Source organism: Dicentrarchus labrax, unplaced genomic scaffold (genome assembly GCF_905237075.1).
Source record: "Dicentrarchus labrax unplaced genomic scaffold, dlabrax2021, whole genome shotgun sequence".
NCBI classification, from domain to species: Eukaryota; Metazoa; Chordata; class Actinopteri; family Moronidae; genus Dicentrarchus; species Dicentrarchus labrax.
In genome coordinates, this window is record NW_026136709.1 from 20,230,755 (window position 1) to 20,454,901 (window position 224,147).

General features: G+C 38.6%; 1 protein-coding gene across 4 annotated transcripts; it reads right to left on the reverse strand.

Moving 5' to 3' along the window:
• Positions 1 to 15,622: 15,622 nt before the first annotated feature.
• On the reverse strand, positions 15,623 to 167,492 carry LOC127369697 (cadherin-18). 4 transcript variants are annotated; one of them, XM_051411315.1, is made up of 12 exons: positions 167,295 to 167,492; positions 74,844 to 75,410; positions 61,567 to 61,861; positions 54,926 to 55,045; positions 44,435 to 44,602; positions 43,026 to 43,213; positions 42,128 to 42,381; positions 37,951 to 38,087; positions 34,907 to 35,028; positions 32,433 to 32,550; positions 22,634 to 22,885; positions 15,623 to 16,451 (listed from the first exon to the last, which is right to left on the reverse strand). In XM_051411315.1, exons 2-12 carry the CDS (start codon positions 75,072 to 75,074, stop codon positions 15,946 to 15,948), a joined length of 2,391 nt encoding a protein of 796 aa, XP_051267275.1. In that variant the 5' UTR covers positions 75,075 to 75,410; positions 167,295 to 167,492; the 3' UTR covers positions 15,623 to 15,945. The 4 variants fall into 4 exon arrangements, with proteins under 4 accessions (XP_051267275.1, XP_051267276.1, XP_051267274.1 ...); XM_051411316.1 differs by having other exon boundaries at positions 167,290 to 167,492; XM_051411314.1 differs by lacking the exon at positions 167,295 to 167,492 and adding an exon at positions 94,053 to 94,223.
• Positions 167,493 to 224,147: the final 56,655 nt, after the last annotated feature.

Sequence of the window (224,147 nt, forward strand, 5' to 3'; positions counted from 1 at the left end):
CTCAGGCTGGAGTCTTTTGAGTCCGTGGTGGAGAGGAGAACACTGAATAAACTATTATCCATCGTAGACAATGATCAGCACCCTCTCCATCACACAGTGGTCAGACAGCGGAGCACCTTCTCTCACAGGCTGCTCCAGCTCCGCTGTCGAAGGGATAGATACAGGAAATCCTTCCACATGCCATCACACTGTACAATAACAGCTAAAACTCTGGTCATAACAATACAGCATCCAAGCACCTTATATGTTTTTACATAATCTGTTCACTGCACCTTATATTTTTACTTTGTACTACAATTATACTGCTTATTTATAAATTTTTTATATTGCTTTTTGATATATCTAGGTCATTCTCTTTACTTCATTGTGTTGTTACTGTGTGTAATGCTGCTGCTACACTCCAATTTGCCAGTTTGGGATCAATAAAGTCTATCTACCTATCTATATCTATCTACATCGGCTTGATTCTGCTCTCTGTGATGAATACAAAACATTTTTTAAAAAAGGTGGATAAACTCTTCCACAAACAGGGTTTAGGTGGGTTTATAAGCCACCATGTGCCTGGTGGTGATCTTTTTTCTCCTCTGAATGATACTGATGATGGCTGTAAAGCCAAACAGGTTCACCCTAAGTGCTACAGAGACATAGCCCAATCATATTTTCAGACTTGTATTCAAACCCTTTCAATTTTGCCTGTCTTTGGGTTGTGAATAGAGCTGAATGCACTGCCTTAATGCATGTATTTGATGGGACTCAATGAGAGATTAGTTTTTCAGACATGTAGAATTGTGAAGGCTTCTGAGTGGGAGGCCTCCATTCTGCAGAGGTATCATGCAGCAGAGGAAATAGCTTAGCTTCCTAATGAAGTAATCAGACCAGGGAAGATGTTTATCACTCCAGCAATCACACAGTCGGAAATCCACTGAAAAACAGCCAGTTGAATTACATGAAACAGCCAAGCATATCAACAGCCTTTAGATTTACTTTTTCTGGCAGCTTTTTATCAGACCAATATGCTTGGTTTACTATGCAGATTGCTACCAACTCAGCTGTGTAGGGTCAAGATTCAACAACTTGTTATTTTCTGATGTTGCAAAGTAGACCTTGAATTCTACTTTGTAAGTGTACATTTCCTATGCAGGTGGAAAAAAAAAAAGTATGATAAGAAACAGTTTATAGCTGAAATTACTCACAGATATTATATTAGCATTTTGATTTGTTTTTGTCAAGATTTGCTTAACATCTGCATAAAACAGGTTTCTATTTAATTTGAATTGCACCAAGTCATTTACAAATCACAGCCCTTTCAGAAGTCTTCAATCTTCTATCATATTCTCAAGAATTACTGATTATTCAAATTGGTCTAAATTTAAAATTCTTCCACTCTGTGAGGAAGGCTGTAATGCTAAAAATCTCCCACTGACAAAAACAACAGCTAACAATAAATACCTTTGTATCAATGTTTCCCCAAAGCTGTCAGAGCTATTCCTTCTGAATTACGCACCATTGCAAAAAAACATTGAGGAAGACTTCGCCCATCCCACTAAATGGAAGAATATTAGCAATAAATATATGACCACACTACCCACAATAAACAATTCTTCTTGAATGACCTGGTCCAACCTACATTACACTGGTTTAACACTTTACAGGAGATTCTATCACCACTAAACTCTACTGAAAACATACAAAACCACTAATCAAATGTTCGAGTTTGCACAAGCCAAGAGACTAGCAAATCATCTTCAGTGTATATACTGAAGATCACAAGAGACACCCCTGGTTAGATATAGGACATCATGATTACCAAGATCGATTTATTACCAAACATCATGACCTCCCGTTTCTTAGCTTTTCATTTAAAAACAACTGCTTCGAAAGTCCATTCACCGCAGTGACTCTGACGTCTTGGTGGAAATCCAACTAAATGACTGAATACCCCCCACATCTTCAAATTTTTTTCCCCCCCAGTCTGGCACATCCCGGACATTCAGATAAAAAGTAAACCACTAGCATTCAATTCATGGAAAAGAGTGGGAGTTACATATTTGGAACATTTATTTCATCATCTTATCCAACAAAAAAATATGATATCGCTGGAAACAACTTCTTACAATATTAACAACTGAAACTGTTTAACAGGAAAAAATCAACAATGTCAAACATTCTACAACCACCCCCTCATAGCCTCCCAGGAAAAAAAATCCTTTTTAAAAATAAAAACAGACAATATCCCACAACCAGTCCAAGACCTGAGAAGGATCCATTACCACTGATATCAACTCCTGGATGTAAATCTGCAATAACATCTTCTTAATGTCCTATAACACCAAACTGAAACCTATTAAATACAAGTTCATATTCTCCTTACTCAATATAAACTAGACAAAATTTGACTCTCTTTCTCCTTATTGTCTCTATCCTTCTGACAAGATGTCCTGCTCTGTGTTGGAGGGTCCTCACCACTTTTTTTTCCTTTTTTTTTTTTATGTTGCAAGTGGTGGTTAAGAGGTAAAGCCGAGATATTGATTTGTGTGAGCGTGTTCCCTGTACACTTAGCGCTCCCTTCAGCCTTCGCATACACGCAGGTCAAAGAACAGAAGCTTGATATTGTTAGCTGAAGCAGAGATACTAAAAAAAAGTCAAGTCTCAAGTCTCTGGTTGCAGTGAGGGCACTATTTTCTGCTGCATGCCATCCAGTCTGCTTGCAGTATAATACTGCATAGGTCTAAGGAATTTAAAGCATGTACTACTGTTTTAGCATCACTCCTTCATCTATTAGCATACAGTATAAGTATGTAAACCAATACTAGTGCTGTATATCTCTAGCCTCTCAAACATAGTGTAATGGTAAACTAATAAGCCTGTACCATTACGTAGTCAACAATAACTCTGTAACATGCCCATTGCCAATGTAAATAAGTAACGTAATAGTCAGCAGATGGTGGCAGTGGAACAAGGACAATTACATTACATCACATTACTGACCATTTTTATAGTCATGACAAAGCCAGTCTAATCAACTTAACCTCCCATAGCTACAACGCCAGCAGCAAGCTAACGTTAGATAGCTGATGCTGTGCATGTTTGGTATCCATCCAGGTGACTGATAAAGTTTCGATGTGGTTGATTCAGCAACCTGTGTGCGTCTGCGTCTATGAGACACCCAGGGGGCGTGGCAAAGCGCCAAACTGAGATGAGAACGGGTTGTACAGACACATTGCACAGAAAGATGCAGGAGGTGGCACGGGAGAGGTTGATGTGGCCCCATAGTGGATTAATCTGGCACTGTTTGTGGTTTAACGCTCTAAAAGAGAGAATTGTTGAGAACTGTATATTGTCCCTGAAGGTTAAGAATGAACTTTTATGCTCATATTTTCATTTTGCTCCAAAATTCACTGTGTTTGTTGAAAGCAGCACAAACCCTCCAAACTGAGCATTCACATGAGGTTTTTTTTTTCCAAAGACTCAAAAGTTAAATGGTCACATTGAAGCATTCTTACTCTGTGAAATGAATGGGTTTTTTTTGGAGAGAAGACAATGTGAATGCTCTCATCATCAATTGGCTACATGTTTCCTTTGTCCCTTTTTTTTGTTGTTAATGTTTTGGTTGCAAACACTACCATCACTGAGGGAATACAATGTGGGAATGGTAATAAACTGTTGTGTAGCAGGGTTTCATTTATTTGTTTATTCCTTCTCAAGCATCATATTAAATAAACTTCCCTTGGAGATTTGTCTAGTCAGCTGGGACATGACTGTGCTACGAGGCAGCCGCCGTGCAGGCTCCACATATTAGCTTTTGAGTAACTGGGACAGGATTTAACACTGCCGTATGATTTCAGTATGTCATCCACACATGTGGGTCGCAAAACATTTCCCAAGAGCCCTGGAATTGGAGTGTGGAGAACCAATTGTGTTCCTCGCACAACACACATGATAATGAAAATGATCTCTCCCAGCTCTCCACAGGGAAATCTCCTAGCGCTAGACAACTAGTAATTCTTTGTCCATGTCTTTTTGTTTTTGTACATTTTTGAACTATTTTACTTTCTTTCATTTTAAGTTTGTCCAAAAAAATATGAAGAAATGAACGCTTTAAGTTGATGCGGAAGCATCGTTTGTCTGATGTTCCCATGACAGATGCCTCAGGCAAAAGGAAGAAAGCCTTGAAAGATTTCTCAAATCAGTTTTGTAAACAGTTTCTCAAAGCTCAACCACAAATACTGTTCTCATTTCTACCTGTTTGATGTTCTTTCTTAATCTCTGTATATGGTATGCTTTTCATCTCATAAGGTTCTTGCTCATTTTAGAAGCAATAAGAAGCTATTTAGCTCAAAGACAAAATGTGTGAGTGCGGTTAGGTACAATATGCAAACGCCACGGCAGGCACGGACAGCAGTGGCACAAGCACATCCCTCGAGGGTTTTTTCTTTTTATCTGCAGATCAAGAATAATACAGGATAATCACGAAACCCCGAAATGATTATACATAGTCATGAGATTGCAAACAGATGAACACGGGTCCTTTGCATTACCTATGGCATGTTGTTGTTGTTTCTCCCAGCAGGTTTTCACAGATCACTCTGCCTGTCCCTGCTACACTTCTCAACTCACCACGGTGCAAACATTGCTTAAGGGGATCCGTCACCCAAAGGAATTCTTCTATGCCTTATTTATTTCAAATGCTGCTATGGATGTTGTCCTTTTATTAAACAACATATTGTTGGCCAACCAGCAGTGTTGCATCAGGTTCATACCTAGAAAACCAGTAAGTAGGAGTGTGATGTGCCTCAATTCAATACTATACAGTCAAAGTATACTGGTTTTATGTTAGTCTACAATCTACTTCATAATTTGTTTTACTGACAAGAAATGACAATATGTGCCCTTACTTTGGAAAACAGGAAAGACACAGTAAAGTAAAGTTCACAAAGAGAAATCAGAACTGTTATATTTTAATGGACTTTTCACTGCCATCCAAAATGTATTTTAAAATTTCTTTAATTACTCCTCTGGTGTCTCTGTGCAGCATTTATTGTTGGACAATAAGCCATTTTCACAGTAGACATTTTTGACATGTAGCAAGAAAAGCTCAGGGGTAATTAATACCATTAATGATGGTTGCATACTACTTTAGGCATTCCAGCTCCAGTGCCTTCCCCACTGACATGGCTTACTCTGACACTTAAAATGACAAATCAAAATGTGAAATTAGCCTTTATTGTACATCAACAGTTCAGTCAAATTAAATTGCTTGGCAATGTGTTACAGAGGAAAGCATATAGAGGTGTAGGGGCATTCTGTCTTTAAAAAAGCTGCTAACCTTACAAGTAGTTCTTATGCTTTGTTCATGTCATATGGGAGTTACCTTAAAAGTGTTGACAATTATTGTGTTCACATCAACATCCAAGTCGTAATCACGTGTGAGAGACATTTCTTACGTATTACATATATCCAACTTGCTTAATACTGTAGATTCTTCATAGCAGGCCTTTTGACTTGTCCCATCAATCATCTCACCTCAGATTGATCTTGTGACCCTTTGGATGGGCCTGATTTTGTTTTTAAAAAATTGCTTGTGTACCTTTACTTAAGTTTGATTTTAAATGCAGGACCTTTACCAGTAATAGTATTTTCAAATTGTACATTGGTACTTTTACTTAATTAAATGATCTGTATTCTTCTTCCACAGCTGTGTAAATGTAGTATTATAGGGTAGAAACACCTAATGCACAAGCCACCAGAAACTGCTAAGACCTCCTTTAAAAAAAGAAAAAAAATCCTTTTACAATAACATGTAGCAATTTATGATTATTTTCAATAAATATTTAACCGATCTCAGCAACCTTGCTGATGTTTCCTGCCCCTTTCAGGTCACATTTCATTTATTTATTTATTTGTTTGTTATATGTGGCCTTCTCACAGCCAGATATTCCACTTTAATCTCTCCAAGGAATTTGCTACTGATCATAGAAAATGAATGGGAGCTGGTGGCTCCACCTCAAAGCATTTGGTCCGTTTCCACCCTTAATGACTGCAGGGCTCAGGTGCCTGCTGGTTTATACTGGAGCTATCTTATCAGTGACTGATTGCACCAGGTGAAGGCCATTAACAGTTAACTAGGTGATAGGCTAGAAAAGCAACACTATAGGAGCAATACTGATATCGTTGCTTTTTGCAGTGTGTTTTGCCTTCTTTTTTTTTTTTTTTTTTGCTTATTTCTGTACAGCTCTTCACTTGTTTCTAAGTATCTGGACATATTGTACATATTCTCTTATGTTTTTTTATTTGCATATTTTGGCTCCTTTTATTGTCTCTATTTTTGTCTTATTTATATTTTTCTATGCTTAATTGTGATGCATCACCTTGGCAATAAACCCGATTCTGATTCTCATTTTGATTTGGGCAAAAACAATCTTCATTTAAAATAAGGAATTAGGGCTATAATCAAATGCATTATTTTTACCAACGCATGCTGTTTCAACCAGGACACTTAATACTGCTAGAAGACGAAATGTTCCATTCACATACAACATTACAGTGCACTGTATTACTTGACCATTAGAATCATCATTTACAATTGTAATGACAAGTGAAACGCTGCAGTGCCCTCCTTTCACAAGCATCAGTTTGAGAAAATTCGACGGTTTTGTCTCTTATGAGGGCAAATCAAAGTGGTTTATATATTCTGTCCCTCATTGAGCTGAATGTCAGAAACACTCATCGGTGTCTCCCCAAAGACCTCATTATCCTCTTAATTTCCAATTATTTCAAAGACAAATGAGTACACCTGGCATCCAAGCAAACCTGTCAATGATGAACACGGGAGACTGTGCCATCCTCACTTCTCTCACTGGAGATAAATGGGCTGATGATCAAACCTTTTTTTTGTTGTTTATATTTTTTTCATATTCCAACTAGGCTAGAATTCAAGAAGGAATTCCGACTCACAGCAGCAATTTTCCATCTTTTCACATTCACAAGAAGGGTTCCATGCTATTTTCCATGTCCTGAAATGCCTTTGTGGTGCAGCTCATTTGTGGGTGACACTGAAAGAGGATCTCCACAATGATCCCAAACATGTGTGCAGGCATCCCTGTGGCTTAGGGGATTAGGGGTTTGGAGCTATTGCACTTTGTTCAGCTTTGATTTGGGACCTCTTCTATTAGTTAAAACCTTCCAAAAATACATTTAGGAGAATTTGGTATGAGTTAAACTGATATAGTTCTGTTGTTGACTTATGTACATACCTATAGGTCTTGGATAAAGGGTAGATAAGAGCTGGAGAAATTATGTGTTTGGTCATTCTATTTGGCCTGAACATCACCTACAATAAGTCAAAATAAGGTTAAAATATGCACATAAATATGCTACAGTTTAAATCTGAGTGACTGATTTCTTTTTTTTCTACCGAGACTAGTTATTCCATACTGCTTATGATACAAAACTTCAGCATCAGAGAGCATCAAAAATGTGAGTCAAATGAGTTAGCAGATCAATATGAAAGTGAGAGGATAACTGTTTGACACTAAACACCGAACATTTTGGCTCAAGTCTCAAAAGTGCAACTCAGCTTAAAGAATTTACATAATTTTATAAAATAATACAATTAATTAGTGAGAGTCTTCTTAGGCTCTGACAAATATGTTGGGGGCATTTCTATCAACAGAAGTGTGTCTCACTGGGTTGAAGTTCAAAATGCTTGTGTAAAGTTGACTTTTATTTGAACACATTTACTTTAAAACTGCAATGTTATGTTTTAAAAAAGATATAGATGGAATGTGAGTTCAGTCTTGCAATTGCATTGCGAGTTCCTGGAGTGACTGCAGCAACCTAAATACCATTCTCATGAGGTGTTTTTAGTAACTTACACTCAACATGTGAGATGCATGAGTCTAATTTTCCTGAGATGAAGCTCTGATTTGCTCGGTTGGGAAACTATTCATATTTAATTAAGTTTGATATGTTACTGCCTGTGGGGCAAAGGAGTATGGAGCCCAGCAGGTATTGAGGGTTACGTTTTTGATCATGCCTGCACACAAATTAGTAATTCATTCCTTCAAATGAATAATTCCTGGCCGAACGCCAGGCTTCAAAACGTCTTTCAGAAACCTGGCAGTGATGTCACAGATTACCTACTGCTTGAATTATTTTTTGCATGATTCACCACATACATTATTTATTTAGTATGTCACATTAAAATTTAACCTGATGTAGCTTTTAAGGAATTTTACAGAGTGGGCTAGAGATGGCAGTTGTGCGTACATATGGGTATCAAGCGGGAACCACCCATCACAGATTTTTAATTGAATGAAGGCTGTGAACACTGATCAGACCTCACCACACTCTTACTGTGCTGACAGTGCACCAACTGACATCAAGGCAAAAGTTATCAAGTTAAAAACATACCTCATTTGAAATCAGTGCAGTAAAGCGTGATTCTACCTACTGAGCACTGGGAATAATGTTCTAATACATTAGTGCTTCAATGTGTGCACTACACATTGCTTAGTTCACACTTAATCATTTAAACTGTTGTGACTTCAGACTGTCGAAACAGTGGGGAGTACCACAGCACCTAGATGAATTGTTAATGTTCGTAATGCATTCGCAGTAATCATTTGTTTAGTTCATGGGGATGTTGACAGTAGGGAAGGTATCACCACACTCTTATTAGTGAAGAGCTTTGAAAATTGCTTGCAGCTGCAATCACTCTTGTTTTAGCTGTTTTCACATCTAACATGCTCTTTCAGCACATGATGAACTCATGGCATACTTCAAGAACAGGTTTCACTATAGAGCAAGTGATCTGATTAGGTTTGGAGCATCTCAAGGCCTAAATTCACATATTATTAAGGCAAAAAATGTTATTGGTAGATTCGTAGACTTGTAGTTCAGATCTTCCTCGTTTTCCTTAAATTTTCATAGTGTTTCCCCCTTCCCTTGGTGTCTTGTGTCTTGTCTCACACACACACGTATGTGTCTGTGCTGCTAGGTGTGGCTTTCTGTTTCTCCTGAAAAATCTGAAGGCATCACCTAATCAAGACTCCAAGCCACTGTAGTATTTAAACCTGGCTTCATCCAGATCATTCGGTCTCCAATGTGGTACAGATGCTATGGCCATTCTCCTAGTTTGCCAGTTTTTTTTTTTTATATATATATATATATATCCTGTCTTTCTTCTTTTTCCATTTCATTCACCGTCCACTGTTTCCCTAGCTCTTGGTTTGTGTTACACAGTCTATTTGACATGACAAACTTACTATTTAATGGTTCAATATATGGAGTATATATCCATGTGTTATAACAAGACAAACACTGCAGGAAACAAAAATCTGAGTCTACAACAGCAATTGCATCCAAAAACAAGCAGGATTAACAAAGCACATCACACTCCAGGTAGTAAAAAGACATTCAAAAGCAAACTGCTTCCTCAACAGGAGGGTAGTTTCCAAACTCTTTTTCAACGACACAAAACACAAAACTTCATTGCTGAGAACCGATAGAAGGTTCTCTTTTGTAGATGAATTAAAGTTTGAACGTTCCTATTTCAAATGGATTGCCTATGTGAGGCAAAGTCCACATCAGGGACTAATTAGTGCATTAAACTCTAATATTGGTGAAAAGATTCAGGTATCTAAATGTTTTATCTATTCAGTTGTTTCACAGAATAGGTCCCCACGCCAAAGAGTGTGTCCCTTCATTCTGCAGTGGCCCATCATCCCCTGAGGCGTAAAGCTGGGTGAAATAAGAATTATTCTCCAGTAACTGTAAACTTTCACCAAAGCCATGCCAGAGAGTCAAAAGAACAATACAGAGGTCTGACTTGGAAAGTTTTCCTGTTGGACATATTTGGGAACATTTGAAAAGGGACCAAGTCAAACCAACATATAATATTGAGGTGGAGTGTAAAAACACTACAGTGATTTGGGTTCAATCTCCAGCTATGGTGCTTTGAGCTTAGTGCTCTCTCTCTTAGTGCATTTGGATTGAATATGAAATTGTAGAGGCAGTGCAAATGCGTGTCAATGCAAAGACGTGCAAGCAGAGCGCAAATTCGCTCTGGATGGCCAACTCGGTCTTACTCCCAAATTGTCAAATACGACACAAAATATGACACTGTAGGTATACCTCTAGCTTCATTTGTGGATTTGCCCAAAGTCAGGTATAGAATAACATGAGGTAAAAAATTGTGTTCAGCCTGTATGTGCCTTACTCTTGGACCCTACATTTGATGAGTCACTAACATAGCTGGTTATATTGAATAATGTATTTTGTGATTATAGTGTGAAATCAGCCAGGCCAAATGTCAAAAAATACAAAATTGGTAAGAAAGGATTTCCACTGTTCATTTAACTTTTAGAATTTTCTAAAATGAATCGCTACTGTACAATTCTGGAAGCAAGGCAATTATCTAAGTCTAGCTAACACGCTGACTGAATTACATTTTTAAGACAGAGAATTTGCAGTTCATTCCATGTGCATTAGGCAGCACATGAATCTGTCTCATATTCATGAAGAGGTTTCAATTTCATGATGTAGCTTTATATTAGTCACACACTGGTGAAGAAAGTCTTCAGCAGCCTGTCCCCACTCCTCCCCTGCATAACTTCTCATGGCTATGTAGGTCAGCTGTCTCACTGATGTTGCTGTTTTGAACCATGATCTTCAGATTCTTCATTGTTTATTCTCTCATGTCATTGGAAATCACTTATTACAGCAGGAGACAAATGCTAATCAACAAACTTACAGCCTTATTTCCCCTCTTCCCTGAAAGCAGTGAATGCATATAAAAGCGCCAACAATCAAAATTATGTAATTGTACTTTCTTAATAGCCTAATTTTCAAAGCCTGAATTCACAGGCGTACAGTTTTCCCATTATGGCCTCTCAGCTTTCATAAACATCAGTGGAAGGCGATGTGGCACTGATAAGTCATTTTGCATCTTAAAGTTGAAATTCCAACTTTTACAAAGTACTTTCTAACAGCAAACAAACCTGCAGCTTCCCAAACTTCTGGGTAAAACAACTTTAATGATCGCGAGCTTGAATTTGAAAGGATTTTTAGTCTCTTTGATCTTTTATTTCCAATTCACCTTCACATACTCCAGAGTCATGAACATTTATAATATGCAAAGCCCTCCTCCATTAAATCATACTCTATGTGAAAGCTTCAAACCTTCTTAGAAGCTTCTGACCTCAAAACGGTATGAAAAGTAGCACCGGCTGGCTTTGCTGGCCCTAAGGTCTTAGCTTACACAACCTACTGAAAAATAAAAAAAATGAGAAGAAATTACCCCAAACACAAATAGATCTTACCTCTCAGGCACTAAGATACACAAACATAAATCCACATCCATCCTTGACCTGATATGCAGAGTGCAATTAAAGCTGTTTTGGTATGCAAATAAAGTATGTAAACAACATCTACTGTATGATGCATGGTTTCTCTTTCAAAAGAAAGGAGGGTGTTACGAGTGAAGAAGGCAAGAAAACATCATGAGAACCATCCCCACTTGCAATTGGACTAGTATTTTCTTAGATAATTCATTATGCTTCTTTTGACAAAAGATAAAACCTTGGTAGCTATTTTCCCAACACATATCCTCATACAACTCGTGAGATATTACCCTTGCCTTATCTTGGAAACATATGGGCAGAGCCTTGATAGATTGTGGCTGTACAAGGAAGAAATCTTTATTCAGGGAGTGACGGTTTAATCCATGTAAACCTTTCTCCTGTCTAACACTTATCTTACCATTCATTTTCTGTACAAAAGCGCAATTTGGCACTCTCCTGGAAACTTTACACCACTTTTAATTAATTACAATCAGAGTTCATTTCTCAGCTAAAACTTATTCTGTAAGTGTCATGTATGCTTAATTACCTAACACGTAACTAATTGACTTGAGATTAGTTTTTCCAGTCATGGATGAAAAATCTCCCTCCTCTTAAAATGCTTTGTTCTCCACAATATTTATCTTTTATACAAATTGCATGCCTATGGATTTCATAAGAACATGCTGTGTACAATAGAACAGCACCACAGCTCAGGAAATTATGTTGATTTCATGTCATTACTCTTGCACGGAGATGCTATAGTGTAGTTTACAGACCACAGTATCCATTAGGGGTCACATTCAGTGCCTTCCAATGGAATGGGATCCTTGATTACACATAGCAACATTGGCTAATTGTATAACTAAACCATTAAGAGGTAGCAAATGATCTGCGGCCTGTTTATTGACGTGAACATCAGCAGCTGCACAAAAGTCAGATTGTGTTGGAGTTTTAAAATTATGAGCTACAATATTGAAATTTCTGTTGCATACTTGTGCATGGATTGGTAAAAAATAAAGCAAAACTACTTTGTGTTTAACTCTCCCCCGCTGAAATCTGTATATAGTAAAAAAGAAAATTATGCTGATAATACTGATTATTAGTACACTGATTACAATGTGTAAAATTTGTGGACTGCCCCTTTAACTGCTTATTTTGTGTGAGTTGTTAGGCACCTGAAAGGATCCCTCAGGAATCCCTTAACAAATGCATGACTGTGCTTCGGTTCAGGTCACAAAAATTTATTTTCTGGCTCACAGACAATTTTACCATTTGGAACACTCTCCTGCTCTATGGAGGCTGCTATCCCTCCTGAACAATGCTTCCCTTTTCCAAAACTACCTTAAAAATTACCATTTTTCACTTGTTTACAAACACAGCCCTCCAGGGTAGGTACTAGTATATTTGTTGCCTGAGGAAAGAAATTTTGACACTTTAGGAACCTGGGAGTCATCAAAAAGTTGCAGTTTTGTGGGATATGTTTCCCTTGGCAACCACGCTCAGAAAGAATGATTTTGTGAAGAATGGCATAAAATGAAGGATGAAAGGGAGGAGGAGGATTCTGAGAACTTGACTGACTGCTGCATTCATCTAAAATCAAACACAATTCATGCACATTAAAAAAAAAGGCAAATATACAACGCCTCAAATGTAGAAACATGAGCAATAGCTACTGGAGGGAAGTTTTAGGAACTTATATGCTTTTTCTTAACCACCTTATGTGACCTTTGCCGTGGGCCAGCCCTCGGGCTACTCACAAATGTTGGAAGAATTTCTATGCTTGTCTCCTTGTTTCAATTCAATTGTGAAAAAAGACAAAGAAAACACAGCTATTCTGTGAGCAGAGGGAAATAATGAGCAAGAAAACAAGGACGAAGAAAGAGACAGAGGATTGTTATGGAAAGAAGAGAGTCGTGATGTCAGGAGTTACGAGTGGAGGGTCTAAAATATTCATTATCCCTCGCCTTGTCTTTCTTAAAACCATTGTCAGTGTTTCTGAAGCAACCAACACTGAACGAGAGCATGACAGGACAGAACACTCAGGGCTGGGCGGTGATAACTAATCAGCATGTACAAAAACGACATGTACAAGTGATACAATTTCTGTAAGTTAGTGCTGATGTTTGTGTCCAAGCACTTTTTGTTTCCTGTCATTATTACACACATATTCACCATTTGTAGCAGCAACTGAAATTACCAGACGTGACCTTGTTTTAAAAAAATGGCACAAAATGAAAGTAAATGGTTTATTTCTGGAGGTGAGCCGGCTAATTTAACTCCCCACTGAGAAAATGACACCACTTTGAAGTTTTAGTTTTCTTGTCTCTTAGACATATTACGTAATAAATGTGAGAGGATTCTTTGTTCTCTAATGGATGTAATGGATGGTGAAGTTGCTTCCATTTAATGTCACATAAAGTACTTTGAATGTGACAATAATTGTTCTAGCTCATGTTCTACTTTGCCAATACGTAAGAATTAGGACTCTTCTGAAATAAATCACTCAGCAAATTTAAAACAGCTATAATCAATATTTTCATGATTATCACATAATTACTTATATGTCAAAAGGGTCGATCATAGTGATGAAACCACATAATATCCCCCATCTCTGCAGTTCCCCCTCAGCTCTACACAGCTTTATAGCTCATTTGTTTTGGTTTTATGTCCCACACATTTTTCTGTTTCACTCTCATTGTTCTTATTTCAAGCAGCTGTTTTTAGTGAAAATGCTCTTAAAATCCACTGCATGCTACCTTCTCAGCACCAATTGGCAGACAGACAAAGTGTGTGCGAAGACAGTGGAGCATTTAGCAGCTCAAGAGCCAGATATTTCCCTCAGGAGCTGGTGGAGACCAGACCAGAGCTAAAAGGAGAGTGAATGTTGGACTTAAATTTTCCAACTGAATTGTGCTGGCCAGGTGGCCGGAGACGAGACCCTGCATGAATGACAAGTAGGTAGCAGGGTGTCTTTATGTGCCTGGCATTGAGTGACTATTTCAGTCGGCATTCCCTTCCCCTTCCCCTATCTTTGTGTTCCCATAGCAAGTCCCGTTGCTACATGAAACAACAATAACCTCCAAGTAAGAAACCGACATGCTGAAAATGGCAAGTTACCCTGATCTGGTCACTATGAACCTAAACAAGCTAGGAGCTTACCTTATCCTTTGATATTTTAATGCCAGGGCTCACCTCCCCAAATGCAAATTGTAAAAAAGTATGTAAGTGTGTTTTTCCCCCAATGGCAGAATGACATTGGCTTTGGCCAGACCTTTCTGCAGCACTGGTATAGCACTACAACAAAGTGTGGAGATAGCTCTATCTATACAAGACTAAACAAACCATTGACAATAGTCAATATTCGGACACTCAAAAACCAAGTTTAGTATGCATACTGAGTATACTGTCTTGTAAGTGTACTTACTCAAAGAGTATACTTACTTCTTCAGTGTGTCAACACTTCATATTGAAAAGACTGATTGAATTAGTGTGTTGTATTGAGTTTGGCATACAGCATCAAAGTTCCACTGCACCATCTAAAGAGTCCATGTCCATATCTCCCTTAGCGGTCCCATTGCAAAAAGTGTCACGCACGAACAAATTAATGAACCGATGCAGAGAGACTGGCTCCTATAGAAGGGCTCACAGACACCTAATAAATTGGAACATTGACCATGAGGAGATCCTGGGGAAACTTCGGGATACCAAGGTTGCATTGTTTTTGGTTCTGGGACATTTTGCTTTGCCACAAATACAGAAGACTGATTTTCTAGAGCCAATCACATTCATTGTTTACTTTGGATTATATGAATAACATATACCTAAACTGATAAATATAACGCTGTGTATATTACGCTAGTTGTGATAATATTATCCACTTAAAGGTCTAGTGTGTAGAGGATCTATTAGCACAAACGGAATATGATAATCACCGGTATGTTTTCAATGGTCCTCTTTATTTTTTATTTTATTATTTCGCACCAAACTTGGGTGGCAGCTAGGGTGGCCAGGCATTTTTTAGGGGTGGCAGCTGTCTTTTTCGATTCACCCCTGCATGTGTGGCTGATTCCAATGGGCGTTACAAAGACAATGGCAACATGGAATTAATGACACAAAACATATTGTAAGCTCATTTGATTGGAGGTGTCATTATTGTGGCTGGCTCAGCATCCTCCTCTGCGTGGAGAATCATGAACACCTTTGGTAATGCCTCCCACAATGATAATGTTAACTGCAAGCTGTACTTTATATCCATTCTTGGAGGAAGAAGACACGTACAATTCTTTCACATATCCACTCATATGGATTTCAGGACTTTATTGAGCAATAAAAAATATACACCAAGGAAAATACTGTTTTCCTTTTTCCCCTTATTGTTGTTCTTCCATCTCAAAATCTGATTTAATACTTCCAGATGAACGACCCATGATCCAAAGCGACAAAATGAAAAAAGGGAGAAAAAAAATAAAAATAGAGCAGTCGTTTTAGTTGAAAGTTGAAAACCACTGGAACAGTTTGAAAGCATCTCTGTTTATATTGTTCACTGAAAATTTCAAAAACGGATTTCAAACACATTTGGTTTGAACAGGAGTGAAATCACAGACTAGGTTGTTACATCTGAATCTGCCTCTCCGTAGAGTTCTGCCAGTTTCTGGAACTGAGGCCCCCAGTCGTCCAGGTAGTTATAATCCTGCTCTGATTGCGTGCCGGGAGAGTCTAAAGGGCTGATGGATCCTGTTAGAGAGCCCTGGCCTTCGTAAGCGTACGTCTGGAGGGAGTCGTAGGGCGGCACACTGGTGTCCATATCGGCCTCCACCAGTCTCTGCCTGATGAAATCGTGAACATCCACCTCGTCCAGCTCCACTGATGGGCTCCGGCGACTGCGGCTCGGGCCGCAGTGTTGCCTCGCTTCTGGGCGAACGTCCCGCCGGAACTTGAGCTCTTCGGCGGCAGCTGGGTTACGTAGGGCAATAATGTCAAAGGCCTCAGTGTCCTCCTCGCCACCACCCTCGTCGTCGTAGGTCACCACATTCTCTCGGATATCCTCTTCGGAGATGATAAGGGGCTCTTTCTTGCTGCGCCTAAGTGTGATGAAGAGAACCACGATGGCTGCAAGACAGAAGAGAAAGAACGGTTTCAATGCTTATATTTAAAAAAAAATAAAGAAGGCCCCAAAAAAGAAGAATTAAAAACACGCGTAACAATCAATAAGAACTATAAATGGAAAATGACTTTGACAAACTTAGTAGTCAAACAGAAAGAAAATCGCTTTCTCAACAATTAAATTGACAAAGCGCTTAGCAGAACATCATATAATGGAACAGCTGAATGTGGTTACAATGCTCAGCCATGTTTTTTATGCTAATACTAATCCCTGTGTGGGCCTGTGTTGTTTGTTAATTCATAGCTCATGACAGACAAACATGTTGTGGTTCGTAAACAGCTAACCAAATGAACACGAGAACATTTTATGTGCATATTTATCTGATTTTCCATCAGGACACTAAAACTGGCCAAGCGTTGAAGAGTTGTAAATCAATAATACGCAATAGCCGACATTAGTAGTGGCTGTGATGATACTTTGAAAACAAGCTGCTGATATGATGACAATATACATATTATCATCATCTGTGGAGCAAATTCAACCTCCCATCCAGCCAAAATGCAATGCGTCATGTAAATAGCAAGTAAACATGTGTCTGCATGTTGATGTATGCCTCATGCCATCATGTTTTAGTTTTTGAAGAGGCCAGTAATATAAAGAATGAGCCACTTGCAACACATTGAAGAAATATAGCTCACATATGCTAAATGTCTATCCAGATAAGTAGCTTACAGAGTCCCATATCTTTGCCAACTGTTAAAGAAGTCATGAAGCCAAGTAATATTTGATGACATGCTACAACTTGGAACTTGTTCCTACAACTAATGAGAGTTAAACTACTTTGTGTTAATAATGACCTCTCTGCAAGATGTTAACACAAATATCTGTTAAATAAAATGGCGTCAGCTTGGGAACTACAATTTTACAGCAGTGCAATATCTAAAAGGAGTTCATTATGCTACATTATCCGAGATGAGTTCCTGCAGAGGCATATTTGCTTCACAATTAAATTACATTGAAAGTTAGCAGGAGGAAAAACATAAAGGTTAAGAGAACAAAAAGGGAAATTAAACTGAGGAAAACCCCCCTTTTTTAAGTTGATATAAATGTTTTTGGCATCTATTTTTTTGGCAAGCTTTATGTATCTAAACAGCAACAGTGAATGTGTTAGATTAGCCTCTCAGGATTAGAGCAAGGAAGGTGGTGGTGGATTCAGAGGAGGTAGCTTTCCTAACAGCCAGGATGCAATGATGCATTTGGTTCATATACTGTACTTATTCTAGCAATACATTTTTGGTATGCATATAGTGGTGGTTATGGCATGCTATAGACAGACTATAAAGCAATTTGAAAGAGAATATTTAAGCCTCAGAGTAGACTTTAACTAAACAACTCAAGCTTGTTGTCACTGCCCCTTCAGTCAAACAATGGAGCCTTTACACATTCAGTTCACTTGGCCAAGTGACAATAACCCATTCACACACACTGTGGTAGTACTGAATAAGTGGACCAAAAGACAGAAAATGCCTCATGACTGAGAACCTGAACCAACTATAGTACATGAAATACCCCTTTTTATGGGCGTAATCATGGACAGATTAACTCAGGGAGCCCACAGCAACAGTTTGTGGTCACATCAATTTGAATGAGGCCACTGCACTGACACAGTGGGTTGCCCAATCTGGGGAAAAGGCAGAATTGCTGGCAAAAAAGTTATGTTGGATAATAATGGATAATGGGACACTAAATCTCAGTCTAGTAACTGAACTACTTGTAAGGCCATGACACATCTTTCACAAGCCCTGATTGAGTTTGTTAATGTGAAACTAAAGGTGGAATGCAAAAGTAAACTTTTCCATTATAGAGTAGAAAAATGTGCTTGACTGTACCCTAAGACACCTTATGACTAAAGTAATTATACACAGATTCATCTATCTACATATATTTCATTGTTCAGCGTGGTTCATTGGCTGTGTTTTTAATGAAATGTCCCCCAACCTGCATGCGATTAATCTGTGGTAAAAAAAAAAATAACAACTTCGCTTCACTCCACCTGCTGCAGTGGCACCCCAAGTGGGGTTACAGAGGGTGAAAAATGCAATTTGTGTGGGACAGTGCTTATCGCTCAACTTGTTTAAAGCAACCAATTACACAATGCAAGGATGTGAGAGTGTGTGGGGTGCACTGGGTCAATCACAGTGAGCAGAATTAGAAAATAAAGAATTCTGTTTTCATTCCCATAAATATTTTCCGGCTACTACATTTTTGACTACTTCCTGCTCCCATTATCTACAGTTTTAAACCTCACTGTGGTTTAGAGGTAAACAGCCGGAGTATAATGAAAAATAAAAATGTTACCCAGACTCACTCAGTTAATGCACCTTCATTATTTACCATAATTTCATACACCAGGCTTCACTTTCCACAGCTCATGAACTACTTGTATTTGTAGTATATTCCTATCCACCGTACTGCACACACAATATTGTAATGCAGTCTATATCTTAATGCTCCCTCAATGGCCCATTCCGGTCATTTGATATAACTAGCCAAGGCCAGTTGAGGTTTAACTGTCCCTCAGTACACCACTTACGGCATCAGGAATATTACTCCAGCCTACAGATAACTATTTGCTAGAGTAGAAGCCATTGAAGAAGTCACATCTATGCAACATTCACCCAGGTTATGGAAGAGTACACTGTATTATGAGAGGATCGTATTGTATTGTATTATAAAATAATGGCTCTAATCCAAATGCAAGGCCATTACATGTAACTTCTCAAGGTAAGAATGTAAAACTAATAGAACAAAAGTAAAAACACTATTTCAATTGTGACTCTTAAGTCAGTTGTTTGTCTTGTTTTGTTGTGCTGTACTATGCTTATATTTCAACACGAGACAATACTTAAGTCAATGTCATTCATCACCTACAAGTGTTAAAAAATATCCATTAAAAAACAGCTTCATTAATGTGTTTTATATTTGAGAAATGTAGTCCTTGTAAATTTCATTTAACCTGTTGCCGTGGCACTGGAATGAAAAGGAACTGCTAAAGATTACTCTATAAAATAAGATCCTCAAATTAACAGAAATGTTCTTTTTTACCAAGGACAAGGGATTACAATTTTTTATTAGCATAAGTATTTGTTCTGTGTTGAGTTCATTCTACATTAAGCAGGTTATGGTTGTATTTTTATCCAATTCCTTTCTTAACCCAGTTAGTACTGTAATACTGTACCATTTTATTTCAAACCAAATTAATACAATCCAAACAATGATCTACTTCTGAATATTGTATGTTATTTAAGTCACGTGTGAAGGCCATTATCAACTGAGCTCAGAGATAGTTTGTCTCCCTTTCTGGTTTGCTGCAGGCTTAATTAGCTTGGCTTATTAGAGGGCACAGAGATAAAACATGGAAAACAATCAGACACAAACAAACCACACTGACAAGCAAAGACGAGCCAGAATTGAAAGGGTGAGCCATATAAGTGACATCCAGGAGACACTTATGCATTCCTCTGCCACTTTCTTCTGTAAACCAGCTTGGAATTCTTTCACTACAACCTAACCTTTTGCTCACTTTTTCTTATACGTCTAATGCGTTGATACAAAAGATGTTTAATAATGTTTTTTCAGCCTTGAGCAGTTGGCTCATTTTGGTCAGCAATGCCACTGAAACACAATCTATCCAAGGTTTTATTTCGTGCAAGGAAATTGATTTTGACAGTTTCTTGGCTGTAGTGCCAAGTGCTGTAGCTCATTTAAAATAATTTGTCTACTTGGTCCCAAAATGCCTCCAAAGATTCTTATAAAAATAACAGTCATAGGATTTAGTATTGCCAGACAACATTCAAATGCGGTGCCAAAGCAATATCTATTTTTTCTATACCTCAGTTTGGGGAATATAAACATATATTCAATATAAATTAAAATGTGTTCAATGCATTAGTTTTACTGTAAAAATCAGGATCAGGGTGATGATCAAAGAATAAATAATCAAGACTGAGTCCAAACATTCCATACCAATGGAAAGCATTGGAAATGAATATATCCTATTTGCATAAGAAAAAACACATGATAATGCCAGGTTGAAATGCATGCAGAACACAATGGGGGTAGAATGTAATTTCATCAGGAAGCCAGACCACCTCCACATGTGATCTGGCTTACATCATGTTTGGATATTACCTAGGTGTAAATTCATGATCACATTAAAGCAAAAAAATCAATTCAGGAAGCTAAAAGATGTCATTACTTTGCCTCTTCTGGCTAGCTTGAGCATGCAGGCAGAAACTACAAGTAACAGCAGTATTCTTCAGCAAAAACTGACTGATATATAATGCCTGTCCATGGTATAGCTTTCCTTGACCTGGGAAGCACCATGTTTAAAGTCTGATTTTCATGTTGTGATCAAAACACATAAGAGATATTTTATTAATACCAGGACTAAATAGGGCCAGTAAGTATTGAGGTCCGTTAAGTACAGAGAAACAAATAGCATAGGGTGAGAGGGATGCATGACATGCAACAAAATATATTTCAGTTACAGTTAGCATGCATCTAAGATTAATATTCCACTTGGCCACCTACATTTAGCGGTTCTTCACTGTACCTGGTAGGAACACCAGAGATGGTGAATTATGAAAAATAGTGCAGGCAAGTCAAAGAACTGGCTGGTAAATGGAGTGGAATCTGATCTATTTTGACTGCAACCACCGACACAATCTCAAATCTCTTTGGGTGACGTGTTACCAAACCTCTGACCGGGAGCTGATCTATGTGTAAGACACTTCACTTGTTACTGGAAAGTGTGAAATCTAAAATGCAACACAGGTCAAAAAAAAAAAAAAAAAAAAAGGTGTGATGAGTTCTTGTCTCTCCCTTTCTCTCTCTCCATCCTAACTATCTGCCTTGTGCTGATGATTAGCGATTCAGCGTGTGTCTCTCACTCAAGCGTTTGCTCCAAACAGTGGTGATGGCCTTTTGTTCGCTTCAGCCAGAGGGTTTGGCATAGAGAGGAGGAATACTGCTAGTATGAATATGCATAACCTTCACGCACTAATGTCCACAGACAATCACTGAAGAGAGGAAGGGAGAGCAGCAATGGTGAAACCGTGTTATTAGACAGTTTTGTCTAACCATGTCCTGCTGCAGTTTGATTTGCAGAGGAAGAAATTGGTCTGCAACATCTCTCATACCCTAAGTTTTGTTGACTTTAGTGAATTTAATGAGCTCAGTTTGACAATTTTTAAGACATTTTCCGCCTCTAACGTTATCGTCCGATTCATCTTTTTTAATCTGATGTGAAAAGCTGACATGTCCACATTCCAAATTCAAAGTGACAAGATCATATTTGCAAGTTTATATATAATCATTTCCTGTCCCTGCAAAGTCTGGTTGCTATAGTAACAAGGCACGCATACTTACTGACTGACTATTGATGCTGCAATGAGCTGGTAACATGGATGTAGCCCTGTTTATTTTCACTGTATTTCTGATTGAGTTTTGTATTCATGGTGCACGACTCAACCGTCACACATGAAATCAACAAGAGTCATATCTATGTCGGCTGTCACCATATTCCTCCGTGCTTGTCCTTTGCTCTCTAGGCACCGCATGCGATGTCAAACATGTGCCAGGCAGGGACCGATGGGGAAGAAGATTCAGTTGCATAGTAAGAGAGCAGAGCTGAATTGAATTTCAAATCATCAACAAATGTGATTTAGGTGTAATCTGATTTTCTGATTCGAGCTGCCTCTCTGAACATGAACATGCTTTATTCTCAGAATTCTTTCAGTTGTAGGCTACACACCTCCTCTCTGAATCACACTGACCCTGCAAACTCTATTCGCCTTTTCTTTGCTGTCTCCTCACCATCTTCTTTCTAGTCACCTCTTCGCCAAACTCCTCTCTCTCTGGCCTCCTTCTCTTCTGTCCTTCATATCCTTTTCTTTTTCTTCCACCCCTGCCCTCTCCAACTCTTTCGTCCCTCATTCTCAATTCTACCTGTGTCCTCACATGTCTATTCATCCCTCTCTCCTCCTCTGCCCTTGTCAAACCCTTTCAAACCCTTCCACCCTTCCCTGCTCCTCTATGGTTCATCTCCTCCATCCATGCCCTCAGGATATTTGGCCCCGGGCAGCTCCCCCCTGCTGCAGTCCCCACAGTGGCTGTCCCAACTTACCCAGCAGGATGACAATGCACAGCAGGATGGCAATCAGTGCCCCCGTGCTGAGACCCGCCGATGAGAGGAACGCCTCGCCTTGGCACATCCGGATCCTGCCGTGGCGCTGGCACGGGCACACCCGCAGGGTCAAGGTGCTGGTGCCGCTTAGCGACGGCTCCCCACCGTCCCACACCACAATGGGCAGCTCGTACAGCTCCTGGGTCAGGTGGTTGAAACGCCGCCGCCTGGCAATGATGTTGGCTGTGCTATCTAAAATGAAAAAAAGATTGTTAAGGAAAATTAGACCCCCCTGGCTAAAACAGACTAATTGATGGTTTCCTCTTTCTTCTCAATTGTATTGCTCTTTCAGCTAAGCCTGCAATTACCTATTTCTACAAACAGACATTTAGATTAAGAGTAAGAATGTCAGCTAAACAGAAAAAAAAAAACCTATCCACAACATTTCCTACTGTGAATTTGATTTTTTGCTTTTGAAGCTCAAGCTGGTGGATTTCTTACTGTGTCTTACTGCTGCTTCTCTGTGTTCCAAGGCTAATTAATTTCAAAGGTGTTCGTTTACTTTTTTAATGTGCTGCAAAAGAGCACTTCACCTTGGCCTCTGCAGAAACGCTGTTAATGAAACATGTCATGTAGATAAACAGAAATAAAAAGGTTGAAATCGTAGAGAAAAAAAGACAAATAAGAGAGCGCTTGAGAGGCAGGTTTAATGGAAAGATTCAGCAAAGAGGAGGAATCAATAAACACAGTGACGTAACACTGTGCACATAAACAAAGTGGATTGAAAAGGAGATTATTGTGTTAAGATGACAGTTCTCTCTTTCCGGTGGACCTGAATGAGACATAACCACAGCAATGACTGTCATAAAGCTCTAATTGGCTTGAACACATATTATTGATGAAAGATGTTCTAAATTCTTTAAAATGAATGTATATTACCCACCATGGGCATCCTGATTTCAACTGGATATAAAATGCACAGTGGGCTACATTCCAATGTCCTCTATATTGCTGTAGCCAACTGAAGAAGCCCTGTTTACTTCAGCAGTTAATTTGTACACCAGTGGCTTGTGGAACTATAGGGAGATTATATAAATTTTATTTACATGTACATGCTAGAAAACAGTTAGAAGCACATAGAGCTCCTGCATGGACAGCAACAGGGGCAACCTCGCCGACAGAGCTGCCATTAGCCATCTGGAGGCATTTATGGTCCAGTTGCCCACAAATTCCAATATGTTGCGTTGACTTTCACCACAGACTGTTTTGTCCATATTTTCTTGGCAACACCAGCACATAAGCAGTGCCATCAGACTTCTATCAAGGATAAACGAAAGAAAATACTAGACACAGGCAGCAGAACAGCTATTGATTTGGTGCATCTGTAACTTAGAATTTATTTTATATCTGTTGGTGTACAGATATAGATTTAAGGTAAGGTCAGAAGTGAGGAGTGAAAAAACACATGAACCAGTTTCAAGCTCAACCAATAGTAAATACATGTGTGAGACTGATGCATTTGCGTATGTATGACCGTGCCCTTACAGTATCATTTGTTGTAGCTAGATGGCTAACTGCGAGCCAAACCTATGTTCAGGATTTCACGTGCACCCTTCTATCAGCATATAAATAGCTACTGTTCACTTGTTTCAACAGTGCATGCAAAGCTTATTCCACATTTGTTGGGGACTTTAAATACTTCCTCCTAACAGGCATACATGCTAAGAAGCTTACACCGACACGAAGGACCATAACACGACCAATTGACATGCTGGTCTGTTCTGAGGGTTTACCATTAGGAATCTAACACACAGTGCTTACTGTTACTTGTGGGCTGTGTGAGAGAGGTTGTCTCAGCAGGAGATCACCTGTTTATCTGTAACATGAAGGGCGTCCAAATGGCTATAGTTTAATGGACTAAAAAGATCACTGACACAGCACAGACTGAACATCTGCGGGATTTATGACAATATACCCCTTTAAATTGTTGTATTATGAGATAGGGAATCACATAATGTCTGAAAACCAACAGCTACAGTACATGTTTAGCCATCCATGTTTATTGAAAGTATATGGCTGGGTGAATCACAAACCTGGATGACTAACTTGGGTCTCACATGACTGACTAACTGGAAACTTGCAGATGACACGTTGCTGATATATATATTCACACAATATTTTAAGTTCCGAAAATGCTGAATCGTGCACAGGGCAACCTTTTCCTTTCCACACAGCGAAAACACCTCCGCCGTGCTGTACTATCGTGCTGCTGCTCTGAGACCTCGCCTCCCACTCCAATCTCTGCTCCATCTATGAATAATTATAATGATCGACAGTTGGAATGACAACACGTACTTCAAGCTTTATTAAGTCAGACTCGCAGTATCCCCGTATCAGCAAGCAGATGGGTGGTGGTGGTGGTGGTGGGGGGTGGTGGGGGGGGGTTGAGAGAGTGGAGTGTGAGAGATGCAAATAACAAGGAAGAGAGATGGGGAGTTGGAAGATGAGAGGAGAAGAGAGGGAGGCGAGGGGGGTGAATGGAGGAGGTGTGTTTGTGTGTGTGTGTGTGTGTGTGTGTGTGAGCCAAAGAGAGAGCAGAGAGGATGAAGGCTGAGGCTGAGACAAACAAGCTGTGTGTACGTGGTGTTCACCGTCACAGCCTTTACACTTTGAAGCACAGAACCATGGCACCGCAGGTCCTTGTACAGACCACAGCGAGGAAGTGCACATCAATTATGTCATGCTAATTTCACATTAAACCGCCTCTCGTCGCAGGTGGGTGGAGGAGAGCTGGGCGCTTGTTGATTAACGCTGCAGTGAGATGGGCCATCTGCAGCCACGCGGCATCCACATAAGAGGAGAGACAGCATGAGTTAGAACAGTCACAGTTTAGCCGTGTTGTGACAGCTCGTGCTATGTGACGTTACCTGCAGTGCACAGCAGGTGACCACCCAGGAAATGAGGGAAAATATGCTTTTAAGAGCATTTCACACTTCATTGAAAATGATCATGAACATTTTTATCAGTTATTTGGCGGTTTACTAGCAATCAGTTTCCATTTGTGTGTCTGGTTTTCTATTAAATAAAAAAACAAAAAATGCACACAGGCAATAATATGCATGTGTGTGAGGTTCTACATAACCCTGTGTAATTCCCCCTGCGCTAGATTCGTTAAGGCAGAGCATGAGCCACTAACTGGCAAATGGCCTCATTTCTTCACTTTTCCAAAACCATTAGCATGATAGGTGTAAGTATTACTTACATAACTTTTACATCATTTATGTATTACTGTTTCTCCATCCCAGGATAAGAAGATATGGGAGATTTCACAGCAGAAAAAAAAAAAAAAAACTAAATCTCTGTGGTTACTCAACTCTTTCTCAGAGTTTAAATGGTTGACTCATAAAATGTTTCCAATCAAGAAAAGAAATGTGAAAATTAAACGCAGCATGAGGAAGGAAGATGCAATGCACATGTTAAAGTGCATGAAAAACCATAAAATCCCTAATTTATAGTATTTATTGTTACAGTAAGAGATGCCCTATTAGATTAAACTGTAAGTTATTTAAGCTATTTACCCTAAAGTGAATGCAAATATCTTTGTCACAGAGCTGGCTCACTGTTTAACATGTGAAGTGTGAAAAGCAAACCCTAAATATACCAAGAGTAGACATGCGACGCAACCACATCTCTACAGACTTCACACTTGCCTACACATGCACTTAGCTGGATTCCTTGTGAACTTTGGTGGGTGTGTGTAGGTGCCACTGATGGGATTCAGCACGAACCTTCTCTCCAGTTGCCACTTGGAGTACAACATATATAATGGTAGCACTATTTTCGGGCATAACATATAAAGGTGGGTACTTAATGTTGGGGATGGTGTTTATAGGTGCTGCAGATATGCAGTACACACCATTGTTCTTCTTGCTTACAGAAGTATCAATTATCTACAAGGCTAAGTACTGCCTCGGTTGTACCAGTGAACCCACCATCATCAGCAATACCAATGTTTTAACATACCAAGAACTAATTTAAGAAGATTCCCGGTCAGAAATTATACATATTCAAATAGTGTCTAAAAAAGCTTTTTTTTCTGTCCAACCATCCATTCATTATGATCAGCTTATCTGGTGTGAGGTCGCAGTGGCAAGCTGGGCACTTCGGCCGTCCCTCTGCCCAGCAATTCTTTTCAGCTCCTGCTGGGTGATCCCAAGGCATTCTCAGGCCAGATGACATATACAATCCCTCCAGCAAGTTCTGGGTCTAACCCAGGGGGTCTCCTCCCAGTTAGGCATGTCCAAAAAAACTCCAGAGGATCAGATGCCCATACCACCTTAGGTGTCTCCTTTTGACACAAAAGAGCAGAGCAGCCCAGCCACCCTTCAGAGGAAACTAATTTCAGCTGATAGTATTCATGGTCTCATTCTGTCTGTCACTTCTTAAATCTGATGGCCATATGTGAGGGTTGGAACATAGATCGACTGGTAAATTGAAAGCTTTGCCTACCAGCTCAGCTCCCTCTTCACCAAAGTCTGGTGCAACATCTGCATCACTGCTGACGCTGCACCAATCCGTCTGTCTATCTCACTCTTCATTTTACCATTAATCGTGATCTCAAGATTCTTAAACTCCTTTGCTTGGGGTAGCAACTCTGAGTATGAGTATGGTAGCATTTTCGCAATGACAAGCACTCTACATCCCGATACCCTGTAATAGACATATTAAGGTGATGTTTTACACATTGCTTTTTGTTTGATAAAGCTATTTTCACAAACTTAAGGCTACTTGAAATGGGTTGAACAATGCTAACGCACAATTTCTCTCCAGTGCCCTTTTGAAATAACTGTATGGTCCACATGTGCCAAGAGGAAGACTGAAGTCTGGATTAAACCAGTGATACTGTAGGTATTTGGTTAATAGCGACTTGCCGACCCCAAAAAAGTCGGATACCAAATCGAACCTTCTGGACCAAAGAGAAAAGGGCAAATAAAGATGCTGTTACACATCAAGTTATTCCCGTAGGGCAGCTTTGAATATCAAACACCAATATCATTTTGTGTAGAAATAATAGGCCTTTCATGCAGAATAACAAACAGCACACCAAGAGACAAACGTAGCGATCTCCTTTAAAAGAAGCCTCTGCATTCAATAAGGATTAGTCTGACTCAGTAAGGCTTAGTTTAACAAAACATGCCCAGCAGTGACAAGAGATAGCAGTTAGTGATCTTGTAAAAAACCAATATGTTTCAGCATACACACAGTCACAGCATGGCATGTTTGTTCCATGAGGTTGTGATTTGTGCATTTGAGTTAATTATGGGTTAGCCTGTATACTTCTGCAGTAACCATCAAAGGGGACTGCAGAGTACTATTATTATGTTCCTCTGGTATGCAGGAACAAATTGGTTCACAGCTCTGATGTGGCACCAATGGCTTTTGAGGCCTCACTGCACACATAAGGCTTATGGAAGACAATGTTGGCTTATTTAAAAAATCTTATTCATTTTTTCTCAAAGCATAAACATTGTGTAATTGGGGGGGAACTTAGCTTGAATAATACGAAAGCTAATCAAATACTCCAGTGTGAGATTGTTATCATTTTTAGCTGTTTGTTGTGCAAGTTTTGACAAAACCAGCACAAGACAAGCTGCTCTGCCCTCTTTGCACAAATCATGCTGTTTCAGCAGATAATGGGTGTTGGGGAATCTAGAAGTGTAACACCCGTTACAAGTGAAGTGTGAATGACATACAATCTAATTAAACGTCCCACGTATCAATGGCTTGACAGCGCTTCTTTCAACACAGCTGATTAACTGTAATATTATAAGGTCTTCTGTATGCACACTGGAAGAAGATGCCTTCACAAATCAATTGATCTATTTAAGTATGTGGGTTATTTAGAGATCATAGCCTCTATTTAATTGCCTTTTTAGAAGCAAATGTCATCACAATGTGACAGATAAGGAGATCAAAGAGGCATTCAATTTTCATTCATTGTAAAGTAGGCAACTCAAGTTGAATACATTTAAAGGGCTTTTAACGGAACAGGTTTGTCACAAAGTGCTTTCCTAGAGTAGCTGAGTAGAAGCATTCCCTTGTTTTTTCAGCTTTAATGGTGCCTAATATGCTGTAGGAGTTTGACCTGCATTTATGTAGCACATCCAGCACTTCAACTGCATAAACACATCTGCATGATAACTCTGTGTTTAAGGAGCACAACCTATATCTCTGCAAACTAAGATCGCAATTCCATAGCAAGAAAAAGGCCTTGATCTGAATTTAAGACTCAATCTGTGTTTTTTTTTTGATTAAAACTGACACTCTTGGCTGATCTTATTTTAGGAGGAGCTGTTACAGGTCTCCCTACAAAAAGCACCAGTTGTAACAAGATAATAGATTTTAACAAATCTGATATGGTCGCAAGTACAGAAAATAACTTCATGAAAAACCCATAATGCTTTAGTTAATGGGTTTTTCAGAAGTCATGATTGTTAAATTACCTGAAATCAGTGAAAATGAGGGATCAATTGCTGGAATAATTAGTTATTTAACTAAAAAAGTTGTCTTTACGTATATCAGTGTTTCTCAAACTAAACCCTTTTTTGTAATGTAGTTTATGAGGATCTGTTGTGAGCAAACAGTAAGTGAAGAGGAAAGGAGGTCATGAGAGAGTTAGTGGTGTGAGTGACTGAGAGGGATTTTCATCAGTTGCACAACAACAGAAGGAGGTATTAGGCTCTGGCACAGAGTAGCTACCAACTGTTGGTCTGCTACAACAGCAATGAAAGAAGTTGCTTCGAGTGTGAAGAGCTTACTTTAATTATCAGACACAGGAGTCAACAGTATGGTGCGTTGTGCCTCTCTCTCTATCCCCGGATATTGTGAACACGGCAAATAACTTCTAATACACAGTGGCAGTAGAACGCTCTATGACTCTGACACCTCTTTTGAGTGCAAGTGCAAATGCAGGCTCCATGTGACTGGAGATGACTGAAGCGGCATGAACTCAGATTGCAGCAGCTTAACATGAAGAGGGAGGCTGGTGCTTTGAAACAGCAGATAAGCTAGGAGGAACTGAGAGAAAAAATAATTGATATGAATCATTCTAGGTGGACAAGGAATTGTAATATAAATGAGTAGTAAACAAATTACACAGCAAAACAGATCATAAATAGGTTGTGCAAAGGCAATATAGCTAATATATACTAAACAGTTTTTTCACATGACAATGGCACTTTCCTTAATTGATAAACTGCTGCATATAACTGTGTCTGACAGTGGGTAGGTAAAAAGGTAGTTCGTAAAACAAGGACCATTTCCCTTGTCTAAAAGCTAGCTTGAGTGTCAAGGCATTTAACTGCTCCAGTGGAGCTATACTGTGGTCAACAGAACGAGTTGGAGGCTTTGCTGGGCGGCTGCCTCACTTTCGACTGGTCAACTAACTGTTCAGGTTGTTGCTCTAAATCAGAACATGCTCTTTAACAGCTTTCCTAGTTTAATAAAGGAAGCAGTATGAGAAAATACAAGGGTCCTTGTATGTTCAAGTGATCATTTAAATCCCACTTCTCTGCCTTCTGCATAACAGATCTTGAAATATTCACAATTTATGCCTTCTGTTAGTTACATGACCTTTTTTATCCCAGGCATGTAATTTATCCTTGAGGGAAAAATTCCTGCCTTCTAGACTCGTTCTGCAGAAAAACCCTCTTTTCTTTTAAGTTTTCTATGACAAATGATTCAAATTTGAATACATTTTGTATTACCATGTATTGACATGTAATAGGCCAATCCCACATTTGATTATATCGCATATATAGTTTGAGAAAAACAAGATCCTGTGGGATGGTATGCTGCAGGAGCTAAACTCAAATTGAAAGACACCATCACTCAAACAGCATGAATAAAATAACCCTGCTATCAATCCTTCAAGAAAGTAGGCTTTCCTTCCTGAATGGTTTGGGAATATTTTGCTACAGATGGCTTTGTTGGAATAAATCTAACTACTTTTGAGAGAATCACTTTGCAGGAGTGCGAAATATTTTGATATATTTGGTGTTTTAAGAGTAATATTTGGTGTTTTAAGAGTAATTGATAATTTAATTTGTACTATGCACTTAAAGCAGACCCATCGCAACCTATCCCCATGGCTTAAACAGTCTCTACTAGACTGTAAGGTCAGATATCAGGGTGCCCTGGTTTCCCAAGCAGACCTTTCCAAAGACACAGATCCATAGAGGGCTTTTAATTGCTCTTACTCTACCAGGAGCTATTACCCCCGACAAAAAAGCTGCCAGGATCACAAGGTCTGTAATTTATTTTGTCAAAATACTACAGATAAAACAGTAACTCTAAGAACCTTTGGGTACCCTTTTACCTCACTATTTCTTTACATACTAGTATTTCTGGACATTGAGGACATCATTTATATTTTATTGCTCAGATATGCATCACATTAACTAAACAAAAAGCAGAAAAAGGGGTAACAGTAGCAAAGGATGGCTGCATCCCTGTGGCCAGCTTGTTGTTGGTTAACAAGTGATTTTTCCATATTAGCTTTTATTCAAGTCCACACAGTGATTCCATAACACAGCATATGGCAAATCAGCAAGAGAGGCTTTGCAGGCAATAGTGTATTTGTCCCTCTGTTAGTCTTTGGTATTTCTGAGAAATACACAAAGTGACAAAGATTAGTGTTTTTCACAACATATACAACATAGTTACACCCATAGAGATGCCAAAATAACAGTCCTGAAATAGTTTGGGATAAAAAGGGTGTCAACGTGGTCCAGAAATGTATAGTGTGGTGGCATGGAAAACTAAACTAAATATTCTGTCCTTCTCCCCAACAAATACCATCACACTTCTATGTCTTGGGAGTGTTCAACTGTTGACTTCAGAGCTGCTACACTGGGTGAATATGTGTAAAACTGAAGCACACTACTGCTGAATAAACTAGTTATACCATTTATTACACTTAATATATATATATATATATATATATTGTCCTTTAGGAAATATGTGTCTTTAGAGCATTGTTGCAGTCAATTTTTGCTTTGTTTGATGCATCTGTCCCTCAGGAGTGGAGCTGGGGAGGAGGTGAGGAATGTCTCTAATGCCAGTTACATGAATGCAGCAAAACTTGCCTCTGCATCTCAATGTAGTTGAAGAAGGCAAGGGGAGGCTCGTGGTGGGAAACGACTGGACCAAGGGCTAAACAGACTTATCTCCTATTATCACATTGATTTTTTTGATCTCTCTGGCGCTCCCTTCCTCTCTGTTTTCCTGCCTCTCTCTGGCTCAGAGTTTCATCTGGAGTGCTGTGAACTCTTCCTCTCAGTGGGCAACTGTGGGATCTTCTGGCTGAGAGCTTTTAAAAGCCCTGTGATTGCAGACCAACCTAGGGCTAGGTATTCACCTGAGACTGAGATGGTTGCCATAGTAACACCAACTGTTGGCCCTTGGCCAGCACAAAATAATGCACGCAGGAGGGGAAAGAGAGAGCGCGCCAGAGCGGGTAATCCATTTGAAAACACATTGCGCAAACATGCCAAACCTCTACGACTCTCTTGTCTCATGATAGGTCGACTCAGAGCAGATCCCAGTGGCATTTGTATCTTCAGATGTCTACCATACCCAGTTGACAAAGCGCTAATTTCTATTGCACCTCCAAGGTACAGCGAAATCAGTTCAGCTTATTGGATCTTGGAATGTGAGCAATGAGGATGGAGCCCTGCCCTGAAGGCAGAGTGCAAAACTCATAAGAAATGCAAACAAACATATTGATCGCTTTAATTACCTTCATTGTCTTTCAGGGTGAAGTTAGGATTAACTGGTATCTGGTTCGGCAAAGCAAAGGAAAACCGCTGTCCATTGGCAAAGTCATCCTTATCCACTGCAGTGACAGTCCGGATCACCTGTTGTTCAGAGGACACAGGGTAAATTACTCTCCAAAGACAACACCTGCAACATTTAATTAGCCAATGCACCATTTAGATTCACTTTTCACTCTAATTGGATGCAGGATAATGAGTTATTTAGTTTGTGATGCATGTCTCATGATTTGTTGATCATAATTGGTCAGAGTCAGAGTTCCTCCGACCTATAGCCGACTGGTCTTGTAATATTTTCTCCTCTACCTGTCTGCGCTGTCTGAAAGGGAGTGACTGGTTGCGACGCTATGATTTCAGAGCATTTAGCTTGTGCCGGGGTGGTGGTGGTGGTGGGGGGGCTGGCATCTGACAATGACAGGGGTTCTCTAAGGGCAACCTCACTGCCACTTTTGTCATCCTGTTACCCTTAATTGGTAAGAGACACAGCCAGAGTGGAGAGAGAGACTGATTTTAGAGGAAAACGACTGGATAGCCCCTGTCAACATGAAGAGAATTTTTGGTTTAGAGCATAATGGCAGTCTGATGTGTCTCTACTCTTGCTGTAGCAATTTTTGTGCTTGAATTTCTTCAAATCTGTGAGTCTGTTTATGTCTTTAGGTCTGGCCAGTGGTGTAAAAAACATTGTACCACATCTTTCAGTACACCGTTTTCGGTCTAATACATGCATTAGGAACTGACAATTTCAAATCGTTGAGCCGTACAGAGCTGTTATTGTTGGGCTGACAAGATTCTCACTCTTACTGTAAGAACATCTAGGTGTTTTTGTAATACCACACTCTTTAGATCCAAAAATCAGACACAAAATCTCTTTTTATTTCTTTCATTTTATTTACTGGCAGACACATTTCAGCACTTGCGTTTGAACATCTATCACATATTTTGAACCTGGATTTCTGCCTTGCGGCATTGAGAATTAAGTCAACATGTGAACTTTTGCAATCATTATTCTAGGGATGTCCTGATCCCATCTCAAAGATCAGTATCGGCCTGATCAAGGCATTTCTTAACTGATTGGTATCTAGCTATAAAGAGCTATACTGAGCTATATTGAGCAAGATCCAATCTTTTTTTCAACATCAGCTGTCACGCAGGTGTTTTTACTCAGACTTTTGGTGCACAGCAACAAAACGAGTGCAGCAGGCGTCAACAAGTCAATAAGAGTGATTTATTAATGTAACCTGTGCAAAAGAAAATAAAAAATAGAATACAGTTTATTAAGTTGTCAAGCATATAAATTGGATTGATTTGAATAACTTTAATGTACTTAATGCACTGTGCACCTGTATTGTTTATGAAAATAGAGGTGTCAGATCGGGGCTAGATATTGGCAGATACTCAATATTATAATGACTTGGATCTGTATCAGAGGCAAAAAAACTTGATCGAAACATTCCTACATTATACCCCTACCAGTAATACAAGATTACAATTTTGTCACGCTAACCCAATAGCTTCTTTTAACACTGGAGCTCTGTTTATGGGGACCCGAGGCCATTTACCAAAGGCAAAGAGAAGCTCTATATAGCTCTCTAGTCATCCATTTTCTCATTTGGGAATTTTACTGTTGTACCCGTTGTTATGATTAAACCTGCAGTTTAATATACCTTGAGTACTGATTTAGAACAGAGATTTAATTAATTAAGAACTATGTCCTCTTGGCAACCTGGCGACCAATCAGATAATTTTCCATATCTATGATATAAATTGAAAGGCAAAAATATCCAAAGACATGAATGAACAACTCCATCCTTTCACATATGTTGTTCATCTGAATAGGGGTGTAACACGCTCTCATTCAACACATAATTTTTCCCACTTAATCCCCTGGGCCAAGAACCCTGAGGCTATAAATCAACCTTAATTCAAATTTAATGCAAACTTCAATTCAAACTTTTCTTCCACTAGCTCGAAACTATTAAAAATGTATTTAGTTGTGTCTTCTCGGTCTTTACCCCATCATCTTTTACCGAACCCCCCTTTCAGCCATTTCCATGCTACTGATTGCTCTATATCTCAAAAACCTTCTTAATTCGAATGAATCAAAGACTACTGAGAGCAAATTGGAATGAGCTTCGATTTAAAGCTGTCATGGTTTGCTGCTAAGATACTCATTTTGAATGAAGGATGATTAAGCAGCTCTCTCCAATGCCTTCAGAGTCTCTTACTACACAGCTCTCATTGAGCAACCCAAACTGCTGAAGGAAACAATAGCTCAGAGCAGAATGCACAAGGTTAATGCACAGCTCTCAACACTTTCCTTCTGAGGTGTGTCTGTGGTGTAGAAAGATTTGAATGTGTGAGGAAAGAGAGCGAGAGTAAAACCAATACGGAGACAGAGGTAGAAGTTGTAGATCTTTCTAGGTGAATCCTAGATGCTCACCTGTCCTGGCCTTGAGCTCTCACACACAATCACTTCTTCGTCTGTTGCTATTTCTGGCGGGTTGTCGTTCACGTCCAGCACCTGGACTGTAACAGGCACGTGACTGAGAAGACTGGGGTTATCTGTAGCAGAGAGAGAACAGGTGACAAAGAAGATGAAAGTCAAATGCAAGCCTTAATAACAAAGTAGAGTGTCAACACTGTAATTTCAAACTGGGACACACTGTGCTCCTATTGTTAGAACCGCTTATGGATTTTGTCTTAGGCTGGTTCAAGATAAAAAGGGGATGGGTGAGGGATGCAATGTTGCAGAAGACAACTTTGTGTATTAAAGCACATACGATCATTCAGCACTTTCTTTGTCCCAGCTGCTGTGCTGGGTTGTGATGCATTAGTTGCCCCTAGTGCTGCATGAGTAAATCACGAAGCATGTAAATCATACCTCTTATTTAAATATTAAATGGAAACAAAGTAGCCACCTATGCCACTTACATAAGTGAAAATAGTTTTAAATACATGATGTAACACTTAAATTATGATTTTCACTATTAAATTAAGATTTCTTATTTACTGCAGTATATGCAGCCTATATCCCTACAGCATTACGAGCACAGCCATGTCAGCTAAAGAGCATTCATGAGGGCTGAGTAAAGACAATATTGGCATTTTTTTTAATTTTGCACAAAATGTACAAATGTGAACAATCATAGATTTAGGTTCAACATTGGGAGGCTCAGCTATTTTTTTTTCCAATAGCCTTAAAACATTTGGGATGGTAGAGGTTTCCCATGATTTTTCTCTCGTTCCAGTGCCACAGAGCAAGGAATTGAACCCTTATCTTGTGGGGCACCTATATATCCAACAAATACAGAAAACTGGTTTTACTGGGTAGTTTCCAGATGCTTTACAGTATGTGTGTAGCATGATAATGCTGAAAAATAGCACGCTCGCTCAGCAAAAAAAAAAAATTCATGCAGGTGCAGAAATCTTACTATTAAATAAATGTATCAACATTTTTATTTACTTTTATCTTTCTATCTAGGTTTCTATGCTTGGGGTTGTTTCAGTACTTGCACCAACTGTATTATAAGACAGCTCTTTGTGCTTTTAGATGCTTAAAACCAAGGTGATCAAACACTGAAATTCAATGATACATTAATTTCCTCATTGACTCACTCAATACGGTCTATCTACAGTACTCCTGGTGGCCATTAGAAGATGGGGTAAGGTCTCTGCAGGATGGTTTACAACAAACTGCGCAAGGGTGCTTTGACACTGTGTGTCCTTGTTCTTTCAGAGTGGGAAAAAAATTATCATTCTGCCTTTTGACAGTGTCTTGGCATGTAACTATATCCTTGAATACTAAGGAGAGGTGAAGAGATAAAGAAACATTAGCATGCAGCACCTCTGTCGGTTGGCAAGAGATTTGCCTAATTGTGATTACAAATTACCCAAGTTACCTGATAGCAATTCTTGAAGTTAGCGGGGCCTGCATTGATTTAATTAATTTTCATTGTAGGAAAGGACATTGAAACAATTGGGACTAATTTGATTTTGTAGTTAATTATAAGAAAAAAATACATTTAACCTATTTGAATACATTCTAATCAATATGCAAATGATCTCCTTCATCCTTGTTTTCTCCAGACTTTAATTGTTAATTTCACTATTAACTCACCTGGTACTGGGCTGTGTTTAAATACTGTTAGTGATTGTGATATTACTGTTAATAATCCTATTAAAACATCTTGCTGCAGTGAGAACTAGAGAGATAGGAATGCAAACAGTGCAACAAACTGCATCATGTTAACTATTGACCATGGATGGAAATGTTTAAGCAATTTCCAAGCAGACTAGTTTTGCATTACAGGAGCGGTAGTGATACTGGTCTGGTTAGCTGAATAGCTGCTGGCGACAGCCCCTTATGGCAGTTCTGTTGCTTCTAGCTCATGTTTATTTTAATTCTTCCATATTTCTAATTGGTTGAACTATGGACTGATAGTTAGGCTAAGACAAGTCAGAGTCCTGCTCCAGCGGATGTGTGTCAATTAACATGTACAGTATCTTGTTGAAGTGTCTTGATCAAGACATTGATGTGAATATCTGAATAAAATCTACTGAAAGTCTAAACGGTGCTACAGATTTTTATTCTGTACGTAAAAGCAGAGTGTGCAGTGGAGACTCATATAGTTCCTTTTTATGGAACCCTTCTTTTGTTGGTATTGATTCTGACTCCAATTTTACACGCTATGAATCTGAACCCGGGCTGCTCTCTGACTATATGATCACCTCAGGGTGTCTAGTTATCTTGTGGGAAAGGAAAAAAAAAACCTGAGTAGAACTATAGTACCCACCTTTATTTTTTAATCTTTTCTTTCTACTCTTTAAATCATGCTGTTGTGGCAAAAAACTCACCAATGATTTGAATTCAATCCTGATAACGATTTATACTGTCTCCTATTAGCTTAGGGCTAAAAAAGATGAGTGTGGAAAGAAAGAGCAATCTCTTTTAAGTGCCTCTTTCAGGCAACTGCATAGCAGTATTTCATTTGTTTACTACGGGACCCGCAAGGCGTCAAACATAGGAGAAATATACCCTGGTTAGTTAAATATTAATATGTCAGAAGGTTAACAGACTGTTATGAGTGTGTACAGTGTATCTATATGTGTAGCTCCATATCTGATTATTTACCTACTGTATTACACAATTTTTAATGCAAATATGTATGCAAAATATGCAATTACTTCTAAGATAAAGTGAGTCTAAACCTTATGAAATTGTAGTTCTACAACTACATTAAATAGCTATTTCAGAACTGACACAGAGCTAGAAAATGCTCAAGTTTCCAAACATTCTTCAACTCCAAGATGAAAATGTTTTGCACAAAAGGAAGTAGGAACCATGCAATAATGGCAAGAAATTCAGCACTCAAATAAAACCTACATCTGCTCACTCACATAAGAGCAAACATAACGCAGTAAGTGCGATATATTCACTCGCCCACTTGTAAACATTCAGTTTAGGAAAGCAACCTGGGTACCTACCAACCTCCGACGCCATCACAGTGATGTTGTGCCAAGGCATGTCTTCTCTGTCTAGAGGCTGTGTCGTCCGTATAACTCCGCTGCTTTCATCGATTCTGAAGTACCTTACTCCTTCCTCTTTGCTGTCCAAGAAATACCTATTGGGAAAGGAAAGTTTGATCTTATGCACCCGGCATCCAGGCGATTTAAAAAAAAAAAAAATCAGTCGATGGAAAAAAATAAAAACATGAGGTGCAAGAGGTCATCAAGATGTCAGTGGATAATCTGCAGGCTATAGGGCACAGTTAGCTGGTGGTGCCCTAAAGGCCTGATTTTTTGAAAGGTCAAAAGACTTTCAAGTTTATGTCTATGTCTATATATTACTATTGTTTTGGCTGCATTTAATTTGTGTTTAAGACATGCTTCTAATTGAATTATAGCAAATGTAAGGCTGACAATTAGATCTAACTTTACAACAGAATTTAGTTTTAGCAGTCTACAAAAGTATAATAAAGCTGCCCTTGAACCTTGAATCTTAAATGTCCTTTAATCCAAATAGTACTTAGTTCAATGCCTCAGAATACTATGTAGACATTTGATGTGTTTTTGGGCCTGGTTTTAGTTTGCCACTTCCACGGAGGATTTAGGAAACACACATTTATTTACAAAAATGTGAAGTAAGATATACAGAAGTATAAAAAACATATACGAAACCAGAGAACAAAACCAACCCAAAACCATAAAGTGAAATGAAGGAAGTGCAGAAGCAGCATAGGCCAAAGGGGACGTTCTTATGCTTCTGTGATTTTCAAAGTCTGGTTCAACCTCCAAAGCACATCAATAGAACAATCCCTATTGCTTTTATATAGACTTCAGGTCCTGACAGAATGTTCTGAAAATACATATTTCTAAGTCAAGTGCAATTATCTTCAATATTTAATAATGACAAAAGGCGATGTTCTGCTGGCAATGTTTACACTGTTGTAATGGCTTTCTAGCAACGCTGTTATCAAACTAGAAGCAAAGAAGCCTGTGGAATACAAAGCAGAAATGGGCTCAGCTGCTCCCCTCATGAGTTCAAGCACGAAATGAGCATTGACTGTCTATTCCCTAATTTATCTCTTAATGACCTATTTACACCTTTAATCCAGCATTCATTCTCCTGAGTAATACGGCCTAAGTCGACAATTTTCAATTGACAAGAGATATGGGAATGGTATAGGGATATTAATGCCATTATTGCATTTATTTGAAATAATGAACTATTTTTAGCTTGGACTACTTTTAAGTACACCCAGCATCCTCAGTAGAAATGTTGTCATGATTTATTAAATGCTCAGGCTCATAAGGGCATGAAGAAGGCTTTTTAGTTGTAGTTTTTCGCTAAGAGTTTATAAGGTGCTAAGCATTCGCTTTGTCAGGGACAACAAAATGCAACAAAATGCACAAATAATTAACAGTTAATTATTTGTGCATTTTATTAACTAATTTTCATGTAGATAATAGCCAAAAGTACAATGTCACATCATTTAATGATGCTTTTCCAGAACACCTTGATTGTAAAAAGAAAAAAAAAAGTGTACTGAACATGAAGTCTATAGTACTGCAGCCCAGTGGACAGTGACGCTCATTACACAGCACACTTGTTATTCATACATGTGGGCAACATTTAAAAGATGGCATGCGGGTGGCTACAGATATACTGCCATGTTGTTACCCAATTCTTAATTGTTCATAATCTGCAAAGTGATCATTTTAGTATTTTCATTGCAAACTCGGCTTGTTAGGCTGAGATCAGCATTTTCAGACTTGACTCAGCTCTCATTAGTCAAAGGACGAAATTATAGTGCTCTAAAGATGCACATAAGTTTTAAAGAAAAGGGCGATGACACACTTTTTCCAAATCTCAACAACATGTCATGCAGCCCTTTGCATCAAACTAGCTGATCTCACGTTCTGTCCGGAGGTAAATATGAGGCAGAAACATATCAAAACACATTTGCACAAGTATTGATAAACAGACTTGGTTTTCCCTTATGTGCAGCCTTAATCTAAGACTTAATCTGTACCTCTTTGTCAGCCTCAGATGCTCAGCTGTTCTTTGAGCTAAGCACTAATATTTTGCTGAATTTTACAGTGTTAATGTTTGTATGTTAGCAAACATCTCCAAATATAGGAGAGGATGGCAACTGGTAATCCAGCCATTAGTATTAGAGGTGTTATGTTATGAGCTGAAGTGTCAATTTGTACTTGTTGGTGGTGCTAGATGAGAAGTGTCATTAGGATTTATGTTTATCCTCCGGGGGCCATTGATATTTGTGTTCAAATGTGAACTTTTGCTTTGCCTTTAGAGGAAGTGTAACCAAGTGTCTTGTTTATTTCATATTACAGCTACAAGCTGGGATATTTAGATGTCAATTTCAGACCAACATTTGATATGTCACTTGAATAACATGTTTATTTTTAATTGCATGCATGGGCAGACTTCTGATGATCAAAGAGAGCCAAGTACTGATCCCTGCTGCATTCTGCATTCTGATGCAAACACAGGTAGCACTGGAACAGTTGCTACGCTTTTTTTCTGGGTTCAAGCGAATGTCATCGAAATACTTCCCGCTGCCTTCTTCTTTATGTGGTGAACACTGGGAGTGATGTACTGTAGGTATGGACGTGGAGGAGGTATCCCACAAGGAGAGCATGGAAACTCTTTCATATGTAGATTGCTGTCTTGTTGACTACAAATCTTTCACAAAGTCTTAAGATTCTGACATGAATCAAAGTAGTTTTACGCTGCGTCTTCCTCCCATTTGAAACTGCACATCATTCATCAGGAGCCGCAGAGCTCACTCCTCCAAATGGGGAGGACAGTGGCATGGACATAAGTCTCTGCTTAATGCTGTTTTAGAAAGCCCCTGGGCTCTGCAGCCCATGGTAAGGCTTTAAACTATGACCCTATAACATACACTTCAGTACCAACTAAAGATTGCCTCTCATTGATATATCAGCAATACTTCATCTCATGAGGACTTCCATGCTTAAAAGTACTCCATCATTTATGCCACGGCTATAGAGGGAATTCAAATTAAAACAAGCAGTGCAGAGTTGCTTGAGTGTAATGCCATAAAACGAGGTACCTGTGCAGAGTGAAATCCTAGGATTGGTCCACTGCCTTAGGGTAATATCAATCTTTTTTCAACAGTACACAAGCATGTGTTTAGAGTGCATACAAATGTAGTAAGCAGTTGTATTGCCTCAGGATACTTCACAGTCTTGCAGACAAAATAACCATCTATCTGATGATTCCAAAAAATGAGCAAAGATTCACTATGAATACTGCTGATATTTTGAGGGGATGTGAAACATTAAGGGCATGTATAGTATCAGGAACAAACACGGCTATTAACAACATTGCAGTCTATGTATTACTCAAAAAAAGTTAAAAAACACCTGAAAAACCACTGTATATCCTGAAAAAGCCTCAAGCCTTACTTAAAATGTGTATGTTATCAGGTACATGTGCAAACTACGGTGTCAAGTCATAGCTTTAAATGCTTATCTATAAATGGTACAATTATATGGGGCAGAGAAACAACATGCAAATTGGAGTTTTAGTTAGACAAACATTTCTTGGAGGCAGAAATAATCTTATTAGTTGACTTAAACCTCAATGGGCACATCCAAAGCACCTTAGAGACAACTCACTGGTGAACCTGAATGCCAAAAGAGAAACTCTGATCAAAAGATGAATAAATAAGCAAGCAATTCTTGATAAGCTGTGACCTGTTTGGCGAAAAATAACTTTCTCGTTATCAAAATTCTTGTATGGCAAGCATATGCTTTACCAACTAAGCTAATCCGAACAGATATAGTAACCAGGCTTTTTAGAAATCCATCTGGCAAAGACTGGGATGTTTCTAAAAACAAAATAAGTTTTTGGCAACCAATTAGTTGACAAAATGTTACATTGGCTGCCGATCACATCTGAAAGAGAGCTCAGCCTCAAAATAAGCCTCATAATATTAGCAACCTCCTTACTTACCCTTTGCTTTTGCAGTGAGCTGGTCTGATATTTCCAAATAAGAAAAACTGTAGATCTTCAATTCTACCTCAAGATGCACCACTAATAAGACAGTATGCCTACAGAACTGCTGTGACTGAATATTTGTAATCATTCCTGTAGATTGTATATGTGTCTTACCTGACAGGACTGTTCCTGCTGTCAGGATCTCGAGCCGTTACAGCGCCCACCTCTGTGCCACTTGGTGAGTTCTCGTATACGTCCATGATATAATGATCTATAGAAAAGACAGGGGCTTCGTCCACATCCCCAACAGTGATTTTAAGGGTGGCAGTGTCTTTGAAGGAACCAAGATAGGAAAAGCGAGGATCCACATGTGTATTCATCCCCTCAATGTGGAGGGTGTAGGTCTTCTTTCTCTCGTAGTTCAGAGGCTATTGGGAAAAGGAATCATAGGGATATGTGAATAACACGCTCAAAGAACAAAGTAGCTACACTTTCCCTGGATGAATCAAGTGGCAAGAAGTGAATACTAACTCAGGGCTCTCTTAAATACAGTATTTGCTGCAAATCTGCATGGCAACACAAATTGAATCTCTTTGCAGTGTCTGTAACACAAACTGGAGAAACAATAAGCATAATTTCAAGTATGTACAGCTCAAGTTATTTTTTTGCTCTTTTCTTTTTTTATTAAGTAAAAGTTTTATTAAACTAGAAATTATTTTATTTAAATTCAACACTACTAAAAATGACATTACACAAGTCTTATACCTATATATTGCATTTCCTACCACATTAAGCCCAACAAAGCCTATTTGTTTTGAATGATCTTGAACTTTTAGAACAGTGTACATCAGCTGGTGTTCTGTTCTCATTTTATCCGAGTACTGCTACCATTGAAAGTGCATCACTTCCACCAACTGTCACCGCTCTCCCCAGATGGTAACATTGTGTCCTCATATGCTCATAAATTATTTGAAACAAACAACATTAGGACCTGCCTATCAAAACAGCACCAGTTGTGGTCAAAAGTCTCCACAGTACACCTTTATTTTTGTATTATGGACAGCATCCTTACCTTTTTAAGGCTGATGATTCCCTCTCTCATTTCCCTGTCCGTGGATATGGAGAACATGTTGGCCCCCTCTGAGTTTATGATGCTGTACTTTATGTCTGCATTGATGCCAAGGTCCTCATCATTGGCTTTGATCTTCCCTACTGGTTTCCCTACTTGAGCTGATTCAGGGACGTACAGCTGGTAATTTTCTGTGGATGAACATTAATGTGTACCGATTTAGAGACAGCAAAAAATGTTTAAAACAGAAGCTGATCCGCCCCACATCATTGTTTAAATGTTCTACTAAAAGGGCTTAGCTAAGCAATTTCATTCTGTCACCATTTGTTCCTGAGGGAATGTCATTAAAAACACTCTGCAGTGCTTCAATTGACATTAAATGCTAAACCGTGGTTGATGGCACTGCAGTGGAGCGGATCAAACTCTGAGGCAGATGATTATTCAGAAAATGTTGATGGTTTTGAAATAGTTTGTCACTGCAGCACAAAATGAAAAACTCAGCCAAGGGGGGCTGTGCTTGATGAGGCACTTTCAAAGACAAAGAATCACAACTTTATCATTATTTAAATTTATCATTAAAATGGAAAATTTCAGACTGTAAGACAGAGGGTCTTGATGAATGCTAGTCTAATTTTGCTAATTATAGAAAATTGAACTGCAATATTAGACTGACTGAGCCACACAATAATGAAGTATAATACATCATAGTGAGGAATGCTGAGTAGGTCTGTGAGGGGAAGTCTCAATAATTAAAATAAAATCCATGATTTGCTCTCTAAACCTTAGATTGATATAAGGTTAAATAATGCATGCATGAAAAAAATATAATTAAAAGGATTTTGTCTCTGCAAATACTGAAATGTTGATGTTTCCTCTTTTCATCCAAGCAGCAAAAACAGCAAATACTCTGTAAATGGGCAAATGTATTGAGACTTTTGCTCTACATTGTGAATTATTTTAAAAATAGCACCTTTCTTACAGTTATCTTTCCACCTCCACAAGGAAAATACAGTAAAGAACTCCTTTTATACATGCATTTCAGGTAATGAAACTGCCTCAGGCATCTGTAGTGGAGGTCTTCTGCTCTAGGCCAAAATGGCTAAACTAATAATATTTCCAGGCCCAACTTGGCCATTTAATATAATAGAAGCTAATGTATTCAGGTTAGTAATAGTAACACATTATTATTGGATATTTTGCTAAATTACCCTTCTGGGTAGTTAACTAGCAAAAAAGCCAAAAGGCAACACTTCTCAACAGTTTTCAAATACGGCCAAAGCCGATTTAGTGTCCCAGTTTCCTAAACGTAATATATCTCATTCCAACAACTATCTATCTTTATTACATATAGTGGACTTAACCTGAAAACAGTAGTTCAGCTAACAAAATACAGGATTAAGTTGTGTACGTACTTTGGGGAAACGTGGGCGGGTTGTCGTTGATGTCTGTCAGAGTGATGTTGATGGTGGTGGAGCCAGAGAGGCCTCCGACCTGGCCTGCCATGTCTTTGGCTTGGATAACAACAGTGTAGTGTTCTCTGGCTTCCCGGTCCATGTTAGCTAAGGCAGTCCTGATGATTCCTGCATGGTTGGAGGAAAAGAAACCATTTTAGCTACTGTTTGTGGGGAACAGTAGCTCATACAGTAAAACGGTGGTTCAAAACCTTTTTCCTTAAGGAACCTCTTTTCCACCATTTAGTAAACTGACGACCCCTGACTAAGTGACATATTTTATGGATATTTCATATTATATTCAAAACTGGACAATTAACCCGAATAGTGAACTCACTAACTGCAAGACCTTTGTGTAAAACGAGTGATTTGGATTAATTTTGAGCAGATTAATTTCTGTTTAACTTTTTATTCAGTTCTGTCAGTATTATGTATTTTTAATACATACATACTGAATAGGCTTCTTTTTTTTTTTTCTCACTGACACTTATTCTATTAGACAATTTACTGTACTTTTACTTTTACGTGTGTGAACTGAAGAAAAGATATAGGCCTACTGTGTATATTTTTTTTTATAGTTTTCTAGCACCCCTTAAAATCAAGAAGGCCTTGCAACACCTCATGAAGCTTTGGCCCCTACTGGGGGTCCTGACCATCAGGTTAGAAACCACTGCAGTAAAATACATATACCACTATAGAATACCTAGATAGGTCTTTTGAGAATAAACACAAGACACTTGCAAAAGCAACATGGACCCAAAAGAAAAAAAAATATTTATTTCCTTGATTAAGACATGGAAAGAGATCACTGTTAAGAAAGTGAAAATAACTGCTACTGTTGTCAAGATGTTACAGCCATTATCCAAATATTTTCTCCACCAAAACTTCTTTCTGTTATGGACTACTCATAAAGCAGCATATCATACTTTCCTCTAAAGACTAACACCATAAAACTGTGCTTCTTTCATCTTTGATTCTCCTGGTCTCTCATTGTCAAGGTTAACCTTTCCTCACTTTTCATTACATTTAAAATGACTATGCAACCTTGGATCGGGGCACAATGCAACTTTCTAAGGCACCCACTCAATCACATTTATTACTACAATAACACAGCAAACACAGCCATGAACTTTCACAATGCTAACTCAGTGATATATGACTGTACCTCTGCCCACTACAGAGAAACTGTACACAGGTAAATTGCAATGCAGTAACAAGCCAAAACCACAGTATTTGCTTCCTGTGTAGCCGTGTGGTAGGTGATTTACTGGATGTAATAGCTGGATGTCTTGCACATATATTTGTCTGTGTGTCTGTCTTTGTGTGAAGACTTAACATGTCTGTTGGCCCATATTAGTTTTTCGTGTGTTTATATATCTGTGCCAGAGGGTTAATTCGCCACCTTAGCTCCTGAAACCACATCACCACATGGCGCCTGATTTAATATGTCCTACCAGTTGCATCAATGTTCATTGTAAATCTCCCCTTTCCTCAGAGCCAAAACCCTCTGGCAACCATTGAACTTATGTTCTTGTGAACTTGTGAACCCTGCAATAATACACACCGTTTGACCGGGAGCAGTGAGACCTGGGAGGAAATGGGATGGTGTTGATCATGATGGTAAATGGACTTTGTTGCTGTTGCCTCATGTTGTGAGTGGAAATCACAACAGGAGGTGACGTTTGATAAGATGGCTTTAGAGAATGAATCAAGACATCACAGCACTGAAGCCAGGTGAAAATGTGTTATTTTAAGTGGTATATGTTTACAGCAAGAATGCTGCTAATCATGCACAAATCACATGATGGATACTAAATCACATTGTACTCCTTGTTTGGCTTTTTAACACATTTTTGTTAAGATGCCATGTACAGTAAATTTGTTTTGTCATACTCTCCTCTCCACCCCCACTGCTTATTATGAATGCAATAAACTGCAATTAGCCCTTTCCACAAACATGGCTGATGAGCGTATGTTTACTTTGTTTTGGCAGGCAAAAGATCATTCTCACTATAACTATACTGTGCAAGTGCTACAAGGCCCTTCCTGACTGAATTATTTTCAAACTCAAACTCACAAAAAAGGGTTCTAGTATGCCATATCACATTATGCAGGTGCTGTCACAGCCATATTTTCTGTTCTCAGAAAGGTAACTGTTTTCAGCAAAAAACTCTCTTTACACCACCTGCCCTACACTATATGACAGACAGGCAAATTCAGAGACTAGCCGGTCAACTTAGTAGAGCATTTAGCAGCTAAAGAGCTGGATATTTTTCTTAGGAGTAGGTGGAGTCTTAAAACAGAGCTAAAGTAAGTGCCATGTGGCCAGAAACATGACTGAAAATGAATGGTGCTCTGTATCTGCTGGATGTGTAAACTGCTTTCCAACAATTTTGCCATGTAAACTTAAATGGTGATAATATGTCCATAAAATGTTTAAAACTGAGTTTTTGCTGACCCCTAGTGGACAAAAAGTCAGTGATTGCAGGTTTAATGCAAGTGGTGGTGTTGCTATACACAGTTTCATCAGAAGGTTTTATATTTGCTTGGAGACATGAAATGCCTTGGACTCATCCTGTTTCATACAATTACAGTGCTGGTCTTTTATTTTTATTATTTATCATTTATTTTAAGCTTTTCAGCTTTTTTTGTCTGTGTAAAAACTGTATTGGAAAACATATTAAAAATTCCTAGTGTATTTGCATTTTATAAAAAGTGTTTGAAGTGCATCATTAACTGACTCAGTGACTGACCAAGTAAATTATCATTTAATGCAATTATTCTCTTAGTACTCAGTTTCTAATTCAAACCTTTACAGCTTGAATTTCATACAAATAATTTTGGAGTGAATCAATACAGTTTTAGGATTTCCTAATTTTACAAAAGAGGCAACTATAGCTGTGTTATACAATAGGTCATTTTCCTCTTTCTTTCTTCAAGACTCTATAGACAGAAACTAATCCACTCGCCTCAGGCAGAATAATCATTAAAAGTGGGTCAAGGAGCAAGGCAGCCAACAGTATTAAGATCCAGGGGATCTTAGGTTACACATCATCTGTCACACTGAGCTGTGGCTGAGGTCCCACAGTCTGCCTGTGGACCTGGACTCATCACTAGTGAATCAACAAAAAGGGAAATAATATAAAAAATAGCACAATAGACTGGAATCGAATAGTAATATCTATCATAGACACTAGAAATAAAAGAAGAGCTATATGAACACAAGGTGTTGTACAGTTGTACAGTTGACATGAGTTGAGTTAATGTCACATGATTTTGTAATCACGAAAGTGTAACCTTTAACAATATAAACTTGACAAGATGATGTAATTTCTATGAATGAACTGTGAATAGAGTCTCTACTGCTGCTTTCACAGTGGTGTGAATAAACTATAACCTTTTGTTTGCTCCTGTTCACATTCCTCTGGTGGCTGATACTTCTAGACTTATTCCATAAAAAGGACAGAATCAGTTGACTGGTTAAGAAAGAATTTTTCGATATAAAATGTCACAATATACTGTGTGTCCTCAAATTCCCCTGAAAGGCTCCAAAGAAAGGCTACTTGTTGGTTGTTTTGGATAAAGCAAGACTAGGTTTAGCCACTTTTTTATAAGCTACTTTAAAGCATATTGCGGCCTTTCAGTATTTTTTATGTAGGAACTCTGATTATGTCTAATACTTGTATGGTGTAATTTTGTGTTTATTAGTTATGCTTGCAAAAGAACAGCCAGTAAGTGGGGCAGCAAGCGAGACAGACAAAACATATGGCTTCATTCCAAGGGATATCAAAGCAAATACATTTACTTTGGCTGCCAGTTAAACTCCCCTCTAACACTATGTAAATATATTTTTTTAAACATCTGCATTTACATTTTGTTCCCTTTGTAAATTATATTTATTAATTTGATTGTTAAATAAAAGACTTGATTCTTGATTTCAATGTGATAATAGCTACTTATGTGGCTAGTTAAATGATTAGCCTAATTAAATGGGAGTTGACTGACCTGGTGAATTATACTGTACTTTGGTACATTCTGCTTTCCAGCTCTTAAGTAGACAGTGACAGAGTGCTCTGTTTGGACTGAGTTGACAGGACAGATTAACATTATGCAGCTCTCCCTGTTGGAAATCCCAGAACTAAATGCACATAAATAATACATGCTAGGTTTTAAACTGGGGCTATTGGGATTTTCTGTGATTTCAACGATTGCAGGAAAAATTTAATTATAGACGCAATTTCTTAATATAACAAATACAAAAGGTTTAAGTGTGCATTTAAGTACAACTTTGATCATCAGTTAGTAACTCTTTTCGTGCTGCTGACTGATTTATATTTTTAAACCGTAAAACATTTTATATAACTAATCAAAAGGTTTCTGATTTTACCATCCATAAACTGTTCATTGGAAACCTGGAAAGAGTCTTTTAGGTCCATAAGTCCATAAACTCTACTAAAATAACAAAACATCAAGAATAGAACACAAGCCTTTTATTTTATGTCACACTGTTCTTTCAAAATGCCAGGTCTCAGCATGGATCTGCTGCTTTTCTTAGATTCAAAAGCAATCAAAGTGCTTGCAGCCACTTTCCTGTAATGATGCTGGCCCTGCAAACGCTATTGGAAGTCCTTTGTTATTAACTGGAGACTTAGCATTACTTAACCTGGGGTCCTTGAGACACACAGACCTTGGCAATTGGCCACACTTTCCATTAAAACAACACCAAGACAGACGATCTGACCTTTCAAGTCTCTTATTACTCCTTTACTCATGAAGGCGCATCGCTCCTAAGCAATATTTCACAGCAGCTGATTGAGCACAATTGTAAAGTATGAAGTTTTCTTTTTTGACTTGGGAATTCCACAGTTTCCCACTTATCTTCTGTCAATCATTTGTCATCAAACAAACAAATAAGAAGCCCCTGACCATTCAGAAACTCAACAGGAAGAGAGATTTGTGCATGAACACATTCACAGCTGATGCAATGCAGCTACATTACAAATGTACAATCAAAAACTGCATTCATTCTTAAATGAAATTCTTTAACAATACAGAAAAGGCCACAGGGGTATTCTTTGGAAAGTGCAAGTACCTGAAAGGTACGTATGTCAGTACTTTGACATAAGGATAACACCCCTGAACTCCCTATCCTGACCATTTCTGAACCGCAACACTTCAGATAGTCTCCCTTAAGTCTCTATGGAGCTCGTCAGTTAATTTAGAAAATAATTGAGAAAGAGCTGACTTCCTTGAACCTGGGCCCATTTGACACAGTGAGGTGGTTAGCCTTTTCCTCAACCTCCCCAGTCTATTAGAGTTGATACCATCACACTATCCAGCTCTTTGTCTGGCTGGAAACTTCTAAAGGAGGACAATCTCCTGGGTGAACAAAAAGGATTATAGGAGATTACTAAAGCGCTCTTCAATCTCCAGCTTCAGGAATCTTAGTTTTTGGCCCTTCCAATACGATGTTATCCCTGTGTGTCTGCACTCTTACAGTATTTCTGGAGAAGAAAGTAGATAACAGCAACAAAAGCAGCCATAAAAATCATAGAAATCATAATAGTACACCTCTTCTTTTTACTTTACAAAGATTGTTCTATTTATATATTGGATCATTTATCTGACAGAGAATAATTGGTTGGACCGACTACATCCGACTGATTGACACAGTGACAGCTTTTTCCTTGATCTAACTAGTGGTAAGACTTAATCCATGAACCACGAAAACGACTTGATCTGTGTCAGCTCCTTCAATAAACTCGAACACTCCCAAATCCCAGATCAGCAGAGAAATTAGCCTATTTAGGATGCAAAAGGGACTTAGGGGTTCTGCAGTGTGGTGTGTCTTGTCGTGTGTGTGAGAGAGTACAGATGTGAAGTGGGGTTGGTGGGGGCATTCGACTATGAGACTCAAGAGGAACAACCTTGATGTCTTTGCGGGTAAATGACAGATGCACAGTAGTGATGGGGAAGACAGGAGTTACGACCAGACTATAAAAAGGATAAATGCAGCCACCATCTAAGATGTACTTTTGCTGAGATATAGAAAGCTCTTAATAAAACTGCTCGCTTGCAGTTTTGAGATTTGCAAACCATGTAATCAAGTAGAGCCATTGCAGTGAATGTTCTTAACACTGTTAGCATGTCACTTAGCAAATATAACCAGTCTGGTGATGTGGTAAGCTAATATTGTAAGAGAGCTCTGACAAAACGTGGCACAGCTTTCCCAGAGTAAATCTGTCACATGCACATCCAGGCTCCATTTTTAACTTTTATCCTGGGTGATTTACATTCAGAGAGCAGACAGAGGTTCAGTTCCTCTGTCTAATACTCTGTTGTCCTTGTGCATCTGCTCTTGCTGTTGACCAAAATCCCCAGACAAGTCACAACATAAGCAGCAGGTAAGGGGCCCAGGGTCCTTCTAAAGGGACACCTTGCAAGGATTTGTAGCTGCTGCTGGAAACCCTTTACTGTAGAACACTCACCATCCAGCTTTTTACAAGCAATTTTGCTAATTTACAGGTTTATATTACAAAAATGACTCCAGGAAGTCACTGCTCCCAGCCAAAAAGGCACATGTCCCTCAACCACGAATTGTGCAATGTATTTTGTTTGTTTTCTTTTACCATTGGACAGAGTAAGGCTATGCTTTTTCTACTTGTTTCCAGTCTTTATGCAAGGCCAAGTTAATCACCAGCTGCTTCTAGCTGGATATTTAGCATTATGAAATGAGAGTAGTATCAATCTTCTTATCTTACTTTCTCCAACAACAACAAAATGAGTAAGCATATTTCCCCAAATGTTGAATTTATTCCTCTAAATCCATGTCTAGGAAATCACTAATAAAAGTTTATTAAAAATCAAAAACTGAACTGGCTTCTAAAGTGCTGCCTCCACACGCAGTAACTCCAGGTAGTCAGGTACTGAATTAAGAGTCTGGTGCAGTGGCTGGTGTGCAAAGCTGCAAAGAGATTTCACTGATTAGTCTCTCCACTCTTTTTGAAGGTGTGATAATCAGTGGCCTTCGTTGCTGTAGTGAGCAGCTGGAATGGAAACCTGCAGAGTTTCTGTGCTTCGCAAACCAACAAGTGGATAATCTATACCCGCCCACTTCTAAATTACATTTCACTGTGCTTTCTATGATATAATGCTAGTAACATCTATTTTGCACAGATCTGCTCACAATTTGAGAGGTTTCAACAAATGTGTGTGACACTTTTGAGCATTATATTTAATAAAAAACACTGGTGATAGCTGGCTGCTGCAATGTTCTTAGTAAATAGTCATGAAAGCATGACAGTACCCAGCTACCACATTTAAACTATTGTTGGGGGATTTTATTGCCTTTAATCGATAGTGACAGCTGAAGAGTAACAAGGAAAGGGGGGGGGAGAGAGGATCACATGCAGCAAAAGGCCACAAGGACGCCGCCCTGGTGCATGGGATGCCAATGCTACCAGGTGAGCTATCCAGGCGCCTGCTACCTCATTTTAATGTGACAATTTTTGCCTTAGCCAGCACCTAAACATTCACTTTTTGTCTTTTTTTGCCAGCCACACTCACCAATAAATCCAATCAAAGTCAACTGAAGTGGTTATAATATCTCATATCACCACATAATCCATACCGATTGCTAGGATCTTATTAGCTACCTAAATGTCAATCACATGAGTACTTACAGACAACTACGTCATTTCATGTACAACTTTGGAGATATTATTCATGAGAAAGAATTGTAAGGCCATAATATTTTGGAATGTCAAATTATTATAACGCAGTGCAGAGCTGCCACATTTGTTTTCTTCTGCCCACATTTTCCCCCCCAGGCCTTCCGTCATTATCTGTTCCATCAGTTATATTTCTGTCTTTACAAAGTCTGTGTCATGCTCATTTATTTCTTCAGTGAAGTAAATCTAATCCTAAACTCCTATCTCTCCTTTTTTGTATGCTGCATGACACCATCATAGATGCATCAATTACAATTTTACATCCATGATTGAATCTTATTTCCAGTGGAGACGAGCAGCTGCCTTAATAATGTTCTGAGTTAATTAGTCAGTTGAGAAGTATGAACTCAGTGTAATTTTGTATTGAGCTATTAACATGTCTGTCTTAGTTATCTGACTTTGAAATGTAGAATGTGCAATGGGATTTGCATCTGGTTTGGTCAGTTTTTTGGAGTGTTACTGGTTGTGTCATTGGGTTTATAATTGGGTTTCAAATTTACAAAAGAAAGGTTGCATTACATACTGTAGTTGTGAAGAAGAAGAGATGTGGGCATTAACAAGTAAAGGGTAGCCATTTGTGACCATAACTTATTTTGCATACATCATTTTCAAACTAAACAGACCCCACTTTAGCTGTAGAGTGGCAATACAGCCATACATTTTTTCAGGCATAAAGTCATTACGTCTTGTAACAATACCCGCATGTGTTCTTTTTATTAGGTATTTTAATTCAAAAAGCTGCAAGGCATCACACATAATTAATGAGATATTTGGAGAAAGTTTCAGAAGCTGAAGCACAAGTCCATGATTGCTTTGCCAAGACAGCCTGTTATTCTTTGTCCTCTTCTAAGGTTGAAAAGTGCTATATACTGTAAATGTGTCAATTTTCCATTTCATACAATTTCCAAACAGTCAGACAGGGCTGTCATTTCATTTTCTGGTGGTTTTCAGGTGATCAAACCACTAAGCCAGGGAGAAGAAACAGGTATAACTGCTCACTTTGTTGCTTGCTGAGGATTTGGGTCAAGTCTGAGACGGTCCTTTGGGGATTCCTTCAGCACCATATGTGCAGGCCAAATGCTATCATTACCCTCTGTCCTTAAATGATCTGTCCTTCTACCTCATGGGTCTTGTAAAGTCTGTCACTGCTGTATCAGGCCACCAGACCAAGGTCAAATGGGAAGAGGTGGATTTGTCCGTGTGTGTGTGTGCTTGCATGTGTGTGTTCTTTTAATCCTGCTAATAATATATGAATTCCCCATGACGGTGTCGCTATTAAGCACAGTGGGAGCCAGGTACATGTTGATATGAAGAGGTGTAAGCAAGCTAATGCATTAAGAGACAGACGCAGGAGCAGCATCAGCATCAGCTCCCCACTGTGGTGCTCAAATGTGGCAGCATGCCAACACAACTGCTTTAAGACTTGGGCTTAGCATATTAAAGATCACATGCAAGTGCAACTCCCTCCATGTGAACACTTTCCACTGACCGCTGGAGTTCCTTGTCCTAATTTGAGGGAGGAGGGAGGTTTGCCAGTGGCGAAAACAACTGCCGACTTGTATAAATTAATATGTGTGGGTGGAATAGTGCTGTGCAGAGAGTGCAGCTGGCTAGGCCTTCGATCACATCCTTACTGCTCTGCACACCCTGCGCTGAATTACAATGCAGACAAGATGCCGAGTCAGCTCAAGCAAAACAAGCCATCTGATGTGTCTAAAAGCTCACCTCATATGGAAAAAGCAAAATAAAATCATTGTAGAATAATCACTTGTACAGTCAAAACCTGATTTAAAATAGATTTCAACTACAATAACGTATAGTTGATAGAACAAAGTGGAAAAAAGCCCAGTTCTGAATCAAAAATTGGCACTGCTTCAGCCTCACCACACCGCTGTGAAATTGCTCCATCAATCCCCACTGCCTTTTCCCTCGAGGTAAAGTCAAAATATTCAGCAATTCATTTGTGTTGCTCATTCAGCAAAGAATTCATGTTTTACATGGGCGGTATAGTCTCAAAGGGGCCAATAGTTGTTCCAGACAGCAATGAATCAATTCATACAAGTGGATTGTTGTTCATGTTAACCGACAGCAGCAGCAGAGGCAAGCATGGAAAACTTAAGACACACGCATGCGCGTACACACTCTCTTGTGAGACAAAGAGAGATCAGAAATAAACAGACATGCACACACTCACAGCAACACATTTTTCACATCATATAAAAGTTCTATGTCTTGCACTTTAGAGGGTTTATTAACATTTAATAGATTCCAGCAGAGGCCTCTCAGACAAAAGAAGGACTCTGAAAAGAAGTCTGTTGTGGCTTTTTACTTGCTTTCAAGAAGGTAAGAAACAATGGCTTTCTGAAGGCATCCCTACAAATGTCTCCTTTGACCCTTGAGGAGTTAGTTATGGCCAACAAAGAGTGGATTGCGTGCTCAACAATATAGCAGTCGTATGAGTAGTCCATAACTCTACTGTGGCTGCTTTAGCTTTTATGATTTCAGACGTGCTGCAATAACAGAACAGGATGTTCACAGCAAGAAGCGTATGGTGCACAGATTTCACAGCATGATACACACATCACTTTAGATCATTTTAGGAGATCAACAATAGAGATTATAAGAAAGTTATTACGCCCATTTATTGTTATAGTTACCATGCTTGCAAGAGCGTGGGTGTTTTGTTCTGAGTATTTTTCCGAAGCATGCAGTAATACCACACCTGTTTTGGGGTCGACAGAGAAATATGGCTGTCCTTGTAGGATACTGTAGACTATTCTGGCACTGTTTCCATAGGTGGGGTCGTCAGCATCAGTCGCTGTGACTTGCAACACAGAAGTGCCTGAAAATGAACACAGCAAAGTTATTTCCTAATAATAACTTTATAAATGTCAGTATACTCATGTGATTTAATTAGTGGTAGAATGTGACTAAGTACATTTTCTCAAGCACTGTACAAATTCCATTTCATGCAACTTTACTCTTCCACTCTATTAGATCTCAGAGGCAAATATTGTATTTTTTAATCCACTATGTTTGTCTGACAGCTGTAGTTACTAGTTACCTTTTACATATTACAATTTTTCATTTTCAAAATCATGTTTCTCCAAATTTGGTGATTCTGAAAGTGTTTGTTTATGGGTCAAAAAAGCTCTTTAACTTTATAAATAAATAATAATAAATAAATAAAAACAAACCCTCTCAATCATCACTTATGACCTGCCAGAAGTGTGGCAGTGTTTGTATCTGCAAAGACCATGCCCTCTGCCTGTATTTTCTTATTTTAGTGTGCAGGACGTTTCTTGGCGTCAACCTGCAGCGTTCAGGGTGAGCTCGGGACTCTATGAAAACGTAGCAACCGGGTTACATCCCTGTCTTTGTCTTTCTCTCTCCTCTGCTCCCTGTCAGTGTCTTGGGTTTATAAGGAGCTGTGGGTCTTTGTGTCAGTATCTGTTTGACCGAGGGAAGACAGGATAAAGCTTCAGAAGTGTGGCACCTTCCTGCAGGGTTGTGTGGAGGTATCACTGTGTGTATTTGTGCTTCGGAACAGCTGTGAAACTGCTTTTTTTCTCCCTAACATCGTTCCCTCTCCTTGTTCATTCTCTATGCAGCACGATCTAAGGTTCTCTCTCTGGCCCGCTCGAGTTGGGTAGGAGGTGTGTGTTTACAAGCGGCAACTGACAAATCCTGCATAATATGCCTTTAGAAAGAGCATAACCGTAATCATCTATAGCAGTGCAATGCAACATATACATTAATGCATCATTAATGTTAATTCAAAAACATGATAATAGTACAGAGACCATTTTTCTGCACAATTAGTACTTTTACTTTTGATACTAAAATTTGCTGACGATACCACTTTGTTGAATGCAGGACTTTTACTGGTAGTGGAGTATTTTCACAGTGGGGTATTAGTACCTTTACTAAAGTAAAGGCTCTGAATACTAATCCACCACTGGGTTTAATTGTGTAATGGCTATGTGTTGAAAATATCCTAGCAACCATGTCTGGTGCCTTTAGGGTTGAAGAGAATCACTGTGCACAAAATCTAAATATATGATAGCAAGATTAGAAAGAGAGAGGTACTTAAAATGCTGGACACATCCTCGATAAAGACAGTAGAGTTGTGGCTTGAAGAAGATCACCTCATTTAACAGCTAACTAAAAGATAACAAAATGCATATTTAGCATGTTATAGCAAATACTAATACGTTTCACATGATATGTGGCTCACAGCACAAAATTAATCTTTTAAAAGACAGAAATTATGTAAAAAATGAATGTTGTCTGGGCAGCTATTGTGGTAAGCTACCTAGCTAACAGGCTGACAAAATAAGTCAGAAACTGTCTATATAATGTAATAGAGAGTAATCGTATTCATTCACTTATTCACAGGCACTGTTGCATAAAGGCTGACTGCAGTATATGTGATTTATGTCACAAGAAAGTGAAACTGCTTTTACAGACATTTTTAGGCTGTTCTCAGCTTTTCACCTTAAATGGGAAATGGGAGTTCAAGCACTGGTCTTAGTTTTCAAGTGTTTTTCAATGCAGATAATGCCAAAAACAAAGACAAATGATTGGAGAACTTAGAGGGATGGCTCATTATTTACACTGTTCTTTAAAAATGCTGTGTAAAAGCCATTGTGGTTCAATTTAACACTTGAAGTGTTGCTCAAACAGCATTACAGGCTTCATTAACCCATTATAATTGCATGATGAGTGCACTGTAATTGCATTGCAATCTTATAAAATGCATTAGTATATGTAAGAATCGTAATATGATTGTGTTATGGGACATATGAGCTATATGGTGCATCCTAGGGAATGTAAATCTTCTGGACATTTGCTCTATTGTTTTCCTCTGGGAATTAAACTAAATTAAACAAGTGAAACTCACTCCACTGTGTCTCACCAGATATGATTTATTTTTTTCTTGGAAACCTGAAGGAGCAGAGTGAAATGCCACCCATAATGAACCATGTCCTCCACAGTATGCCTGGGCACTCTGAATCTCTGTCAACCTTGCAGCCAAAATTGCACTGGGAATTATTTGGACTTAATCAATTCTGGGATTGCTTTGGAAGCTGAGTCGGTTCCAAATCATTTGTCTGGGAAAAGTTATTAGTTAGTACATAATTTAATTGATGAACCTTGAATTGTTCTGTGTTAATGGCTTAAGTAAAGAAAATGCTCATCTGTGAGTATGATTAATATTTCTGTATATCATGGTTAAGAATCTGACTACAAAATGTTCTTTATCACTTTATATTTTTATCTTCCAGCTTTTCAAGCTGTGGAAACAGATTTATATTATTGCATATTCTGACTGATAATGCACTCATTATGCACTCTTAAAAGGCTGTACAATGTGCTTACCATAGTAAGTTTATCAAGTACTATATGTTTGGAACTATACTAATGTAATGGTCGTTAAATTAAAAGGTCAGGTTTTACTCAAGAAAGGGTGAACACTCCAGAGACATAATGCACATGTTTGCTGAACATTAACTTTAAAAATCAGTTTCACAGACGCTGAGTAATGAAGAGTTTTAAGGTCAGAGTGACCTTTTCCATGTTACAGGCTTCCTGGAGAGTAAAGACACTTTACAATACAACTGCTGTTAGGTGGTAGTGCCTTTGTGAGAGCAACACCTTGGCCTTATAAGACGGACCCTGAAACCACTGTTGTTGTACTGTTACCTTCTAGCAACAATTAATAAGAAGTTTTTAAAACTTACTCCGACTCATCCCAGTCAAGGACTTGTTCATTTTAATCCTTTAACATCCAGCCCTTTTTGCAGGCAGTACCGCTTAATTGAAACAAATTGAGTATTTTGATGGTTGAAGCCTTGCAATAAATTTGACATTAAATCCTCAAGGATATACGACATTGCTGGATTGCCAGACTGCTTTCAAGGCAGGGAGGCAGCATATATTTGAGGTTACAATGGGGGTGTCTTTGAAATTAAAATTACAGGGAAGACAAGAGTCTAATATATCAGTATACACACCCAGTGGGCCCTTTATAACAGAAGGTACATGACATTGTTGGAAATGTCTAAATTCAATTATATGTTTATTACTTAGGTCAAGTTAAAAGTGGGGTTGTATTGGCGTACATTATTTTGAAAGGTCTTTCTAAGTTTTTGTCCTTACCATTTACAAACATGACACCTTTCAATATAATGCCATAAGGTACAACAGTACAGTCCAGTACAACGTCATCACTTGACCTCAGTGCTAAAACATGTGATTTAATTAAAGAGGCACTCCAGCCTAAAAAGTGTTCTTTGAGCTGTAAACTGAATGATATGACTATACTGTGATGAAACACATCAATGCTGGTGTTAGAATTCACATTATTACCCAATTTACAAAAATCTGCATTTTGTAGGTTAAAAATGGCTCAACACTCCCTCTGCTGTTTCCAATCACCCTCTACGTTTTAAGACAAATGGTGAGATAGAGTGGACCGTTTGGGGCGACTCTAGGTCACAGCATTTATATAGAAAAACAGCGTTAACGCCCTCTAATTGAAGGAGAGGGGCCCACCTCCCAGAGCCTCTGCTTTGAATGTGAGTCTGTGAAACTGCTGCACACATTTTCAGACGTATACAGATAGAGACATACATTCACAGTTTATGTTTTTGCTAACCCTCTACTTCGTATTTTTCTATTCTGGCGCAGTGGTTTCAGAGACTCTGACGGCAACTGCTCATTAGCACTGACTTCTGTTTCTGCTACGCTGCTGTGGTCATTCTGCCAATCACGCCGGCCGGTGTCGAGGCCAAGTCTTTTTTTTAATTTTAAATTTGATGAGAGGTAAGGAGCCAATCATAATTGAAGTTTGGTTAGACTTTTTTTCACCTTTAGGTTTCAAGCCATCTATCTCTGCTGACCTCACTGGACTCTTAGCAGTGGCCACAAAACATAATGCACTTTTGTCAGATCAGTGAAGCTGGATTATAACCACCAGCCATGTCATTTGCTTCATCCCCACTTCGATTTGGTTGGAAATGAAAAAAACAAATAAAACCAAAAACATTTCCTTGATGTGTACAGTAATGAAAGGGCAATGTGTTAGCAATATGTTGGTCAAGAGTTAATGGGTTGAAATTATAAGGTCTGGAAACTGATTGGAAATTTGAAAGCAAAACAAAATGTGCAAATACGTTGCATAAAACATGGGGTGTATAGGGGAGTTAAACAAAACTGTTTTATGATGGAGCTACTGGGAACAACATCTGAGAGAGCTAATAGGGGAAAATGTGTACGCAACCCTGAATGTCTACTTTGCTTTGTTTATGAAGGGTTTGACACTACCCCATGTGCACAATTTTGCTCAATTTCCGCATATTAGTTCCACTCGTTCAATCATAACTATTCATCCAAACAAGACACTTTTGCTGAGTTTTACCCCTATTAAACAGTGATTTTCCCAGAATTGAAATGGTTGACAGGAAAGCAGAGCTACTATCTCCATTTAGAGATATCTCAACTGGGAAATATACAGTAGTAGGAAATTGATACTCCTTTCATCTAGCACTCTAAAAAATATGATTGTAACATTGAATGGGAGGTATGAAACAGTAATGCTGGACTACCTGGCACGTGCCCAGCTAATCAATTTAGACAGGAAAAAAGAACATCACAACCAATTAGTTGCCACACTCCCAGACAGCCCCTTCCTGCACTCTTGAGCACCAGTATTGACAAATGCTGGGGGATTAGTGCTCTGGAGTGTGAGGACAGTTGATTGTTACAGCCGATTTGACGCCGCAGACGCTGAACCAAAGAGGAATTACTTTAATGGACATAAGCAAAAGAAGGGGTGGGAAAAAAGGCTAATTATTTTCCCCTTCACAGTCCTTGATTTCCTCCCTTGGGTCATCAATGGTGATTGATTCTTTTTGTGCAACCGGTGATGAAGTTTGCAGCGAACACTGAAACTTTAAAATGAGTAGTCCCGTTAGAACTCAATGAACAATGCCAATACACAGATTAGTGCTGTATACTGTGTATTCATTACCCTAATATGCACTCATTTAGAGATATGGATTGCAGCTACGGATTTATCTAATAATCAAAATCATTTAATGTAGGATTTAACAGTATTTATTATTTAAACTAAACCTGAAACGAAAATATTCAGTGTATGCCAATAAATATCATTCCACATAAAAAGCATCACAATATACAGTGCAGGACTCTCAGAAGAGATTAAGACATGTATTTGACACATCCAACTTAAAAACAAATATACTGACTTGCAAAGTTCTATGTGTGTCAGGCGTGTCTACTCATGAATATTCATGAATGCAACCAGGGAGATATTGACTGTTTATAAAGAGGGCGCCTACAGGTCTATTGGGGTTTGCATATTTAATCGGTTTTGCACATTTCCATCTCTTTCGCTGCAAGAAACTGATGAAGCTGTTCATTTTCTCTTTGAGATGTTTTTTTTTAACAAGTATTTCTACTTCTTTTCAGCAACTGAAGGGATTATTTTAGACAGACAGATATAAATGTAATGTTTTCAGCCAACTGTCAGCGTCACAAATTCACCACCTTATAGTACATTTGAAGCAAAATCGCTCTGACAGCAGTTTGGCCAACATTTGGACAACCTACATATGTTTTGAAGGAGTGCTGTGAAATATTTGAGCACCATACTTTTGAGCTATTGTGCTGTGAGGCAGAATCCACTGGACTGAGAAAAGGGTGGCTTTTGTTCACCCGAGCTAAAAACAGAACGGTACAATAAAGAAATAAAAAATAGATGTTTGCCACATGATGCTGGGCATACGAGAAGCAGCTGTCTCTGAGGAGGTGGATAGAGGCTTTTCTTTCCTCTGTGATGTGGAATGGAGGACTCCACAGTCTCGATGGCCTGGATTGCTGTGGAGGCATTATTGAGTGCTTTATAAAGACCTGCCCACCCGGGAAACCATCACAGCTACCAGAAAACAAAGATGAAAAAGAGGACTCGGCTAGCTTACAGAAGATCAAACATTCTGGAGAACATTATCACATAGGGGACAAACCAGAGTGCTGCACAAGGTAGTAACATATTTGATCATGGTTCTTCATGCTATTACCTTCATTTAAACCATATTGGAGAAGTACTTGGACATGAGTCTATTTGAAACATACACCAGATGTAAAATCAAAGGTCTTGCCATGATATTCTTCTCTTTACCACAGAGGTAAAGGGGATTATAAACATAAAGAAGACCAAAAAATAACAATCAAGTTGACAGTTTTCTCATCTTTCAACCTCTTCAAATTAAAGCTTACTGCTGCTGACAGTAGAGAGCAATCATTTGAAGGTCCAGTTTATTTTGTAGAACTACTCACCCACTTCAGACATCTCAGGCACCGTAGCTACAAAGGGCCCATCTGGAAATTTAGGTGCATTGTCATTGATGTCTTGTACTTTGATGATGAATTCCGACTTTGGTTCCAGGGCCTCCTCTGTGTGGCGGTCCAAGGCTTGTGCATGCAGGACATAATGTGTTTTCCTTTCCCGATCCAGGCTCTTAGTGGCACGAATATCTCCTGTCACTTCGTCGATGATAAATATAGTCCCAGCTCCCTCCCCGTCCAGAATGTACCTGACGGATCCATCGCCTTTATCTGAGTTTGAGTGAAGCTGCAAGAAAAAAACAGACAGACAGTGTGTGAATACAGAGAACAGAATGTAGCCAAAATTACTTCTTTAGGTTGCCTTTGATTCATGGTTTCAAAATATGATTCATGGTTATAACATTTACAATGGTCACAGTGCACTGCTGTAGAATAGCTGAGAAATGAGGGAGGGACTTCAACCACGCTGAAATTACCTAATCATAAATATTGTTAAATAGTTCATCGCTTTCAAGAACAAAATGCCAAACGTCATCTATTACCAGCTTCTCAAATGTGAACATTTTACGGATTTGTTAGTTTTATTTTATTGTGAATGGAATTAGACTGACAAAAACAAGAAAATATGGATCTTGGGATTTTGAAGTAGTCTAGTTAGACTAGTTGGTATTTGCAAAATTACTAATTGACAAAATATTAAATGGATTAATCAACAAAACAAAGAAATAAAAGAATACATTTCCACATCTCCATATTTGCTTTATATAGCAGTAACTTTGCAGCGTTACTGCACTGCATGGTGGTCCTCAGCCCATGTTTCAGCTGTTCCAAACATCTAACTCGGACATTATATTATTCAATATTTTTCTCTCAGGCTTGACTGTACCCGAGCATCGCTGAAGAAATGCATCTTTAGAGATTAAAGTTTGGAGGGAAATCCTTACAAGACTGTTAAAGTTGGAAGAGCGCTGTCTCTTTCTCACCAGGAGAGAGAGGAATAAGAGAAAAACGAGTCACTTGTTCAGCCATAATTGACACCAAGAGGATTAAGACTTTCATGCCAATTGCTCAGCTGGGTTGCACTTTGAGACTTTATAAATATATTTTACAATACCACTAAATTTTCAACCCAGGGCGCCACAGTAACATTATCATTTAAACAATTTAATTTGTTTCATCCATGAATAAAACACGTTCGGAAAAAAAACAGACGTTTTTTTCTGTTTTTTCACAGGGAAGTGTCACAGCTCAACATAACAGAGCAATCAATTTGTACTGTGCATTGGCAACGCTTTACATACTGGTGGTATTTTTGTATTTCATATTTGTGGATGTACATCAATGAGCTGTGAACACAACCTTTGAATTCCAAAGCGTACCTCAGTTTCGTCTCAAACTAGATATATGCAAGCCTTTGGAGTCCATGAGATATACATACTTGCAAATAAATAATTCATGCTGTGTTTGTGAGAAGATAATATGTTACCCTTCCTCACATTATAATATATACACAGCCTGGGTAAGCCTGGATATCATAAAAACAAAGTACGAAAATGTAGAGGGGGAGACAAAATAATAAATTCAAAAACTGCATGAAAAGGGACTTGAAGTGATGAATCACAATTTGAATCCTTCCTACAAAGGTAGGTAATTTTAAGTCTTTTAAATGAGCATTATCAATAACATCAGACCACTACCGGAGCTCCAGAGGCCAAATCTGCTGTGCCTAAACTGCAGGTGCAGTCAAAACAATTACAACATTAGAAGATAATTAAAGCTGAGTAAATTAAAAACTAATGACAAACGCAGACAAATAAGAACAGCAGTCACAAGCTGAGATTCATCTACATGGATATGACTCCTTTGACTCTACTAGTGTAGTGCGTTCAGGGGTGCAAGCATCTGTGACACCCTGACTTTTAACATTCAAATGAAAATTGAAATATGTGATATTTATGTAATACAGTACAACCATAAAGTCTCTAAAAGCTTTAATGAAGGTTCTTTGGCTGAGCTCTTAGACAAGAGTAGGTGTTTTCAGATTGCAACTCCCTCGCCTGTGCTTCCAAGCGCAATGAACTAAGGTGGCTGTCCTATCTAGCACCAGTGTTTGGTTTGTCCTCCTGTCTACTGTAGAAAAATGTTGCTTCAACATGGCGGCCTCCATGAAAGGTGACTCTCTTAAAATATAAAAGCCTCATCCCAAAAGAAAGAAATAAATAAAAAACACAAAAATTCTTATTTTCAGATGATTATACTGAAAAAGTAAGTTATGACATTGATATTCCATTTCTGCCCATAGATCCTTCCAAATGTTGTTTTCCGGTAATAGTTACTGTATAGTGATATCAATTGATGTGAGTGTATATATATATCTATCTCATTTATATCATATTGCCCAGCCTTACATCTGCTTGGTACGTAGGGATTTTCATAATGTTCCCCTGTAAAGCTTGCAAAAATAACTGCCCAACCAACTACTATGATTTTGTCGTAAACACGTTTGACTGGTGCAGTCCTTGAACTGGGACACAGCTACAGTGTTTTGCAGTACAGAGTAGAGCTGAAAACAAGGCACAATCTACTTTCACAGTAACCCAAATTTAGAAACAATCAATCATCATGCTTTTCAGAGCATTAGAGCGCCACTAACCCCATTACTGACCAAACCACATAACACGCCCTTTTCTTGCCTTTTTGTTGCATAATTAATTAGTAGTTCTAGTCTTTTTGTTGCATAATTAATTACAGTTTCACTACTGCTAATCCCCCACTGGACCTCAATCAGACATCACTACTGGGAGATGTGACATGACTGGACAGCCTGTATACCTGTAGAGTGCATTAGGATAACTGTGCAGCAACTATTCACAGACAACTTATTTAACAAGTTGAACGGCAGAGGTCCTCGGGCCACATCTAATCAAAACCTGGACTAGCAAACTAATTACTAATTAGAAAGCTGCTGTTGATTGCAGGCTTGACTCTTGATGAGAGCCGACTGTCCTTTCGATGGTAAATATCAAGCCTGTAATTAGATAAGGAGTCAAAGATCCTGTTGAATCAGGTAGTTAATCAGTTGCTAGATTGTACTAATATGAAATACAACCTTCAAAGCAAGAAATCAGAACATGTTTACACATCAATGGCAGTGTGGACGGGACCAATTACTATGTTGACACGATTTGGCCCATTTATGCACTCTTTGAATTGTTAATGTAGTGAACGACATTAAGAAATGGAAGATAATCAATTCCTGCGTACAAATTGTATCATTTAAATGCAGAGAACCAGAGTTATTACTTAAAGACAGACCACTTGCATAACTAATACAAGGATATATCCACTTCTGTCCAGCAGCACTCTGCAACTCCAGCTCATAAATGAAATTACGCCTTCAGTCAGAGTGCTAATTTAGCCATTGACTTCCTTTCCAGGAGCCAATAAATCATGCTCGGCAAAGTGCAAACCAATGATGCATATGGCGACTACTGCCTTCCAAAATCTATGGGTGATAAAAGTGTCAACAGGTTGCGAGCCATTACACAAACATCACAGGCTGAAACTACAGCAGAGAGTGAAACAACATGCGTATACTCAACATTCAAATCATAAAAGAGTTATTGAGCGATAAGGATCGCTGAATTAAAGGTGTGAGGTGTTCTCAGTGTGTTAGGTGGTCTTAATTAGTTTCAAAATCACCCTCATCTTCCATGATATCCCATCATGTTCCATTGTGTATTCATGATAGATGTGTCTTACATTCTTTGTAAATGATACATATTTTGACCTTTTTAATCATCAGTAGGGTTCTAAACCTTTGCGACTCTAGTAAGGATAAGGAAATCCAAGATCCAGAGGATCCAGAGTATTCAGCAAATAAAGTGATAAACCTCAATAAAAACTGTTTATATGAAGCTCAAAATGGCAGCAAGAGTAAGTAAAAATATACATTTTCATTTAGAAGCCAGTACTTAATGTAAGACGTGAAACCTATGTCAGAAATTCTAAAAAAGCATTTCTACTAGGAAGTTTCATTTTAAATTACTCACTAAACACTCTAAAAAATTTATTTTAATTTTACTGTCCAGCTATCAGAATACATGTGTGAAGGTCTATTGAATTAACCTTCAATTATTACCATGCACTCACAGCAATTACGTTTGTGAGGAGACATTTTAGCTCTGGATTTCGTCTGTCAGACCCTAACCATCTGATTGATGGAGCTCGATGTAGACACATGCAGCTTTAAAATAATAAAAAAAAAAGATCTCCAACCAGTGTGACATATATTTTCATCCTTATTTTGATTTACCTCGTAAGACAGCAACTTACATAGCATTTTCATCATAATGTATGACTTGCTAGATTGGGGTTGACAAACGGACACATCCGGTATTTTAGCTTGCTATGCTCAGACAAAGAGTTAAAATGCATTAGTGTTACATTCTCAATGGACAATCAACAATGAGAAAAGCCTTTACTCTATATTTCTATTGCAACATTAAAGTAAATTTAAATAATCGATTGCAGTCGTAAAGGACCAGTGTGCAGGATTAGATAGCATCTAGCAGTGTAGTTGCAGATCGCAAAACACCCTCACTTCACCCTCCCCTTGCAAGCACAAAGGAGAAACTGCGGTGGCCGTGAAATGCACAAAAAATGTGAACGACTCTATCTAGAGTCAGTGTTGTCTGTTCTGGGATACTGTGGAAACATGGCGGTTTAACATGGTGGACTACATGAAGGTATTATTCCCATTTCTACCAATTAATCTTCCTCAGTGTTACGCACAGTAGCTTTAAGGGCCAGAAAAAGACAACATACAACAATCAGTACTGATAGAACTGCTAACAACTTTCTCGTGTTTACTAACCATCTGTGACTGCTTGATGATACCAAAGAACAAAAAAAGCCATTTGGAGTGTCCAATTTTCTCTGGACAGAGATCTCCCTCGCTGCTGTTCAGGGGACAGTTTATATTTCACATATTTACTTTCTTAGTCAAAGCTGATTGTACAAAACTGGGCTTGGGGCAAATTTCTGTCACATGTTTTCAAATACAGGGCTCCATTTCTCTACAGAGGCTGCTGCTACTGCATTTCAGCTTCAGGGTTGGGATATTTTATTTAAACATCATTCATTTTGATCACACAGAAAATTTCATGACTACCCGCCTTAATGTAATTAGTGTCAATTTTGTTTAACCGCAGAGCAGGCCTGATATGAGCTTAACATACATCAGCACTTATGTGGCAAGACAAAGAAAGAGGGGGAAACAAAAATGGAAGTAAAATGCAGTAAATAATGAATGGAAATGTATGGAAATCTCCTATACACACACTGATCAGTTAAGTCCAGGGAGACATAATGAGATAGGTGAAATTATAACCTCTGCAACCTTGCTGTTTTGTCATGTCCCCATAAAGACTTAGAGGAATCCTTTTCCTCCATGGGGCATCAAAACAAGGGATTGTGTTTATCTCTCTGTCTCTATGGGCGACTTTATTAAAGACTAGTGGAATAGATGACTGGCATGTGGCGGGCGTCTTGCAGCTGGCAATGCATTTCTGAGGAGTTTAAAGAGATCAACAGAGTCTGGGGCTCTGAAGTCGCTGGCAAAGACACTCCAATCTCAAGGAGAACCTCACTTCTAATTTCATCATATGCCCAGAGGAGCAACCTGAGTGAAAGTGTATCTTCACTTTCTTTTGTCAACAAGGTACGTGCTTCCACTGTTTGGTCTCTGTGTGCTCATTATCAATAGTATAACCTTAAACTGTTTGTGTTCACAAGGTAATTGGTGCTCACAGCCAAACAGTCTACCTTTAGCTCTTTCATTTGTCAGGTGTCGAAGTCAGTTACGAGGAAAGAAGAGATTTGAGGAAGAAAGCAATCCCCTTATCTGACAGATGTTTGCCATTACAACATTATTTCAGCTAAATTAAATAGCATTTCCTACTCGTGTAGAAATGCAGGATAATATAATAAAGTTAATGGGTCACAAATGTAATCAAACAAGAGCTGTAACTTATTATTCAGTCACTCATTTAGTCTGTCAGGGTTGATGACAAATAAAAAGTCACAAATTATGAGTTACTAGAGTAGAGAGTGAAAATTGCAGTGGTAAATAAAAGGTGAAGCTTTAAGCAGCAAATAGTATTATTTTATTTGCACCTGTATGAGAAACACAGTTAACAAAATGTTAAAGCAATTACACTGGTTCCTGATTTCTGATTCTTGTTGATACTATTTCAAAATCTGTATTGAAATATATGAGACACTCTTGATAAAATAATTATAAGTAGGTTATAGGGCTGGACCATAAGATCTACAGCATGTTTAATAACATTTTAAATCAAAGGGATGTTTAATTACATATTATCAAGTGCTACTACTAATGAATCAATATTAATTCATCGCCAGAAAATGGCCAATTTCTCACATTGCTTGTGTTATCCGGCCTATATATGACAAAGAAAAGCATCAAAACATTGCATTTGAAAAGCTGACAGCAGCAAATGTTTGAAGTGAAATGAATGACTATTTTCAAAGTTGCTAATTCACTTTCTGTCAATTGATTTATCAATTAATCGTCTAATTTAATTATTTCAGTTCCAATTTTGAAAAATAATTACATTACCCAGCAGCTATTTAGTTCAGAGCTACCTCCATTTGCACTCCACTCAATTTGCATTGTTTACTATTTGCACTGTTTACTGTAGCTACTGTGTTATAAGTTAATTTTATTTTATTTTATTTTATATTTTATTTTATTTTTAGGGTTAGGGTTTTTAATTTTAGTTTAATGTATGTTTAATGTATGTAATGTATGTTTTGTATTTTGTATGCTACTGGATACTTGAATTTCCCTAGGGATAAATAAAGTATCTATCTATCTATCTATCTATCTTGCAACCAGCCCTCCAAACAAACACCTATGTACAAGAGAATATCTTACAAACAAATATTAGCACAAACATTACAGCTGCAAATGATGGCCAAAAGCATATAAGCATATATAACTTATGAAATGTACGTTACCACCAATAAAAATCTTTACCAATAGCAGATAAAAGCAGATTCAGGCTCACCATTTGTGGACCAATAGACCAACATGGACAATTACAGAATTCAGTCTTGGTTTAGACATAACCACCATGCCAATTACTTTATTCCTGCCAATTTTTCTGCTGAACAAATATAGAGCTGACTGGCCACATGGTGCTGCGATAATCAGCCAAAATGCTGCAAAAGTGGCTGCAATTCAAACAGACATAGCTCATGTCTATCTTCAGGTAAAGTCAAGAAATTGACTTAATCTCCTTATGTTGGCAAACTTTAATGGAGCATGGAAAATATCAACTTTTTAGAAATGGGAGTACATGACTTGTAACACAATCTTCAGAATTACATAGCACCGGTGGGGGATACGCTCTATTGAGTACCATCCTGACAGATTATTAGTTGCTACACAGCTTGACCTTCATCTATTTTGCTCCTTTTTCCTTTTCATTGTACAGATCCTGATAATGTATGTGCCTGGTTGGATTGCATTATTGGTGAATGTCCTTTGTAATGGCTTGGTTGTATTGCGTTTACAGATCCACATAATGTATGTGCCTAGCTAGCCTTGTTTGCTTTCTGCTTGCATTAAAGGATGTAGCTTGCTGTTATGTCCGCTCATTACGAATTGTGTAGAACGAGTGCAAGAAGGCCAACAAAAGGATTTCTTTCTGAATAAGTACATCATAAAACTCAGCATGTGACAATTAAATGAGATCCAGGATCAAATGTTATACCAGGCACAGAGCATAAAATATGTCAAAATACAACCATGGTGGCTACATTTCAACTGATTGATCCAATGCTGATTTATTATAGATTTTCCAGGGAGTTGAACTTTCAGTGAGACATCAACTTTATGACACAGCTAAACAGGCCTGGGGGCTACACCAGGGCGCAGCACATTTGTAGAGATGCAGGATACAAATAGCTGTACATGCTTTACTGCAAGCTCAAACATCTTTGTTTGTCTGTGTATTCATTGTTGTGATTTCACAACTCTTGGAATCAGACTGGCATTAGACAAACAGTAGCAACATTAACTTCACGCTGGTTGCAAAAGATTCATTAAAACTGCATTGCTTTAATGTTGAAAGCAGGTCTTGTCGATGCGGAAGTGAGAGTCGAAGGTGGGAGTCAGGGTGTGAAGCATTTATTCCATCAACAATGCACATGGTGAGGGGAGCAGGGGGGAGTGAAGAGAAGCAGGCTATGTGCCCTTGCTGATGATCAGTGCCTTGGCTTCATATTTGCAATTAGTGAAGGGGGGGGGGGGGCGTGGGTTCGTTTTTGATTAAATCTCGGCTCTTTTACTTCACTCAAGAGGACTTAATCACTTTTAATGTGGGCGTGCTTGATTGTCTGATTATCACCACATTTTGGCCATGCACCCTCCCAATCAACTCCTCTAAGCGCCCCCTTCTCTTCGATTGATTTGTAACAGTCACAGTAAACCCTGATGATGGAGCGCCCGCCTAATGACCATACATCAAGAGACAGTGATGAGGGGCGTGTTGAAGACGTGCCGTTGATGCACATAACCAAGATCCGCCCTAATAGTTGTCCTCTATTTTGACATCTACAGGGAGAAAGAGAATGAATCGTTGTCTTCCCAGCAGGATGGTTGACTTCTTGATGTACAGTAATGAGATTATTAGAGTCCCGGAAGCAACGCTGACACTCATTTAATGGCTCTGCCTCTTAACTGCTGCTAAAATTTGATATTGGAATGAGACAGAAATGAAACCGTCAGCGGATCAGCTTTGGAAAACATGTTTCTGCCTTGTGCTCTGGCAGTGAGTGAAGGCGAATGGTTTTAGTCTCAAGTGTCTAAATGGTGCTAATATGTTTGAACGTTTCAGCCAGAGGACAGAGGAATGCACTTTGGAAATTACGCATGCCTGCACAGGCAGCAGTCATAGGGTCCAAGTGTTATTTTCTGCAGTTGGCTGAGTTTACTTTTTTTTTTTATCATCTTTTGTTTGGTGAAAGTGAGACCGTATCGAGGACTTGGCACACCAGATACAATTCTATCCCTGACCAGATAACAATGAGCCTTTCCAAAGAAAGACTGCCTAAAAGCCAGGTGGGAAAAAAAAATCTGTGAATGCCACTCTTTGCCACTTGTGCACACACAGTATTTACTAGGGATGTCCGATATTATTGGCCGATATTCACTAAAAAATGTAATGTCGGGAATTATCGGTATCAGGTTTTTATAACTGATGTTTGTTCTGTAGGCTTCAGCATTTCCGAGCCTGCATGAACGCAGCATGGGACGTTTACCGGCACGCGCTAGATGACGTAAAACAACAACAACTACACGCTAGACTGGTTGGTTGCTAACCGTGGCTAACAAGCAATTTAAACAATTTACAACAATTTAAAGCTGAATGATTTTAATATTAACACAAAATAAGTGCAATGCACCTTAAATATTTTACCCTGCTATGAGCTGTTCCTTAACCAAACTAACAATTGGCTTAGAATTTACATTAGCACTTCTTCAGGTGCATAATAAAATTAAACAGACAGTGTTTACATCTGGAAAGCCATGTTGCATTTATGTATGTATTTATGTATGCATCCAGTGGGGCATCACAATAAAATTAGGTTACACAAGGCTTTTTAGGCTGTTTTGGCTCATGGTTTTGGTTTGAATGCTCACAACTTACGGTTTGGTTCAGTTTGGGTTCATCGACCTCATTTCCAGATGTAGCAGGACACAGCAGCTCTGATAAAACCAACTGTAAGTTACTTGTACAGCACCAAACAGCAGACATACAAAGTTGGCAACTAGCTGGTCAATATTAGCAGCTAAAGAAAGCAGTTCCCCTCCCTCAGGAGCTGGTGGAGAATAAAATTAAAATTAGTGAGTGAATTAGAGTATATTCTGTCCAATATGCATTAGGTGGCCAAATACATGAACTCAAATGAATGCCTGTGTCACTGTTGTGTGTCTTCAATATGTAAATATCCAACTATTAGGTAATGCATTCAGCATATCAACTGCCAATGTAATATCTTGTTCAGCCCAATTGACCAAAACAAGTCAATGAATACTGCTTTAAGTTATCAAAGAGAGTTTGTAAAGAGAATTCACTACTGATGGTCAGACAAAACAAGCAATCTGAAGACATCATTTTGAGCTCTGGGAAACTGCTATGGGATTTTTCACTACTTTCAAAAAATTTTAAATCAATGAAAACAGTAAGTAAAAGAGAGAAAATATGTAGTTGTAGCCCTACTACACACACAAACAGTATTTCTTCCACTCAGTTGTTAAAGTATTATTTCTGCCATTTTCAGGATGTTTCTCTTTCCAACGATGCCGAGTAGGCTAATAATGTAACCCTGGCTGTGAAATTTTCCTTGTTATTTCATGTAACACTTCACTGCTTTAACACTGAAAACATTCTATTCTGCATGGACTGTTTCTTGCATTGCAAAGTGTGGGTGAAAAGCAATTTTATGTAAAAACCTGGCTTCACTTTCCCCCCCCCTTCCCACTGTTAAGCTATTACTGTACATACGACAAGACAGTTGCCCGATTCTGTCACAGCACAATCCATTTTTAGATGTATGAATAAAACATTTAGGCACCTTTCTTAGAGGTTGCTACTTTGCTCTGCAAATGAACACATGATGAGACAAGGGGTATTCCTCCTGGTCTGGGATGAAGCACCCATTCTGTCAAATCTCAATTATTTACTGTATATTTTAGCAGCGGCCAGACACCCAATGACGAAGTTCGATTCAAGGATTTCTGTCCAAGGCTCTGTTTCTTTTATCCAACAACTGCAACTGTTCAACTGCTCCTCCAACTAAGTTACAGCAGACAGTTCACTGCAGTTCATACTTTGGGGATTTGCATCGTATTCTGAAAATTACCATCCAGTTTGTAACCTACCCAGCTACATCAAAGCACCACGCTGAGCTGATTGACATGAAGACATACACACCTCCCATTGGGAGAGTGGGTTGTCTCCTGTCTCGTATCTGGACAAGCCCTGTCCCCTACCCAGCATTTGCGTCTCACTCATGCACAAAGCTGTCATTTCCCAAATGCATCAGCCCCCCAGAAAGGTGTCACTGGGGATTATGGCATACCTCAGGGGGATTAAAAATGTTCTTGATAGACTGGCCGCTTCACTTATTCCCAGAAGTCCCTCTAGTAACTGTGCTGTCCTTTATGTGAAAGTGTTGGTAAAATGTACACCTATCATTTCCAACCCCAAGTATTGCATTGTGGTGTGCATGTACTGTTTGACATTGTAGATTTCTTAGCACACATCTGCTTTTTTATGTTGACCATGCAATAATTATAATTTTGTTTCTGTGTGCACTATTCCACGCATCTTATCATGAAATGTCTGTTTCAGAACCTCCCATTTTTTGATGATGGTAATTATCGACAAAGAAAGTGTTGGCAATTCCCTGTAGTGGAACTGCTCATTTGCTGCTTGCTAATGTCCAGAGTTTTTAATCAAGGAAAGGGAGGAAGAAAAAAACAATACAGCGCAGTACGTGCCGAGTGCATTAATCCTCCTCCCCCTCCTCCTCCCCTGTCTTTGTCTAATTAAGGGTCATTCTGTCTCCTGGCCACATTAGGACACTGCACACCAGTCCCAACCCACATAATTAAATGTTTTTTTGTGCTAACCATCTGGAGACCTCATCTCTTTAAACATGCATGTCAAATTGATTCCTTAATAATGTTTATGTTTCTTCTCAGTGCTTTATTATCATCCAGGATTAGCTGTTTATGTTTATTTTGCTTTCATCAGCTGCACCCGCCACACACACACACACACAAACACACACACACACACACGCACACACACACACACACACACACACACACACAGAACAACAACACCCTTAAGGTAGGAGTAGAACTAGCACATCAGCCAAACCAGCCAGCAAACTAAGCAATCGTGAACTTCAAAGCAGTGGACGAATTTAAAGTAAGAGTAAGAGTAACTACGTCTCCGTGCAGTTAGCCCATCAACAAACTGACGCTTTGAATGTGCTGCAAATACCTCTGTTATTGTCTAATACTCAGGACACAGTGCTGAGGGATTGTTTTTGTTGGCACTGTGGGATTTTATGGTCCATTCATGCGTCAAATAATATTAGCAAAAACATGTTTCACCAATAAATAACCTTTCTTTCCTGCTTTGTCAGCTTCGCAAGGACATCAGTGATTAAAACCCCAGGTTCATTCAATAAACAGTCATTTGAGGTGGAAAGTGATATTTGCTGTTGTTCATTTTGTTTTCGCCTCAACCTTTTTCCAAGCATGTCATCCCTCCTTTCTTCCCTTTTTCCCTTCAAATGGCGCTGTTGTTGAAATACAGACATATGTGCAGTCAGAGGAGCGTTCTGCCTTTCTCATTCTCTTTCTCTCGGAGTGCGGTTGAGGGGATTAGTCTGTGCCTGAGTGCCTAGAATAATGATCACTGCAGCGGAGAAACACATTTCATGAGATAAGGGCAGGCAATCTGCAAGCAGAGGACTTAACCAGCTCCCTGTGGCTTATTGTGGAGCTAACAGAAAAGTCACCACCAACAACCAAGTTACACTGTACCCTATGCACAAGCAGTCACGCTGAAAAGACACTGAAATTACATTCATAAAATGTTCTAACTATGAGGCGCCCTGGCTTATTATGTCCCCATTGCACTACTGGCCAATTTCTCACTGTGGTGGTTCATTTCCCACCAAGAGATCAAATCTGGGTTCATTTCCCACAGAGAGACCAAATCTAATATTTCATTTCAAAGATAGCTTGATGTAGAGGGCTATTCTCACTTTCAAACTGAATCCACTCTTGCATAGCTGGCTTCCCAGAGTGACAGGCATGCTGGGAGGCACTCCTTAATTATGGAGAATAAAACATTTTTTGGACATTAACATGAGAGGAAAATCAGTCAGACATCGTAATGACAGGACAAAAAAAAAAAAAACCACACACACCTTCACAAATGAGACCTGAATTTCCACATCAGAAGATAATAGAAGCATGTACAATGCCGACGTGGCAATCTACCTCAATAGAACAGCTTGCTCCTGCTGTAACCCATTTCTCAATAAACAAGAGGAGAGAGAAAAATGCCAAGTAAGCTGTTCAAAAGCAAGTTCCCTGGGATCAAAAGATTTCTTTTTTTTAACAGTTGCAGACAGTTCAATAAAAATCCTACCTTTCCCACATACTGTGGGTCTGGTCCCATGTGTTCTTCTAAAACAAAGAACTGGTTCCAGATCCAGCCCCGCTTAGGCCTGTGGTGCACCTCCGTCTCCCCATTGGCCAGTTTGGTCTGGTTCTTGGAGGGCACTTTGGCAGGGACATGGTGGCTCGCCCCGTAGCACCTCTGGATGAAGCAGAGGCAGACCAGAAAGGGACAGAGACAGGAGGTGGTGGATATCCTCATGGTGGCGCGTGCTTTTGTAAAGTTATCCCCGTTTTCCAAGGTGATAAGGTCCTCCCACCACCGCCGCCGCAGCCGCCACCACTAGCCACCGCTGCAGACCCGTGCAGTAGTCCGAAAAAAGAGGAATCTAAATCCAAACTAAGGAAATAGCGGTCCCGGTAGATCCTCTAAGGTTCATGGCACAAAGCCAATGGTTTTACCGAAGAAAGAAAAAAAGAGCAAGATACATTTACATTATGGAATTTCCCAGGCTGTGAGATGCTGTGCAAATAGACGTGGACTTCTGGGTAGTTCTACCAGTAGCAGAGGTTAATCCCGGAAGCCATTCTGGATTTCCTGTGAGAGAGAGGAGAGGGAGGAGAAACACAGAGTTAGAGATTAATTTGATGGATATTAGGAGCTAAATGTCCACTAATTCCCTCCAATTAAATTGCAACCCATAAATCCTTAAAGATGAGGACATGCACTTAAAACTGGTTGACTGTGATAAAGCACAAGGACCCAACAAGAAATCTAGTTTCAGTATTCCATCAATTTTTGCCATTGTGCAAATGATATAAACAAGTTTAGACTTGAGCAGAAACAGTGCTATTAAAAGGTTGTCTATGTCTGTAAGGTCAAAGCGCTTCTTAGTGACTGATACTGCCCTGTGAGGTCAGAGCCATGTATCAGAGCAGAGCAGCGCCAGGCCCCGTGACTCACAGGATGAGTTGGCTTTATTAAAACAAATCTGAATACGGTTTGATTTGGATGTTTTAACACGACCGGGGCATACTGCGAGGCTTAGTGTGCGCCTCAGCATGGTGAATAATAAGTGTGGCAGGAAGAAATACATTTACTATGATAAGGACAGACATCAAACCACTCAGACGTATAAGGCAGGGTGATTTTTAGAAGCCAGTGAAATGGAAAACACAGAAGGAAACTGTTTTTCTAAATCAAAATTATACATTGAAGATGGCATTGAAGCAGTAAAAAATAACTGGAAGCATTTTTGAATTTCTATGTTAGTGAGCATTCAAGTGAAGTTGTGCTAGTCCCTAAGAATTTGCATTACACTTGCATGTGCAATTCTGTTATCGTAAAGAGGAGGTATTAAGGAGAACTATCTAGTAAGTTAGTTATGTTACTTAAGTGCTGCTTAAGAATAAAATCAGTCGCTACTAAAGAAAATAATGATTTCTAATTTCTGTTGTTATACAGCCAGAGTACGTCAAGTTCGAACCGGGACCAGGTCTTGCAAACGGGGGAAAAAAAATAGGTCTTGCTGACATGACCAGCTCTGCCATGCTCTGCTGATTATACTTAAAAACACCTGCTGTGTGACAAATATTCGCAGCTCAATGGTCCTTTTAACTATTTTTTCTTTGTGCTTTCAAATGTACCCATTATTATCACTGCAATTCATCCACTGCAAATATAGGGAGCCAGAAGAACCCAGAGACAGCCGCGCTGTCCATTGTTAATAAAAATGTGACCCTTTAATTTGGGCCAAATAAATTTGACTAGCAACAAACACTAGATTTATGCTCTGAGACTGAAGTTTAGCCTTCAAAATGAATTATTATTTTGATAAATCAACCACATATTCAAAACCTAAATGGTTAATTTCTCACTTAAAAAAGTGTTCTGACACAATAACAATTGTAAAACTAAAATTGTAACAGTTTTCAGTTATCTCAGATTATATATATTGCTAGTTTACTCATAAACAGGTTGTTTCAGTGGAGGCTGGTGTGCAACCCTTTGAATCTCACCCATATGCTTCTTAGGCATGCAGTAGTCATACCAAGTTGTCACAAAAATAAAGAAAACTGCCACCCCATTTACCTGCATTATTAGCATTGAAAACAAACAAAAGTCAAAAGAAGTCTGGGCCATTTCCCATACATAATAATAAGTGCCACAGTCTCAAAAACTGACTTCAAGTAGAAGAGTTGGTCCAACATTCAAAGTGCTACAGAATAGCAGCTTTGTGGGGATTATTGAGAGGACAAACACATGCATTTGATATTTAATAGGATCTAGGAGCTGACAGACTTCAAAGGCTGCTGCTCTCTATCTCCTACAATGCATGTGACAACATTAGAGAGAAATGCTAAAACGAGACATTAATGCAACTTACGACTGTCACATACTTTGAAGGATAATCACTGAGTATTTTTTTTTACAAATATAAATATTTTCACATATATATGGATTAAGATGCTTAGAAATCCCTGCCTAATCCCCATGTTTCAACTATCTCTACATACAAATTATGCAGCTCAACTATAGTTGTTGGTGATGTTGACTAGGTGCAATGGTTGTAATGGGTAATACCTGCTGCCAGCCTAGGCAGTGAAAGAGAAGGCAATGTCTGCTTTACATCGACTTAGATTAGAGCAGCAGAGGATAAATACTCAGCCACACACTAAACATGTGTAATCTGGGAAAAAATTCTCATCTGCATAGGTAGAGCTACGCCCAAAACCCTGCCTTCCCTGTTATCGCCCAGTTACTGAAAAAAATAGATCAAACCCTGCAAAGAATACGGATGGAGTAGTTATTTTAAAGCTGTTTCAGAGATTTTAAGGTGTTTCCTTTTGGGTCAGAATCTTTTTTTCTTATTCAATAATATCATGATTCAACAGCACTGTAGCAAATTCTCCTACACAGTCGAAGCATCGGTGAGACAATTGTGGTACCTGGGTGAGTCAGATTCTGTGTCAGAATGAGAATATATTTTCCAGTGGTTTCACTTTCGCCTCCTGGGGCTCTCTTCAATCAGGCCCCTAATTGTCTGATTATCATGCCGATTCTAAACAAAATACATTTCGGGAAGCCATGAAATCAACAGCATCTGGCTGCCGATGGAAATAATTTTCCCCATTTGTATGATGATGATATTGTTTTGAGCAGCCTTTTGCCCGTGGCATGTTCATATATGTGCAGCATTTAACAGGATATGCACAGTTGCAGCCACAAAGAATTTGGAATGATGGCTATGTTTACAATGCAATTCTATTTTGATCTGGTTTTGTTTATATACCTTAATTTCAATGTCTGATGTTTTTTTTTATTTGTTTTATTTTAAAGGATAAAGCTTGAAAGTTTTCTTATTGTCAAATTGACAATCCTACTAAATGATCCTACTGACAAGTATTTTTCTGTGTAACCAGAGCCTAATAAAGCTTCTTCCTATTACCACACAGGCCAGTAATTTACTTTCCCACATAAACCTATTGGCAGCCGGAAACACTAGAGCACCAAATGTGTATTAATCCACTGCTGAAAATAGTCCCCAACAAATCCACTATTTCCTGCTGTTTGAGCAATGTTTGCCACTACAGTACACACACACACACACACACACACACACACACAAACACACACATATATATATATGACCTGCTTCCACAGATTTACGTCCTAATCAGTGGGTTTGGGATGGATTAACACATTGCTTATTATTTATTTTTGTCTTTTTATGGGATTTGTTGACAATACAAAATATATACATTTAGATTATATAAATATTATAACACCAACCAGATCATTTTATCAGTTTCTTGTGGAGTTTACACATCATTTCACTATTTTTGCTTCATATTCCGCAAAAATTTGACATGGGCTGACATTATGATTAACTGATTAATTCATCAATCAGTCAGACAAAATCTGTTTCAAAAACAACATTTTGGAAATCAATTAATCAGTCATTTATCTTATCTGTTTTCCATCATGTCCCTCGGTTATTTGGACTGTTGGTAAGCAAACAAGATGTTATGTTAAACTGTGTGAACTTGTGATGCTTTTTTACATTTAATAGACTAAATGATCTATCAACTACTCAAAATAAACTAATCAATGATGAAAATGTTAATTAGTTGCAACTCTAACTCAAGACTTCCACTGCATAGCTGCTGGATCATTTCATTCCCAGATAGCCCACAGCTCAGTTGACAAAGATATCCATTGATACTTTTTGTAACCTTTTTCCCCCAATGTATTAAAATATTAAGTATCTTTGAGAAAGCTTATATTATATTGCATGTGAAATATAGATACATTGTGTTATCACATCTCTCTGTATGTATGCACACTCTACCAGCCTTTGTGATTTTCCCAGAGAATCAATCCCAGCATCATACCCTCTCCTCTCTCTACCTGTCACCCCCAATAGTACGCTGTACCTTTTCATACTTTTTCTTTTTGTTGGACTGTTAAAAAATAAGACTGGCTAGGACACCATTGGCAGACAGAAATAGTGCATCACTGTCTCCTGTTTTATTCATGGAAACAGTCAAACTCAATCGCAGGGAATCAGCTGGTCATGTAAACAAGGTAAATTGAGTAAGACCTTAGCCGGAGTACAGCCAACAATTCTTGTACGTAACCACAGCTACTGATGACACTGCAGGAGGTGAAACACTTAAAAAGGCAGAAAGATGAAGTACAATGACAAACAGCAAGAGAGGGAGAGGTGTAGAGAGAGCAACAGAGATGCCTCTCCATTCAGTCTGGCAGTGAGGGAGAACAGGCTTCTGTCATCTGCCGCTAATAGCTAATGTTTTGGACTCCTGCTGAGAGCTCGCCCGCTGCATTCGATTTCACAGCATCAGCTTTCTGCGGATGTCAAACACCCGATAGCAGAAGACTAGGGCAGGTCAAAACACATATCACTGAACCACTGTTCTATCCTCAGAACAAAGAGGGCCAGTCAGAGAGAGACGACCACAGTGAAAGAGACTGTTGACTTTTCGCCTCACCTAAAAGGAACAAATACAAACATTTTCCACCCATTTATGGAGCTAGGTTTTGCCTGTAGTCTCAGGCCATGTTTCACTGAGCTGAGGTAAATAAACAAGAGGGTTGAGGTAAGTACAGGAACCCAACAGCAAAGGAGAAAATAAATTAGTGACACAGCAATGTATTTATGTGGAATCAGACAGTAACACTACTGTGAAATGTTCCTGAGGCCTGAACATGAATATATTTTTGTCCTCTGTTGTTTCTGCTGAGTCAAAAAGAGCTCTCCATTAACCTGTTTTACTGGATGCTTAAATGGAAGTCAAGCTTAAAGACATATTCTGCACCAATAGATACGTGTCCTAACATCTTGTTTCATTTGATCAAAAACTAGCATTCTTGTCTTTACTTACTTACTTTATCGGAAAACCTTATAGATATATACCACAATATATATCATATCCCAATATAAAATTGCACATACGGTAAGAGGACTTCAACCATATAACCCATTCCTATGTGACAATACTTATGTATTGTGAGTTAGGTTAAGTTTATCTATACACAGTAGAGTCTCAGAAGCTGAGTTACATCACTGGACCAAATAGTAACTTTAGTACACAAAAAAATCAGAAGCATAAATGTGTGTGCCTATTAAGTTTTTGTATTTTTTGAAAGGTCCTGTGTGCATCAAATTTGTTTCTGTGTAAAAGCACTGCAGCATTGACTTTAGGTATGTTTTGATAAATGCATTCTGGTCCCTTGCCAGCAAAAGCACAGTCTCCCGTTTCTAAACGATGTCCTGTTGCCTCTCCTGCAGCATCCAGTGTCAGTGACAGTCCATAACTTACTGTCAATATCTACCTGAAGATGTTTCAGTACATCTGACTCTAAATCTGACAACACAGCACCTACTAACATTTAGATTATATGCAGTTTTACATTTGAAATCGTTTTTCAAAAATATTTTTTCTTCATTAATTTTTCATTTCATTTCATTTTTCATTGTTAAGACAAATGCTATATTAATAAAATGTATTATTATTATAATTAAATTGCCATATCAGGACCACATGAATTAAGATTCACATCTTGGTTTGGTTGTTTGTATTAGAATAGAACTGGATAGAATTTTAAAAAGCAGTTAAACCTCACATGTTGAATTATTAATGTAAACACAACGTTCATACATCTCACCCAATAGCAATATGTACTTTTGAACTAAATGTACAACAGTTTTACATCCACTTTTGTCAAATTTGCAAAAAAGGAATTTGATTGACCTGTACCTGTTCTAAAAATAAACGCCTTTTGCCTCGGTCTATTGGCTGATTTGACCCAGCTCATTGTTGGTGAAAGGAAGCAGATTAGTCTGATCAGCTTCACAAGCGGGGCAATCCTCTGAATGTGCGGCACACCCTGGAGGTTCTGCGAAATTGGAGGAGATAAATAGGTTGGAGAGAGGTGCCAGCGTTTCAGGGGTTTAGCCAAGCAGACTGTAGTATTTCCACAATGCCATCTTACTACAAAACCACACTGGGAATCATAGCTGAATTAATTGTTTTAGTGGTTAGTTCTTTCTACAAAGACTGTCTAAGGCTTGTGGGCCCTTTCCCACTGTGGCTGGTGTATGATTTGTTAGATACATGATTTATCATGATGATTTTTTGGCAAATTAGCATCACCCACTCCTGATGCGATGGAGGTTATGTCCACACAGGCACATAAAAATAGTATTCACAAATGTAAGCTGTTCTGGCAAATTTCTCTTCTGGAGAAATATGTCCTGAGATTCAGAGCAGAAACCCACATGGCATGGTCACACACTTGTTTCCCTAACCTTCAGGCTCCCCAAGCCCCAAATTAATTGCACTCTTCTTCATAAATCTCATTTCCTTCTTACAACTGCTTTTAATTAGAATTCACTTACATTCTACATCAAATCCAGTGCATTTCTAGAAGCGAATGACTGAAGTTTCATTCTCCAAGTTAACTTGAGGACATTCTAAAACCTGCAAGAATACGACTTTGATCACATTACATAACCCAAGGATGGTCGGCAGAAAACAACCTTAAGATCATCTAATAATCATGACCCGGGTAGATAGATAACACTTCCCTTGACTCGTCTTCTTGTCAAACAGAGATCTGAAGATCTGGGAATCAACCCTCTCTTTCTTCTTACCTAAAGTGATGAGAGTAGTTTCATTTTCAGGCTACAGACAGTACAACTGTCTGAGTAACATTGTAAATGAGGGTGTAAGCTTTGAAAAACAGAAAGAAAATACTTGGCTGTCAAAAACACTTGCAGAGTTCGACGACAGTTAAAGCCCCTTGCGTAAACAGTCCAAGAAATAAAGAACTAGACTGAAGCTACAATAAGGCATCTGAAGCTTGAAAATATGACATATTGTAACAATTCCTACATCTATTTTCTCTCTTTCATGTGCATGCAAATGTAGAAACGCAATAAACAAATGCACCAACCTTGCATTTCAATCTTCTTCTCAACACTTGTGGGTAATTAAAAGCAATAAGCAGCAGGTTTTTAAACACAGATTAGGCCTGAAGGTAATTAGACCCATTGCAGTAATGACTCCCACTGAGTCTTGTGGGCAGGATTGTGTGTCAGTCACCCCCTCCCACCATGTCTACCAAAGTCAACAGTGACTTGTCCTTCCAGTACACTACCCTCTAAACGCCATCTGTCCTCACCCTCAGCTTTGATTACCTCAAACTCAGAACGCACCACTTCTCGCACAACTCGACAACGCAAAGGTTGCTGAGATGAGAGCGGGAAGCCTCTGATGGTTTCATCTCCTCATGTTTACATGCCAAGTAAAACAACCTCAATTATATCTGTGAAGGAGGAGGTTTTTTTTCGCTGTCAAATTAGAAAACATGCCTGCACTCGTCAACCCCACTATATGTTGTTTGGCTGCTTAATGAGAGCTGGGTGGAAGATGGAAAATGTCCCATCTGTTGTGTGTTTAATGGCTGGATTCTTGAGCTCTAATCATACCAGAGCCAGGATGGAGCAGACAGCCCCCATATGCTGGCCACTGCAGGGAAAAAACACAGTTTTTCAACTTGCATCATCATCATCTCTCTCCACTCTCACTGCAGCTACTCCTGCACAACATCCAGACAAGGGTCCTTTAGCATTATGCGACATACAGCAAAAGACATACATACTGGCAAAATGGACGTGGGGCTCTAACTCTTGATCATTCATTATTTATTGATGAATCTGATAGTTGTCTGATTGGTTTTGCCAATTGATATTTCCGCTCTAGAGAAGGATTCAAATTGTCTGATGAACAGTAAAAAGCCCACAGATATTCAATTTGCAGAAGTATAAAACCATGTTAAAGGAGCAAATCTTCAGGCTGGAATAAGTGAAAATTAGACATGTTGGCTAATGAAATGGCTTAATCAATCATTTATCAAAATTGCTGTTGACTAACTTTGGTTTAGGTGCTAAATTTTGATTATTTTTTCAAATGGTTAATAGTTTACTCTACTTCTATTTTTTCTTTCTTCTGACAGTATAACTAAGGACATTTACACAGAATTACACTTTTATACATCACATGAAGCCAAACTCTTCCAATTCTCAGAAAATTAGGTTTTCTGAGTAAATTCCAGCTTTTCTGGAATCATTAATGGAGAACATCTGTAGAACACAGGACATAAGACAATAGTTTTATTATTTTGCTGAAAGTCAATAATCCATACTACTGAATTATCGCCCGGCTGTTCTTTAAGCTGCTTGTTTTTCCCAAGCAGCAGTCCAAAACTTAAAAAGGTACCCGGAGTTAGTAGCACATTTCCAATAATATATTACCAGAAAAGCAGCAAATCCTCAAATTTAAGAAGCTGGAAACAACAAGTCATTGGCATGTTGGCTTGTTACATGACTTGAATGAGAACTAATCAATGAATTGACAAATATATTTCGGCATTACTTGGATGAGCCTATAGGATTTAAGTCATCCTCTGCTGAATAGAACAAGAAAAAAAAGACACAAGATAGACCCAGGATGGAAATATATTCATATCACCTACAGCACTCAGTTCTCTTGTCTGAGAAGTCTAAATTCAGGTTGAGGCTACTGGAGTTTGGCAGGCTTCACCGGTTCACACATGCTAAAACACACAGAGCAGGTGGGTTTTACAACAAGGACAGGGCCTCTGTGCTCTCATCCACAAAGTAGGGCTGAGGCTATTCACATTAGCATTTCATACACAGATAAGCTTGCTTTCTCGCTGCCAGGTAGATTCCCTCATGAGGGGATGAAGTGCGAGAGATTTGGGGGTTTCGCAGATGCTCGACACACTGCTTTTCAAGTGCCCACGGAGACTCGTGGAGGGGGGGGTTGTTGGGAGCAGCAGCAGACAAATATGCCACCTCATCGTCCAAATAAAGAATAAGCTGGTGATGTAGACCGCAGAGACGGAGGTAGTGAGGAATAGTCATAGGGAAGTGTGAGGCGGGTGTGCAGTATGTTGTGTGGGCTGGGGGGACAATAGTGTTTTCACGCATTGTTTCTTTTTCTTTTTTACATCATTACAAATGTTAAAAGCTTAAACTACTGCGATATCACAAAAAATAAAGAAAATCATCGATTAATTCTGGGCAGAATGAGAATCACCACTTTCTCACATGAATCAAGATTATGATTCTCTCACAGTTTATTTCCTCTTTTTCTAAATCACCAGTGGGGTTTCCTTTTTTCTGACTCAGTTTGGTCTTGTCTTTGTTCTTCCTGGTAGGCTTTTTTCTTTTCCCATTTTACTTTGAGAGAATGAATTGGAAGATTTGAAAGATATGCTTAATTTTTCCTATATGTGCCTATGCATTGTTTTATTGTTGATCTTAAAGCACATAACACTAAATCACCTAAATGCTGCCCTTTAGTTAAGGGCTGCAACTATAATCTATTTTCATTATCCATTCATCGATTCTTTTCTTGAGTAATCATGGTGTTTAAAATGGCCATCAAAAGTTCCCAGAGCCCATGGTGATGTCTTATTTTGTCTGACCACCAGCTCAAAACCCTCAGACATTCAGTTTAATATCATAAAAGACTAAGAAAACTATTCGAGAAGCTGACACAACTGATGTTTTGTGCAAATAATCAATTATACAAATACATTTTCTTTTCATCGAATGATCAATTCATTATTACAGCTTTACTCTTGACCAAAAAGAAAACCCTGTAAGAAATCTGTGGTGTTGCATAGTAATGCAGGCCCCAGAGTACAGGGCAACAACTCTATCAAGGCATACAGCGTATAAATAGTAATTAACCCTCAGTTATGTATAGAGTTTGAGTTGTAACAGATTTAAATGCATTTTTTGAAAATGTGAAGGGGCCATTTTCAAGCTGCATCATGATGCAAAAGACCTCTCTGCTGGTGCAAACACTACAATATACTTGCCATGGAAGCGTAAGATTAATTAATTTCACTATGGTTAATCATGCAGCCATACTTAGACTGATATGAACTTAAATAAAACACTAGTTCTGCTATGAGCTGGATGTCAAGGTTGAAATTAGGTTCCTGGCACAGGGTGGTCGACTTGTTTAGGCGCATCAAGATTCATTTCAATACACGGAGAGCTGTTTGACACTTTGGCACATGCGTTGACACTTTGGCAACAGTGCACTAGCTCACTAGCTCAGTCCTTGGGGTGAGGAAGCAGGCAGATGTTGCTACAAAGTGAATGGTTCAATCACAGTTCTGGAGAGTGTTCTAAGAAAATCTGCTTTACACTACACAACTCAGCTGGAACATTAACAGCAATGGCAGCGACGGAGCCAGCCAGTGTTGACTGACTTTAATAAACCAATATTTTCTACTATTTTAGAAATATACTGTAAACGCAGCCACATGAAACTAAACCAAAGGCTTAGTTGTTTACCCCATTATTGTACCATGTACACACACTATCCACATGTACATATATACACACTGTCTAGATGTGATATTAAAATAGAATTTAGACTTCAAGAATATATTTAGTTATATATTACTTATTTATAAAACTCAGCATTGCATTCAACCTTCCGCCGAGGTATTCAAGCAGCATTAAAATTCCAGTTGTCGTCTTAACTCTAGTGGACAGCCCCCCGCGGCTCGCCTCTCATCCACCTCAGATCTGTGAATCAGTAGGGACGCTCTGTCCATCTCCCCCCTCCCTCCCTACCTCTCCTTCTCACCCTCATAAACTGTTGGCACGGTCCAATTAACATCTCTCTCACATTTCCACGTCCCGGCATTGCACGTGAAGGGTGAGCGGGTCTGACAGGCGCACGGCACACTAATGTTTTATCAGCACCACACATCAGGGTTTCTCTTTGCACTGTGACACCGACAACTAACTGACGTGACTCACCTTCTCTCTCTGTCGGGACACTACAAGACTTTTGAGTTAAGAGTCCATATTAGAGTACTAGCAATATTTTCAGGGAGTAACTGTAATGTCTCTCTACATTGGAGTAAAATATGGTAACTCCTGAATGGTTTCAGGGTTAAAAATAGTGTTTTTTTGTTTTTTTTTACGAAACCCACTCAATTCGGCAAAAGTGAAATGTGACATGTGATTTTTCTCATAAAAGAATATTTTGAACTTGAGTAATATGTATTAATCCTATATGTTCAAACACAACATGCATACTGTGAGTCATATTTTGGAGTAGAACTGATGTTCTAGTGAAAGTTGCTACAAAAGCTGCCTCGTCAACAGAAGTTTCACCTCAATATCGTCTATGAATACGTTTATCTTCTGCTGAACTCTCCTTGAGCAGGATGCCGAATGTCTACCCGTATTTGTGTACATTGTTGAATACAAAAGTGTTAGTGAAATGCCTAAAGCTCAGAGTGTAAATCCAGAGGGATGTAAGTATGATAAAGGATGTGCCCAGGTGAATAAAACACAGGCTTCCCTTTTGAAGAAGCTGAAACCTCCTGAATGTGACCAAAAGACGTACCCACCGCCCTGATGCTTTTGAGCAGAGAACTAAATAAAATACTCGGAGGCAGCCCTGAGGATTCCAGGCAGAAACGCACAGTGATTACATAATGACAGTTCATCCTTAAGAGCTATTTAAGAAAGGGAACGTCTCTGAGCAAACATTCACAAATGCGAGATGGAAACCCAACCCCCTAATAGTACATTAACTATTCATGCAGCATATTGGCAATCAAATGGCTCCGTTTTCATGGTTTGCGAAGACATTCTTCCCATGAAACAGTGAACAAATATGCACAAAGAGGATATTTTTATCTCCCACTGCAGATGCATTTTTTTTCTCTTTTACGTCACACAGTTTTCTTTCTGCTACATCATATTTTAAAGCCTCTGAGTCTTTTTTTTGGTCTACATTAAAATAAAACATTTTGCCAAAACAGATCATAGGTGTTAGGTTCTTTTCATTTTTGAAGTATTTGTAATTCACATCTATCACACTATACTAAATCTGACTCATGTGATGGGTTGCAGACTTTGTCGATGTGTACGACAATGTCTTCCAATGGCTGGAAAGTTGTGACTGCCCTTTTCTGGGAGTTAGTAGGATAAGAAATAGATTTTAAATTACATGTACTGAGAGCAAATGAGTCTTGAAAAAACATAGAAATGTAACATGTCATGAAAAAGCCCTCAAAAATACTCAATCTAAAAACAGTCTTTATTGTGTTCTCATCAGATCAAAATGACAACGCTCTAATGGTATAGCCGTTAAAAATGCTCAGTCACGATCTAACTTGAACTTCCTCTCATAGTGCTGAGTGTTCTTTAAGGAAACGCGTAGCTGCCCATTCGTCACTGACAGTGAGAGCAGGAGATGAATCATTCTAATGCTGCTTTCACCCATACTGAAGAAACCCAGAGTGCAATAATGTCAGCAAGATGCAGACTGCTCTGTGTCCCACTGTAAGAAATGAAAGTCTAAATCAAAAGAAGGATACGCTATATGACAACAGAGACCAGAAATGGTGAGTTTATAAAGGACCTGATATTTTCTCTTCCTGATGGCACTGATGAGCCAGGTGTGTTGGGTTTCAATCAAGAATACTATATTTTGATAACACATTTCCTCAAACCAAGAGAAGCCAAATGCCTCCAAGGTGTTCTAATTTTCTGAATGACTATCAGGCATTTTGGCCACACCTACCTAGATGATGAGTTCATAGAAAACACCTTCTGCCTCTTACCAGCTGTCTCCTGATTGGCCATTGCTGTTTGTCCGGCAGCCTATTTAAGTCTCTAGAATAGGGCTGGGCGATATGGCTTAAAAATAAAATCTCAGATTTTTTCACACCAAACTCGATTTACGATTTTAATCGATTTTTTTGTAGAGTGTTTGTGGGCTGCGGTCCTGTATATCTCGCAGAGAGCAACATTTCTCCCACTCGGCTGCATGCCTCTGCTTGAGGTGCTGGAATAAATTGGTCGTACTGCTACCTTTGGTTGCAACAGCGTTCAAACAAACTTTGCAGTGGGTCATGGTTTGTTCGCTGTTGGACGCCACAAAACCAAACCAGTTCCAAACAACCCACGACACTGTGCCTTTTTTGGGGACGAGCTCATCCTGGCTTGGTGCCATGTTGTGTTTATCTGTGGAGAGGCGGAGGAGGGGTCAGCGCACTCTGACCTACGGGAGCCCAAAGGAAGCGCCAGTGTTGTGGAAGTTCAAGAGAAACCCGATTTTAACTAAAAATAAATCGTGTTTAACTACAAATTCAAATTAATCGATAAAATCGATTAAGTAAGTTGTGCTGATAATGATCCTGCAAATGAAGATTTAGTTCTCAATGTTATACCGAAATGAATCCTTTTTACATTAAAAAGCCCTTTCTATATGATGGAACTCTATGGCATCAATGCAAATTCCCAACAGGGAACTATAATAGAGAAAGACGGAGGAAAAATGCTGAGTATTGAAACATTTGCTATTTAGATGAAATTTGACCCGTGAAAGAAATGTCCCCATTGAAAGACAATACTGTTTGTGGTGCTAGACAACCAGAATATCTGTCAATAATTTCAATTTGGATAAATATGATTGTGACAAGTGCACTTTATTGATATTTGGATAAGAGACAATAAGCAGTAGCAGACAGGATTTGCCACAGTGTGATTAATGTAGGTAGCTCACGCAAAACAATGTAACTGAAAATCTTTACTGGAATCAGTTTAACTGGACACCAGGTCATGTGGAACATACGGTATGGTCCACAGAGGAGAATATCATAAATGACAGCAGAAAATTGGACTTTAATGTCAATACCATTGGATCTGTTGTTCCTAAATGCCATGACACAGCAGGTTTTATCAATTTATACTATTCCCTAGGAGATGCTGTATGGGAAAACAAAAAGTCTTTCAGGATGCAATTGGTTAATGTCTATTTCAGTGCCTCGTTAACACTGGCAGTCATATAAAGTCTGAGAGGCTGTTTCACTGTAGATTGAACAAACAATAGAGAGTCACGATCTGAGAGATTTTTTATGTGATATAGTTTGATTTCTATTGCAAAGCTCATGCAAAGAAATCATTCGGAAACACTTTTGTCAATAAAACAGTTTTATTTTCTGTTAATAACATAAGTTATTAACAAGGTAGCACTCGCTTTTCCCCTCAATCAGCCCTGCTCATGCTGGCTATCAGATTCCTCTTCAACTTATTCCAAATAAACAGCTGCTTCTGCCAAGAATTCAGAATACATTTCCTGCATGTTTGAAGCTCAATGTGTGAACTTATATGTGTGTGTGTGTGTTTACATTCCCATCAGGGTAGAATGTCTGCTAAGAAATCTAATGACAAAATTCATCCATCATTTATCTTTGTAAACCACACAATAACAGCACACTGCAGCATTCGAAGCAGGGGATTATTTTACCTTGTCGGATTCCTGGATTTAGAAGAAGATGGCATCACTGACAAGACTGATCAACACTTTTCAAAGCTATGATTCTTACTTGCAGAAAAAACCCTATGTTGTCAGTCTTGGCAGTCTGAGACAGTGAATGACCAGTTTCTGTTTGCTATCTGTGAAGAGACTGTTAATGGTCGGAGTAATGTATGATTCATCTCCTGAATGACCCTTTGAATGTGCTGTTGGAACGATAATCCACTGTTCTTTTTCCTGTCAGTCTGCTGGTGATATGATTGAAAACACAATGGTGGCCATCACACTATAGCCACCTGAGGTGAACCACTTCTGCATGGACCATTACCTCATGATGCATCTTGCATGCATTTAAGATTGATTTGGCACGATTTAGAGAAAGCGTTACGAGTAGGTTCCTAATGAGGGCTGCTCCAGCGATTTAGTATTCCACTTCCACGAAGTTCAGGGACTTCTGAGAGAAATTCAAGCATCAGACGCAGAGATGTCCTGACATTTAATTCCTAGTATGGGTCAAGCTAAAAAGAAACTGGCTCCTACAATTTCCATAATGCAATTTGATAGCATCTTTTGTTAGAGCCTCCCCGACTGCTAAAAACCCACGTTGTTCAAACTCCACGACTATAGTTTGCAGCAGAGGTTTCTGTTAAGCCCTTTTCACAGTGGAAAGCACCCACTAAAAGCTAGCTTTTGTCTTCAGTGTGAAAGGGTACAATCTGCTTTCATTTCAGGGACAAATGACTGTATTAACAACGGGTATATATCTCCAACTCTAACTCCAATCTACAGTGATGGAAACATCGCACCCTGGGTGGACACACTGTGTCCCTTTTCCGTCTATGACGCACATTGAAGTTCTGGACGTTGGTACTTAAAACCAGGAACATTCATTTTTTCTTTTTTATTATTGCCGGCGTTGAACGTGACACATCGTGGCTGGCAAATGAAGTTTCAGCTTCAGTTTCTTGAATCACCATTTGAGGCTGGATAAAGAAGTGAGTCCACCTCTACAATAACCCAAATATGTTAACATCATGGTCAAAAAAACTGATTTCATCTTGGTCTTTGAGTGACAGGTGAATGCCATCACAGGTGGCTGTTTTTTTGTTTTTTTTCCAGAAACCAGGCTTCATTCGGCCTGCCTCGTCTCCACTTACGCTCCACCTCTTTGCCCACTTTTGGATTAGGCAGGAGGCTACGGAGTCAGGACTGCAAACATGGTGATTCCCATTGCTGACCACACTGAGTTTCACAACAGCTCTTTGGAAAGCTATGATATTTCATGTGTAAAATTATTGAAGTGCCCCTTGTTAACTGAACACATGTCAATTTTACGCCTTGAAGACAAAATCCGCAAACTATTTTCTGAATCCGCAAACTTCTTTCATAATCAAACAGTAGTGGCATGTTATTAAGCACAAAACCTTTCTGTGATTGCTTAAGTGTGATCTATTGAGCCTAGTTTGACAAGCAATTATCGAATGGTGTTGCCAACTTGCCAACTGGCCACCTTGCCACCATGCTAAGCAGTAGACACTGTTTAAGATGCCTTCTCTGCAGCAAACATACCATAATGAGTGACTGATAATTGCACAATTGTTCACACTTGAGTTGACGCAACACTTCAGGCTATGATTTGTGTAACTGGCGTCAAATCAGAGATTCCAGTGATTAACATACAGGTTGGTCTTTATGCTGTAATCATGATGTGGACATCACACACATTCAAGCTCTGCAGTCTGTTTGTGAGTAAAACAGACATTTTCCAGAGTTGCTGCCTTCAGTGAGATTAATAATGGTGTAATTAGATCAGTGCCCTTTTCAAACGAGGGAACATCCACAGGCTGGACAAACAGGCATACTATTATATCAACAAAGAGTGTCTAATAAGGGTAGTGAGACTACTTTTATCCTTTCAGAACATTTGCAGTTCGCATTGGATTGCTTTCAGTCAGGTGCTGACCCGTTTATAGTGGAATACTCCATATTTTTATGTAGAAGGAAAACCTACAAGTCTCTGATGCGAAGGCACTCAAAATCAATCCATGTGGAATCAAAACTTCCCACGGGTCAAATGATTATTTGTTGTGGGAGAACTGTAGAGCTGAGATTGTTCAATTTAAAAAAAACAAAACAAAATCTATCACAATTATATAATGTAACATGTCAGCCACTTAACAAGTAAACATCACCAACTATGTGAGGGTTTTCTGATTGGTCAGCTTCATATGTAAGGGTGTTTACCTATTCCTGCTCCTCTAAGGCTTGTTTTTTTTGTTTTTTGCTTTTTGGGCTTTTCTTCATATGTAGTCATGCAATTCCAGACTGTTCCACTTGTCAGACTAAACTGAGCAATTTTATAACCAGTACATCTCAAATTCAAGCACCAACTATTAGGCTTCCTTGGAACTTAGTCAGCTGCCTCGTTGTGCTATAACTTTAACATTATCCATGGAAGTGACGATAGACAGCATGCTTTTAAAGCTAACATATAGCCTACTGCGCTGTGGCCTTCAACTTCACATGACTCACCTATGTTAATGCTTTAGTTGTGATGCTTAATTCCGTGGAAAAAGTAAGTGATAATGGCTTGTACATGGTACTAAATTACCACTGAAAAACATGATTGGATGCATGGATGTTCAGTAGTGGGTATTATATGGCTGATGCCTTCAGGGTATGCCACACAAGCTAATGTGATACATATTACATAATGTATGTTAATATGCATGAAATTTGCAAAATCACAATATTCTTGATCTTCAGTCTTGTGCTGAACAATTTTGATGACTGAATAAGACATTTATCAAGAAAAATGCCAAACATTTGCTAGATTGAGTTCCTTAAATGTGAGGATTTGCTTATTTTCTACTGTTTATATTATTGTAAAGGTTGTTCTGAAACAATATGTTGGACATAAGCAAGCAATTGGCCAATTGTCTCAAAAATAATCCACAGATTAACGCATTAATAAAAATAATTATAGCCATAGTCCAGTTTACATAGCTAAATAAGACAAGGGCTGTAAAGCAGTGGAATAGAAGCTGCTATAAATGTCCCCAGGCACCAATTAAAGGGGGAAAAAATCATTAAAACTTTCTCAGCACTGTTTTTTAGATCATAAGTAACATTTGCATGTTGTCTGCATCACGGAGCCCATGGCAGCCAAACGGTTCCTATATTAGAGCCATTCTGTAAACTATTCAGGGAAAAGCACCATCCACAGCTTTTTTTTTTTTTCCACACTCTATAGCCCAACAACATGCAATCACATGACACTTTTCATCTAAACATTTGCAAACACACCAGAAAGGTGATCACCTTGCCAGACAAACGCAATACTGAGGTCTGGCAGCCATACAGTTCTCCCTTTGCTCACCAGAAGCCTATCAATGCAACATTAACAGGGACAGCTAAGCATCTGGCACTTGGCTCACGCATCTTTCTACACACAAGACTGTCACTGCGTTTCAGATGACTGAGGCGTCTTTAAGTTTTTTATTTTTTCCCCCCCCTCTCTCTGTCTCTCTCTCTCTCTCTCTCTCTCTCTCTCTCTCTCTCTCTCTCTCTCTCTCTCTTCCTCACTGTGGCTCTCCCGCTACGGAGAGATGCGATCTGGTGCGCAGGGGGAGAAAGCTCGACTTATAGAAAGGCTGCAGTCAATGAGTGGACTCCTGTTTCCTGCAGTGCGCGTAAATTTCAGTCTGGCCACACTGGTGCGGCACGCGCATCAGAGGGATCGGATAGCCTCCAACTCCCACTCCGTTACAGCAGCCTGTCTATCATTCATAACTACACCGATGCGCTGCGTGCAACAACACCCCAGGAGGAAAGACCGAGGCGCGCTAGAGCCAAGTGCACTCATTACAGCCATAAAAGGACTGAAAGTGCGCACTCCTCCACTTATTTCCCCCCTCGTCTCTTTCTGTGTTCTCAATTTTGTGCCAAATTTCAGTTGCAAATGCGCACATAAAAAACCAAACTCACCGCTTACGAGTGCGCGCACATGCCCCTCGCGCACAAGACTCCTATTAACCAGCTCTTTCAAACAACACGGTATAGGCGGAGGCACACGCCCGCGCCACACGCAGTCACGCGCACAGGTGCAAATGCAAAAACTTACACTCTAATACAGAAAACACACACAAACTTATTTCTCTCTCTTACCTGTCTGTGCGCACTCCCATGAACACACATGGCCGCCGACTAAAGGTGAAAAATATGCAAGAGTTTGAGTTTGTTCCTCATTTCTCTCTCTCTCTCTCTCTCTCTCTCTCTCTCTCTCTCTCTCTTCCTCTCTCTCCCCCTCCGTCTCTCTTTCAGTTACCTCCTCCTGCCGCTGTCATCCTCTCCAGAGCAGAGCTTGACTGCACGGCTTGCGGAGAGCCGATAGTCTCTCTTTCTCCCCTTGTGCGTGTGTGTGTGTGTGTGTGTGTGTGTGTGTGTGTGTGAGTGCAGGCGACGGGACGAGCGAGCCGAGCCGGTGCTTGTGCGCGCATCTCTCCTCCGAAGCATCCTCCAATCCTGCCCGGCTACTGCGGCGGCTCAGGCCGAGGGAGCCGCCCGATTGGTCGGTTTTCACATCAATCCACGGCTATCAGACTCGGACCGTCCTCCCGGTGCTTTCCCCTACCTCTCTCTCCATTATCTCCCTCTCCTCCTCCTCTTCTCCTCTCTTTCTCTGTTAACACGTGATTATATAAGATAGTGATCAGGAAGCGATACGTTATCCCGATCTCATTTTCTTACACACACACCAACATTCACACACACACACACACACACACACACACACACACACACACACACACACAAAATGCCTGACACAGCCTGCCTTCCCTGTCTGTCCCAGTGGGATGGAGCTTCAACGGTGAAGAAAAACTGTGCAGTGTGTGTGTGTGTGTGTGTGTGTGTGTGTGTGTGTGTGTGTGTGTGTGTTTTCAGCTAATTGTGAGGAGTTACCATTTAATAACATTATGAAGTTACTGAGTGTTCGATAATTTATCTAAATATAATTCTGTTTTCATTTCCTTGTGGAAATGGTATAAAATACCTTTTTTTTCTTACAAAATGCTATCAGTACTGAAGTGATAAACTTATTGTTTTTCATTTTAAAAGCATGAGAGACTCTGGCTCAAACTGTGGGCAGCAAATCAAACTGATGCTCGGAGCTGTGGGAGCTGCAGACTAAACGATGCACTGATTTTTCTCATTTTTAGCAGCAAAAGTGGGAATAAGTGTTTAATACCCTGCACTCCCATGCCAGAAAAGTATGTCTTTTCCTGTCCTACTTCCATTAACTGCTTTAGAAAGTCTCTCTTTGAGTTTCCTATTTAATATATATATATATATATGTTTTTTTAAATTAATAAATAGTTGATATAATAGTATAGTTCTTAACCCTCTATGGTACCATGTTGCCCTCAGGCGACATACCCATTTTTGGCCTGTCAAATTTCCACAATGCATCTTTTTGAATGATGCAATACTTTAAAAAAGAGGGAACACCATAGGGAACCAAGAGCAATGCTTTAATTTGTCACATGACTTTCAGGAGGCCATTTTGAATCCCTTTTTTGCTGACTTTTCCGAAGGAACCAGCTTCGCCATTTTGCGCCAGAAAAAAGCTCTTAAAACATCATTTCCTGGCCCTTTTCCATCTGGAAAAAAATTCAACGACGTACCATTATGGAAAATGACATGTGTTACCTTGAGGCAACAGTAAACCATTATGAAATCAGCATGGCAGCATGAGATATTGGTAGTGTGTGTTTAAGTATATATAATGTTCAAAAGCATACCATTCATCAAAATTTGGTTTTGATCTTTACAATTTAACAAAGATATATTTGATGTTGGTTGCAGTAAAGTGCAGGCTATTACTATACTCTGTAGGCCATAGTCTAATATTATAGTGAACTGCCTGTCTTATTTGCTTATAATTTCCACACATTTTCCTCCATTTTCAGAATAAATTCAGCCTCATTCTATGCCCCTTTAAGGAAGAAGAGGGTTGAAATAACTCTTCCAGTTGGAATCATGGATTCTATTTCAAAAGCTTTAAACATATTCGGACATAAATAGTCTAACAATCTAATGTTCTTTAAAAACATCAAGTGCCTTTTACATTCTCTGAATGATTTTTTTTTTTTGCCATGAAGAGTTGAATGTTACTTTCATCCCCCTGAATCTTAATAGCGCCATCAGCAAAGCACAGCTACCAATTACTCCAGTGGGTTCACAAGAGTTAGGAGGGTGAGGTCAACATCTAAGCAGTATAATTCAGGAAAAATATACTGAAGACTTATGAAGTTTAATATGCTTGTCTGGCCTTGCCTTAAAAGAAAAAAATGTGTAGCCTTCAGTTGTTAGGAAGACAATTTTGCATACTATTTTAGGCTTTCGAGAGAAAAGGAATAAGCTTGTCCAAGTGTTCCATCACAACTTTATCAGAAAGTGTTTTGAGGACAAAAAGCTCTTTATCACCAAGTTACACTCATGAAGACATAGGACATAGGGATGTTACTGGCACTAGGAGCACATACATTAGTCCGTTTCAGTTGGATGTTTGAGTTTTTAATTTGGGCATTTTCTAGTAATTGGTTAATATGTATGTATGTGTGTGTATGTGTATGTATATGTGTATATATAATTAAATGCTTTTTTCTTTTGTCTATTAACATTCACTACCATTCACTGCTATCTAAAGCTTTTATGAAACAATTTCTAAAACCAAGATAAGTAAACAAACTAATACATAATAATTAATCCTTGCTACCACTCATCCCACTAGATTTAAACCTTTAAACAGTACATAGCTTCTGTTTACAGAAAACGGGGTGCACCAGTAGTCGGCTATTGCTTTGAGGTACTTAAGTTATGCACTGAGGCGTTCAGTAGACAAAGAATGACGTTTCATTTTGCACCATGATTCGAAATGCTTTGCACTGCTTTCTGAAAGCTGTATCTGCAACCATGGATGCATCTGGAAAAACACTTTGCTTCTCAAGTGTCCACACATCTGGTGTCACTGACAGTCTGTCACAGGGTCTGATCCCCTGGGGCATTTCGATGATGTTCGGTGTCTGCCCATAATCTGACCGGGGACTGAATGCACAGACTCATAACTGTAGTGTGGACAAGCAATACCGAGCTTGTTTTTTTAACAGCACAGATGTTGTTTTTCTGCAGGCCAAAACATTCAGATGTGATACACAACAACATGTTTTATAAAGATAAAACCATCTTGGGCACAACTAAGAATAAAAAAAACTCCCTATATATATTCTTCACATCTTATCATTAAACTAGCTCTCAAATTAAAATTTTCTACCAAGTAAAACCAATTCCCTGCTTACTCTCTAATTTTTTCAGACAAATTATATCCAGTTTTACTGTTATCATATCATTATAATTCCACTTAACATGTTTCTGGTGCTTAGTGTGTTTGATCCAAACCATGGTTTTAATATAACTACAACCCGATTTCCAATGATGTTGGGACGTTGTGTAAAACGTAAAAAATAAAAACAGAATACAATGATTTGCAAATCCTTTTCAACCTATATTCAATTGAATACACTACAAAGACAAGATATTTAATGTTCAAATTGATGAAGTTTGTTGTTTTTTTGCAAATATTCACTCATTTTGAATTTGATGCCTGAAACATGTTCCAAAAAAGCTGGGACAGGGGCAACGAAAGAATGTGAAAGTTGAGGAATGCTCAAAAAACACCAGGTGAACAGGTTAATTGGAAACAGGTGAGTGTCATGATTGGGTATAAAAGGAGCATCCCCAAAAGGCTCAGTCATTCACAAGCAAGGATGGGGCGAGGTTCACCACTTTGTGAACAACTGCGTGAGCAAATAGCCCAACAGTTTAAGAACAACGTTTCTCAACGTACAACTGCAAGGAATTTAGGGATATCATCATCTACGGTCCATAATATCATCAAAAGATTCAGAGAATCTGGAGAAATCTCTGCACGTAAGCGGCAAGGCCGAAAACCAACATTGAATGCCCGTGACCTTCGATCCCTCATTGCATTAAAAACCGACATCAGTGTGTAAAGGATATTACCACATGGGCTCAGGAACACTTCAGAAAACCATTGTCAGTTAACACAGTTCGTCGCTACATCTACAAGCGCAAGTTAAAACTCTACCATGCAAAGCGAAAGCCATATATCAACAACACCCAGAAATGCCGCCGGCTTCTCTGGGCCCGAGCTCATCTGAGATGGACTGACGCAAAGTGGAAAAGTGTGCTGTGGTCTGACGAGTCCACATTTCAAATTGTTTTGGGAAATTATGGACGTTGTGTCCTCCGGGCCAAAGAGGAAAAGGACCATCCGGATTGTTATCAGCGCACAGTTCAAAAGCCAGCATCTGTGATGGTATGGGGGTGTGTTAGTGCCCATGGCATGGGTAACTTGCACATCTGTGAAGGCACCATTAATGCTGAAAGGTACATACAGGTTTTGGAGCAACATATGCTGCCATCCAAGCAACGTCTTTTTCAGGGACGTCCCTGCTTATTTCAGCAAGACAATGCCAAACCACATTCTGCATGTGTTACAACAGCGTGGCTTCGTAGTCAAAGAGTGCGGGTACTAGACTGGCCTGCCTGCAGTCCAGACCTGTCTCCCATTGAAAATGTGTGACGGAGACCCCGGACTGTTGAGCAACTGAAGTTGTACAACAAGCATGGGAAAGAATTCCACCTGCAAAGCTTCAACAATTAGTGTCCTCAGTTCCCAAACGCTTATTGAGTGTTGTTAAAAGGAAAGGTGATGTAACACAGCGGTAAACATGCCCCTGTCCCAGCTTTTTTGGAACGTGTTGCAGGCATCAAATTCAAAGTTTGTGAATATTTGCAAAAAAACAATAAAGTTTATCAGTTTGAACATTAAATATCTTGTCTTTGTAGTGTATTCAATTGAATATAGGTTGAAAAGGATTTGCAAATGATTGTATTCTGTTTTTATTTACATTTTACACAACGTCCCAACTTCATTGGAATTGGGGTTGTAAATCAATGTTGATGTATTATTCTTTGAGCTGAATGTTTCCCCAAATATAATATACAAACACAGCCACAATATTCAGTACCATTATGCTTTTTTTTTTTTTGCTTATATAAACATGTACCATACTTAAATAAATGCAGATGTCAGAGATTATTTTGCAATGGTTATAAAAAATATTTGTCAGCTGTCAAATTGAACAGGAATGACGGTTGTTTAACCTGACTGCAATTAGACAAAACATTTATAGTGTTTTGACAACATGATGGAATAATGACGGCATCATGAGCAATAAAGCACATCTTAAGTATCCTCATGTAGAAAACACCATATCAGGACAGGGGTTTGCTCAGAATCGCTTGCATAATATCTAGGTTGGATGAATTATCTTATGACACACTTATCCAGTCTTCCACAAAACATTAGTTTTTAAACCCATTAAAATTCTCAGTCCCTTTGTACTTTTAGCCCTTCTGTACATACCACTTCTCAGACTTTCTTGGTTTCAAAATACAATCACCTCCTGCAACCAGCACCTCTCAGCTCTGGTTTCAAAGCCCAGTTACACTGTTTTGAACTCTTTCTCAGCAGGGTACTCTTATTCTTTTACTTTCACTCTCCCCCCCTTTTGTTGTTGTCAATCAATTAGTCAGTTTGTCAGTCAGTCACTCTCTTTCTACCTCTCTCTCTCTTCCTCCTTCTCTTCCACACACACACACACACACACTGCTCAGGTACCCTTGGGCCAGCTGTTGAGTCTGCCTATGAATTCAGCCATGCTTTTGCTCTCTCTGGATCCAAAGGGAAACTTAATGAATAATGAACAGAGCCGCGAATGGGGCAGGCGGGGGAGTAGGATGAGGAGATGGGCAGCAACGAGAGAGAGAGGCCCTTCAGGACCAGGACACGATGGAGAAATGGAGGGAGGGCAACTTGTTAGTGTTCACCCATCAATTAGGCCGCAGAGGAGACATGAAGAGAATGGAGGGTGATGTGTCGCAAACGAGGGAAGAAGGAGGAGGAGGGGGGTGAAGGTCTATAAACTAAAGAGTGTGCTTGCTGAGGAGACAGATTAGGCATCAGAGACGAGGAGACGAGCAGTGAGATGAGAGTCGGAAGGAAAGTGGACACGGAGAGGCAAGGGTCTCGAAGACGTCAGAGGCTCCTCAGCACACTGCCTCCAGCTTCATCTATCATCCAGACCTAGTTCTCCCTGCCAACACAACTGTGTCTCTGGTCCACATCCAGAGTTGGCATCCAGCTTCAAAAACGCTCTAAAGTGGATGTGCTCAGTTTATTAAAAAAAAGTAATGAGCCCCCTTGAAACAGGTATTTTCATTATTTGCACTAGAAGAAAAATGAATCATACTTCCTGATACTCAGATTGTACAGTACTTCCAAATTTTAAGGCTGGTAAAGATTTTATAATTTAATCTAGTTTGCCCTTCTTGAAATTATTACTGCTGGTGTCGGCACAAAAGCAGTGGAAGCTGTTTCCTGCCATTCATTTGACTACTTTGTAGCTTTTATCTGCAAGTTGGATAATTCAGCAATACAGTGCTCAGTGTCAATAAAAGAAGTGTAATCTGTCACCTAGAAATTCTTCATATACAACCAATTTGCAACAGAAATGTGTGTTTCGAAGTATGTTTTGAAGGCAGCTGGCCTTTTTTAAACCTTAATTAAGTATTGGTGTTTCCTAACCTTAATCCCACCTTAACTAAACTGCTGGTGTTATCTACCAGTATTGTAGGACTTATTCAATTTTACAAAACATGGTCCTTTTAATGTAATACAGAGCTGTATAATCATCCAGTATCAACATTCTGCCTGACAGATTGTTGGAAGAAACTACTGTAACCTTGGACATTACACAAGCTCTATAGCTTTCACTTAATGTTGTCAGGGTTTTATCATTGTATTGTTGTTTGTTAATTATTGTAAGCGGAGAGTTTTCATACCAGTGCATGCTTTCAGACACATATTATTGACCCAGAACATAATTCAAAATCTTGTACTGCATGAGCAAGGTTGGTGTTATTCTAAAACTGACTGTTAAAGCAAGCTTTATTCTTTGTCTGGGGACATTCCAATCAGTATTCTACCAGCCACTGTGCAAGAGTTTTGATTGGTTCTCGTACTTGAAAAATTCCTGCCTGTGGTCACCAGCACTTAAGTAATGCATAGACTGTTTATTTAAAGTATAGAAATATTTAATTGTTCAGAGGTATTAGCTCACAGCTCCTGCCTTATTCCATTTAATACTGCATGTCGATCAAAGAAGGCTTACCAGACTCTGGACATCATCCAGAAGCAGTGCATTAGTCAGACCAAGAAGATGCGCGTGTCACAGCGGAAACATCCCGTATAGGTAGAAGACGAAACCTTAATAGCTGACATCCTTTTGTGATTTCATCACACTCAACCTCCTGTCAATTACCTGACACTATCACCTTATAAACCTCCACATTATTTTGCATCTTTCTTAGCTGTAACTGCACAGGCTTGTATACCCATATGAGAGTGGAGCAAAGTGCATGGATTTTACTGATAGTTTATTAATGAGGACCAGGAGAACTTCCTTGCACATAGTTTATGAACGTGAAACTCTGTAAACACAAATGCTTCTCCCTAACGACATGTTGCATAGTGCTTTAAGGGTTACTCAGGTATCGATCCAAAGGGCCATTTCTCTGCATGATGTCCATTTCTCTGACGGCTTTTTAATGACAGGTCAGTAAATCATTTTGCCAGGGGGGCTAATTACTGAAGAGCCTTTAACGATACACTGAGATTACAATGTGTCCTCGAACAAGGCTTGCAAGCTATTAACTTGCTATAACATTTTTGAGGTATACTGAATAGCCTTTTAGTTTTTTTTCTAAATGGTGCAAGCTGGTTCCGTGGACCCTCCATATATAAGAGACATTTGGTCAATTAATCACAGCTAAGCAGAACTGAGGGATTACGCACTTGAGTGAATCTCATTTCAAGCTGCTGGTTCGGGTGGGTGTGGGCATGGGAAGTGCTGTGGACACAGACAAATGGTGGTGGCAGCGGGCTCTGCTGGAGCTGGGAGACACATATCAGCAGGGTAGGACTGGGAATTTTCCTCCCGCAACACATCTAATTTATGTGTGGTTGACGAGCATCAAGGTTACAATGCGCCCAAACATTAAAAATCCATATACCACTCATCCCCCGGTGTAAAATACAGTGAGTACTGTTAGCCCTGAGCACTTACCCAGCCAAAACAAATTGCTGCTGAGGAATCAAACAAATAGTTGTTTTTGCCACAGACTCTGAAAACATATTGTTTTCTTTTTTTTTAAATGCATCAAACGTCTTGCTGAGGAATATGCAGCCTCTCAAAGGCCAGTATAGTCTCTTTCAAGCACAATGCAGTAGTATTTCTACAGTTTTTTACATTTAAAAAAAAATCCTGTGGGTAGGTAGAGGATTTTTTTTTTTTGAAGATATTGGTTTGGAAGATACAACCAAGGCTTCATATTTTAGTTTTTCTAACCGAATGCATGAATGAAAGCAGCAGATGAATGTATTTTTCTGTCTTTAATACACACAAGGGTTTCACATTCCCAATCCACACATTTTATAGTCTCATTAATTATGAATTCACAAGATCTGATTTACAATACAAACACAGGCACTGCTGGGTGACAAGGAGGGGAGAATGTCAAGAGTCAATCTGTTTTACACAGGGGGGAGTTTACAAGCAGCCTATTTACATCTAGCTCGTACACACAATGTCTGTTCAGAGAAACTGAAAGTAGCCGCGAATCATATCCGACACAATCAGCTGTATAATTGGAAATCTAACAACTGACATAAAAAATGAACAAAAACAACTGAACAAAAAGATCAATCCGATGAAGGAATGAACAGAGTCATTGACTTTCAAATCCTACTTTCTTTGCACTCATGTATCAAGTGGCACCATGTGGCTCAGCCCCGTTGCTCTGAGTGATAACTAAACACAGGAAATGGTGTGAGTAGAGATACACTGTCAAGAGTTATAACTCTTAATAGGCCGGGTGCACTCTGACTGAACGATGGAGCAGCTGCTAATGAAAAGAAGAGGTGCAATTATAGAAGTGGGTCAAGACATTTAAATCCTTATCAAAGTATGGAAAACTCTTTAAAATAAACTGTTGATTGGTTTCAACTAGGGCTGCAACTAATGATGACTTTTCGTTATTGATTAATCAGTACATTTAGAAGAAATAGTATTTAAAAATGCAACATTTTCTTTTAAAAAATGTCTTTTTAATCAACAATGTATCTATTATTTCAAAAGTATCCCCAAAACATTCGCTGACAATATATTTCATTTGTTTTCCCTACAGTATCTGCTCCTGGCAACTAATCCAACATTTAAACAGTTATTTTTAGGTAACTCAAATGTCTTGGATAAGGGAAAAGGAAGACGGTGAGCTCGGTTGCATCCTGAAAACGACACAAGACAGGATGTGTTTTTAATATTTAATAAACCACTATTTCTCCATAACCTTAACCAGCGCTATTCTGAATCATTCCAAGCTAGCATCAAAGTCCTGTGCTGTATAAGCCCACTATTCATTCACAACCAACTTTATTTTTAGGACACAAAGTTGAAAAATAGTCCAGTGTGTAGGATTTAGTGGCATCTAGTGGTATAGTTGCAGATCGCAACTCCCTCGCCCTCACCCTCCCCTTCCAAGTGGAGAAACCACAGTGGCCGCGAAACATGCGAAAAGTGTGAATGCCCCATTTGGAGCAAGTGTTTGGTTTGTCCCTTCTGAGCAACCGTAGAATTGTGGCAGTTCAACATGGTGGACTCCATGAAAGGCAACCTGGGATGTCTGTAGATATGAAAGGCTCACTCTAAGGTAACAAAAAACATTATATTATTCAACATATTCCTATATTCAGATGATTATACACTAATGAAAATGTGCATATTATATTCAATTTCTGCCAATAGATCCTGCTAAATGTTACACACTGGACCTCTAAACTCAGATGACCATCCTGTCAATTGATGCCTCCCAAATTGACACACAGTTAAATTATCTAGGAGGTGAATGGTGAAAGTGAGAAATGTAGCTAATAACTGACAATGGTCTGCAGTTCTACAGCACTATGCCCAGAGATATCGCATTCAAAATCATGATTTATACATACATTAATACATACTTATGTTTCATTTGTGACACATTGTGCATTTACTCAAGTCTTCACAGTCTTGGATGGTGAGATACACATGATACGGGGAGGAAAAAGGAGAGTATTGACGGTTTACAATGACCTTGAAAACCTAATGCACAAAAATAAGTCAGGCCCCAGCACACTCACTCCCATTCTATCTGAAGGCTTAACCGAAGGGGCCATAGGTCTCTCTGTAGGATTCGCTTCTTCTACCCTCAGAAATACTATGACAACCTTGATGATAATGTCTCTGAGCTGTGAAAGAACAGCAGATATTTCGAAAGGCTGTCCGCCTTTTCCCTGTTCACCTCCTTCAGTGGGAGCTTTTTCACATCCTATTAAGCTCCAGTCAGTAAAAAATTGACATGTGAGGAAATTTTCATCTACAATTAAGGGCTGTTTCTGCTGTTCTCTGCAGAGCAAGGTGGAAATCATGTACACATTGCAGGAATATGAATGGGGAATGAAACTCTATGTCTACAATTAGCCTTTTTCTGCTAGTGCACTATGGATTTCATTTCAGTAGAAAAACAAAAAAAAAAATATCTCCATAAGAATAAAATTAGGAGGTACTTAAAGGTAATTTAAGAAACAATGTTGGCAGAAATTGAATATAATACTCAAAGGGATATTTTCATTTGTGTATAATCAGCTGAAAATAAGAATCATTGTGTTTTTGTTACCTTAGATTGAACCATTTTTATCCTTTTCCACTGAAGCCACCATGTTGTATTGCCATGTAGCTCAGAAGGGACAAACCAAACACTGGCTCTACATAGGTCCTTTTGAGAGTTTTGCTGCCAGCATAGTATCTCCTACACACTTAGGCTGAGCAGTATTCAAATGATTGCAATCTGCAACCTCCTTACTAGATGCCACTGAATTTTACACGCTGGTCCTTTAAAGCTATTTCAAAGTGAAATATTGTACTTTTTCTCAGAAACATTAATTTGACAATACACTTTATCCACACCCTATCCACGTGCTTTTGTGTGCCTTTGATTTGGAGCTGATTTGCATAGTTCATAAACTTCCATAGTTCCAGTGAAGAAAAACATTGTAATATTACGAGATATGATATTTATATACACAACCGTGTACTTGACCTGACTTTGTAGCATCCGTTTGGGGAAGAGTTTTTGCTACAGTGTGGAAGAATTTTCCACTGACATGTTTGGGATGAACTGGAACACTGACTGCAAGCCAGACCCAACATCGGTGGCCAGCCTCTCTATGGCTGAATGGAAGCAAATCCCTGCAGCCAGGTTCCAAAATCTTGTGGAAAGACTTCCCAGAAACTTGGAGGCTGATGTAGTGGCATGTGAATGCATAATTCTGAAAAGACACATTCAACAATCACATTTGGGTGTAATGTTCAGGTGTCCTTACTTTTGTTTTAGAATTAATTACAGTATGAGATCCACCACTTGCTCTTAAAGGCGGGCTAATGGATTTGGGTGAAATCCAGTACCATGACAAATACAATGATATAGTGTGGACAGCAACACAGTAATTAATGTAACTGATGTTTCCTGTATTATTGGTTAGCAAACTGTTGCTAAAGTTGGTACTGCGCAGAGCCAGCACACCACCTCCCGACTGCGGTACTCACAATTCTCTTGCTACTATAGCTAACATCACAACAACAGCATCTTGGCAAAGGATGTACATACTTCCATCGCTGTATTACGTGAATAATCAGAATTTTTATTGTGTCTTGTAAAAACATGTAATTGCAATTGTGGTGTTGTTTTTCTGTTTCTTACTTAAACTAAAAGGTCACATTGTTATTTCTGTAACATGGTGTCCCAGACCCTTACCTATTGATTGGTTGAAAAATGTCCCCGTTACAGCCATAGTTTCTGTCTGACAAGACTGAAATGTAGCTGGGAATGAATTATTTAACATTTCACATGGCGAGGTATACACCATTAGATATGCACTGTTGTGTGAAGCATGTTTGTGTGACATTGCGGGTGAATGACTTTCTTTCTTACTGTCGTACTTGCATGAGTGTGAATAATGTTACATTTGCAGCCAGATGATAAAATTATAACACTATGTCACAAAGTATACATGTTTTGCAGGTTAATGTTGGAAACTCTCCACTGCTGTGTGCTCCTGCCTCTGGCAGCGCCTCAAGGATCTCTGTCCTCCCATGCATAGAGATCTCATTTATAGACCTGCAGTAACCAATCAGGACTGACTCAAAGAGTTTTGTTTCACACTGAGACAGTCAGCATGTGAAAAACTGGCACCTACTTGGAAAAATATAAATCTAATTTTTGGAAAGTTTTAGATGAGAGATGGTAATTTATATGCTTATTTAGAAAAATGGCCTAGTTCTCATACTTTATATGCTATACATTTCATCCTTGGTTTCCCATGGTTTTTGTGAATATCAATTAGTAAAGTCAATTAGTGTAAATTCAGTTAGAAGGTATTTAAGTGGCTGGATTAGCAAAAAAGCGACATCTGTTGTTTTATTTTATTTATTTATTTTTTGCTGTAAAAGGTTTTTCAATGTAAATGAAAATGTATTAATATGATTTAAATGGTATACCTCTCTCTAACTGTAATTATCCTCTACCTAACTGTGATGCTTTTACTGAACTTATACCTTGTTTCCTGCCTGTTTGTATGTATTTTGTATCTTTGTGTACATGTATTCATGTCTCTTATCTCAAAATGATATATTAATAGTATATGTATATACTTTTCTCATTGCAAAATAGGTTATTGTGGTTGACAGTAGTTGAAAAATAGTTGATTTTTCTGAAATAATCGGCTTACTCTATGAATGACAAAAAACTTAATCAACACTCAGTGTCACGGCTTCAACACAGGCTACCATTAGCAGAGTGTTTGTTATTGAGACAAATGCCCAATTAACGGGTAAATCCTTATGTTTTATATGAAAAACATGATTGAGGAAAAAAAGGTTTGATAAGCATGCAACCCTTTTTCCTACAAACTATCTTCATAAGAGATAACCTAAGACCAAAATCAACACACACTCTGTTGCCAACACAGCACCGATTTTTACTGGCAACGTATTGTTATGGGACTCATTACATCCAAAGTAATGAGTCTGTATGGTCATGTGAGGTACCCAACCACAGTATAACAGTGTGACAACCACACAATATGAGGCAATTTTACACAACATAAGCACCCCATTGTGCAAACAGTGCTGCCTCAAGATGTTCCCATATGTTAGAAATTACTCAACCTACGGTAAATACCTGTCTGTTCATGTTTCAGTTAACCTCTTCAAAAATCCCATATATTATTAAAAAGAAGCAAATTTATGGGATAACTCATACTTTATAAATAATAAGTTAATGAATATATTAACTTGTATATTCAGTATCCAGCCTAGAACTCTTAAAATTCAAAACATTAAATGATAAATAACAAATAATTTTCTCTTTCGAATAAACATAATAAATACCTTTTCTTATATAACTGGCTGTGCAGTAAAACAGACTGCTTTGTAAAGACATGGAGCCTGTTTAGCAGGATAAAGGGGCTTACACCTCCATCTCAAATATTGTGGGTAGTGTTGTTTTTTAGGTCAGTCGCCTTTCAAAAACACACAGAACTTACTTGAGCTACTGGAGGACTGTTGACCCAGTGCTGTAGTTATTTGAGGAATGATGGAATTGGACAAACTTGCAGTTTGTACAAAGAACTGAAACACTTTCCTAAGCCCTTTCCTAGCCCCAGCAAACAGCACAAAACCCCATTTGGCCTATTATTATTCACTACACTTAATTAATCCTTTTTATACAAGTAAGACTATGTGTAGGTATTTTCTCATTGCTGACAGCTCCAAATACAAATAAAATGACTCCCTAAATTTAAATACTATTAATAATAGTATGGTCGTTTGGTATTGGCATTTCATGGCTGCTTGTAACTCACTTTGCCCTTTGAATCATTGATGTGATCAATACTGGGTCCAAGTCTTGCTGCTGTGGATGAAATCCAAGTCGGAACTTTAATATCAGGGCAGGCACAGTGACCACAAGGCATTGAATCATCCATAATAATAGTTAGATGAGAGACTGCATGGCGGATAATGGTTAACATCTGATGCATTATGAAGGATGCTGCAAAAGAGGTTAGTGCTGGAAACATGGATTCATTTCATCTTTTGGGTCAACAACCTTGTGGGAGAACCAATAATAGTGGATATCTATGACTAAGTGACTCCCCATTGTTGAAACACACATGCAGAGAGAGGCGACTCCACATATACAGTACTGCACATGTAGAGAAAAGCTTTTTCATAGCTCGCTTATTGCTTATCCTGATGCTGCACTTCTATAACAAATCACAGCATTGGGTTAGCAAGGTAGAAATTCTGACCAAACAAGCAATCAGCACATGCTCATGAGCACTAGGGGATTGTGCACGAGGACTGAAATCATGTCATGAACTCAGACTGTTGTCAGATTTATAGACTGACGTATTTATAGAGTTCTGCCAAGGTTGTGTGTTGAACCAGAAAGATGGAGTTGTACACCCTCTGAACAGCAGCTGTGTTAGTGTGGTATTGGCACACAGCATGGACATCTTGTACTATAATGTCCTCAAACATATGTAATCCGTGTCAAATTTGAACACAACTCAGAAGACTGATTATTTACATTTAGTTTAAACCATTTATTGCAACAGTATGCCTTTTTAGTTTGCCGTTGTGGCTCAGCTTATGGGATGGGATTCAATTATGAGTGTTTGGAACATATTGATCGTATAACTAAAATGTCAAATTATCATTATTATCCATGAGTTGTTTAAATTTGTGTGGAACTTTTCAATTATTTTTGTTTCTGTCAAAATGGGTGATTTGGTGTGTCACACACAGTAATACAACTTGGAGTACATTTAATTCAAGACAACTTTGTGAGCATTAGAGACTGAATATGTATAAAATATGCTGTCACTTACCATAATAAATTATGTCATGTCTAAGTCTGTTAATGTTTGCTAATGTTGTCAGTCATGATTCAAAAACTGAGTAATGTGTCTACATGGAAACTAAACATCTGGAGAGTCACCTGCAGTATATGTGTGGATTCAGATTAGAGTCTTGTGTATTTGAGGGATGTCCTGATGACCTCTGAAGCGTCCCACATATTTGCAACATGCATTTCAAGTCCAGTCAACTGTATTTGGTGCTGTGTGTGTCCATTCAAAGTACACCATATTTTAGACTTAATGCCAGACCTTAAGCGTTTGGGCACAGGGCACTGCCCAAGATCCTAAAAATGTCATCCTACATCTTTTAGACTTTCAGTGGGGAGGAAGAAAGATCTTCAGGGACCTACGTGAAAAAAGGTCTAGAAATATTTATGGATGGACTTTGTTGAAAGTCATGGGTCGAAAGGTTTCACTCTCTTGCAGATGGTGTTCGCCACAGGCAGTCTGCAGTTCAGCTTTACTAGGCTATACTATTACTTTAACCCTTAACCCTACTTGATAGATATATAAGCTTGGTGAATCTGATGTTATATTGCAGCTAAAACCATATCATATTTTTACTGTTCATGAAATATAGTGTAACTCAACAAAATATTGCTAAAATGAACACATTTTAGGCAAGGGTGACATTTGTCCAACACCTACTACACTGTATTGCACTTATCTTCACAATTAAACATAATTTACAAGCTTCTAGGTGGGAGTAAATGCAGATAATAGATCTTTCTCCTATTTGTTACAAAATAGAGTACTTTGGAAAAAGATATCCCCTTGCTAAATAAGCACTCTGAAGCATTTAGTGGGTGTTATGTACCATAAAATGATGAAGGTAATATGTGGGGACAGTTGAGTTGTAATCCTTTCTTAAAATTGCAGGGATACATGGAGATTGTAACATTCAAGGCACCAATTAGAATAATGTCCTTTCACCATTGAAGTCCTAGTCAGCCCCTGTTTCAGCTTGTGTCCCACATACAGCAACAAACCTATAAGAACGCTAATAGGCCCGAGGATCATTTTCAATATCTTTTAAACCCTCTCAGATGGTTAAACACACTTAGTTCAAAAGGCATCACTGGCATGGGTACAAGTTACTTTTTGGTAGTGGCTTTAAGAGCTTCTCTCATTATGCTGAGTCAAGAGCATTTGATAAAACATGAAGTGACAAGCGTGTTTTCTACAGCAACACCACCTAAATGTCTGAAAGGGATTTTCTGCAGATGAGACGAGCAGAAAGGTGCCTGAAGCCTGAACCGAACTGTTCAGTGGAAATCGACACTGTCAGATGTCATTCACATGAAGAGGAGGCAATGTAGAGACACCTGCGTCACTCAGATTGTCTTAGACAATTGCCACAGACAGGAAATGGAGACAGAAAGTGATCATGCAGAATCTCACATAAGACAGGAACCACTGCATCCCTTTAGCACGCTGTTTTGTATGTTCACTTTGTGTTGTGTTTGCTTAACTAAAACTAAAAAAAATCGACTAAGTTTGTTGGGGAGTTCGCTGTTTGACACATTGGTTATGAATAAAGGAAAGAACCCTAATTAATATGTTTATAAGAGTTTTTACTTTCAAATTTGTTGAATAACAAACTCAACTAATTAGATTATTTCCGCCACCGGAGCAGCTTTGCCTCTATAAAATAATTTGAGCTTGTACACCAAGTGCACCAAATGAGGCAGGTCGGATTAATGTGAACATTGCATAAACAGTAAAACAACTACCTCATGTTTATAAAACAGAGATGGGTAATTTATTTTGGGAGTTTCTTAACCTTTTGCCCAATGCCTGCTGCGACAGAAATAGGCATAAAGTGAATGGATAGATGCAGTTTAGAAGTGGGATGTAGGTTTCAAGGAAAAGCCTGCACACAATCTAGACTCATTATTATTAGTTTTTAACTCAGAATTTTCAGTGTGTGGGATTGAAAAATAGTTTCACTAAAGTTTAATGTAATCTGACTGATGCTGACACTTTGGATAAAGCTTCTGGTTGACAGGAGGCAAAGACAAAAATAGGATGCAAATGACTTGCTCATTAGCCCAGATTCATTAGCAAGGTGGTTTATAAAATGATAAATGATAAAGAGGTAGAGTTTCTGCAAATTTGTGTTTTTATTTATTTATTTTTAAATACATCCAATACAATGCCCCCCAAAGTACTAAAACAATAATTCTAGTTCAGCTGTTGGAGTTAATGGGTTAGGCTTAGGGGTTGTGACCAGTGACAACTATAGAAAACCAGTGACAACTACAGAAAACAATATCGCATCATCTGACAATTGCACCATTCAACAGCCACCCACCACTGTAAAGCTGTATGTGTGAGAGGAGGTCTCTCCCTGGGGTTATTGTGCAACCAATGCACCTGCAGAATCAGGGTCAGCTGTGTTTTCTGACCTTTTATATGATTATCCCTATAGTGCTCGCCATCACAAACCCATAAGTTACAGCAAAAAGGTGGGTTGCAAAACGGCTTGTAGAGGAAGCAGCAAAGATAGGCAGGCTAAAGCAACATAAATAAGGCGCCCTGAATGACATTTTGGATGCTTGAGGGAATCAGCTGAGCCGTCAGCTGACTGTGTATAGTTTTCCAATAGGAAGCTTAGGAGGAATCAGCTGATGTGTGTTTACGATTAGCTGTGATCAGCTGATGTAGCTGGAAATGAGAGCTGAGCTTGACTTCGTGGCCTACCTGAACTGACGCTGTGCTTAATTTGTGTTAAGCACAATATTTGAACACTTACACTTACTCTAACACAGACAGTGGATTCGATTTGCGTGACAGCTCAGCAGATTAGAAACTGAATTGTGTCAGTATGCAATTACACCAAATGCGGAGCAATGCCATTTTTATGCAGTCTAGGAATCATGCTGTCACAGAATATATATTTAAGCTACTGCTTTAATCATACAAATCATATTCATATACTCAAACTAGATAGCAATGACTCTCTTTCCTCATTCAGTGAAGACAAATTTGCATTTTGAGAAATTCTGGATCCAAGAAGACATCATGCACAAAGATAATCTCATAAAAAGAAAGTGTACTCCACAATAAATGTTGCAATGTAACTACAACTACAAAAAGAATCCTTCTCTCCTTCAGTCATGGCTGCTTTGGCACAATACATCTTCTCCCTTGAGAGTAAGGCTCCATAATCTTGGAGCAACAAAAAGCTCTCCCACTGAGAAGTGAGACTGGTCACAAATGTTTCAAGCTTCTTGATCTGTATGCGGGGTCCTGCTCCAGTGTCTTGTCTCCCACACAGTGTGTTCCCCGGGAGGTATCACTCATTATGTTCTGTAACACCAAAGGACACTCTAAATTCATGGAACACATGTCACATACACAAGTGAAAACGCAGTTGTTTGGCCAGCGTGTTAGCTGAGACACAGTGGTGCCTAGGAAAATGGTAAAAGTCAATGTGAACACAAATTGCTTTACAATGTTAACAATAAACACTGTATACATATTTAAAGTAGAATTTATTCTTTGCCAAATCAGTGAGATTATTTCTGCATAAGGTGCAGCTTTTTCTCCATGAATGCATCTTTAACAACAAGTCTTGAAGTTTTAAGTTTCGAGTTTTCAACAAGCTTTTCTGATCAACCACCTCTATGTTTAAGGTCTGATTAAGTTTAGGCAACTCAAAATACATAGGAAAACAGAAAGGTCATGTTTAAAAGACACCAGTGCTGACTGTTGTTAGGAGATGGAACATGAACTATGGTCTTCAGAGACAAAGTCAGTGGCGGTTCTATCTTGAATGACACCCTGGGCGAGACCCCCTTCACACAATTCCACAATTCAGAAAACCAAAAATGTGCATGAAGTATAGGCCTGTATTTATTATATTATGAATGAAATGTGTGTTATTTGGAAGAAAGTCAAGGTGTAACTGACTTACAGTGGATCCCCGGTTCCCCCCCTTGTCCGTTACATTAGGGAGACCTAGAGGTGATCATCACAACCTCCTCCTTTCAATGTTTTAGTGGCACTTTACCTTGGAGAGGAGAATTAATGTTGATTGTTAAACATGTCCAACAGATACTGTATCTTAGCAAAGCTTCATTTTACACTGTACTGTTGGCCATTCTTCATAAAACAAACAAATGTGTCTGAAACATCTCATGCCAAATATGCAATACCTTCCTACTGACAAATGACTGTGTGCAACAATTACTCATCTTATCTCATAGTGTGTAATAGTGGAAGACAAAACAGCATCTGGGGCGCCTCATAACAACCTGAAAAAAAGACGTGTTTGGTAACGTTAGCCCAACTGTAAACACAGGGTAAGTGTGTCGGTGCGCAGCTTATGTTGGTGACATAAAATTATTTGGTATAATGCTCCTGATGGACTGAAATTATATGAAAATCATTCTTCTTTCGCTTCACTCTTTCTACAGAGAGGAAGGTGGGCAGAGCCCGTTTTTTTAAGTCGCAAGAATGGTTCGAGTTTCACTCTTAATCATTACACTGTGACTGCATATGTAAAAATCTTTGTTTTTGGTCCTATCTGGTGGAACAGTGAAGTCAAGCCTTTCCAACGCTTTTTCTGTAAGCATTCCAAGTCACTGAAAGTAAGACTGTGATTAGTCAGTGTTCAATGTGAATCTCTCTCTGCAAGATTGTGTAGACTCAGCTCAGCATTGCACTGCACAGATGGTCAGTTATAAATGTTAAAATGTAGTGTCACAACACTTTATTAAAATCTAAATTAGTTGGACATACATTGAAGGATTATTCTGATATTTAACAGCCAATATTTTCATTTCACGAGTTGTTGTTTACTGCAACAATATTTTTCTTATTTAACTTATTTTTAAAAAATACTTTAAAGTAAAAAAGAAATATGCCCATGCATAGATCAAACTGTTAAACAAGCTGAAGCAAAGATGTAAAAATTACATTTCTGTGGTGTTTTTGTTCTGATGAAACCCAACAAACAACTTCCCTCCTTCTCACGCTTGGGGAGAAAAATCATTATCTAATGAGAGCAATGTTTGGGGAAGCTGGAAATAGCTCAATGAATATTTTAAAGCCACTGGCTCCAGAAGCTATTTACTAAATGCTAGTTTGAGTGCGGTTCAAGAAAGAAAATATTAACAAACAGTGGATTGGGGGTGTTGGGGAGGGCAGTTAAGGCGTGTCACTTCTCAGGCTCGCATGTGGTTGATTTCTGCAGTGCTAATCTTTGCGAGACAGATCTGGGATTAGAGAATCAGCAGCGTATCACCAGGTAATCCAGCTTGTGTGTCTCGCTGGCAGAGGTCAAGCATGTCAGCGTCTGCTGCTAAATATGGCCTCCAGCCGGCGTGCTGCAGAAAGGCAGCAAGAATCCGGTGGGATAAGCTTCTGACCCACCAAAGCAAGCAGTGTTTGTAAGTCAAGTCACTGAAACTGGTCTTGTTGGTTGGTCCACCAGTAGATTTATGAAAAACCTGCAAGTGTCCATAGTGCATTCTCCACTTGACCCCTTCGACCCTTTGGGAATTTCATAAATCTAAGCGTAAGTGCTTCACTCACAAGGGTTGTAAACATTTAATAACATGTAATCAATAAGCGAGTTTATGAGGCCAAACCCTGCCCTTGCTGCTCTCTGTACACAAACGAGATCAGCTCTTTTAAACACTGAGTCCAAGAAAGCAATAAGGCCACTCTTCATACTGGCAGAAAGATTAAGAGTCCAAATCTTAGTGTCACGCTACCCCCACAATTCCAAGAAATTCAGACCTCCAGATGTCACACTTGAAAACTGGAGTCTCTCTACAGAGAGCATCCAGATCAAGATTGGAGACTTACAGTATCTTGGTTGTGAACTCCCATACCAGTTGCCTTTACACTCAGCCCAATCAATACTACCCACCCATAACAGCCCTGCAGCGTTGTGATGCAACACAGATACGGGGTAGCATCCTGACCTGAGGAGGCAGAGGCCTTTACCTCCTAGGTTAATATAGAAGCTGAAGTAAATCCTTTTCTTCAGTCTGCAGCCACAGCTCTGAGAAATGGTGCTTTCTGCTCATGACACCTCCGAGCACAACAACTGAGCCTTTTCATTGTAAAGGACAAACAATGAGGGGACCATTATGTGGTACCAACATGATTATTCTGAAATACAAATAATCAATACAATGTCGTCATTCAAGGTCCTTAAAGTTTTTATCCTCGAGATTTCAGTTTATTTTGCGACACCTGTGGTTATTGTAGTAACAGAAAATCTAGATGAATACTGCAGCCAACACTCTTTGCAGCTACTTTGTCAGAAATATAGCAATAAAGCAGCTGTTGTGTCTGGTCTGTTTACAGTGCAACCACAAACTCACTCACATTGAAAGTATGTGTAGGCAATGTAAATTGAGGGCAGGAATAGCGGACCCCACTACCAACAATGAAAATGATATATAGAAAGGTATCTACAGAAGTTAGATACATTGAATGGCTATTAAAGACAAAAATGAAGTTTATGAAATAAACGTAATACATATTGTTCGTCATTTTCAGGGAAATATCTTTTTGGAAGAAAAAACTCTTCTACCACTACAGGAAGGTTAAATACAAATTCTTTTGAAAGTACCAGCACATCATCATAGTATAATTACATCATGCAATAACCTCTGACTTAAATCAAATGAAAACTGTCTGGCCGACCTATGGGGCCAACTAACTCCAAATTCCACAGCTAGAAATTACATCCAAATTAGAGATTTGTGGAGTAATCACCAACCACTCCATCACTCTCACCCCAAACAATGCCGTGAGAGGTAGCCGCTGAGCACACTCATTTTGAATCCAATGTGTTAATACAGCCTTTGCAATGTGAGGGCAACATCTTAATCTCTTACCTCATTAAGCTGTATAATGTGCAATAAAATTCTCATTCCAGGCACAGAAGCGGAGAGTGTTGACTTCGGAGTCCAGTGTTGCTGCCAGTAGCAGTGATGGTAAAATCCCACATGGGCGGCAGCAGCAGCAGCAGCAGCAGCACGCTTGTTGTGTGAAAAGCAACACACAGTGTGTGCAAGACCATGCACTTTTACCAGGGCTTTATGTTAATACCCGGATAATCCCTCGTTATCAATTTAGGGATATAAACACATGAGGTTTGCCTTTTCATAAATTATTTTTAACACACATTTTTGTTATGGACCACCTTCCTCTTAATATTTTAACATTTCTAAGTATCTCAACAAGGGGAAATTTCTGTTGTGTTTTTTAGTGTGCATGTATTATGAATGTTAAACATGTAAGCTGCTGTTTACAAGACCACTGACAACTTAGCTGTGCAATCACCTCCACACACACATGCACACCTCCCCAAACCATGTGGTTATACGTGTTATACATAAAATATAAAATTAAAATTTGGAAATGTCAACAAAGTTTTTTTTTTTAAATCCAAACATACCCTTCTTACTGTGATATTGCTCTGCTAGCGACCCAGTGGCTGATGTCAAGTGCGGTTTTATTTGATAGACAGGGTTAGCTAATTGCCTCAAATCACTTTTGATTTGCTCCATTTATATGTCCGGCCTAAGTTCAAGACGAGTCATGAAGAATGTTTTTACATTTAGAAAGAGGAAAAAATTGATTCTATCATAAAACTGGCTTTTTCTTTAAAAAAGAAAAAATATATTTAGCTTATATAAAAAGTTAAATTAGAAATTAACACAGAATTTAGAAGGTGAACTTTTTTGTTTTGTCATGTTGTGTCTTTAAAGACGATATCAACTATTGCTCTCGAACCTATTTAACAGATATACACGATGTACAAAAATAAAATTTCCTTAGTGTATGATCAGTTTACTAATGTGTGTTTTAGTTTTCTGAGATAGAAAGATATTTGTGTGACAATAAAGATCCAAGCCGATATGTTATCAGTAAAGTCAGAGCAACTCTGTCCACTTGACTTGGAAAATAGGCTTTAAATATGTTGGTAACACATTCTAAACTGCTTGGGAGTGTTTCCTCACCAAATGCTATTCCACAGGTGTTTGTCATTCACAATCGAAAATGCAAACATTTTGATAATATGCTCCTAAAAGCATTTATTTATGTATTCACCACAATAGGAGACCCTGTCTTGAGTCTACTGCAAGCCTAGTTCTCAGTTTGCTCTACCAAAGACATGCATATTTTCTAAAACATTAAGAGGAGATCTCAAAGGTAGTTACTGTGAGGGACATGTTCATTTATCTTTTGGATGGTTGTCTTGTGCTAAATCTAGCACTGAGGGATCATCATCAACATACCAATTTGACTATTTATATGCATCGTGGAGGGTGCCACAATGTCAGAACTTATTTAAGACACTTTTTTTCTTCTGTAATGGAATGATTTTTCCTTCACATCAAACTACAGTCCTGCGTCGGTCACACAATAACAATCCATCCTGAGATATGGAATCACTTGTCAAATATAATGCAATAGGACACAAACGGGCCGTCTCATCGATCCAGTCCCAAGGGTGCTTTAAATTGTTCCACAACCACCATACATTATAGCAGTAACAGCAAGAGAGAGTGTGTCCAGGCTCCATTCACCATCCTTATCAGGGAAACATCCTCAATATATCCCAGTGATGGTAATTATAAAGCTAGATTTTGAATCTTAGAGAGACTGTTTAGGATACTCAAGACAGCCTTTAGTCCAGATGCCTTAGATTTTCCCCGCTTGCATCGCCAACGCTCTCCCCAGGGCTCTGCCTGCTCCAGAAATTTCTGTAGGAATGCATGCGTTTCTGCTCTGTCAGTCCCAGTGATCTTCAGGAGGAATGGCCCTGAAGAGATAAGGCAGCCGGACAATGAGCATGTCCACCTGGCAAGGCGAGATGCTCCATCACAGGGCCCAGGGTTACTAAGGTGTCAGTAGCTCTCCCGGTTTGCTACACTGAAGAAGTGCCATATCCTCAATGGTCCCTGGCAGATACAGAAGACCTCCTGGCACAGTAAATGCCGCTGACGACAATGTCTGATTTTATACTAAACTCAGTGCCCAAAATTAAAGCTGCACTAAGCAAGAATGTTATGTAACAAGGACACACAGTGGAAATATGTGAAACACCTGGAACCAGGCCCGGGAGAGCAGCAGTCCTTGCAATTTGAGTCTGGACCTGCAGTTCATGGCCAAACCTGTGCTACTACAAGAGCAACACCAGTCTGGAATTACAGATGTAGACGTGTCAATGTTCAGAACAAAGACCATAATAGTTTCTGTAATTTTCGACACTGCAGGAAATAAGTGTTACAACTGCAGTTTTGTGTGTATGTATTTGCAGTGGTGTTTGCGTTTTTTCATGAACCACCTTCGTTTCTCCTACATGCTTGGAATGCTGAACTCTATTAAAATGGTTGCAATCTACAACTTCACCTTCTGGATGCCACTAAATCTGTCACACTGGCCCTTTTCAAGTATCATAGAAGCCTTTGCCTTTTAAAGCATCAGGCTGAGGTGTATCCTTATTCCGTCATGCAATATCCACAAAGGTTTGTATATGTGTCATGTGTCATGTTTCATGTAAATGTGAGATATTCCATTTCGATATATATATATTTTTTTTTACATATTACCAAAAAAAAAAAAAAAAAAGGTGGAGATGTTTGCACATCTACAACTGTTGCAAACCTGCAGACCTCCTGTGAGTTACAACACACCAATTCCATGTGGTGATCGATCTATCTATCTATCTATCTATCTATCTATCTATCTATCTATCTATCTATCTATCTATCTATCTATCTATCTATCTATCTATCTATCTATCTATCTATCTATCTATCTATCTATCTATCTATCTATCTATCTATCTATCTATCTCCTCTAAAAGTGAGACTGTGCTGATTAGATCTATGAAACTTAATGAAAGTCCTCTGTCAGGTATGACCCACAGGCATATCAGAACTTAAGAGTGAAATACAAACTCTCCTGAAGTGAGCATATGTTTCTTCCTGTGAGAGATGGATCCACCAAATTAGATGTAGTTTTTTTCTTGAAGAGGGTTGGTGTTTTAACGTTTAAGCTAACATTTAAAACTTTCTAATTTTCTTTTACAATGTGATATATTTGTCACTCATTCTCTAGTGACTTATCAACTGGAAAAAAAAAAGTTTCTGCTTACATGAGTGTAGTTATCTTTCCAGACAGATGAGAAACAGGAGATTAGATATCGTTTCGTCTGGAGCCAGAATTACAGACCGTTTGATACAGAGCCATTGTTTTTCTTTTTGATTCCACTGGCTCATCATCAGGCAGAGTATACAGTAGCCAGGGGCTACATTTTAATACAGGCACTCCAGTAAATGTGTATAACTGGGCCGCTCAAATTATAATGACATTTTTTGTCATTTTCATTTTTCAAACAAAGACACATTGTGTTTCAAATCTCTGTTAATTAATTTTGTCCAATTGCATCCTCAATGAAATGAATGGGAAATGCAGTGGGCGTGCACACAATATACTTTTACTATGTAACAATGAATATTGAGCAAGAGCAATCAAGTGCATTTAAACAAAGCATCTTATTTTACTCCACTACCACCAGTTTTTTCAGAACACTGTAGGAAAAGTAATATAATCAAAAGAATTCTCTAAAAATGTCCTTGGAGCAACATATTTTTGATTGTAATTCACAACACGCACACAACAATGAATAAATAAAAAGAAAAATCTAGGGAACATATTAAGTCACTAATGGCATTTTGCTCTTTTTTAATTGACTAAAGTTGTCGCCAAGTAATTTCTGAGCCAGTGCCATCCTTTTCTTTGGTCGGGGGGAAGAGCTGGTGTTGAAAAAAGTGTTGCCCACTGCTTAAATCACACCAGATGGCTGAAGAAGCGACACAAGAAGTAGGTAATCTGGATTTATGACCTTGCACATATGCTGAGTGCAGGGGCATCTGCTGTGATGAAAATGGCAGCTATTTTAATGAAAGCAAGAACTTTGCGCTAAGATGTCATAGAGCGGAGGCTGTAAAATTACAGCATATTACCCCAAGGTTACTCCTGAATTTGGCCCTGGGTTTGGCCTTGCAATTATAGAGCAGCTCTGTATTCCATTCAAAGAGGATCAAGATCACCACACTGCTTCTCTCAAAACCTTCAAAACATTTGTGTTAAAATGATGTAAGTAATAATAACAACAATCAATACGATCATCATCATCATCATCTCTATTTATATAGCAGCTCTGAAATGCTCTTTGTGGCTGGTGTTGCATGCCTTACATCAGCAAGTCTTACTAAGGTATTGCTAAGGCTCTCTCACTGCTGCTGCTTCTCTACTCAGGCACGGATAAACAACTGTCAGGTACTGTTAGAGAAGAGGAAAAGGGATGATAGAGAGACAAACGAGATGGTACGATGTGTTCTGTTGATGCTGTGGAAACAAATGTCAACTGCTGTAAAAAAAAACCACCTGAAAAGACACTTAAAAAAAAAAAAAAAAAAAAAAATGCATTTCCTTGCAACACCCCGCCACTTTTTCAGCACATTTCTTGAAACAAGATATTGTCAAATAAGGAAAATCATCCAACCTAATTATTTTGCATGCTCATATGATTGTTTGAGTTTTGTAATTTCCTTGTTTTAGGGATTGTCTATACTCAGTGTCAGTTCATGACAGACAGCCAGTTTAATAGATCCAGCTGTTTCAGCAACATTTTCTTGAGTTACACAAAGGCTGCCTCTGCCACAGGAGAGAGTTGAACTGATTTATTTCTTTCCGTCACCTAAGCGTTGCTCATGCTCCTTTTTCTCTACAAAGTTGCAATTTGGTATGACAGCCATGACACGTAATCCTAGCATGGAGATGGTGAAGTAGTGTAAGTCTTGTCACATTGACTCTGAAATAGAAACTGAATCAGAAGCTCCTTGATGAGGGTCTTGCATGCAGTATAACAACCTGTTCAACAGAGAACTGACAGCCATGCTGGTTACGACACATGTACACTATTGAGTGATGCTCCTATGAGAGGACTTGAGGTCTATTTTATACCTGATGGCATTGTTATTTTAGCGTAGAAACAAGAGCCTCTGAAGTTAGACAGCTCTTTTCATATAGCCTGGTGGGGTAGGACTGTGAGCTCATGTTGTCCATTTGAATTGTGCTTAAAGCTTAAGCTTTATGACTAATTGGTTGTTAAACGACTCGAACACAAACAGACTCAGTTGTTTTCCTGCCCCCTCATCAGGGGAAGTGACAAAGACAAACATCATCATCCATTTGATCTGTGATTGTTTGAATCAGAATGGGGGCGCCTCAATCAGAACAAAGCTAAATCCTCATTAGTGATCTGAGCTGTCAGGCTCCACAAAGTCATTTCCCACATTAACTTGTAAAACAGTCTGTTAAGTCCGGGCTGGTAAATTGCCTTTTTTTTTTCTCTGTTTATATTCACACAATCCAACATGATGCCTGTGTTATATATTATCTGCAAAATAAATGACCATCTATGTGAAGTGCTGCACATGATCAAATGTAGGTACCAGGTAAACTAATCCCCTGTTAAATTGGTATGTTCCAAGTGTGAGCACAGCTGACACAGGAAATGATAAATGAATGAAAAGGATGTTGATAAGACAGCTGAAATAATTTTCTGAGCAAAGATAAGGGTCACACTATGTGCAATAACTTTGTCAACCTTTCCAATTTTCTTCAATGACCATTTCTCTTTTCATTGTCTTCAAATTCACACCTTTCCCACTGCTTTAGTAAAGGCTGACTCACACATTTGCATGCTTACTACAAAAACATTAATTTACATAAAATTAACTTTAACCCCTAAAGATTACTACTTTACTATATAAACTCTTAACATGCAGGTGTTTCATAGATTGGCCATGGAGAACTGGGACCACATACTTAGGAATCTTTAAGATTTACAACACATCAAGATTACATTTCTCCAGTGCAACACAGTGCGCTGATGCAGTGTAAATTAAGGGAGCCTAGTCCAACGCCTTCACCCTGAAACGTGATCCACAGATGGCAGGTAATGAATCTTGACCGACGAACACCCTTGGCTCTATCAATTGTACTCAGCCTTCTGCAGTCAGACGTAGTTTATGTGAAGCTACTATGGGAACAACAAACTCAGATAGGAAACAGTGCATTTTCCTGCCACAGAAAGGACCCCGTTGTCATCCCTTCAAACTGCAAAACTGAGTCATAAAGCTTCAGGATACAGCCATCAATCTTTTGTGGAGCTCGAGAATGTAATTTAGATGCTTCTAATTCACTATGTCCAAATGGTAGCCAAGTGTTTTAACATTTTGTAATTTTTCTGAAGGCTGGCTTGTTAAGATTGCTTTTAACCACTTAGAGCCTGTCAGATATGCCTCTTTCTCTGATGAGGGATGCGAGCGGGTGTGAAACCAGATTTTTAACCTCCTCTTGCATTTGTGCACTTTTTTTTTTTTTTAATTTGCTCCCCACTTCTGCATTTTGGACACATGCCTACTACCCATGTCCTGAGCTGTCACGGCAGATCCTTCACTCTTTTACCCTCTTTGAAGTGCAATTACTGTTGATGAAGATCCAATGCAAGCTGTGTAACTGACAATCAAACCGGAGCGAAGTCAATTTGATTTAATTGGTTAAGAATTAACTGTGGAACCAGGATCTCAAGGCGCCCCGTCTTTAATTGTGGCATTTCTTCCACTCAGTAAAAGCCACACACTTAAATTGATGGCGGGACAGTCCTTGTCACCAGCATCCAGGGAAACCACTGCTCATTCTCAGCATGGGTGTGCATGCTGAATACAGTGGTAATGACACCTCTCTCCTAATATTTGGACGACAAGAGCACCACTGTATGGCATATGCTTGAAATTTTCTGTAAAAGGGTAAACAAGCTGGCAAATGCCTGTGACCCAGTGCCCCCGCTGCTACAAGCTGTGCTGGTTACCAGACAGCTAAATTAGAGCTTGATTCAACTCGATCTAGCCTCCCTAAAGAGCCTGACTTTGTATTGACAATTTGCTAATCAAATTAGTGGATGGATTAGGGGCTGAACATCTGGTCTTTGTAATAACAGTCATTATTAAGCTCCACTGCGTAGAGATGAGCAGACTGTTCAAGCACCTGCATTGCTTGTGTTCATATCCCCGTACTACATATGTGCTCATTGCTTATGATGCACACCATGAGACACACCATCCTGTACTCGCATGTCCCTTTTTTTACCCTTGGATCGTATTTACTTTTACATATGCGGGTGCACAAAATGAAGAAAATGAATAGAATATTTCATTTCTTTCCTTATATTGCGGGAGACGGGATACTTCAATCTTGTGGCTGGTGAGAAGGCTGGCCCCTCGGAGAGCTTATCATCACTGATGTATGAACTTCAGTGTAACTTAATGAAAGTAATTTTTCCTCCTTGCTGTGCAGCACACAGCTGTAGCGCATTATGCTCAACCCAACACAATCACAATGTCTTACATGAGAGCCTGATTGTCCCTTCCAGGGGGAGAGATAGCAACTCTTGAATACGATACATGTTGCCTTCTTCCAAACAGCCATAAGCCGCTTGGTCCTTTGGGAACCGAGAATTTATTTTCATTATCACTATGAAAACATAAAAAAAAAAAAAAAAAAAAAAAACATGTTTTGTTGTTTTGCATTTAAGAATAGAAAATAACCAAACATATCTAAGGGCAAAAACAACATGATATATTTTAAGTCCTATAGTGATAGAGTGCTCTGCAGCAGTAACAGTGGCATTAACGTACAGTATTTGCTAATCATGTGTAATTGGTTATAGTTAGCAGGCACTGCTAAAGCCCTTAAATGTAAATATTACTTAATTTTGGATTGGTGGCATAAAAAACAAATCTTCCCAAGGTTGTAATGTTACATTGCTAATTACCTCCAAACGAAATAAAGATTTAGAGTAATTACATTTTTACCGCTCTGTTCTCTTATTTAGCATCAGCACTGCACACTGACAGTCATAAGGGGACTTACAGCTGGGATTACCAAAGTAAATCAGAAAGCTTCTTAGCCCCAGGACCTACGGCAGTGCTAGCACTCTGAAAATATGCCTGTGTGTGTGTGTGTGTGTGTGTGTGTGTGACTGTTTGTGCTGCATAGACGCGTACTATGAACTCAGTAGGATGGCACTAAATGAGAGCAGTTGTTCTGTGGGATTGTTCTAATAATTCATTTCCTACTGATAGATGCCATCTCATGCCACAACATAAAACCCCACCAGCTGCTGTGTTTACAGTTTGTTAAATCAAGAGGTCTCCTCTTGGTTTGCTCCACAAACACTTTGGCTCTTCTCTCCTTGCTCTTGCTAATGGTTATAGCGTTACTGCCGCTCTAATATTGTCTTGCTTCTCTATTTGCTTTTTGTAGAAGGGAAAATAAATAAATACTGCATGGATCTGTTCTCACTGTAAAGAGAGGATCTAAAGTGGCTTTATGAAATACTGAAAACTACATTTTAGGCTTTGTAGACTTCAAACTAAACATTTGAACCCCAGGCTGTTTCTGCTCTGTTTTTACTTAGTTTACAGGCTTATGGCGTACATGTCTTAACCACCCTTATTATGTAGTCAGAAATGCCATAGTTTGCAGTATACTGTATGAGTCACTATTTGTGATAGACAAAAAATAAAATAAAAAACGAATGTTTGCCCCTGTAGGAACAAACACCTGTATAGAATAGTGGACAATGTCAGTTATTTAGTAATATAATATGATATTTTGTCAATCATTTTTCTTGTTTCTTATTTCTGACAGCAGTTTTTGCACTACTGTTCCCATCAGGCTTTTGGAGATGCAATGAGGAAGTGTGGTAGAGTTAGGTGTGGTCATCACCTGATCACCGTTGTTTTTGCAAATAGGATATTATACATTTTGGGGAAGCTGTAAAATTATGCAGCAATATATTAAGTCATAATGAGTGCTCTTTTTCATATAATTTCTAAATGGATTCATGGGCACTTCTTATCAGCTAACATAAAAAAGTAAAGTAACTGCAACAAGTTAAGTCGCACAGATTCCAGCAGTACAACATACTGGTTTGATGGATTTGTGTAAATGGGTGCTGTCTGTGATGCAAAATGAGTCAGGAAACAAGTCTCATCCTAAACACCAAACACAAATTTGTAATTGCTTTTCAAAACAACCACTGTGAGCATTTTCTGATCAGCTATCATTGGAATGACACCATTTACATTCACATACAACCATTTAAAAAAATAATTAATGGAAAGAGTAAGTAGTAGTAATTCCATAAGTGTGCAATGTCTTTTGTGATTTGGTTTTACTGATTCATGACCAAGAAGAAAGAATGAAATGTTTGTAGTAAAATGCATAATTTACTGCAGCAGTTTTGTTTTCGAGCTGCTTCTCTATACCCATTAAATGGTCATGCACAATAAACAAACAAAGCCCAACAAGAAAACTACTAATGTTTGCACAGGTGCCTCTGTACTGAGAGGTAGGATTACTCAGCTTCCATAGCAGTCTGGAGCCCATGAGATCCTGAGTGAAAAATGAGAAAATGAGTGACCGATGTGGCCTGCAGGCGCGACCCTCACTGGGGTTGTGTGGCACAGCAGATGATCCTCATCATCATTCTCCTGTTAGGGTAATAGGAGTCGGTGAGTAGCTCTGCATCGATTTGCTCTTTTCTGAGCTGTGTGTTTGCCATAAACAGGTCTGGAAAGCAAACAGGCCCTCTGTCTCTCTGACTGTTGTCTAAAAACAACAATCTCCCACCCCTTAAATCATCTGAGTGACCACCATTTATTGTCATTTTGTCAGCACGTAATGATTTAATTCTGTGGGACCACCCTGGTGCCATGAGCATTCTGAATCACCATAATTGCTGTGTTTGTGCACACAAACCACACGACTGCTGAGGGAATCCAAACCAGAGCACATTTGCATGAGCTGCTGAGGTTTTCTCTGGTCCCAATGTGGTCTGATGAGACTAGCTCTCTGACAGCCCGGGGGCCTTAAAACTGAGCTGAGGTCTTATTGACATGGAGCACGCAGCTTTGCTGTGACCGCCACCGCGGCGGCCGAGCTGATCCACCAACCCTACCACAGAGACACAGATGCCAATGTTTAAGAACACAGCAGGGAGCAGTGGAGAGGAGGGAGATAAACTAGAGCCAGAGAGTGAAAGAGAGGACACAGTGGGAGAAAACTTTTTAATTCCCTCTCTCAAGAATTTGAATTCAGAAAGAGACACTTCAGATAGAAAACTTACAAGCCTCAGACTTTACTGCACATACAACATGAGTAGCTGAAAAGAAAAGAGAGGTCACATGGAATCCAATTTGTTTAGACTACAATGAAACCACATTTGGACATGCTATGGATTTTTCACTCCCCCACACAGAAAAACATATTTGATGTCGCCCATTGGACATTAAGGAGCATGGATGGTGGAGGCGAGAAAAAAACCAAAACACTGGAGCCTGCATACAGGACATTGTTTCAGTTATCCTCAATAGCATGACAGATGTCAGCCTGCTTCATTGCTGACTTGCGTCTGCAGAACAAATGCATTCTACATCGTCGCTGGGAAATGAAAGGCAGTCAGAATTAGAAATGGTGAAACTTGTTAACATGTTATTAGCCTGCTCGGCACGCGTAGAAATTGGACACAATATTAGGAAATGTCTTGTCTTATCTGTTGTGCCTGTGCACTTTATCTGTTTCACCGTGGGAGAGTGAGAAACGTCCTCTCGATTCCTTTGTATGCCTGGTGCATGTGAAGAAATTGACATTAAAGCTGACTTTGACTGTGATAATGTGACTATGTAGTAGTTAGACGTTGCATGTCCGTGTCGTATGCCAGCTGGTGATGTAATGTCTGCCAGTGAATGTACAGGCTAAATACAAAGAACATGGTTGAAATGCTGCTACATAAACATGATGAAACTCTTTAGTATTTCAGCCCATGCATGAGAGTTTACTACTCTCTGTCTCTTGTTTGCTTGACCATTAGCTTGGCTGGCTGTGTGTAGCACAAGCCAAGTGCATGACTCAAGGAGAGTGGGAAGATAAAGAGAAAAGGAGGTTTTTGAGTACAACATGCATCTTGGAAAATGATTTATATAGACTTAAATTTTAAATCTGATAAGCAGTTATCGCAGGGTGAGTTAGTAATTATGGTAGATTTTAAGACCCAAAGCCACCTTAAATAACTTATTCATACCGTATTGATGTTTGAGGTGCTGGGTACAACAGAATTGTCAGCCCTCAGCCGTGATAAATTTTGTTTTATTATTCAACCTACAAATAATTCACTTACTTGATTAATTGCTTTGATTAATTTGATTCCAGACAAACAATTATGGTCAGAGTTGCTTTGTCCCTTTCTATCAGGAAAGCTGCATTAGTATAGATTGTGTTTCATAGCAACAAGTGATAAATAAAATAATAACAATCAAAGGCAATTAACTATTTCATATCTCAGATTGCATTTACAGTCATTTTAATTGGGCTTTGCTGAATGTGTTTCCATCTCCATCTTGCACTACTAGATCATGGGATCCACTTTATTCTATAAGTGCAAATATGTCAAGAGAGATCCTGGATATCTCACAGTTTGACTTGACTGTGACTGAATGTGAAGTGTTATTCTTAACTGGAAAAACCCCCAAAACACTTAAACACATAACTCACTACTGAATGGTGTTAGCCAGTGGCGGTTCTACCCTGGGAGAGACCCCCGCAATAAAAAAACAAAACACAAACTGTTTTGTTTTATTATAACAACATAAGTGAAGCAGATCATTTTATTTCTCTATTGCACAAATCCTTCATCAGAACAATTGGTTTTAACTATTGCACTTGAAACAGGAACACACACTTTTTAAGGTGCACAGTCTCCACCTCCAACATTGCCAAAAGACAACGAACACATTATCTATTTTAGTTAGCCATTTCACACAATTCAGAAAAACAAAAATCTGCATGAACTATAGGCCTGTATTTATTATGTTATGAATGAAATGTGTGTTATTTGGAAGAAAGTTGAGGTGTGACTGACTTACAATAGATCCCCGGTTCCCCCCTTGTCCGTTCCATTAGGGAGACCTAGAGGTGAACTGTCATGAAAAAGTGCCACCCTGGGCGGCTGCCCGCTTCGCCCATGCCCAAAACCGCTACTGGTGTTAACGTAAATCAGGTCAGAGGGCATTCTGGGAAATGTAGGAAATCACTGACTTGCTATTAATTGCACAGCAGTGCAGCAACAACATCTAAGAGCACAAGGAATCAGAAGGACGGCGAGTACTCAAGCGGCTCTTGCTGCGAATACCATTTCATAATCAATTTCATCTGCTTTTATATTCAAATCAGCAATAACATTTGTCTGCATATTTAGTCAATTCGGATTGAGTGATTGAATGAATTTTGTGGTCATACAGAAGACTCTGTGATGTGCTAAAATGATGACAGCGTCTTTCTGCCTGTCGGGAGGAGCAACATTTCCCATTAGGTTGTGCTGGCTCTGTTTCACTTGATTTGATTCAATATGCAAAGGCCCTTTGAGAAATCAGACAGCCTGTAGGGTGTGTGCCATGGTAATGTGGCCCTGAATGAAAAGCATGATTATGAAGAGGGTAATACAGAGAACACAGTAAATGAATCTATCTATCTATCTATCTATCTATCTATCTATCTATCTATCTATCTATCTATCTATCTATCTATCTATCTATCTATCTATCTATCTATCTCCCTTCTGTCCTTTCATTCACCCCTTCACCCTTTCATACAATTTATAGAATCCATATTAATTGCACCGCTAACTGTGGCCTTGACCTATAACAGCCACTCCTGGAACAGCTGTGTCCACAGGGTGCCACTTTTTAGCCAGCAGTGCTAATGGGTTGTATGTGGGAAGTAATGGTTATGGCTCTGGTTGTTGCTAAGCGACTATAGAAAGCCTGTTTCAAGCATGTCGCTCATTTGGTAAAAGTTTGATGGTTTTTTTTCCGCTATAATTCCTGGTACTTGACACTGTTCATCACAAACGTGCTAAGCTCTCAGGAATAACTGACATTGCGTCATATGATCAAACAGACTCAACTTTCCTCTGTTTAGACATCCATCAATGTATAAAATAACCTAATCACATCTAAGCCACCTATCATTTAATTTCAAGCTATCCTTGTGTCCTTCATCGCTTCCTTTTTTATCTAAATAAGGTGGACAAAATGTTCTGCAAACTATAATGTAAAGAAATCAACCACACCATCAATTACCGCCTACAAAATTACCAAGTTGAATCAACTGCGGTCTAAATGTTGTTTTTTTTTAAACTGAAAACTTTCTGAAAATATTGGTACCCTTGTATCTTATTGTAATAAACCAGCTGCCCTGAACAGTGCTCAAATGCTGGGCTATGTTTGGTTTTCAGTGGAACAAAAAAGAAGCTGTGAAAATAACTGAATTCATACTTATCCTACAAAGACATTCTAAAATAGCAGTACCCTTTAGAAGTTGTAGGAAACAGGCCTAATTGATTTGTAGTTCAAGCAGACTATTGTGTTTTCCTTAGTATCACAGGTTTCAAATCTTAGTCACTCATGCAGCCAGTTTTAAAAGGGAAAGTTGCTCACTCTGCTGTTTTATACCACTGTGTGCATCATATTGAACATGGAAAACAGAAGGAAAAGAGAGTGGTCTGAAGAGATTAGAAATTAGTAATAGTCAAGTATGGTCAACGTAAGGTTTAGAAGACAATCTCCAAACAGCTTGACGTTTCTCTCTTGCCAATATTATCACAACATTTAAAGCCCATCGGATTGCAGCCAACATCCCTGGACGTGGTCAAAAGAGGAAAATTGGCCGTAGATTGAACAGAAGGATTGTTCGAATGTTCGATAAAGAGCCAAGGAAAAAGGAATACAAACTGATCTTCAAGTTCAAGGTACAATAGTTTCAAGTCACAACATCCGTCACTGTCTGGAGGAGGCTCAGCGATGTTTAGGGGGTTGCTTTCCTACCCCTCAGGCACTGGTTGCTGAGTATGTGCAGGGCACAATGAAATGAAAAGACTATCAAGGCATTTTGAAACAAAACATACAGCCCAACCCTGTCGGAAAGCTGTGTTTTAGTCACAGGGTCTTCCAGCAGCATAATGACCCCAAACATACATCAAAAAGCACCCACGAGTGGATGAGAAAAAACATTGGACCTTTCTGAAGTGGCCTCCAATGGGTTCTGATCTGAACGTCTGTGGAAAGAGCTGAAACTTGCAGTTGGGAGATGGTACCCATCAAAGCTGAGACAAGTGGAGCAGTTTGCTAAAGAAGAGTGGGGAAAACTACTGGTGGGTAAGCGTAGAAACTTCGGATGTATAGAAAAAACTCGACTGAAGTTGTTGCCTCCAAAGGCCAAAGGCTTTATCAAGTTAAGGGTGCAAGTATTTTTGGCCATGCCATTTTCATTTGTTTTATCATTTTAAATAATATAGTAAAGTTGTAATTAAAATCATAGTTTCAGTTAGTAAATAATTAAATACCGTTGTCAGTTTCAACTCAATATAGAGATAAATGTAGGGTTCTTTTTGTAAAAATGGAAAGCTATCATCATTTTGGCCACATATATAGGCTATATTTGACATCACATGTCATGGAAATAGCATGAAACACATGAAGAAGAGCGCAAAGTGATACTTGCACAATGACGTGATTTTCATGTATTTCACTATGAAAAAGGTGTCATAAAAACAGAATAAACAGCTACAGTACACTCTACTGTCTACTGGTTTCTTTTGGCAGGCCAGGATGTCGTACACAAAATATGCACATTTGCATTGTTATTGTGAAAATGACAAGGCAAAATATACTGTTGGAACTCACAAACTCAATCTGGTCACTTGTAAAACACAATGTGGACAGTCATCCATAAATATCAGATTCGACAAAGCAAATTGCATTTGCTTGCTGTCTGAGCATCTCTAGAAACTCACAACAATCCTCCTGTTCCATTCAAAATAAGAAGGAAATGAAGCCAGCACTGTAAAGTGAGGCTCCCAGCGGGCCCTTAAACTGTAAATGTTTTCACACTACACCAACTGAACCAGTGGTGTGCAGCCAAAGTGTGACATGCATTCTCACACAGTCGCACCGCATTACACTGCAATCAATGATACGTGGTGGTCAGGTGAGCAGGTCCTTAACCTTCACACCGGCGGAAGATGAATGGTGTTGTGAGGGAAGGCTATGACTCAGCAAGCCATCACAGGCGCAGGTGGGAAATCGTATAAAAAAACTCATCCTGCATGGCAGAAAAGATTAATATGGTTGTTTTGTCTGATTAAGTAGAAAGGTACATTTCACAATTGCTTGAAGCACAGACATACAACTAATCACACGTGTCCACATGCATCCTTGTTGAAATTCACAGTGGTTGACTTTCCTTTGTCTTTGCTGCTAAATAGATAAAGTGGAATAAATTAGTAATGCTGCCATCTGTTTATGTCAATTCCATCAGCCATATAGTTGATTTCTCAGGTGCTAAACAGTAAAATTTCTATGTACCTGTGGCATTACGTGTGAGGAAATCAGATGCAATATTTCATACAATGTGCATTTGGTTTATTGTGTCTTAGCTGTTGATTGCTAACATGTCCCTTGTCACCCCCTTCATTCCCCTGTGTTAACTTATTTAATACTAAAGTATTCCCATCTATATCAAAACATCAGGTCTTTTACACACCTGAGCATCTCTGACACCTCTGTGGGAAATAATTACAAGCTTCTGAAAAGTGTGCAACACCTGCAAACTGTAATATATGCTTTTTATTTATTTATTAACCCTCGATTTATCCAGTAAAAGTTTCAACATTCAAATAAGACCAGGACATAAGAGGAAAATTGTTTTGAATGAGATAGATATGGTGAAGCTATCGTATGATGCAGATGTTCTGGCAACCCTTTTTCTTATTTGTACACACACTTTTAAACCGAATTATTATTCCCATTTTATTACACTGATATGGATTTCACACTCAGTCTTTCTTCTGTAATTATATATAATTGCAATAGCTTTACTCTCAAAAATTACTGCTATGGTACTTTATTGTAATTTCATACATTTGTGTGAAGCAAACATTGGCCAAAATGTCTTTTTATTTCCATTAACATACTCAACTATGGAACTAAAGGCAATTCACACGACATGCAAAATTAAATTAAAGTAAACTGGGACTGCTGCAAGCTTATTTTCTCCCTCTCCACCAACTAAAATGGTATTCACCATCTGGTCCCTCAGGCAACTTTGAGACATCACTTCAGAAATACTCATATGTGTGTGAAATTTGGATTACTAAACTCTCTTTAATCACTCATTTAATTCCTAAAACCGTCATAGTATGCTTGCTAATGTCTTGTAAATCTACAAGAGCTGAAGAGCCACGGTTTTGGTCTTTGCTGACATGTTGTTTGGTATTTATGAGCCTCTTTTTACTTAATGCTCTACCATTAAATTTGCAACATGTTTCAGTAGAGGTACTTTGTGCTTTCTCCATGCAGTTTAGTACTTAAACACATCAGTAAATGTGAAAGAATTACAAATCAGCAGCTATTAAAGAATTAAAAACTGTTACAAACACATTCTGAAATATAAAGAGTCAGACAGATGTGTGGGCGGGGTTACTTTTGGCTCCAATAGCTCAAATTTACTCCTTGATCTAACATTTTTCTGATAGAAGATGTTGCTGTTACAAGCAAAAAAGGTTTAAATTTAAATTTGACTGGAAGCCCCATTTGGGTGTCTGTGGCTCAGGAGGTAGAGTAGGTCGTCCACTAAGAAGAAGGCTGGTGGTTCAATCCCCAGCTCCTCCCACTGCAAGGGTCCCTGTGCAAGATACCGTGAGTGTATGGGAATGGTTAGTTATTTACTTTCTGATGAGTTTGCACCTGCCATCTGTGTGTGTTGTGTGGTTGAAAAACTAAATAGGCACTATACAAGTGCAGTCCATTTGTGATGCCTTTAATTACATTTAATTCTTATAAAATGGATAGGAACTCACTGGAAAATAATACCAGGTAGGTTATGAGCATACAGCATACAGCACTACAACGCTGGTGCCTTCAAAGCCACGCCCTAACTTGAAAAATAATGATAACAATGTCCCCTCTTTACTGAGTAAGAGCATTGCTACTTGCAGTGGAAATGTGTGTGGATTTGTTTGCCTGTATAGCCACATCACATGCAACATAATACTCTAAAACACCCCAGCTTTGTGTGAATTAGCATACACTCGACACACATTACAGTACAAACGATGGTACACGTTCACAGATAAATGCACACACACTCACACATGCAAACATTATTACATATGACACATTAACTGTGTAGATTATAATATTTATGAGGAAACAACTGGAGGCATGCAAACTGCAAAAAGATACAGACTGTAATTTCACACACTCGCACCACATTCAAGATTTTTGGCGTTACTGCCATTTATTTCTTTGGGCAAATAAACCTTAGTTTGCCTTGGTTTGCAGAGAACCTTCACATGGATCCATAAAACTGTCAGAGGTTTGCTATCCAGTGGTCTGTAATGTGCACCCACAACAGTGAAATAAAAACTGTCTTCCCCTCAGCAGTGCAATATCATCATGCATCTTGGAAGTAACCAAAACAAGCAGCAGAACAAGGAGACAGATTCACAATTCTGCACACATGTAAAGCTTATGAAACATATGGATGCAAGAGCACCTTTCTAACACACTTCTTTGATGTTGTCACAAATAATCCACTGCATCGATTTGCATCTCATCATGTTTATGAAATAGATCTGCCAGAATATGTTGACATATACTGTATATGTTTTTATTACACACATTTTCTCATCTGAAAGATAGTCTCCTGTATGTGTCTGAGGATGAATAATATACTATAAAAAATTAGTCACAAAGCCCACTGGTCAAAGTACATTCATTTGCATCATCAATGCACATATATTGCTAAATATAGGAATGGGAAATCTAATAATATCCTTTGGTCTCCGAAGACCACACTTTCCTGGAAAACAAGCCTTGCCTGGAGCTTATTGATTTCATATGAATACATATTCGATTCTAATATAACAAATATTATACATCAGCTGAGTATTAACAGTGTTAATTACACTTGTCTTTATATAAGGGGATTATATATAAGATGGTGGTGGCTTGAATTTCCTCCCTCACTATTGGTCATACAATGTACTATTATTATTATTATTATTATTTATTTTTATTTTTATTTTTCTGGCAACAGATGAGCATCCAAATGAAAATTCTTTGAAACCTGGCAGCAACCTGTCTCATCAAATATATTGACATTGGCCTAGACAACCAAAACATTGCACAGGGATAATATCAGCCCTGACTGATGTGTCCCTCTCTCTCTTTTCCCTTCAATTTGGGTAAAAATCAAGGCTAGATTTTGGACCTGGGCATCAACGTGGTGACAGATGGCAAACTTGAGATATTTTCATGGTTGAGCTGGTGCCGCTGCTTTGAGACTGAGTATTTCAAAGGAGTGGCATTAATCTGCCCCCTGTCTCACAGTCGGCCAAGGAACCAGTTCAAGGTGGAACCAATATGAGACACAAGTCCGAGGAATTGATGAACCAGCAGAGTGCACATTAACATTATTCAAAGGGACGACTCAGATTAGCTCTGTGAGAGGACAACCACAGTGAAATACAAGGTTGGATGAGAAAGTTCTTTATATCCATTTCAGAGAACAAGTAAAATAATAAATAAAAAAGTGACATACCATTCTTTTCTACCTTAAGAAAATATCCCTGAGAAACAAGTTAACTAGTATCTTCACCTGTTTCGAATGTCATTAACCCATTATTTGTTGTACTGACTTGCCATGTTGCTGCCTCTTGGCCAGGTCGTCATTTTAAATGAGAATTGGTTCTCAGTTGACTATGAATGTTATCACTCCCCTTACAATGCTTCAGATGGGGCAAACTGCATCTACCAGTAGGCAAGAAGGTACATATCATCTATTATCATTGAAGGTACGATTTAGTGTCTTCTAGCTGTGAAGTTGCAGATTGCAACCATTTGAATACAGCTCAGCCTTCTTAGCATGTAGGAAACTAGAGCGGCTGCGAAAACTTGCAAAAAGGGTCCTATCAAGAGCCAGTATTTGGTTTGTCCATTCTGGGCTACTGTAGAAAGATGCTAGTTCAACATGGCAGCCTACGTGGAAGAGGACCCACTCCCTGTAGATAAAAACGACTCATTCAACAGTAAATAAAAAACAGCATTGCTCATTTTCAGGTGATTAAACATTAAGGAAAACATATCTGTGAAAATGATAATCAATTTATACCAATAGATCTCCCTAAATGTTTCAAACTGGACCTTTTTAATAAACTAATGCAATGTGTGGTTAGAGACTAGGCAACAAAACTACTTTGTTAGTTTTAGGAAATTATCCAATGTACCTGACGTATGTTAAGTATGTTATCTAAGCTAACCAAACTTGCAAAATACGCAAATAAGTCAACGTTGACTTTTGGTTTCACACGCAAAATGAACAACCGTCTCCTCTGTGACAGTCCTGTGTTTGTTTGACCCACTTGGGCTTATATTACAGTACGTTTGTTCATTGGTTCCATCATTTATGTCCATTGCTGATACTGCACCTTCAAACATCGAACTTACAAATAGATGACAACGGCCAACTGAGCCAATTAGGAGGTATGGTGGGGCCATACTACGTCAAATCTTTGCTCCCAATGACAACTGATAATGGCCATTTAATGGACTGATAAAATTCAAAGTGGGTGCCATCCTTTAAAAGTTTGCTTGAGTTTTGGACTATCAATCACTAAGAATGTGGTGTCTGTTTTTCCTAATGGTATGTGGCTCAAATGCACTCTGCAAAACATCAAAACAAGTTGCTCAAATTCTTGAGGAGAGAGAATCTGTATACGCAAAGGGTCTAATATTCCCTGAGGTGATCAAGTGATTTATAGTAATCATAGAGTTGATAAATATAATCCCATGAGGAGCTTCCATGCCTGTAATTTGTAAATCTACCATGTTTTTTGGGAGGACAGATGTCCCCTGATAATATTAATCCATGCAAATCAAATGCTTGCTCATTTCATCCATCAAGGCAGACGGGGAATTTGAAAAAAAACATTCTGAATCCAGTTTTGATGTGAGTTTTATTTTGTTAAATCAAAATGTGGCAATAATCCTGACATGCCTTCATAAAAAGATTGCCATGGAAACAAGGCTAATGTGGAATACATTAACCAAAAAAACCTACTTTCGATGTTTGATCGGTATTAATAGGGCAATAATAATGTCATAAACTCCAATGATTAACACACACCATATACAACAATCTCTTAAATGGCTGGATGTGGAACAGCAAGAGTGTGATGGCTCTAACAAGCTCTAATTGACTGGTTTGTGAAATTGCCAACCTCCACATGATGAAAGGCAGATAAAAGCCTTTGATGTTCTCTCTTTTTTTTTTTAAGTTATTTTTTTTTTACTTGAAGTTGGAGGTGGGGGGAGAAGTCACAGACATCACTCAGCAGCCAGGAATCTCCTCTAAAAGGCCCGATCCAGGCCTTCATCTGATCTTAATGAGCCGTGCTAATGAAATATGATAAAATAGCCTCCCACTGAATACCAGGAAGCTTAGCCATTACCCAGCCTAAATGTCAACAGTAAACAAAACACAAACAGACCTTTTTCTGTATGAGCCTGTTCACTGAGTGGATGATATGGGAATATTCAATCTTACCTTGACACTTACAGTACATTAAATTCAAACTTGAAAGTTTGTCATGACGCCTACAGTACATCCAAACTTTAAAGTTTTCTGTCTATTGGTATTTCATAACTCATGTGTCTGTATCATTGCTGTTCCCACTCAGAAAGATGTTCCTTGTTCAAAATAAGCAGGGCATGGTGTTCCCTGCCACTTTCACTTAGGCTCCTCTCTTCCTTCCCACAATGATTTCAGACACCTGAGTGAGACATTCACAATTCAAGTATCCTTTGGCGAAACCTTGGGGCCTGCACTGATGTAGCCTTTGCTGACAATGATGGATGCAGCCGTCAAGGAGACTGACATGGTAGGCTAAATTACATTACATTCAAACTATTTTTTTGGGTCTTTTTCAAGGCTAATGTTGCAATGAGATGAGGCACATGTCGTGGGAATAGTCACATCTTGGAGACGGAAGGCGACAGCAGCAGCAGCATACAGTTGCAGTCATTTGGCACTGGGAACTGATTTATTTAATAATTGACTCTTAATATTGTTGCTTCAGCTTATGATGGAGTTTTGGCCTGGAGCTGCTGATATTTTGAATTTAATATAACTCTGTCTTTGCTAGTTATCTGAAAATATTTCAAATATTCATAGTTTTCCTCAGACTTTGAGCTTTGTCATTCTTCAAAGGTCAGACTTGTATCCTGTGAAAAGTGTATCTCTAGTGAAACAATCTATAGTCTATAATTAAATTATTTTAGCCGTTCTTTTAAAAAGTGTATAAACAACAAGCTGTGTTTTTTACAGGGTGTTTTCATCGAACTCTCAGCAAGAAAACAAAATGTATTTAGTTTAGTTTTTCCCAAAATGTATAATCATTCCTTTAAAGCCCCATAGTGTCCTTTCAGTAAAGTCAATCAACAATAGTTCTGTGGATCCTGAAATGAACAGATGTGATAATGACATAATGATTTCACAGACAGCGGTTTTAATTTAAAAACTGAATAATTACACTCGCTAACATAAGGTTTGCCTCAATTGTTTGTTGGCATGATACATAAGGAACCAACAACAATGCAGCATCCGTCTGCTGAGGCACATTCTGATTCCTCCCTTTAGTCTGAAACTGAAACTCATCACATGTGGCTGTTGTCAGTATGATTCCCTTTCAGAGTGCTCATTCTCTACAGAGCCAAAGGGTGCTCATGTTCAGCAGAAGCTGCCCTAATATGTGTGGAAAGGTGTAAGTTGTGTCGATGCAATGTGAGAAGGGAAGAAGAGTAAGAGGGCACATGGAAGGGATAATTCAGTATGTTATTATGTTATTATCTTTTCCTTATCAGTGTTATTATGCAAGTGCAAGCAGCATTGTTTTGGTGGCCTTTAACACTGTCAGCATATCTGATTAGGCTGGTTACTGCAGCAGAAGAATGGAAATCGCACCCTCTCTCTCCAACAACATCACTCATATTTAGGTAATATTTCACTATCTATTATCAATGCCACATTTCAAATCTCACCAATCAGCCAGTCCCGTAATTCATGGATATTATTCATGCACGCTCGCTGGTGCGGACCGTTCCGTGATACAGTTTAGTATCACAAACCGGTGGGCAGAAATCACAGTCAGTATTGCTCACATGCAGGCAGGCCCACAGGCTGTTTAACAGGCTGCGAAGTTACGCATGGTCACTACATTTCATTAAACAAGACAAGGTCAGCAGCCTGGGCAGAGGGATCTGTTTTACTGGCATTTGAGGAATGCTGCGCCGCTAAACGGCAGTTGACCTTGTTGTTGTATCCTGACAGACAGTGGCTCCCATTCCCACCACACTGCTCCACTAAGGGAGGAGCTGACATGCTGCTTAGCTAGATAGGGGATGGGCTCCCACTGTGCATGCATAATGTCACGGTTTTGACACTTGATTACAATATTATTAATTCCACCACTCTGGCTCTGTTTTGGTTAGAGTGTGTGGCTGCCCAGGGAGCCCCCCCCCCAAAAAAAACGTCCACATGGCCATGTCAAGGGGTGTGCGCATGGGTGGCTAATACAAGCAATTATGGGAGGTCATGTGTTAGGTCATTCGTTAATCATGTCGCAGTGATGCTGTGGACAAGTGGAGTCTGTAGTGGGAGAATTTGGGAGGTGCAGATTACCATCAGCTGAGTTGATAAACCCCTCAAACAAAGGAACTAACATATGATAAAAACACTTTAAATGTTTTATCTCTGCCAAGGAGGTTGTGTTGTCGTGTCCTGTTTGCTTATCTCTTTGTCTAGTAGTGGGCAGGATATCTCAAAAACTACTTCACAGATTTCAGTGAGATTTAATGGAAAGTTAGGCCAAGAGCCAAAAAAACCCCAAAAATGTCTTTCTATTTATAAGGCATTTTACATTTCGGCTTACTGCTCCTGAATTTTCCTGCATAGCATTTGTTAGAAATAGTCCAATCTCTATCCACATAGATCCTCAGATACCCTAAAGATATTAGGTTTTTAGTTTTTATGTTTGTTAGTTTTTAACAAAAACTCCTCAAATTTGGTAGACAACATATTTAGCTGACCCCAATAAAGTTTTATTTTTTGATATTTGGTTCATTCAGCTGTAACTGGTTTCCTCATTCTTATAGGCATACACTAAAGTATGTGAAGTGTTTACTGTTACTGTTTAATTGCACACTGAAATTGTGCTAGCTCCCTCCTTCCTTGACAGGACATCCACTATAGGGGGCATGGCCTCAACACAGACAGGAGTGAGTGACAGACTGACCACTGCTCACTGTAGTAGGAACAGCGAGCTGGTACTCCGAGCTAAACTTGGAACTATAACTAGCCATGATCAGCTGCTGTCAGACCACAGGAGCTCTGTAAATATTTCTGTATGGTACCTGGGTTAGAAAAAAGTAACACTTTATGAAGTATTTTGGCAAATTCCTGTGAATGATGCATCTCCCACTCAAAGCGGGACTGGGGGAGGTGGGCCGCCTACTTCTGATAAAAAGGTGTTAACCCTTTTATTTTATATAAATGCCATGATGTAAAATAAAAAAATGGTTGACTCTATGTCAGCATTAGCCTTGCAGGTTTCAGGGTGATTTAAAAAAGTAGATGGAGTTGAGCCATTTTCTACCATAAAATGCCTATAAATTTGGTAAGACTGTCAATAATAACACCAGGGTAAATGTGATTCATCACATTACAGTCGTACGATTTAGTTTACAGCTCAAAAAACATGTTTAAGCGTGTAGTACCTCTTTATTATAATGTGCTGTTGCAATCAAGTTATAATGACACATGCATGTCAAGCAATAGAAAGCTTTGAGGGCTTTTTGCCTTGAAGTGGCACTGCTGCAACACATTTAAAGGGCCTTAGCTGTGGTCACAAGTTTTCCTAACTTTGAAAACTTTTATTTTTTAACGCTGTATAAATCCTTAAATTCTTAGGATTTTGGTATTCTACAAAACTCCAGCGTAATTAAGCTTGACAGTTCATTCTTGGGAGCAACAGTTGACAAAACAATCTTCACTCAATGTCCACTTACTCTGTCGTCGAGCTCAACATGGACTAAAACTGCTTAGAAGTAAGTTTAGACCTTTACAGACAAGTGGGCAGACTTCATCGGCTGATCAGTCAAGAGTCAACATATAGTAAATCAAGTAGAGATTATTAGTATTTTGATTCAGCTCTAGAACCAGATGCTGATTAAAATCTTTGAAAAATTATCCCTATCCTACAAATAACAAATTATTTTAGTGACATGCTCTCCGACTACTTTCCATTTGTCTGTGGTTTCATTTCTCCAAACTGCAGCTTTCTATCATCCTCTTATCTCTTGTTCTGTTCTCCCTCTGCCAGTAGCATTAGACTTGTGGTTCATAGCCTGAGTCCTCTCATTTGAAAACAGAGCAACTGCACATTCATTACTTCTGGCTCACGTGAGAGGATTAATAACCATATTACTCATATTGGACATGCATAAAATAGAGGCCTGACCTTCCTTTAACCTGTCTTCAGCAATAGGTGGAGGGTGTCCATTAATTGAATATGAAGGAGCTTCAATGTATGGCAGGTTCTTGGGTTTACTTTTGCCTTGCTGTAAATGTTACAAGATCCCCAGTTAGTATTAAAAATAGTCTCCCTTTTTGTGTGGGCACCAATTCATTCATGTTCCCTAAGTACAAGCTGCAATATGGGGCTTATGTTGATGAAAGGCAGCAGATCCTCTCAGCCTGGAGTGTCTGTCTACTATTAAACCTGCACATTCAGAGCTTCCATCCAAAATGATGAATCCCACTTAAATAAATATGTGAATCTCACACCGACAAAGTAATTGCTGGCATGAATATAGAACCTCACTTATCAAAAAATCTTGACTTGATGATCAGTTGAAATGTTTACAAAATAGGGACATTTCAGATTATACAATATTGATGATTTATATATGTGGAATATGTTGACAGGAAATATGATTATATACAACCTTTTAGAAGGGCCGTCTTCATACACATACTAGCTTGAACCAAAATAAAACGTTGATTTAGGGATGTTTTTTTCTGAACTCTGTTTTCTTTTCCCCACCCTGCCTCTAAAATGTTATGGTTACTTCCTTTCACTGCTTCCTCCTCATTCAGCAGAGGTTATATTTTATCCACAAGAGAGCGATTATTTAGCATCACCATCTCTGCTCTCCTCTTCCCCACAGCTCTCCCGACTCAGTGCCATTCTCTTTTGTCATTCTAATCTCTTCCTCTGGCGTTGCTACTTTGTTCTGACCTCCAGCCCACGTGTGTGTGTGTGTGTGTGTGTGTGTGTGTGTGTGTGTGTGAGCGCATGCATGTTTGGTTTGTGGAATTCGCTTTCATGGCCATTGGTTAAAGGCAAAGGATGAGGCAGGAATGTCAAGGAAAGCAGAATTTGTTTTCCCATTCATAGCTCTTCCTCTTCCTTATCTCTATAAAGGGTGTGGATTCACATCTGTGAATACATATCTGGCCAAAATGCCATTAAATGCTGGTAGTTTCATGAGAACACAAAGGGAGAACGTACCTTGTAGTAGTAGTAGTAGTAGTAGTAGTAGTAGTAGTAGTTTGTAGGTTGTAGAAAAGTCATTAACTGCAAGACTACCAAAGTTGAACAAGTCAATGCAAGTGAACTGGCACCCAAGCCATCCATTGCCAATCAGGCACCACATATTAGGTCTGTAAGATCTCAGGAAATGGTGGAAAATGTCCAATTTCACAGAGCCCAAGGTGACATCTTCAAATTCTTATTTCACAAAGATATTCAATTAACCATGACACAAAGCAGATAGGCTACATTCTTTCACTCAATTCTTACTTTTAACAAACTGGCTTTTTCTCAATAAATGAGAGAAACAAGAAAAATTGCATTTTTTTTATCTTTTTATTTTTCACGATAATCCATCGATATATAGTCTGTTTTAGCAAAACTGATTCCTTGCACATCTTTTAGCTGGAAAAACCTTGATAGAAAGGAACCACAGACTCGCACAAACTCCCTTTATTTCGGACATTTTGGTTTTACTGCTCAATAACGTATATAATAACAATCAGTCTAAGGAATGAAAGGTTAAGAAAGTGAATGTGTGTGACAAAGGATTCTTCATTTCCTTTTTTATCATTAGCTATTTCTAACATACTAAATCCAGTGCTACCAGTGATTGAACTTTTACACAGTTTATTTAAAGCTTCTAGGGAACATATTTCTGATCCAAAAAATAAGTTTTTAAACACCCGGTAAACACCTGGGTATAAAAAGGAGAACTGGGTATATTTAGCCTGCGAAGAAATAGCTACTAAGTCTTGAGTGACAATGAAAACAGTGCCACCACCCACAGAGACTCAGATTTCATCAAAATAGGAAGGACAATACAAAACAGCACCACCCACACTGCTTTTAATAAGTAATTCTCTGGGAAGTGCTGAAAAGAGCACCACAGCAAAGACATCATGGGACGAAAGTTGTGGCCACCACAAGGTCTTGCAGATTACCACTTTAATGTGGGATACAGTATGTGATGTAACAAGTTGTCACCCAAATCACTCAGACACCCAGGATCTCAGTGTGGCCACCAGCAATAGCAGATAATTGCCATCAATATTTCACGCAGACGGTGACAGTAGGGCATGACCTGATGCAGCTCAGGAAAAATCAAAATTTCTCGGCTCTGACAGATCATAACTCAGCTGCTACAATCCATCACAGTAAAAGGTGAGACCCAGAGGGAAAGTTCCTGACAGGGATTTGACTTATCGCTGTTTGTACAGCAGCTTGTTGAGTTTGAGCTATTAGAAAGAGGAAGCTTTTTATTCAGGTCAAATGTGTTTTGTATTTTGTTGACATCTTTGGTGCAAAATTGCTGAGGTGTTTCTGTATTGCCATTCCCTAAGATCAGTTTCTGCAAAATAAGATAAAGATAAGAAAGATACAACTTTTTTTTCTGCCATCTGTGCTATGATGGCTATAGCCTTGGCTTTCACTGCTCATGCTAACAATTCAGTTCTTCTGTTTATTCCAAACAAAAAGCTGTTGCCACACACTACACTACATTACTGTCTAAAACATTATTGTATACTGTAGCATTAAGTTTTCGCTTCACTAGAACTAAGTGGCCTATAAAACCATGGACATGTGTCAATATCCTGTACAGTATATTACTATATGTATACAAACCTCATATATAATAATCCAATGGAGTTCACTGTAGTTGAAAGTTGCATTACATCATTCATTTGGACAAAAAGATATGATCATCGTGTAACTGTTACATTATGATAATATTACATTCTCACAAAGTAGCAGTAACTGGTTATTCAAATAGGTGTAGTTGTAGTTAGTTAGCCACTGACAATCCCATGATGCCTTGGGATGAGTCTGTTGACCAGTCGTGTTCCTGCCAAATCGTGTGTGGCAGCTCTGATCTCAAACACACTGCGTAAAGGAATACATGAGATTTACCCCATTCCTTTGTCAACATGTATAGACCCCAGAGGGTTAATAGAGCACAGGTTATCATGAAAAAAAGTTTCATAATAATAAATATAATATATAATACATAAACAATATTTGAGTTTTTTTTACATTATCTCAGTGTAAAGCTCCATTGTGATTAACCAAGGTAAAATGTATTGTAATGCAGATTAAATGTGACCAGTTACACTGCTTTTGTTTAATACCCCACTGATTGGGATGTATTGATACCATTTGTCCTCTGTGGGGATTTTTTATGAATGGACAATAAGATGCATCAGTTTGCACTGCAACCATCCAACAATATCACTGCTGCAGCTATGTGAGATATTTTTCAGTCAAATGTCCTATAAATACACATTGAATCACTGAAATATTCCTTCAAAGAGCTTACTCACTGTTTATTATGCACACACACGAGGGATTATGTGTAAATTAATGCACATTACCCCTACAAGTTATAGCAAACTGACTTTACTCTGGTCATACTATGCTGTATATATTTTTTTAAGCTTATTTGTAGCCTATGGGAAATGCAGAAACTGGCAGACTGAGTAATTGTCACTCATCACATACTGAACTCCAACAGTCAAGAGGCGTCTGAGTGGAATGAATCAACAAAAAGAACAATCATTCAGGGGAATATGGTTTTGTCCCTGCTTATGCTTTTTGTTTCTCCCATGGTCCATGTGATTTCCAGTTCCACAATCATCCACTATGTGAATAATATATATTATTTATTGTTGTTCTCCCAGAAGGTTTGATTTTATAGAGCAGCTCTCTATGGATTCAGACATTAAAATGGATGAAGATGTAACTCAAATTATGAATTCAATCATAGATACTACTGTAATTTATAATAATTGATATTCTAAAGGAACAGTCTTAAGTTTTGGTTTTGAATACTAAAACATCAAGAATATACAGGAATAAAAGCCAAAGCTGACTAAGTTTGTTAAGAAAATTGTTTGGTCATGCAGTATTCTCATGCAATATTTACAACAATAGGGACACAACTTAAACTAATGCTGAGTGCAAAAAGAACATTGTGGGAAAAGCAGCCAAAAGTGAATGAATCAGTCTGTTAATATGATGCTCTTGTCCTTATGGCAACTGAGATTGCCTATTAGAAGCAGAGGTTTGCACACAGGTGAAAATCAATGGCATTGGAACTCACTGTGGGTGTTCACTAATGTGTGTGCTACCGCAGGGTGAAGCACAATTAGACTATAGTTCCAACAACAACAGGTCAAAAAAGCAAGATTGCACAATTCAGGGTCCGAGCAGGATACTTATTCAATGAAAGGTGGTCATGGAGATCAGCACGGGGGGTTAGCACACAATAGACCCTGCTGTCTCACCACTAGATGCACTCACATAGAATTAATAATCTCCCTTATAATTCTCAAACCAGCACAAACCCGTAGGAACAGGTTTGCTTAAGTGCACAGACTTTGGATTTTAGTTTGATGAAGGTACTTCACATTGATGAGGCATTTTAAAGAAGAGAAAATGATCAAATAAAAGTCTAATAATCCTAACAGATTACAGACAGGACAAATGTCATTTTAATGATACGATAATTTAATATTTGACTTTTTCAGTTAAAAGGATAGACTTTTTGAATTATCATAAAGCTGAGGGACTTCTAAGAGGCAGATTTAAAAAAGAATGGTCAAAATCAAAGAAGCAGAGGCTGAGAGATAGGTCAAGCTAAAAAAAACACTGGATCCTACACAAGCATCTTCCATGCCTTGCACATGGCCACATCCTCCACAAGTCCAGTTTGTAATGTCTCTGCAGAGAAAAATATGTTGTTTTCTAGCTTAAACTGAGACACCCGGATGATGTCACTCAAGTAATATTCTCAGACTCTAAAGAGCTCTGTTTTCACAGGCTGTGTTGTGACTTATCCTGTCACAATGAATATTGCTTGCTTGCTTACTGATGTGTATTTAAGTTTTCCTTGTAGTAAAACTGTTCTGCTGTGGGTTTTTTGCTGTCCCACTCACAGCATTTAAAAAAAAAATATATTATTCCCTCAAAGTGTAAAATATGACTAGTCCTTAATATTCTAATTATGTATTCATGTTATACAGAATGGTAGCAGAGGAGGAGGGACTGGTGCAAGAGTTTTAAAATGTGCTGTCCCATGTAAAATAAAAAGCTCTGTTTAATTTGAAATATCCACAATTGGGCAATAATCAGAACATTGAAAGGCAAGCTGAAACGCATAGAGAAAAACATTATTTTCTGAATTGCTGCTGAAAGGAACCTGAGACAGATTGAATGTTTACTACCCCTACAGTTTCAGTGGCTGCAAAGTCTGTATTTTCCACAAACACAAAAGACATTAACCTCCTCAGATTTGTGAAGTAGCACATCTTTTTCTTTATAAAATGCAATGTTGTTTTTTTCACAGTTTTGTTTTCATTTCCTGTGGAAGCCAGCAGTGAGATGGCGATCAGCAAACTGTTCTCCACTAGGTCTCCTCTGAGGCCCCTAAATATGAATCAAAATAAAATGCATCTGAACATAGTGAAATAATAAAGGACTGTTTCTGCCTCAGATGCAGGAAATTATTTACCATGTTGCTGTTTCCCATGTCTCTAATGTTTAAGTGATGCATGAATCATGGGAACAGAAAAACAAAACAACTTGCATTTTAATCATGATTATTGCATTCCAGGAAGGAATATAAATTATCATCTAAAACAGTATACTGTAACATCAAGAGACTTCAATTATACAAAAAGGCTTCCGATGTTATGGATAAACTATTTCAATATTAATCTGATTTGTTCCTAAACAATTCATTCAATTTGTTGGTAGCACACGGTCTGGTTAAAATATAAAATAATATAATCCTTTTGACAAAAATTGAGTGCCTACATTATAATTATACAGTAATGATGTTTTAAATCAATTTCAATCAAGTTTTTTATAAGTTCCCTCCCTCTTACCAAGGTAATAAATTATGACTAGTTGAAAAAAACATAAAATTATCAGATGTGTAACTGGTTTTTTTCACTGAAGAAAAATATAATCATAATTACAGTTCGGTACTGCACATTTTTAAACAAAAAACAGTAAGAATATACAGATAAGGAATTATTCATTAATGTTTAATGTGATTAAAAAGGTTTCTAACAACCAGAATCTAACACTTTTAATATTATTTGACTAATTTAAAGGCTATAGTGAGGTTAAAGAGGGAGTCTAGAAAGACATCCTCTATGTAAGATTCCGCCCAGCATCATGTTGCATCATGCAGTGAGCAGGAAGTGCTCATACACCAAAGAGTAGTATCAAAACTGAAAGAGCCAGGGGCAAAACCTCTGGTACTTTTCTATTACACTACAACATATTGATTTTCTCTATAAGGCTTTTTTTCAGGGCAACGGTTCAATGTAATGTTGTCTAAATAATAGGTAAAACCTGGGAGAAATATACAAAGAAGTGCATTTCATTAAAGGTTTGTGAGTACCGTCTCTTTATTTCGGTCGAAGGTTGAGTCATGATGAACCATAGGATGTTTAAAAACTCTCAGTGAGACTGTTAATGTAGAAGCATTGTTTTAATGCCAGCATAGATAATGCTAATTTATGACTATTATTATAGTCTATTATTATGTTAGCTGTAATGAGAGAGAATTGGTATGTGGAAGTGAGCTATTATGGTAATTTGAGTTTATTACATATTTATCAAGACACAGCTGGGAACTATCTGTAATGTTGAGCCAGTTTTCACTGCTTTTGAAATTCAGTTGTATGAGACAATATCAAAATTTCCTGTAAACAAGAGGGATATTTGTTTCCTCACTAATGACACAGTAACTGCAGGCCTGGGGTGTGTGGTGCTCCTAAATTTGAGATGGAGTGAAGGTGGATTCATCATCATTTACTCAACTCGCTTCATTAGTGATCTGAAACATTGCCATCGGGGCTTCATTTAGTTTTGACCACAGCTCTTCATGGTCAAAGCCTTAACTTCAAGCTTTTATCAGGAAACACTGAGCCTAATCCTACCCCCCAAAAAAATAAAAAAATAAAAAAATGTTAAAGCATAGAAAATCTTAAATGTATGCCACTGGCTTTTTAGGCAAAGTGCTGCTGATTCGGATTGTACACATGGTTGCACACATGCAGACAGGCATTTGCAAACACAAAGCTGTTACAGGCCACTGTACCATCAGGAATGACAGTTCAACACGCAGCTGAAGTAAATTAAAGCTTTCAGAAAGCTTTCATTTATGAACCACCCACTGTCTGTTGGGTCTTTCAGGGGAAGAAATCATCTGGCACACAGGAAACCAACAGTTTTATGCTTTCAGCAGCAGCAATCATTTTTTGGGTTGTACAGAAAAACTGGATTGTTACAAAACAGCCACATGTGAGCAAGGTTTCATGAACAAGTGATCTTTGGAAAGAGCAGTGAGTGCTGCAACGCCTACTGTCAGTGAGATAAACAGTGTAATGGGATTAATAAGGAACCTTAGAGACACTACAACCCTTGGGGTACAAAACACATGGTTTCTGCTTCACAAAGCAGAAACGTCTCATTCAGACATTCCAAGCGTCACCAGATCTAACCTGTGTTCAACAAACAAAGGCTGAACTTTAAATGTCACAAAAAGTCTGTCTTTTTAGACTACTGACCCAACTAGAGGTCAATAATGCTTCATGGGGGGTCGCAAGGCCTTTTTGATTTTAAGGGGTGTAGGACAATTTTGTTAAGAACATAAATACAGTAGGCCCACATATCTTTCATTTCTGCGGAGAAAACTAAATGAAATTGTTATCTTTCAAGTTTAGATTATTATTTAAGATAAAATCTTTGAAAAATTCTCACACAATAAGGGCAAAGCGAAGACCTGAATACAAGTTATATTCACAGAACCTTCACTCTGCTTAATAACCTCACCCCTGCATTTGAAAAGTATGCAGTTAAAACAACCAAAGAGCTGATAATTTGTCAAAATAGAAGCCTATTATGTATGTATACTTGTTTAACATTTAAAAAATATATAATATCATTGCATTTGCTGTTTGGGTTAATTGGGCAGTTTATCAATTATTCTGTTCTGTTATTGATATGTATTTAATATAATATGAAAAACACATTAAATATGTCACTTGGCCAGTGGTTGTCTTTTTTTAATTCAAAAGATACATTGTATGATGGAACTGGCTCTGTGAGCACTTTTAGATCATCTTTTGTTGACTCTACCTGCGTGTCTGGTGGCCGTACAAACTTCACTGGAGATTCAACTGACATCCGGCTGAGTAGATAATGACAGAATTTCAATTCAGGTGAACAGTTCCTTAAAACAACTGTGCAACCTCTGCCAGGGTTGGATGAATACGAATCCATCGATTCGTCAGAGGAAAATCAATCAGCAAGTCGTTCTGGTTTGAGGTGACACAAGGTGATACCTTTGGACAGCTGGAAAATATAACTTCAGTCTCCTTTCAGCTACTGACAACATGGTAGGCAAGGACAATGCACTCAGATATTAGTGTCAGACTGAACCAAACTGCTGACAGATAATCAGTTAAGCTGTTTGAAATTACAGGAAAATCATTTTTCTGCTATTGAACCAAAACAAAGTCTGCTTGGATTAGATGATCAAAGATATGGTTAATTTGTTCAGTCAGTCAGTGACCTATATGTATATCTTTTGAAGAAACATAGCATATGTCATTATATGCACAAATATTACTTAAGTAGTTGTCTGAGTGTGTTGCATACACCGATAAATCGCAAACCATTTGATCATCTCTATTTCTAGTCAAATGGTTGTTGACTTTTACCCCACCACAGGAATCATTTCCATCCACCTGCTGCCTGTAGTACATGTTAAGTCTTCACATATGGTTATGCTGTTGACTAAGATGTCTTCGTTTGAGCCTCTCCTCACAGTTTTTCATGTTACTGAGTACATCTTCTGGCATATAGTACTTGTTTGTGCTTCTTTCCCACCCAGCTGGGGCAGGACTTACCTTAAGCCAGCCAGGTCTCTACAGTTATGTGACCGCGGATATGAGCGCAGGATGGCGTGAGAGCAAATGAGGCTTTGCTGACAGTTTTTAAAATGCCAAATATCTGCCTGCCAGTTTCTATCCTAAGGGACATCTTGCATGGCAGGCTTTCAGCCATCTGTGAATAGGCGATCTGCTTAGATATTTATATATTTTTTAATTAGGGCCCCTCTCCATGTTCTCAGACAGCACTTTTTTTACCGTCCAAACTATACAAACTGCCTCTGCCTTCTATCATAGCTCCCATGCCACCACTACACTGTATGTATTATGCAAAGACAACGGCACAATATGTACACGCTGATTGAAATACATCAAAGCAGCATTTTCTTAAGGTGTTTCATGATTGTGTGAAATGTTCTAGCTCAAGGGGTTTCAGTCTGAAACAATCATCAGCATGTTTGCAATGCTCCCAGTCATGCAGATATAACGTGGATACTTAAGGTATACATTCAGTCCACAAAATCTCTTGTATAAAATATTCCACCTGTTTTTTTTTTTTTTTAATCCAGAGAAGGTTTGCTGAGCAGGCATGTTCCTTTTCAGCAATGACCCGTTTTACATTCATGCAGCCACAGACATTTACACTTAACAAAGAGCATATCAGTAGCATTGTTATGGAAGGATGGAATTGTATGTAATCACTTTCTCCCATTAATTTCCCTGGCTGACGTGGCATTTGTGCCATTCAAAGAACTTTTTTCCCCTTATTTTTTTAAATTACGTTTTTGGAATTTTATCCCCTTATTTGATAACCGGTAGTAGGGGGATGACAAGACAATAGGGGTGAAAGAGATGGGGACTGACATGCAACAAATGTTACCTGCCAGATACAAACCGGGAATGTTACGGTTCATGGTTGGCGCCTTAACCTCTTGGCCCAAGGGGCGCCCCTAGCAAAACATTTGTACTGTAAGTGGGAATGTTTTTTGAGAAATGTTTAGCCTGAATTATGTTTAGAATAGTAAGGTATATATGGTATTTGAAAAAAAAGCTTTGAAAAGAAGGCGATGTTAATTCTTTAAGTAGTATTCTGATTTACCATTCATATTTTGACATGACAGTCTGAAAATCAGAATATTATTAGTTATTTTAAGGCTATCAAATGGAAATGTATATGCCGCATATGGTTTCTTTAGCTGTGCATAGTTTGTTTGTATGACAAAATAATACACACTGCATTCATTCACTCATTCACTCGTTCATTCAGGTGAAATATACAGATACAATAATATATTTCAATATGCATCTAACATTGAAAATAATAATAAAATAATAATAATAATTGGAGTGAATTAAGAGTATGTGATGTTCTTGTAGTTGGAAATACATTTTGCAGTTGTACAGTGTGTATATGCAGTATATTTCAACTTAATATTAATAGTTTAATGTACTAGCAAGTACCAGTTCTGCAATGTTAATTTAAAACAAAGGATGCACAGTTAATGGTAAACATTTTCAGACTGCTGCCTTCACACTTACAACAATATAACAATATAAGTGGTCAGTTATGATGTTTGGTATATGAATACACAAGGTCCCACAGAGAATAATTCATTACAGACCACAAATGACTTTCAGGTTTGCCATTTGTCTCCACAACTAGGAATGTAGATCTCCACTTTAAAAAGGAGGGTCAAAAAGTCATTACTATGCTAATGCAATGCAAAGGCCAGAGGCAAGGAGGCAACAATTGATCTTGAAATTGACATGCTGTCACCGTGACCGGTCCCTACTCCATTGAGATAAACAAATGCGCTGCCTAAAAAAAGAATAATCAATTCTACATTCTCAGACGCCAAAGTTGGTAAAATGATTATTTTTTTCCATGAAGTTATCAGATTGAATTGAAGTACCTTGGAAAAAAATGCTGTGAGGTTTCATATTTGCAAGTGGGCAGAGGATACGAAAGACAGGACATTAAAACACAAGTTAAAACATACTACAGAAACTATTATTTATTTATTTTCTCTGGGGACACATATAACACATCACAGCATATACTGGTCGGAAGACAACCAGAATTAACTATCTGATGTTAATAAAATGCATCTTTATTTTGCCTGCTGTTAATCATAGATAGTTTTCTCTAATGTGTCTGGCTTCAAGCTGTTTCAAGGTCAAGATGATGGAGCTGCAATCTCCATAGATGAAATTGAGAATTAAATATAGATAAAGTCATTTTTGCATAATAATTAAGAACACCTTGCTGTTTAAATCAAACACTTTACTAACAAACCTGCATCAGACACAGATTATTTAGACATGTGAACACTGTATTGAGCACAGACATGAACATAGTATCTTTTCCTGTGGTTCTTTGACAGTGATGGTACAGAGAAGCTTACCATTGATGAGAGCTTTAGTGAATTGTCAAAAAATGGCTGTTTGTGACATCAGCCATCTGACAGTTAAATATTTTAGGAAGCATGGAATTTACCAATAGGATTTTATATTGCAGTCTTTTGTGCAATGATTCAGGGCAAGCATACAAACAGAAGTCCAATTCATGTGTCAAAAGAATGATGTACTAACCCACAAATGTTTCAATAGCCATATTATACATATATTTGGAGATTTTGATCGGCAACTTTAGCACCAAACATTTAATGAAGCTTGTCCAATTAAGACGTAACCAAAGTGTGCAGTTTTGGAGGTCAACGGAGAAACGGATATTGATGGTTCACGCAGTGCTGACTTAATCCCTGCGTCAGACATGCTGAATTTTAACTCTTATTGCAACCAAGTTGCATCATGTTGAAGAATAATGTCAGGTCACCGCTGTCTATTTGATTAGATTTCAGTTCCGGTACTCCTACATTTGCATTTTTCATTTTAAGATTTTAGTCAATGCTCTTAACCAGAGAAACTGAGTCTAATAAGCTTGAATTTCCTCATCGCCAACAAGCAACTAACAAAAATATGGAGCGTAAGGGTCAGAACCACTCTGTGTAAAGAATAAATGTAAGAAAATATTCCTCCTTTCTAAGCATGTATGATGGAAATGTGTTTGATAATGAATGATGGCTATTGGAGTCTAGACCTAGGGAATTTCATCTAGCAATCACCAGCTTTGTACCACACATAAATATTGTATGATACAAATACGTGGTGCAAAGCAAATGCTCATTTGTTAGAGGACAGCATGAAATGAGTACAGTGGAAAATGCAAATAAGTTCTAGGAATGACTAAGTAAGATGAATACATTTCCCCACAATGAAAGGATTATGTGGTGGATACACAAGTAGGAATCTACTGATGGGTGAGGGGGCAGATAAGTTAGCCTTCAACTCCAACAACTATAAATGTGAATGAGTTTTCTTTTAACTGAAGTTTGTGCTTTTCCAAAATAACCCAAATTGTACTATATGTCTCTCCAAAACAGAAAGAAAGAAATCACCAAAACCAGTAGAGAAACTAATAACATAGCGATGAATTTCCATGTGTAGTGGTGGTCTTTTTATATGTAGTTTGAGACATACTATAAACAACGTCTGTCTATTGTACATGTGTCTGTGTTACTACTGAGTTCCCGTGTTGCAGTTGCTAAATACATATGATCTGATCTGAATCTGATTCTGCACTTCAAACGTAACCATTAATAACAAAACCAATGGAACTCACTTGCAAGTCTTCAGCAATGCACTGAGTCACTTCCTGAAATATTTAAATGTCTTTTGGCTATTTTTTTGATTAAAGACTTCGTCTTGATGGAACTTAATCAGAAATTACTGACTCGGGTCAAAACCTGCCACCTTTAGTCATTTGAGATGTCTGGGCTTTTGACTCATTTATTGCCCATGGCATGTCAAATTAAGGCACCTCACAGCAAGGGTTTTGGTAAAAATGGAGATTCATTAAAGTTAATTCTATGGCCTCGGGGGAAATCAACAGTGATAGAGTCAAAGGGCTTTACCGTAATCCAATCTGCCTAGATATGAGTAATACAATCGGTAGTGCTTTATGAGTAATAAAGTGGGAAATATTTAGGCTGCTCGAAGACTTGAGGGGGCAATCATTGAACTGGGAAATGATTCAAATTGACAAAGACCCTCTGTCTTGGAGTCGTCATGTGCAACCTGAGTCCCGGAAGTCAAACCCCAGTGTGCCTCAGGTACGAAATGCTTGATGGGGAAATGGGAACCATGATTTTATTGCAAACAAACAAACATCATGTTTTTGCATGAAATAGCATAAAAGCATACATTTGTTGGACATACTTGAAGAATATAACAGTCATATAACATTAAGCATTAACAGACACGTCTCCTCAAAGGCAACAGATCAATGTACCTGCGACAAGCCGTTAATCATAACTAACGTAACCTTGACTTTCACATTCACATGCCTGTCACAGACATTTGTCTGAGACACAGGCCACTAGTAATGACTGAATTTTATGTCCAAATAATTAAAGTGTGGGTCGTCACATTCATTTTACACCCCAGGTCCCAAAACCTCAGAAGGATTGTTTCAGAGCGGGGAAACTCATAATCAGCACTTTAAGGGCAGTGTCCCTGATTTATAATGTTTCGTCAAGATTTCAGTTGGAAAGAAGCCATAAGGCTTCATTTGAGCTTTTGGTTAGACTGTACCTTACTCAGTGCTTATTAAATATTTTTCCATTACCAGCGGCAATAATATTTTGAGTTTCAATGTATCAGAGTTATTATTGGAGAGGTTTATATATGGGTTTCATAGATAACTATTAATTTAAGAGAATGCAGCTTTGTCTTGTGTATTATTGTGACAGTCAAGAGGTTTATTGCTTTATTAAGGCAAAGCTACCACTACCACTTAAAGGGTTTTCAAGTGGATGCTGCTCTCTTTATTTTTTTTTACGGGAATTATATATATTTTTTTCTATTAAAGAATGGATTTAGCTTTAAAGAAAAGAGAGACTTTTGAACAATTTGTCTATAAGCCAAAGTGGATTAGTGTGTGTGCTTTTATGAATTATATTAGAAATGCTTAATTCAAAACATACAAATATAAACCTTCTTAAAAGCTGAGCTGCATACATTCATATATGGGCCACATAAAGCACAACATAATCATCAGTAGTAGAAGTGGATTATGTTTCATAGAACATCTTTCATTTATCTGAGACATGGATAAAGACACAGAGCATGTGGGTTTGAAAGTTTCAGGACCATGGACAGAGGCACACAGAGAGACTGGGTTTGAAAGTTTCAGCACAATGGGGATAGTCAACAGAAGCAAGACCATATTATGCTCGAGTATCACATACTGTTTTAAGATGGGTTTAATGATGTGGTGAGTTCATACTGAAAAAAGTAACAGCAATGCATAAGTAAAGCCAATTGAAGTAACCTAGACAGAATTAAAGAATCACTTAGTTGTATCAGTTAGAATTAGCAGCAGTACAATCAGTCACATGGCCATTGGACTCTTCTGTGTTGAGTTTTGATATGTCAGTGTGCTTAAGAAAACTAATGAACCACAAACAATGGATGTTGTTTAGTTCCTGACATGCATTTTTGAGATATGTGATTCCTTATCAAATGGCTCCACTACAGTATGTTATTATGCTGACAGCAGATCATAACATACATTAATAGGGTGTCCAAAACATTCTTTATGGTGCAGTAAAATACTTACATGTTCATAGATACTACATAACCAGCTGAACCTTGCTGCCTCAGATCACACTCTATGATGGGATTAGAGACATAACAATGAAGCCATTACAACTGACTCTAACTTCACAGTCCATGTAATATGGTTAAAACAGACACAATGTGGGGCAGATGGACCAGGGGTTCCTGTACATTAAAGCAACATGAACACCCTTTCAGCGTGCTCACCCTCACATATGCTCACCACTACACAACCTGTTCAAATGCACCTATCCATAGAAGTCAATGATGTGTGGGCTATGCTTAAACCATAGCATCAGAGAGTGGGTCATAAATAAGATGATGATTATGGTATAATCCCATGCGTGATTACACATCAGCACCAAATGCAAATGAGTTTAGTCACAAAGTATGGCCTGCAAAATGGATGGCTCATATAAATAAAGTTTTCAGCAGTTATATCAGTCAAATAATCTATGTTGTGTATATCTTACAGTTGCAATTGAAGACCATGATAGCCTGTATTATTGAAAATGTTTTATTTTATTTTTTTTGCCTTTTCATCCACAAAATAGCTATTTTGCCTTATAAATATTTACATATAGTACAAAGTCTTGTTATTTAAACTAAACAATTTGTCTACACAGTAATTTCTCCTGCAATATGTATTATTTGTCTAACATGATACAGCACTCTATGAAACAGTACGAAAGTAACTGGCTGGTAAGGAAATCAGTTCTGGCATCGCTTTAATTTGACCTACACTGTTTTCCTGTGTGGTTTTGATCTGCTGGATGAAAAACAAATACTTTCCCAGACCATCAGTTTAAACAGCAGTGTGGCTCAGAGGGATGCAGACTGCATTGCACAGCGTGGGCTTAAGAATTAAACACCCAAACACAATGATATTTATTAATCTTGGGAAGGTTTGCTGAGTATGCACTCTTGTTTTCCAACATTGTCCTGCTTCACAATCACATATACATTGCACTTCTAAGCTCTTTAGTAAAAACACAGTCTTGCACAATACAGTCTACAGTGCTTTAGGCCACTGAGCGGCTCCACCGCAGCACTTCGGGGACACATGCCTTGCACAAGAGCATATGAGTCACTTCTCCCACTGCAAGGATTTAAGACAGAAATCCCTTGTCTCTAATCTTTATTCTAAACATCCTGCTGTCTGAGCCATTCCGCTGAGTGGCACTATTGGAATATTTTTGCCTTGCTCAAAGGAGTGAGCAATTGAAAACAAACAGCAGGCCACAATGAATCCCTGGCACAGGAAAGGGTGAGACCACAACATAGCCGGTGGGGCTACACACCACATGCATGGTGGCAACAAACTCCATTGCCCCAGTGGCTCTGCAGCACATAAAGCCGAAGCTGAGCTGCTGCAGTCAGCCTTCTGGCAGCAACACAGAAGCTGCCAGTCAGTGGAGAAATGGCTGAGCCTGCACAGAAATGATGGTTCATTCATTCCAAAAGGAGGGAGACTGATGGCCCTGAGCGTGTGCTGATCTTACCAGTTACGGTCACCGTCACCAGTGCCACTGTGTATGTGCCAGTGGAAAATGTAGGTGAGACAGCTGCAATTTTACACCCCAGCCACCCCATAGGTCTTTTGAGTCAACCTCAGACTTTAAGTTTGCCAGGTGGAGTCTCTACTGTAGCACATACGTCAGACTACACTTATGTTACATCTACACTTCCCTCCAAACAGACAGTTGGACGTATCTGTTCTCTCAGAGTCAGACACACTAAATAAACTTTAGGTCACTTTCTGACTGGAAGCTTGGTTGCACTATCCTTGTGATATATGAAACCCCCTTGCTTGACAATGTCCCTATTAAGCAGAGGTAAAGATGAATCCCCTCCTCTGACTATGACCTGGGAGAGGTCACATTAATCCGTTGTTAGACAGCCATGTTATACTGGGAAATGTTAGACCCTATACCTCTCCTGTAGTCCTGGGGAGAGAGAGGATGGCAGCCTAAGATTGTGGATTATGGAATGACAGTTACAGAACAGGACAAAATGAAAACTGCTTTCTCAACAGTAGATTAGCACCTCAGACGCCTGAACCTGGTCTCAGGCTGCCAACAGTGGGAGGGTTTGAAGGCAAAGCTTGAGAAATGCCACTTCTTCCAATTGTCGGGCAGAATGTAGCCAGCAGTGGAAATTCCCCTCCAGAGCCACCATATGTCCCTCCTAAGCCACCCTAGTTCGAGGCGGGCTGAGATGAACAGACGTGCTGCTTTTCTGCCTGTTCTCCGGTACTGCAAACGCTGTGACATGTTTTGACTCCCCTGATCAATGGTAGTGCATTGTGATTTTCCCGGTAGGCCATCACATCAGCTTCTAGCTGATGCTAAGCTACCAGTAAACTGTTTGTAAGTGATCTGAGTGGCTGTCCTATTAGTGGGGGTTCACCTATCCGCAGTGACAGGTTTCCCTCACCTGCACTTCACAGCCTAGTAACTGTGTGTGTGCGCAGTTATTTAACACTTTTTATAGTTAATAGTGTTGCTTGGTAAAATATATTTAATTTTGTATACATGGGGAAATTTGTTGACTGCCCAATGTATTATTATTGAATCTGTGGGATTTCTGGTTGGTTAACATGAAGTTAAAAAGGAGTCACTGCAACTCAGAACTCTTAGCTAAATTAGGACTTACCACAGCCCGACCACAATTTCAATCAACTGCCAGGTCCTGTGCCAGGTCCTGAACCTCTGCTTTTAGAGATAGGATTGCTGTTTGTCTAGGTGGATTTGCAGCTGCATTTTATGTGCATAAACATCAACTGACAGATGTAATGGGGGCTACTGCCATATTTAAAAGGTGTTAAAGGTGCAATAAGTAAGATTTTAAGGACCTGTAGCACAAAAAAGACCATGATATATCTGCAGGGTTTTATAGGGTTGTTGATCATTACCAGTGAGTCAGCTGCTACCGAGCCAGGAACTGAGATTTCTCACTTTCAAAACTCTGTCTGTACTGTTGGAACAACCTCAGCTGCTCTCATATTTTCAGCTGCTCAGTGATGGATGACGGTATGAGTGCCACAAGAAATTTTGCTCCCCAGCCAAAAAAGCAAATGGAAGATTATTAGAGTACTTAGCATTTGATATATTTCCTCTTCACTTGATGTTTCTGTTATCCACTCTAATTAATGTGACTTTAATATTTATGTCAGTTGTAGTTCACCATAAACTGTGCTGTAAGCTGTTGATGTTGGAAACATGAAAAGCAGATATTGTTGCTGAAATTCATTCATATTTGAAAGAAGTTGACAAAAGTCATAGATGGCTTTGTGCCCTTAACACAAAGCATGCTCATTTCCATCTTCATTGAATCACAGGACTGTTTTCCTCTTTAACGGTTTTTAAGTCAGGACAAATTATCTTATGGCTTAATGAGTAAGTCATTCCAAGTAGCAACAACAAGCTAGTTGATATTTATCAAAAACAAAGGGCCAAATAAGTCATCAAGGGAAATGTCACAGAGAGCTGTAACCTTTTAGAGGGGCTAACCTTTGAGGCTCAGTCGCAAGATATAGAGTCATTTGCTGGAGGTAGAGTGGTGCTGAGTCGTAATGAGTGCCGCTGTGGTGTTTGTGACAGAAATTAACTTTGGGTTAATGATTAGAGAGTGTCGTCTGGGAGTTCCTAAGCACACGAGTGCCGCAAAAACAAGCACAGACACACAATCCTGCAGATGCACATGCTTTTACACTTGCATACCCACACAAAAACATACAGACACAATGGGGCGTTTGATAAATGCATACTATCAATCTTATGGTTTCGTCAATTAAATCCTTGAGGCTCTCTAGGATTATTTGGTCAGCAGCTTCTCTATGATATGAAGCAGCCACTCAATATTCTGATCAGGTATTGGAGGAGATCTTAGAAGCATTTTAACCTCAGAGTGCTTTCCTGCTCTGGTTGATTTGCTCAGTACAATCTGTAATACAATTAATCTGTTTTGTTCTCATATACACCCACAAGCACACAGCAGGATTGAAATTTACCATCAGTCCTGCACTGGCTACAAACTCCTGAGGCCAATATTGATTTTAAACTTCACCAAAGATGTCCACATAGCAATCCACACAAAGCTTTACCATCTAAACAGCTGATGGTGAACACTTTAACACTGATATGTTTTATCATCACAACACACTGTCTGTGTGGTCTGTATGCAGCTTTGCCTGCATGATGAAGCATCCCGCCCCAGGTTTAAGTCATAAAAGTGAAGGTGCTGGGCCAGAAAACCACATTTTCTGAGTAGGTAATCATGACCATTAATCATGCTGGCACACTTCTCTTTCCCATTGGCCAAGAAGAATAGGTCACGGCTAAAGACTGTACCTTCACACTGGCAGTGAATATGCATCCCCCTCCACCTACTCAAGGCCATTCGGGCTGATTTGTAGCGGCAATCCTGTGAAATTACCTGAGTTGTGGTTGTCGAAAATAAAAAATAATGATAAATTGGCCATGTAAGAGTCATTGCTTCCCAACATTTCTGACACTGTCAATAGCAGCTCATTTAATGCTCAAATTTGATATACTCTCAGGATATACATTAATCCAAGTTACTCAGTTGTTTCAATTTATCCCAATTTTATAAATTTATGAGAGAACAGAGATTTAATTTTCCAAAGTTTTAGTGTATTAAGTATATAAATCAAACAAATGTGGACACATATAACAAAGATTAAGCATGAAGTAACATCAAGTTTGTAGCTGCATTCATTCAAGATTGTGACATATTTCTTACACAACGTACACAATTGTGTTTTTCCGTGACATTTGGTGACATCAAAATGAGTAGGTTAGCTCAGTCTCAAAAAAGGTCTGAGAAACATTAACCTTGTTGTGAAAAAAAAATAAAATGTCTAACAGTTATACAACTTCACTTAAAGTTAAATAAAGCTTCAGAATCTTGAAACAAGGGAAATCAAAGCAAATCATTCTCATCCAATAAAAAACGTGTTCTTCTCAAGTGGAAAGCAGGCATTTTCATTTTTACAATGCAGTGATTTGTTTTATGTCAATATCTTGAAACAAGGCAGGCCACTCCACTCATGTAAAAACTGCAATCGATCCACGAGAGCTCTTCCCACAAGTTAAATTACCTTAGAAACGAGTGACACTAGCCACTAGTGTTCAGGAGAGTAATGTTGCAAGGCAAGAGAAGATGACTTGTTAAAATGAGCAGTTTTTGCGTTGCACCGTCAATGTGGCAGCCTTTCAATTTCCATGTTCACAAATGCAGTTATTCCATGGTGCCTTTTGGGAACTGGCTCAGTGCAGGGCAGATTATGATGAAATTAGGTCACACACATACTGTAACTGCTGCTGTTTGTTGTTTGCTGCACTCTGCCACTTTTTGGGGCCAGAACGAGGTCTGAAAATGCCCCTGTGGGTCCTTTTAATCTCTAAAAGAGTAGACTGATAGCTGACAAGCCCAAATTTTGTCAAAAGTCCCTGACCTCATACTAAACTTTTGCATTGCTACTGCTGGCAATACTGCTGACATACTGTGCTGATACCGGATAATGACTTTTCTCATGAGGTGAAAAGAAATCATGCAAGTAGTTATTAGATTCAGAGCTAATTTAGAATTGGAGGCAATTTAAACGGAGACTTTATCTCGCCAGTGCAGCATTTGAGATGTCAGTGGTGTATGTAAAATCACCTTATGCTGTCGAGGCCTATCATGACAGCTTTATGTCTGTTAGACAGGGTTAAGTCCAACATGCTCACCCTCTACAAAAATAAGTGTGGTACATGCTTGTGCTATTTAGCGAGTGGCTTTACCCAGAGCATTTCTTTCTGAGCAATGTGTGCGCACAGTGCATGTGTAGGCGCATTTAGGAATCTTAAATCTGAATGATGCTACTGAGATGCTAAACTTTTTGCATAAATACTGTATCCATCATAACAAATCACAGAATCTATAGCTGGGTTTTGGGAAAAAAAAATTGGTTTTAAAATGAATCCAATAGAATGAATGAAGAATGGTCTTATTTCCTGAAACATCTTTACATCCTTCACTATTATAAGGTGCAAATTAAATTATATCATGATGTTAAGATGGATAGGTAGTTTATCATAAATATCTAAGCTATGTGTTACAATGTATAGTGTTCTAGTCTACTCTAGTCAAATCCTTGATGAACTGCAGCATTTTTTGTGCTGTTATGTTTATGTTAAACTTGTCTGAGTTTGAGTGGAATCCCCACAGTGGACTTCAGCAGTCACTTTCATACTGTAAAAACAAAACACAACTTTGTATCGCATGTGTTTATTGATGAGCCCAATCTGTCAATGTTTGAAAGGTTTTTGTGAAATGTTAATGAAATAAACAGACTGAGATCAAAATATTTGCATCCTATTATGTCGACACTCTTGAGACAAGAACATTTGCCTCTTTCTCTCCCTCTCTGTGTGTGTGTGTATATATATATTACTTTCTCTTTTCCTTTGAATGTTTCCCCTACAGCTCAGTGGAGATATGAAGAATCTCTCTGATGGAAAAACAGTGCCATCACAGGGCTGTTTGGAAACAGCATGAACTCCTCTGGCCACATAAAGACATTACAGCCTATAGTAGCACCCATGCAGACAATCTCAGTATGTAGAGTCTATTTCACTCCATAGCAGACATTTTTTTCTATGAAATCTGTAAGAGAATCATCTTCTTAATGTTACCAATCTTCATAGGAAGAAATGAGTTTGACTGGGATAATTACCCTCAAGACCTGAGTGATTAGCATCTCAGCAATATCTTATCACCTTCAGACCATTCAAGGAGATTAGTATGGACTAGCTGAGGTAGGAGGAAGATAGCAGAAATTTGTATTTACCCAATAGACCCATTGATCAAAGTAAACACACTTTAAGAGATGCCCCATGTGGAATGAATCAATGGGGATCAATGGAATTGAAACAGGCCACAGCCTGTAAATATCAAAGGTCGATTTCCCTGACCAGAAGTGTATCAAGCAGAATAAGGAGCAAGGTGAATTTCATCAAAAACTCCTCTATAAAAGCACTAAATGTGTAGAGTTTGGTTTAAAAACTGACTAAAATAACATAGTGTTCAAAACCAAGCAGACAATTATAACTCTGAAAATAGAAAACGGACGAATGAATCACTGAGTCTCAGCCTGTGAAGCGTTTACAAAGTATACGCAGCATCTCTGGTTTACCTGGAACCGTTTTTGCTTTGTTCCACCCCCTCTCAGACATCTTTTATGTCTTTTCACTTCGAGCTGACTAATGATGAAAAAAAATGCCATTAAAGTAATCTTTTAAACGGCACTTCCCCAGACACAGTTGGATGATTTGATGCGATGATGCTCCTCAGGGAGACCTTTTTCTAAAGTATGCTCTTAATGTAAGCTAAACCTCAAAACGTGGAAAACAATACAGGGTTTCACACTTTTCTAACTTGTTTTTCTTTTTGCATTATTTAAGTTTTAATAGATTTCCTCACTTTCTGGGTTTCACATGGTCTATTCTAAATGTACATATATAAATATAATTTCTGTTCTTCAGAATAAAATCTCAAACAGACAATTTCTGAAAAACAGAAACACAAACTGAAGAAAATCTTAAAGAAAGGAGAGAAATGGAATTCGTATTTTTACAGACCTGAAAGTGATTATAGTAAATGAAATATCCACAAGTTGCCTCACTCCATCAGTAAAAGTCAATGATCAACTAAGTGCTTGCCCTAAATACTTCAATGAATCTACACCAGGCAGCTGAAAATAAAGACGCATTTTGAGAATCATTTTATTGATGGTTCAGCATGTTATTTTAAAACCGTATCTGAAAGAGACTCATTTTGTTAAAAAAATAAGGTGAGTCAAGCAGATGTCAGCCGGGGTTCAGAATAGAGGTTTGAGTTTCTTCTGAATGCAGTTTGACATGTCAGAAGAGAAACATTTTTGGCAGCCTTTCCATCTGAAGGAAATCTATTGTGCACAGAGGAAAGAGAGAGGAGTAGAAAAAGTCTTGTGTATGGAGAAGAGAAAAACATTAATTTGGCTTTCATGGACCAAATATAACTAATTGTTTTATTTTTAGACTATACTTTTAAATATATGACAAGACAAAAATCTTGCAGTGCTTTGAAATTTTAAAGTTTTCATTTTATTTGATTTTACTTCAGTTTTTTAAACTATGAATGCCTCATTTTGGTCTAATTTAAATTTAAATGTCGAACAGACATCAGTTCGTGATATGAATAAAGAGGGGGGGAATCTAACTAATTTGACCACACAGCTTTGCCACCATTATGCTTATTGTATTCCAGTATCAGGTAGCAGCTGTGTAATCACATGTATCTGCTGGAGGCATTTTAAATAGCTATATGGAAAGTGCAACAATGAAATCCTGTTAACTCTGAAACCCAGATGCAGACCATCCGTTGCTAATAGCCCTATTCAAACAAGAGCAGTAATACGTTTATTATTAATGAATTACGCCTCAGCCTCTGTGTTTCATGATTTCATTCATGTAATGAAATTTCCTGAACCTCTTGTGGCCTGGATATAATTGTGCTAGGTCAAGATTTAAGAATTTGTCAATGTCTGATTAAGCAAAGAAGAACATGTTTTGAGAAAAAAGTGCATGTTTGTTCTGGGATTTGTTTTCACAGAAACATATATATATATATCAAATATTTATGTCTATATTTAAACATCCCAGCCAGTGATGATTGAGGCGGTGATCAGTGTCATTGCTATTGTGAGTGCTAGGTGTGTGATGACTCAACATGTTCTCATCCCAAGACATCAAATAGTGACGCTGCTTTGTTGGGCCCCTCTGCGTTTCATGCACAATGTATCGTTTAGTATCTGTATGAGACGCCTTTTTAAATGAAGTTGATCAGTTAACTTAGGTTCAGGAGCCTCAACTGCACCTCTAATTAACTGGCAAGCTTTGTTTACCTGGTCAACCCCTTCCCGGCCTGTTTGCCTTTCCTTTTCTTTCATCCATTCACCCTATGCCTACCCATCTCTCCCTCTAATCATCCCTACCCACATCCCTTCATCCTCTCTTTTGGTTACTACAAAAGTACTTGGATAGTTTTAGGAAAAGGTTATAGTTTGGGTTAAAATAAGTTTATTATACGATGTAAGTCATGTGAAGTAAGTGACACAAGTCACAGCCATATGTCACAAAGGTAAAATGATGTCACATAAAACTTTAAATAAGCTGACTTCTTTGACCCATCCATCCACCCGACCTCCTCCCTACGGTGACGTTATACTATATCACCTGACTTTCCAAAGGCTTACTGACAGAGCGGTGTGTGTCATACAGATGTAGCTACCTTGTGTGTCTGTGTGAAACGGCAAGGGGTATGACAAAACACCGGTATTTGATGACCTGAGAATGAGAACAAGCTAGTCAGGCGGAGTTGTTGACAAATTTCCTGCCAGGTGTTGTGATATTACACCAAAAGTCGGTATATCAAAACCACCTGCGTGTACATGCGTGCACATCCACTTCTATGCACACAAACAAGAAGCCCTTTTTGCAGAAATGTCACACTACATTCACTTTTGTTACTGAGAGAGAGCAGTAATTACTCATGAGTGCAAGATCACGTGTCAGAAAACTGGAAACGCTTGTTTTAAGCATTTGAACACATGAACAATGTTTTTTTTCAATGTTTTTATTCAAGAAAAAACACTGATATGAACATTGAGATGACACTGAGCAATAAGGGTTTGCTGGTGATTAAAGAACTGGGTTGCTATCCTGAGCACAATCTTATGTAGCCAGTCCTCTGACTTATGGAGCTCTGGAGAAGAGAAGAGTTGGTAGACTGATGGTGATTAAATAGGCTGTTTTTTAAACCAAAAGTTATTTTTGGTTGGCTCATTGTGCTGTTATTTAATTCTATATTTTCCATATATGTGTTTGTTCTGTCATATTCACAGGCTAATTTTATATAACCACAGATCAATCTGAAGCTCACTAACATGAGAGCCCAGACTGCTGAAGCTAAAAATATGTATCAAACCAGGATGTGTAATCACATCCAGGTTTTATTAATGTACTGTGGCTAAAATAACAGGAAATCATATTTCATATTTCGTCAAATTGGCATTGGCCCCATTACAGGAAAAACAACAAAAATAGAAGCTAAAAAGACATCCACTCACACTAATTGACTGACAGGTGATCTTTTGGAAGTGCAGTGCATAAACACCTCTGCAAAGACAGAATAGCAGCTTAGCCATGACAACTTAGCACTAATATTCTTGCCAGAAGGAACAAAAGACTCTTTATTTTTGTTGGCTTTTTGTTGGCAGTACATGCAAACAAAACTACTTTTTATGTTATATTTTAAAGAGCTCAGTGATTTCAACTTAATGACACGACCATCTTTATTCCAAAGCACGCTTTTTCTAAAAGCTCATAAGCCATGGCAACATTTTTCCCACTGTGCTACTTGTGTCACATTCACATCATCTATCAACAAGCATGGGAACCTCTGCCTTTAACAAAGCAGTTCACCAGCAGTGAAAATGTGCGCAGTGAATGGGGGAAGACACAAATGTCACATAAAACAAGGGAATGAAAGTGTTTGATCATGTAAAACTAATAAGAGAAAGAGTCCAAATCAATTACAGTGTCAGAGTGGTTAAAGCCGCTTTCTCATGGGCTGTTTTACCCAGTAAACATCACTGTTTGAGTAACTTTTTTTCTTGTCTCACTCAATTGCAAAATCTCAACAGTATCCCACTCCGAAACCAGCCTCTTTGAAATCCAGCTGTGTTGACAATCTTGCTTCAGACTTCAGCTTCAGTGCACCTCAACACTCTCTCATGTAGCAGCACGTCAACAGCCTGTCTCACTGAGATGTTACACATTCCTTGTCTCTCTTCCTTTTTCCTCTCTGCTCTCCCCAGCAGCCTGTTCTACACCTGCTGCATTATGAAACAAAAAGTCAACACAGGGAACACCGTAAAGGTATGCCATGGTGTATCAAATCAATTCGCTTCCCTTAGGCAGGGGTCGCATATCATTCTATGGCCACGTATTGCTCTGTGTGTGCATGTGAATGAGATTGAGACAGACACACATGCACCAAAATTCCCTCCAAAATAAAGGCTCAGACATGTTCAGCTTGAAGACAAGGCAAATATGTAGTTTAGCATCCTCTTCAACCTTTTTTAAATTGTATATTTCTTCAACATATTTGGTTTTAAGTTATCTTAAAAAGACTGACTAAGTACCATATCCCATTTGACTTTACATTGTTACATATCAAAAGTGGGACCCAAGATGCTTTTTTCAAATGCAAAAACACACAGATATCTGATCAAAAACGTCTATACAATGCAGCCACAGCATCATATCTCAAAAACCAAACCATGCTGTAAAGCCTCAGTCTGCATCAAAAAACATAAAATAGTGGGGTTTCATCCTGTTAGCTTCTGTTTGGCAAAGCTACACAATCTAGTTTCCTTTGAGCTCCACCAAGAGTCTAGTGATTGAACTCACATGATTTCTCTTTATGAGTGGATGAAGGTAGAGCAGGCTGCAGGCTGGGTGAATGTGTGAGTGTGTGTGGTGGTGCATGTGTGTGATGGTGGGATTAGTGACTCGCATGGGAACACTAAACTTTATTGCATGCCAACGACCAACGCTCCAACAATTTCTAATGTACCCCCTGATGTGTTAAGATCACCACAGACTTTTTTTTTTAAATTATGGCTGCTTCACTAAGCTACCATAGCAACAGTTTTTACCAAGTCTTTGCTTTCTGAAAATCATCTAGTTGCAAAAAAAAAGGCTAAATTATGCAGCAAGTTAGGAAGCAAATCAGCCACGAGACTTTAAAAGATGCATGTAGCCGGCATACATTTCACACACCACAAATTCGGAATCTCATGAAGGCAAAGTAGCACTTTGTTTGCGCTCACCTTACCTGTGCAGCTTGACGTAGAGTTCCAGATGGCTGGATTATAGACGACTGATACCTCAGGTTGTGGATGCTGTGCTGGAGTACACACGGCAGTGAGTAGCAGCAGCAAAAGCAGTGGGAGGAAGGAGACAGGAGGGTAAAAAAAAAAGGGAGGAGGAGGACGAAGGCGCAAATGCTGAATTATGGATGTGGAGGGGGGAGAGAGAGGGATTCCTCTGCCGCCTTTACTCCCCAGATCGCAGAGCGTGAATCATCTTCTGCATGGATCAAATGGCACAGTCCACTGAAGGGCTGGGTCGGTGCAGTGAACACAGCAGAGGGTATCTGCTGAGGCTGGGTTGGGATGTTGGGGGGGGGATTATGCTATATGAGAAGCAACACAGCACAGGAGTGTTACAGATAGTATGAGGAACCATTATTTAGCTCAAATACTCAGCAGATAGTTCCTCTGTCTCTCTCTGTTCCTCTTTTACTACATACATGCACACATAGAGTGCACCTAATCAGTTTATACTCTGACTGCAGCTAACAGTCCTCTGTTTAACCAGGCAATCAATACCTCAGATTCTTTATGGGATCCCACTCTTCCTTCTTAAACTATTTATTCTCCACTCATCAAGACTACCTTAATCTGTTTGTTTCCAACACAGTTTCACACAAGACATTTCTTCACATTATTCTTGCCAAGTTCCTAGCTGACCAAGTTTGTTGTCTATAATCTAGTCGAGTTCTTGATTTGTTTAAATTGACATGTACTCATGGCCCAATTGATCACATTACAGTTATGGAATATCCCCTTGATTACCTGCGTCTTCCTGATTATTACCCAGCTGCTTCTAATGCCATCCCTTTTTTCTGGTTCAGTATTTTTTCTTGCTGTTCACAACTATTGCGTGTCTTCTCACATGGCCCAACATCAGCGTCAAATTTGTTGTGTCTTGTCTTGTTGTCTTCTGTGCTCAAAGAGCTAGTCTTGGGGCCTAGTTACACCAGCTTTTATGATTTGGATCATTATACCAAATTTCCGTACATTTGGAAAGTACTATCCCCCATGCAGGGTAAAATAATATCCCCAAACTTAATTGAAATCCTAGTTCATGCGGTGCAAACGCGCTGACCTCCTCCAAAGGTTCCTAGTCCGTAGGGAATGTTCTGTGGTGGAAAGGTGGCTTATGTTTACCAGCAAGTTGCTAAGTTTGTCTGTCAGCTGTTTGGTGCTGGGCAGGTAGAAAGAGTCAACCAAAATGGTAAATTTGCAGCCCATAGACCAAATCAATGAGGTAAACGACAAAAATGCTCTGGTTAGTGTTATTCCAGAGTTAGGCAATCATTGTCTGTGGGTTTATCCTTATAATTGACCCCTTTCACATTACACAGTCATTGGATGCATTGTTAATAGGAAAATATTGATTAATGCAACTTTAAGCTGGCAGGCAAGCTAATTTACCCACCAGCTTTTGATACTGCCTATATGTAGCTATGCCACTTTCTGCTGTGGTCCCTTCCCTTCTGATGTTTGCCAGTCCACATCTAATAAATACTGGTCTCTCAAAAACTAGGTCAATTTCCATTAAAACCTTCGCAAACATCAACTGGCTCTGTCTGGGTATAGTTCTTAAAAAATTAAGCCTCAAACTGGTTTGGATTTAGAGGTACTTCAAATTCCTCTTTGTTTAGCAGCAACTAACAAACGTCAAACCTCAGCAAAAATCTGAGATATAATTAATTTCTACCACTGCCCAACCCAGACAAAAGGTTATGTGGTTTGCAACATGAAGCCTCTCTCCTCTTCCATTTCAGTATTGGTTATATTGCATTGCATTATCATACAGCTTTACTGCCTCCATTGTGCCCAGTGTGAAAGCTATAATATACAGCAGAATAAAATAAACTGGCTCAAGCGAGCATTTCCTGCATTGATTGAGTGTTTCAACAAACTCAACACTGCATTATAGCAGTGCATTGTGAGGGTTACAGCTCTCTGTCTTCCATCTCACTGCAATATTCAGCTCTGAAAGCACAATATTTTATGGATGATGGACAAGTGATTGCTGGGAAGTGCATTACAAGGACACCACAGCGATGGCTGCTGAGACGCAACGATAATAAAACAAAAGATGAATAAATGTGATCTTGTGACTACACACTAACTGTGAGTTTAAGTTCAACAAAATTCTGTTAATGTACAACATTTTGTCTGAGAATGTATATTTGAAAGTAATAACAACTCCCTAATATGTAATGACGAATGATCATTTCTTTTTGTTTTGTTATTTTCCACATATCTGTAGTTCTTGCTAGTGATGGGGTGGTGCACAATCTGAGTCGAAAGTAACAAATCCAAGTCACATTTTCCAAGCTTTATATTTGTTTTCTGGTATTTACCATGAAAGGTAGGTGATTGAGCTGATCTCAGTCTGCAGATTAAGAAATAGTTAAGACACGTGCTTATGGAATACCAGTAAGTGGAAACCGTATCCACGCTCCATTCCAGCAGAATTCCTGAATTGATGCAAACTGTTTTATCTTTATCTCAATCTATACAATCAACTGTGCCTCTTCAAGTGTACATCATTATATTGACGGCACTGAGGAGCATTTGTCTCCCTCCGAGCATGCCCTCGGCTCTGTGATTGAGCTTTACACCTGTGTTACCAACCCTGTTAGGTTTATGCCTTGTTGAACCTATCCTCAGCTTCTCCTGTGCTACCCGCCACAGCTCCTTCCCCTATCAATGTCAGGCTGTCAGAGGAGGAGGGAGTCAGCGACGGTTCCTCTGCTGCACAGCCCAGCCATGCGTCTGTAATCATTCTGGCTGTTGCAGTGCTGATTGGTGCTCCTATGTCGGGCCCTGCTGTAGGTGAGTGATCAGCCGTTCTCTGGGATACACAAGTCTGCCGTTGATCAATTGCCCCATTAATCCAGCACCAGAATGGATAATGCACAGCTAGCAGGGATACACGCTCCAGCACTGTGACACAGGCACGTGTTCTCGTTTTGCAGCCCTTGTAAAACAACCCCTGAGGTTGTTTCTGGAAAAAAAAGTCTTGCACTGATGATGTCCTTTCTACCCATTTGCATAATGTGGTACCTATGCTAGAGCTGAATATTACCTTGCGATGAAAGGTGCAGATCTCTCATTCTGATGATCCAGTGGCATATAATGCAGTTTTGAGGTTGATTGAACAATCATTCAATACATCTGGGAAGTGATCAACTTGGAACCAAATTAATTTTCAAAAAGGTCTTGGAAATGTCGTCAAAGCGCAAAGCCTGCAATTACCAACCGCTACTTCAGCTGTTTTGTCTGTGTAAACAATGGAGACATAACAAGTGTATGATATGTACAACTTCAGCCTGGAAATGATTCTTCCTATTGTCTATGAAGAAGATGGCCTGGTTTTCAGCCGGACTGGAATTCAACTGTAACACCATATTCACACATGGAAGTGTGAATACAGTGTCTGCATTTCAGGCATGTTGTTCTGTGTTAGTGTTCACATAATGTGCTCCAATTGGACAATTCTTATACTGACTTTGAGTATTGTATGTTTACATTCACACTAATTTTGCATATTATTCTGAATAGGACAATATTCCTCATTTTATAAGGATCATGTATATAGCCCATTCCGTTTGGATATTCCAAATCAGACCTCATTCAGAATGGATGATTTTCTGATTAAGACATTATTCAGGTTTTAGGAGCATTTTTGGACATACACTGGAATATACATTTCATCTGGGGTTTTTACTACCATTTGTGACACATAGCCTGTAGAAAAAACAACCAGCTAACAGTTTTCAGGGCTGGTGTTAAGATTGCATGCACAAAAGAAAAACCCACATTTCTGGTCGGAAAGAGAAACGTTTTTTGAAAGACCTGAATATCAACAGGTTTTGGATACGCGAAAATGTGGCAGTGCCAACCTTTTCAAGATTTGTGGTTAAACGAATGAAACACGGTAGGCTGAGTGTGCACGGTAGAACAAGTCTGCCACTGTTGGAAAAAAAGAATCCTCCTTTGATGCAAAGAGGCAAAATATCTCAAGCAGCTCCAGCTGTTCCACTTTTACTATGGGAGAAAGAAAGGGAGAGGATAAGGGGAGAGGGAAAAAGAGGGAAATTACTCTATAGGACGTACAGTACATCATTAACAGTTACATTAATCGAGTTTCACAGCTGAATGTAAATGGGAATATTAGTGGAATATTCATTTTAATTAGCCATGTAAACAGGAATATAGTCAGTTACGGGAAAAATATATATTTATTGGACACTTAAACTTTGTTTTTGTCTAAGTAGTTAATTTTAATCAATTTCAAGTTTGTTTTCATATTTAAATGAAGCGCTATGCTCAGCTATTGATTCAACTTCCTTCATGGAGCAAAGTGAAGCTTAGAGTAGAAAACAACTTCTCCATGTGCTTCTATTTCCCATGGGAATCAAACTATTGGTTGCTCTTCCCATATGTCATAGTACTTGCATAAAATTCAGAGTACACTGTCAGGTCTTGAATGCAGTTGACTGTCTGGCAGCAGTATGCATGTTGATGTGCAATTGACAATGCCTGTCATCCTCTCTATTTCCAGTCTATATGTGTTAATAACATGAGGGGTGTGATCCTGTAAACAAGTCTATATATATATATATATATATATATATATATATAATAACAACAGGTCAGACCCACCAAGAGCTGAGGTGGAAGAATACTGGAAGGCCATATGGGAAAAAGGGGCATCACACAACCCAGATGCCCAATTCGTAGTGGACCTAAGAGCAGACCACAGCAACCTCCCAGAACAAGAACCAGTAACCATCTCAATGGCAGACATCCAAGAAAGAGTGTCAAAGATGAAGAGCTGGACAGCACCAGGCCCCGATATGATCCATGCCTACTGGCTGAAGCTAACAGCACTCCATGAACGCCTAGCAGCACAGATGAACCAGCTGCTAAGGGATGAGTCCCACCCAGAGTGACTAACCCAGGGCAGGACGGTCCTAATCCTGAAGGACCCTCAGAAGGGACCCATCCCATCCAACTACCGGCCAATAACCTGTCTCTCCACAACATGGAAGGCCCTGTCAGGCATCATCGCGGCTAAGATGAGTAAGCACGTAGCTCAATACATGAGCGGGGCTCAGAAGGGAATTGGCAGCAACACCAGAGGAGCCAAGCACCAGCTACTGGTCGATTGAGCAGTCGCCCGAGACTATAAGAGCAGACAGACCAACCTGTGCACCGCCTGGATCGACTACAAGAAAGCTTACAACTCAAAGCCAATTGCCCAAGTCAACATCAAATGCAGCATATACCAAGGAGATGCGCTATCACCACTGCTGTTCTGCATAGGCCTGAACCCCCTCAGTCAGATCGTCACAAAGAGTGGTTACGGGTACCAATTCCAAAGTGGAGCAACAATAAGCCACCTGCTCTACATGGATGACATCAAGCTGTACGCCAGGAATGAGCGAGAAATCGACTCACTGATCCACACCACCAGGATCTACAGCAACGACATAGGGATGTCATTCGGATTGGACAAGTGTGGCCGGATGGTCTCAAAGAGAGGCAAGATGATCAGAAATGAGGGGGTTGACCTACCAGAGGGCAACATAGGTGATATCCAAGACAGCTACAAGTACTTTGGTATCCCACAGGCTCATGGAAACCATTAGGAAGCCGCAAGGAAGTCAACCACAACCAAATACCTCCAGGGAGTAAGGCAGGTCCTGAAAAGTCAGCTGAATGGCAGGAACAAGATCCAAGCCATCAACATGTATGCACTACCAGTCTTTAGATACCCCGCTGGGATCATAAGCTGGCCAAAGGAAGAGATAGAAGCTACAGATATCAAGACAAGAAAGCTCCTCACCATGCACAGAGGGTTTTACCACAAATCCAGCACTCTGAGACTGTACGCTAAGCGGAAAGAGGGAGGGCGAGGACTAGTGAGCATCAAGGCCACTATCCAGGATGAAACATCAAAATCCAAGAGTACATCAGAAAAATGGCCACAAAGGATGAACTGCTAAGTGAATGTCTCAGGCAACAGAAACCTGATAAGAGTGCAGAGGAAGAGGAGCAGACAACCTGGAGGGACAAGCCCCTACATGGCACGTACCACTGCCAAATTGAAGAAGTGGCTGATATCAAGAAGACCTACCAATGGCTGGAAAAGGCTGGACTCAGAGACAGCACAGAGGCACCGATCATGGCTGCACAAGAACAGGCCCTATGTACAAGAGCCATAGAGGCCAAGATCTACAAGAGTAGATCTGACCCAAGGTGCAGACTATGCAAAGATGCCAGTCCAGCACATAGTAGCAGGGTGTAAGATGCTAGCCGGGTCAGCGTACATGGAGAGACACAACCAAGTGGCTGGAATAGTGTACAGGAACATCTATACCCAGTATGGAATATAGGTACCCAAATCCCAATGGGCCGCACCACAGAAGATGGCTGAGAACAACAGGGCCAAGATGCTGTGGGACTTCAGCTTCCAGACTGACAAACAGGTCCTGGCTAACCAACCGGACATAGTGTTGGTAGACGAGGAGCAGAAGAAGGCGGTGGTGATAGATGTGGCCATACCAGCAGACGCCAACATCAGAAAGAAGGAACACGAAAAGGTTGAAAAGTGCCAAGGGTTGAAAGAACAGCTGGAGCAGATGTGAAAGGTGTATATATATATATATATATATATATATATATATATATATATATATATACATACCTTTCACATTGCACATCAACATACATACTGCTGCCAGATGTGAAAGGTGTATATATATATATATATATATATATATACATACCTTTCACATCTGGCAGCAGTATGTATGTTGATGTGCAATTGACAATGCCTGTCATCCTCTCTATTTCCAGTCTATATGTGTTAATAGAATGTAACATGAGGGGTGTGATCCTGTAAACAAGTCTATATATATATATATATATATATATATATATATATATATATATGTATATATATACATAATGTCTTGTCTTTTTTTGCCAATTAAAAACCTCCTGCTATGTCACCAGTTACTGCAGTAGTAGTCAAACTATCATCTCACTTTCAACATTCATCCAAAATAATGAAATAATGTAAAATAATATTATACTGATGACTTGTTTTGAAATGATTTTTCACTTTAGTCTCATCACCTCGTAACAAAATAAAGCCCTGCCAATCATCAATGCAGGTTGCTTTGCGAAAGCCTGGCTTCCAACTTTGCACAACGTTTAGTAGTTTTTTTTATGGTAACAGTGATGCACTGTAACTGCAATCGGTGGGAACTTGCTAGAGTTTGTGAGCAGTGAAATATTAAACTGATTCAAATAAAATCTGATTCTTATTTAATGACGCTGAAATGTAACTGATGTGCTTTGCAGCTCTTTAAATTGTCCTCTCATAATGTGACAGCAGATAAGAAAACTTACACCGTCCCTCTCGTCCTCTCTTTGTCACTCACTATGATTTATTCATAGAAGAGTCATGCTTTTACTCCACATGTTTATTATGTACCCATGGCAATACAACTGCAACAAACACAGTCATTCATTTAAATGAACAGTATTGTTGAAAGGAAATAAAACTGTCTTGCTCAAAAGTTCACCTCAGCAGCTATATTAAGATAAAAGAAGATACTTGATTCAAATGACTCCCTCAGTTCATATGTTTGCCTTCTTTTGTTTCTCACTGAGTCTCTTATTTAGTGAGTCCAAATGATCTAAAATTAAGGACTGCAACAGCACTTATTTCCCTTTGAATATCATTTTGATTTCATATTGTTTCTATTTATGATCCAATTTCTTCTTCTTAGAGTCTTATTCTATATAAAATAACAATAAAATAACAATACCATATATGCTACTTACTAAGCTACATTGTATCTATATAGTTTTCTGATTTGGTAATTAGTATGCAAGAAATTAAGCCATTTTGGAAACATTAAGACTACATATTTTGTTTTACTTCCACAACTTTGTTTTAAAATTTCTCAGCTGTATGTGGCTTCTCAATGCCATTGTGCATTAGAAGAGTTAAAAGTGTCCATCAAACCAAGCAAATTTAGTCTGCAGAGTGATTGAGTGTTTAATATTGGTGATACACCCCATACTCAAAACCCAGCCAGAATCACTATGTAGTATGGAACTGGAAAATAGTAAGAGAGTTTCTACCTAAAAAGTGAACAGTCGGAGGTGCTGACATTGACTCAGTTGAGTGGAATCGACAGTTAGTGCTGAAGCACAAAGAAGAGTGGGAATAATGCTTGGTACAGAACTGTAAGTGTTGCCTGCATCCACAGACTTTTTGATGTGTTGCTTGTACAGCAACAGGTCAGGAGGCAGAGTACTTCACGTTCTTGAGAACATTGTCTTGTAACAAGTAAACAAAATTTTTACCATCGTCAGTAAACAATAATAGATTTGTTCTTACTCCCTTGGCTGTTAAAACCTAATTCTACATTGAAAGACATTAATAAATAAGATCCTTGTGAGTCCATGTGACTTTTGTTTACAAGCACTAGTTCTCTCGTAATTGGGATATGTGGACCTTAATGAATTAAATAAAAAGATGCAAATTTTGTAATAACACACACACACAAACAATCAAATCACAAATTTACACTTCAATGGGAAAACATGTTTACTTTTTATTTTTACACTTCACATGCCGATAAACTGATAACGCACCTGATAATTGCTTTTTGTTTCCAAATTATATTCCCTTGTGAGTTGCTACCGTTAGATCCCCGCAGAGCTGACGAGCGTATATCCAGGAGGAACTGACAAGTCACGTCTCAGTCATTAATTAGGAAGATAAAGCTGAGCAATGCACTCGCTCATTAGCTGCAGAGTGACTGGGTGTGTTGTGTATTCTGCTTGCTGCCACTCTGTCCCTGGACAATATCAAGGTCACTGTCTGCACTGGCTGTGCTCTGTTAGCAACATTTTGTGTACTGCTTGTATTCCATCAGGCATGCGACCACCTTGTTCTACAAAATCAACCAATCATTACAGAACCGTTCAAACATAATGACTAAAATGTGGCACACTTTTAGGCAGTTATTGAGGTTGCTATGCACAGTAAATTCACCCTCTCTTGTCAGTTTAGGTTTATTGCTCCTCTCGGTATTGACAGGACACCACATTTATACTGCACTGAACTAATACTACAAATGCAAACTAAATTGCTGTTTGTATGCTTTCATCTATACATCCACTCACTCAGTACTCTGGATGTCCCTGACACAAATAAATGAATCTATAGGAGGCAGAGGAACGATGAGTGAGGAAGGAGCAGTTCTCTCTCCCGCAAGCCCTCCATCATCCTGTCTCCCAATCATCCACAATGATTGAGGCCAATCAGTGGCATCGGGACCTACCTCTTTGCTCTCCCCTCTCCTCCATGTGTGACCCATTGTAAAAAGCATTAGCCTTCCACTCCGAATGCAATTTTCCCCACAGAATCATCCCACACTACAACCGCACCTAATTGAGATTTTCTAAATCCTCTCCTTCTTACCTATGGCTCAATCATGCCAAGATTGTATCATCCATAAACATTGTGGCTTTTACGTGTGTGTGTCTGTCTGTGTGTATGTGTGGATCTGAGCTTGTGAATGCCTGCAGGAATCTGCCACTTTGCCAAGAGAAAATATTTTCCACAGCTTTGAGATTATGGCTGGATGTGGAAATGAAAACCCGGGCATGCAGATCCTGAACTTTAAGCTTCGTAGTTAATTGATTTTTATGACATTTTCATATAAATAAATTTAAATTTGGGGTTTTTCCACTCTTATCAAAATATTCATATAATACAATGGAACCTAAACCCATTCTGGAATACCTTTTCAGTTTCCTGTTCTGAACACCATGTTTGCTTCAAAAGGTCAGAATCATTGCTGCCTCTTTTCTTTCATGACCCAGAAATTGATGTTCATATAATGTATTTTCCCAGCAGTTAACAAGATAAGCGAATTGTCTCTTGAAGTCTTCCTCTTCAGCGGATGCATGGGTGTAAATCTTTCTTCTTCATAGGGGCAGTGTGTGTGCGGCATGCTAACATGATTCAGGCTTAACACAAAGTACGGCTGAGTCTGATGGAAATATCAATAGTTTTGCAGGTATTTGGTCTAATTGCAATTTTGACCTGACTGATGGCCCTAGAATAAGAGTAACACGATCATTTAATAGAAATCCATCCAATAGTTGTTTACTCAGAACCAGAAATATCAATTTCACAGTGGAATTAAAATTGTCTTGCGATCTCTAATAGTAATCAATACAGTTGCAGTTTTTACATGTATAAAATGTGAAACTATACATAATATCTCAATATTATATATCAGTATTTCTTTTTACTTTACATTTTGCTTTGACAGGGAATAAAAATTGGGATTGCCTGGTCAGCTTTGCCCACACCAGTGTCCCAAATATTTTTCATTTTCCTTTACTCCCTTCTGTCTTCCACTCCCATTTTAGTGTTCTACTTTTGGATAGGAGTGATAGAGAGGGGAAATTATGCATTTTACCTGCAGCCACAGAAGTGAATTGGGTTGTTAACATTAGCAATGAAAAGCACTGTGGTAGAACAGAAAAAGACATGAGCAGAAGCCAAGGAAACAAGAAAACAGCACCCATCACTGGGAGGTGCAGAGCAGAAACAATACAGCATTCACTTGTTATCCATAAGGCAGTTTCCTAAAGAAATTTGATTTATAATTTACAAATGGACTGAAATTATTATTAGTCATTTTGTCTTCATGGTTACTAAAAACACATACAGGATTAATTGTATCTGTGCACCATAAACAACAATGTGGGTTAAAATATGCTATTGGTGCCTCCAGCTTGCACACCCAGAGGTCCTTTGGATTGGGTGACACATTTCTGCCCACGAGATATAGTGAGCAACATCGGAACCATTAGTCACCACATGGAAGGGTCAGAGCTCTGTCTCAGCTGTCTGCCTCATATCGGCCTGCAGAGACTCATCTGGCTCTAATGATAGCAAGGTGTGAGCTTGTGGACATTTCCTGCTTCACCTGTGACCCTTGTCTTACTTCAGGAATGGGCAACTGGTGGCTCATGAACTGCACCTGCTCCCTGCCCCTCTTCAAGAAAAAGTCCACGTTTTCATTGTCCATTTGCCAAGATGGCTGTAATATACGTGTGGGGTATTTCATGGGGTTATTGATCTATGCCCTGCCGCCCCCAACTAAAAGTGATTTCGGCTGAATAGATGAAAAGAAGAAGTAATTCTGTTCTCATGCCAATAAAGCTCATGGCAAAACAGCACGAGTAAAACTATTATCATGATTTCTATTAGCTTGTTGGTTTTATTTTATTAAATGTGACTACTGGACTGTTTATTCATCACAAACAGCCAACGGTGGTGTTCCCTTACTAAAATTATAGTAATTTGCGATAACTATCAAAAAACACACACTCCAGAGGCCGGATACACAAAACTTTGTGCATATACAGTTTTATTGGTAAAGCTACATAAAGACAGAAATATGCTATATACTCAATTATTTAGTCACATATGATTATATGCATATGAATACCTCTGTCTAATCCATCGGTCTTTACGATAAAGAGGGAGCGTAATATCACAATGTGGTATCAAAGATCAACCATTATTACGGGGCAATCATTATATTACACACATTCAAACATATGGAGCAATTTGAGGGTCTTCAAGTATACTTCAACAGTCGGACAGGTGGAGCCGGAGATTAAAAAAGAAATTCATCACATGTACCTGTAAACCATCATCGTCAGCGATATCTCAATTATGATCAAACATCAGAAATGCAATGAATGATTTAGCTCATGGCTCATATCAAAACCTGCCTTACAAAGTGCTTATTAAAGCGCCGTATTGCATGATTCTGCACCTCCCAGTTTACATCCAACACCAACATGCAGTGTCAGTGACCGCAGTAGTCTCCTCTTTATGTAGTAAGACAGAAGGAAAGGGTATGGTGTTAGAGCCGGTACAATGTCTGACTTTTTAAAACACAAGCTTTACCCTTAACCCTTATCCATACCGTAAAGCTGAAAATACCCCATTCACAGCAGTGCCTCTCTTCTGCGTGCCACCTGGTGCAGAGAAAACCAAAGTAAACCATACAACAAACATATATTGCCTAAATATACATATCCATGCTATAGTTGCCATGCACAGATTCAGTAGAAACACTGTCACTGGATGTTTTTTGGGGAAAATAAATGTAATTCTGGGTTTAGCAGACTCCAATATCAACATTCTTGTCTGGCAATAGGTTGTTTATTTCTTTTAAACTACTTTTTTGGACCCTCAGCACCCTTAACATGTTGAGTTCCAGATGCTTCCATCAGGGTGGAAGTTTAGTCTCCCCAAAGGTAGCACTAATAGACACAGGCTGTCCTTTGTTCCATCTGCTATTGGTTTTTCAAACAAACCAGTACCCCAGATGTCTGGTGACACTGTGGTGGTATGAATCTTGTGCTGTGTTGTGTATGATGTATTTGTGTTGGATTACTGTCTGTAAAGCAAACATCTCAGATACATTAAAGTTTTACTCTACACTACTAACCTTCTTTTTTCTGCTCATGTCTTTATACTACAGAACCACAAACACAGATGCACTTTTTTCTTAAATTTTATATGTTTCCAACTCCAGCAGACGTACTTTCTTTCACTGAATTCACAGCTCTCCGTCATGCTTAGGTGTCATCTTGCAGGTTATTGGTGGGCGCGGCTGTCAACTCAATGCAACTAAGGGCACCTGGTCCCAGTGCTCCCCAGGCCCAATAAAAGCTGTGACTTCAGTTCACACAGAGAGGCTTGTGCCATGTGCTGCTTTTGAGGCTTGTTTTATGTATTTTCTCGCCAACAGCCATAAACTTACAACGTTGATCTTGCTGATTTTCACATCCCATCTCACATATTACTTTTAAAAATAAATGTTTTTCTATGTTTGTATCTTTCCAATAACTGTATGAAGTCATACCACCTAACTTCTCAGACTACTTGATACTGGAACCTAAAGTAGTGTTTCCCAGCAACTGTAGTTAGATGTGACTGTAGCAGAATATAATTTCTACCGTATTGTGTGAATTGGAACGTGGGCTTGTGTCCTTCACCGTGTTCAAAGACAATCACATTTTTTGACTCCAGCACCTGTTGTCTACCTTCACTTAACAACAGTAGCTGCATGTAGCAGCTTCAAACAACAACCATTCATTGTGTTAAAACCATGCAACTACATTCCATTCTCTTTTCCTTTTTCTAGCTTCCTGATGCTTGCTATGGTTATTTCATGTGTGGAGTGATTTTCATGACTCTTGAAACCTCAAAAGCTATTAAAGGGCCATTGTGAATGAACTATGACTAACTCTGTCTCTTACAAGGAAAAAGTCCAACATTTGCATCAGGTTCTGAGTCATCCAAAAAGCCTATGAATCATCCTCCTTCTTTTTTTCACTTTAGCAAATATAGCATACATGTAGAGATAGTACCTGCTAATTATTATTATTATTATTATTATTATTATTATTATTATTATTATTATTTGTTTATTATTATTTGTTTATTGTAATGTGCGATAATTTTTAAAGGGTGACTGTTGGGTTATCTATGAATTGACTGTTAATCAAGAGGGGAAAAATAATTATTCAGACTGTAAAGGTTTGGTGACATCATCTTAACACAGCTGTGTTTACTCCGTTAGTTCAGTTCGTATGTCTTTTAAAAAAAAGTTTGGTTGCTATTCCTGTCAATTACTCAACCAAACATGTGCATGTGTGTGTTCAGAGAGTCTCTGTAACTGGGAGCACATGGCCAGCATTATCAGCGCTCAGATGCCAGTGTTTTCTCCCCACATCTCCCTTATTTGTTATAGTCAGAGAACCGGTCATAAAAACATTCATGCGGAACTGTACTAGTTGTCGGCAAACCAAACCAAATAATGTTTCAGTGTCTTTTTGTTTTTTTAAAGACATGGATTTACCAAATAAGGCATAACTGCCATAAACCACTTTTATTGAGTAGTTTAATGACGGTTTTGATTTTAAAACCTTGTCTACGCAGGAGTATATCAGTGTTCCCAGGGTGCTAAGTTCCCTAACCCCTTAACCCTAGAACTGGGGAACAAAGGAACATTTGTCATGTTCTCATTATGTGCCATACAAACTTGGGGACTTGGGGAGAATCCTGGGAACATAGAAATACCCCCATTTATAGTTTGTGTTAAGCCAATCAGATGGCTTTTGGATACCCCAAAAATCTGTATTTTAAATCAAACTTTGAGGTTTGTATAAATGCAATGTTTATAAACTCATATCTGAATATTATCCAATAACAGCCACAAAAAATGGCATGTAAATGATCACTCCATGAGCAGAGTTTTTAGCTAATTTTGTGTCCTACCAGGTAGCTGATTATAGATAATTGTATTCAGTTGCACCCCTGGTGTAAATCAGTCCCTGATTAGATGGCTGGAATGTGAACCAGCAGGCCTCCGTATCCATATGGACCCAGAATTAGAATCGCTCCCTCTTGAATCATTAGCTTACCTGATAAATGTGTTTGTCTCTGACAAGTAAGCTCATTGCCACTGTTTGTTTCTTTCGTTATAGAATTATCATCTGGAAAGTGCACTGATCTGTTCTGTGCTATCCTTCTGGGTGTAAGGGGCAGAAGTTGTCGGTGTGTGCTTTCAGCCAACTTACATTAAAATTTCAAATGCAATTAAGAGGGCATGGGCATGGCAGTTTTAAGTTTATATTGAGTGTTTTTCTTAATAAAAATACAGCTTTTGGGAACAGTAGGGAACATTTATTGTCATTTTCACCACTTTTCCCCTTCTTTCTTTTTGATATGAGAGTACTTTTTGATACAGTGCATTGATGATGTTGGCAGTATAACGCAAGGAACAAACTGAAAACACTGTTTTACTGAAGAGAAATTCATTTTGCAATGTCCTTACAGAAAGCTGCATGCATCACACGCAGCAGTGGACCAAATCCTAGCACTTGTTCACAAAGTAATTGAACTTTTCTCTTTTACATGTTTGGCTTGTCATGTCTGAAAGACTAATGGCTGTTTTATTTATACTGGGTTCCATTTGCTGCCCATTGCATGACATATATGTGAAAGCAAAACTGAAAAATGGGCATATTCAGACTTCTGAGCAAAAAAAAAACATTAGTTGCAGCTATATTGTTTATAAAAAATATAGCTGCAACTAATATAATAAAAAAAAAATGGGCAAGTCTGAATATGCCCATTTTTCAGAGTTTTGTTGATGCAGTATGTCGTAACTGCAACTTCCAGCTTTAAAGGCTCACAGTCGTGCATACGAATGAGATTTAAAGCAAGGTGTATCAAGCAGAATTAGATTAGGTGTTAAAACTGTGTAACTATTTGAGTATTTTACCAATTTTTTAAAATAATTTTAACATTTCACTGTAAATATGGAGCACTATAGCAGTTCAGTAGGAGTGGATAGATAATTTTGAACATTTAGTTTTTGTTAGGAAGGCTTAAAGTTTAGCATTTGTAAGGTAGGTATTAATGATCAGTGGTTTGTTGTTTTGGGCAATGCTCAGGTTTTATAAGGAACTGCTGAACTCCGGTTCATACTGTGTAGCTGGCATTTATGGGAAGGATAGAGGAGTCACACAACATGTTATTTCTTGGATTTTCCTAGACTAGGGACATAACAACCTGATGGATCAGTAATTGTTTTTCATTTACAGTCTTTGCCTCTGCCCCGTTTTCTGTTGTTGTCACCCGTTTCACAGCAAAGAAATGCACATGTACGGACATTTTTCAAAAAACTGTCGCAGCTTAGCAGGGGTGGTATGCTTTTAACACAAGAGTGCTTCCAGGCACCATGATATTGAGCAAGAAGAATTCAGCTGAGGTTTGATGAGGGTGACTGTAATTGAAAATGGCACGGAATACGCAGCCTGTTGTTCCACCGAGGCACTGTGAGGCTGCGAGGAGAGACTGCAGGAAACTGACCGACAGCTGCTGTGGCTGCTTCCCTGGCAAATATATCTCATTTAGAAGTCTGCTCACAAAACATGGTGTCCACTACTAGCAAGAAGTGACACCCACTAAAATAGAAAACTCTTCAAAATCAATACTTAGTGGACAACAATTGCACTTGATGGAGGAAACCTCTTTCTACAAAATGAGCGCAATTTTGCAAATGATCTCTTAAATGCACATGTACATAGCTATCATCAAAACAATTCCATCTGAGGGAACCAGCTGACTGAATTGCATTTTTATAATTACTTTCATAATGAATATTATGTTTTGCCCATTTACATGCTGCCGTGTTTGCTTTTATTTCATTATGTGAGAAGCCAAAATTGAAAGTCTTTTGCTCTCACAGCTCACACCAATTAGCTGGCAGGATTTGGTTTTCCAAACCTAAGGATTGTAATGAGTTCATTCTTATAGAGCATTTCGGAAACAATGTTGAATTTCAGTTTCAGTACTTCATTACCTGTCTGCCTTAAATCCTGTATTAAAGAAGGTGTGTGCAGAGATTATCCAGAGGTCATTTCAAATATGCATACTTGCGTACTTCCATACAAGTATTTTATTTAAAATGATCTTACTTTGTACTATGCAGAGTTAGCTCACATGGCTCAGTCACATTCCGACATGCTCTGCCATTGCTTATCCACTGTGGATATAAATCATCCAAAAGGTAATCTCCATCATTTTATATAAGTAGCATGTACTTTTAGACTGTGTGAATGCGGTGCAAGGTATTTAGAAAACATATATTCTGAAAACACTGCATCTTTTCAAAGTGTCTCAATTGAAACCCTAAAGAATGGAACAGACGTTTCCTTTTATTACAAAAGTGTCATGATTAGTTAAGATTGTGCATCAGTTTATGAGAGTAGGTGTACATCTTGGGAATATCCCAGTTGAGAACAATTTCCTCAACTTTTCAACAATGTCAATTTAATGTTTAAGAAATAATATGAATTATTACTTTGAATTATTTTTAGGATGCAATGGGACTACAAGATTAAATTTACAAAGTACTTTAATTTATTTTTCTTAGTTGTTTATTACACATGGTTCATCAAGGGAAATTAAAAGTTAATTTAGTGGTAGGTTTCTGACAGTCACAAGAAAAGGTGCTGAAGTTGTTCAAAGCCTTACATTTACATTTCAGACATTTAGTTCTCCCTCCACTCTGAAGTGACAAAACACCCAACATTTGGAAGGATGTCATGGCCTTGGAGAAATAATCACATGGATGAGACGCAATAAAAAGTAATGTGACAGTAAAATAAAACCACGGCAGCCATGGTTCAACTCCAAACCCAGGCATATAGAAACTATGTACCATAACTGAAGTGTTCAATTTAGCACTCCACAGTCAAACCAAGTTTTTAATTAAGGCTTTAAAATGCAAATTGCTCTGTCAAAGTCTTTGACATTCACAGAAACATATATTTTTGTTCATGTAGGTGTATGAAGTGTAAACCTAAATACTACTGCATTTCCATCCCGGTCTACAGTGCTTTCGGCTTTCTAGAATACATACTACATGCTGTGCTACGCCCCCACCCCACCCTGTCATTATTTAATACGATATTGATTGTAAACTCTATGCTTGACCCTCAAAACAAACAAAAACAATCCCAGCTTTTTGACTTTACTGCAGCTTTCTCATATTTTCATATTTTACAGGCTTAGAACAGGCAGGCTTCCCTCTCTCCCCGAGGGATATAAGAGGTGAAACTTGCATTCTCCGTATAATTCTTTGGTGTTTACATTGTGATTTCAGTTGCTTCTCATTTTATTTCACAGAGCGGGTTTATGACAGACTTGTTTGAGCCGAGCATTAAAGTGTCAAGAGACGAATAAGCTTTCATTTTCAAGCAGGCTGACATTTTTAGAGCTGCAGTGCAGAATCCATATCCACCTTTAAAGCAGCAATTTTTCTGCACAGCAGGCTACTTTTCAGAAAAGAAAATTAGATAAGACTTTTTGAGCCAGTTGCATTTGACTTATTAGTGAGACAAAGATGGAACTGAATTGGCGGTATAATTGGACGTATAATTCTTCAGTTACACACACAATGTGCTCATCTGACAAGAACAAATTGGTGTCATGTGTTAGATATATTCTTAATCCACTGAGATCAAAGCTCAATCATTTTTTTTTTTTTTTTTTTTTTTATGAGTTAAGTCATTTCGAAAAGTATTTTTAGCCATCTTGTGCTGATATACTCTTGTTTAGAATATAAGTACTTTTGGAAGAACTGGAAAGAAACAAATGACCTGAAGGTGGCACTAGAGGGAAGGTCTGGGATCTCCAGAATCATTAATCATCCTGTTGGGACATTTAATAGTGATACCAAAATTCCCAACTGTGTGACAAGAGGAGCAATGTTTATATTTTAAGAAGAAATAAGATACTGAAACAAGATTACAAATTTTTCAAGTCACTACACAGGAAGTAGCAAAAGAAATAACGAGCCCTAATGGCGACCAGTTGTCAGAATGTTGGACCTATGAAGAGTCAGAACATCACTACCTTCAGTTTCTTCTACTAGATATATTGTAAGTTGTTTATTATACACCATAACTATGACTTAGGGGCGTTTATTGAGTTCTATGAACATCATTTACAACTCAACCTCTCAGCTGCAAAGTCTAGAGCTGTTACATAGCGCCTTGGATTTACAATTTGGTACAATGCATGCATCTTCTTCAACTTGGCAACCTGGCCTTTAGGCAGAAGAATCCCTCAAGTGTGACAAATCTCTCAGAACTGGACCTGACCCTTCCTCTCCATTTTTCACTTCTCAGTATCGTTTCTTTTTAAAGGAGCTTACAGGTATTACAAGCCGCAGGTCATTCATGCATAACACACTGTATACTGTACAAACTGGCCCTTCTTGAGCTGAATAAACTAAAAAGTATTTTTAATATTCAGAGCAAACATAAATACAATTTTGTATCAATGCTGAAACTCTGCTGAAACTGTCTCATCAGAATGTGTCAATTTTCACATCTTTGAAGAGAGCCAAACATTTGAGTGAGTGATAGAATGTAATTTCACAACCAAGTTTATCCTTATGGACTATTATCCTTCGATGAACTGTTTCACTCTAATTTGCTGTGCTAAATGCAGCCTGCGGAGCTACATATCCAGCAGTCGAGTCAAATTAGGTCAAATCCATTCCCAAAGCACTTTAAACAGATTTGTCAAAAAGTATTTTAAAGGAAACAAAAGATAGGAATGCTTAAGAAAATGTAAAAACTAATAGATATCAAAAGAAGGGATAAAAGGAAGAAACCGAATAAATACATCACAAACTCCTCTGAGATTTTGTATGTGTGTGTTTGATGTAAATGAGAGCACTGAGAGTACAAATGAGCAACCGTGAACTCAGTTCAGTTCTGTATTGTGCGCATAATTTGGTCCCAAAAAATAAAATCAGCAGGTTGAGTTGACCTCCACTTGTACATGTTAATATCTCTCCGAACACAAGCTACCCACTATTACACATCCAAAGCATAATATATAAGCCACATAAATTAACTGTCACATCAGTTTCTCACAGTGCAAGCGCTGCGCTTAGCCATACAGTTTCAGCAGCTTGATGTTTCAATAAATTTAAAAGGGATTTTATCCTGCAGCACCATAGCTAATGCATCTCTTGCAGCACTAAAAAAATGGACATTTGGGTGATGAATCATCCCGCACTTTTTTGGTGCTGGTTTCAATTTTCTCTTTATTGTACAATCAAGAAAAGATAATTAATTTAGCGGTGTGCAAAGTTGGCTAGCTTATACTGTACATAAATCACTCTGCTGTTATTCTAAAGCTGTTTGATCAGCATATTTTGAGATGTACTTCATATTGTGATAAATCAAATTGACTATAATATCTTTAAAGCTGCACTAGGCAGCTTTTTAATGTAAAATAATACTAAAGTAATACACATATAGTGGTTCTGTACCGTATGTGCTTAATCTGCTATTTTGCTATTTGTTATTTTCTTATGAGCTACAGTGGGTCTAAAACCGTTGCATCCCCACTAAATGAGACCCTGTAAATTTCCCCTGTTTTCCCCAAATGAAATGTTTTTTATTGGTTCTAGTCACTCCATTTGTTCCAGCTTGAGTCTTTCTCATCTCTTTGCTATGAAAGTGATCACAGGAGTAAACATGAGTGCGCTGTGTGCAGTTTGCCGACATCAAATTACATGACTTCTGGGAATTGAGGTTAAATTTTCAAACAATTACCTCTGGGTGCATTTTAAAGCTGCCAACATTTGTAGTAGTAGCCCACTGCCATTACAGAGAAATGACATTTTGGGTAAAACATGTTTACGTGATAGGATTTGATGGCAGATTAGGCAGTGGTATCATTCAAAATTAGCCAGAACAAGTAAAACAGTGGTTATTATTTATTTAATGTGGATTGTTATTAGTGATATGGCTTATATGACAGAATGAGCACAGTTCAGAGTATGCTTCAGGTAAAAAAAGAAGTGAATAAATCATTTTTAACTACTTATTAGCTGGGTTTCACAAGCAAAAAGAGTGTTAGAGTTACAGTAGTTGTGTATGGGACTGAATTATTCACTTTCTGGCTTTCTTATCCTGGCGGTGGGGTCTTCTGAATGTAGCTTGTTCCCCATCCTGTTTCTTTATCATAGTAAGCATGTATCCTCATTTCCCCCCAAGCAGAATAAAATGAGACTTGTTTTCCGTGTAACTCACTAACCAAAGAATTAGCATATACATATCTCTGAATAGTGTAACGTTAGCACAAGTGTGAGAGGAAACTATGAAAAAACACCCCTTTTGAGGAATGTTATGTAAGGGTTATTTTTATGTCTCAGGGGCAAAGTGCCCCAGTAAGTGATGTACTGCAATGTACTCAACATTTTAATCATCACAATACATTATGCAAATCAAATTCACAATGTTTGCAATAAATTTAAGACCTACACCTTGGACTCTGGCAACGCCAACATTTTAATCTCTTTAAATGTTTAATGTGCAGGTATAAAAAACATACTTTAATAAAATACTTGAGTCTTGACTTTCTTTTCCAAATTTTACAATAAAATATAAAGAGGTAATCTTCTTGAAAGGTGATAACCAATCAGTGTTTCCTTAATGTGAGGTCGGTCCAGTCTCCTTGCTTAATTTCACATGATCGACTTAAATCAGATTGAACTTTGTGTGACATGAACCCTTACACATAATTGGTAGGTGGGGCCTGATTTTCCACCACCCTGACCTCTACACCCTTCATTTTTACTGTAGTATGATCTTAACTCTGTTACTGGATTTTGGCTTTGATATTGTTTCCTGCAGAATATTCCAGTATGAACATTGTACTCCAGCTATCTCTCTGTCCAATGTTGTAACTAAAGTATTCAAATCAAATCAATATTGAAAAACAGCTGATAGTCAGGTGATAACATGTGTTAACATTGGATGCTCTAAATGAAGTGTCTGTTGAAAGTTACCATGCTTGTTGTGGCAGAGTGATCCACATGCTTACAAGACTGATCCATGTTTTCAGTATTCTTTCTCAACCACATTTCCTTTGAGGACACCAACTCCTAACTTAAACAACTTAATTCTATATTTCTGCACAAGCAGTGAGCCAGATACCTGACATATGAATGCAAAGAGATTCAAGATATGTCTCACTCCCAAGCAGCCAAAAACCGGGAGGCTTTCTTAGCGCAGTCTGCAGAGACATGGGTAGCAGGGAGAAATAATTACACTTCTCTCTAATGGTTTTATGTTTGCGGACATCTTTATGCTGTTCCAAACAACTGTCTGCATCGCAGTATCACCACTTTTTGAATTCATTGTTTTTGTTGTGTTTTGACCTCTACGTGTATTTGCACCATCATAAATCTGGCTATGGGGAGAGGCATGCTCTGAATACACTGCTTGCCATGTAAATCAATCATTCCTGTAGGGGGTAGAAACCAACACATTATCACTGCTACAGCTGAATACTGAGCTGTAGTAGTTCTCTCTACTACCAAGCTCTCAACTGGGTTTTTGTTGTGTACAGGGCCAATGAACACTGTTCTGTTTTTTTTTTTTTTATGCAGTTTTAAAAAATGACCTTGGAAAGTGGTGTTATTTAACGAGTTCTGATATTCATAATCAAATTATTTTGAGTGAAAATAAACTATTGTGCTTGGCTATGGGTAACGCTGTATTTCCACTATTTGTACTTTTTGCAAGGACACCAGGCTTGCCCTAAGACTCTTTTTCCAAAGAAACAAATCCATGGAAAAGACGATCAAGTCAAGGCTCTCAGACGGAAGCTCAACTGCTCCACTCAACGTATTTACATTAACATGATGTCAAGTAAAAATAGCAGCAAGAACATTTGAGACACTAATTTCTTTAAAGATATACATTTGCAATGTTTTACTTAACAGTTGTTAACTAGCTAACAACCACCAATCTCAGTGAAAATCTACCTTTTATTTTACTTTCCAGATTTTTGTTTTCTAGAGCCTGCAATCATTTTGTGCAACTTACGTTCTGTACATTAAGAGCACTACAGTTTTTTACAGGTTAGATACAGGTGGGATTGTTTGGGGTTCATCACTAAGTTTAACACAGAGATCAAGTCAACACATTCTTCTGTTCTAAGAAGTTGAAGAAAACCTACTGTGTGTTCATACATTTCTCTCAGTGACTAAAATAAGAATAAACTTTAGCCTCATTCACCTTTTGTCTTTGTCTTTGTCTGTGACTGAACAGTATATTAACAGGTTATTCAAAGTAGATTTTTTTTAAAGCAATTACTGTATTCATTTGTGTATGCCTAAAAACTAAATGTATAAGACCATGTTTAACAATTTATAAGAGCCTGTGTTTGGTGAGGTGGTCAGTGTGTTCTTTGGCCTCAATAATTGTCAGGGTAGCAAATATTAAGCTACTCTGGCAGAGATAACTTCTTTGTTGTAGTTTTTAATAGAAATGTGACAGACTGCAAACCACTGTGCTGTTGCATAAGAAATGTAGTTGTCTGGTTTGTAAAAGGAAAATAGTTACACTCTTATTATTTTCTATTTAGGACTTACTAAACCACCATAACTAAATTATATATTGGATATTTACAACCACAATAACACATACAAAATGTCTCAGCACAGGAATAACTGTGGACAATGTGAGGCTGGGTGGAGCAACTGCATGAATACCCACCACTGCTACTGGAAACAGTGGGTTATATTTGGGGATAAAACTCAAGGGCATCCATGTTTTTCTCCTGGTTTTTCCAAGTTGGACCGCTGTAATGCACAGAGGCTGTAAGTACAACCTACCATCTGTGTATGCCTGACTTCCAACTGTCTGCAATGCAACATGAGCCTGTGGAGTTGAGATACCAGCCCTAAGCCAATGTATAAGAGAAATGAGGGTTGTGGTTGTTTTTGGTGAGAATATACTAAATATTGGCACTGTGAGCACTTTGCAGAGGTCCCTTGGCTTTACAAGGAACAGTGCATCACTTCCTTTTGAAAATAATAAGAGCTCCGTGGTTCCTGGTGGACACAGACTCTAACTGTGAGTGACAGAGATGACAGCAGGTCATCCTTTCAGCTGAAACATGTTTTTTTCCGATTGAATGACAGAATGACAATGAAATAGCCAGGTACTGTTGTCCCACGTCAATACAACACATGAACGATTTTCACCCCCACAAGACAAAACAACCGTTTAAAAAGATGTTGTGACACCTACTGTGGAAATAAAAAGATTGATGGCTTGAAGCTCTGTAGGGGGCAGACAAAATAAGAGGAAACATTGCACAATATTGTAATCCAAGACAATAGTCATGCAGTCAAATTTTAATTTGTGTGTGGCTCATGATATTACATTTTGTGTGTTGTGTTGAGTGTTTAAAATAACTTGTGATTTTGTCTGTAAATCTGGAAGCATAGAGTAAAACTACAAAATGAAGCAGCAAAATTACAGCTTTTTACTTAAGAATTGTTTTTGGTTTGTTTGATACTGTGATGCCACAGGGGGGAATTAACCTTTTTAAAAGGTCATTTTTCCAGAAAGAGATGAGACCCTGCAGGACCAAACTCACTGATCACCACTCATAGGGATTTAGTGTTCTGCTCAAGGACACTCCAGCAGGGACTTCTGTTGCTGTCATGGGCACTTGAATCTGGGCCATCTGGTTGAACGATGGTCGCACTCATTTCAAGTGGCGTTTTTTTTTTTTTCTTCTTAGTATCCTCATCAGTAAGCTTCTTTCTCTGTCAAAAACGTAGTTTGGGTTTTGGAAGGGCTCATTAAAGAAACATCTGCCGTAAGGGTTGATGCTGGGTGCAGAAAATAGAAGTTGCCTCTTTGAAAATTAAACCTTTTAATGTCTTTGTGGAGTGACAAAGAATGACATCAGAAGTGTATTCAGACAGAAAGTAACAAAATTAATATTATTATTATGATGCTCAAATTGTAAAAGTTGAAATTACCTTCAGAGCCTAAATGTCCCTAAAAGTTGTGATTAATAGGTTGCAAACTTATTACATATTGCTAAAGATCTTCAGGCCCAAACTTATAAATCAAATTAGAATTAAACTGGTGCAACTTGCCCTAAAGCGTAATAGATTTGGGTCTTTAACAGTAGTGTAGAAGAGGTTTGCAAAGTTATAGTTTAAAAACTCTTGAAAAACCTTGAGATTGCTCACATTTGAAGATGTTGAGCCCACAAGGCTGAATCTTAGCAAGGCAGCATCCACTGTGTAGTGACTAATCAATAATTTATGTCCACTTACTGCCTAAATATTCCAGAGTCTGCATCATCTCTGGCATTATTCTTTGGCCTAAAACAGTGTCAAGACAACATTTTTATTTTTCCCAATGCATTCATATTGAATGTAGATATACTTCAGCCATTATACTATTAATACCACAAACGGCACACTATTTATGTAATCAGTAAACTATCCTCATGAACTTTGAAAGGTTTCAGACAGCCTATTGACCAATACTATGGGGCTACCTTTTAATGTCTCCACTATGGTGATGGACCTCATAAGTAACCCATTCTTGATGTCCAGCTCAACTTCAGAGACACTTTTTCTCTATTTAAGTTCAGCTTCATCAAATAAACATAAACCTGTCAAGGTGTCTCTGGAGAACAAAGGACCTCTAGTTTCTTTTGGTCCAACTGACTTTATTCCACCATCAAAACCAACCATTAACATTTTAAATCGCCCCTCTCATAATAGCATCAAGAACCCAAAGAGGTTTTTACCAAAAGTGAAACCATTCAAGCATGACTAGGTTTAAGATATGATGCACATTTGCTCTAAAAAAGCTCAACTGCATCACTATAATACAAATAAATAAATAATGTATTGACAACTGAAATTCAAATTCAGCATTTCTCCATACCAACGCAGAGAAGACTGTTGTGATGTGGGCTGCATTGTAAAGACTGGTGTGGCTGTGTGTTAATCTTTGTGCTCAAGCCAAAACTGTGAGTCTTTGTGAAGCTGGTCTGTATCTTTATCTCCTTTATCACAGCAGAACAGGCCACAAGCTGAGCTTCCACTGCCAGAAACAGATGCAACATCTGTATACTGTACCTCTGTATCCATTCTGTTCCCACTTTATTATGCAACAAATACCATACAGCATTTGCAGCATTTGACAGTCCAGGGCTAATCATCTGATGATGAACTGCAGAACTGAAATGAAGGAAGAGTTGATGATGAACTTTTAATTTCATGCTGGACTGCTTAAACTGCAAAGCCTGAATAGTCAATTTCTCTCTCAGATGTTGTGACTGAATACTTTTTTAAAGCCGTGTGTAAACTGTAGATTCCTTGGTCCATTTTGTTTCGTGGTAGTGCATTTTTCTATAAGATCAAAACTTTTTCTTGCACAGCTGGGGTTCCATACATTCAATACATTCTGTGATCTTAAACATCAACAAAGGGCGTCTGGTTTTAAGGTCACACTTACCAATGAAAAGGCAGCTTTTACATTTATGATTTCAGTAAGAAATCAGATCCATACCAAACAGCAAATAGCATAAAAAATATATGAACAGCAACTATGCACCAATTGTTTACTATCACACAATCATCTTCCTGTGGGAAATCAACTCTTGACTGTAATAATGTCTGCTGGTTATACTTGCCATTGTTTTTCCCCTTTCTGCCTAAAGTATCTGTAAAACAATGGCTGGATACAACAAATCGGGCAGGATTGGGTCACAAAAGGAATTATGTTGGGTATCATTAGCTGATGCAGAACAATTTGAGACAGTTTGAGAAAAAGTGGATCTGACAAAAAGGTAAATGACACTTGAAAAAGCTCCTTTAATGCATTACACACCACAACTGGTGACATGTGTTGAAATGAAAGTGAAATTCAATTTAGACTTCTGGAGGTAATCGAAAAGAGGGTAAATACCGGGTCCCAAATGGTGAGGATGGCCCCACTTTGTGATTTCATCTGTTGAGACAAGTGTTTTGCATTAAAGCCTTGCTAAGTCTTACCTGCACTGTGCAGTGTAACACTGACATTCATTAATTCAAGATAATATGATATATGAGCTTCAGTTACATTCTTCTTGCAGTTGTATTTTGTTTTTATTTTCTGCTCTTTTTTTTTTTTTTGCCTTTTATTTCACCCTGGTGACACCTATTTTTTATTTTTCATTTTTTTTGGTTACTTATTTGAAGAAAGATAATAATGCAGGTTAAGATGCACGACATTGCCTATTTGGCTGAGGGCCACTTCATTTATTATGCACTGCAGCTTCTCTTAGCCGGCAGGTGGTGGCTGCAGCTGGGAATTTCCAACATGGAGGAGTTCATCAAGCAGGTGGTACTGGAGCCCCAGGAAAGTAATGGTTGACTGGTCTACTGGCTATTCACCTTCACTGAAGCCATGGCCCTATAGCAGACACCATCTGCACCTCTAGCCATCGATGACCTAAAACCAAGCCATAGTCCTGTTCCTTGATCCTGCTTATTTCTTTCCCACACCCCACCGGACATTTTAATTTTATCCCTCCTGCTTTCTGCCGCTTCTGTGTACTGACTCTATAGACATTACTCGCTGGTCTGGACCAGAGTGTGGCACTGGGTCATTTTGTGACAACTGCTTATTAATGAAAGTAGGGCAGGTTGTTTGAGTTGCCTTTGGGTTTGCTCTCCTTATACTGCATGGATGTAACAAAAACAGTGTGTGTACAAAAGGTTTAATCAAGAATCTGTTGTATTGAGGAAGAGGGCTGTATTGTATTGCTACCAATGCCATTATCAATTCTGTTTATTAGTTAGATTTGTCATTAATTCCCTTATTAAGTTTTCTTTGTAAAAGAAAAAGTCTGCTAAGCCTGCCAGTGTGGCAATAATGTTGTTATAACACAGGATTTAACACAAGATAATGCTGCTCAGTTGGGAAGCAGCAGCACTTGTGCATGGAGTGTCAAGTATTTGGAACTTATATTTGCATATACCTGGCATTTCAACCCTTACTTGAAATGATCATTTTACCGACATTACAACTAGTACTCTTGTCATCTTTCTTCACGAAATGACGCCACACTCTGGACCATTTCTTTGTCCCCACTTTAACACTTTATTGTTTATAAGTTTCCAACGGCATAGACACATTAGTTTGAAATCAACTCTAAGAAATACAATTCTATCGGATCAGATCATTTGGAACCTGTTTTTAAATTGGAACTGGTTCGCGATTCCCATCCCTAATCTCACAAATAACATTTAACCTCCCCAGAGGGAAGGTTTGACTCCCAGTGGGGCTCTGGCAGCAGTCTCAGGATGACATATGATAGAGTGATAAATGTACACCAACCACACAGGGTTTTATTTTTTTTAATATTTGATATATGGAGTAAAACCTTACAGTAAAAACGTTGAGGATAGGATTGGTCCTTAGTACTGTCAAGAGGTGCTTTCTATTGTTCTCTGTGATGTAATCTTTCTGTTTGATATTTCAGTGTTTCCTGTTTGTTTTGCCGCCGTTTGCTTCTTGACTTTAGTTTTTACTCAGACTCCCGAAACTCACATCTTCTGTTGTTACTCCCTTAAGTGAATTATTATCCAACATATCAGACCGTCAGACTCTATTGTGGAGATATTGTTTTGTGCTGGTCACAGTTGATTATGCAACATACTATATCCTGTAGAAATGTTGCTGGAATTCTGCCACAAGCTGTTGCTCAGCAACAGTTTCATATCATCCTCCAGGTCATAATCCCAAATGAGACTCTAGGTGGCTAAGATTTACTGCAAAGACTTCAGGAAATGTATTAAACAGTAAGTAAGACTTGCCATGCTTGTGGTGAGGCTCAAGGCATGAAAATGTCAGGTCATTGGTCCATTGGGCTGTCTGTGGAGTGAAATGTCTCAACAAATGAGTAGATAACCACTAAACTTGGTAAATTGGTACATTTACCAATTCATAAAGTGGATGCAGCAGGTATAGCAGCACACTCAAGGCCTAAATCAAAAAAATGAAAGAAATAGTGGCAGTCTATTATTATAAGTGTTTTATATCAGTGCTGTAAAAGTTGACTCGACCTCTGACTGACCTCACTTGAAAAGATGCTTCCTCAACTTTTTCTTCTTAAGACATCTAGACCTATGAATCAAACAAAGGACTTTTTTTCCTGAAGTTCACTTTTAAAGTGATCAATAGGCTATGCTTTAGGCAGACAAGGCAGTTGCTGACTTTCTCTCCTACTCTAAAATAGGGTAGAGTTGGCTGGACAGTCCCGGTAACTATTTGGCAGTGGGGTGGTAATCATCAACATTCAGCAATCAAACGTCTTTTATCAACCTATCTGTACAGCTAACCATCTACTGTGGTCTGTCTGTGCAATACACACCTATTTTAAGGCAACCCTTTTATTTTAAAATAAGTTCAGTTATCCTGTAAAGGAAAATGAAAATAATGACAGTCATTAAAATCAGAAATTGGGGGGAAAGAGTGGTTTAATGTGTCTGAAAAACAATTATTCTAATTACAGCATTTTTGAAAAGTACAAACTGAACAAATGTTTTTTATATCACCCATAAAAAAGTGTTATGACACAAAGAAGAAACTGCTGTTTACAGCCTAACACTTAAATGAGGCATGCAGTCCCTCAGGAGGAGGGGTTTCACTGTCATGTTGACCGTATGGTGTTTTAGAGCAGGAACAAGAGCACCAAAAAGGAACTTAAATTTTTGTGTTGATCCTTACAGACCCTGTGTACGAAAGCGGTAGTGTTTCTACTGCCTACTTTAATTTGATTTCAAAGGGAATCTGATCAAATCCGACCTCAGGTATTAAGAATAACTATCTCGAATCTTCTCCCTGATGGTGCGTGCTTATGTAGGTCGTGTAGAGGCATCAGTATTGAATTGTGACTATTGCGTTAAAAACTCCTTGTAGTAGGTTTAAATACAAAGTGCATTTGTATCCTTGAAAACAGCAATTAATCAAATGTGTGGCAGAAATTTAATATAATGTTTATAGGTATGTTTTCATTAGTAGATAGATAGATATTCCTTTATTTGTCCCACGATGGGGAAATTCCAATGTTACAGCAGCAAAGTGGATAGAGAAAAAACAATATAAAAAACAGCAAGAGTAGGGAAATAATAAAAACACTAAGAGAAAAAAACAAGAAGAATCCACAACAACAGATAACACAAATAATAGCAGCAGTTGCACATGGGCGATAGATTGCACGGTGAATATGGTATGGTATTGCACAGTAATTATTGTACATTGTTATTGTCAACATTATTATTTTTCTTGATGCTGAAATGGGGGGGAGGTTACTGGGAGCATTGCTGGTTATTGAACAGTCTGACAGCAGCTGGACAGAAAGACCTACAATAGCTCTCCTTCATCCATTTGGGGTGAAGGAGTCTTTCGCTGAAGGAGTAATTAGTAATTAGTGATATAATTACCTGCAAATAAGAACTGATGTGTTTTACCTGAACTTTGAACGAGCTGTTTACGTAAATCTGCAGAGGGAGCGCGTCCGAAGAGGTAACATTAAAAAAATACTATAACAATAAAACTGTTTTGTAATTTCCCCCATTGTCTTGAAAATATAATCCTCTCTGACACTCAGGCACTCATAACATCATTCTCCATTTTGAAGCAGTTGCCAGAAGGTGAAGACTGGGATTATCTTGAAGTGGCAGTGGGTTGGAAGTTTGTTTTTCAAAATAAAGAGAACTAAAAAGAGAACTAGAGACCTCAGCACCGATTGAGGTAATTGTTCAATCACTGGTAATGATCTACAACCCACTTACTAAGGGCCATAGCTGTGATTTTAGAAACACTGAGATTATGAGTTCCTTCCCCCAACATACACCCCACACACAAAATCAGAAACCAGACACCAAAGGTTATATTTGCCAATTACCTAATTGTTTATTTTGTATATTCTAAAGATTATATGTCCCTTTATATAGAGCCACCTTCTGCACACTGCCAGGAGAGACAATCTAAATCCATTATTCTCTTGAATTAAAAGTAGTCTAAGAATGCTGTATTGAGTTTATATAAAAATGTTATTGTGTTTTTAACTGTAGAATGTAAACTTCCTGCCGATTGCTAAAAACTCACACCTCAGTGTCCTCTATAGCCCTATGGATGGTAGGTGAAAAGTGTATTTTTTCATAAGAACACCTGGTACATATTTATTCATCAGGGGTATTGGATACAGCTGGAAAGTCACAGATACATCTCCTGGCTCCTTGCTTCAAATCCACATTCTGCTTGGAGGATATTCCCTGGGATCCCTCTTTAGATTGCTGTATGACAAGGACGTCCTCTGAAGCAGCCCAGTCACAGTGCAAATCCATGCTCTGCACTGCCAGTCCACTGTATTAGATTACGCCCCAAAGTGAATATTGCACCTCTACTAAGGAGCACCTGAGTCTATATTTATTCATCACTGGTATCTGATATAGTTCTCTTCAGGGTTTCGTATCTGATGCTTGGGTTTCTTGTTTGGTAACAATGAGCAAATTCCAAGACAGTTTTCCTCTGGAAATCTCAGGGATCTATAAGGGTATGTGGTATACACTAAATCATGATAAACCAAGGAGGATGTGCTTCTACAGTAAGCTTCTGCCAGCAGGGGTCAAAGGTCGGTTGTGAAAGTAAGTCCATAGTAGGCCCTCTGCTTTCCATGGAGATTTCCACCCAAACCCCTTCTACCTTCCTCCTCAATGACCTTGCCCTCTCATTTAATAACTGACCGTGCAGGAGCCAAAGGAGCACCTTTCCATTTTTATGTTGAGACTGATAGAGGAGAGAAAGCTGCTTATTTACATCATGCAGCCATACTGTATGGAAATTGACTCCAATGTTTGGAATATTATCTTTCGATGATACTGAAATTCATCCAGAAATTTGTGCTTTTTCTTTGGCACTTGAGCCTTCCTGACTTAAATCTTATTTTTCATGAATAAGTAAAACAAATTACATTTTTTTTAAATCAAATTTCAAGCTTTGCAAACACTAATGTATCTTTCCCTTAAATAATCTCTGAGGGGGAATTCAAATGGGTGGTTTATCAAACAGAAACTGCATTATGGTTGTTTTTTTTTTCCTCTTTATTCTTTTCCAGGAGCACAGAGCTGTGGAGAGCCAACTGGATAAATGGCCTGTATTACGCTCCCCTACACTTATTCTTTAAACCATCCAGGTTGTGGGAGAAATTGTTTTCCAATCACAGATAGTCAAAGACAACACTGTGGCTTGTTTCCAAAAGAGGGGAAAAAAAATCGTACTTTTTGTGTCTTTATCACCTGCCATTCAAACCCACGCACCGTATCTCTCCATCGCCTTTAAATTAAGTAAATAAGCAAACATAATTACCAAAATAGCTCGAGGATATTCATCAAGGTTGGTGTGTGCTGAAACTATGCCAGTGCGTGAGGGGGGAAATTTCCTGACATATTTGAAGACAACAAAGAGAAACAAAGGCTCAGTCTCCAGGGGTGTTGACTGGTGTCATTTGTAGTTTTTGTGATGTTTTTTTCTCACCCCAACCAGCTGAATTTTCCTTCAGTTAATTTTTTAATTGAGAGGCAGTCACTCAGCACTGTGTGTTTATTTCCAAACCCTGTCTCTCCACTCAAGCAGCTAAACTCACCTCAATAAAACAAGTCCTTCATAATCCACCTTCTGTACTGAGGGTGGAATGAACAGACAGTTTTTCACACTACTGATTTTCACTTAAAATATATAGTTCTTTGAAAAATCTGCACTTCTGACTTCCTTGACAATACTAGACTGTGCAATGAGACAAGCACACGGTGTCAGTTTGACACTTGCTGTGAAATGAGATCAGGCTCATGTGAAGGACAATTCCTCTGTTGCCACTTTTCCTTAAGTAAAATAAAGTAACACATGGAATATACCTTGACAGGGGTTTGAGGTTTAACTCTCTGAAGTCATGCTATATAACACTTTGTTCTTATCTTTTTTTTTAACAAATTGATAGGTGACATGTTCATCTTCTGACAGTACAGTTTATACAACAATCCCTAAGAGTTACTACTGTATCTCTGGAAGTTTATACCGCTTTCATATAGCAGATGTGCATATGACACAGGTCTATTGAACACCTGTTCAACCCACAGTGGATTCATTCATCAACCCTGTCTTGTTGAAATTATGTTTATATAGTACTAAATTGGTTTCACAATTACATTGTCGGGGCAAATGTAATAGCTTGCTCAATTATGTCCCCCTTTTTTGAGTGAATGAAGCGCTATATTTATGTACCACACTGACATCACAGTGAGGTGGACTGTGAAACCAGAGTCTGGGGTTCGCAATCAGACTTGCATCAATTAGGGTTAGGCAACAAAAGCACTTTGGTTATGCTTAGGGAAAGATCATGTTAATAAACCGGAACAAGATATTTCTCTAACCTTCAGAAAGTTCTGTGAATGCCTAAACATACTGGGACAATAGACCGCAGGGACAAAGTGATGGATTTCTGGGGTAAAAATTATGAATGCACAGATTTGTCCAAATTTGAAGACATGACTATGATAATATTCATTGCCTCTGGGTGAATGGTCTCATGTAAATACAGGAGTACAGGCCAAGACCTCTTCACACATTGAAAGTACAATTGATTGATCCATTTTAAATGGAAAGAAGGATGTATTCCTGGTCAGTGCTATGAAACTAGTCCAAACCTTAATTCCACTGGCCAATTAAACCTTTCTCATGAATGTACAACAATGTAGCTGTGTTTGTTATTTTCACATTTTATTCAGTGGAAACAGGCAACCAGACTGGAGCCTGCTTTGATTTCACAAACTGAGGCGCATAAAAAAAGTTCCTTTTGAAGGAGAGTAATTTGTTTTGTTTAGACACCGTGCTGCTGCAGGAAAAATGAATCATATGAAAAATGTATGGACCTTAGGTCTCTTAGAATTACCTGCCAAAATGTTTCATGACTCATAATATGCAAACAGCTGAAGGGTAGGTATATTCACCATCAGGGTGCTTTTTTGCATATAGTAGCGCAAATAATGCCAGAAAACAAATATTTGTTGATAAGTCAGTCAATCAATCACCTAAGTGAAGTTATGGGTAGTGAGGTGTTTTCTCTTGCAGAAAGTCTCTTAACATCCTTTACACTCTTATTTCCCATCCATGATACATCAGCATGCTCTTGTGCTGCTGCTGTAGTGCCATTCAGTTTAGGAGTTTTGGATCTTCAGCCCGAGTGCACATGCCTATGCATCTTCATACGAGGACTGTCCATGAAGTGTTAAGGACACGTGACTCACACTATTCTGTGGTTATTACTACTTTCTCCAGAGTAAGCCCCTTTCTAACAGGCTGGAGAAATGAGATTTAAACAGAGCTCCAGGGTCATGGCACCTCCTCCATCATACTCTGTCAAAGGTAGTTTTCTAGCTAAATTTAGTGAAACTACATACAGTGGCTAAAAGCTTATGGTGCATGAACAAATCAAAGAAATCTAAACACTGAATCCTTGTATTGTGTATTATTAATGCAGATTTCCACACCATAAGCTTTGCAATCATCTCAGTTTCTTGAATCCATGGTGGACACACAGGAAAAGGGAATAACAGCATATATAAGTACCTAATCATCTAGAGAGAGATCTTTTTATTTCTTTATATAGTCATTTGGAAGAAAAATCAATATCTAATCTCATGGACTGATCAGGTTTAATTTCACTGTGTGCATTCTGTTTCTTTTTTGCAATAGTTCAGGAAGCTTTAACCAACTTTCTTTTCACTCAAACAGGAGGAACATCTTGTGGCCTTTCAGGTAAAAGGAGAAAAACATCTGAGGGGGAGATTCTACTTTGATGTCAAGTTGCCAGCTCTGACATTCTTTCTTTCTTTAAGCTGATTCTTGGGGTTATGCAGCTTGAGACCGATCTGATCTGCTCCCAGAGATTTCTCTTATTTCTCCCCACTACAGCATATCAACCTCGCTGAGTTTTCTGATATCTCATTGCAACACCTTGATGTTGCTGAACTCCACCGCCTTCCCTGCAGTTGTCTGCAAAATTGTTTGCCGCATCCCTTGCCAGGTCAACAAGAATGGGGCAGTGAATAGATTACTACCTAGAAGTGCAGAAGAGATTGCGAACAACACTTTGTTACGCTTCATTTTAGGGATGACAGTGATTAAAGCGTGTAGGGATTGAGCTCTGGTGAATTATATACATGCATTTAGGATGGGATACTCTGTAATTTCGGAACAAGAACGGGCAAATGTAAAACACAAAACCAAAGCAGTGCTGTTTCTAAGCAATTATGTGGATGATAATCTCTTACATTAATAAAGTGGCTGAATAAATACAGGCCCACATGCTCACTGTACAGCTAAGAAGAGACTCGACAGGGTGATCTTTAGCTAGAGGCAAGCTTGAGGAGCTTTCCATTAGCCTGTGCCTCAGCGTTAAGGTCCTACTAAACAAGAATAATAACGGAACAAATCGAAAGACAATTACCAAGTATGCCTCGCTTTAAATGCGAAATAAGCACACTGTACTTCTCTTTGCTACTTTCAGCTCATGTTGAGGATTTTGATTGTTGTATTATGGCATTTCTACTTTCATTCAGTAATTTCTAACATGAGGTGTCGTTTGGAAATTTTTCTTGTACTTGTTACAGGAATCAACGTAAGAGCAGCAATCTCACATTTAACCCACGGAGCACAACATTTATCACTTCCACTGTCACCTTTATTTCCTCAAGGGAAGCACAGTGTGAATATCCCCCTTAGCTGTTCTGTGGGGGATTACAAAAGTAAACTGCAGCTTTACAGGGACAGGAGAGGTCACCCCAGCAACCCCCATCCCTCCCTTACTCTCCCCTCCATCCTCTCTGGTACTTCTTCAATTTCTTCAGACTTCTCCTTCGCTCTCGCTTCATCACTCCATTGCACAAATGCATCCTGCCACTGATGGTCTCACTTGGGACTCCTTTGTGACCTCCCCCTCCTTGTCTCTTCACTGTGCAAGGACAGAGCCGATACAGTGCAGGCAGCCCCCCCGGAAAACAACAACCCAACATCTGTCCCACATAGACACAGGAAACATGTCACTACAGTGTGTGTAAAGTAGTCTGGATGGTAGAGATGAGGGTTGTTTTTTGGAAAAATAATAAAATTATAAAAGTCAAGGCTATTGACCAGGCCGCTGAGCACATTAATGTATACGCTTCTGCTCATTGAAACATCATTTGATCAGTCTGAGAAGGTAAGAATGTGCATACTGAAAGATCATGCATTTAAGCCTTGTCTTTTGTTGACACTAAATTTACTTCATCATTGCTTGTAAACCTATAGACCACCGTAGTCATATTTCATTAATGTTTCACCAAATAAAGAACCATGTCTTGTTTTGTATGTTGTATGAGATATGTATAAACATATACAGTGTGTATATATATTGTTCACCACTTCTGAAACCCTCCCGGTATGTCATAGAGCGGTCCCCCGGTGGAATCAAGGTTGCATCATTAACCCTCTCATAGCAGTGGAGTCCCAGGGACCCAACACAAGTAATGCACTATTTGCCATAGTGTACTGAAACACGCCATTAGTTCAAATCCTGTTTATAGGAAACGCTCATCAAATTAGGAAAAGTCATTAGGTATAAATGTAATAAAACAATGTTAATTATGTTTATTGTGCTGTTAAAGATGGTCTAGGGTATCCAGGACCCCAAACAATAAAAGTATAATGTTCTGTGTGGGGCTATGACATATAATTGGTGTTTAATACTCCAATAGTGAAAACATCCAACTATTGTTTTTTTACTGACAGTTGTCTAGTGTAATTGTCACTTCACCTCTATCTTTTTACTTATTTCTATGGAGACACAATATTTGTTTATTTGGTAACTTAAATATTTTCGATCAAAAACAAGTATGTCAATCACAAAAATCTGTAGGAGCCACCCTGCCAGCCCTATTCAGTAAAACAGAAAACATATTAATAATAAGAACACTATCACCAACCCCTTTTTATTGAATTCAATTGTTCTTCTGCTAAACAAATTTCCTCAAGACAATAAAAATAACAATTTTAACTACAATTGATTGGGATTTGTCACAGTAATAACATTTATAAAGTATTAGTAAATATACATAGCTCAAATATTGTCCATAAATCTTATTTCCAAAGACTTGCTCTGCTCCATCTGAAATTGTGCTTGGCTCTGCTTGAGATTAATAAGATTTTGTGTGCTGGGATAAGAATCAGAAAAGAAAATGTTAAAACATAATAAGAACAGAATATGTTTGGGGAAACACTCCCCCATGTAGAAATAAGAATCAGCAGTGTTTTCTTGAAGCTCTAAGGGATATAAACATCTTCAGGCAAATGGGGATGCTCACAGATGAAGTCACGCCGAGGTAAAAGTTCAGACTAAGGCCATTATCTCTCCTTTTTTTATTCTTTATTCTGTAGATGTACTTTTAATGAGTGATGACTGAGCCTTGTTTTCAGATGTCTTATAAATGTTTCTAGTAAATCCTGCTGCTTCTGGGCATCAGATATCATCTTTAATACTCCTTCTTTTTAAATAAAATTGGCTTAGAGTCATAAAAACAGTCACCTGGTTTATTTGAGTGAATTACTTATTACTAATTATAGAACCTGTATGCACATCTTAAATGGTCGGGCTACTGAATATATAAAGGCATCAAAAACAATGTCTTCATATATGTTTCATGTATGCATGCAAGGATACATGTTGTAATGTTCACATCTAGTGTTTCCATACATGCTCTGAATACTTACAAGTATGTTCATATTCTGCCAATAGAGGCTTTGCATTTGCAATTACAAAATCTCCTAGCAACCACTCTAAGAACCAGGCAAGAAAAACAGACAAAGACACACGTGGTGTGGGAAGAGGTCAATATACATGCATGGTGTGTTATACCAAATGTTTTTTCCAGATGCAGCTTACAGGAAACTCCAAATGATCATCATCAGAATGGGAAACTGTAGGAATGTTGACAATCACTTCTCCGCATGGTTGAGGTCTCTCACTTTTGTTGTTAGACGGGGTGTTATATGTCTCATTAAAGTTCACTTAAGAAAAACTTTGATTGCTAATCATCTGCTGGTCCTGCAGATTAATTATCCCTGTAGCCTCAAGTCAATCATTAAAAATAAAAATGGACTGCCGGTTAACACTTCCTTCAAAGGTTCTTAAACTTATGTCTAATTGTGTTTCTTCTGCACAGCCTCTGACATTGCTGTCCAAAAAAACCAAACAGAGACTCTGCCAAGGTGTCATATTGAAAGCATTGGGGGATAGGAGGTTATGGGCAGGGTTGTGACTGGGAATTAAATAACCATTAAAATAGAAGCATTTCCCCGCAACATTCCAGGGACCAGGCAGGCAGTTCATTAAGTAGACAGCTCGGAGAGTCTCGGCTTGTGACTGACTGCAGTAGATCCTCGCTCTCCGAGCGCTGTGCATCACTCTGTTTGATGATGAGAACAGTGCTTTAGCTCCATTCAGCAGTTTGCTAAATAATTAAAAGTGAATTTCATTTCTCAGCGTACCCTTTCTTCTTCATTACGTACTCAGGCATTTTTGATTAGCCTATACAGTCTAGGTAGAAGTGACTTGTTCTTCTTCAACAGTTATTGAAGGTATATGTCAGTTTGTGAGCAAATAAAGCAACAAATATACTATTATGAAAGGTGTATTTGGGTTTTCTTTCCATAAAACTTTGTAAAAAAAAAAAAAAACAAGTGAAGGCTTTGGAAAACAGTTTAACTTACTTCTGTGGTCAAAGCACAAACATTTGTCCCCTTCAAAAATGCACTTTTGAATCAGTTCAATCAGCAGGTCGGCCATCTATCACACCAGCAGTAAACTGACGTAGCCACAACACCGGCTCATTCTGAGAGGTCTGGAGAAAATCAAGTTAGAGACCCGCTGAATAGGTGGGCTGTGTGGAGCACAAGGTTGCAATTGGATTGGTTGAAAGTTTGAGGAAAAGTTTCTCACACCCACGGAGGAGGCTCCTTTGGTTTGTTTATTGGACTGGACAGTGCAAGTTCTCAATTATTCCAATTCAATCTATACTACTGAACACAGCCTGTCAATGTGATTCCAAAAAAAGAAAACTTTGAATCAAGTCTGGATTCTGTTTTTCCTGTAGTTTGCTTGTTACTGCAGATATAAAGCATTGCACATCACCTTATCACACCCAGATGTAATGCTGGCATTACAGGCAAATAAAAGCCTGCTTTTCCAAGCATGTCTGACAGTCAATGGCACAATACATGGGTGAATAAATCTATTATGATATAATTCTGTCCTCTCATATCAGTAATTCTAGATCAGTTTGTGTTGATAAACGCAAAAGAAACCAGAGGACAAAATGTGTAGAGAAAAATACATGTCTTCTAAACCAACACAAATATTATTCTGTTCTGTTTCAACAAGAATACTATAAGCAAATGCCACAAGGATAGTTTTAATTTTATAACTTTGTATTCCAGAGAAAAAAAACAAAACAATATTAATGAGACAAAAACTACAAGATAAGATGTGAGACATGAGAAAAGATCTATATATATATATATATATATGAAGAGAGAACCTGACTAGATTAATGTAGAAGTCTATATTAGCTAATAAAGAGGTTCTGTGAAATTATAATGATCAGCTCAAGGACAGTGACAGTGTGAAAACACAAGTAATATATATTCACCTTTCCAAAGAGGATTTCATCTCTCTGCAAGCTCGGCTATTCTGAGGCATCTTGCATGACATAGTTATCATACACACATTATTCAGTGCAATCATCACATCATCATCTAAAGTTCTTTCTAAATTTGATGGACATTTCAAATGTTGGCCTTTGAACAACAAATTAAAAACATAGGAACAAAAATAGGACACTTGATGAAAAACCTGGTTTGTCACATGCAGCACATACAGATTGCATAATGCACTTGGGTAATCTTGTTTAGACAAAGTGTAAAAACTGACAACCATGAGAGCAACAAGAATGATGATGCTTTCATCAAAGCGATTCCTGAATTATTCAACCAAATTAATGAAAGTTCATAAAAAATGTAAGTCTTTGACATAGTGCCGCCTTTCTGACAGACGTAGCTCAGCGAAATTAACCGTGAAAATCTTCTTTGAAATAGTGAGAGGTCCTTCATTATTAAAGATCTCCAGGGTTTACGCTTTGAAATTAAGAATTACCAAGTCTAAGTGAGGGACACAAGAAGTCATGTCCTGGTCTGGTCTAACAAAAATCTAATTTGCTGTAGGATATTTTGTCATGACATTTGAAAACAAGCTCCAAGAAGACATGGAATGCTTCTCAGTCTACAGACCACATTTGAAATATCATTCAGATTTGTCCCCAAATAACTTTTTTATTATAAAGTGAGTGCAGTGCTAGTTTAAAGTCTAAATTGAAACTTCCTCTTACCCCTCCCATACTGTGCATCCTGTAAGAAGTTCAAAGCCTTTCTGCCAAACGTTTTTCCTTTTTCCTCCGGACCCTTTAATCTATAGAATTTGTTTAGTGAGATAGAACCATTAATATGATGCCCATTAGCTCTCAGGCCAGATTCCAATAGTCAACAGAATGCTAGTATGTGTGCAGACACTTAATGTTAAGTGTTATCAAAACCTTATCCTAATCCAAAAAATCCCAAATACCTCATCATTGTGAAAATCAAAAGGTTAATTAAATGTTTTCAAGGTTCATTAATAGCTTTAAATCAAAGGAAAAACCTGAATAAAGAAAATATAATGAAAGCGTATTTTGTACAGTTGCACTGTGTAATATGATGATTGCATGACACCATTAGGCAATGACTAAGTGTATTGTTCTCTTGCCAGTGTTTCAATAGGAACCTTGATTAAAGTGACATCTGTATTTAGGTCTATAGTAAAGTGTGTTTTCAAACAATATGTGAGACTCTCGCTGTCGTACTGTACGGCTGTATATGCTGACGAAAAGACCAGCAATGGTATCTGCAAAGTCGGGCTTATGGGACTTAAAAGGTGCAGCTAGTTAACCTCTTAAATGTTATCCATTATCAGGTGTCCTGTCAACTGCTGATTTGGTAAGAAATTTTGAAGCAATAAGGAGAAACAGACAGCCCATGATCTTGAATTTTAAGTAAATGCGTCTCCTGCAAAAAATATTTGTCTAGGCCTAGTGTGTTCAAGAGCAGTCCAGCAGACGTAACAATATACAAATGTAATTTTTTGGAGACAGGGTTGATACTGGAGGAGATGTAGGCTACAGCTCAACGGTGTGTTGCGAAAGTAAGTAGTGCAGCATCAGGCCCCTTTTTCAAATGTGTAAAAAAAATTCCAGACAGACTTGAGGCATTAAAACCATACACTTGGCTATTATTGCATCCCTCTCTTTCTCTTTAGTTATATCATTGTCTGTAGGTGTGGTTATAGTTTATGTGTTCTACACTGGTGGTGATGATAAGTCATTTTCAATAAGCATAACACCATAAATAATATAGAAATCTCCAAATAATTATACAGTATTTATCCGTACCTTTACCTTTATTTAATATAAAGTGAGAGATTTTTTTTAAGTTTTGAAATAATCCACACAGAATTTATTAGAATTGATTTGTAGTGTAACAGCACCTTTCCAGTATTTTATGTTGGTTGTTACTGTAATGCATTATTATTATTATTATTATTATTATTATTATTATTATTATTATTATTATAATAATAATAATAATAATAATAATACATTAGATTTATAGAGTGCTTTTCAAGGAACTCAAAGACACTTCACATAGGTTAAAATACACAGGTTAAAATGATGACAAAAACAAAACACTGAAATATATATTATATACATATATATAATTTATTTCCCATCTCTGCAATCCATGTGATTTGTAAATATATTTTTAATCTGACTTGCTAAATACACTAAAGCCCTATTCACACATGACTAGTATTACCTGGGGATCTCTTATTTCTAATAATTGCAAAGGTCATCTATGATCTTGAGCCCATACAAATCTGATCGGTATTAAAAATTCCACCACAATTACCTTATTCTGCTAAACACAGGTCATGTGATAATATTACTCCAATGCAAAAAAACATAAACAAGGACAACAAAAACCTGTCCCCAATCACAGAGATGGTGATTTGCAAGGTTTTTTGCAGAAAGAGTAAGCTCAAAACCATTGAAACAGGAAAATCTAGAAAGATGATGAGATGGATGGCGTGCATGCAAGCATGCTGTAAGGAATATATTTCTATATTTCAATGAGCTCAGCAATTATTATGTGATACATAATGTATGTTGTACATTATGTGGGGATAATGTTAGTACATTTGAGTAAAATATGGACTCATCTCGGAAAAATGTGCCACACAAAACACAGACGTGTGGAGGTAAATCACAGAGGTCCCTTGGTAATACTAATCCCATGCAAATAAGGCTCAAGTTATGAACATTTTGAGATTCATTTCCAGAGAAATATGATTTATGGACTTAATTTGAATCTACTGCTGAACCTCATGGATCCCTACTGCAACATGCTGTAGTTCCAATTAAAAATTCTAATTATGATGACCAACATATGGGTTCAATAGAGTGGATATTCACATGTGGTGTAACAGGGTTGTATGTGTATACACACATAATTCAGAGACTCGCAGACAGTTTCATGGAGCTGTAGACCCTAAGGCAATGCAGGTAAGATCTCATTAGTTTTGTGCACACTACCCCAGACTCCTGTACCTACATGAAGATATCCAGTGCAGCTAAAAAGGTTTCAATCAATATTGTTCAATTATTTCCCCATAATATCAATTACATACAAGGTATTTTGTTATAGCTTGATAAATATTTTTTTTGAAATAATTTCTCCTTTTTTGGATATAATTTTCCATGAAATTAATACCTTCTTATAATGACATGTTCTCCCCCAGTGCTAAAATCAGTTGAGGAATAATATGACTTAGCCAATACTCCTCATATTAAAGGAATTTCCCAAACTGCAAAATTAGGAAAAGAAATGCTCATAGTAAGGTAGCAAGTGAGTCCTATTCAGACTTTCACAGTGTGAATTTGTGAGGATTATGTTGAGCATCAGTTGCCGGAAACCTGAGCAATGAGCCTTGGACTTGTGACCTTCTGGTTATAGCTCCAACAACTGAAATGTGCTGATAATAACAATCATCGAGAATCACACTTCAACAGTCCTTCAAGTGTCATATGCAGTTTAAAAAAAAGGTACAAAGGATGACACCTCAACACAACTACACACAAATCATGATTTTCTTAAAATAACCACATCATTATGTTTCTTTGGTTGATGTACAAATAGATGTAAGTGATGCTTCTACTAAGTAGACCTTCTTAAAATAAGTTGTCAGAGAGCTGTCAGTTTTAGTGCCACTCAAATTTCACAAGTTTCACTGAGATTTACTGTTCGTTAGGCTCATGAAGCCATGTGTTGGCACCTTCTGTACACTGTTCAGCCAGACCCATATGCTCTAGCACAGGCTATTATCTCTGAATGACAATTAAGCTTCTTGAGAAGATGAAGAGGTTGCTGGAACCCACACTCTGTCTCGATATGGTCAGAGGCTGTATTCCTTTAATTTATTCATGCTTCACATTTTGTCATTTTCATCCATTTGACTGCAACAATAACAAACTATATATAAACTGTAAATTCAATCCAATCCATCCAAAAAGATGTCACATAGATTGTTGTGTGTACATGCGTGTGTGTGTGTGTGTGTGTGTGTGTGTGTTGCATCTATGTCACACTATGTTTGACAATTGTTTTTGAAATGGATTTACAGTATGATTTAATGTTTAAAATGTTTGACAATTGGACCAGTTTCCAATGCTCATGTCAGGGGAATTTCCTAATCCAGTCCAGATATGTTTTGTGGATCTTAGAAACGCCTGCAAGCGCATTCCCCGAGGTATTCTGTAGGAGGTATGCAGGACTCAGGATCAGCAGCCATGTCCACCCACAGAGCATGGACAAAAAAACCAGGAACAACTTACCATATAATGCAATCCAACACAGTAACACTATGAACTATAGTCGCAAAATTACCATATCTTTCTGACATGGTAATGTTTGTACATGTTATTATGTCCACCCTGTGCATGTTATTTTAATGTGCTTGAATATATTAAAAGCAAGCTATAAATTAAGTACACTGAATGTTAAGCCTGTGTTCCAGCTTATAGTAAGATGCCCCTTTGCATATATCTCAAAAATGTTCTTGGGCAATTTCATATAAACATAGCACACTGGCTTCATATTGTTATTTCATTTGATTCAAATCCAATTCAAGCTCCATGTGCAGTAGATGGCATTCAGAGAAAACCCCTCGGTGAATAATTATTGTCCTTAGTGAGGCGAATTTTAATTTTGTTCGCTTTGCAAAACAGCTCTATAGAGAGTTTCACTGTTCAATTAGATATTTCACACATCTCAAATAAAAGGAAAGGTTTAGGAAACGAGGGACCTAAATTGTAAAAGCAACATTTCAGATTTTTTGTGTAATAGGACATAGGACCAAGTTTCTTGTGGCAAACATATTTATTTAGAATATTTAATATTTATTAAATTTCTTTTAGACTCTGGGGCTGTTTTTTTTCTGGCCTAAGTCTACATGGATCGTTGTATTGCTGCTATAATTGCATAATCATAATGGATTTGACAGTTATTGTCACAGCTGTCATGTCATGTCTTTTTTTTAATGCAGCCAAGTGATTCGGGTCTGTGAATTGCTCCTGAACAGCCAAAGGAATTCATCATGAAAGTGTAAAAAGATCTAAAAACTGCTACATAACCAATACAGCGAGACCTTTATGTTGGAATAGCAATTTTGAATACTTGTTGTGACTAATTGGACATTGAATCAAAGAAAAAATAAATAAATATTAAAATGTATAGCAAATTGGCTTTTAATGAGTCTATAAAAAGTAACTTCACATGGGGTGGTTTGTCTGGGTTTTATTTAAAATGTATTCCAAAAATGCCTCAGACATTTGAGTAAGTAAGCAATGACAGATGTGACATATACACACACACATACCCACACAACAATCTATATGACATCTTTATGATGTGAGAGTTATGTCTGCCATTCCTTCAAGTATAAAAGGACATGAAACACCACTTTAAATCCAAACAAATCCAAAAAATGCTTTTCAATTATTGAAATTCAGACACAAAAATAGCAATATTTAGCTGTGCTGCACACAAAACAAGTGACAACTGCTGCATCTTCGCAACATGCAACAATCATTCAGAGGAGTGGAGATCATAAAGGTGCTGCATTTCCTTGGAAGATATCAAAGCTCATCAGGGTACAAAGCTCACGGCAAGGCAATTTCGTGACTCCACCAAAACTGTTGAAGACAAAACTATCGCACCTGTGGGAGTATTCAACCCATTACCAAAATCTCATTAGCTACATCACTGCATGCTGGCATCCCAATGAAATGATTTGTGCTCACAAAGTTTCATTTTAATTATTCATTGTTTGCAATAAAGTTCTCTGTATGTCCAGAGAGGTAGACAATAGAGCTTAGCTGGGCTTTTCTTTTCTCATATCTTCCCAGAACAAGGATTGAAAGGAAAGTATGGTGCTTTAGAGGCTGCTGTTGCTATTCCTTTTTATGTAAAATTCTCAGCAAGGTTGCCTGATGATCAAAGAAACAGACCTATATATGGAGATTTGACTGCTTTCATTTTTTGCTGGTTGACATTCAATTTGACCATTTTCATTCCTTTTTTCTACTGAAATGACAACTAAATAAATCATTCACTTCTCTTTAAATATCAGATATCATTCAGTCATTGTCATCCTCTTTTGATATGCTTCAATGTTTGCCCATTGCAGTGGTGAGGCTGTATGGATGGCAATGTATGTTTGTTGATAGGTTGTTGGGTGGGTCAGTCCACCATTTTGGTCCAAACAGAAATATCTCAACAACTATTAGATTGTCTGGTTGGTTTGCGCAGACATTTATGGTCCCCAAAGGATGATTCCTAATGAATTTTCCTTTACCATGAGGTTCACATTTATGGTTCCTTAAAAATCTCTACAGGATAAATCCTCTGACATAAAACTGACACTCCCTTCAGCCTCAGATGTATTTTTTGTTTCTGTTGATTAGCAAATATAACCATGCTAACTAAGATGGTAAATAGGATGAACGTTAAAGCATTGTCATTGTGAGCATGTTGATGGTAGCATTCAGCTCCACTGTGCCTTACTTCAGCTTCACACAGCGGCTATAGCATTTTTATTTATTCATCAGTGTTAGTTGGACATCATTTTCTAAATTTAAAACTCATGTATCTCTAAATCTTTATTTTGTCTTTATTGGACAGCTTACAGTTAAGATATGGTATTGGTTTACATACTGCAGGCTTGTTCATAATAAATGTTTTCTGCCAAAGCCATGTCCTAATTACATATCGTACATGTTCCTGCATGCCGTCTTTTGTGCTGACTTTTAATGTCTACAGTTTAAAGGAAATAATATAAAGGGTCTGAGCAGGAAAATGCAAGCATAATGGTAAATATGTGTATTGATGTAATTCAAAGTATTGGTACATTGTGGTATTATTCAAGAAAAAACTCTTTTTAGATGGGTCAAAAAAGGGACCTCTGTGACTTTTCTTTCAGTAATGGTAACGATGGAATTTCAAAACACTGACTGATCTTGGTGCAGGTGGCGGTGGCATCTAATTGGCATATATCTAAAGTGAGGATTAAACGTCTCAGCAGCTCGAAAACTACTATGTGGTTAAACAGATCAACAGCCCTACCAATGGCTAATTAACACACAATAAATATTATTTTCTGCTGTGAGACAGCACATGTCTCGCGATTTATGATTTACAACTAATAGGCTGACATGTATTCTGACACAAGCAGTAGTTTAAGACTGGAGCATCAAATTCCTAATACTAGTTAACAAATTGGTCTACAGAGGTACCAACTGGGGCCCTGGGATGTCAAAAGCATGGAGGTGATATTTATGGCATTTATTTGTTCTATTAAAAAAAACTCTATAACATCTATATAAAGTTTATAGAGTAGACTATTAGCTTTTTGCTAATGTTACTCCTACTAGCTTTGTAAAAATGCATTAGCAAAATACGGCTAAGGTGATTTCAGAGTAAGGGCGCAGGCGTTATTGTCCAGTTGTTTTGAAAGCACTAAGCAAGAATAATAAAATGAGGTTACATTAGCTTTAAAATTCCTTTTGGAAAGCAAAGTGAGCGGACTGTTGTTAATTTTATCCTGCATGAGAAGTGTCAGTGGGTAGCAGGCGGTGAATTTCACTGCAAGAAGGTGATTTTCAGACAAGACTAATATGGGGTTGAGCAGGGTGAAGGTTTGGAGAGGACAGTGATGACACATCAGAAAATCGCTTTACAGTACGCTAAGTCAGCTTTGTTTGCTTTCAAATACCTTCCAAAGCCTTTTTTGTGTTTCCTTCACCGTGTGTGAATGTTTGGCAGAGTCTGAGTGAATGATACTGCAGTTTAAGTAGCCACCATTGGAGAAGGATGAGAACCTCACTTTTAAAGATTGTCGGTTGAGTGAGGGGATCCCTTCTTGACGTCTAAACTTTATGAAGCTCAGCTTTGTAGCACTGTGAGTGAATCCACACTCACACACTCACAACCTACAAAAAAGACAGTATTGAGAGTATCTCCACAGCGAATCATTGTTTTTGAGAAGAGTACTGCTCCCTTGCCTGTCTTGTCACTGAAATAGGGCAGCGTCAGCCTGAGTTGCTTTGAACACTCTGACATGATTTCAGGAGGCATCTTAAGGGAACAGAAATATAAGAAATGATCTCTCAAAGGTGTTGGAACAAAGGCAAAAAGTTGAGGACTGTTGAAAGTTTATTGCTCTGGAGCCAAAGCTTTACTATTTTCAGCCGCACAGCAGTTGACTGTTGTCAATGGATAACTGAGACATACAGACCAGCCCACAAGCATAAACATGACATGATGCCATTATGGACAGATCCTGCATTTCAAGTTTAGAGCATTTTGTGTGCACCTGTGCCATTTGAGGTGTACTTCACATTAGATCCCAACCGATATGGGAATTTCGAGTCTGATACTGATTTGAGAGGGCAACAGCTCACAGATTACCGTCATGGCAGCCAATACAGTGAATTGAATTAAGCTGAAAGACCTTTTTCTATGAGGACTGTGCACACATTTGTCACTGATATGACCATGCAAAGGTACACAGAAAGTTGCTTTTTAAAACCAATAACTTTATTAAAGAATATTCAAGTTAACTGTTCTTTAACATGTTAATTTGGCATATACATTGTCAACCAATTCTAGCTGACATTGGTGAGAGCTGCTCCTTCTCTCTTACTCGGCGCTGCTTGGCACAGTATTGTAAATGACAATGCACTCTGTTGGATAAAACTTGTATTGAAATCAGTATAACAACAAGTAGAAAGAGGTAGAAACAATACATGAATACATGTATGAATGATTTTTATATGTCACTTAAACACATGCTATATGACAAGGACATCAAACCCAGGAACTAACTACTGAATAAGGACACTTAATTTTCCTATATGACTGGAAACATTTTTAAATGTAATAGGTTGTTGTCACTGGTGAAACTGTTTGTTTTACACCCTCAACATATCTGGCAATAACTACAATGGTAATACGGAATTCTGTATGTTAGATTGTGGCATTTTGCAGTAGGGGGAACTGGAGTCTGGAGATTTGTCCACACCTTTCTGACTCACAAAGCACTAACAGCAATATGACTCATATAGACTTGTTATAATTGTAGTGCTGACAGGTTTTAAATATACTTAATTCTTCTTGTGATTATTGGTGAAAGCTACATTCTCAGTGGGATTTAAACCATGATTATAATCCTGAGTAAGTCCCTCTGTTGATTAGGCAAATAACCATCTGTGTATGAATAAAATGCCACTTGGTAGAGATAAAATTGTAAATGTGTGAATGTTTTGCGGGGATGCAGTGCAGCCTATCTTGAATTTAGCTGTTTGATTGGAAATGGAAAAAGGTGGTGTGTAAAGTAAGAGACTGGCAGTCATGGATGACCACACTGATCTCCATATCTTCCAAACACAGCCTTGTTCTCTGGGGTCACCTTGTCTGACTGCTTTGCTGCAAGGGGCTTCATGCATAATCCGCCATTTACTCCCATGCTCAAAAAACACAGGCTTACAGACACACAAAGCTCAAGTTACGCCAGCAAAGCTTGTGCTCTTGTGCTGATCCACACCTCAAACACCCAGGTGGCAAGCTAAACACATGGGGGGGTGCACAGATAAAGCTGGAATTGCTTGTTGTCTTACAATGAAATGATTTGCATGATGCCTTGGAGAAGAGAGAGTCTAACAATATGGATTATGATTGAGTATAAATTGTATTTATTGGTTTACAAAGTGGTTTAGCATTAACTAACACAAATCCTTTGCTGGTGTAACTTGTTTTTACAGGTAAACACATTGCTCAAGCTTGAAACACTAGTTAGTATGCTTGAGCATTGTTGGCGACATACTTAGAAGAAGATTAGGTAGCCTATAAAAAATTCCTCCATGTACCTCCAGCACACAAGCAATTTAATTTCAATTAAAGCATTTTACTGAGAATCATTTAGCTGAGAATGAAGTGTTTTATTAGCCAGCTGCAAAAGCGTATAGCAAAATTAACATTTGCTTTGTTGTAGCAATGTTTATGTTGAACAAACAACCAAAAACCTTTGAATCTATGATGTAAACAGGATATTTTTGTCTAAAAGTCTATTACCAAGGGAGGATCTGGTGATTAGTAATTATTCTCCCAGGACCCTATGAAACCTGTCACAACAAACAAACACAGGGATTTCAATTGGGTTCTCTGAAGTAAATTCAGCTGTAAGTACCAATACTGGGAGTTATCTCTGATGTTTGATGAAGTTTAAATTCATTCCATTCCTGATTGTCATTTGGCAGATAGACTGAGTCGTATGCACTTATTTTGAAAGCATGTCTTGTGTTTATTTTTCGTTTTATCTTATTATTGTTAATGCGTGTTAATTTCTTTGCAGCCACAATAGCAGCTGCTCTAAGCTACTTTAAATATGGCAATGTTGGTCATTCTAGCACTTTTTCTCACACAGACACTCCCCAGAGATCCCCCACAGGATGGATCCTACTGAGTTTGATTTTTTATGCGCTTCCAGCAGGTCCAAGTTTTCAATTTTCCAGTGGAATATCTTGACATTAACTAGATGAACTGATTGAAAATTAGTTTCAAACATTCATGGTTTTCAGATGATGAATCCTAATAACTGTGGTATTTCCCTGACTTTTCCTATAGCACCATCATGAATCCTAATGAATCTGAGGTTGACATTTTTTGATTTATAGTGACATGTCTTATCAGCTATTGGATGGATTGCCATAAAATTTGCTACAGATATTCATGATCCCTAGAGCAATGCAATTAATTTGGTCAGTCGATCAGCCAACTGCTTTGATCCGGGAACAATATCCGGGAATATCCTAGCAATTATTGGATTGATTGTCGGGAAAGTTAGTTATTAATGGTCCCCAAAGAATGAATCCCACTGACATTGGTCTGTGACTCTAACTTTAATGCCACTATGAGGTTGACATTTGCGGCTTTGAGTGAAATGTCTTCCAGACAAAAAATTGGTAAATCTGACTTTATATTTAGTACCATTATCAGGTAAAATTTATTTTATTTTTTAACTTCAAATTAAATGTTTTGGTTCATGACTAAATACCTGCAAAACTAATGGCTTTGCCATTATCCACAGCAGTAGTTTGACCAGTTGAGGTGGACCAATTGACACTGTTCCACTCAAGATCAGCATTAAAGGTTCAGTGTGTAAAATTTAGGAGGATCTATTGGCAGACATGGAATAAAATATTCATAGGTGTGTTTTCATTAGTGTATAATCATGGACAAACACATGGCTGTAGATAAGGCCTTTCCCAGTTTTCATGAGTTTTACAGCCACCATAGTTTCCCCTACACTCTTCATTCACATGCTGTCAAATGAAGCTATTTACAATCTGCAACTTCACCACTAGATGTGTCTAGTCATACACACTGGTCCTTTAAGTAAATAATTTATTATATTCCCAAAAGTTGCATTCTGGGATGACAAAATGTCTGAGGAAATTTGATTCAGTCTGGTTCTTTAAAATTATCCACCCAGTGCCCCAATTTGTGTAGGATAAAGTATTACAGTGAATATTTTGGGAAGAATTTAAAATCACCTGGGATTTTTTACAAAAAACACTGTGGAAACTTAGGGATAACAGCAGATCTAGACTGGCCCCATACCTTGTTTGCTTGACTCTGTCAGTCTACCAGAGTTTGCTTGGTTTATGAAAGGTAGGATATACCAAAGTAAAGCTGGCAGCAGGAAGAATGGTGAGCTCAGGAGATAAAGAATTTATAGTCCGCACACACAATACACACAACTTTATGGAGACCGACAGCCGGTCTAATGCAGGTTCAAATAACATCAGATATATATTTTTTATCTATGCCTGTCAGTGCTGGTAGACTCAAAATTTGCCCATAGCTCAACCAGCCAAGAAAAACTGAGGAAAACACCAATGATGTCACATCCTTTTCCTACATATTGCTTTGAGCTTATTGACTATGTCCTTCATCAATCAGTCTATTCCTATTTTGTATATTCTGCAGTTACAATCTCCAAATATTTTCCAAAGATGTTTTTATTGTGGTTGTAAAATAAAATGACTGACTGAGATGTAGGCATTGGTCTATCGCCAATTATATGAAGGAAAAATACTGCAAAGAAAAAAGAGATAAAGATTCAAAATTTCGTCATCACAAACGAATCACATACTCATACTGCTAGCCTGTGGGGAACAGACTACACCCAACACATGCTCCCCAGTCATTGAGGTAGATACACAGTCCTCGGGCAATGCTTCATGAAAGAGAGCATGTATGGATTTATGAAGTTTGATTTGACTGTGACTTACACCTAATGATATTTTTGCAAAGCTGATATTCAGTTGTTTCTTGAATTATTTACCTCGCTGTGCTAACCTTGGAAGAGGTCTGATCTCACAATTTAAAGCTCTACACATTATTTTGGTGGTACCCTGATGAAAAAAGTCATAAGTTTCATGACAACATGACAGCAATCTTTCACAAACCTTATCTAAAACAGTTATCCTCTCTACACCTTAAGAGTATTCCACCTTTGGCCCAACCTGCATGACTGAACGTGCATTTTTGTTGTTTAATTGAATATTTTGAATAAAGTTTGTTTGTGTCTTGATTGCCAGACTCAGACCAGTCTGTCTTCTGAGCAGAGACAAGCCCAAACTGCCGCCAAGTGGTTCTCGACAGTACGCACCAATAAGCACCAACGGGGGTAATGTGGCCTGTTTGTAGTGTCGCTGATTCCACCCCCTTAGTATCTCCTTAATAGGGCCCCGCCAGTTGATTTGGATGTGCACAGGAACAAAAGCTTGCAGCCTGTATGCTGTATTTCTGTTCATCTCGCTGATTTTCTTTGCTATAAAAGTGTAAAACAAAGTCCAGAGAGGAGAGGAAGAATCTTGTGGCCTGGCCTCATGTGTTCCACTATCAAACTTCTTCTCACTCAACAACTCCATACACACAAGTCCTGCTTTTAGCTTTACTAGCCAAACAGGTGAAAATATTATCAGGGAGCAGCAGCTTGCTCCGTGCAGGTAGCTGAAAGCAGCCCTGATGATGATGTTGAGTTTGTCGTGTTCAAACGCGTTGGACTGTTTTAGCCATTGCATATAGACTGCAGTGGATTCATGGCATTTTTACTGGATTGGATTTAAACTGACAGCTGCTGGATGAAGTTGTTTTTATATCCATTATTTGTGATGACAGGCTGTTTATAGATGTTGACTATCTGGTGAAAAGTAGTGTTGTTTGTTGCTGCTTCTGTTGTAGACCACTGTGTCTGTTTGGTTATTGTGTTAATAGCAGGACACAAGCAGCTTGTACACTTGTAGCCCCTTTGTTGCTGTGTGTGGGTTGAATATATGGCTGCATTTTGTAGGATATATATAGCTCTGTGGCTATATGGGCATCCAGCACCACTGAATATCAAATGCTGAATGCTTACTAGTTTGCAAGTCGTTCTTATCTTTTTTATCCTTTATGTGATCATGGCTCTGAAACAGCCTATCAGAAGTTGTAATACTTAAATATCAGCAGGTTGCTGTTCAATGATAAATCCATAGCACTGTCCATGGTGGTGAAATGGCACACATTCTACTTCCTTGTCGAAACCAGGCTCCACCAACAGTTTGGTCAGAGATTCGGGTGCATTATGCTAATTGCAGCTAATGTAGCTGTTAGCCTCAAGTCTTGTATCCTCACTTTTCTAACTCCAGAAGTTAGTAATAATTAGTAATCCAACAGGGACCACTACCGACGTAAGGCCATGGCTGCTTGAATGTGATGACATAGGCAGTTGCACGACAGTTGTGAAGCTAGTGGCTGGCCGAGGAAAAAAGCTGAAAACGTGATGCAAATGCTGTCACTGATATTCACAAAATGGCTAAAAATGACCAATTAAAGAGTGCAGGGCAATTAGCAACAAGATCTGCATGGACCGTAGCAAAGCAGTTGCAACACAAACCACCAGACAAACCCAGACACGTGATTTTAGCAAAGTTCCCCACTCACCTTTTTTCAGGGGAAAAGGATATTTTACAAGGTATTCAATTTAAGCTGATGAATTCTGCTCCTGAAGTGTCGGTCACCTGCATCACCGTCAGACACCTTTTTTTTTTACTGTGACTGGATTTACCAACAGGAAACATACAGTGGAAAGTAAAACTAATAAAGCATGCGGATGTGAGAAGCTATGTGGAGGAATAAAGGGAGGCGCACACAGGGGCAAGGGAGCTTTACTCTCATCAATGCAGATAAGCTGATGCACAATCAGCACTACCTAGTTATTGATGTTATGGAATTGACTGTGGTGAACACAGCATGCTTTATTAAGGCAAAGCCCACATGATCCAGCTGGCATTTGAAAAGGACATGGCGTGAAAAATTCAGCAGAAGGAGATTTTACTCAGGAGGTTTCATTTAGTGGAAAAACGTCTTATATGCCAAATTGTTACAGTGAATTTATTTGTGTCATTTTGGCATTATTGTTCCTGTCATGGTTTTAGGTATCTGTTCATTCATTCATTCCTTCTGTTTGGTCATTTTTTCATTCATGTTCTAACACTGCTGTCAATTCAGACCCAGCCACTCCCTCCAGCCAGTCTTCTTATTAGAGTCGCCTCACCCGCTCACCCTCCCCACTCACATGTTTGTCATTACCTCAATAGCTCCCAGCATATATACTGGCTCTCATCTACTAGTTCCCTGCCAGATTGTCTATGTGCCATGCACCTTAGCGTTCCAGCGTCCGTATTTGCCTGTAGTTTTCTAATCGTGATCCTGTGTTTTTGACCAAGCTTGTGTATTTTGGAACTTTCTTTCCTGCCTGAATTTTTTTCTATCCTTGTAATATCTTCAAGTCAAGACTCTTAAACTGTTACCTTGGCCTCCAGAGACTTGTATTTGGGTTCTGTTCAGAGTTTTTTAGTTTTTGTTTTATTGTGACAGCTCCATAACAGATTGTAAATCAAATCTTTTGCACTGAATTGTTTTTTGTCATGTCAGAATTATGTTGGGCTCACAGTGTGAATTCAGTGTTCACCGTTAAATCCTATTAAATGCCTAAATTGCCTCATACTACTCATTATATGATTTAGATTTGTCACAAACTTTGAAGGTAGCCTATCATTTAAAAGTTGAAAAACATTACTTGGCCCTTTTATTTTATATTTCTTCTAAAAGTGGTTTTAGTTGCATAAATTTAAAAAGACCGTAAGCAAAGAAGTGGCATAACAAGCTCAAATGGGTTGTTTTTGGTGGCATAACATGCTCAAATGAGTTGTTTTTGGAACAGTCATATGGGTCACTTTTGAAGACCGTAACCTATTTTGTCTTAAAAATATAGGGGCTTGAGAAAATAGACTTTTCAAGGCACAATTCCCAGATGTTTTTCCAGAGCCATGGTTGTCAGAATGCCTTAGAGCATTGTGCCTTACTTACAACTCTTAAGAGGGATTTCAGCAGAAGGACAGCGCAACCTACCTCATTTCAAACTGTTTGTTCAATCAATCTTTGTTTGCCTCAATATCATAAAACAGCGTTCACACACTTGTGATCTATATATATCTAAAATAATAATTAGTGTTTATTCTCAAGACTTTAAAAGAGATTGTGTGTTGCTAACAGTGCATCTTGAGGTTAGAGGCAAGATGCACAACCTTTTTTTATTTTGGTCTTTTTCAGTTCTTTCACTTGAGGTTGCTCAGCATTCAAGGACAGAGAATTTGTCTCTATATTTTGTCTTTTCTCAGAATGGTGTGCGTTTTTTCTCCATATGCCACTTCGATGGCATTCTGTCAATCTTGTGTTCCCTTGGCACTGATCAAATCAACTTCCTTTCAACCTTTTTTTCAACCTTCTTCTTCTTTGTGGAGTTCCTCCAGGGATAATGCCCTGTTTTTATATTTTTACTTTCATGGCATAATGATGTTTGGACAATTTAACTTGGGTGCATATATTTGTTTAAGTACAATAAACTTGAGAGTTTAATTGGACGGAGGGATGCTGACATTCAGATTACTCATCTCAACTCACAGGTCCTGCCACAAACTGCTATATATAATCATGCAGGATATTGTACCAAATGAATACCATAATAAAATGTTCAATAATTCTTTAAAAGTCTTCCTCCATCCCTGTGCAACTGCATGACATCTTTACCACAATTAGATCACTTGATGTATCACAGGTTCACATGTTCTGACCTTGCTCGTTACCACCTTCCCCACAGATTCAGCATCACATCCAGGGAATCACTTTATTTATGTTGCCTAGAAACAGGGAATGGCTGATCTAATCCACAAACTAAACCCACTCTGCTCTCCCCGACCTGCCGTGGTCAAATCAAAGAGAAGATAACCAATGAACCACCACAAGCAACAAATTTATGCATAGCTAATATCCATTTCAGCTTTTTGAAGACTCCCTGTTGTTCACCTTCACATTAGGGAGGTGTTCAGTGCTTATTTCCTACTGAGTCCTTTCATTAACTTAAGAGGGATAAGAGAAGCAGTAGATCAGTTCCACTTGTTGGCTTACTGCGTTTTCCATCTTTAAATGCAAACTTCAATAAATATTATTTTGCTCATTTTGAACAGCATGCTGTGTATATTCTGCTGTTTTTGTTCAGATGTACATTGTAATGTTGTATAAGATCAACAAAGGAAGTCCAATGCTTGTGTAACCCACGTGTAGTTAACAGAATACTCAAATCAATTTAGGACAAGTGTCTAGGTTCGTAGGAGTTGAAAGAGAATGACAGACACAATAAGCAATTGGAGCCACAGGGTACTTTAACTTCAAATGTGAATGTATTGAAAGAACACAACAAAAGTTCTTTTCTAAACCAGGACTCTGGAACAAAAATAGTTGCACAGTGTTTTAGGGTACAAATTAACATAAAACACCTGAGAAATATAACACTTAACACAGTTCACAACCACAACAGAAAATGTCTTTGGTATGAAATAGAGTTCAGGATTAATAGAGTTCAGGGTTCCTTTGATCCACTCAAGTTCCAGTTTAGTTAGTTGCCGTCCATTCAGCTAGCTTTAGTCAGATAGTTAGTTTCAGTTTCCAAAGTGCTTTAGTTCCGTCCAAAGCCATATGGTAAGGTGTGAAGTTGTCACAGTCCTACCAAACTGAGGTATACTCAAGTGATGGGGAATGAAGGCTGGGGTGGTTTCCTCCTCTGAACAAAAGGTGGTTCCAACTCCTTGGAATAAGGAGAGGATCTGGTTCAGTACTGGCTCGCCATTTCCTTCATCAAGGAGAATCCAAAATCCAAATCTAAGGGTATCTCCAGGGAATCTGAAATAAGGCTATTACTACATTGAGTCAATGAAATCCCAGTTCACTATGACCATGGTAAACTAATGAAAATATTTTTTAACTGTACAGCATTTCTCATATGGAGTATTTTATCATCTTTACACCATTCATGAACTATTTGTAGCTTTTTTTAACCATGAATTATGATTATTTAATGTTTTAACCGTGAAGTATGATGAATATTTAACACGCTA

What these genes read in the sequence shown, in the direction of transcription:
- LOC127369697 (XM_051411315.1), bottom strand. Translation starts at nt 75,074, where the DNA reads ATGAGGATATCCACCACCTCCTGTCTCTGTCCCTTTCTGGTCTGCCTC. An exon ending in GCCTGAGATGTCTGAAGTGG is followed by an intron (nt 55,046 to 61,566) that starts GTGAGTAGTTCT and finishes GTTCATTTTCAG; the next exon opens with GCACTTCTGTGTTGCAAGTC. An exon ending in AGAGCTCAAGGCCAGGACAG is followed by an intron (nt 32,551 to 34,906) that starts GTGAGCATCTAG and finishes TCTGAACAACAG; the next exon opens with GTGATCCGGACTGTCACTGC.